This window comes from Argopecten irradians, chromosome 15 (genome assembly GCF_041381155.1).
Source record: "Argopecten irradians isolate NY chromosome 15, Ai_NY, whole genome shotgun sequence".
In the NCBI taxonomy this organism is placed as follows: Eukaryota; Metazoa; Mollusca; class Bivalvia; order Pectinida; family Pectinidae; genus Argopecten; species Argopecten irradians.
In genome coordinates this window covers 5,426,331-5,709,754 of record NC_091148.1, presented here as the reverse complement: position 1 = coordinate 5,709,754, position 283,424 = coordinate 5,426,331, and the positions used below count along the sequence as shown (strand labels likewise).

The 283,424-nt window shown below is 34.1% G+C and overlaps 11 protein-coding genes, 3 long non-coding RNA genes and 1 pseudogene across 20 annotated transcripts; 8 read left to right on the top strand and 7 right to left on the bottom strand.

The window, feature by feature from the left end:
• Positions 1–7,864: 7,864 nt before the first annotated feature.
• On the top strand, positions 7,865–10,805 carry LOC138309770 (uncharacterized). The gene is made up of 3 exons (XM_069250982.1): positions 7,865–7,988; positions 9,527–10,391; positions 10,728–10,805. The coding sequence occupies exon 2, from the start codon at positions 9,541–9,543 to the stop codon at positions 10,387–10,389; it is 849 nt and encodes a 282-aa protein (XP_069107083.1). The 5' UTR covers positions 7,865–7,988; positions 9,527–9,540; the 3' UTR covers positions 10,390–10,391; positions 10,728–10,805.
• A 3,447-nt stretch (positions 10,806–14,252) lies between these two features.
• LOC138309133 (nucleolar protein 58-like) lies at positions 14,253–28,502 on the bottom strand. The gene is made up of 4 exons (XM_069250284.1): positions 27,889–28,502; positions 27,371–27,445; positions 25,459–25,572; positions 14,253–14,417 (listed from the first exon to the last, which is right to left on the bottom strand). Exons 1-4 carry the CDS (start codon positions 27,920–27,922, stop codon positions 14,287–14,289), a joined length of 354 nt encoding a protein of 117 aa, XP_069106385.1. The 5' UTR covers positions 27,923–28,502; the 3' UTR covers positions 14,253–14,286.
• Positions 28,503–38,166: 9,664 nt separating this feature from the next.
• LOC138309127 (uncharacterized) lies at positions 38,167–42,687 on the top strand. Of its 2 annotated transcripts, XM_069250276.1 has the most exons (6): positions 38,167–38,535; positions 38,979–39,103; positions 39,380–39,678; positions 40,077–40,211; positions 40,766–40,961; positions 41,412–42,687. In XM_069250276.1, exons 1-6 carry the CDS (start codon positions 38,194–38,196, stop codon positions 41,938–41,940), a joined length of 1,626 nt encoding a protein of 541 aa, XP_069106377.1. In that variant the 5' UTR covers positions 38,167–38,193; the 3' UTR covers positions 41,941–42,687. The 2 variants fall into 2 exon arrangements, with proteins under 2 accessions (XP_069106377.1, XP_069106379.1); XM_069250278.1 differs by lacking the exon at positions 40,077–40,211.
• LOC138309129 (peroxynitrite isomerase THAP4-like) lies at positions 42,553–46,856 on the bottom strand. 2 transcript variants are annotated; one of them, XM_069250280.1, is made up of 3 exons: positions 46,431–46,856; positions 43,620–44,000; positions 42,553–42,692 (listed from the first exon to the last, which is right to left on the bottom strand). In XM_069250280.1, the coding sequence occupies exons 1-3, from the start codon at positions 46,731–46,733 to the stop codon at positions 42,648–42,650; spliced, it is 729 nt and encodes a 242-aa protein (XP_069106381.1). In that variant the 5' UTR covers positions 46,734–46,856; the 3' UTR covers positions 42,553–42,647. The 2 variants fall into 2 exon arrangements, with proteins under 2 accessions (XP_069106381.1, XP_069106380.1); XM_069250279.1 differs by lacking the exon at positions 42,553–42,692 and having other exon boundaries at positions 42,723–44,000; positions 46,431–46,853.
• Positions 46,857–49,830: 2,974 nt separating this feature from the next.
• On the bottom strand, positions 49,831–52,892 carry LOC138309132 (uncharacterized). The gene is made up of 3 exons (XM_069250283.1): positions 52,767–52,892; positions 51,649–51,763; positions 49,831–50,288 (listed from the first exon to the last, which is right to left on the bottom strand). The coding sequence occupies exons 1-3, from the start codon at positions 52,828–52,830 to the stop codon at positions 50,111–50,113; spliced, it is 357 nt and encodes a 118-aa protein (XP_069106384.1). The 5' UTR covers positions 52,831–52,892; the 3' UTR covers positions 49,831–50,110.
• A 1,828-nt stretch (positions 52,893–54,720) lies between these two features.
• LOC138309130 (uncharacterized) lies at positions 54,721–61,928 on the top strand. The gene is made up of 4 exons (XM_069250281.1): positions 54,721–59,107; positions 59,980–60,086; positions 60,549–60,639; positions 61,105–61,928. Exons 1-4 carry the CDS (start codon positions 58,615–58,617, stop codon positions 61,323–61,325), a joined length of 912 nt encoding a protein of 303 aa, XP_069106382.1. The 5' UTR covers positions 54,721–58,614; the 3' UTR covers positions 61,326–61,928.
• A 1,961-nt stretch (positions 61,929–63,889) lies between these two features.
• LOC138309131 (U-scoloptoxin(11)-Ssd2a-like) lies at positions 63,890–76,449 on the bottom strand. The gene is made up of 5 exons (XM_069250282.1): positions 76,208–76,449; positions 70,327–70,477; positions 69,026–69,197; positions 65,846–66,057; positions 63,890–64,139 (listed from the first exon to the last, which is right to left on the bottom strand). Exons 2-5 carry the CDS (start codon positions 70,459–70,461, stop codon positions 63,930–63,932), a joined length of 729 nt encoding a protein of 242 aa, XP_069106383.1. The 5' UTR covers positions 70,462–70,477; positions 76,208–76,449; the 3' UTR covers positions 63,890–63,929.
• Positions 76,450–101,804: 25,355 nt separating this feature from the next.
• On the top strand, positions 101,805–116,402 carry LOC138309062 (protein odd-skipped-related 1-like). Of its 3 annotated transcripts, none has more exons than XM_069250191.1 (7): positions 101,805–101,907; positions 111,521–111,832; positions 112,386–112,536; positions 112,877–112,975; positions 113,286–113,441; positions 113,823–113,922; positions 114,295–116,402. In XM_069250191.1, exons 1-7 carry the CDS (start codon positions 101,847–101,849, stop codon positions 114,343–114,345), a joined length of 930 nt encoding a protein of 309 aa, XP_069106292.1. In that variant the 5' UTR covers positions 101,805–101,846; the 3' UTR covers positions 114,346–116,402. The 3 variants fall into 3 exon arrangements, with proteins under 3 accessions (XP_069106292.1, XP_069106291.1, XP_069106293.1); XM_069250190.1 differs by having other exon boundaries at positions 114,292–116,402; XM_069250192.1 differs by lacking the exon at positions 101,805–101,907 and adding an exon at positions 106,213–106,414 and having other exon boundaries at positions 114,292–116,402.
• A 55,091-nt stretch (positions 116,403–171,493) lies between these two features.
• Positions 171,494–200,135, top strand: LOC138309058 (alpha-(1,3)-fucosyltransferase C-like). Of its 2 annotated transcripts, XM_069250183.1 has the most exons (5): positions 171,494–171,802; positions 181,691–181,806; positions 193,612–193,640; positions 198,265–199,426; positions 199,995–200,135. In XM_069250183.1, the coding sequence occupies exons 2-5, from the start codon at positions 181,789–181,791 to the stop codon at positions 200,049–200,051; spliced, it is 1,266 nt and encodes a 421-aa protein (XP_069106284.1). In that variant the 5' UTR covers positions 171,494–171,802; positions 181,691–181,788; the 3' UTR covers positions 200,052–200,135. The 2 variants fall into 2 exon arrangements, with proteins under 2 accessions (XP_069106284.1, XP_069106285.1); XM_069250184.1 differs by lacking the exon at positions 193,612–193,640 and having other exon boundaries at positions 171,548–171,802.
• A 12,538-nt stretch (positions 200,136–212,673) lies between these two features.
• Positions 212,674–224,538, bottom strand: LOC138309092 (uncharacterized). Its single transcript, XR_011206198.1, has 3 exons — positions 221,961–224,538; positions 218,538–218,687; positions 212,674–218,267 (listed from the first exon to the last, which is right to left on the bottom strand). It is a non-coding gene; the product is annotated as an uncharacterized lncRNA (long non-coding RNA).
• A 4,633-nt stretch (positions 224,539–229,171) lies between these two features.
• LOC138309090 (uncharacterized) lies at positions 229,172–259,776 on the top strand. Its single transcript, XR_011206197.1, has 3 exons — positions 229,172–229,259; positions 230,431–230,527; positions 258,226–259,776. It is a non-coding gene; the product is annotated as an uncharacterized lncRNA (long non-coding RNA).
• Positions 233,602–236,447, top strand: LOC138309156 (uncharacterized). Its single transcript, XM_069250311.1, has one exon. The coding sequence runs from the start codon at positions 233,981–233,983 to the stop codon at positions 235,088–235,090; it is 1,110 nt and encodes a 369-aa protein (XP_069106412.1). The 5' UTR covers positions 233,602–233,980; the 3' UTR covers positions 235,091–236,447.
• On the bottom strand, positions 248,948–254,339 carry LOC138309553 (uncharacterized; annotated as a pseudogene).
• A 1,053-nt stretch (positions 259,777–260,829) lies between the features above and the next one.
• Positions 260,830–283,118, bottom strand: LOC138308829 (inositol-3-phosphate synthase 1-A-like). 2 transcript variants are annotated; one of them, XM_069249850.1, is made up of 8 exons: positions 282,998–283,118; positions 270,246–270,378; positions 267,844–268,005; positions 266,504–266,636; positions 265,317–265,720; positions 263,943–264,185; positions 262,919–263,331; positions 260,830–262,406 (listed from the first exon to the last, which is right to left on the bottom strand). In XM_069249850.1, exons 2-8 carry the CDS (start codon positions 270,357–270,359, stop codon positions 262,226–262,228), a joined length of 1,650 nt encoding a protein of 549 aa, XP_069105951.1. In that variant the 5' UTR covers positions 270,360–270,378; positions 282,998–283,118; the 3' UTR covers positions 260,830–262,225. The 2 variants fall into 2 exon arrangements, with proteins under 2 accessions (XP_069105951.1, XP_069105950.1); XM_069249849.1 differs by lacking the exon at positions 282,998–283,118 and adding an exon at positions 277,157–279,091.
• On the top strand, positions 267,874–271,856 carry LOC138308830 (uncharacterized). Its single transcript, XR_011206153.1, has 3 exons — positions 267,874–268,013; positions 270,215–270,287; positions 270,720–271,856. It is a non-coding gene; the product is annotated as an uncharacterized lncRNA (long non-coding RNA).
• Positions 283,119–283,424: the final 306 nt, after the last annotated feature.

The window sequence follows — 283,424 nt, the reverse complement described above, 5'->3', positions numbered from 1 at the left end:
TAAAATAATTAATTAAACCCGAAAAAATTCCGTGGCACTATATCCTATATTAAATAAAGTACTGATTGCGCATGCACCAAAGACAAAATAAATAATTTTATATTACTTTTTTTTTGTGTTCATTAGACATATACATACACGATTAAACACCAATTATTGTTCAAATGATGAGTATCATTTATGCTCTGTCGGCGGTGGAACATCTTTAAAAGCGTCTTTTAAACCGCCATATGTATGTCAGGTGAAAAATAACTCGACGTGTATACTTCTGATACCTCAATGTTTTAATTACTCTATTGTTAACCATGACGCTTATACACATCATTGTTTAGATGCACCAAAAAGAAGTTATACAAATGTATATAGGCATGTAAAATGTCACTAGTTTAAACAGGGAATATTATATTAAATGTCCATTCATCAAACTCACAAAAGGTTAACGGAATATGTGTATTATTATAAAAGGTCAAATTCGATGGTATTTAAAAACATTTACTGCCCAAAAGACAGACAAACATAGAACGAAAGATGTAAAATAAAATGTTAGGATCTGACATCATTGTCACCCCTCCCTACCACCAGCCCCGCCAAAAAGTGCGAAAACATGCTTGCCGCAAAAGATTAATATAAGGTTATCATTATGATTTTTCTTAATATTGTTTTAAACTAGTGCGTAAATATTGTTAATATTTTTTTCTCAATTAAATCGTACGCATTAGCTCATTTTGTCTATAGGACTAAGACTTATCCAAGAAACTTTCTTCGGGGAAAAAACCGCCGACCACATCATTAAGCCCACGATTTCAGACCGCATGCAGCCCAGTGTAGGCAGAATATGTGGTAAACCGAGGATCGTTGAATAGGTGCATTGGTGTCAGTTAGAACATCCTCGATACTCCAGGGGTTCTGATCACTTACGATCTCTTCACCCCTGGACTATCTCATAGAAAAACTGGAGGTAACAGCACAGAACAGCTGATTTAGTCCTTTGATGTGCATCAAAAGAGCCGTATAACGATACACTGTGGTTAACTATGAGGCTTTTAAGTTGGGAGACGCTCTATCTGTAATCTTCAAGGAATATTTTGCTGACCTGTGATTTGTTTAGATTTTTTCCCTCTGAGCTACCTTCAGTTTTACTATGAGATAGTCCAGGGGTGTAGAGATCGTAAGTGATCGGAACCCCTGGAGTATCGTGGATGCAGTTAGAACACCTCAATATCTACCATATTTGTGTGATATGATTTACGATCGCAATATTCATGCCAGGGTAAAATAAAACTCGACGTGCATGCTTTTATTATCTTATATAAGCCAGGGGCAAATACCCTAAATAGTCCATGCACCATACACACCGGGACTAATCGTAGAAACCGGGCCACGCTATTTACGCTCGTGGAGTCGTCTGGGGGAGCGTACGTGATGAATATTTGCTCGGTATTCAAATCACGGCCAATAATCCAAAACGACAAGTTGCCGACGGAACAATAGAATGTTTCACCAATACGTAGAAGCAAAATTGAGGTTTTATTGTTTTGTACTTTGTATTTCGCGCACAGAATAGAGGGGTGTGTAACATTATGGTTGTGATTTTTGTTATATATTGAAACAGATGTAAATCTAAACGAGAATGAGAGATAAAACTGGTTCAGATGATAACAGTATTACAGATTTCAATGATTAGGTAGCTTTTTTGTTGAATTTGACTGTTTTAACTATATTTTCTAAATTACGCATTCGAAAACGCTCACCGGTATGTATATGTACACTAAACAACATACAAGGCGTTGGATACATCATAGTTCCTCAATCATTTCTTCATTTTCAGTTGAATAGTACGTGCTGTCCCTATTGCATGATTGAAAAACTATGATTTAGATTGTGATCTTTTCTCTTCCTAACTTAATTTCTCCTTCGTAACGTCTCTCTTGACACCGCCTGACACGAGGTAGCGCTTAGCATAAATGGGAGTGAGACGACTGATTCGCCCGTTGTCAGTATTATGTGACCAAGTCCGATAAACACGTATATTATAATTTTTCCCTTATATTAGGTAAAAACCTTTATAATATATAGGCGGGTTTAGCGGACTAGATGCCATCAGGTGGGGTGTGTTGCTTGTTTGTTCTTCGGTGGCATACTAACAGTATATATCACTATAAAAAGGATAAGAATTTCACGATACAAGAAGATACAACAGGAATATACCACAGTCTCCCAAAACACGCACCATGCACTTCACAACGCATCACACCGCACACATGGGAGGCTGTGTGTATGCGCGCGATATTTTAAAATCTACATAACGTAAAGATCGATTTTCTTGGATTGATACTGAAGAAACTAAATATTTTTATTTTAGACATGTTCATACATGTATGTTTATAATCCAATAAGGTATTAAACAATTTTTAAATCACTTGAGCACTATATATAATTATCATATGTTTTGAATTGAAATACCTTGTATAAAGAATAATTCAATTTACGTAATGTAATCCACCCTATTCTGATTATTTATCCAACTGTAAACTCTTCAACGCTTAAACTGTAAACAGCGAAATCAAAATTCCGGGGAAAATTCTAGTTTATACTTTGTGAACCAATCATATTCTAAGCATACATTATTTAATATAACAAGACGTACAAGATGAACCGGTTTCGTTCCAACGGAACATCATATTCAATTTGACGGAACGTCAGGTTCGTACTAAAAACAGAAACGTTTCTCTAACTGGGATATACTGCTTGTATGAAATTCTTGGGACTATCAAAATTAAGCGATCTTGATCCGTTTCCATAAGGAAAGGTTAACTAGGTTCGAACAATTAAACTGATAAAATATCGTGTGTATATATATACATATATGTGTTGTCATGGAAATGGCTTTTGACTGAAGAAATGATATTTTAAGAACTAATATCTACTGCCATGCATATTGTTTCAAGCGTTCCATATGCGTATAGCTATACCAGTCTGTATAGCGTTTCCGCATGCGTAATATAGTTATAGCAGTAACATTCAACAAGAAAAGGTCACCAAATCATTGAAATATGTGATAATTTTATGAAATGAATCCAGTTTTATTTCTGTCTCTCTTAAAGATATATCTGTTTGAATAGACGACAAAAATAACACTTTTCAACCATAATATGACATACATGTCTATATTGTGCGCGAAATACAGGACAAAGTTTAATACAATAAAACATCAATTTTGCTTCTACGCATTGGTGAAATACTCTATTGTTCCGTGAGCAACTTGTATTTTTGGATTATTTGCCGTGAGTTAAATACCAAGCAAATATTTATCACGTACACACCCCTAGACGAAATTTTTCTATGTAAAAGAAGCGTTTCCACGAGCGTAAATAGCGTAGCCCGGTTTGTACGATTAGCCCCGGTACACATTAAAAAGTCACAGAATATGTGTATCATTAATGAAGGTCAAAGGCATTGCCATCAAAAACATTTTATTGCTCAAAAGACACCAATATAGAACACGAATATCTCGGCATTTTCTGTAACAAGAATTTTGTAGCGATTTTGTCTGCTGCAGGAAAACTGCAATTGAACGCATTGATATGATTATCAATTACTTAAATTTATTTGCCGATTTTGCGATTATGTATAGAAGCAGGAAAACTGCAATTGAACGAATTGATATGATTTAGCAATTGCTTAAAATTTATATTTGCCGATTTCGCCTAAAGCAGGAAAACTGAAATCGAACGAATTGATATGATTTAGCAATTACATCTAATTAACTTGCCGATTTCGCCTAAAGCAGAAGAATTTCAATTAAACGAATTGATATGATTTAGCAATGACATTTAATTTATTTACCGATTTCGCCTAAAGCAGAAAAACTGAAATTGAACGCATTGATATGATTTAGCAATTCTGATTTATTTGTCGATTTCACTTAAAGCAAATACACTGAAATTGAACGAATTTGATATTTGCTGGGTTTTTTATAATGTATTTACCACCACTACTCCAATGTACCGCAAAATCGTAAATGTATGTCCGCCGTATAAATATCGTAATGGCTGTGATGTCAAGATTTTATAATAAATTATCTTTTAAAATTTGATTTTAAACCAAGATTAACACAAAAAATAATACATCATAACTTGTTTTGCTTTGGTGCATGCACAATCAGTACTTCTTTCCATATAGGACATAGTCCGCAGTTTTTTTTTCTGAACAATTAATAACTATTTCTTATATATTTTTCTTGAAGTAAAATTAGAACCTTTTTGATGGTAGTAATGGTATAAAGTAAGTTACTTTTGTAAATGAAAAAAAAATTGTTTGCTCCTGGTTTTGATAAAGAAAAATGCCATTTGTCAGCGGTGGAGCAACTTCAATATTAAACAGTAAAATATGGATGATAACTATATGACCACTAGTCCTGTGGTATGTCTGGATGATATTGGAATGGTATCATGCAATATTTTAAAAACACCGGTTTCAATCACAGGGATCTGAGAATTAGTTACAGATTATATAATCATGGACCCACCAGAGTGCCCTTAGACCATGTTTTAGACGTTTTAGAAGTCTAGATTAAAAAACGATAAAAATCATACTCTACATGGTACTATATACGAGAAGGGTGGAAAGCCTTAGACTCCAAATTTTTAACCCGCCCTCCTTTAGCGGCTATAAAAACAGATTTCTGGTATATCGTCATGAAACGGTTACTACCGTTGGAAAGAACGATGATTTCCCTTTCAAAATCATCCTATACATCTAAACAAAGTGCCGTCATTAAGACGATGTAAGCCCCATTATGACAGACACCTTGAACAACAGCTAATTAAAAATAAGTCTATCTTTTCGGGACGTTGTAATCTATATACGGATTTCGCCGTTACTATTTAAACATATACAACTGTGGACTTTTTATAGCCGGCTAATGAGATTGCTACGGCGGCGTATTAGGGCCACTACAAACTTTTATTTATCTTGTACGTACAAGTTATTATCTTGTACGTACAAGATAGTATCTTGTACGTACAAGATAGTATCTTGTACGTACAAGTTAGTATCTTGTACGTACAAGTTAGTATCTTGTACGTACAAGATAGTATCTTGTACGTACAAGTTAGTATCTTGTACGTACAAGATAATATCTTGTACGTACAACTTAGTATCTTGTACGTACAACTTAGTATCTTGTACGTACAAGTTAGTATCTTGTACGTACAAGTTATTATCTTGTACGTACAAGTTAGTATCTTGTACGTACAAGATAGTATCTTGTACGTACAAGTTAGTATCTTGTACGTACAACTTAGTATCTTGTACGTACAACTTAGTATCTTGTACGTACAAGTTATTATCTTGTACGTACAAGTTAGTATCTTGTACGTACAAGATAGTATCTTGTACGTACAACTTAGTATCTTGAACGTACAACTTAGTATCTTGTACGTACAAGATAGTATAATGTTGAAACTCTCGGTATTAAAGGCTTTGGCTGGTTTACTCTCACAATGGCATCGCATGCTATACGTATATTACGTAAACTTTGTTTAAGCCAAAGGGAGAAAAGAATATATGTTGTGGAGTTGTAATGCTGTGATAAGTTTCCGAACACTTATATGTAAATGTTTATAACAGAGTATTTACTATGATCATCATTTGGACAATAATTGATGTGTGTATATATGTCTAATAAACACAAAAACACATATGAAATATTTTGTTTTGCTTTTGTTGTCTTTGCAATCAGTAACTCATTCGAATTAGGGCATAATGCCTAGGATTTTTTTCGGAGGCAGTTAATTATTTTCAATACTACTATTCTGATGTAAAATAAATGCTCAAACATATCCAATAATGGCATCATTGTGAAGTATTTAACTTTTATTACTGAAGAAAATTACGAATTTGTTTAATAGATAAAACTTATCATTCATCGGAGATGTATCATATCCATTTTATCACTAAATGTATCTTATCTATAAAACAAGCGACTATACAGTTTTCTCGAAAGGAACTATACAGTGTCAGTTTCAAAATAATGCAAGTGACTATACAGTTTCAACTCATAATCCGGCAATTTCAAATTACGATTGTGAAAAAGATATTGTTCTCATTAATATATATTCATATTTTTAATATAATAATCCTGTGATCGTGCTTGAAGCAATGTAAAGTAGACCGACTATCTTTAATTACGAAAAATATCAGGCGGGTGACTCAATTCTGCGGTGATGAACAGCAGTTCAACTCAACTTGTATGTTCAAGATACTAAGTTGTACGTACAAGATACTATCTTGTACGTACAAGATACTATAAGTTGTACGTACAAGATAGTAACTTGTACGTACAAGATACTAAGTTGTACGTACAAGATACTAAGTTGTACGTACAAGATACTATCTTGTACGTACAAGATACTAAGTTGTACGTACAAGATACTAACTTGTACGTACAAGATACTAACTTGTACGTACAAGATACTAACTTGTACGTACAAGATACTAAACTTGTACGTACAAGATACTATCTTGTACGTACAAGATACTAAGTTGTACGTACAAGATACTATCTTGTACGTACAAGATACTATCTTGTACGTACAAGATACTAAGTTGTACGTACAAGATACTAAGTTGTACGTACAAGATACTATCTTGTACGTACAAGATACTAACTTGTACGTACAAGATAATAACTTGTACGTACAAGATAAATAAAATTTTGTAGTGGCCCTAATACGCCGCCGTAGATTGCAGCCGAAACCTCGCTCATGCATATTTTATCGGCCACATCGCTAAAATTTATTTTGATACCCGATGAAATTAAATCAATGCTTAAATATAAAAACTCAAAAATTGAACATGGCAATGTAAAATTCTAAAAATACTGCAATGGAATTAAAGTTAAGAAAATGCGAATTAAAGATGGCAAAATATCTTTAAAAACTAGAATGAAAAAAAACAGTTCAATGTCTTTTTACAGGAAAATTGCGAAATTGTTATGCGTCATTTTGTTTCCTGATTTGAAGTGAACATTCAAGAAAACGACAAAATAAACTGCAATCCAGTGCTTAGTAATGATATGATAATATGATACATATACAGACAGTGGCCATAATACAATACGCAAGTGACTTTTTACTTAATAGTCTACACGTTAACATGTTTTTAACGTAAATCTCCAGAAATCAATTGCTAACCTAAGCGCATCAAAGTTGACAAAGCAAAAGCTAGTAACATAGCGCTTAATTTTAATAAATGTAAATGTTCCGTTGCAAATATGTCCGAGTTGTGAGCGATTATAGCCAAATGCAAATGTCACTGGATACCAGACGGATTATATGATATATCTATTTGTAATTAATGGGGTCGATGATGCGCATTTCAGATAGAAATTTTAGATTTGATAAAAAAATATATAATATTTTCAAAACAACATGACTTGACATTTATGGTTGATAAGATCCAGGTGTCGCGACATGTCGCTCTGTAAAGGTAACCATACCGGAAATAACGCCCATCTCGTTAGTAATGCATCATTGCAGGACGACAAGTATTGTCAACTTGACAAATAATAATAGGGATATTTTTATCAAAATTTTCATAATATACATGTATAGCAAAAAATAAAAACTAACTGTTTTGGCAGATGCAACGTACACTTAACAAAGACATTATAGATAAAAACTTTTTGAAATGTTGAATTGTATTTGGTTTAATTTTGAAAATTTGTGGTAGGGAAGGGATAAGAATTACTTTAATTACTGTAGTTTAATTTGGTACCGAACCGGGTTACGTTTGAGGTTAAAAGAATTTGGATGAGCTGGTATGAACAGGGCCTTATATGCATTTAATTCATCATTGGTTTTTAGATGATTGAGTCAAGAAAAAAAAATCATTCTTTCCTTCTTGACACAATAAAAGGCGAATTTTCTCCGATAATCAGCAGTTGTCCAGGATTCCAGGGATATACAGCGGGTAAAACGGTAAAGGTAAGTACGATATAAGTAATTTATATCTTTGTTGTTTTATGCTTATTGATATATCTTTATTATGTAGAGTTACTACTTAAAATATACGCATGCACGTCATTCATAGTTACATTTCCAAATTTTCAAATGCGTTTTACTATAGATGCTGCACCGCCGACAGAGGATAAAGATACCCATCATTTAGTAAAATGATGTTAAGAAGTGTATATATGTGTCTAACTCACACAAAAATGCATAAAAACAATTTATTTTGCTTTTGGTTCATGCGCAATCAGTACTAGGGCATAGTGCGTTGGATGCTTTTCTAGAGGTAATTAATTATTTTTTGATCTTTTCATCTTGAAGTGAAATAAGATGATCAAACTTTTCAGCGATGGTAATGGTGTATAAAGTAAGACACTTTTATAACCTAAGAAAAATACGAATTTGCCTGCTCCTGTTTTTTCATAGAGAAAAAATACCATTCGTCAGCTGTGGAGCATTTTATAAAGTAGAATACACAATGTACTTTATTCATAGTTACATTTGATTGATTTTCACCACAGACTAGCTGCTAATATCATCAGCGTCATTTATGAAATCCTGTAAAATATCGCTATTATATCTACTATACACTCTACGTTTGGCCATAATAAGACGAAATACAATTCAAAAGGGGCTTATTGAAATGCATATTAACGTTCGTGTACTAATGTTTCTCAATTTAAAAAAAAAACAGCTACATGGTACATGTAAAAGGTGTTAATTGTGCAATACTTTTATGGTTTTGTTACACTGGTGCACAACTTCATGCTTACTTTATATTGCCATCCACGCAGTGACATTACTATATACTGACAACGCATTTATACTTGTATGAATTCGTTATCACTATTTATAGTTATGATTCACTTTTGCGTTTGAACGAATTTTAACATTTACATATACATCACTCAGTCAAAAGTCATTTCTTCATAAACCTATAATAATGTAATATGTTTTAGCTAAATCTGCCATTTGCTTTATATACATATTGTGCAATATTAATGAAATTTAGCAACATCCCACAAAACACATCACCTTGAAAAAATAACCAACTGTACGGTAATTTAAGTTTTGGTAACCCGGTGTAGAGGAACATTAAAACAATAAACCTGTAATTTACTGTTCTTTTTAGATGAAGGCAATTAGCCTGTATACGTTATATTTGTCTATTTTAAAGTCTATCCTGAAGTAGATTAAAGGAAATTCATTGCTTACCATTTATGCGTTAGAGAGTATCACATATGTATAAGTGTGTTTGAATGAAATGATTTCTAATTATTTTATCTCTAATCTGTCCGGGGACCGCTGTAGAATGTTTATTGACCGACATTGACGGGGGAAAATAAAATGATTTTATCCTTGGGGAAAATTCCCGACATATTTCCACATGTTCTCCACCTGGGTCGCGAATTTGAATCCCCATGTACTATCCAATGGTCGTATTTTTTTTCTCCTGGTACTTCGATTTTCCTTCCACTTCTTAATCTTGTCCATGTTTTATTTTCTATTTTCAGATTCAGACGTAACAATGCTGTCATCGTATATAGTATGTCTAGCCTATATGGCTGTTGCTAGTGCCACCTACGTCCTCCCGCATGGAGGACACCTTGGCCACAAGTCTGGTGGTGTACACTGCCCAGGGGGAATCTGTAAACACAAATGTGTTGGCTCATATTGCGGTACTCATAACAAATGCCTTGGAGGCAAATGTGGGTACCCGATCGGAATCCATAGCATTGGAAACTCAATGTCAAGTTTCTATAGAACCCAAGGACCAGGGAGCCATGGATCAGGAAGCCATATATATCCCAGCTATTCCCAGGTGAATACAGGCATTCTCACCTCTGGGGGACGTTCAGCAGGCAGCATAGGAACTCACGGGGCGTATACAAGTCACACGGTCAAACCATATAGCATTAATCAGTACGGACCATACAACATGAATCCATTTGGATCATACGATACGACGTCATATGAAGACTACGATGGATCATACAACACAAATCAGTATGGGTCCTATGACGTGAAGCCGATTGTATCCTACAGCACAAATCCCTATGGATCCTACACCACGATTCCACATGGATCCTACAGCACGATTCCACATGGATCCTACAGTACGAACCCATATGGATCCTACAGCACGATTACACAGGGATCCTACAGCACGAATCCATTTGGATCCTACAGCACGATTCCACAGGGATCCTACAGCACGAATCCATTTGGATCCTACAGCACGACCCAGTACGGACTCTACGACAAGAAGCCTGTCCATGTCGCACTAGGTGGAGGTCAAACCAACATCGGGATTTCATCCGCTCTTAATGCGCGGACGACCGGATATTCGGTACCGAAGGCACACGCCTCATACTAAAGGTAATTAATAGTCTGCATTATATTTTATATATTTATATTATTTTTAATTTTGATTATGAGTTACTGCTTTAGTTGACTCCGTTAGTACCGACGAGGTGAAACGAAGGGAAATAACTCTTTTTGATACCATTGAGAAATATTAGAACTCAGTCTGCCATGCAGGAGAAACTCACTTCTGTAATAATTCTTGTGTTAAGTCATCTTTTTGATTAAGTTGATGAGAATGATACATTTTTATTTTCTCGTTCGTTCATTTACGTTCAAAGTTTAGATTCAGACCAGTATTTTGTGTTATATTTCAATATATCTTAACTAATTTTTTTTTCTCATTTCTAGCAAGTGTCTGCAGCAGTGGTTGTCGGAGGATTGTCTCGCCCGACTATGATAAAAAACTTAATAAATGATTAGCATATATTGAGTGTTGTTATTTCTATTCTACGTTTGTCTGTTTTATAACTAATTCACCCCTTGAATTTCATAATGGACTGGTCTAGTCTTTGATTTAAAAGAGACGAAATGTGTGGAGGGGTGAATGAGTTAAACAGCTATCGATCACCAGCACGACTTTGGGGAGACGAGATCACGTAATTAATTAGGATGCAATATCCAACCCTGGACTATCTAATAGTAAAACTAGAGGCAACAGAACAGGCAATACAGTCTGTTGATGTACATCAAAAGAGACGCATAACGGTATGGTTGACTGTGGCTTTGAAGTTGGGCGTCGCTCTCTCTGTAACCTTCACACTTTTAAAGAAATCTTTGCAGGCATGTGATTGGTTGAGATTTTTTCACCTGAACTACCTTCAGTTTCACTATTAAAAAGTCCAGGAGTGGGTCTAACGTCAGTTATAGTAACCCCTGGAGTATCGAGGATGGAGTCTTGGTCGCCAAATGGTCAGACGTTTCGATATAAAGATGTCTAGACTATTCGTCGATATAATTCTTGGAAGAACGAGGGTATGATTTCACTTGAAACAATATAGACATATACTAATATTCGAATACGTGTGAAGCTGTCGTACGTTGATGTGATATCATCTTTGATACTCCAGGGGTTCCGATCACTTCCGATCTCTACACCTCTGGACTATCTCATAGTTAAACTGAAGGCAGCTCAGGTGAACAAATCTGAACAAATCACAGGCCGGCAAGAGCTATCCATTCAACCACAGTGTCCGTTATACGGCTCTTTTGATTTGCATCAAAGGACTCAAACACCTGTTTTTTATCTGTTGTCTTCAGTTTTACAATGAAATTGTCCAGGGGTGTAGAGATTATAAGTGATCGGAACCACTGGAGCATCGAGGGTGATGTGATATGAGAACACCCGTTTTTAAACTAACGGACTATTTTCATAACAACTGGCTACCACTGGGGCAACTACCCTTCGAAAAGCGTCAGTTCATCGATGGTGTGTGTTACCCATTTTGGGCAACGGACTTACTGCATTTTCCCCAAAGAGATAATATCACATAACCGGTTATTTTTGCGAGTATGATGTTCATGATTTGCACTAAAAACGGGAAAATTATATTTTAGCGGATTTACAGTTTCGTGAATCTGGTTATATATATTTTATGATCCAGCCATTTCCCAATATTCAACGCGTTCATAGCAATCCCCACGAAAATAACAATTTAATTGCAGTAATAATATAATAGACCGAATGATTCAACACTTTATTTTTTAAATATTGGTCTTTACATAAAGCATTTGGCGAAGCCTCGTTTTCCTGGTTAAATATCGTCGCTTTTCCGGTGTGACACTGAAACAAATACAATATTATCGAATTATAGAATTAAAATTAAATTCTCAACATGATACATCGGATACATTAATGTGCATGTAACTTACCAGATGTAATGTTTCTAAATGTTTATATCTTTTTACTTAAGTACAAGTCGTTGCTAGTCACAAGTCCATGTTTTACATCCTTTCTCCAATATTTTCATTAAAGGGTTTATGACACAAAAAGGGATAAGTTGTTTATAGATTGAGCCCCTTTTAAGTTCACCAAAATACCCCACCCCATGAGGATGGTAAATACACACACTGAGATACCAGGCTATACATATGGCCATCTGCAGCTGACCGATATGCAAAAAATATTGCGAAAACAAGGCTGTCAGCCAGCACGCGTCACTGGTTCACCGACTGGCTTACCGCTGCTGATGAGACAGACACAAATAGAGCTAAACACCTAAACTTACAGTTATCTTATCCTGTGTTTCACATGAAATAATTACAGGCTGTTATTATAAATCCAGTGTGGTGCAATGTCAAGCTTGAGCTGACAGAAATCATCATTTGTATGAATGAGGTTTTATATGGAGACATTAAATTACTTCAGGGTCAATTTAATTCATGTTTGAAAAGGTGACCTATTATCTATGACCTGAAAATGGTATTTATTGTACATTTATATTGTAATTACTCAGCCCTGTTTGATAGTAAACATTATACATGGATTGTGCGTGTTGCAAATGTCTGTTTGCTTGTAACAACTTAAGGACAATTTATCATCACCATTGCCTGCTACTTATTTACTCATACGAATGCTACAGTACACATTATTAAACAGATAATTGCATAATATCAGTCATAGTATCTGGCTGTATAGTCATATAAATACATTATATCGAGAAGAGGATTGATGTAATGTATATAAATATTGCAACAAAAATAACATTTCGTTAATAATAAATCTATCAATAGGTAGAATTAATAACAATATAAACATTTTACAGAGATGTTTTATTAACTATTGGATCACAGAAACCACATGAACACCTGTTGAAAATAAGAAATATAACCAAATATGTATCGACAACATAAAATGGAAAAATTGACTTTTGGTAATTGAACCATGTAATTTGCTTTGTCTCACAGTAGTAACCAATGTCATTATCCATTCATCTGTTGTTAAGAATATAATCCTCATTTACTGAATTCTTCATTTGTTTATTGACATAGTAATAAAGTGTATTACACATTGTTGGCATTGATGTTGATTAAAAAAAGAGATTTTATTTAGATACATGTATATTTGTAACATGTAGGTATGTAAAATTAGTGTAGTAATTATATAAGTCTTAAGTCACTGATATCAATCATACAAATGCATTTAGGTTAATGCATTTATAGTGTAACAATATGAGACATTAATTGTTTTCAATGGATGATTCTAATGGAAAAAAAATAATTATGTAAGATATATGTCACAGATTATATTCACTTATTAAAAAGAAATTACCTGATGAATACCCATGAAGGCATCCACATCTATATTTAATGCCAATAAATAAAAATAAAAATAATTACAAACCATGCTGTATTTGTCAACCGATCCTTTTGATTACCTTCTTGGTTTTCTTGATCAGCGTCTGAAACATCTGCCGATGTTATCCCCCTTCTCGGTAGAAAGAGAACTATCAGTGTTCATCAAAAGGTCAAACTGGTATGGAATAATGTCCGGAACAAAACCCAAAGCAGGGATATCACTGTCATTGTTTTGCACTGCAGATATTTAAAAAATACTAGAAGACTCTGTAGTTTTTCTTTATAAATAAACAGTATCACAAAAACGGATGACGCGTTGGTACCACGTGACCGACTAGCTCATTAAAGTTTTCTCAGCCGCAGCAATTTACCCTTACTGCCCTTAAAGTAGATAAACAACTTTGCGGAGTGCTGTGAAACGTGTGTCAGCCAACATTGATGGGGTCAAACTATCAGAAAATTTATAAAATGGTTTTTGTGTCACAAACCCTTTAAGATTCTTATGGACATGTGAGATGTTGTTTTCGAATGTTATAATCATAATAAAAGAATCGGGATATATAAGATAAATACCTAAATCGTTCCTCGCTACACCTCTAACTGGCCATTATTTCTACTCCTCCTTTTCCCGTTTTTCCTTCTCTTCATTTCTTTCTTGCTTTTCCCTTTTTGCCTTTTCTCTTTTTTCCTTCTTTTCTAATCTTTCCTGCTTTTTCATTTTTCGTAGTGCATCTCTCTTTTGGACTATAACATCAATAGGATTTGTCAGATCGATCTGCTTGAAATTCTGTCTATATTTGTATTCATTATATATTGAGCATAATGATACTACAGTATACTGTAGTATGTTTAAATACGATGTAAACAAATTATATTAAAACCCATTTCATCTATTCTAAATAACTATAAGAATGTTCTGGGCCCGGTTGTTCAAAGTACAATTATGCCATAGTTGAGTGGTTTTTTTCTGTTTTATTTTCGCCCTTTTGATTTCTTAAACCCACCAACCAGTAAGGCAAAGAAAAATCAAAGTACTGAAAGTACTCATAGTCAGGCATGTCTAGCGATATAGGTCATATATACACGTAGCATTAATAGGTAATGTACTACGGTAATACTTTTAATTTCCTCATGCTTTTATCAATGTAGTCATACAAGTCAACAAAATTATTGAATAGTGTTCTTTTCACATTTGATTATCTTATACTAAAACAATATGCCGAGTGTTAATAAAATATCTTTGATATCATTCAATATCAAATACGGGGTACTGTTAATTTAATATCCTTTACAAATCAGAATTCCAATAGGCACAGTAATAGCTGATGGAGAATTAGAGATTTTCATTGCTGTTTTTATCAGGTCATGTGGTTGTCAAAATTTGTGACAATAACTGTTAACTTCTTGTATCAATCACACAATGTTTCATTATATATTGTAGCATTTACTGCAGTTGTGATAGAGGTAACTTTATGGAATGTACATGCAAGTAATTAATGAACAATTAACACTATTATTTACACTAATAGTTTTATTACAAAATTTGAAAAAAATACTGTATTGTCGTGGAACATTTAAGCAGATTATCATCATGAAACACATTTGTATAATGTAATACAAAATGAATTTTAAGATTTCACTGTTATTGCCGAATCATCTTGCGATGAAATAAAATCATTAAAGCTTAGAAAAAAGTCCAACATACATTTTGTTATCATGTCAGTGAGGCTATTTTACATGTTCATTGGAATGTTATTGCCAACACATTGCTAGTTATGTTAAATTGAGGTAACAATTGCAAATAAAAAAAGATCTGTAAATTCCTACAGCTCAAGAGAGTGCGGTGATGCAAAAACTGGGTATGTTCCAGCTTTTTGAGAACAATGAAAATTTTTAAAAATGTAGATTTTTTCTGCCATTCAACAGAAGTTATTATCCAGTGATTAATATATGTTTTACTTGTAATTTTACAAATTGAAAATAACACAAAAATCTTATTTTGCATAAGGAAACCATATCTGTTTAACTGTAAAATTCTATTAAATGTTAAACATAACAATGCATCTCTGATATACTAGTTACTACACATGCAGTATCCATTTTAAATCATCTATCGATTTCAACACTGATATTATCTATTATAAATCATGTACTGACTTCAATACTTGTAGTATCCAACATCTAATGATTTCTACGCATTATTTGTCAAACATAAATCATCTACTGATTGATTTCAACACTTTCTTCTATTAACTTCTATACTAACATAAATCATCTACTGATTTCTACACTAGAAGAATCCATCATAAATCATCTACTGATTTCTACACTAGAAGTATCCATCATAAATCATCTACTGATTTCTACACTAGAAGTATCCATCATAAATCATCTATTGATTTCTACACTAGAAGTATCCATCATAAATCATCTGCTGATTTCTACACTAGAAGTATCCATCATAAATCATCTGCTGATTTCTACACTAGAAGTATCCATCATAAATCATCTACTGATTTCTACACTAGAAGTATCCATCATAAATCATCTACTGATTTCTACACTAGAAGTATCCATCATAAATCATCTACTGATTTCTACACTAGAAGTATCCATCATAAATCATCTATTGATTTCTACACTAGAAGTATCCATCATAAATCATCTGCTGATTTCTACACTAGAAGTATCCATCATAAATCATCTGCTGATTTCTACACTAGAAGTATCCATCATAAATAATCTACTGATTTCTACACTAGAAGTATCCATCATAAAACATCTACTGATTTCTACACTAGAAGTATCCATCATAAACCATCTACTGATTTCTACACTAGAAGTATCCATCATAAATCATCTACTGATTTCTACACTAGAAGTATCCATCATAAATCATCTGCTGATTTCTACAATAGAAGTATCCATCATAAATCATCTGCTGATTTCTACACTAGAAGTATCCATCATAAATCATCTGCTGATTTCTACACTAGAAGTATCCATCATAAATCATCTGTTGATTTCTACACTAGAAGTATCCATCATAAACCATCTGCTGATTTCTACACTAGAAGTATCCATCATAAATCATCTGCTGATTTCTACACTAAAAGTATCCATCATAAATCATCTGCTGATTTCTACACTAGAAGTATCCATCATAAATCATCTACTGATTTCTACACTAGAAGTATCCATCATAAATCATCTATTGATTTCTACACTAGAAGTATCCATCATAAATCATCTACTGATTTCTACACTAGAAGTATCCATCATAAATCATCTGCCGATTTCTACACTAGAAGTATCCATCATAAATCATCTATTGATTTCTACACTAGAAGTATCCATCATAAATCATCTACTGATTTCTACACTAGAAGTATCCATCATAAATCATCTTCTGATTTCTACACTAGAAGAATCCATCATAAATCATCTACTGATTTCTACACATTAAGAATCCATCATAAATCATCTACTGATTTCTACACATAAATTGTCCACAATAAATCATCTACTGATTTCTTCACATTAAGAATCCATCATAAATCATCTACTGATTTCTACACTAGAAGTATCCATCATAAATCATCTTCTGATTTCTACACATAAATTGACCATAATAAATCATCTACTTATTCTACACTAGAAGTATCCATAATAAATCATCTACTGATTCATCCTAGATGTCAATTCTTATTGTTTTTCACAATATTTAGGAAAGTAGGTCACACTGATCTAATTTTACAAAATTCATGTTCGGTATGTTTTGGTCATCCCAGATATCAATTCTTAATGTTCTATAACAATATATAGAAAATTAGGTCACACTGACCTAATTTTACAAAATTCATGTTCGGTGTGTTTTGGTCATCCCAGATATCAATTCTTATTGTTCTATCATAATATGTAGTAAAGTAGGTCACACTGACCTAATTTTACCAAATTCATGTTCGGTGTGTTTTGTTCATCCCAGATATCAATTCTTATTGTTCTATTACAATATGTAGAAAGTAGGTCACACTGACCTAATTTTGAAAATTCAAAAATGCAAGATCAGTAAGTTTCGCACTCATCTCAGATATCAATTTCTTTGGTCCTATGATAATATTTAAATATCAAGTATTATTTAAATTTAATGTACTAACAATGACCATATTTTGTTTGTTGTTTCTCCTGAATGTCGTTTTTAGGTCACCTGAGACGAAGTCTCAGTTGACCTATTCTTGTCGTCCGTTGTCCGTCGTCGTGCGTCAAAATATTACAAGGAGTCAACTTATTTTAGGTGTATAGGTTCCATAATAATTGGATCAATATATAAATTGCCACAAGATGAATTTGCCCTTGCTTTCTCACCTTTCAGTGTGCTAGTTTCATATGGCGGCGGGGAGTTTATGTCTTAGACATTTTCTATTTTTTTTTGCACTTTGTTCTTTATTTATGCATCAGAACTCAGGTGACCGGTAAGGCCCTTGGACCTCTTGTTATTGTTATGCGACAATTTCAGAAAAATAGGTCGCACTCATGAGTCATGATTATAGACGTCTTTCTGTGTTATAACTATTTTATCTATCGTTTTTTTTTCTTTTTTTTTTTTTATTTATATATATATATATATATATATCATATATACTCATAAGCTGCAGAAAAAAAGTAAATAAATTATCTGTCGTTATATTTTTTTTAATACTTTCCGGAAACTACGGATCTTCTTTAAAGACTACACCGATAGTCCCTGTCTTTTGGACGCTTAAATGCTATAATTCTATTATATTTCAAAGCTGCAAACTAACCTAGATCGGAACAATGGTCCGTTTTCCTTTTAGTAATGCAATAAGATTTCCGGTTAAATTGTGAACACGAGGTTGAAATTCTACTATGTTTTTACTGCTTCAGAAGACCATTTAAAAAGACAAAGATCGACTCAACACGGTAATCATACTAAATTCTATCATCATAATTATCTTTTAAAGAACATCGGTTGTTGTCTGACTAATGATAATATGTTACATGATAGCTATTTATATTATCAACAAATTTTAAGTCTCCTATAATTATAAATCCATGCAACAAATAACACAATCTTGCTAGTTGATATTGGTAGAGAATAGGTTATCAAAAAATTTAACTAATACATATCTACTTGTGACATGGCAGCCGATGCCCTGTCACGATATTTACATGTAATTTATAATAGTACAACACTAATAGTAGTCATACTTTTGATCAAGATACCAGGGGTATGAATTTTTTTATACATTATAATATCGTAAATGGCGAGCATTGCTTTATCTTGTTTTTTTTTTCTTCTATTTTTCGGCTTGGATAATACATAAGATATGCAGACATTGAAGTATTTTTACAGTCTTTCGGAACTACTGTCAAGGTTTTCACATTGTTTTATTTCTTGATTTATTAATGTCAAATTTGATTTTGTGTTTATGGGTCTTGGTGATTCTATGTTCGTTGTTGTTTTCATGTTATAAAGTGTTTACTTTGTGTAATAGATTGGCAATTTCAATATATATATACATTTACTTGTTTTTTTACCTATTCTTGGTGTCAGACTACTGTTGCTTTTGCATTTTCAATACTTTTTTCAATTGCTATACAGACAACTTGTGTAATATTTACTATAATGTATTAGATTATGGCAAAAAGTATTAGGATAGCATCTGCAAACTGTAGAGGATTAGGTCAAAAGGAAAAAAGAATGGATGTCTTTAATTTCTTAAAAAGCCACTTTAGGGAATTTAGTATTTTCTGTCTCCAAGATACCCATTTTATAGAAGACCAAGAAAGGGAAATTATTGAGCAATGGGGTTATAAATGTTATTTCAGTTCCTATAGAAACAACTCGAGGGGGGTATGCATTCTTTTTAACAACAATTTTGAATTCAATATTTATGATAAGTGGAATGACACTCAAGGTAACATACTGGCACTCGATATTTCTATAGGAAAAAAGTAGATTTACATTGATTAATATATATGGTCCGAATAGAGATGATCCAGACTTCTATAAAAAAATTCATGAACAGATCAATATTTTTGACAATTCAAACTGTATTATATGTGGTGACTTCAATCTAGTTTTAGATCCTGACATCGATTCAAATAATTATCTACATGTAAATAACCCTAATGCACGAACTCAAGTTCTTAAATTAATAGAGGAATGTAATTTGATAGATCCTTTTAGACATTTTAATCCAGACTACAAAAGATATACATGGAGGAAGAAAAACCCAATAAAACAGGCTAGATTAGACTTTTTCCTCACTTCAGATAACCTCCTAAATTTAATTGATAAAATAAACATTTATGCAGGATACAGATCAGACCATTCTATTATATCATTAGATCTTAAACTAAATAATTTTGTTAGAGGCAAAGGCCTATGGAAATTCAACAATGATCTCTTACATGATCAGGAATATGTGCAAAAAGTTAAAGATACAATATACAAAACTAAAATACAATATGCTTCTGATATGTATAATAACGATATTAAAAATATACCAGATTCTGACCTTGAATTATGTATTGATGATCAACTGTTTTTTGAAACTTTACTTTTAGAGATCAGGGGAGTAACTATTTTCACATTCATCATTTAAGAAAAAAGAAAGAGATAAAAGAGAAAAAAAGTTAATAACTGAAATAGAATTACTTGAAAAAAAATGATTCTTGGGTATCTAATCCAGAAACGTATGAAGAATAAAAAAATGAATTAGAGAATATTAGAAAGATTAAAATGAAAGGACATGTAATACGATCTAAAGTAACTTGGCTTGAAGAAGGCGAAAAACCATCTAAATATTTTTGTAATTTGGAAAATTATAATTATATCAATAAAACTATCTGTAAAATAGAGAAAGATAATGGTGATATTTTAACGGATCAGAAACAGATTCTTGATGAAATTCAAATGTTTTATAAAGTATTGTATTCAGATCATTCGGGGTCCATTGAAGATGTTGATCTGGATCATCTCTTATCAGGATTTGATTTCATGAATTTAAGTAATGACCAGAAAGTAAAATTAGAGGGACCATTGACGGAGACTTAAGTACTATTTGCCCTTAAGAACATGAAAAACTGTAAATCGCCTGGCTATGATGGTTTTACAAGCGAATTTTATAAATTTTTCTGGATAAATTTAAAATGTTTCATTATTAGATCACTAAATTTTGGCTACACCAAGGGTGAACTTTCAATTACACAAAGACAGGGTATTATCACCTGCATACCAAAAGGGAGATAAAGCTAGACATTTCTTAAAAAATTGGAGACCTATTACTTTGCTGAATGTAGTGTATAAATTAGCATCAGCTTGCATAGCAAACAGGCTAAAGTCAGTTTTAGATTATTTAATTTCGGAAACTCAGACAGGTTTTTTAAGCGGACGTTATATTGAGAGGAAATACTAGACTCATTTACGACATTATGAATTATTCAGAATTAAATGATATACCTGGACTTTTAATTTTTATTGATTTTGAAAAAGCTTTTGATTCGGTCTCATGGGATTTTTTACATAAAGTAATAGATTTTTTTAATTTCGGAGAAAGCACCAAAAGATGGATTAAAACATTATATAATAATACATTTTCAGCAGTTACACAAAATTGTTTTCTATCAGAATTTTTTAATATACAAAGAGGTTGCAGACAAGGTGATCCTGTCTCCCCTTACCTTTTTTTACTTGTTGCTGAAGTGCTAGCTATTCTTATAAAAAATAACAGAAATATCAAGGGCATACAAGTTTATCAAAAAGACCATAAACTCTCACAGTTTGCAGATGACACATCAATTATTTTAGATGGATCGCAAAACTCATTCAATGAAACTCTAAATGTGTTAGAATTTTTTGGTAAGATCTCTGGCTTGAAAGTCAATAATGACAAAACTAAAGTTATTTGGATTGGGAAGAAAAAATTCAGTGCTGACGTATACCATCATAGATGGAAACTTAAATGGGGTGAAACAAAATTTAATTTGCTTGGTATTGATTTTTCAGTTAATTTAGATGAAATGACTAGTATAAATTACACAAAAGTGCAAACTAATATAAAAAATATCCTTGGGCATTGGTCAAGGAGACTCCTTACTCCTATTGGAAGAATTGTAGTTTTGAAATCAATTATTATACCTAAATTCAATCATTTGTTTATAACCATTCCCACTCCTGGAAACTCTTTCATTCAACATTTGAATACTTTATTCTTTAATTTCATTTGGCAATCACCAGTTGATAAAATCAAAAGAAAAACATTAATATCAAATTATGAAAATGGTGGTCTTAAAATGGTTGATATTTCTGAATTCATATCTAGTTTGAAATCTACATGGATGTGAAGGCTTCTTAAAAGTAATAGAAAATGCTGGATTAATATTTTTGAAGCACAACACTTCCCAATATCATATGTATCTGATTTAGGAACTGATTTTATAAAAAACCATAAAACAAATAATACATTTTGGATGCATGTTTTCCAGGCATGGGTTAGGGTATCTGAAGCAGTACAGGTGAGAACTTCTTCAGAATTTTTAAGACTTCCTTTATGGTACAACCCTATTTTTTGCATTGATAATAAATCCTTTTTTAACAAAAAATGGTTTGATAAGGGTGTTCGATATGTTTGTGATTTATTAGACCAAGAGAATAATTTTCTTTCTTTTTAATGATTTCAAACAAAGATTCGGTATAGAATCAGAAAATTTTTTGCTTTATCGAAGTATATGCAGTTGTATCAAGAAAATATGTAAGAATCTAAATTTAAACCTTAGTATGTTAAATAAACTAGACAGACCATTCATACCTAGCCATATCCATATTCTATTTAAAAGTATTAAGGGATGTAAAAGACATGTATCTTTGTTTAATTGAAAAAAATAAAGGTTTGATAACATCAGAGCAGAAATGGAAGCAACAAGCTGTCTTTAGAAACATACACTGGAAAAAACAAATATAAAATACCTTTTCTAATTACCAAAGATACATCAATATAAATGGTTCCAGTATAGATTACAGCACCGTATACTCCCTTTGAATAATTACTTAAAAATTATAAATATTTCTGAAAATAATATATGTAATATCTGTAATACAGAAGTTGAAACCATAGAACATGTTTTTTGGTATTGTCAAAAATCTTTTGAAATATGGCAAGGTATGAAAAGAAAAATATATGAAAAAAACTAATAATGTGGTGGAATTTTAAATTAGAAACAATACTGTTTGGTGAGACTGAATTTTTTTCAATACCTCTCAATTTTATTATTCTTTATATGAAGTTTTATATTTTTTCTGTATCAAGAAAAAAACAAAACATAAATATGCAAGGTTTGAGTGAGTTTTTGTTAACAAAATATGATGTTGAAAAAAAGCTGTCAATTAAAAATGGAAGTATTGAGAAATTTGATCAAATATGGACCAATTGGAAATATATTTTTGAATAGTTCTTGAAATATGCCAATCTATGTTTGTATGATGTTTTTATGTTGTAGTACTTAAATATGTATGATTTGAATCTTTTTGTTTTGTTTGTGTATTGTCTGTAATTCTTTATATATATATGTGTGTGTGTGTGTGTGTCTTTTTGTGCTAGAGCTTGTTTGTATATACAAATGTTTTATTCACTCCACTACAAACATTAAACCAAAACAATTAAATTCCAAATCTTAATGTGAACAGAATACTCAATACACAAGTAATTTTCTTAAAAAGTTTTTCCTTTTTTCCCTCTTACAGGTTTCTATATTTATTGATTTATATTAAAATTGATGCAGATGCAGTCGCACGAGAGCCTCTCATCGTCGCGGAGAGACATTATTGTTTCAGCGGAGTGTTGACCCAGGGCCCCACAATCACTGCCAGCTATCAACCAAATGTTACCGATGTGTATTATACCATTTGTTTTGCCAATGCCACATATGCATATACACACTCATTACTTATTCTGGGGGGGGGAATAAATTATTTGTTTACTGGTTAAATAAAATAAAAAAAAGAAATAAAAAAACCCTATTTTATCTGATTGATCATTAATCAAAAAGATTCATATAATAATTCAATCTAATACCCATAAATTTTTGTTATTTTACAGGTTTTAGAGTTTTTAAAAATTTCGTTATACATTTACTACACTTATGCTAAAAAATGTGCTAGGCCTCATGTTGTCTACAAAGTCTGAAAAAGACATTTGTCACCAACCAAAATTTTATCAGCAACTTAAAGCTCCAGGAATGTTAAACTGGATAGGAACCAGTGTAAACAGGTACACCGGAATAAGTAAAACAATACACACAAGCATGTGCGTTTGTCACTTGGCCTCCAATGTAACAGTACACGAGGCGCATTAATCTGAAGCCGTTGTCTAAGCTATTCACAGGCTCCATTGGCGGAACAGCGAAAACAATTACCAGTATATGGTTTTATTTCAGGGAGGGAAATTGATCAGCCATTTCTTATCTGAAAAAGCACGGATATTTGGCATATCTTTGATAAAGACAAATCAAAGAAAAAATAACTTCTGCCTAAAACTTTCATTTTGATTTTCATACATTTTTCTTCCGCATTGAATGATGCTGACTATACAGCTTCGAAATCACTGAAAAGCCAGGGACTATCTTCAGCAGCGCATTGATTTCACTGAAGGTAGTAAAAGGCAGTGAAAGTATTTTTCTCAAATGGTCGCTATGCCTAAGGCATGCCTGACTAAAAATCACACAAGAAAATAAACAAAATGTTTTGCTAAGGAATTAAAGTTTTTTGGGGTTCAAATTGATACTGATTTTATATATTTTTAACAAAAATTTCAATTTAACTGTTCAAATTTAGAGAAGAGTTTTCTTTTTATATATTATATATGTTTGGAAATTGTAGGAAACAATACTTACCCTCTTTCACACCTCTTTTATTTATTGCCAAGTTCGGGCGTTAGAATTGTACCTGCTGCCCCTATTGCATAATCGTAAAAGGCGACTAAATTTAGGATCTTAATATATTTTCTCTTCTTCCTAACTGACTTTATGTTCCCTAATGCCTCCCTTGGCACCGCCTCACTTTTGGCCTTGAGCTGAGCGTTCGCCCCTGTGAGGAAGGCTCTGGGTTCTGTCCCCTGGCCGAGACACACCAAAGTCTATAATAGCGGTAGTTTGTGCTCCGGCTTAGCGCTCAGCGAACAGGGAGTGGGACGATTGGTTCGCCCGTTGTCAGTACAATGTGACGGGGTGGAGTGTGTTGCTTGGTGTCTTCGGCGGCATGCTTCAGTGATATAGCACTATAAAAAGGGCAAGTTCCACTATACAAGAAGACACAACACGAACATACCGCAGTCTCCCAAAACATACACCTCGCACTTCACACACGCTAACCACTGCATACATGGGAGGCCGTCCTTACATGACCCTGGCTGTTAATAGGACGTTAAAATAATCAAACAAAAAAACAAACAAAGCCAAGTTCGAAAAAAATGTTCGTGTTTGTTTTTTCACTCAAGAGACCAAAAACCTTCCAGCATGCTGACGCAAAACAGAAAAAAAACCCATAACTATGGCCTAAGCGAAATCACAGTATTTGTGAAATTTCCACTTATCATCTACTTCAAAATTAGTAATTATATTCTTCTTTAATTGTGATTAGTCTTATAACATTTTAACGACTGAATGGTTATTAAAAACATAAATATATGTAAATAATAAATCTTTATGATGATAACGAAAGGTATTTTTAGCATTTTAAGACCAATTTGGCTTTAGTCGACCTTACCGCGTTCTTCTTTGGCTGCGACTTTCTCTTCCTTTCTATCTATATTGTCATGGCGTTTTGCCTCCTTTAATTCATTATTATCCAGTTGTTCTTCTTCGTTACGTATTTCACCATCTATACGATAGATGCAACATTTGCATTTTACAATCCACACAAGATAAATATATGTATGACAAATTTAGTTTTTTATTTGTACAAATAGCGCGACTATAAACCCTCCGTCCTTTATGATGCTCCAACGCCAACAGAGCATATTAAACAGAACTCATTTGAACACTTTATAAATGATGTTTGATTGTGTATATACGTGACTAATTAAAACAAACCTACATATTAATATTTTATTTTGCTTTCAATGCATGTGGAACTTCATTACGTATAGGGCATTGTGCATAGGTTTTTAATATCTTTATCGTGAAGTAAAATAATAAGTCCAAACTTTTAAAATGGTGGTAATGATGTAAAGAAATTAACGTTTATAACTGAAGATAAATACATGAACTAATTCGTCTGCTTCTATTCATGGCGTAAGTCAAAAATAGCATTCGTCATCGGTGTAGCATCTTTAAATATAGTTGTGAAGGATATCAAATGATATCGACAACATCAATTGTCAAATTAATGACTGTCATCTTCATGGATAAAATCCAGAAGTAAAGCATAGTCAAACTATCTATAAAGATCACACAGGGGACAAAGGGGAAAGTGGTCTTTACAGACTCCTTCCAAACTTGTCATTTTGAACCTTAAGAAAGTAGTTTTAGTTCGCAGGTGGTATTAATACAGAGATGTGGTATTTATGCAGAGGTGGTATTCATACACAGATGTGGTATTTATGTAGAGGTGGTATTATTACAGAGATGTGGTATTTATGTAGAGGTGGTATTCATACAGAGATGTGGTATTTATGCAGAGGTGGTATTCATACAGAGATATGGTATTTATGTAGAGGTTGTATTCATACAGAGATGTGAAATTTATACAGAGGTGGTATTCATACAGAGATGTGGTATTTATGTAGAGGTGGTATTCATATAAAGATGTGGTATTTATGTAGAGATGGTATTCATACAGATATGTGGTATTTATACAGAGGTGGTCTTTATACGGAGGTGGTCTTTATTCAGAGGGAGTCTTTATACATAGGTGGTCTTTATACAGATGTGGTCTTAGTACGCAGGTGGTTTTTATACAGATGTGTTCTTTATACAGAGGTGTGATCGTCATACAGAGATGTGGTCTTTATACAGAGGTGGTCTTTATACAGAGGTAGTCTTTATACAGAGGTGATCTTTAACAGATGAGGTCTCCATACAGAGATGGTCTTAATACAGAGGTTGTCTTTATACAGAAATGGTCTCTATACAGATGTGGTCTTTATATGAAGATGGTCTTTATACAGAGGTAGTCTCTTTACATAGGTGGTCTTTATACAGAGTTGGCAGCTAAGACAGGATTTACTACTTATATGCATCAATCAGGTCCCAAAACCTTACAAACTCGAGAGCATTTCGATATGGGGCGGTTTACAAGGAAGTCAGGAAGGATTTAGGAAGAAGAGAAACCATAACAAGTGTTCACCTATCATTCCATCCTCGATACTCCAGGGGTTCCGATCGCTTACGATCTCTTCAACCCTGGACTATCTCCTAGTAAAATTGGAGGCAGCTTAGCGGAAAACATATGAAACAAGCACAGCCCTGCAAAGATTTCATATGAAGACTACAAAAAGAGCTACGGCCAACATCAAAGCCACACAGTCAACCACATTTTACCGTAATAGGTTTTTGTGATGTACATCGAACGGATAGAGCTGTTCTGTTACCTCCAATTTTACTTTAAGATAGTCAAGAGATGTAGAGATCGTAAGTGATCGGAACTCCTGGGGTATCGAGGATGCTATCATTCTTACCGTGACGTTTTCCCATGAATGTCCCATCCATTAGGTTGATCTTCTTTAACATATTCTTGCGTTCAGGCCCTTCAGCTATAATGTGAAAAAAATAATAATAAACTTAATAATTGGTGCATACGTTGAGTTACAGAAGTCGAAAATCTTAATTATGAAATTTACGAACGCATGTTCATTATAAACATATTTAACATTTTTCAAGGTTAAACATATTTTGGTAATAAATTGACAAATAAAAATAAAATAAAAAATCCCATCAACAACAACAACAACAAAAATAATAATAATCATATTTTGATCGTTCATTTAACAAGACGGAATAGATTATTCAAAAGTAAAAACAGATAACTGATTCAATAATCAATATCTTTCACAATTCTTGCGCAATCAGATTGAAATGTATTTCAATTCAGAATATTTTCCGCCAAATTTAACCTTTGCGAAATTGCTTTGAAGCTAAAATTGCGAAATTTAGTAGCCACGAAAAAAAAGTTTATTTACAGTATGTTTTTACGTACCTTGAAGAAAGTCGTGGGTTTTACTGCTGTACATACTGTAACGTCTGCCTACACCATCATTGAACAACTGTTCGTCTTCAGCTCTATACGTGGCTTAAATAGTAATTTCCATTTCTAAATACTTAGTGTCATTAGATTTCATTGTCATTTTAGCAACAGTATCGGGCACACGTTAGTTCTAACTTACAAATGCCCTCTGCATTTTCAATTTACAGCACATATGATATATAATGTATTATAAATATTAGATCATAATTGTTTTTACTAAAGGGGAACAGATAAGAGAGAAGAGAGAGAGAGATTGATAGATAAAGAGAGAGAAAGAAGAGTGGATATAACATCAATAGATCACATGTTATTTACAATTTTATATATACACTTTTAATTAAAATGTACACACGGGCGACACCTATAACAATACGAAACTTTCAAGTTTTCAGAAAGATTTATTAACTCGAAAGATTTAACTTGGATAATGCAGCATGCAAAGCCTATATGCGCTCTACCCAAATGATTACAGGGGTTCATTTCTAGTTATAATAGTCACCTGTAAAAACGTGATATCAATGTATATTTGCATTGAATTGGATCTTTTTAGTACCATTAAGCAAGTTATTAAATCACAAGTCATAAATGGTACTGTGAAAAATACACAAATATATTGTTTATATGTATTGTAGAAAAAAATACATAGAATGGTCAATAACAGGACTATATTTTTACATTGAATAATAAAGTATTAGTTCGTCAATACTCAATATTCACCTAAATAATACTAAAGGTTTTAATCTTGATAAGTTTGATGAAATTTTAACACTTAATGTACTCCCTCGCAATATGACGTATTTTTTCGGAATAAAACGCATTCCTTCGCAATAAAACGTATTCCTTCTTAATATAATGTATTCTCTTGTAATGAAACGTATTTTTTCGTAATAAAACATATTCCCTCGCAACATAACGACTCTCACGGAAGATAACGTATTCTCTCAAAATACACTTGAAACCAAATTACAAAATTCTTATTCAATTATATTTAATTATGTTGATTTAGGTCGAATATTCCTTATCTTAATATATCTGCGAATGCAAAAATTCGCGAACAAAAATTCATGCGGCCAACCGCGCGTTCATACAATTATACAATAATTCGCGAAGCATTATAATTCGCGTTCTAGCTCAAGTGTTTGAAATATTCAGCCTTTTAATCTCTGGTATGAAACTTTTCACATTGTATGATAATCATCAAACGAAATTCAGATTTCAAATTCAAAGACACAAGAAAGCAACCAATTATTTTATTAACAAATAAGAAAATAATATATATGTAAAATTTAGTACAATAATAACGGAGAAGACAATTGTGGAAAATTAATCCTACATCATCAATCATTCGCAAAAATAGCTTATAAAGTATTTGCATTTTGTAACATGTCCATATTTAGACATGTTTAACACGCTTAATATTATTATCTATAGATATATTGAAAACGTCATGGAAACTTTAAAAATAAATGTGTTTAATGGATTTCGCTTTATTAATCTAAAAAAAGTTTGCTGATACTAAATATCCCGAAATAAAGATAGAACCTTCAACATTATAGTATGGAGGCTATTTATCCGTGGAGAAAAAGCCTTTACTAGATCACTATTCAGGAAAGTAAATCGCATAAGACAATAAGTTTATATTCTACTTTTCATTTTATAATATTATATTAAATGTTTCGCCTACCTTTTGCCTGTATCTGCGCCAGGCAGACAAACATTAGAGAAACTCCTATGATAACCGAACTTCCCATGTCGACATCGATTCTCCCCACAAAGTGTCGACAAAGCCAATCGACAACGTTTATGTTTACAGGAGAACATTCTTGACACGTTTTCTCGTTTTTGCCTAATTAAGACCCGAAAATAAGCACTGTCGATAACATATTAGTTGTTTCTGTCATTAAAAGCCTGATGAAAGACTAAAAGAAACAAAAAGGTAATTTAGAAATGAATAAAGAGCTAAATCAGCATATTGCTTAAGGATATTGATGTTTTAAGAGATAATTTAGTTAAGTTTGCTTTCATGTTTTTACCATATATTACAAAATTTGCATAACCATTATAACTGTATATATCTTATAAATAAAATACGAAAAGGGCAAATTTCGTAGTCGTATTGATTTTGTATCAAAAGATATACAAACCTTTCACGCGTGTTTTAAAATTTATCTATAAGCCATAAAAATCGGACTTATCTAAATCTTATTTCAAAATCAAAGATATGCAGAATATGAAAATGGAACTATGATCTCAGACCTTACATCATTAAAACCCAGATGTTTCACCGAAGGTATATTGCGTTCAACTTTTGTTTTGGATATCTTATTCCCCTTTTTTTCTTCTATTGTTAATGCCATATCACGTGACCGTGTTTGTTTTATGTGTGTTTGAATGAAGAGGCATAAAATTCAACAATTTGTATTTTCATTTACCTGTCACTTCTACTATATAAACTAACCAAGGCAAAGTGAAGTATATGTTGGTATAACTGACACCCAAAACGTGACCATTATGACGTCAATGACACCACGTCAACCGATCACCGTTTAAATGGCTGTTCCATCTTGTGGGTTAAATCGTCGTTGATAAACGGTTTTCCTGGTCCAGCTTAAACAATGTTAATGTATAGACCCCAAAATGAGTTTATATTGTAAATATAAGCATTAAACTATCTTCCTGTGGCATCTATGGTCTATATAGATGCCAGAGCTTTGCAGGCAATCATATCAGAATGCGCTAGCATTCCTTTTACAGCATTCCTTTTACCAGAAACTTGCCGTTCATATTACATGTACCTCTTTGGCCCTTTGGGTTTCCGTAACGTAATATGCGTACTTGTGCATTTGCCCCATTTCAGGACCCATCTAGAGCAAAACCGCGATCCTAGAGAACTAAATATTAGTTGTTTTTTTTTAAAGAGGAATGTTCATGTCCATCAATACATAACATGTCAATATCGATTCGGTGATTGCATTGGTGACGTCACAAATCACCTTTGAACATGCCAAAATAAGTCAAAAATGGAGGTCTGAAATCCGGATTTTAGAATATGTCCGGAAATCTGTCATTGTGAGCTTCATTGTCAAGATATCCGGATGGTCTAAAAGAGGATATATCAAAGTAAAAGCAAGTAGAAAGAACTGGATAAAAAATGGGAAAATAGCACCGATTTTTAAAAAGTCCAACAAGCAGGTTTCAGCCTCCCATGACCCGTGCGCGTGCGCGGCGACCTTTAGGTCCGGTTCCGGTGAACGTTTTGCTTGTTTTCCGTGAGTACTGTTTGTTGCTATCGTGAAAATAGCATCAAACCCAAATCTAGATGCAAACTGCTTTTATAAATGGCATTTGTTATAACCTACAATCATAATTGCCTACAGCCCGTCAAAACGATATCATATTATTTAAGCATATAGTTCTTTTATATATATATATATGAACAATAATGATACACCAAAACAAAATATGTTTTATACCGACAACATCCTTACCTATTCCATCTTTACTTTAATTTAAATACAATATCCTTCTATTAAAATGTTTTAAGAAAATGATATTTATGTTATACATAATTTAATATATAATACTTTTTATATTTGTGATATTAAAGGGATGATATTTTGATCCAGAATGTGTTATAAATACTGAAAGCCAAATCGCGAGATTTAAAACCATTGAAATTAAATTACAACATGTTGGCTATTTGGTATTAATAAATCCATTAGAAGATAAGCCTTGGGAATCGAATAACGGATTGGCTATCTTTATTTTCTTTAATGCAAGATTCCCTAGAGGTAGCCCGCACTAATGGAGAAAACACTTCAGAGATAAGATCATATAAATAAAACCACTTTGTTGAAAATAATTTTACACTTGCCGTAAGGAGGAGGATATTCTGTAGCTAAAAATAACTGTAACTCTCCATCAGGCAGGTCAACCACGACGTTTGTACATGTTTTCCGCTTGAGTGATTAAACTGAATGTTATTTTAATATGCCGTAATGGTGTATGGTATGTAACTAGTATTCGAAAAAAGACAAATTGGTTAGATTTCATTTTCATCAGAATAATAACATCTGTCGGCGATGTAGCTCCTTTGTCGTACGTAACTAAATAAAATCAAGCAAATGGAAAATTTTTGTACAGAAAATGTCACTATTTTCTATAGTTCTATAATCACGACTTTGTGATAAACATAGTGGATCTTGAGTGGCTATGATTGTTTGCTTGTTTGTTTGTTTGATTAAGTAACGTCCTATTAACAGTCAGGGTCAAGCAAGGACGGCCTTCCATGTATGCGGTGTGAAGCGTGTGTGAAGTGCGAGGTGCATGTTTTGGGAGACTGCGTTATATTCGTGTTGTGTCTTCTTGTATAGTGGAACTGTTGTCCTTGTTATAGTGTTATATCTCTGAAGCATGTCACCGAAGACACCAAGCAAAACACCCCACCTGGTCACATTATACTGACAACGGATGAACCAGTCGTTCCGTTCCTGGTATGTTGAACGCTAAGCAGGAGAAGAAACTACCACTTTTTTCGACTTTGGTAAGAAATATGAAATTTGTTTAACGCTATTTAGTATGCCACGAGCAGTCATGCGTGTCAAATTACTTTACGAGTTTAATAAATATCATATTTCGTTGCGAAAACGTAAGGTTATATTTATCACATAACAAAATCATCAACAAAATTTATATTGTGGGCCATCAAGATATACAAGAGGTCACTCAAAAGTTTTACAAGAAACAATATAAACTTAAGTGGTTCAAGTTGTGCAAAATGTGGACCAAGAAATCACGGGACATCGCTACAAACTACTAAGTAGTATTGATTCATCTACAGACAAAAACTTTCAGTTTCGTTTCTATATAAGATAGACGACATCAGGCTGTGTGGTTTGCGTCTATCGAGATCATCATGCTACGTCATATATTGATTATGACGTCAAAATTACTTGTGACGTCACATGATTTTACTTAAAGAACATAAAAAAGCCCAATATGTTCTAAATTCAAAAGAACATAAATAATTTATCAACATAACACAAACAATTGTAAGGGAGGTAACCGCCTCTGTAGTAATTGTTAGTGTTATCATTATTTCATCGGTTATGAGCTCTGAATTTAACTTGTTCTGTATTTGCATGTTAAAGAGTTATCTGCACTTGCGGGTAGGTAGTGATTATGACGTCATTTGTTTGCGAACGTAACGTCATAATTTTCGGAGAAATCGACGTGACTTGCGCTCACAAAAATGACGTCACAATGGATACCTACTTGCACGGGAGCTAACTCTGTAATATGCAAAGACGGAATAGAAAATAATAAAAACAACATATAAATGGAAGAGAATTGTAGTAAAACTGGCCACAAAACATATCAAATATGAACAAAAAATAGTTAAAAGTGAATAAAAGCATTACCTTGTTAATCTGAAAATTAAACTAATTTTCTCCTTTGGTTTCATTCAAAATGATATCCTAATATGATTTATAGTTACCCTGGAGGCCGTGTTGTTCACGCGAAAAAGCCGTTTCGACATACCATCGCTCCAAATCTCGATCGAGAATTCGAATACCGCGGGAATGATTTTTCTGAGAACTCCGGCTTTTCTCAAGCTCTAAAAGCTTACATGTCATTGGAAGTTCCCCTCTCTGTAAAAAAGGCGTTGAAAAAATAAAATCACGCCAAACAGACATTTTCGATATTTCAGGGGTTACTATCATTGACTTATCTTTACTATCTTTATCCACACCTGCGCTATGTCATAGAATAACTGAAGGCAGTTCAGGAGAAGAAAACTGACCAATTACAAACAAGCAGATACTTTAAGTGTACCATTATTCAATTCTGTTGATACATACATAAAACGACCAAACTCTCTGCTCTTTCAGCTGTCGCACATCGAGCCTTCAGTTATGCTATGATATATTCGAGGGTAAATGTAAACATGAGTTGTTAAAGTTTTTACTTTGTGATAGTGAATCTTCCCCCTTTTTTTATTAAATTAGATTAATAAGAAATCTTCGATCTAGTTTTATATTTTTGTCGTTGGAAGATACAAATGGCACCTGAGCGACTATCAATTAAGTTGAAGGAGTCAAAGAGGAAGGTCCTTAAACAGAAAGTCAGGTTGGAGGGAAATGAGGGGACTGTAACTTAACATTATAACGTCATACCATCAGCAAATATTACTTGAGCATTGGTTGTCATATCTTGACATGTATTGGTGTGGAACATAACTTGAGTGTTCTAGCATATCGAATAGTGCGCGTTAGTGCATGACCAGTTTCAATTTACATTTGAACCTGTTTTAAAGAGAGAGAGAAAAAAAAGAGAAAGAAATAGTTTGAAAATAAAACGTCCACACAAAGAAAAATAACATTTGATAGAACAGCCTATGATTTGGCGGGAAATATTCATAGTGCGTGCCATCGTCTTCCGGTGTATTGTCATGGACAACCGCCTAAACGGTAACAGTAGATAAATCAATCGTATAGATAGAGCGGGTACACAAAGATAAATTCAAAACACTTCAATCCATTTAAGACATCTTAATTAAAAAATATTTTCACACTGATCAATTTTAACAAAGTTATTATATCTTAATAAGTTATTTGATTTCTTGATTTTCTTTAAAAATTAATAGCATACACGCGAAATTTGACCATCTTTACCTGACTAGTTTTCAGTAACACTTGACAATTTTGATATTTCGATTTTTGTTGTGATTTTAAAGGCATTTCAGAGAATCGTTTTTACATCATTACCACAAAATATTATCTAAAATAGTAGTTCTGAAGAGAAAGCAATGCTATACCTCAGAAAGCCTGATATTGGTTCTACATATAGAGATTTTTTCTAAATGAACATATTTAAATATAGGACAAAATTATGGTTTTTGATTTCTTCAAGTATTTAACAATGGGGAATATTGTGCACAAAATGTGTCCCCTACATTCCGAAACAAAGGACTATGTATGGTTTGGGCCCTTTTTGGTCCCCAAATTTTCCAAATTTTTAGAAATGTTACTTAGTATTTAAATTGTTGGATGTGACATATTTAGTACATCCCAAATTCAATTGTAATGATAGTTTTCTAATTTTGTTTCAGTTGCCATGGTAACCACTCGAGATTCGCACCAGTTGCACTATAGTGATATGGCACCGCCAAATGGAATGCGTTTGGATTTTTCCATGATGGCGGCACCCATATGAAAGATACGCTTCGAATATAAAAGCTAAGTATTTTCGGTGTTAATAATGTAATGGATATAAAAAAATAATACCGAAATAGTTTCAACACACATTGAAATAAACGATCCATATAATTTTATCGGATATAAATACGCTCTGTCTTATTTTCAACAAAGAAAACTTTCCGGTGACAAATGAAGAATCTCGGGTCCGCTATCTTGGATACAAGTGGTACCGGTTCGGTTCGGCTAGAACAGCGCGTTCCATTACAGATATAGCGGGTTCGTACCAGTTGTATCTGCAAATGGAACGCACGGTATGAAATTCTAGGAATTTTGATTATTGGTTTACCAAGTTTATGCTATAGAGACCATAGAGTGCATCCTTGAACAAACTTTATATTTTTCTTAAAGATGCATTAGAAAAAATAGAAATCAGTCATTATAGTTGAAACAGGGAGGTAATAAATATCTAAAAAATAACAAATCAATAACTAAAAAACAGATGAATTTGGTGGCAAAAAGGGCCAAAACCATACATAGTCATTTAAGAATTTACAAAAATTGAGTGGCGAAGAGGCGATCAGTCAGTTAAGGTTAAAATTCGCTGTTGCGAAGCGAAAAAACAAAATCAACTATCATACGTATGATTTCAAATTGCTAAAAACCGAATTTCCACATTCAAAATAGTGTTTATTTTACTTGCAATGTGTCATGTTTTGTTGAAGTTCCTTCAGTTGTTTAGGCGACTGAGTTGCAGTTGCAGTTGATTGTTGTGTCTAGAGACGGGTAGATAGTCAGACGAACAGACGGACAACCCGAATCAGTATATCTCCCATCTCGTTGTTGGGACGGTGTTTTCTATAATAAACTGATTACTGGTATAGCTACAAATCGGAAATTATTTGATACAAAACCCTAATGACAGACACTGGAAGACAACAACAGTATTCAGTGTAGCCTTGACGTAATCACATTGACGGATTGTTCTTATTCTAATAAATTGATGAACTTTTATACTAATATTAGATATGCTCCAAATTGCCACTCTCATTGGCTGATACACTGCTACGTGGAGGACGATGTTTAGTATATCGACTCGATGTTTCTAATTTTAGAAAGCATATTGACTCGACGTTTTCATTTTTAGAAACACCGAGTCAATATCATACAATTATAGCATTTTGATTAGGTCAATGATTGTTTTTAGAAAAATTATCGACCGAGGACGTCGTCCGAGGTTGATATTTTTTTCTATGGTCAATAAAAACATGCATCGACCGAATTCAAAATGCTACAATTGTTTTATTATTTGAATTGGTTTTTCGTTACAAGCAATAAATAAAAAGACAAACAACAATCTAGTGTATACATCTGCATTTGTATTTCAGGATATATTACCAGAAATTGAATGAGTAAATACCAAAATGATCATACCAATGATACGAGAATTAAGATACAGTTTTCCTATTAATCCTGATTCCCAGATACATGTACAGTAGAAGAAAGCGATTGCATCATCATACTGTAGTTTTCATAGTTCTCAATGTCCGATAAACAGCAATATAGCTTATATTACTGTCTAAATTAATTACATCTTTGTATTTGTAGCTCCGACGTTGTTAAAAATGTTTCGTTTCTCATCAAGACTACCGGCAGAGAGGCAAACCCGTACAGCGTCTGTCTATCATTCGCTGTGTTTTACGAAAATGTGTTACCAACAAAATCGGCATCATGGAAACGCTTAATTTATCTTTCGAGTCTTTGATGCACTAGTATAAACCCCGTTGATTTCAACCAAAGGCTACTCAACTTTATTTCTCGATAAATTGAGTATGTCACGCGCAATTTGGAGCCGCGCGGATGAATTTATGATGGTCCAAATCAGAAACTTTTGGTGTTTTCAGTAACCGAACGTATGTTCGATGAACATGTACATGTATCAAAATAGTTTTGAACACATATACATGTACGTGTGTAAATACAAATGTAGAAAAGTTACATTGTTTATGTTACTACCGTACCTCTTTGAGCAATGCTTCCGTGCGTATGATAAATAAACAATGTTGTACAATGTACAGTTTTGCACATTCCGATGACGTCGCAATGTTTACATGTTGTGTGTCTGTGAGTCTGTGTTGTTCTCTACAACATGTAACAGTTAGCCTAGATCTACATTATATTCGTATTTTTAACATCTTTGGTTGTACGCGAATGGATAAGATATGTCAGAACACGTCAGTATTTGAGTTGGATAAGTGTAACCAAAACGACCTAGCACGACAATGCATTTTTGTTCACCTCGGCGGACAGACAAGTCCTGTACGTTATCTAGAATCTACTGTGAATCGGCGAGAGTAGGACTTACATACACAATGTACGTTTGGGTGTTTCGAAATATCAATGAAACGGAATCCTTCAATTGTAGCTTTACAATACTTGTAATAGATACCTCTAATATTTATTGAAGTGTTTAAAACAACAATATAAATATAGCTAACATTTTGAGAGCGGTACAGTAAACGTTTACAGTAGTGGGCCTACCTGTGTTTGTACATGTTCCTCGAAACGACGTCCGATACATTTGAAAATCTCTAAAATCCGTAAAGAATGACATGGAACTATGTAAACATCCGTGTATTCAAGGAATTTCAAACGTGAACTGATTAAGTAGAACTCAAGTGATCACGAAATTGAAGAAACTCTCTGTTTGTCACACCTCCTTGACACAGGCGGTTTGAATCGGACGCCGCGTCACAACTACGTTAAATATCCTGCCACGTTATGAATTGTATAAGCATATGAAATCATACGAAGCAAAATATTAAAACCAAACTGCTTTGCACCATGGTGTTTTTAACAACAGATAAATAAAATGATTTATAGTTCCATACCGGGAAAACCTCAGATATATGCTTCATCAGACGGAACTCATTTTATTGGTATGTTCATTGATAAATTGGCGGGAATTTCCGCCACTTCAAGTGGCTGTTCGAAATGCCTGTCGGAACCAAACGATGCCATCCACACGACAGTGTAGTTCGTTTCGGGTTAAATATGGCGCATGCGCAGAAACCACCTGGGGGGACAAACGTCATCTGGGCGTCCTTTGTTTATAGCAACCAAGATGGCGTCGCGGGAATTACAAAATTCTTTTGTTGACAGCATCGCGCTCCCGTCAGGTTTTCCACCTTATAACTCGGTAGCATATGCTTCGATTTTTCAAAGTAAGGTTCCAAACATAAATTTTCAAGTCATTTATGACTTCATGGTCAATAGAAAGCGGCCAGTTGGGGAGTCAGGCGACGGATGTCATCAGCTGACTTCTGTCAAATCGTACCGATCGATGGATAGAGCTGTCGCACATTACCAGGCAGGGGATGTCCAGCAGATTAAATTTGTGGAGGTATGGATGTTTTTAATAGAAACTTATGTAATTTATATTTAATCGTTAGATATATTCGATAATTAAAATTCAAGCGGGCCTAGATTCAGTCGTACGGTGGCCAAGGCTACAGTAGGCCTACACGGTGACCTAATTTTCGGCGATGTTATTGCATTTGTCAATGATGTCAATCTAATTCAAAAGCAAAATTTCAAACCCCATCATTGGTAACAAAGAATATGTATAAAAATTATAAACACAAACTGCTTCAAATGTCTTTAAAAAGCATGTCAAAAGAAAAAAAAATACTATGAAAAGGCGCCACAGACAGTGAAGTAGACTAGTCAAGTAATTAACCAAGAGTTATCTTTCTTTCTTCATGATTTGCACTGACAGGATTGGGGAAAAGTTGCATCTATGAAATAAATAATAGTGTTTTTTCATCTATTGTTTTTTTTTTATAGGTTGATACTGATCTAATTTATGGGACAGCAATGGTACTTGCGTCAATGAAAAAAACGAAATATTCTGTCAACATCGCCTTCAAGAATGAAATACCCATTCATGCTTTTTGCCAGTGTCCTATCGGGTAAGACCACAGTCATTATACATTTTGTAAAGCAGACAAATGAAAACAAATTTTAGGTTGAAAAGTATCCTTTTTTATTTTTTTTTTAAATTATAAATACCGCATAAATGCATTCAGTCTGTCCATAAAATCATTTATTATTTATCTATTTTTCAATTAATTAATTCATAAAATTCTGTCCTCAAGTCTGTTTATTTATTTAGATTAATTAGTTTATTATTAATTTAGATTAATCAATATATTTATGTATCCATTTGTTTTTTATTAATTTTACAGTTTGGCCCAATGCTGCAGCCATGTTGGGGCATTATTATTCGCCATCAATGGGTACCATTTAGAAAAAGATAAAGAAAATTCTCAAATCCCATGTACATCAAGAAAATGTGAATGGAATGTACCAAGAAAACTCCATATGGATCCGCAACCTGTAAACAATATGCATTTTGGAAAGAGAACTGATTGTGACAAGCAAAGTGTCTTGAATTTTGATCCACGACACTCCTCCGACAGAATTTATGATCAAGACCACTACACCAATATGATGATGGAATTAAAGGCAGTTTTTCCAAAATCAGGTTTGTAAATTACCTTCAGATATTTCAGTTTTCTGATATATACATGTATTACCATCAATGAATCAAAAAGATAAAATACTATGATATCTAAACTTTCAGACATGTATTACCATCATAAATTAAAAAAAAAAAATGCAAAAATCTTGGGATTTTATAAATAAATTTTTTATAACCCAGTGATTGTTAAAATTTCTTTCAAAACCACAATCACTATTTTACCTTCAAATTCTAGTTCTCCAGAGGGAGAATATATATAAACATTCAATAGTATAAATATCCCTTCCACAAATTTTCGGCCTCTTGGCCATCTTCAGGTACATAGAAACACAACAAAAGCTAGGTGAAATCCATCTTGAACATTTCATACTATTTTACCAGCAATGTTTTTATATTGGCAGGTATGTCACACTTAGCCATCATTCCTGATGTCACACCACCTGTCCAGAGAGAAGACGTTGTATTGACAGCCATAGAATCTGATCCAATGGAAGAAAGGGCACATGAACTGGTGTACAAGCCAAATAGCAGCACTGGTACATAAATTGTAATTTAAAAAAAAAAAAACAAAAAAAACACACACACACAAAAAAAACAGCATTTCTTTCAGATAAATGTGATTTATTACAATGTTCTGAATTTAGATGATAGTAATGACACAACATTGATTTTACAAAATCTGTACATGTATTATTTATTACACAAAACAACTACCGTATTTGACCAAATAAGCACCCAGGGCGCTTAAAAAAATAGATAAAAATAAAAAGGTGCTAATAAGTCGCAAATCTATACCGTTTTATGTAATTTTGGTCCTTATTTATGCATGGGCAATTGAAATTGAGGCCTCAAAAAGGGGGAGGGGCGCTTATAGGAACATGGGCGCTTATTGGGTCGAATACAGTACATGTAATCACATTAACGATTCATCCATAAAATAACATGCATAATGGAAATATTCACACTTTATATTTAATACAGACAAATTTACATTTAATTTATTACAATTACTGTTTGCATTTAATCAACACAAATGGAATTTATTTTTACAGCTGCAGTAACATTATAAATGTTTTGTCATATATTTCAGTTCATCTCCTAGCACCAATCGATCCCTCTTTAAGCCAATATATAGAAGAAAAAACAAGAGGTCAACGGGAAAGTGTATTGTGGCAAGATTTGCATAAAGGTAGAATTACCAGCTCCGTGTTTGGGGACATACTTCGGGCAGGTGGTAAACCTTTATCCCTGATAGATCGCATTATGCATGGATCTGGTTTAGAAAGGTAACGTCACCGTACCACATTTGAATTAAAATTATAGATGACAAATTAAAAATTCATATAATGTACATACATGACAACACTTCAGTTCTCATCAGCTTTACTTGATCTGTATGCATGTAATACACATGTACACCTACCAAAATATTTACATGTACATATATATATAGATTGTACCATTTGATTTTGTTTGTTTAATGTCCTACTAACAGCTGGGGTCATTTAAGGATGTGTTAGGTTTGTTGGTGGAGGAAAGTCAGAGTATACAAATACACGGAGAAAAACCATCGATCAGTGGTCACACATGGGATTCCAACTCGCAACCCTGAGGTCAGGGGCTTGTGGTAAAATTTATGTTCTGTACATGTATATAAAAAGTATATGCATCTATACTAGTATACATTGTAGCCAATTACTAATTTTAAACTGAAACAGGTGTTTTCTCAATTTTAGGTACAGCACTTTACCCAAACCGATTCAGTGGGGAATCGACCATGAAAGGGAAGCTGTGGGTGACTATATAAAGCTCCAGAACCGGGTTACATCTCTGAGTGTTAGTGAGACAGGTCTTACTCTTCTCCCTTCTCATCCCTTTATTGGCGCGTCCGGGGATGGTAAGATTATTGATACCTCCATGCCCCAAGAAAACAATATTGGAGTTTTAGAGATAAAGTGTCCATATTCTGTAAACGGCCAGCTTGTAAATGAAATGCAAGTGCATGAAATAGTAGAAATGGGATCAAACGACTTTTGTTTACAAAAGACAGAAGAGGGAACCAGACTGAGAAGGAGTCACTGTTACTACGCACAAGTGCAAGGCGAAATGGCGGTTATGGGTATCACATGGTGTGATTTTGTGGTTTGGACCAGTGCAGTACACGGAAACTGTTTTATAGAAAGAGTGTATTTTGATCGTGACTTTGTCTCAAACATGATGCCTCGTTTAGTGGAATTCTATGTGAAACATATTTTACACGATTGAATTCCTATTTCCAACAAACTTTAATTCATATGACTTTATATCAGATATACCAATATGTCATTGTGTTGGATTGCTGTTGTAGGAGAAATAATTATAAAATTAAAAGGTTCTATCTTATTTGCTGAGATCTTAGCTTCATCAGTATGTATGAATTAAGTACATGTATCAGCAAGTATATCTATGTTTGTAAAAAAATATGTACATTGCAATAGTTCATCTGATTAACTGGTATTAATTAAGAACATGTACATGTATACATTATTTTTATTTGCCATCATTGAACCCTCATTGTGTTGACAAAAACATACCATTTCTAATGGAAGATTTCATTCTCCATGGAGTTACTTCCCTTTACTAGCTCCAGATGTTGCAAATGCCATATATATAGGCAGTCTGCTTTGTTTATACCTGTTCTCATAAGATATGTTTACAAAAAAAAAATAAAAGTAAGGAGGGAAGAGAATATAAATAACTATGTGTGATACAGTAAAAAGGTTCAAGCAAGTTTATTGGGAATAAAATTGATTTAAATTTTTTAAGTTTCAACTTTGAAAATGTTTTCTGAGCAATATATCTTTCAATATTTTTAAGCAACAACAATTTAATATCTTGACTGTCTAAATCTTTCATATTTGTTTTTGGTTCTTTTTCATATAATATCCAATTATCAATTATTGTTTTACACAAAAGAAACAGTTTGTGATCTATTAAACATTAACCTTGTACACAGACAAGGGGTATTCTATATTCATGTCTTCTTGTCGTCATTACATTATATATATACCTTGTAAATTCATATATTTACAAGTTAAGTATATATATATATACTGTGCATGAGAAGTACTTAAATTTTAAAAAATCACATATTCAACATCAGGTACAAGTTGAATTGATACTATTGTTATTTCACTCTAGGAAAAATGGGTAATTGCTTATACAATAGGCACATCGAGGTTGGTCAACCAGCAAGCAACCTTAAAACATTTTGAAGCAATAGGTGCCAAAGTTAAGGGCAACACACCATCAAATAAATGAAACTTTTTCACTCGACCAATGCTTCTTTCAACATGAATTCTCACTTTTGCAATTGATTGTGTCGCAAAAACCTCTTCAACAGTGAACTGTGAATTACCTCGTTTAAAGGGTGGTATATTTAATGAACACTTTCTCTCTCTGAGTAAATCTGAAATAGTAAAACCTTTATCAGCCATAACATTATCTCCTGGCTCTAATAAATCCAAAAAACCACTCTCCATAACAATACGGCGGTCAGATACTTTTCCACCCCAAGCATCTGATACATATGAAATAACACCTGAAGGTGTAATACCAATTAAAAATTTCAAAGTCGCATGATGTTTGTAATTTGAATACAACAAATTCTGGTTCACAAGACTTGATGACCTCTGTACAAAAATTTCTGTACAGTCTACTATAATTCTTAAATTTGGGAAGGATTTGAACGCTTCAGGCATGTTCTGGTTTACTAACTCTCGGGAAGGATACACATTAATTAATTTCAACTCTTCATATAAAAGACAGATCCATGACACAAATAAATTTGAAAAAGTACTACAAGAAATATCAAAGCGATCAGCAATGTCCTGCACAAACAGACCCAACTTCAGTCTCATCAATACTGCCAGCAGTTGATTAGGCAATGAAATGGAAAGTTTCATAGGTCTTTTCCTGTCTCCTGGAGTGTTCTGTCCATCCCAGAAAGTCATATCCTGTGCTTTAATTTTGAGGAAGTTGAATAACCATAAAAAAACTCCAAAAGTGGGTAAACCAGTATAAAAACGAGTTGCCTTATCATTCTCTTTGATTTTTTCCACAGAAAAAGTCAGTTTTCTTTCTTTCTCTCTGAGAATGATGTTCTCCTCCCTCAAACTGATGTTCTCCTCCAAGACAGGATCACACTCGTATTGAATACCTGTATTTACATAATTTTTGACGTCTTCTGTCTTATCAGTGACAATGGCATAGTCATGATGGGCCATGGACAGTCTGAGCATTCCGTCTTCTCTTTCCTTTTGCCTCCGAGCTGCTTCCTCAAATGTCTAAAATGTTCAACAAGATATACAGCATATTAAACATACATTTTAAGAATATGAATAATAATTACATAAACTGTACATGTACTGCATGCATGTTGAAAATAGTGTGAAGTTTTAGTTTGGATTATTTTCCTTGGATTATACCCCTTTGGTTTGTGTATGTACTGGTAAGGTGAGTCTATATGAGATTGTGTTGTGGGGGTCAGTCTATGGTCAGTGATAATTATATGAAGTAGTCGCTAATTAACAATAGGAGAGATAAGAGTTCATGTAGTGTTCTCAGTATTAATTAGTTGACACTATTAGCGTTATCAGTAAGTCTGACTGTTATAAGTGATCTTAGAGTTTGTTGATTAATGTGTGTATAAGAAGTAAATATATAATTGTCCTTAGTGTATTAGTACATGATACAGAGTCTGAGGGACTGTAGTGTATAAATATAAATGAGATCATTGTGAGTTAGAGTGTCCAGTTCCCAGGGTGTCGGGTTCTGATCTGGGCTTAGTTGGTCAAGTTCCCACGGTCTCAACTTTTGGGTTAAAAATAGGTATGAGGTCATTTGGGGAGGGGGTAGTTTGTTGTGTTGGTCACTTCCAGGAAAGGTTCTATATTAAGCATATGATGTCATTCTAAACTTAGAATTCTGTGGTACCTATGTATATCTATGTTGTAGCTAAAAGTAGTAAGTGATGTCATTAGTCTAAAATAGTCAGTATAAAAAGGGCTGTTGGGCCTTATTTGAGGCTTTTCTCTTGTTAGTGCTGTAGAAGTTGTGTCGGGAGTTGTGAATCGGGAGACTTAAAGTTGTTGTTAGGGAGATTAAAAGTTTTGTGTAGTTCTTGGATTTTGGATATTATTCGAAACTGTGTTGTGTATAGTTTTGTGTATAGTTATAGTTTAGTTACTGATTTTGTATGACATTTTATGATTACTGGATATAACCCCATACTTTGATTTTACTTAACTTCAGCTTTCCGGGATTTACTTTGAGGAAATTTACTAAATATAGTTATTATTCGGAATATATTGGAAATATTAGTTGAATTCAAACTCCTGGATTACTTCCTGGCATTTCCGATTTCGATTGGAATAAATTATTTGTGGCAAGTATTGGGAAATAAATCTTTGATTACACTTAATAAAACTTAATTGAATTTTATATTTCCCTTGGCCACTGCATCACTTCTCATAGGAAAAACTCTAACTCTTGTATCAATGAATTTACTTGTATTTATTGATAACTAGCGATAGGTATACGCCGACACAATTTACAAATACTCAAACTCAATCTCTCATCCACATCGTACTATAAACCTACATTAATCCCCACTGTGCAAATCATAACCATTATGAAATACAAACCGATACAACTTGCTTAAATGTATATCTTCTAAAAAAAAAATATATATATATAGATATATACATATAATATACAATTGTTAATTCTCAATAACACGTGTGTCGCCTCTGGTCTACCCTCGCTGAATGACACACGTTGTACTTAACACCGTGAACTGCACGTGCAAACACCCTTGCGCCACCTATGAGAAAACTCGCAACATAAGGGAAAATAATTTCCGTCTAATTCGCTCCGCTCAAACCACGGAAATTTTATTTCTGTGTATGTTGTTTTGTTAAGAATTAGCCGCCTGACAACGGAATACCTGACGACAGGATAAGTTTATCTTACAAAGTTGAGAGTAACAAAAACCTTACAATAGAATACACATATGGCAAGACGTTTGAGTTTTAACCAATTATATATGTATTTTAATTATGTTTATTTTCATGCGTTTTTATTGCACAAGTTTAGGGCAATCTGTTATAGTGGTCTGGCACAGACCCTGGTAATTATAGGGATCCTGATGAATCCTTAAATTTGAAATAATATACATGTATCTTAAGATACATGATATTTGTATTTGTACAAGATATTTGTATTTTAAATAGAGATCTGTATAATTCAAATTTGAATATCTGAAATGATGTTGTAAAAATCATATGCACATCCATTTTAGAGACTTTAGTCAGGTGCCAGAAACTCTCTATTAAATGTCCATGAATTTATTCATTTGAAGTACATTAACTGTATGAACAGCTAGTACATTTACAGTATAATATTGGGTACTGGAAGCTTTGAATTCAAATAATTGAAAAAAAAAAAACAACAAAAAAACACTATCATAGAATATCTTACAATATTTGTTGTAATTGGGAAACAAAATAGATAAATAAGCTAGCTCTACAAAATAATCATAGCATTTAACAATACGATTAATTTTTAGAAAACCGTGTGTATTTGTTTACACTTAATTAGGCCTAAAAGGAAACGTACATTGTAGGTACATTTTTTGTACAATGCCATTTTGAATGTACTTGACTTTCATCTAATTCGGTCTTAATTTTAAAAGCCATATACCTACAGTTACCTACTTTACTTAAATTTCGTCGGAATGCCCGATTTGATCTACCTGGGCTGACTGGTTTCTTCTTATAATGGAAGACTGTCGGCGTGTAGTCCACCTCGGATCTATCGTAAGCGTGCCAGCCGCTGACAAAATGGTCAGAGCACACAAACGAATTTGACGTAGGCTGCCAGTCCCTTCGATTGATAGCTTTGATCCAAGATCTTCTCTTATGTTTGTCCACGGGAAATCTAAAAAATTTCACTCCGCGTTCCTTCGCCTGTCCATTTGAACGATTAGTACAGCTCCAAACACTGCAACCCTTCACCATCTCGATCTCGTAGCGAATGTAAACAAACAATGACGGTTTGTCCCCCCAAGCCGCTTGTACGCATGCGCCAGCATCTATCCCGCAGTTAAGCCGAAACGAACTATTAAGGGTAAATTTTGAGCTATGAAAATAATAGTTAAGACTGTAAATATAAGGATTAAAGTCTCTTTCTGGTGGTTCTATCGAAGGATAAAGTTGAGTAGGGTATCGATATTTGTTTCATGGACCGCTTCGCGGTCCATTCCAAATATCGATACCCTACTCAACTTTATCCTTCGATAGAACCACCAGAAAGAAACTTTAATCCTTAAATAGACAGATCGGTCAATCAACTTTTATCAGTCGATCATTGTTTTATAGGGGGTCACGTGGGGTACCGAAGTCCAATGAGATAGGCGGAAAAACAAAAAAACAAAATAATAATCCATATTGTGACGTCACAACCGAGTCGATATTGCGATTATGACGTCACAATACCTCGACGTCGAGTTCTTCGGGAAGATTCTCTCCATGCATTATTTCTCCATACTTAACACGAAGCAAACATTTAAAACAATTATTATATCTAATTTTTAAAAAAAGTTAAGGACCTTTGTTTCGGGCAATATGGTGTTATATTGCCCTTGTACAATTTCAAATAATAAATCATTCATTTTACTTGGGTTATATAACACCATATTGACCTCAACAAAGGTCCATAATTGATATATATTAGTTTTGTGAGGAAAAGGGAATTTTCTTATAGATGCTGTCTTTGTATGTTACAAAGTTACCTCCCTTGCGGGTAGGTATCCATTGTGATATCATTTTTTTCTGGGCGAGAACGTCATTTTATCTAAAAAGTATGACGTAACGCTCGTAAATAGATGACGTCACAATCAACAATCTACCCGTTAGGGCAAATGACTGTGTAATATGCAAAACAATATGTACCAAAGTAGTAGCATTTGAAAATATTTTCTATTCAACACGAAAACGTTTTAACTTCCTTTGTAAACTTTTAAGCTCTATATGCCGTATTCATATCGGTGAATCACCTTTTAATATAATTCATCACCAAAAATTTCTAGTCAAATTAGAGCTCAAATTGAATTTGGCAGTACTGTCAAAATCATGACACTTAGGTCTACAGAGCTATGACATGAGTACAATTGTCCTACAGTTTCATTGTACATTTTGCCCAGTGTTAGAAGGAACGGTGAAATGATTATCTACATTTTTTCATTTAAACATTTAGGAAGCACAAAACAAGAACTATTACAGTGACTAAGTTCTCTCTTGTGACTAGAATGGTTTTTATAAATAATAATATATAATTTTCCTTGCCTTTAAATGATTTTCAACATTTAGATGATCACAGCTGGATGGTTTTTGATACATTATTGACGAAATGTAACATATCAAAATATTCATCACGCTACGCCACTTTTAACCATAAATGACCAAAGAACATTTTAATAATTTAAGCAATATGCAATGCACAACGAAATCAAATTTCATATAGTTATTGAGTTTTTCAGCGTTAACGGTAGTATGAACGTTATAAAAATAATTAAAAAATATAAACTTTATTTATTTTACATCGATTACGAAACAAGTTATACAACTTATGTAAATCACTCTCGATGACCCGGATGTAAGCGCTCGATGGATCTTAGTGTGGGAGGAAACCGGAGTGCCCTGAGAAAAAACACGTGATCGGGCAGGTGACCCCTAACCTTTTCACGTCCGTGCCGGGGATCGAACTCCGGCCGGCTAGGTGAAAGGCGAGTGGCTTAACCACTACACCACCCGATCATCTAGGTTATAAAAATAATTCATGTACCACACGATACCCGCTAACGTTTGTGCGGTACTAGAATTTCCAATGGTGAAAATACATTTTAAAAAGCTTGGTATATATACAATGGTGAAAATCCATTTTAAAAAGCTTGGTATATCTACAATGGTGAAAATCCATTTTAAAAAGCTTGGTATATCTACAATGAATACTATAAACATCGATATGTTCGTGTGAAATGTTGCTTTCGTTAAGAAAAATCCAACTGTGTGCTACCTTCGCGTTGTTCATCTTAAGTCTATTTAAGTTCGATTTATGAGAGAATCGCAAGATAGCTTTCAACTATTCAATAACTTGATGTTATAGGGTGTAGGTTTGGAATTTTTATTTTTGAAAACAGTAATTCGGTACATTTTGTTTGGTATGTCATGTGAGATTTAATGGAAAAAGGGCAAAAAGAAACCAACAAGAAAACGCCTCAAAAACCGGAACTTTCCACACCATGAAAAAATCATGTTTACAGCATACACAACACAATATGGAGAAGTCACGTGACCAATAGTACCGTAAACGTCAATTTCAAACCGGCTTCAGGTTGGAAAATGTGCTGTATCCAAAGTTTTATTGAAAACCAATTGTTTTCAGGATTAGCGCACAGTACCACCAATATCATCTTACAATTCTCATGATATTTTTAAAGATAGTTGTTTTTGGTCAACTTCGTTATTCTGGATGAAAGATAACATATTCCCTAGTGCATCCTCGATACTCCACGGGTTCCGATCACTTACGATCTACACCCCTGGACTATGTCATAGTGAAATTGAAGGCAACTTAGCGGAAAACATTTGAACAGTCACAATCATTTGAAGACTACATATCAAAGTGCACTGTTATACGGCTCTTTTGATATACATCAAAGGAATCAATTACATGTTTTGTTCTGTTGCCTCCAGTTTTACTATGAGATAGTCCAGGGGTGTAGAGATCGTAAGTGATCGGAACCCCTGGAGTATCGAGGATGATCATAGAGAGGATTGACAGTTTTGACTGTGTACGGTACTCTGCAAGTGTACTCACGGTATCACGGTATCGAGATTGGCAGAAGAAAAAACAACACTACTTGAAAAGACGTCATTGTTTTGGAATAAACATAATGCTATTGCGGATACGGAGAACCAAACTGCAAAAGAATCGGTACAGTAAAACCTTAATTACAGTACATTTTCTTACCAAACGCGGCCCCAAAATGTGCCGTATACGGTACCTTTTTATTATGTAACCTCCCCACCGTGCAACAACAAGAAAAGAAATGCATGAGATTAACCAGTTTATTGTTTGTTATCACCGTGTCCTAGTCTGTAGTTATAGCAGCTACGCCGTATATCAGATCGTCATATAAGTCACAAAAAAAGCAGTCATATATAAGTTTATATCGTCATACTAACTATTATATGAACGTAGTTCATTTGTCTTCACAAAAGTCATATTATTTTTCAAAAATATTTTGTAAAAGTTCACTTTCAATAAGGATGAGAGGTCATGTGTCTCAATAGGCAGTTTATCCATAGAGAACATACGTGACGTCACGTTATGTCTATGCGTCATTCTCTTTGAATTCGGCGTTATCGGGGTCGCAGCCATGGGGAAAGCATTTCTCAATGTCTTTACCATTTCGTTTAATAGTAAAGCAGCTGCAGCCATTGATTCCATTCATCCTATATTTATCTTCATATTCCTCTTTGACTTTGGCCCATTTTTCTTCTTGTTGAGCTCTGATGTGATGAAAAAAACCACACGGATACACATATCGAACATTAAATATAGTTTTAATAATAGGGTTATTTTGAACATCATGACCAAACAGCATTAGATTCCGCCTTTGGATATTTAATACATGTATAATGATGATTTCGTGGGGGTTATTTTTGATGGTTTTCTTGAAATATTTTTTCAACGAAATATGATCGATTTGAAAGGACATAATGAACATATACATGTAATACGAAACTATCATGGTTGAAACCAAAAAAGGGAACATATTTCAAACATACGAGTATCTAATGAAAAAGTAAATCGTTTTCTACAAATATTTGCAATCTCAAGAATATCTAGTAAAAAGTCATGAAAGTAAAGTTTTTAAAAATGCATGGAATATATAGTAAAATAATCTAGGCCAGTCTCTATCTTATTTGGCTTACCTAAGCTTAGAAAAATTAATTGTAACTCGAACACTGTATGGTAACGGGATCCGGCCCCGGTTATTTGGTATCTACGTCCGGAAAAATCGTACCCAAAAAAATGAGAGGGGTACGTGCTAAATCGTTCTAAAAACTCGATATTATTTCATTTGTTCATTGAAACCTATCAAAAATTAGAACAGCGAAAGCTTAAAATTTTAATATGTCAAACAATTGTGTGTGAAAATTAGAATAAAGCCTCCTTTTTTGTATTCAAACATGTAACCTGGATCGTATTTCCGTACAAAACTGAAAAAAATGCGTGAAAATATGAACATATCTCAAGATATCGGATGCATTTCTTAAAGATAAGATGTTGAATAAAGAATAAGAATAGAACAAAAACTATCTACCACTTCAAATTTATCGTAAATACATCCTTTGTGCCATAATCGATGATGTTTAGTGAGCATGTTATGACTAGAGTGTACGTATTTGGTACGCACAAAATTCCGGATTGGTATAACAGGTAAATCCAGGTTACATGTTTGAATACAAAAAAAGGAGGCTTTATTCTCATTTTCACACACAAGTGTTTGACATATCAAAAGTTAAAGCTTTCACTGTTCTAATTTTTGATAGGTTTCAATAAACAATAATATCGAGTTTTAAAGCGATTTAGCACGTACCCCTTTCATTTTTGGGTACGATTTTTCCGGAAGTAGATACCAAAACAACCGGGTCCGGATCCCGTTACCATACAGTGACGAAGTTAAAGGTGATTTTCATATAGCTGGAGTTTTTGTTTGCATGTACCTGGGTATGGCCAAGAAGACGATTTTTTTAAAAGCAGACATGTTGTATTGTTTAAATTTGATATTTTTGATTATTTCAAAATATAACAAAATGGTATTTGTTTGTCAAACAAAACATTTTCAATTTTGATTTATCTTACCTTATCCTCTCTTCAGTCTTCTGTAATTCTAAATACTCTTGCCATTCTTCGAACATTGCGCCTTGAAAAGAAATTTCTCTCTTATCTGTAGCTTTCCCATTCACATCTCGGTTGACTGAAACATACCACAAATTACTGCAATTAATTAAGCATATTGTTGTATTGTTTACGTGGAGGGGGGGATGGGGCGTAGAGGGGGGAAGGGAGGGGATGGTGGTTGGTTATGATAATCACACACGCACACATTTATGTAATGTTTGGTTTATGTATGGAACTAAGTTGCATAATTGCAAAACACGTGAATTTATCGCAAAATTAATAAATTAGCGCAATGTTTCCAGCGATAATCGCGAAAGTAAACACTCGCAAAAATATCCACGCTTGCAGTATTCAATTCAATAATGATTTTCAATTTTTGAATGTAAATTATTAGATTTGATAAAATAATAAAAAAAATATTTCATTATAAATAAATGCTGACAAAACGCACTGAATGTTTTCTTACAATAAAGGACAGTTCGTTTATTTATTTTCTTAGAGATGCTCAGAGCAAAAAATAATATTTATAATTCAGATACATTTGATGTTGAATCGTTCCTAATTAACAGCAAATATTTATAAAAAATAGTTTGTTGCTTTTGTTGTCTGCTCCTGTTTTGTGTATATATAAAAATGAATATTCGCCGGCGGTGTAGCATCTTTAAAAACCTTTTGTCAAAAGAATGTTTAGATTATTTCTTTGTGCAATTACTTGACGCATTTTTGTTTTTGTGCAAATTGCAAATCTGAAATATCATCACATTGATAGATTTTAAAGTAAACATTATAAGACGTTATCATTTTATCACCGCTTTCACTTTTATCATTTTTTATCTAATGAACCAACCATAAAACTGAAACAAACAAACAGGTTTGAAGTTATTTATACATTTTGTCAATAAAACATTCACAATTTTATCGCCGCTTTCACTATTCACGCTGATTTCTGCTTAATAAACTTGCCGTACAACTGAGAAAAAAAACCGGATTTGAAGGTATGTATACATTTTGTCAATAAAAACCTGCATCCTTTACCCAAAGAAGACGTCTTGGGCATGGGGATTCGCCATTGTATTTACCGTTCCGGGCGAGAACCATCGACACCGCCAATCCCAGGAGTAAAAGAACCGTCTGCCAAGTCATGTTCCTGTATATCCTGATTCCCTACCAATCCGCTGGATTTTCACTGCATTGTTGGTTTGCCCAGCGCAAGGCTAACTAGGAACACCAATTTATACTGCTCGCCAGACAACAGAAATAAACGAAAGAGCTAATGAATGAGCAACACGTGGCATGCGTATTCAAGTAAAACACGTGATGTATTTTTTCAAATTGTTATTCTAATTTTAGTACGAACTAAAAAAGGACTTTGATGCAAGGCGATGAATTTTAAGTAAGCGTGTCCTTTTGTTTCATTATCAGTAAGTGGTTATTGCTCCGAGTCATTTTCTGGAAAGACAACCTAACGTAAACAGCCACGTCATACCTGCTCGAGGGATCACATTTCTTTGCCCTATTCTAATATACTTTTCAATAGCCTTTATTTACATAATGGATTCCGTCGTTCATCGTTTGTCTATCTTACAGTTGTGACAATAAAGTTTACGTCAACATTTTATCTAGTTATTAACAGTTAATAAATCAAACCATAACCCCAAATCAATTCCGTCTTTTGCTTATTCTAGAGTTGCAGGTAGATATCGATTGTGACGTAATCACTTTGTGAGTATACTTTACGTCGTTTTCTCAGAAAAAAATATGACGTAACAATCAAAACTTACTCGTAAGGACAGATAACTTTGTAATATACAATTGCACAATGATTTACAGAAAATAAAATACTTAAAAATAAAAACCAAATCTTTAACACATCTACCGAAAAGTTACATATGTCATAAATTATTTTGTTAAATGTATGCTCGCATAAAGTCACATATATTGTGGATTTCACTATGACGTTTTGTAACTTCTTGAACTGTTTGTCTAATGAATTCCATGAATAACCTTTAAATGCTTCTTGGCGCTATCCGATTGGCATTCACACTCCCATAGTTGTCAACTGAATACAGTTCAATGTTTATATTACATTTAAAGATGCAATCTCGAGTTATATTGCATGTATAAAGAATTCATTATCGTCAAAGACGGAACGACCATCTTCCATAATCGCTAGCATGACAATGATTACGTCATAATGATAATGACGTATTAATAAGCGGATGGCAGTTCAAAGACTTTTTTACAATCATTACGCCGTTGTTTCTGCTGTTTCAGTTGTTGAAATTCGACGTTACAAACTGCAATATATTTAAAGGCTGATTATAAATAATTTTTAGCCAATGAAATTGTTCCTTTTTTAGAGTAATCACTAATAAACAAATAAATTGTTCCCCGTGATAAAATTGCTTATTATAGCTTGATAAAGCGGAACTTCACTACAATCATTTCGCCATATTGAATATAAACACATTTGTGTCACTTGTATTGCTATGGTTAATGCTATTGACAATGAATTATGTGAAATAATTAAATATCTTTAAGAATTACCTTGTACAAAATAATGTAACAGGTTTTCGTAGAAATGATATTTTCACGATGCGTTGACAGGGCTCGAATTTCAATCTGTTTTACTAGCTTTTTTGAAAGTAGATATACCAGAGTAGCAAGTGAAAAATATGCATCGAGTTATTTTAGAAAGTGTTTTTTATCAAAGACAACTGAGGGAAATGACATAATGATTGTGAAAAAATGTTTTAATGGAAAATATTGGGACACAGTTGTTACTATACTGTATTCACCTTACACCATCATGCACAAATAAATGATTATATATATAACAGAACTGTAATTTGAATATAGATATTTAATCATAAGTAAAATGATACTTTAGCAAGTACAAAATTAGGGCAAGTGACAAAAATGTAAAATCCGGGCCCTGTGTCAGAAGTGAATGAGATCAGAAAACTTGTTCCTATACTATATAATTTTTTATAGATAAGATATTAATATTTGTTTTGTTTAATGAATCTTGATTTCTTAAAAAATGGAACTGGTTTTTTTTTAATTTCTGATTCATTGTGTAAATCTTCGATTTTTATCATGTAGTAATTTTAACGAATAGACAAACTGAACAGACTATTGTAATTACAACAGTAGTTTGCGTAGATTACGGACAACAACATTTGCAGGTTATTCCCAACCTTCCTGGTATTTGGAAAATAAACGGTTTGGAAAAATTGGTTTATGATTAAATCAATAAAATATATCATTTATTGGGATGAGTACATTTTCAGAATTTGTTTTTGTGGTACAGCATTAACTACCATGCACATATTGACATATTTTTGTAGAGTCCCAACAATTAATAGCTTGTGGAAAATACTGCATTTAATACAACTTCGTAAACAATTTAAATAGAAAAAATAAATGTTAATCTTAATAATGCGGTGTCGTCTTGTTTCGCTCCGTTATCCTAGTATTACCGTGCAGTAGTTGACTATCACTACTATATGTGTCAATGAACCCTCATTATTAACACCATTCTAGATACTTCAGGGGTTAATATCACTGACGTTGTATCTACCACTGGACTATCTCATAGTAAAACTGGGGGCAGCCCAGGAAAAATATCTGAACCAATCACAGGCCCACAAAGATTTCCTTTGAAAAGAGCGATGTCAAACTTCAAAGCCAAACAGTCAAGCACAGTGTCACCATTTTACTATGAGATAGTACAGGGGTGGATATAACGTCAGTGATAGTAACCCCTGTAGTATCGAGGATGTGTTAACACAGATTTAAAATGTTTGGTGTTATAACTTCATCTCGCGCCATTAATATCAATGTTTTGGTATTATTAGTGTTATTCACATTTTCATTTTTGTTTTGTTTCGGAAATATAAAAGGCATTAATTATAAACAGCCAATTAAAACATATTCGTCATATACATAACCGTCCAATACAGAAATAAATAATAAACAAATAAATAGATAAAGAGTAAATAGATAAATAAATGAATAAGTAAATAAATAAACGATTATATAAATAAAAACATATTCGCCATATAAATACCCATCCAATACATATACAGCAATAAAAATAATACTTAGTCTAACAAATTAATAAATAAAATAAATAAATAAATACAATAAAAAAAACCTTTTGATGACATACAAAAAGGCACTCCTACCCTTTACATTGTTAGTGCAAAACAGAAACTCCATGTCAGCTACATCCAATCATTACACAGGCCGTGACCTTTGCTTTCTGTGTACTAGCTCGATTAACGATTATCACATGACCTCTTTCTTGCTGCGTTTATTGCGTATCATGATAACAAGAGAAATTCCTCGTAAATCTGTAGGTCGAGTGTTTGGGCTGGAGAGTAAATATAAGCCCAAATTCAAATTGATAACAACACAGACATTACATGTGGCAGGCATTACATATTTGATCAGTCATAAAACATTCGAGCACTTTACATGAAAAAAAAAAGTTTATGATAATTTAAAATGGTAGATATCACGACCTTTTTTTAAAGTTAATATGTGAATATGCATTGTAAAACGACTTTGATAATTTTGTCTAGCTCTGTGTTTAACGTTGATATCATACTACTCATATGCTGAACACATTTTATTGCTATATCAGCATCAGGATTGGACACAAGTTAATTAAAAACTTATATACGTTCTCTCCTTTAATATTTACATCTCATATAACATAAAAATTATAAGATGGCTTTATATTTTAAATATTATACCATAATACTATTTCTTAAAGAGAAACAGATAAGAGAGAATAAAGAGATGAATACAACATCAATGGTTTACATGTAATAAACTTTTGAGACATATGTATAATTAAAAACTTTGCGCCATCCAACACAGTCGACACTTCAAAAGCTATCAACAATCATTTTTACTAAATATTCGTCAAATATCGTTTTATGTTTCCAGCGTTGTCTCGATTACCGCGCATTAGTTGACTATTATTGTGCGTGCCACTAGCCAAAAAACAGCGAAACGAACCTTCATCTTTAACCTAGATTTTCTATGACATCGAATCATGCCTTTGTTTATTTCGGTGACTTTTTCTAAGGCCCCTGCTCTTGAGGTATAATAGTTTGCAATAAACTTTTGTTTCGGAAACGTTATGACTTAATAGTCAAATGTTATTGCATTGCGTATTAAAGATATATGTGCTGTAACTTGTAACTTGGCAAATTTTTGACATGCTCTTCTTTTCTACAGCAATTTATTGAAAAGTGCTAAGTTTGATGCTTTATTTATGTTAAGATAAAAACAACTCTGCATAAGTCACTTTAAAATTACTAATAACACTGATAATGTGAAATATATTTGTAGACTCAACTTGGCATTTGTTATCTGACAACATGTACTCATTTTATTGCACTATATGTGTAAATGTTTTGATTTTGGAAGGACTGCCAAAATTCAATTTGAGTTCTTATTTACTTTATAATTACATTTTCACTGCAGTCCCTCCTTGTTTCTTTACCAAGCGCAGTTTGCATTCATATAGTCTATGAACGTCAAGTGCATATCATGACGTCATTATCATTGTGTCGTCATAATTGTCGTGCCAGCGATCACGGAAAACGGTTGTTCAAATGGCTGTTCCATCCATGACGATAATGAATAATTAATTCATTAAAGATGCAAAATCCTTTGGGATTTCATTATAAATTTGTAACCAACTGTAAATACAAGCGCTTAATGTTGAATTTGCCTCTGTTCAGTTGGCATTCATATTGCTATGATTGCCAACTGAAAGACGTTCATTCCGTAAGTCAAGTTAAAATCTTTGCATGGTAGGTATTGTATTTCTTGACATACATGTAATATTTGGTGGTAAATAACATATGAAGAGCTCATCTTGATTACTTAGTATGAAATATATAACATTAAGGCATGTCGAGCTGATCGGCTGTATTGTAAGCATCCGTATAAACCCTCCTCGATACTCCAAGGGTTACTATCACTGACGTTACTTTCATCCCGGGACTATCTCATACAGTTATGGCACCCGAAGAAACAGGTTGATGTACATCAAACAAATTGTATAACGGTACTTCGTGATTGAATGTGTTGCTTTGAAATCGTTTTCTCTGTAACTTTCAAAGGAAGTCTCTGAGATTGGTCAGCTATTTTTTTTCTCCTGAGCTGACCCAGTTTTACTATAAGAGAGTTCAGGGCGGATATAACGTCAGTAACAGTACCCCCGGAACATTTAGGATGCTATCCACAAAAACCTATTTACAATTATATTAATTTATATTCTTCATCATCTTCATCCCTACCGTACGTCCTGGACAAATATGAACTTGTGTTTTTCTACTACGAAACATACCGAACTATACAAAAGATACTTAGAAATAATATCATTTTGTATATTTAATTAAATTATATTTAACGAAAATCACATACAAATAAAAACTTTTAAAAACCGTACATGGCGCTAGTGGAAGTAGGATCTTTAAGACTGTCATATTCCATCTTAAGATAGTTAATAGAAGACTTCTTTTGTGGGTTTATTGAAATTGAGTTTGATGGAAATATAAATATAGTTGGTTATTATCAGAAATGAGTGGTGCACCGCATCAAATTTAGTTTGAGGCGAAAATTGAAAAAAAAAAATAAAAAAAATTCCAACATGTGTTAATGATAAAATGGGCGATTCTCTCCCTCATACTCACGGGTGTTATTTCCAATTTTGACAGGGAACAGCTCTCGGACATACTGTTTATGACGGCGACCAGTTTACTCAGTAACTGTAGACAAAATAAATACATATGATATACAGATATACTGATATCTACGCTCTCGCCACATTTAGTGTTGAACCAGCCTGTGGTCAACACTTCACAAAGAGTATCCGTCGAGTCCTGTTTTGTTCTCACCAATATGTTTCTATACAAGCTTCTACTGACCATGGTTAGCATTGTATATGCTTATCCACAGAACCCTAGTGGTACCTATAGTACCTTGTCGTCACATGAAGGACCTAGCCTGGCGGACGGCGTGGCACTGTTTTTAAACAATTGTTTCAAGGATATCGATGGAAAGATCGTTGTAATAGACGGGCGATGTGACGCTTTGGAATCTGACTTACACTCGGCGAGAAGAAATCTAACTCTCCCGCCAGAACTGCTTGACTTAAAAACCAATGTGGCTGTAGAATTAGAAAGGTTTTCTCAGACTTTGGGAGGCTTTCAAAATAAGCTCCGTCAACTGAGATCTGCTAAGGAGGAATTATTGAGGCGTGCTTTACGTACAACTACAACTCCAGTACCGACTACATCCACGACAACAGCTGAGGAGGAGGATTCGGGATCCGCAATGCAGGGGGATGGGGCGGAGTTGGTTAAAGACTACGCCGATTACACCGACGATACAGGTAAGAACAATAAATGCCTCTCTTATGCCTGGGAGAATGTGGTTTATATAAATGTAATACAATTTATTGTAATTAAATTATCGGGAGTACAAAAGCAATAGGTTATTTGTATATATGTAGTTGAGAGGTATATGTTAAATGATAGATTGTATACAAGGATTAGATATAATGAGATGTTAAAAATTATGTGAAAAAAAGTATATTAAAGTATGTATGGTTGTGTGTTTATGAATCTCCTCCTGTGTGAGGACACTTAATGTTGTGTAAAGTTATATTATGATATGTAATATTATATGATGTTATGTATTATTATAATTTAAAAAAAAAAGAAAATTTGATTTGAACCATAAAAAGGATAATAAAATACAGTAATTACAAAGGTCAATTGTTGCGAAATATTTACACATACAATCGCGGAAATATTCATGATTGCTATACTTTTGTTATTTTCGCGGAAATCGTTTTTTCAGTATTGTACGGCTATTGGTACTCGGAAAATTGAAACCTAAATGAAATATGCACAGACATATTAAATATATAGGGAAGCCGCTCGGCGCCAGACGAAGAAACGTATTTGTTGTATTTCATCACAACAACACCAAACTAACAAATACATAAAATAATTTGATTTACCTTTGGTATAAAAATCAGATGCAAAATAAAATGACCATTCAAACGTGCGAAGCATACCATGAAATATATCAGAAATAATCATGCGTATGCAAAACACATTCAATGGACGCGGTTCTTTAATAACAAATAGACTGTGGTAATACCAGTAACGACATTGTCTTTGCCATTTTGAAGTTTCATTTTATGTTAATATAAATCAAACCGAGGAATTTGATAAAGTTTCCTTTTATGTTTTACAGAGAGCGTGGCAGTGAGTTGTCCTCCCGGCTGGATATCTATCACAGGTTTCTCCAAATGCTATTATGTATCAAAGAGAAACGAGAAGGCCAACTGGAAATCAGCAAAGGTAAACTAAATACAAATATTGACTTTATTGGAGTCATACAGTGAATTGATAGCCTATGAAATGTAAAAGTTCACGCTATATCACCATATGTAGCCTTGTACTGCATTGTACATACATGTATAGTGATATTCGGATTAACACAAATCTGCGTATTTTCGCTTTAAAATCATTTAAAAACATTGTGCAGATACGTTATATAAAAATAGATTTCTAGCCTATTTTTTCATGTACATTTTTAAAATTTAAGTATCACGTCAAAAATCAGAAATTAACCAAACATGATATGGTCTTTATGATGGCATCCACAACACATTTAACTGTTTCTGCCAAGACTACCAATATTTTCGTAAAATCAACAACCAATTTCTTTGCAATCGGTAAAGCTGTATGTCATTTGATGACATAGGATCAAGTTAAATATTATATCACAAATATAACTAAACTTTTAAATCTTGGTTACAGAAATTCTGTTCGAAGAAGGGTGGTAAACTGGTCGAAATAAAGACAGATGCGGAGGCAGAGGTTTTAAAAGACGCAGTCATCCCGCCTCTAAGTAAGTTCATGTTGTTGTTTTTATAAACTTATTCTACTACTAAACTTAATTTTCAAGGAGAATCATATAATCACACATTTTTATATTTCTTGTTTGATATGTTATTTGCACACTATTTTAATTACTTTAATATTCATCATACTACCAAAAACATTTAAGTAAATTAACTGAAGATAAATCTAAAAAAAATATCGAGCTATCAATTTCTGTTTAGATGTTATGTTGTTGCGTTAAATATTGATACTTGGTCTTCAATCTGTAGGTGTTTAAGAGGTTACTAAATGCATCGTATTAAAAGAAATTTATACTTCCTCAATTTACATAAGAAAAGCAAATACATTGACAAACAAAATGCACAAATGAAGTCTTTTTAAAACGTCTATTTTGTATCAAATATATCACTATTGCCATTGAAACAAGCTATTAAATTAATATCTATTTTTCTGTTATGTTTCATTTATGAAGGTGTGTATCACTATGCCTATGTCGGACGAATGAGAAAACCAGAGTCAAACACGTGGGTTTTTCTAACCAATGAGGAGCCGGTGGATCTTTCAATTCGGACCTGGCACAAACCGGAAATAACAACAAGAAACGACTGCGGCTGCGTCAGTCGTGATTCCGATTTCGATATGACTGATTGTGTGTGTTCTGGCGTGAAGATGTATTTCATCTGTGAGAAATAAGCATTTTTTTCTTCAAATGATGTTCTTTACCGACATTGCCTTTGCGTTATGAAGTCAGGCATGTGAAAGATTCTTTGAAATACTTGCATCTACAAACGATGATATCGGTTGAAGCAGTGTTGACTTGCTACAACTACCTATATACATGGAATTCAGCCATATACATGGAGCTAAATTTATTGCAAATTTGAAAAATGTTTACAATGTGGCACAATGACGCAATGAAGAAGCATGTATTAATGCAGGAAAGCTTCGTTCGGACAAATTAATGAAAATAATCTGCTTGCAATAAATAGTAGCAGGAAAGCTTTGTTTGGATGATTCCATGTGCTACTTGGAAGCAGTGAAGTGATGAAGTAAAGACATGCAACAATATGTAAAACTAGATTTAATAACACAATGCACTTAAAAGTTTATGTTTGTGCTCTTTTTGGTCTCCATATCAGTCAAAATTTCAAATATAATATTTAATAATCAAATTGCAGAATTCCCAAATATCGAAAAGGAATTGATGTAAGCTTTAAATTTGTTTTCCGATCCCCAAATATTCTATTTTTTGTATGATCATTTAGGGATACATGAATAAATACTGTTGATACAATTGATATTGTAATTTTGGATCATTGAGCTGAAGTTGCTATGGTAACCATTCTAAACTTACATATATTTTGTCAATATAAGCCAATTTTGAAAGTTTGTATTCAAAACGTCGTAGAGCGTATCATTAAACAAATCAGTAATCATAAAGATCTATCTAATGTGCCCACATAAATATTAGGAAAATATTAAATAGATATATATATATATATAGTAGTATATATCAATAAACATCCATTGATGAGCACCGGTAGCTGCAAAAGCGCTAGGGAAAGCAGATTTGTTTTGATATTCATTCATTTATTCATAGTATTATGTATATATCTATAAAGTAAATACTCTAACGTGTAACGTGTTCACTCTAATGTTTCTTACAAAAATAAAACAAGAAACGAAAACGGCAATTTACGCACATGTCCGTTTGTAACCATGGCAACTAGAACTAAAACTAAAAATATCCGATTATTATCAAATCTAGGATATGGTTAATATTTCAAATACAACTTATTTTTAAAACTCGGTTAAAAGTTGATGATTTTTGGGCCATAAATGGCATACATACAACGGTGTACTGGTAGTCCTTTATACCGATATCTCCTTGTGAATGTGGGTAATTCTGTGTCGAGGTTTATACTACTGCGGATGTCGTAATTAAAGTTTCTTTTTAACTAGTTATAAAATTACTTTTAAAATTATAAAATTTCATTAGAAATAGTTTCATTAGAACTGACAACTTTACTTCTTATTTAGTTAGAGTAACAATCGGTTTAAAATAATGATGAGAAGAATTAAGTATATTTACTTTTTTGAAGACGTAATTTCTGAACTATGGACTTTAATTTGAATTTTCGACTATCCCTGGTCACATTATGAGTCCTAGATGTCTGGTGGGCATTCTCATCCATCCAGGGAGGTAACTCAGTTTACATCAGAATGTTGTTTGAAGAATAACCGCGGTTAAGACACCGGGGGAGCTTATATGCCATATATACGAAAACTTCTAAACAAAACAAGTCTGCATTTCTTTATCGGATTTTATTGATGAAAATTGCATAAGGAATCAGGAATATCGTGATAAAGATGAAAAGTGCAGTTATTCAATATATACTAGTAGAGTGTATCAGCTGATTTAAAAATAATGTGACTCCCGTACTGTTATAGCCTAGCATGCACAGAAAAGATGAACATTCATAAACTCAATATTACTCTGCACGCGTTGGAAATACTACACGCAAATATGAACCTAAAGGTGCATCAATCGAACCAATTTAATATTACCAATGATAACAGTTTTGGTAAATGAGCACAGATTTGTCAAAACTGGATCAATGGTGGTGAAATAAAAAATCTTAATCTTCAGCAAAACTCGTCATGTAACGACATATTTATAAATATATAAGAACTAATTTTCTTATATGTGTGAAAGATATTGAGGATTTATGATACTCTGTGCAAAACGTCAGCTAACTAAGCATGAAGGATAATGCGGTATGTAAAAACGGTCATGGATAGTGCTTACATTGATTGTCATTGAGCGAAAAATGTATAAGATATAAAGTTTTCAATTTAGTAATGAAATAAATAGTAATCTGAATGATGACTTCTTTATGAAAGACGTTTCATCACGTCGTCAACGAGACAAATTAGCTAAAGTATATTTTTGCGTATTTTCTTCTCCAGTAGTATCCGGAACAATTTGTAGATTGCTATCAGGTTTTCAATTCTACAATCGTTATGATATTGTACATTAATTACTCACCGGTAAGTGAGAGAACGATCGAAGGCGGCGAGTTTTAAATCTATGACAAATGGGAGAAAAATTGTTTTCGTTTTAGTCAATTTAGATTTCTTAATACAAGGAAGACAACTCTCGGAAGAATCACTGGCATTGTCAAATAATAGACATTGTTAAATAATAGACATTGTCAATGACAGACATTGTCAAATAAAAGACATTGCCAAGTGAGGTGACCTTTGAACCTTTAATGATTGTTGGTTTTAGTAAGTCTAAACAGGACCGCTATTTTTTGTCGGCTGACAGTACATTGGGACATAGTGTCCTATATGGTCCAGAAGAGTCTTCATTTCCGGTTCTCGGTCGCTGGGACAACTGTTTCCGGCTGGGCATGCGCATTGAAATTCGTATCCAAGCGCTGCGTCATGCACTTTGTCTACGTAAATTTTGGAACACAGGGAATCATTCTTCTTACAAGTTTTCTGAAATGAAAGAAATGGCAACTCGGTCAATAACCATTCTGATCACCATTTTGTATCAGAATTCACGCAATCAGTACAAATTCGCTAAACTTTTGTATGTAAACCATTGATTGGCTTAGACCACAGAGGTCGTCGGATAAATTACAGGTACTGATGACGGAGTGAAACTAAGGGAAGTAACTGTAATAGATCAGAATGTCAGTATTGATTGAGTAAAACTAATTAGGGAAGTAACTGTAATATATCAGAATGTCAGTATTGATTGAGTAAAACTAATTAGGGAAGTAACTGTAAAATATCAGAATGTCAGTATTGATTGGGTAAAACTAATTAGGGAAGTAACTGTAATATATCAGAATGTCAGTATTGATTGAGTAAATCTAATCAGGGAAGTAACTGTAATATATCAGAATGTCAGTATTGATTGAGTAAAACTAAGGGAAGTAACTGTAATATATCAGAATGTCAGTATTGATTGAGTAAAACTAATTAGGGAAGTAACTGTAATATATCAGAATGTCAGTATTGATTGAGTAAAACTAATTAGGGAAGTAACTGTAATATATCAGAATGTCAGTATTGATTGAGTAAAACTAATTAGGGAAGTAACTGTAATATATCAGAATGTCAGTATTGATTGAGTAAAACTAATTAGGGAAGTAACTGTAATATATCAGAATGTCAGTATTGATTGAGTAAAACTAATCAGGGAAGTAACTGTAATATATCAGAATGTCAGTATTGATTGAGTAAAACTAATCAGGGAAGTAACTGTAATATATCAGAATGTCAGTATTGATTGAGTAAAACTAATTAGGGAAGTAACTGTAATATATCAGAATGTCAGTATTGATTGAGTAAAACTAATTAGGGAAGTAACTGTAATATATATCAGAATGTCAGTATTGATTGAGTAAAACTAATTAGGGAAGTAACTGTAATATATCAGAATGTCAGTATTGATTGAGTAAAACTAATTAGGGAAGTAACTGTAATATATCAGAATGTCAGTATTGATTGAGTAAAACTAATCAGGGAAGTAACTGTAATATATCAGAATGTCAGTATTGATTGAGTAAAACTAAGGGAAGTAACTGTAATATATCAGAATGTCAGTATTGATTGAGTAAAACTAATTAGGGAAGTAGCTGTAATATATCAGAATGTCAGTATTGATTGAGTAAAACTAAGGGAAGTAACTGTAATAGATCAGAATGGGATCACCATAACCATATTACTATACTATAGACATGCTCTGTGCGCAGTAACATTTTGGTATATCAGAATTACTTCCCTTTGTTGCGCTACGTCGTTAATGGTGAAGTGAAACAAAGCACAGTAACACAATTCGAAACATAGAAACAATGCTGATTACGTACTAAATATTCATTCTATAACTCATGGATATCTTGACAATAATTTTGATTTGCTGAAATTACTAATCAGTTTTACTTTATCTAAGGCAGATTGTATTATTTCATTTGGCAAACTCAATGTGCATATTTAGGTAATATTTGATACGAAACAATATCAAATCAAATGGATTAGCTATATTTAAAGTAATTGAAGTCTTTCTTGCCACTAAATATTTTGATCTTTGTCAGTTCACTAGAAGAAAGATCATTTGATTGACAATACAGGAAAATTAATCCATCCAATTTCCTACCCCGGAAGTAGTACTATTTTACAGTACCGGAAGTACGTACCTTCTTACAGTTGTACTCGTACATCCAAACTTTGTTACGTTTCCACCAGTTGGAGAGTTGGAAGACATTATTGGGACATTTACATCTAGCCATTGACATGTACACACGCCAATTCGAGGTCTCAGTTTCCATGACGACGGCTAGGTCGTCCTTTTGGCACGTGCGTTCTGGCATGACGGGAATGCAAAATCGGTACTGAACCAGCTGGTCGTCTGAAATTAATATCATAATAAGGTAAATTGTCATTATTTTTTTATTTGGAAAAGGACAAGTAAAAGAAAAAGTATCTTACTCTTACCAACTCTCTCATACTCACTCACTCTTCTTCTCACAAACAGTCACCCTCACTCTATGACCTTCACCCACTCACTTTCACTCTCTCACACCCTCACTCACACCAACACTCCCCCACTCATTCACACCCTTACTCTTCCTCACATCCTGACACTCTCTCACTCACTCACACTCTCTCTCTCTCACCCTAAATTACTTAGCCTCCTCCACTTTCTCACTCCCTCCTACACCCATTCTCACCGATTTTCACTCCCAAACCCATTCAATCTCACCCAGTCTACTTAAGGTTTTTCCAAAGGAACAGCTACTAATGAAGAGTGTACCCTAAAATACCCACAAAAGTAGGATCTTCCAATGTAGAACACATCTACCAGAGTCGAAGTATCCAGAGCAAAGTTTACAAAAGTAGATGTAAGTGTAGAATTCAACACTATAACAATCTACATCTGTATGAAGGTAAACCTACGGGAAGGCCAATCAGGGTTAAGGGGAGCTTTGATAACACGTTGTACATTGCGCATTTAATACAGTTTCCCAGTTAACTTTCATTATATGATACAAACCAAAAATCTTACTAAAGATTCATATTTACAATCGTTCAATATTCATTTCTTTTTCAATGTCAACGTTTACTATTTTGATTGAATTCGATTTTTTTACGTTTGCATAAATATGAATGTTTTATTTATTTTCGCTTCCTCCTGTTATCAGTAGATTGAAGGTAACTCTAGATCTGTACTTTATAGTATATTTACTTATTTCTTTCATACCTTTGGGTGTAATACTGGCTGGTCTAGAGCAATACACTCATGTCGCCTGAGGCTGTATTGCATGGCTACCCACGTTATTATTCATGTATGAAAAATTGACTTCCAGTCGTGGATTTCTTTGAATTTATTTCAAAATGGCGGGATATTATAGTTGTATAATTGCAAAAAAGTCGAGGTATGAAAGAAAAATACTCTTTCATAAATGAATATGAATGATAGGGATATTATACCTTCGGGATCACAAAATGTTGCAAAACCCTCGGGTTTGTGACCTCGGGTAGAATATCCCTATCCTTCATATCCACATATGGAAGAGTCTTATGTTATAGTGAGGAGACGAATTACAATTAATCCACTTATCGATAAGTACTAATCCATGTTAATTATCGCCGTCGATAGCGGCAGTTGACTAAATGGCTGCAGTACAGGTACGTGTAAAAATATCTCTACTGATGTACATTTTCGTTCAAATGTTATAAAGTTACAACATTGGATTATTAGTTTTATTACATGTATCTACTGAAGCCAATAACTAATATTATATATAAACTTTATTAATTTTAAATCGATTGAGAAACAAGTTATATAACTTATATAAATCACTCTCGATGGCCCGGATGTGCGGGAGAGTTTTTCTATCTTACTTGGGACCAAGCAAATTAAATGCTGTGTATCTACAAAAAAAACCTCTAGAATCTAGAAAACGAACAACATTGTTCCGTAAGACGCGACATATCTAAATTAATTTCTGAGCTATGAGGAACGCTTTAAAAGCCTAATTGATATATCATAGTCGGAGTACAGACGTGATAGATATAACAAACTAATTATATAAATACTAGCATAGTATACATAATACCGTTATGCTATAAATGAGGAATTCCATACAGTACAAGTATATTGATAAGATTTTTTTCACATATTTTTAATACTAAATTGTCTCCTCTTAATTTGAAACTTGAATATGTCTCACAGACAAAAAAAACATCAAGTCAAATTTAGTGACGCTTCAGTTCTCAATAGTCTAGAGACTAGTAGCCAGTCTACAGCACCATAATTTGTCACAAAGAACGAAGCTCGTTAGGAGTATACAGGCTAACGATAATGGTTTTCAGAGTTTATCTTTCATTGAGGGGCTTTTGGGTTTCCCAGTGCAGGCATTAGACAGTCACTGTACCATTTAACACCCACTCCCTGTAGAACTCATTAGGCAATGCGAGCTGTCACAAGGGAAATAGTGATATGGTTATCACAATACAAAATGTAACAACCGTTTCCATGATTACAACATTGAGTTTATCTACTACTATGGACGTCCACGTGACCAGGTATTAGTTATTGAGAATAGCTTAGATGGAAAATCACATGATATATCAAATATTATGTAAATATTAAAGATGTTCCACCGCCGACGAATCAAATTTTTCTTCAGTTACAAAAGTTACTTAACATCACTTCCACCATTGAAAACATCGAACTTCTATTTTAAAGATGCTCCACCGCCTACAAATGGTATTTTTTCATTATCAAAAACAAGAGCAGACGATTTAGCATTTTACTTCCGTTACAAAAGTTACTTACTTTACACCATTACCAACATGGAAAAGTTTAAGCTTCTAATTTTTCTTCAAGTTAAAAATATGAAAAATAATTAATTGCATCCCGAAAAAATTCCTTGGCACTATATGCTATATGGAATGAAGTACTGATTGCGCATGTACCAAAGGCAAAACAAATTATTTTGTATTATTTATTGTGTTAATTAGACATATATATATATACAATTAAACACCTATTATTGTTCAAATAATGAATATCATTTATGCTCTGTCAGCGGTGGAACATCTTTAATTCAAGATGAAAAAAAATAACTGGGCCTTATTGCGTCCCTTAAAAATTCCATGGTGCCACGCCCTATATGTACTTATTGCGCATGCACAAAAAGCAAAATTATTTTTTTACATGTTTCTTTGTGTTTATTAGACACACATATACAAATTAAACATCGGTTATTGTTCAAAGTATGGGTATCGTTTATGTTCTGTCGGCGGTGGAGCATCTTTAAATGTATGTAATGTTTTACAGGGATGAAAAATCGTCATCGATTGATACTTACGCCGTTCGTAGTGCGCCCACGTCATTGATTGGTTGTCGTTGTCATTCCATTCCTCCGAACATCCAGGACATTGACAGTGAACGCCATCACTGAACGTTTGGTTGCCAGGATACCTGAGGATTGTACTACACACGTGACGGTTTGAGCGGCATTTGTCTACTCTCGATTTCACCTGAAGCAAAAGATGGCCATATTGGTTAGAGCGTAATGACATAGCGTTAAAAATAACAATTTATTTACTGTTACAATCCTCGATATTCCAGGGGTTACTATCACTGTTACAATCCTCGATATTCCAGGGGTTACTATTACTGTTGTCCTCAATTCTCTAAGTGTTACTTTGTCCGCTAAACCTGCCTATATTATTAGGCTTATCGAATTTTTTGTTTTGTTTTGCCTTATATCTGTTACGCAATTTAAAAAAAAAAAACAACAACAAAAAACAAGCCTAATAATATAGGCAGGTTTAGCGGACTAAAGGTTACTATCACTGACGTTATATCCACCCCATCATCGATACTCCAGGGGTTACTATTACTATCGTTTTATCCTCCCATGGTCTACTTCATAGTCCAGAGGTGGATATTTCGTCAGCAATAGTAACCCCTGGTGTATTTAAGATGGGTGTGGACATACCGTCAGAGATAGTAACCCCTGGAGTATCGAAGATGTATTGAAACCAACACACTTTTTTCCGTGTATTTCGCGGCCGCTTGGAATTCGCCAAAACAAATTATCGCGTAAAAGATTCAATCACAAGTACAAGTGTTTTACAGATAAATCGTGAAATGAAATGCCCTTAACAGTGACGTTGGAAGGTTTAAGTAACTGGAATTTCGTTTCAAGAAAGACAACTCTCATTACCTCAATATAATATTCCCATGGTCGATGCCTTGTACATCGTGTGTATATTGTAGACTATTTTACAGACGTAGCTATATTGCAGCTATGAGCACAATTTCAACACATAGGGTGAGTGGGAGGAGTTAAAATATTGTAATATTGTTTTCATTATACAAGATATATTTTAGCGGTAGAATGTTGCATGCATTTACATATAGCTAGTCTTTGTAGTTTAAATGTTGGTCTTTGGCAATTGCATAGATGGCTTTTAAATCAAGTCAGTTTCTTTATTGCACCAACACCTACATTTTGACCTTGTGATACATTTAAGTGCAACTATTAATTTTGAAAATGATAGGTCATAGGGCACGTTTCAGCGTAAAGTAAAATATTGAACAATTCAATAAAGTATTTGTTGATTTTTCTTTTGTAAAGAATAAAATGAAATTGCTACATACAGGGGTTGTACCGAATCCGTCCATTGGTTCGTCTATACTCGAGAAATCGAACATATCCGTGTCCTCGGCAGAGCTCAGAACAGTTACCATAGCAACCGCGACCCACAGGGAAAGTAACTCTGGTTTGCGCTTCATTGTTGTACTACAATCCCTGTGGACAGAGTAATCGATTATTGGTCAAAATTCCATTCTTTGTTCTCATTGGTTCAAATTTAAAGGACAACTTTCTATAAACTATAACATTCTTGGTTTAAACAATATTTTTATTCAATTCAATAACGATACAGTACAGTATACATGTCAAAAAGGTTGGATACAGAAACAAGTACAATGTACTCATGTTAATCCGTCTCCATATATATATATATCTTATAACCAATAGGACAGTACTGATGTCAGAGTTTTCAGTGCTAATTATACAGTGATTCGGTAGGGAAAGGGAAGGGTGCAGGAATTGATAAGAGAAAAATGGAGTTTATTTTTCAACCATACAAAACCAGAGATTTGTTGATAAATCGGCCATAGTTTGATCATTAGTAAAACTAACACTGCTTTTTGATAAGGCTCAAAATTCCATCAGTCGCTCAAACCGTTTCAAGTAGATATGAATTATAAATACATATGTATCTATCAGAACTACTCTACTGTCAATCTTAAAACCAATCTGATCTTTTTCGTATATTGGTTATAAACTCATGACCCGTTCATAACATTCTTGCTCCAAGATCATACATGTAAAACAACCTCTGCCAATCGACAATAAGGTAAGTTTTTGTAACGTCGACTGTGATTGGCTTTTATCAGTCCTTTATAGGTCATCCTTGATATTTCAGGGGTCACTGTCACAGTTGTTATATAACGACAGTGAAAGTAAACCCTTGATAATGGAGGATGTTAATAGGCAAGCATCGTTTAAACGTCATTTATATGTAATATATAGCTGCTGAGTCTGTCCATTATAGACAAGTGTCCTTTACAGCAGGCTGACTACATTTATATGTAGTATATAGCTGCTGAGTCTGTCCATTATAGACAAGTGTCCTTTACAGCAGGCTGACTACATTTATATGTAGTATATAGCTGCTGAGTCTGTCCATTATAGACAAGTGTCCTTTACAGCAGGCTGACTACATTTATATGTAGTATATAGCTGCTGAGTCTGTCCATTACAGACAAGTGTCCTTTACAGCAGGCTGACTACATTTATATGTAGTATATAGCTGCTGAGTCTGTCCATTATAGACAAGTGTCATTTACAGCAGGCTGACTACATTTATATGTAGTATATAGCTGCTGAGTCTGTCCATTATAGACAAGTGTCCTTTACAGCAGGCTGACTACATTTATATGTAGTATATAGCTGCTGAGTCTGTCCATTATAGACAAGTGTCCTTTACAGCAGGCTGACTACATTTATATGTATAGTATATAGCTGCTGAGTCTGTCCATTATAGACAAGTGTCCTTTACAGCAGGCTGACTACATTTATATGTATAGTATATAGCTGCTGAGTCTGTCCATTATAGACAAGTGTCCTTTACAGCAGGATGACTACATTTATATGTATAGTATATAGCTGCTGAGTCTGTCCATTATAGACAAGTGTCCTTTACAGCAGGCTGACTACATTTATATGTAGTATATAGCTGCTGAGTCTGTCCATTATAGACAAGTGTCCTTTACAGCAGGCTGACTACATTTATATGTAGTAGTATATAGCTGCTGAGTCTGTCCATTACAGACAAGTGTCCTTTACAGCAGGCTGACTACATTTATATGTAGTATATAGCTGCTGAGTCTGTCCATTATAGACAAGTGTCCTTTACAGCAGGCTGACTACATTTATATGTAGTATATAGCTGCTGAGTCTGTCCATTATAGACAAGTGTCCTTTACAGCAGGCTGACTACATTTATATGTATAGTATATAGCTGCTGAGTCTGTCCATTACAGACAAGTGTCCTTTACAGCAGGCTGACTACATTTATATGTAGTATATAGCTGCTGAGTCTGTCCATTATAGACAAGTGTCATTTACAGCAGGCTGACTACATTTATATGTAGTATATAGCTGCTGAGTCTGTCCATTATAGACAAGTGTCCTTTACAGCAGGCTGACTACATTTATATATATAGTATATAGCTGCTGAGTCTGTCCATTATAGACAAGTGTCCTTTACAGCAGGCTGACTACATTTATATGTAGTATATAGCTGCTGAGTCTGTCCATTATAGACAAGTGTCCTTTACAGCAGGCTGACTACATTTATATGTAGTATATAGCTGCTGAGTCTGTCCATTATAGACAAGTGTCATTTACAGCAGGCTGACTACATTTATATGTAGTATATACCTGCTGAGTCTGTCCATTATAGACAAGTGTCCTTTACAGCAGGCTGACTACATTTATATGTAGTATATACCTGCTGAGTCTGTCCATTATAGACAAGTGTCATTTACAGCAGGCTGACTACATTTATATTAGTAGTATATAGCTGCTGAGTCTGTCCATTATATAGACAAGTGTCCTTTACAGCAGGCTGACTACATTTATATGTAGTATATACCTGCTGAGTCTGTCCATTATAGACAAGTGTCCTTTACAGCAGGCTGACTACATTTATATGTAGTATATAGCTGCTGAGTCTGTCCATTATAGACAAGTGTCCTTTACAGCAGGCTGACTACATTTATATGTAGTATATACCTGCTGAGTCTGTCCATTATAGACAAGTGTCATTTACAGCAGGCTGACTACATTTATATGTAGTATATAGCTGCTGAGTCTGTCTATTATAGACAAGTGTCCTTTACAGCAGCTGACTACATTTATATATAGTATATAGCTGAGTCTGTCCATTACAGACAAGTGTCCTTTACAGCAGGCTGACTACATTTATATATAGTATATAGCTGCTGAGTCTGTCCATTATAGACAAGTGTCCTTTACAGCAGGCTGACTACATTTATATGTAGTATATAGCTGCTGAGTCTGTCCATTATAGACAAGTGTCCTTTACAGCAGGTGACTACATTTATATTATGTATATATAGCTGCTGAGTCTGTCCATTACAGACAAGTGTCCTTTTACAGCAGGCTGACTACATTTATATGTAGTATATAGCTGCTGAGTCTGTCCATTATAGACAAGTGTCCTTTACAGCAGGCTGACTACATTTATATGTAGTATATAGCTGCTGAGTCTGTCCATTATAGACAAGTGTCCTTTACAGCAGGCTGACTACATTTATATATAGTATATAGCTGCTGAGTCTGTCCATTATAGACAAGTGTCCTTTACAGCAGGCTGACTACATTTATATGTAGTATATAGCTGCTGAGTCTGTCCATTATAGACAAGTGTCCTTTACAGCAGGCTGACTACATTTATATGTAGTATATAGCTGCTGAGTCTGTCCATTATAGACAAGTGTCCTTTACAGCAGGCTGACTACATTTATATGTAGTATATAGCTGCTGAGTCTGTCCATTATAGACAAGTGTCCTTTACAGCAGGCTGACTACATTTATATTATATAGCTGCTGAGTCTGTCCAGTTATAGACAAGTGTCCTTTAGCAGCTGACTGAGTAATATAGCTGCTGAGTCTGTCCATTATAGACAAGTGTCCTTTACAGCAGGCTGACTACATTTATATATATATAGCTGCTAGTCTGTCCATTATCCTTTACAGCAGGCTGACTACATTTATATGAGTATAGCTGCTGAGTCTGTCCATTATAGACAAGTGTCCTTTACAGCAGGCTGACTACATTTATATGTAGATATAGCTGCAGAGTCTGTCCATTATAGACAATGTCTGAGCAGGCTGTCCATTATAGTAGTAAATAGTGCTCCCATTTACAGCAGGCTGACTACATTTATATGTATAGTATATAGCTGCTGAGTCTGTCCATTATAGACAAGTGTCCTTTACAGCAGGCTGACTACATTTATATGTATATATAGCTGTGAGTCTGTCCATTATAGACAAGTGTCCTTTACAGCAGGCTGACTACATTTTATATGTAGTATATAGCTGCTGAGTCTGTCCATTATAGACAAGTGTCCTTTACAGCAGGCTGACTACATTTATTTGTAGTATATATAGCTGCTGAGTCTGTCCATTATAGACAAGTGTCCTTTACAGCAGGCTGACTACATTTATATGTAGTATATAGCTGCTGAGTCTGTCCATTATAGACAAGTGTCCTTTACAGCAGGCTGACTACATTTATATGACTATCATTTATATTATAGACAAGTGTCACTTTACAGCAGGCTGACACATTTATATGTAGTATAGCTGCTGAGTCTGTCCATTATAGACAAGTGTCCTTTACAGCAGGCTGACTACATTTATATGTAGTATATAGCTGCTGAGTCTGTCCATTATAGACAAGTGTCCTTTACAGCAGGCTGACTACATTTATATGTAGTCAAATAGCTGCTGAGATCTGTCCATTATAGACAAGTGTCCTTTACAGCAGAGCTGACTACATTTATAAAGTAGGTATATAGCTTGCAGAGTTCTTCCATTATAGACTGTGTCCTTTGACAGCAGGCTGGACTACATTTATAATGTAGTATATAGCCTGCTGAGACCTGTCCATTATAGACAAGTGTCCCATTTACAGCAGGCTGACTACATTTATATGTTTAGTATATAGCTGCTGAGGTCTGTCCATTATAGACAAATGTCCTTTACAGCAGGCTGACTACATTTATATGTAGTAGTCATATAGCTGCTGAGTCTGTCCATTATAGACAAGAGTGTCCTTTACAGCAGCTGACTACATTTAATATGTAAGTATTTAATAGCTGCTGAGTACTCTGTCCATTATAGACAAGTGTCCTTTACAGCAGGCTGACTACATTTATATGTAGTATATTAGCTGCTGAGTCTGTCCATTATAGACAAGTGTCCTTTACAGCAGGCTGACTACATTTATATGTAGTATATAGCTGCTGAGTCTGTCCATTATAGACAAGTGTCCTTTACAGCAGGCTGACTACATTTATATGTAGTATATAGCTGCTGAGTCTGTCCATTATAGACAAGTGTCCTTTACAGCAGGCTGACTACATTTATATGTAGTATATAGCTGCTGAGTCTGTCCATTATAGACAAGTGTCCTTTACAGCAGGCTGACTACATTTATATGTAGTATATATAGCTGCTGAGTCTGTCCATTATAGACAAGTGTCCTTTACAGCAGGCTGACTACATTTATATGTAGTATATAGCTGCTGAGTCTGTCCATTATAGACAAGTGTCCTTTACAGCAGGCTGACTACATTTATACTGTAGTATATAGCTGCTGAGTCTGTCCATTATAGACAAGTGTCCTTTACAGCAGGCTGACTACATTTATATGTATATTATATAGCTGCTGAGTCTGTCCATTATAGACAAGTGTCCTTTACAGCAGGCTGACTACATTTTTCTAAACGTCCACATGAACATATATTTCATTATTTAATATTATGTACATGTAGTTTGGAGAGTATGGCTGCGAATGATGACATAACCAATACCCTTGTTCGAGATAACAAATATCAAACATAAATAATGTCTATATTCTGTCACATATATATATATATATATCTGCAGTCAGATACCCCCTCTACCCACACACACACATACACAAAATGTTAAACATATGTACCGAGGATGTAGATAGAGTATTGTTGATGACGAAAGTGTCACCCTATCCCCAATCCGACGTCCATTTATAGAAAGTCGTAGATTGGATCCATACCCTATTTTCATCGTTGGCTTATTGTTTTCATTTCGTGGTACTCGGCGTTACTATTCCTATTATATAAAAATTCATTTTCATCTTAAGAACACTTATAAACTTAAATCTTCATTCCTCACCTAAAAATGATCTAAACACTTATCATATCGTCACAAAGTCCACTCCAAATCGATCATCGTCTTCCTCGCCATTCCCTGACTATATCCCCGTAACATCCGCCATCCTTACCACCATTGTGTCCTGTGGAAGTTTAGGTACAGATGCTGAGCTTTACAGCCGATCGATATTTTCCCATCTCCTCGGAAATTTCCGGCAGCAGAAAAAAATCGATTTTCATTTATGTCGGCACATGGGCAAACTTCGGCTAACATTAATCCGAATTATCCTGAAATAATTTTGATATATGATATTTTGTGCTGTGTATTGAATTATAATAATACATCATAATGTCGAATGACCATAAATATATACACTATACATAGATATATACACTATACATAGATATATACACTATACATAGATATATACACTATACCTAGATATATACACTATACATAGATATATACACTATACATAGCATATATACAACACTATACATAGATATATACACTATACCTAGATATATACTATACTATATATATAGATATATATACATATATACACTATACATAGATATATACACTATATATAGATATACTACACTCATACATAGATGTATACACTATAGCCTAAGATATAATAACACTATATATAGATATATAACACTATACATATAGATATATACACTATACATAGAATATATACACTATACATAGATATATACACTATACATAGTGATATATACACACTATACATAGATATATACACTCTACATAGATATATACACTATAACATAGAAATATACACTATACATAAGATATATCACTATACATAGATATATACACTACACCATCACTTTAGATATATACACTTTCATCCGAGATATATACACACTAAACCTAGATATATACACTATACATAGATATATACCACTATAAATAGATATATAAGGCACTATATAATACACTATACACTATATAAATATATACACACTATACATAGATATATACACACTATAACATAGATCATATACACTATACAAGAGATATTATACACCTATATATAGATATATTTATACACTATACATAGATATATACACGTATACTTTAATATATACACTATATATATAGATATATCACATAGAACATAAATACTATTACACTAGATATATACACTATACATAGGATCTATACACTTAATATAAGATATATATACACTATACATAGATATATACACTATACATATGATATATACACTAACTAGACATAGATATATACACACTATAAATAGATAAATACACGTTATACATAGATATTATACACTAAATAAAGATATATACACTATGACATAGATAAAAACACTATAAATAGATATATACACTACATATATAATATCACACTATAGATGATATACACTTATATATAGATATATTACAGCTATACATAGATATATATAACACTATACGTAGATATATACACTATACATAGATATATACAACTATATAAAGATAATATATACACTAAACATAGATATATATACTATACGTAGATATATACACTATACAAAGAAATATACACTAATATTATAATATATATACACTATACATATTTATACTGATATATATACACTATACATAGATATATACACTATAAATAGATATATATATACACTATAACATAGAAAAATATATCATAACATAGATATATAGCGACTATACAAAGATATACACTATACATAGATATATATACACTATACATAATATATAACACTATAACATAGAGAAATACACTATACATAGATTTATATACACTATACATAGATATAATACACTATCATAGATATATAACGCTTATACATTGATATAATACACTATACATAAGATAAAAGTACAATACATAGATATATACACTAATACATAGAAATAAATATACACTATACATAGATATATACACTATACTAGATATATACACCTATATTCACTAGATATAGTACACTATACATAGATATATACACTATACATAGATTAATACACTATACATAGATATATACACTTTACAAAGATATATACATATATATAGATGGTATACATTTATACATAGATATATAGTACACTATACATAGATATATAAACACTATACATAGATATATACACTATACATAGATATATACACTATACATAGATATATACACTATACATAGATATTTACACTCATATATAGACTATATATATACACTATACATAGATATCTACACTATACATAGATATTTACACATATACATAGCATATATACACTATATATAGATATATATACTATATATAGATATATATTACACTATACATAGATATATATACACTATATATAAGATATAATCACATATAAAAAAGATATAATTACACTATAACATAGATATATACACTATACTATAGATATATATACACCTATACATAGATATATACACTATACATAGATATATACACTATACATAGATATATACACTATACATAGATATATACACTATACATAGATATATACACTATACATAGAAATATACACTATACATATAGATACTACACACTATACATAGATATATTAAACACTATACATAGATATATACACTATACATAGATATATACACTATACTACGATAATATACACTATACATAAAAAAACATAAAGGATATATACACTATACATAGATATATACACTATACATAGGATATATACACTATATATAGATTATATACAACACTAAACATAGATATATATACATATATATAGATATATAAATAATACATAGATATATACACCTATACATTGTATACAGCTATACACATAATATATACACTAAACATAGATGTATACACTAAATATAGATATATACACTATACATAGATATATACACTATACATAGATATATACACTATATATAGATATTATACACTATACATAGATATATATACACTATACAATAGATATATACACCATATATAGTATATATAGCACTATATATATACACTATACAATAGAAATATACACCATACATAGATATATACACTATACATAGATATATATACACTATACATAGATATATACACTGTTACATTTTACATAGATATCATACACTATACATAGATATATATAAACACTATACATAGATATATTGGCTATATAGCCAACTTAACACATAATGATATAAATTTGACACTATACATAGATATATACCACTATAACATAGATTATATACACAATATACATAGATACATAATTAAGCGCTTGAAGATTCATTGTCTACACTGGCCAAACATTGGTATATATACACAAACCCCCATGTACATAGGTATATATACACTATACATAGATATATTACACTATACATAGCCCCCATATACACTAGACCTAGATATACACACTATACATAGATATATACACACTAATACATATAACTAACAATAACTTTGATAAATACACTATACATTAGATATTATACACTATACATAGATTATATACACTATAACATAGATATATATACACTATATTACATATATAGTATACACTTTACCAAGGATTATACACTATACATAGATGTTATACACTATACATATATATATACACTCATACCTAGAATTTATACTTACTTAGCTTTATACAAAGAAATAGATATATACACTATACATAGATAAATACACTATACAATAGATTTATATATACAAAGACACTATACATAGATATATACAGCTATTTATAGAGTAAATATACACTATAAGCTATACACTATATAGATATATACACTTATACATAGATATATATACACTATATACTATACATAGATATATACACTATACCTAGATATATACACTATACATAGATATATACACTATACATAGATATATACACTATACATAGATATATACACTATACATAGATATATACACTATACATAGATATATACACTATACATAGATATATACACTATACCTAGATATATACACTATAAATAGATATATACACTATACATAGATATATACACTATACATAGATATATACACTATATATAGATAATATACACTATAATAGATATATACACTATACATAGATAACATACGTATACACTAGATATATACACTATACATAGATATATTACACTATACATAGATATATACACTATACCTAGATATATACACTATACATAGATATATACACTATACATAGATATATACACTATACATAGATATATACACTATACATAGATATATATACACTATATATAGATATATACACTATACATAGATTTATATCTATACATAGATATATACAACTATATATACAATATATTACCACTATACATAGATTTATAGTACACTATATATAGATATATACACACTATACCTAGATATACTACAAATATACATAGTTATATACATAATATATTACACTATACATTAGATATATACACTATACATAGATATATACACTATACATAGATATATACACTATACATAGATATATACACTATACATAGATATATACACTATACATAGATATATACACTATACATAGATATATATACACTATACATAGATATATACACTATACATAGATATATACACTATACATAGATATTATACACTATACATAGATTATACACTAATACATAGTTTTAAACACTATACATAGATATATACACTATATATTAACATAGATATATACACTATACCATAGATTATACTCTAGATACTTTATTATATACCACTATACATAGATATATACACTTTACATAGATTAATACACTAGAGATATTACATATAAATATGATATTATTCACTATACATAGATATATACAACTATACCTAGATATATATATCACTATACAAAGATATATACACTATACATAGATATATACACATACATAGATACATATACATATACATAGGATATATTACACTCCATACATAGATATATACACTATAATAAAGATATATATACACTATACATAGATATATACACTATATATAGATTATATTACAATATATACATATAGTATACACTATACATAGATATATACTTACATTATAGATTATACACTAGATATATACACTAATACATAGATATATATACACTATACATAGATATAGTACACTATACATAGATATATACACCATACCTAGATTATATACACTATAATTTAGATTTATATTACATAGATATATACACTATACATAGATAGATTTATCGTAGTTATATACACATATACATAGATATATACACTAAACACATATATGTATACACTATACGTAGATATATACCACTATTACATATGTATTCACTTTATACACACTTATACATAGTTATATACCTACACTACTAACATAGATATATATATACTTAGATATAGTAAACTATTACATAGATATATCCACCTTTACCTAAAATTTTTACACTTTATACATAGATATATACCATTAGACATTGTATACACTATACATAGATATAATACACTATACATAGATATATACACTATACATAGATAATATACACTATACATAAGATATATACACTATACATACGATAAAATACACTTTACCATAGTTATGATATTACACTATACCATAGATATATACACTATATATGATATAGACATAGATATATACACAATATACATAGATATATACACTATACATAGATATATACCCCATATCTAGATATATACACTATACAATAGATATATACACTATACATAGATATATATACCTATACATAGATATATACACTATACTATAGATAAATTATACACTATACAAGTAGGATATAATACACTTTACATAGATAAATACACTTTAACATAGATATATACACTATACATAGATATTATACACTATATATATAATATATACACTATACATAGATATATACACTATATATAGATAAATATATACACTATACTAGATATATACTCTACTTAGATATATACACTATTACCATATATATATACACATACATAGATATATACACTATACATATATACACTATACGTATTATAGATATATTACACTATACATAGATATATACACAATACCTAGATATATACAACTATATATAGATATATATACACTAGATACTTAGTATGATACATACACTATACATATAAATATATACACTTACACTTTATTACATAAATATATACACCGTATTACATAGATATATTAACACTATATATATATTATATACACTATACATAGATATATACACTATATATAGATATATATACACTATACATAGATATATACACTATACATAGATATATACACTATACATAGATATATACACTATACATAGATATATACACTATACATAGATATATACACTATACATAGATATATTACACTATACATAGATATAAACATATATATATATAGATATATACACTATACATAGATTTTATAACACATAGTACATACACAGATATAGATTATATACACTATACAATAGATATATACACTATACATAGATATATACACTATACATAGATATATACACTATACATAGATATATACACTATACATAGATATATACACTATACATAGATATATACACTATACATAGATATATACACTATACATAGATATATAGTACACTATACATACATATATTACAACATATACATAGATATATACCACAATACATAGATATATACACAATACCTATATATATTACACTATACATAACTAATATACACTATACATAAATATATTAATACACTATACATAGATAATATACAATATACATAGATAAATACTATACATAGATAAATTACATATGAACAATATTACATATATACATAGATACCTATACCCACTATAGATAGATATATACACTATCCATAGATATATACACTATACATAGATATATACACTTTACATAGATATATACACTATACATAGATATATACACTATACAAAGATTTATACACTATACATAGATATATACACTATACATTAGATATATTACACTATACGATAGATATTACTCACTATATTTCTAGATGTATAACACTATACATAGATGTATACTCTATACTCTAGATATATATACACTATAGATAGATATATACACTTGATACTTAGATATATACACTATACTATAGATAACATATACACTATACATAGACCTATATACACTTATACATAGATATATACACTATATCCCTAGATATATACACAATACATAGGATATATACACTATACATAGATATATACACTATACATAGATATATACACTAGTACATACGATATAAACACTATATACATAGATATATACACTATACATAGATATATACACTATACATAGATATATACACTATACATAGATATATACACTATACATAGATATATACACTATACCTAGATATATACACACTATACAATAGACATATATAAATATACAATACACTATATATAGATATATTATACACTATATATATGATATATACATAATACATAGATATATACACTATACATAGATATATACACTATACATAGATATATCATTTATAATACTATATATACACAATACATATATTACATATCTATAACACTAGATATATATACACTATATATTAGATATATACACTATACAATAGATATATACACTATACATAAGATATATACACTATATATATATATAATACACTATACATAGATATATACACTATACATAGATATATACCACTATACATAGATAATATACACTATACATAGATATATACACTATACATAGGATATATAACACTATATCATAGATATATACACCATACCTATAATATAATACACTAATATAAAAGATATACACTAACATAATATATACCACTATACATATATAAATACACTATACATTAAAAAGTATACACTATACATTAGATAATATATACAAATATTTACACAATACATAATTTATACACAATAGATAGATATATTACACCTATATCATAGATGTATAACACTATACATAGATGTAATACACTATACATAGATATATACACCATACATAGATATATACACTATACATATGATGTAAACACTATACATAGATATATACACTATACATAAGATATAATACACACTATACACATAGATATATACACTATTATACACCTATACCTAGATACTATACACTAATACATAAGATATATATACTAAAAATAGGATATTATAACACAATTACATTGAAGGATATATAACTATCATAGATATATACACCATACACCTATAGATATATACACATTTACATATATAATATACACTATACATAGATAAATATACACACTATACAATAGATATATACACATAAACCTAGATAAATAAAGGCACAATATCATAGATATATAATCTATATACACTATACACTATATATATATACACTATACATAGATATATATACACTATACATAGATATATAACTAACCTATACACTATACATAGATATATAGACTTAATACATGGATAGTATCTTACCATAACAAGGTTTTTATTTTGGTGCTAGACTTAGGAAAGCCGAGATACGAGGCATTGCCGAGTCATCTCGGCTTTCCGTGTCGAGCACCAAAATAAACCTTGTATTGTAATGATACTAACCGTGTATTCTGTTTATCCAGCAACCTATTAATGGCATTCATAAACGAAAGCAAATTGACAGTTTCTTACTTTGGTTTCGCTCGAAGCGAGACGATTCGTTGATGCGGAGGTAAATGATTCATTCACTAAACCTGACTGAGAGTGCACTCCTTTCTTACTAGCCGTGGGAAATAAATAAGCCGCATTCACAAACAGTCAACCGTAATTCTATTCAGTGTTATATATCACTGAAATAAAATGATAATACTCAAATAACAATAAATAACCCATAAAGAATTACTTAACAATACATACCTTTATGTCATGAGCCAAGAAAAAGACGGCACCGCCATACGAGATTTTTCGATATCGTAAAAATGACGTCATTTCGGTGAATGTGACGTCACGTTTTAGCGGGTACTGAATGACGTTTCATTCATCGAAGGTTCAAGTCTGAGTCAAATTAGAAAAAGTGCCGTCAGATATGGAACAAATTCACGTGATCGTATTGACGGATAAAGCATATCGTATTGACGGATAAAGCACACGTTTATCCGGCAGTAGTTTTAATCGGACATGTATGTGGGGGACGTTTTGCAGGAATAAATACACTATACAAATATAAATACACGATACCTAGATATATACACTAAACATAGATGTATACACTTAGCCTAGGATATATACACAATACCATAGATATATACACTATACCTAGATAATAAACATATAACATAGATATATACACACGCTATACATAGATGTATACACTTTTACATAGATATATACACTATAACATAGATACACTATACATAGATATATACACTATACATATACCTAGATATAAACACTTTACATAGCTATTATACATACCAATACATATACACTATTACATACATATATTACATAGATATACACATAATCCACATAGATATATACACTATAAATAGATATTACATACACACCATACCTATAGATATATACACTATACATAGATGTTATACACTATACCATAGTTATATTGCACTATACATAGATATATACACGCAACCCTATTGATACTAATATATTGCTATTCGGAGATATTATATTGCACTTTAGGAACATAGCTGTATATTGTCTAATACATAGATAAATACACGCGCCGTACATAGATTATTTATACACTATACCTAGATATATACACTAGTATATACATATCGTATACACTATACATAGATATATACACTATACATAGATATATACACTATACCTAGATATATACACTATACCTAGATATATACACTATACATAGATATATACACTATACATAGATATATTACACTATACATAGATATATACACTATACATAGATATATACACTATATACATAGATATATACACTATACATAGATATATACACTATACATAGATATATACACCATATACATAGATATATACACTATACATAGATATATACACTATATATAGATATATACACTATACATAGATATATACACTATACATAGATATATACACTATACATAGATATATACACTATACATAGATATATACACTATACATAGATATATACACTATACATAGATATATACACTATACATAGATATATACACTATACATAGATATATACACTTTACATAGATATATACACTATACATAGATATATACACTATATACATAGATATATACACTATACATAGATATATACACTATACATAGATATATACACTATACATAGATATATAATACACTATACATAGATATATACACTATACATAGATATACACTATACATAGATATATACACTATACATAGATATATACACTATACATAGATATATACACTATACATAGATATATACACTATACATAGATATATACACTATACATAGATATATACACTATAACATAGATATATACACTATACATAGATATATACACTATACATAGATATATACACTATACATAGATATATATACACTATACATAGATATATACACTATACATAGATATATATACATATATACACTATACATAGATATATTACACTATACATAGATATATACACTATACATAGATATATACACTATATAATAGATATATATACACTATACATAGATATATACACTATACCTAGATATATACACTATACATAGATATATACACTATACATAGATATATACACTATACATAGATATATACACTATACATAGATATATACACTATATATAGATATATACACTATACATAGATATATACACTATATATAGATATATACACTATACATAGATGTATACACTATACATAGATATATACACTATACATAGATAATACACTATACATAGATATATACACTATACCTAGATATATACACTATATATAGATATATACACTATATATAGATATATACACTATACATAGATATATACACTATACATAGATATATACACTATACATAGATATATACACTATGCATAGATATATACACTTTACTTAAGCAATAAACTGTTACCAGATTGGACATACAGTTGATATGAAGCCCATCCGGAAGGAAGATAAATAGAATGGCGCCCGTTTAATGCAATTTAAAGTGTTTTTTGTGGAAGCATGAAAAATGGCCAATTTTTACCTAGTTTTTCGAAAATCAGACATTCAAAACCGGTCATGCATTTTGTTTTATTAATATGTTAGGTTTTTTTCTTTCCAAAATCGTACTCAAACCATCTAAACATTACTGAACTGTTGTAACATATCAAAGTTATTCTCCTGTATTTAACCATTTAAGAGTATATCTGAAAACCCCTAAGCACATACAGAGGTACATCTGCCGATCATAGACATGGAGGAGTTGCCAATCTCTCTAATATATGACACACTGAAGTCGTGTGTTCCATTTGCGGATTTGTAGCAGTTGTACTAAATTGATACAGCACCGCCAAATGAAACGTGTTTGGATTTTTGTCGTTATGGTGACACCCATATGAAAGATACGCTTCGAATATAAAAGCCATGTATATCCTATATTCACAAGTTGATATAATAGTTGTACCCAAATAGTTCCGGCATAAATTAAACAAATAATTAATGTGATTTCATCGGAGATAAATACTGTCTATCTTGTTTTTACAAAGAAAACATTTCGATAAAAAAAATGAAAAATCTCTTGGATCCAAGTGGTACGCTTCTGGGAACGAGCCCCTTGTAAAGCTCTGCTGGGATATAACTGGTACGAACCCGCAAATGGAACGTAAGGTAAGCACTCTATCGTGGTAGAAAATTGTCAAAGCCATTAAATCTATCGTTCGTCAGTCCCGACCCCCTCACCTCCAGCTCCCCTACCTGTTCCAGCCGTCCCAGTATCCTGATACCCAAGTGTAACCTGAATAATGCTTCATTAATAAAAACAAATCTATCGTCAACCTCGGCAGAACGGAATCACTTGACACGAGATACGGTAATTAATTTTGTTGTTTACGATCGTTTGTTTTGTTTACGCATTGCCGCCTGGTTGTGATAAAATAAATAAGATATCGCGTGACAGGTGGCGACAGTAGTGGCTGAGGAAGTACATGTATGATGAACGAGGATTTAACACATCGGGATGAAAAAATACATTCGTCCCCTTCCACCTTCTAATTTTGGATCCGCGCATACCTTTTGAATAGAAACTTTTTTCTAATCAAGGGAGGTGATCGCAGCATCTCGGAGAAATTTCTTCGGATATATCCGAAAATTTCTCCTTGATGTTGTAAGTGAGATATTCATCCCCCTATCCCCTACTCCAACCTCGGTCTAACCTCAACCCCCCCCTATTTTTTCTAAGCGCCCCTCCTCCTATTTTTTATTTTCTTTGTGTCCACTCCGGTGTCTAGCAGCAGGTGTCTGTCCCCTTTCTCACGGTCCCCGGGACCAGTCCTTCCGTAACCATGACAACTTCTACGGGAGCAGTAGTTAATTGATATCAGGAACATTTGAACTATGAACCTATGTAGTGGTGTCTGAGTTCCAGGTGTAGAGTTACTCCCCTTTACTTGAGGACATGTCATGGCATGGAATTTTAAGCATGTGAGCTTGGAGACAGAACGTACCTGTAAATTCAAACATAGGTCAAATGTCATTTTTGGCGGAGGAGCCTGGACATTCCAGACACATTCCTGTACAACGTTGGTATGATACAAGGGTGTGTAGTGTTGGCGTGGAGATTTAAATGCTTACCAAAAATGTGTTATGGAAAGTGTGCAATTAAAAGCTCATTACTTCTATATCGAAGGAACCTATGCCTACAAAGTTGTATGAGAATATAAACAATATTACAAATATCAAATCACATTTGCCGTGTAATTTTCACATGTCTTTGTTGTCGAACTTAATTTTATACATATTTTTTTATAATTTCTAATTCGTCTGAAACAATTCATGATCTGAATAGAGCTGGGCCAAATTGTAGCAACATTCATGCTTAAACACTGAATTCCCTCACAGGGATCTGCAGAATTAGTTACAGTTTATGTACTTATGGACCAACCAGAGTGCCCATAGACCATTTTAGACGTTTTAGGAGTCTAGAAAATCAGTAAAAATCATTTTATTGTACTATGCACGTTTACGCCTAAAATAGACTAAAGGTACTCTGGTGGGTCCATTATCATATACTGTAACTAATTCTCATATCCATGTGAATTCCATAACTTAAAAAAAAGTATCCATAGAAAAGAAAAATTGTATTACTGAAGTTAAGAAATTCCTGAAAGATAAAGATAAAATCGGGCCGTGAATTTCTTTGGAGACATATCTGTTATATTTCTAAATCTACATTAACTGTAATTTTGTAACATCAAGCTACAAGCTACTAATGATAATTAATTTACAGTGTCATCTTTTACCGTTACCATGTGTGTCTTGTCAGCCTCCGCTGGTCACGGGCGGTAATTTGATACCCGAGAGAGTTATCTCCCCTGACGGAGGACAAACACGGACTGTTACCTGAGACGTTGGCGAGTTATCTCCCCTCTCGGGTGACACTACGGTGAGCAACATCCATTTTATCGTATTTTTAGGCCTGGTGTCTCTACCTGTGGGTGCGTCTAACATTCCAATTGGATGATAAGGACCAAAAAGGTAGAAATGATAAAACAAAAATGTCGATGTTAATGCACCTGTGTGTCAGAAATTATTTAAATGAACTGAACAGCTGTGGTAAGTAAACGCTAAATTGTCAAAACCATTCGGTTGATAAATTCCTACCTGTTAGTGCATTGTCTCAAGTAAAATAGGGTCAGAGGAGTAATGTAAACGGTTTTATTCCTAAGATAAAACTAGATCCCTACCAACGTACGAATTGCCACTCTTCGTCTGCCGCATTGTCGCGCTTCGCATGTCGAGGTCCCTAAATAAAAAATATGTTATTCCAATGTTTCGGCTAAATAGCTTTTGACGAGGAAAAATTATGCAACTTACTTTTTTACATCACCGAAAAAAATAATAATAATGATGTTATCAAAATGTTGCCCGTATATCTACAGCAATAAGAATTTGAAATGAAAATTAAGTTTTACGTAAATGTGAAACAAAGGCTATTCTGCGTTCAAGAAGTAAAAAAGAAAAATCAGAAAACAAGACAAAAACAATACCGATATGTTTTATAACATATATTAGAGTAACGCCCCCTCAGAAGTTGGCCTTAACTACACTTTTGCTGTGGAAGCAGTGAACGAGCTGGCGTCGCGTGCTAGTTAGGGCCAGGTACAGAAGAGCAGACGATAATCAATTAACGATATGATTAATTAGGTAGTTATATAGCTTGTCAACAGCTTATTCACAACGCCGATAGCCGTCCCTCCACTGACGCCATCTTGGGTGTCGGCGACAGCCTCAGGTACCACATGCGCATGCGCGGTAAATTGATGTGGTCCATATGTTATCAAAACGCAAAAAGTTAGTTTAAACAGTGTTTTATTCATATGTCGATATATGTACATATACAAATAGAATATTTGAGACTGGAAAATAAGTCCAAATCTTATATAAATTCCTTTCTCAGATACATCGAAGGAAACTAAACTAGACACTGAAATCACAATTTACAAGATATTTCAACAGAGAAAAATGAATATGTACATGTACATACAGACAAAGTTCAAATTACATGTGTGGTATTATAGAATTTGATAAATATAGAAGGGAATCAAACTATTTATAACTGTAATATCATTATTGATCTGGAGGAAGATTTATCTACATTGAAATATACTGGTAAGTCATGTATAAATTTCTTTTGTTATTCTACATGAATTTAGTGCAGTTTTCGCGCTCTTGACTCTTATATAATGCATTATTTTTACACACAAAATGTACTACTCTTTCCAAACTATTTTTGATAGTTGAGTTAGTTTCCTAAAATTTTAAGTTAAATTTATTGACTTCTAGTAGATGTATTTTCTACGTCATGTTTTCAGTTAGCCATTATGAACTGTTTTAGTTTCATCCTGTCAACAAACAGACACTTGTTACTGTTGACTTTGGTATTCATTAATCCCTTCTGCACTCGAGTTTGCGGTGTAATCCGGGGCCATCTTGTCGACATGGTTTATTTATTCATGTCAACCCCTCTCGCTCGGACACCGCTATATTTCGGACCATTCGTATTGGTCATTCGGTCAATATTGGCCAAGGGTCACAACGTCAGGGGCCGCCAAACTTAAGTAGCTAATATCATCAAATATGTTCAACACACACTTGGAACAAAAGTAGACAAATTCAATGACGTAATTTTCAAATATTACACATAAAACAATCACACGTAGAGGAAGCTAATTTAATCATACGTCAAGTATATAAGCATACGGATCAGGGGTGGGGGGCAACTCGCGTGACGCAACGTAAAATATTTTACTTTAGCTTATGACACTTGTAAGTAGCTAATATCGCATGACACTTAGCCGCGTCATCAAAATGTGCACACAAATATATGACGTAACGGAAAAGGTGATGTGTTCGCGATCGGGAGCAGAGAAATTCTGAACGCTCTAACTTCTGGTTCAAAAATTTATTCGTGCTCTTGTAAATATGACTACTACTGTAAATGGATTTAAATTTAATTAGTTTCTTTTACAGTTTTGTAAATTAGATAATTAATATATATGAAACATGAAAATCAGTAAATGCGAAATGTACAAATCTGCGTATGTCACTATAGTCACTAAGCACATCAAATGTATGAAATAAATGTCAACTTTATTTTATGTATATTTTTATCAATTTACTTAAGCGTTCATCATAAATTATCGACATTATTCATACATCAGCTATTTTTCGTATGACTCATTTTTCGTAATTTCGCGGCACAATGTCGCAATTTGACCCACGGAAAAACTAGAAATTAGCAAACAGTATACAGTTCTAATCTGTTAAAATTTAATGTCCTTATTTGAATTGCATATCACCAGAATTTCTCTAGCTAAACTAAATCAGTATTTCAAGTTTCTAAACACAGCATTGCCATCAATATCGTGTTGCCAAATCGATCAGTATATATACAATCATGACATCTTTGTGTTATCATCCCCCATAGAAGCTAAACTCATTCAAAACCATAGTCTCAAATTACCTGATCAATGTATGCAATGTCGTCATTTATTTCCACTGCAAACAAACGACATCACAAATAGTTTGATTGCAATGTACATAAGTAATACATGTGATAGCATACATCAATCGATTTCCGAATACGGTCATGCAATTCTTGATTTTCTTTATACATGGTCTACATAAAGACGCAAGGATCAAAGGGACATCCCTGAATGACTCCAATCACTTAAATACGTATTTTCAAAGTTGGGAAACAGGAACTACTCTAAATATCATCGCTTGTCTGGAATTTTATCAAAGCTATTTTATATATTCAGGAACAGCGATACTTATGTCCGTGTTTAACTTGCATTTAGACACACATGACAATGGTGTCATGAAAAAGCGACCCAAGTGTTTAGTTAATATTCAAATTACATTTCTTCGACTGCCTTCCCAAACACATATTTCGAAAAAAAATACGTTTTATTCTGGATTGATAAGCAACGAGAGACGTTTTATGTTTATGAGAATAAAAATCACAAATCTAATCCTTTCACACCCTTGCACCCCTACAGGTCCCCCGTGACATAATCGTCATACATGTACTTTGACGGCGTCCCGTATATATAAGAAGAAGAAGAAACTAAATCATTGCTATCTAACATCTAACTCTATCTAACTTTTCGATATCTCTTTTGTGTATTTTTGTGTTATCTAGAAATCGACTTAAAGACTTAAATCACGTTATTTTAGATATTATGGCAAGTTGGTACTAAGGCGACGATTGCTTATGGATTAAGTCGATTTATTATTACAATTTTAAGACATTGTATTTTCTCCCTCTCCTTACTCCCCCCCTCTCTCTCTCTCTCTCTCTCTCTCTCTCTCTCTCTCTCTCTCTCTCTCTCTCTCTCTCTCTCTCTCTCCAAAGTGTTCTTATTTACTATTTAATCATATTTATATATTTCATTACTTTGCATATCATGTTTTGTATTTGTTCAGTATTTTGGAAAGGGTGGCAATATAAGTTGCATAAAACTTGTACCCAATCCTTTTGTATATATTTGCAATAAAATATGTTAAATCAAATCTAACATTGACAGTATCTTTATTATTTTTTTTATATAAAGAAAGCGATTAAGATGAATTGTAGACAAGTGGCGTTCGTGAGAATGACTTCATTAAAAATGTACCCCAACACATCCAGGATATCATAATGTCGCTATGATTATGCATGATAATTGTGTTAGTTATCTTAACGTGATATCTCCAGCAGATTACCGTAGAAGTACTGTATAATTTTTAAACAACATTAATATAAAATCCGCGTGCTGTTTAATCATTTCAACAAGTTACTGCATCTAACACGTGTCATAAAAATAATCTTTTTTTTACTTGTTTTTATTACATGTACAATAAAGTGAACCCTAAGATGAAGTTTGGTTCTCACACATACACAATAGTTAATGGTTTCTCCGACATTTGTCATAAAAAGATAATTAGATAAATTAGAGAAAAAGAAAAGAAAAAATCCCAATTTTCTGGGTATCGAATTTGAAAAAAAAATAAATAAATAAATAAAAAAAACCAGCAAAAATATCCAAGTACCAAAGAAACAAAATTGAATTGGTTTTGATATTTACTGACACGAGGCAGATTTTAACTGAATATGGTATCAGACTTTTGGTACAACTTTTCTAAGAGGTATGAGAGGAACATTTTCGATGAGAGCAGGTGAGGATTCTGGGGTACTAATTGTATCTGTTGGTACTGTAATCTGAGCCTGTGTACACTGCATTTGTATCAAAAAGACTAGTTTCTTTTTCGAGAAAATATCATCCTCGATACTTCAGGGTTACTATCACTGACGTTATATCGTCAAGTTTTGAGCATGGGAAGATATGTGTAGCGTGTATAAATACTGTATATAGAATCGTTACCTCTCATGACTCGAAAATTACATTTCACAACGCTTCTACATTTTTAATATATGTAAATCCCATCTGAGACAGTGTTTACGTTGACCTACTATCTAAAACACTATGTTGGAGAACGTTTTTGTTACTGAACAAGAATATTCATGTTTCGTATCTATGTTTAAGTACCGCTTAATACCTTTTGTCTATATATGGTACGAACTGTACATAGATAAGTAATACTTTCAGTCTATATAGGTAGATACAGTGTCGACACCGCCCCTTCTGTGGCGACAGTAAACATATATAATACATTCAGTGTTTACCAATAAGCTTTATTTACTGTGTGCCGATATTCCCGGTACCCAGTTCCAACGTGACTTCTTCTAATTCAGCCAATTCCGGAAATGGTATCCCCAGAATTCGGGAATTATTTAGTTTATCAAACTAATTTTCGGTCGGAATGCTCACGATCCTATTCTTCGTCATCAATACTATTTTCTGTACTATTCAGTAAACAAATACAAAGTTTATATATAGAAATTAATTGCCCGTGTGTAAGTTATCGGTGAGGTAAAATGCCTCGTATACATGTATGTATTGTATTAATATGCAATACTTGTGCCAACTTCCAAATTCATAGAGCTGCATTTTCATGAATTCTCCACCCAAACACTAAATTCAAGTTGTCCGTCAGTAGACACAACTATTGACTGACTACACCTCCAATACTATACTGGGGCGATTTCAGTGAAACCAATTACTAGTAATTATATAAAGGTCCACTACCTTTGCGAAACAAAACATAAAAGTTTCTTAAAAGCAATGGTAATATACGAAAATGTATATTAATTGCCAAAGAAGGTGTTGTATCATCCACCAAATGCATGATTCCCTGCGTAAACTATGTTAACAGTGTAGACTCATGTCGTAGGTGTGCCGTCTGGTAATTAGGACGACGGTGGGAAACATCAAACGACCGGCGTTATGAAAAATAACATTTAATCTATCTAAAATAAACTGTTAAAAGGTGATGGTAAGTGTAGTATTAACGGTAAGTTAATAACTTTTGTGAATCTATGAAATTATCAATTTCATTTTACATTCCCATTTTGAAAATTAAAAGCTGTTTCGGAAAGGTATAGTGGACCTTTAAGTTTTGTGGCAATAATTATAATTACAGTGTAGATGTGCGTAATCTACATACCGATACTGATATTAATGCAACTTTGTTACAAAATGATTGGAGATATTGGAGAGATTTTAATGTTACTTCGTGGTAATAAAATAAATAATCCCTACAAGTATCGAACTGCGGAAGTTGGGTAGTGGTGCGGGTGTGTGGGAATTTATGATAAAAAATCTAAATGATGAATTTATCTAGACAAAACTTAATAAACCTCATTCAGGTCCCAATTCTACAAATATCAGTTGTAAGCTGGTACTGACTTCGTCTTTATATTAAGACTAAATCCGGAAATCAAACTTCTGATTTTCCGATTCCAAAGTTATTTATGTCTATCGGACTTATGGCGTACTGATCGTTTGTACGCAGATTTTCTAATTTAAACACTCACTCTGTCATAATAAAGCTAATAATCGCGGAATCCAATTTTTTTTCTGCAAATTAAAGTCATATGTAAAATACGAGGTGATGACGGTGAGATGTATTCCGGATACGGAATCACACGCCTTCATTTATGAATACCGCTCCTAAAGATGGAAACTGCCGATTTTATCTCAAACTGTGTGACTCGATTAACCACCGGTTGTAAAGCTCGAGTGTTATATGATCATAACAACTAAAGATTATATCAGCCAGAATTTGTTACGCGTATAATCGAAAAAGACGGTTCCGAAAAAAGACAAATAACTTCATTGAAACCGATGCTTATCAAACTCCAATTTCTTAAAGCAAAAGTGCAGACTTAAGTCAAAACTATTTCTCCTTACGTAACTATATTTGTAAATAATTTCTGACGTAAGTCCAGTTTTGACTGACGTAAGTCCAGTTTTGACACGTAGTCACGTAAGTCCACGTAAGTCCAGTTCTGACTGACTGACTGACGTAAGTCCAGTTCTGACTGACGTAAGTCCAGTTCTGACTGACGTAAGTCCAGTTCTGACTGACGTAAGTCCAGTTTGACTGACGTGTCCACTGACGTAAGTCCAGTTTTGACTGACTGACTAGTCCAGTTTGACTGACGTAAGTCCAGTTCTGACTGACGTAAGTCCGTTGACTGTTCGTTTGACTGACGTAAGTCCAGTTCTGACTGACGTAAGTCCAGTTTTGACTGACGTAAGTCCAGTTCTGACTGACGTAAGTCCAGTTTTGACTGACGTAAGTCCAGTTCTGACTGACGTAAGTCCAGTGTTCCAGTGACTGACGTAAGTCCAGTTCTGACTGACGTAAGTCCAGTTTCTGACTGACGTAAGTCCAGTTCTGACTGACGTAAGTCCAGTTCTGACTGACGTAAGTCCAGTTCTGACTGTTCCATGTTCTGACTGACGTAAGTCCAGTTCTGACTGACGTAAGTCCAGTGACTGACGTAAGTCCAGTTCTGACTGACGTAAGTCCAGTAAGTCCAGTTTTGACTAAGTCCGTAAGTTTTGACGTACGTTTGACTGACGTAAGTCCAGTTCTGACTGACGTAAGTCCAGTTCTGACTGACGTAAGTCCAGTTCTGACTGACGTAAGTCCAGTTTTGACTGACGTAAGTCCAGTTCTGACTGACGTAAGTCCAGTTTTGACTGACGTAAGTCCAGTTCTGACTGACGTAAGTCCAGTTTTGACTGACGTAAGTCCAGTTCTGACTGACGATATTTCGAGAAATAGAGGACTAGTTAAACATGGCGCACGAGAAATTAAAATCAGAAATGGAAATCTGTATTAAATTATAATTAAATATTATTCATTGTGCAAACCGTAAATATAACGAAGTCATGTATTCGCGTCTACTTTGCAATTGACTAGGACGCGAAACATAGTTTACGAGAAAACAGTGAGTTTTACAGTACATTATTTCATTTATAATCCAGCATCGTGATGCACTGGGATTAACGTAAATCATCTTTAAAGGCCCACTACATTACCGAACCGAACTCAATTTTTGAAATGAGAATGTAGAACAAAATGTGATTTTGTAGAGTCACAAAAGTTATTAAGCGTTAATACTATATTTATCATCAGCATCTGAAAAATTTAATTAATTTTCATAACGTGGGTCGTCTCATGTTTCCCGCCGTCGCCCTAAATACCGCGTGGAAATCATTCTCCACTGTTATCATACATTACACAGGAAATCTTGCATATGTTTGGTGTTGTAACCTCATCGATATGTATTTTCTGATGTTATCAATGTTTTAAAGAAGCTCCGGAAAGGTAGTGGGCCATTAAAGATGCTATGTGCACCGCTGACGAATTGTTCTAGTAAATTTTCTCTAGCAAAAACAGGACGAATCAGTGTTTTTCTTCAGTAACAGTTACTCACTTTACACTTTTACCATCATTAAAAAGTTTGAGCTTCTTATTTAACTTTAAGATAAAAATATTAAAAATAAATAATTGCGTCCCGCAAAAAGGAATGAAGTACTGAATGCGCATGCACCAGGAGCAAATTATTTTTTCATATGTACTTTTTTTTGTTAATTAGACACATATATACACGATTAAATATTAGATATTGTTCAATTAATCGGCGATTGAGCATCTTTAAAGGGATTCAGTTGAAATTCCTAAAAAATGAAGTGACCTAACAAAGTATATTCAGCTGTATTTAGCTGTGGTTTATTTTCTATTGTGTTCAGATTTAGATTATTGCGTTTGCACGTTCATCAGCATTTAAAAAAAACCTTCGATTTAAGACAAAGAATTCAGACATGATTTATATTCTTGTGTACAGGTAGCACACGTGTTGCCAGAGCACAGGTGTTCGTGTACGTGCCTCGATTCAATTTGTTTCTCTAATATAGAAGTTTTTGTTTTAAACATCGATGGACACATTTATCAACTCATTCAATCTTTAATTTTGTTTTACTTTATAATTACGATTGTAAGATAATTACATTTATATTAAAGATGTGACGTTTTACATTATTATGATATTTGAATAGTTTTTGTAGTTTCTATCATTAATTTTACATCATGTAACTATATTTGTTTCATGTGTGTCTTGACAAAATGACTGACAAAGTGACGCCGGTTCTCCTTGAGATTTTGACAATCGATATTTTGTCTCCATGGTAAAAATTAATTCTAAAGATAGACCATTAATTTACTCAACATCCTGACTATTATAATATATGATTCCTTTATTTTTTCTTATAGTATACTAATGCACAAAAACTGCAATAGGCCAGAAAAATGCCTGTTTATGGTTACCTCTTCTGATACATTTACTGTGTCTGAGTGAATAAAAACATGAAAATTTGAAAAAAAAACTTTTTTGTCTTATTGGGGACTGAACATTTTATCGTTTAGATCTATATCACTTAATCGTTATTGTTTAATGAGTCTTAATTGGACAATCTATTTTGTGTATATAGGATCACATGAGATTTTAATAAAATGTCGGCTGTAGTGGTAAGTTTTTCATTACACATATAAAACCTATCTCAAATGATTGTTAAAATGTACATATCAACAAGGTGCAAACTATTCATGTTATATCCATGCACTCTCCTCCCCCTCCCTCTCCCCTCCCTTTCTCAACCCTCCCCCCTCTCTCTCTATCTATCCATCTCTTTCCTCTCTCTTCTCCGGTCCTCTTTATTATGGTATGATATTTAAAATATGAATTCATCTTTTAACGTGTTGTAAATTTTAATGGGTTTGTAAGTTTGAATTAACTTGTCCCCGACCTGTTGCTAATATGACAATAAAATATATTGAAACTAATCACTAGTACTTCTCCATAAGAGAATGGTCATTACACGTAACTCACCCAACATCCCGCTTGACCGTTATATAGCTATATAAACATGTACACATGTAACTTCTATGATCTGACATGTGAAATAACGGGTGTGTTTGACCATTATATAGGGGTATATAATGATAATACCAGGTCTTTATTAACTACCCGGTCGATATACCCTACTCTATTTGTGTACATCATCATTATTTAACTGTGATAGCGACACTTTAACGGCCAATCCATTTCCGGTATTGTAATTGTCCGCACATCTATATCCTTTGGACAGCCGTAACGTATTTATGAGTAATTATTCATTTGCCCCATTTCATGCACCCTTCTGGAGCCCAAAGTGACCGTTTAAAACTAAATACTAGTCTTTTGAAAAGGAGATGTTCATCCCTATATAGCATGTCAATATCGATTCGGTCATTGCATCAGGGACGTCACATATCACCTTTGAACATGCCAAAATAAGTCGAAAATAGAGGTCTGAAATCCGGATTTTAGTGTGTGACCGGAAACCTGTCGTTGTGAGCTTAATTATCAAGATACAGACATGCAGATGGTCTTAAACGATAGAAGAGATATCAAAGTAAGAGAAAATAGAGAGAAAGGGAAAAGGAAGGGGAAAATAGCACCGATTTCAAAAAAAAAAGTCCCACGCGCAGGTTACTGCCTCCCATGACCCGTGCGTGGTGACCTTTAGGGACTTCCGGTGACTGTTTTTGCTTGTTTGTAGTGTGTACTGTTTGTTATCATCGTGAAAATGGCATCAAACCGAAATTTAGATGCAAACTGCTTTCATAGATGGCATTTGTTATAACCTACTATCAAAATTGAGTCAAGTTCGAATCCTGCCGGCCGTCGAAAGGATATAGTTACTGACCCATTAACAAAGCATTGTTAGCTTTCTACGCTATATATTCCGCTGTCAATAAAATTTGTTAGCTTGACGTAGTTTGATGATCGTTTGTCAAATGACACTACTTTTAAAGATTTCTTAAATTGGAATCATGAAATGCTACTTTGATTTTGCATTATTAAACGCAGTTTATACATCGTTTTGTCCCCAGAATATGTCACAGGTAAATTCGTTCACAAATAATACATACATTTCTAAATGCTTGTACAGTGTCTTTAATTATTTCTTTATAGATAACGTTTGAACAAACAAGCGCAAAGGAAAAGTAAAATATTAATATGGCTATTCTTTTTAAACTACAATTTTCATTGAAAGAGGAAGCTTTAATAGTTGATGAAACTTTTGGGTCAGCGTTGGCTGAGTGGTAAGTAGCTGCAATATTGTAGCACAAAAGACTTTTAGACAGAAAATGGTGTCGTCTTTAGAGCTCCAATTGGTGCCTATTACTGCTAATGGAGCAAATTAATGATCAGGCAACCCATTATAAAAAGTTTGTTGGCATTTTATCGTACTTGTTTGACATCGCCAACCTACTAGGTAATAAAACTGAACCACATAAAATATCAAATTCCCATCGAGGCATTATTATTTTACATAATACATATGGAGGTCTTTCTGAAGGGTATTTATACGGCAAGTCCACAAATTATGAATTTGACGTCTTGTGAGCGGTACGGTAGATAATAAGAATGGTAGTTATGTTTGTTTTTGACAAAAATAATATGTAAATGCATGTATACGCATAAAATAATTGGAAACCTACAAAAAAGTATAGAAAACTGTACCCGAGTGATTTTCGGAGGCAGTGATCCACTACGACACATAGGGACAAATTCGTACCCGGCCGAAAGGTATAGTTGGCCGGGTACGTATATTCGTTCTAAGTGGTAAGATGTCCCTATATGTCATCACTGTGTCGAGAGTTCGAATCCCGAATTCTATATGGGGCAGTTGCCAGGTATAGTACTGACCGCTGTTCGATAGTTTTTCTTCGGGTACTTCGGATTTCCAGAGGAGGAAGGTTAAAATGACACAAGCCTCATTCAGTTTTGTTCAAAATATTTAATCAAATTATAACTAAAATGCAATAAGTCATACGTATTTTTTTTCTCCAAATTCTATATAAATAAAGCAATGTTTGACCACCGCCTGTACTGGTCAACTTGACCCCTGTCTGAACAATAGTGTCATTCTTACAAGTATATAGATCTATTTACCCACTGTATAATCAAGTGGTCATAAAATAAAGCTTTTCAACAGCGATGTTGACCTTATGACTTCGGCCATTGTCCGGAGAATCAGGAGCCATTGTCCGGACTCAAAAGTGACCACAGTGACCACAAGTGAAACTACCCACTGCCGGACATCGGGTGGGTGGGTAGGCGGTACACCAATTCGGAGGTACACTTTTACTGTACATATTGATGATATGGAATGGACAGTTACCTGTAAAGATGAGTCAGACGACCTTTGACCTACAGGTAAACTCTACTGTGGTTTAAAAGTACCCAATAGGCTCGCGCGCGCGTGTGGTGATCAACGATGAATAAATATGCCAACCTGTTTCTGCTAATTACACCCAATTTAAATTTGCTTATATACATAAAATTGCCGTGACTTCAGACACAGGGAATGTATCCCTGTTTCTGGGGCTATATATATAAAGGGTCAACAATTCAGACCTGATTATCATAAAGTTACAAGCTCGCACGGACCCTATTTTACCGCCATGCCAAAATCTTTCCTTATCCGAGCTCATAGAGATATGAAGCGAGAACATCGTTCAATAGGTAAGATCTTGTTGACTTTAATGCAGTTATACATACATATACCACAAATTATATGGCGCCGTTATAATACAATAAACCAATATATGAATAATTCATATGTTATTTTACAAGATTATTTATTAAAGCAAAGGTGTGATATTTATAAAATTAATTTAGTGTGATATTTATGAAATTTATTTAGTGTGATATTTATGAAATTTATTTACTGCAATATTACTTGAAACATTTAGTATAAAGTATTTTTTATGCGATTTAATTCAAATTTCATTTTTTTAATTGTATTGAGTTTTTCAGATTACTTGCACAAATATTAGAATATGATTCCAATATAATTGGCATACATGTACATACAGAACACTGCTCTTATGTAGTGGAGAATGGTCAGCATCATTACAGTAATTGCATTACATCTACTCAACAGATTTAATTCCTTTACATTTATAGAACATAGAAGTTTGATAACCCTAAAGAGAGCGGGTTTTCCAATAATATCTTTAAAAAAATCTTTTCTAATATTTTGGTAAATCGGACAAATACGAATGAAATGGAATCCATCATGAATTTCACGACGAGTGTCAAAAACTTACAAACTTGTTCACATCTATCTATATTGGAATAGCGTCCGGATTCAATACCCAAGGTATGTGCTGATAACCTTATTTTTGTTAATTGAAATTTACCGACATTGAATAGAATCCAATCTGATATTAGTCTCAGTTTGCTGAATACAGTATATTGATAGAATTTCTTTTATTTCGATATTTGGTATGAATTTATTGAAATCTTGTGTTAATGCATAAAATACGATAAATAGCAACTCGATCAGAAAAATGTAATACCGATAACAATCGAAATTTGATTTTCTTTTTTTAAATTTTAGCTACATTTATCCGTTGGAGTTAATATAAACGATGTATTTTCTTTCTATCTGATCATTCTGATGACTTGTTAATTATCATTCCAAAACGTCAAATTACATTACATATTACTTTTCAATGTCCTTATTACTATTCAATTCATATTTATTCTACTCTAAAATACTATTAAAGTGGTGACGTACAATATTTATCATCCAGACAAAAAGGAATTGATTTTAAACATATTTTCATAAATCAAGAAAATAAATGATTTATACATGTTAAGTGTCAAAGGAAAAATTTGATAAAAACTTTCTATATCCCAATGTATACAGTATACAAGGTCACAGACTTTTGGAGTGTCTGAGAAAATTGGATTATTCTTATCGAGTGGGAAAATTATGCGATTTTGCGACATCTGATAACAGGTTAAAAGAGAAAAAATATTCCTCTGTGTATTACATTGAGGCGCCGAAAACAAGGAGATTAGAGCATAATTCAATTTAATGACAACATCTGGAAGACGTATATATTACATGTATATTTACGATATACAATGATTATCAGCGAAAGAGGTTGATATCAAAAATTATGTACGCCTGTAAACAACCGGATCTAGAGCAATATTGTTTTGATTAAGATAAGATATATGAAGAGGAGGGGTTTGACATGGCAGATTTAGCTGTTCTAATATCAAACTTGCAACAATTATTCTTATTTTCACACAAAAATTACAGAGTTTTACATCTTACGTTACTGTCCTATCTAAATTGTCGCACTATTTGTATATATAACATACGTATAAAACAGATGTTTCTGCCGGATCCTCCCATAAAACTGTAGACACGGGGCATCGAGAAATTTTCTCATAAACTGAAGACATAGGTTCTCGATGAAAAAAATTCTCAATAAATTGGAGACACAGGGTCTCGAGAAATTCTCTCATAAACTGTAGACACAATGGCCCGATACGTTCTCTCAATACCTGAAAACACAGTGTCTCGATAAATTCTGTCATAAACTGAAGACACAGGGTCTTTAGAACTTGAGATCTAAGTTCTCGTGAAATTAGCTCCTCCCTAATTACACATAAACAAAAAAAAAACATCTAAACAGGATACTGCCTTTACTGGGTTTGCAATATCGCTTTATTGCAACTTAAAACGCGAAAAAATAGTTAAGACATGCGATGCATTATAACACATACATCTAGCTTGTGAAGTGTAAAAATATGTATAGCATGTCAAGTACACGAATGAACTCCATTAAGTTAAAATTCCGATATGATGGTATATACAGAAGTATTTTTTTCGGCAGCAATTATGCTTTTTAATATTCAAAGGCATACTTTTCTAATGTATTGATTTTTTTTCTATTTTTGAATGTCTAAATAAGACTAAATATCTGTGTTTATCTGTAAATAGTTGTTACCCATCTGGGAGAAATATCAAAATGAGAGTCTAAAGATTCGAGAGTGTCGATTTACAGTCTCCCCGGCATTCTTTAATCCCTCCCTACCCCCTCCTCTCCACGTTTCCCCTCCCCCACCCTTTCCTCTTTCCCCGACCCTGTACATATCTTCACGCCTTATCGTGTATAATTGTCCTTTTAATTGAAACATAAATATACTGATCACAGACTGTCCGAGGTCTATCATCTTCATTGGATGACCACAGAAGCTGATGCTGACCACCACTCCGGACAAAGTCGGTGGTCACCATAGATCACTTCAGCTAGACATACGAAATGGCGATTTATTTCCACTTCAAACTCGAAGTGTCCGCGCGTGAAAACAAGAGTTGGAGACGTAGGGATGTCCGTGTGAATACATTAGAGTGGACAGGAGCCAGATGGTCAGTTTGAGGATAAAACCCGGTCCCCAGGGGTCAGTTATGGTCAATTCTTTGATCGCCTTCCGGACATTTGAAATCCCTTTTCCGCGATCTATAGATTTGTGTCAACTGCGTATTGACATTTTGTAATCTTTTTCATTGCAGAAAATACTGCATACACGAAAACATATTTAATTTTATATTGATATGATCTTGTAAGCTGTTTAATCAGTTACATTGTAGTATGGCTAAATGATATTAATTTTTTCTGAAATTTCAAAACGCTTTATTTAATTATATTTCATAAGCATTTACCATGCTATAATTATCAGTACGCGATAATTAAATATATTGGAAAACTCACAAATAAGATAGGGCAGGTCGAATGATCAGTCATAATGAACCATTTTTTACAATCTAGTTTATTTCTATTTTTATGGTTCGGTCTAACAGTAGAGAATTATAGTTATTGAATCTGATAAGCAAGATAGCATCATACTGCATGACCATTTGTTTGCATTTTTGAATTGATATGTGTTTATGGATTCTTGTATCATCGAATCAGATCTCACTTCAACAATTAATTAGGTGGAATTCCAATTACATATGAAAAGACACGGTCACAATCCCATGTAAACATTACATAAAGGGAACAAACTTCAGTGTATTATAGGAAATCAATATCAGGCGGGGAATTAACGCAAAATTAAAAGAAAATTATCAGACCTCGAATAATAAATTTAGAAATCTGTGAATAAGAGATGAAATCATGCACTTTATCAGATAAATTCTATATATCTATGTATAATGGTCGAATTGAAACAAATGGTTACTGAAATAAAATTGATAACACTCATGTAATAAACCTTTTACTAAATAATTGCATCTTGTAAATTGACACTGAGTCGTAAGAATGCACCTAAACCTACAACTCGCCCTCTAAATATAAATGCACGTACATTTGATAGTAACGCAGAATGTGCTTTAAACATTACATATTTTAATTGATTAATAATCGTCGAAACAGTTAAACAATGCCTATTAAATTTTGACGAACCACCTTAATCGCCGACCTATCCAATCGCCTTGCGCGGTGGTTTCGGCTTCAATTACATATCAATTTCGGCTCTGCAGCTTTTATATTTATATACCAGACTAAACAAAGTTTAGTTAGCTTTCTTTTAGATAAAAACACCATAAAATAAAGTTATAAACTCAATCAGAGAGCAAGAACAAGTTTTAATGAATCAGAATTCGAAGAATGATATTATTTCGTCATACGTGTTTTAGAATTGGCGACTCTCTTCGGTAAATAGAAGTTGTATGACTTTCAATTTTTTGTAGTATGTGTTTTTATTAAGCTGACATAATTTTGTTTCGACTGACTGTTATACTCCTATAATTTAGTACCGGGCGGTCGGTAACACCATATCCGATTTCAGCATGAAATTTATCGCAGATTGTTTTTAGTTGACAATTATCAGAGACCATGTACATCAAACCAAACGAGGTTTGTGTCGAGCGTTCTAATTGGCCCGCATATCATTAAAGGCCAGAGACTGGATTAGCATATACCCGAGTAATATTAAAATAGGATTTTAGTCTTTTACGGAATATCCTAGGTGAACAGACGGACTTTAAAATACATAAACTGGATGTTTAAGACTTGACCTGGGTCATTTATTTGAAGGATCATATTGACCACTGGTCAGTAGTGTTTAAACAGACAATTTTAGTGGTGTTTTCCGGTTTAAGTGGACAACTTTTCATCATCTTCAAATATAGACTTCTGTACTATTTGTGTTTAACGCTTTAAAGGTAAGCTTATTTGCTTTTCACTAAAACTTGTTTTAATCGGCATTTAATTTAAAATAAATAAATAAAAGAATAACATTTTGGTTATAATTGAATTAATTACGCTGTGTCTCATATCGCACTCTTCATTCTACATAAGCGAAAAGCTCAATTACAATGTACTTTGAATATTCTGAAACCAGATGCACATGATATCACTTGACTAATTGCTAATTGCTGTAATTATATGCTTATCTTAACACAAATATCAATATTGAAATATAAGTTTGTTAATGATCAATTTTAATCTCCATGAGCTATACAGCACTTACAGTGCTAGGGTTCTCTTGTTATGCGACGCTAAATAAATATTCTTGTATCTTTTACTAAAGTTTCGTTACAAAAGTCATCTTTTTAATTAAGTTTGTATACAAACTATATAAGTACGCTCACATGAAATAAACATTTTTTTTATTTACTATGCTAATTACATTAAGATGTAATTAACAGAATTTAGCAAAGGAATTAATATTTATAAGCCATTAGCTTGTTTTCCAATTCTAGCTTCAAATGTATGTGTATGTATATCATAGTTTTCTTTCAACATAGATATTGTTTAAACTGTCAAACAAAATTTCACAATAGGAAAGTAAAACATAAGAAGCCATTTGAAACTGCTCTTTACATATATCTCGATTTTGATTTATTATATTGGCGACAACGTTATGATATAGATTCAGGAAACCGGATCTTGCGTTGTCAAAACTATTTGTTCTGTTTACGGCCTATCAACGGAAATAGAAACCATATTGATATTAAAAATAAAATAATGTTGATATAATGTAGTCACAATTTATAAATCGTCCAAAAATAAACTCGTGAATAGGTTAGTAGGTGACCTATAAAATTCAGGACAAATGTTCTATTTAAAACAACAAACACATTATCTAACCTCTATCGTTTTAAGATATATACACTCATAACAAGCATGAAATACAATTCTGTGAATATATTGTTGATATACGTATACATAATATCACACAGACTAATAAAACTAGTAATCAATAACCTTCTTTTTAAAGTTTGATATGATTTTTGAATGATATACCTTTGATATAAGTAATGGTCATTATATATTTTATAGATGAATTGATGAACAGTGATCATTATAATATCTTAAATGTTTAATACTTGCAGTTAATTAACGATACTGTATACAAAATGATATCGTACAAATTTGACATAAAGTTTTGATAAATGTTGCATAAGGTTATACTTTAATCGTCTGAAATATTCTATTTTCTTCCGAATAACAAGAGTAAGTCAAGAATTATCACGTTTGAGAAAACAAGAATAAATAGATAACAAAAAACACATATACTTATCAAATAAATCTTCAAACAAACAAAAAATATAAACATTTAAAGTATTTGTGATTATTGCGATTATAATAGATATTACCAATGTAATTGAAAGCACGTGTAGTTTTAAATGAAAGCGTACTTACTGTTATATTTGTCTGCACATTAATGCGGATTAACTTTTTAGTAATAATCAACTTTTTAGTAATAATCAAACTTTATTAAAACTTAAAACGTTTAGAAAGTATTTCTGATTTCGCTTTTCTATGAACAATCTCTGTAAAATACTCGCTTACAATCTGTATATATCACTTGTACAGGTTTAACTCAACTTCGTTTAGTAAAGTTATCAATATCCGATGCGATAATATGACCAATGAATAGGTCCAAACAGTTCATGCATTCATGAACGCAATTTCAGGATTGACGGGAGCGTTCATCAGAGAATCTTATGTGAAGTGTAACTTCGGTTGCCAGTATCGAAACCGATTACTGAGGATCAAAAAATATATATGGATGTAATGATAAATACACCTTTTCTTTCTATTTAAAAACCTGTAAATACACCATATATGCCATTTTGTGTTCCCTGTAATACCAGTCATACATGTATTATAATAAGATTATGTTGAAAGATGGATTCAAATTCTTTAGAAAAAAAGTGTTAAATCACATCATACATAAAACTTACAATAATCAATTATCTAATCAAATTTGCCGACATGCATCGCTATGGTATTTATTAAACGTTTTCAATGCGTATATGATCACGATTCACCTGCTGGAGTCTTAATAATGAATATCTAAATGTTACTCCTACCACTGGCACTTGACCTAATATTTGTAATTTTGAAATACCATTTCGACTGTGGCCGGTGAGATACCATTCCGATGACCTCAGCAGCAGCAACAGCTGGTCATGTGATAATCTATATAGTATCCTCATCGTGGAGTACTCTCATGTAATCTCGCGTTATGGTAGAACCCTGTCAAACTCTGGCCGAGGTTTGGTCCGCGGGACAAGATAAAACGGGACTTCTCTGGCCACCGGCACTCAACATAGGACTAGTCTGGACAATGTCAGTAGTAGCATCACTGACAACACAATTACCATGGCAACAACAAAAGAAATATTAATGGCAACAGCTAGCTACTACTAAAATCGTAACATGTACTATAGTATGTTTTTTTCTAATATGATAGAAATAATACATTGCATTGAAGAAGGGTTTAGGGGTGACCGGTTTAGGTAATATCCTTGGCAAACACCTTGCCTCGTCTAAATAATTACTAAGGCGTTAAATATCAGATATATACAACTAATTCGGTAATAGTTGAACATGCACTTGCAAGCAACATCGAGTAAAATGAAAATGATCTATGAGGGATATTATGAAAATAAAAAGCATGACGAAATGTGCAATTGTTTAGACATTCTTTAACGGGAAGTTTATTTTGTTTACCTATTTTTCAACAAATCGAGAGTAGCTGTTTGACACTTACAACGACCGACGAAAGGGCGGCCTATTTGACTATATGTGGTTTACTGACGTGTCGTGTGAAGATAGAACCAACCACGTCATTCCAAACCGGAAAAAGTTGTTAATATGTATGTCATAAAAATGTTATATAAATAAATCCATAGTTTTTGTTTCTAACAGGTTTGTTTCGTTTTAAACTGTCACCTAACGCACCAGCCGAAGCCTGCAATATCTAGTAAAAATGTGATGATGTTGAAGCACAATATTCTTTACCTACAAATTACTTTACCTATAATTTGCTGCAATAGTGTAAATTATTACACAGAAGTTATTTATCGTCTGGCGTCTTATAGTGATAATATAAATCTAAAGTTTGAATTGCTCTTTCATTTAACTTTTTCTAATAATACAGTTGTTAATAGGATGATACAAAAATTAAATTTAAAAACAATAAAATTAAAATTATAGATATGAATTGATTTATTATTGTAAAATCACTTGCACTTTGTTTTTCATAAGTCTAGTTTATGGTACTGTTATATAATATGTTGTTGATTACTTCTGCTAAGTTATTTGCTCTTGAGTGGATGTACTAATTACTTAGTTTAATTTAAAGATATTTCATATAATATTGGGTACAATTTTTAACTTTCTTATGTGCAACATTTCTAATGTAGTTAATCTTTACGCTATATTCTGTATTTGCATATTACAGAGTTATCTGCCCTTGCGGGTAGCTATAGGTATTTATTGTGGCGCCATGTGTTCGCGAGCGTATCGTCATACTTTTCAGAGAAAAAAACATGAATTGTGCTCACAAAATAATGACGTAACAATCAGTACCAACGCACAAGGGAGCTAACTCTGTAATATGCAAAAACGTAATATTTGTGGGCGTAATGTCATATATTTTATAGATATTTTATTTACACACAGGCAAAATGTAACATTTAGTACCAACCCCCTATAAGAAGGCAAATCTGAAATTCAAATACGGAATATTTTTCCCTAAAACGTGTGACGTCATCATGACGTCATCATTCGTACCTGGCGCCATAATCCCCGACGGTCCGCATCCATGAAATATAGCGCCAAAGCTTCTGTTCATGGAGAGCTTTGTCAGGGTTTTGACCTCAGGAACAGTTTGTAGTGAAATACGGTTGCTCTCAACTCCAAGTCTCCCATTTGTTGACTTACAAATATTGTGTCCCGTGAGTGTTTTTAGATCCTTTTATTGTGGGGAAAATGGCTTGTAATACCACTGACGTACCACTCAGGCGCGTTCGAGTAGGCTTATAATTTGAGATTGCGACGAGACAAACGGAAGCCCAACTAAAGTGTTTCTATTGATGATCAATTTAAAATTATCTGTAAAGCCAAGTACTTCGTCAATTTTAAATGGTAATCAATTATTGGGATTGCCATTCACAAAAACTCAAGTGCTCTTGAGTCTAGCAAGGCACCCGAAGGTAAACATTAAGTCTACTAGGGTGGCTGGACCAGAAGAACTCTGTTCCGTCAGCTAGACTTGTATAAGTCCCCGAATGACTATTTATCGAACGGGTTTTGCTAACAGATTCATATATTAATATATATGTAGATATACGTTATTTGTACATTCTTTAATTTTTTAACCCACTCACCCCGAAAATTTCAGAATGGACTGGTCTAGTCATTGATTTAGAAGAGTCTAAATCTAGAAGAGTCTAAATCTGTCCTCAGGGGTGAATGTGTTGTGTTGTTTGCGCTCTTGCCCAAATCCTACTCCATTTCATGGTGAATGTGAACGCAGTTTTCTTTTTGGTCTAAGGTTATTGCACCAGAACAACTTGACGGAACACGATTTAGTGAATTCTTACACATATTTACATAATTGTGATCTGCAATTTACAATATTTACTTGATATTGCAGCTAAATTTTCAACATGACGGATTTTGTTTAAGATCGCTTATTAATTCATTTTCCTCGTAGAATTCATCTCACAATTTGTACTATACCTCTGAAACAAGAATTACGGGTCTCTGGCCGGGTTGACTAGGTGGAAATTCAGAGTTGGGGTCATTCAGTACTTTAGACTATCATATCCATTTCTGTGTGTACACACTAATGTATTAGCAGACACGCCCGGCTTGGCGGTCCGTGTTGTTTACATAAGGACGCTCAGGACAAAAATGATGTCATATCCACTTATTTAAATGACAACTTAATATTTCATTGACAAAGTTATACGTATCTCGTTCGAAGTGAAAAACTTGTTTTACAATATCGATTATTTTGTTTTTTCCAGAACAAGTTGTTTATCCCTCATCAGTGGAAGACAGTAAACAATTTTCTCCAGAATCCATGGCGGCCATTCCACATCCGATGTACTCCGCCAGTCCGATTTCCGCTCTGACCAATTGGAGTGAGATGTACCAGATTGGTCAATCCAGACCACACTCCATGGGGGCGTTAGGAGGATTACCTCTCCAGGCATGCGTGACGCTCAACGCCTATACATTCAACCAATGGGGAGCAGCCATGTACCCAGCGTTTGTACCAAGGGGAGGTAACTCGATACACGATAAACGAAACTGGAAAGACGAGAACAATAATCGAGGTGAGGAACATATTGTTGAAATTAGTATAACATTAAATTCATTGATAAAACAATTATTGTAAACCAAGTTATTTTTCGCAAGCGAATGCAAATCGTGAAAAGATATCGACACATTTTTTTCAAACACAAGTAATGAAGCCAAGAATGCGTAATTCAATCATCATAAGACAGAAAAACAGCAAAGTTGATTTTCAGTATATAGTTAAACTTGTCTATAAAGACCGCCTGAGGGAATAAGAAAAAAATGGTCTTTATAGCAAAGTGGTCTTTATACACAGTACAAATTTTTGAAAATGATCATTTGGGACCTTAAGAAAGTAGTCTGAATAATATAAGCAGGCGGTCTGTATACAGAGGTCTGTAAGGCGAAGACTGCATAAATTTGACGATTTTTTTTTTCATTTTTCCTATGAGTTTGGACGTTTCTTGTGGTTAAAAAAATTTTCAATGAAAGCAAAATGTCCCTCTGTACTCATAATTTAAGAACAACGTCACACATTATCATCACAAGACATGTGAGCACTTAATTAACGCTCTTCCGTTGTTTCTACAGTCAAGACAGACTATGTGCCAGTTCGTAAGCCTCGATTTGACTTCGCCAATCTTGCAAAAGCAGCAACAGAGGACGCCACCGACAAAAAGGACGGAACTGACATCGAGGCTCAAATAATCAGTCACGTGATGATGAATATTGGATCACTGAGGTACGAATGTGTAACCGACTTTAAATATTTACATTGCTGAGTAAAGCAGGGAGTGACTAAGGGGTTGGGCTGTTCCTATTAATTTTGAAATGTTTATAAATAAAAAAAAATACCGTTGCATAGGCGGACTTTAAAAACATGAACTTTGACATGATCGCTTGGAGTGAGGTAAAACCGCCGAACAGAATATAAGCTGACCTTTCTCTAAGACCTTTTTGAGGTCAACCAAGGTCAACCGATGCCATCCACTAGCCGAATGCATTTTTGCTGACTAATTCAGAGAAAATGCAAACCAATAAGAATTTGACCAAAATGACAATGGATGCTTTTCGTATAACAGGTACAACCCGATGACCAGTAGTTTCAGTCCAGTGACGTCATCACCCCGTGCGAACCCCGTGACCCCAAATAAACGACCCCGAGGAAGAGGACCAGCGAGGTTTGTTTCCTTTTATTTTTGCTTTCGATTTACCATCCTAACATTTGATTTTCGAGTAAACAATATTTCTTTTCTTTGTTTATCTCAGCATAAAATCGCAAATACATTAATTTGCGATCGATTTTTGTTTTATTGTATATTTAATACAATTATTTGCGAAACATTTTAATTCGTGCTTGAGTGCGCTCGCAAAATTACGCGAAAATTAGTATTTCGCGAAATTTAAGTGGTTTTAAGGAAATTAGAAATGACTATTAACCAGATGTTTTTAACCATTAGAAATTAATATTATTTCTGTTTTGTTTTTCAGAACTAAAAAAGAATTTATCTGCAAATATTGCGGGAGGAACTTCACTAAGTCTTATAACCTTCTGATTCACGAGCGAACACACACAGACGAACGGCCATATTCATGCGAGATTTGCGGCAAAGCTTTCCGACGTCAGGATCATCTAAGGGATCACAGGTAATAATGTCGAATGTTCATATAAAGACATGAATTGAAAATAAATAGAAAGAGTTATACATCTAGAAATATTGGTGACTAAATGCATTGACCAAAAGGAATACTGATTGACATCAATATAAGATGATATTCCTTGTAGTATATTGCATGAATAATGAACAATTTGAATCATGTTTAGTTAAAAACAACTACAGATCATAATTAAATCTCATTTAGAATGAAAAATAATACATAACTTGTTATCCATCGGTATCTTTTAACGGTTGATTTTCGACACATTATTTTCTGGAAGTTTTATCAGTGGGTCCTCATAAACCACTGAATCAGTTGTGATTCATATTACTGTATTTATTAGTAATATCTATCTATTTTGTCTTGCAGATATATCCATTCAAAGGAGAAACCCTTCAAATGTACAGAGTGTGGGAAAGGATTCTGTCAGTCGAGGACATTAGCCGTCCACAAAACACTTCACATGCAGGTAAACCTGGGGAATAAAATAATGGTTAAGTAGATCTAAAGATGGCATTGTAATTTTTATTTCAAGATATTTATACATCTTAATCATAATTTTATAGAAGTGTAATACTTCAGAATACAGTCGACTATTATTTGTTTTAAATGTGTAAATTATAATTATGATATTCGAAGTTGCAATCATTTGGACCCTAACATGTTGCCAATGTATGACAAATGTATACTTCGTATTTAAAATTTTGTTTACATAAGTATTTTTTTTTATCATAAATAAACGCGCCTACGATAATAACTGACGAAACGATATTAGTCATGAGTCAATTAAATGATGAATTTTATATGAGGTTATAATCATGTTTTTATCTCCTTTCAGCAGCAAAACGGACAGACACCGACAAAACCCATGAAGCTCAGTAAGACCACGTGATATGAAAAACTGTTTGGGGAATCATCTCCACGAAGTATTGTTCTACAAATGACAGACATTGAGAAAATGGTCCCAAAATCTCTCCACTGTCTCATCGTGTATGATGAAATCGTCTTGGAAATGGGCCAATGTGCCACGAACAAAATGGCTGCTGAAAGCAAACTCTCGCGAGAAGTGGCGAGCACACGACTGCAAAACTCGGGAAAATGCTGTGTTCTAAAAGTGTTTTGTCTCGTCTATTATATGTGATATTGACGATGCAATTAGTAAAACACCAAATCTCACAAGACAGACGAAGCACACACTGTGCACATATTATAATGACGTCATCATTTCGGACATACACGTCCACCATTTTGCATACCTCGAATATTTATGATATTCTTATATTTGATATTCGCTCTCATCATTAAGGTTGTGACACTATAGATCATTATGTATTTATATAACCTTTGAGTGTGAGAAGTGTGGAAGGATACTTGCGAAATTGTTGTTTGGTTGAAGAGTTTACGTTAATGTCAAATAACTTAGTCTTGTATGTGACAAGCATTTTCATTGTCTTTATTTTATTAGCTCATTGGGTAAAAATGACGTTGCCATTTCTAAAATCGCTTCTGATTGGCTGTTATAACGGCGTAATGATTTCATAGAAATAAAGAGTCCCTCTATAAATTTGAAAGATTATTTTTAGTAGTCGGAATATCGGGATTTCTTTGAATATTTTTTGTCTTGGTACACTCGAATTGTTGGGTTATATCTCCACAATAACATAATATTCACTTTAATTCCTGAATCAAACAAGATTAATTGAAACGGACGTTCCTGTTTTCATTTTGCCAAAGTAATTACGCTATTAGCAGTATTGTTGTCACACATTATTCTTTATTTGAAATTCGATATTACGATATAATGCTTCTACTAGCCCTTCTGAACTCTAATTTTACTGTGTGTTAGTGAATATAAGTGCAATATACACGTATGAACTGTGACGTCCAAAGTGAGTATAAAATAACAATCGAGTTGTAAGTCTAGTCACATTTTTATTCTTTATTCTTTTTATTTTTTATTCATGGGAATTTTTTATTTTGTATCATAATAAATCTGACATCTGATTGGCTGAATTTCCATATCTATATGATAAATATCCGAGATGGCTAAAATATTCCGTCGTAATCGCGACGTAATGATAGGCAACTGCGTTCCGCATTTTGTTGAGAATTCTTAATTTTTCAAAAACCATGAAAATAAGTGGAAGAGAAATCATGAATAAAAATAACCCTGCAATTTAATGTAATTTCAACATTAAATTGTCTTCAGCCTGGTATAAATTTCAATTTATGTTTGATTACTGAACCCAAAGAAGCTAACTGTTGACGTAGGTTTTCTCGGCCTGTCAAGATTCACTCGCCTTATGAGTGTACTTTTTGTCGGTGAATCATGCTAATATTTACATACTTTTTTTGTTTATTTGTTGGGTCTCAGTTCGTCTGATTTACCGTGCTTTCAGCAAATGTGCTAACTTGTATTTATTTATTTTCTGTTATATTTGCTATCGCCTTTTTATATATTCTTTTTCTTGCTTTTAGTTCCTGTAATGTTCTTTTGCATTTTTGTCTTATAAATTTATTTTATGTATAATGCCTTATATGTGCATGTGAGTGTGTTTTGGTGCACCCGACCAGGAAAAAAATACAAATTGCTTTATGGATACACGGCGACTATCTTTGTGTCTTTGAATGTTAATAAAAAACATATAGATACAAACAATTGCTGATACAAAGCCTTTGGCTACTTTGCAATTTTGCATAGTTCTATTGTTTTTGAAAACAATACACCAAGCAGCAATGTTAATATATAACAGTTTTTTCTTGATTTTGTTTTCCGAGTCCAGGAACACAAATTAAGGAGATATTATTGATTTTTTGGTGATGTTCAGAATGTTTGAGATTAAATCATATGTAAAGTATATGTTAAACATTACTGTGACGGTTTCTCCTGACAGCGAGAACGGCTATGACATGTTATGTTGTAAGAATAAAATATTATGATGCATATAACTGTTGTATACTATTTTATACTATACTAAAGACGCAAGGTTTACGACAAATTGAATATCAAGTCGTAATAGTCTTCTGTCGGTGCAACTAGAGCTATAGTTTCATCTCCATCTGTTCATTGTTTCATTAACTTTGATGCTCCACTGCCGACAGAACATAATAGATACTTTACATTTGAACAATAATTGGTGTTTAATCGTGTATATATATATATATATATATATGTATATATATATATATATATATATATATATATATATATATATGTCTAATTAACAAAACAAAAAGAACAAAAAATCAGTTATTTTTCTTTTGATGCATCAATACTTCAATACTTTATTCCATATAGAACATAGTGCCACGGAATTTTTTGGGATGCAATTAATTGGTTTTTTTTAAATATTTTTGCCTTGAAGTTAAAATTGGAAGCTTTAACTTTTCAATGGTGGAAATGGTGTAAAGTAACTTACTTTTGTACATGAAGAAAAATACTTATTCGACTGCTCATGTCTTTATAGCAAAAAAAGCCATTTGTCAGTTTTTGTCTTTAACAGTCAGGGTCATTTAAAGACGGCCTCTGGTGTATGTGATGTGAAGATCTGCATATTCTGGGAGGCTGCGGCATGTTACTGTTGCGTCTAATAGTGGAAACTCTTATCTCACTGACGCATACCACCAGAGACACAGGGCTTTACATCCCACCTGGTTACATTATACTGATTACAGGCAAACCAGTCGTTCTGGTTTTGCTGAAATTAAAACGGGAGCAGAAGCTATCTGTCCGTCTGTCCGCAAGTAACTTTTAATAAGAAAGGGCCCTGAAAGTGTCAACATATGAATGCTGGTAGACATGTCTTGGATGAAGAAGTTTCTTTACCAGGGCCATCGACTCAAGGTCAAGATCACTGTTTCTTCAGTAAGCATTTGAATTGCAAGCTGTGAGAACCGACAGGAAATGCATTGCTGTCAATTTAAGTTAGGCCGACTTTAACCCGAACTCAAATTAAGAAAAAAAAAACCACTTACATTATACAAACCATTTAATAGATTGCATGGGAAACTTGGTTTGGTTTATCGTCCTATCTACAATCAGGGTTATTTCATGACGGCTTCTCTTATGTCTGTGTTTAGGGAGACTGTGGTATAATTGTAGTGTGTCTCCTTTTAATATTAGAACTGCAATCCATTTGATAGTGCTATCTCACTGAAGCGTGCTGCCGAAGACATCGAGCAACACACCCACCTCGGGTCATATTGTACTATGAAAAGGATATCGGAGCCAGGTTTAGGACCTCAATAGCAGCAAGTGTCTTCTGTTTCATTGCCGACATCCACATGTACAACAGATCAATCATTGTTACAGTTCATTCTCAAATGTGTTTTTGGCAAATCAGAACTACAGCGACCAAGAAGAGCGATGAAATGAATGATGACATCCTTTCGATTTAATAAGGTATATCTTAAATGAATCTAATAATAATGGTGGTTTGTTTAGCTTGTCCAGTTGGTGATGTTAACTGTGTAAATGCATATCATCTATCGTACTGGGCAAGTTCTTAGAATAATCCTACTGTCAGTATCTTATCTATTACTCGTGGATATTTTGATTCGTAGTTTGGGCCACTCAAAGTATTTTGCTGGGAGAAATATTTGTGTCATTCCAATAACCTATTAAACATTTCTTTGTGTTTTTAAAATTGTAGGTATTGGTGGTTTTACAGCAACTACGTACGAAAAGAACACGTTACAACACAAGGAACATTGCATGCCATAATATTTGATATATGTGCCCCTTTCCATCATGATAAAAAAGAATGAGAAAAATTGCAAATTTCATCAATCAAAATGTAATGGTACATATATTATATCAAGAAGAATGTGTCTTCCTATGAAATGTTTTGTATTTTTCTGGAGGATACATGTGTGGAATTAAAGGAATTACATTTTTTTTATAAAAATACAAAGTAGTTAATTAAACAAAAATCAACAGATATGTTAGTAGTAAAAGTGTTGTACGTCGCTACGGTGTCACGGAAACACATCCATGTGCCCATTTATATGGGCAGGTTTCTTACAGTAATAACACGGGGAAAATCCAGGTACAAGTAGGCTTAAATTTACGATCGGAATTTAAATTTTGAGTAATCTTTGATCGGTAAGCAAAACGGGAGCCTACCACCTGAACGAGTATAAAAGGAACTAAAGGACTGCCGTAAACAGGTCTATTGCCACAAGTCGATCGTTAATGTCGTATAAATTAAACTGCTGTGTAATTGATGTGGGCGAATAATGAGGTATAAAATGACACGGACATGTTCAAAGGACATATTTGTTTTGGCGAGGAGATTAACATATGTTTGAGGAACTTCTAGCACAAATTTAACAAAGACATGTTACAGTTGTAAACAGCCTAAAGACGTTTTGATCTCAGCTTGCCAATAAACAAGATGAAATTCTAAAGTAAATAATACTACCTTCCCGCCTTCAACTGGGTGCTTTGATGACTTTAATGAAATGCAAATTAATGTACAAGTCTTTGTACCGGCTACGTTTCTAACAGCTTTATACAACTTTGTAAGTTGTTTTTTCTTCCATTTCTCTCTTTAAACGCAACATAAATTTTGTACTTGATATTTACATGGTCGGAAGTGAAAGAAAATGTTAATTACCGTCGATCGCCAATGGGAATGGTCACGTGACCCGGGTTAAAGGGACGTATTCTCATGTTACTAAGGTGTCGTTACACACTGTCATTGATCTGAACAAGATAATTATTGTGTATTAGTTTATTATCTTTGTAATCGATTTACAATATGTTTTTGGAATTTAATGTTTAAAATGATAATAATTTTGTAAACTCCAATATGTATGGGTTATACATAAATTATCTAATTACAACACAAAATAATATACACATGTTATTCATTTTATTTTGTTTATCTTTAACTTTTGTGATTTTTATAATTCTCATCATTACACCTTCAGCAGACGATAATACGGGATGAATTCTTGAGAATGACGCTTATAACAGAAAAATATTAACGTAAATATGCCACTTACGATATTCATTTCATATATATAAAGTTGGTAAATTATGCTGGTTAGATTAACGTCATATTAACAGCCAGGGACATTTAATGACGACTTTCTATGTATGCGGTGTGTTAGGTGCGTTGCGTGTCTGCATGTTGTGGGAGAATGCGGTATGATGTGACTTTTTGTTAAATGTTGACATAATAATTCGTTGAAATTAAACTTTGTTGCCTGTCTTTAATCAGCCTTGTTATTGCTTCAGAAATCGATAAACGTGATCTGACGGACATGTTTATAGATTTTAGACCATTAAATGTATTATTGATACCACTTTCATGTTCTGAGATGAAATCTTCGGCTAACCAATGGAGTTACCTCTGTGGATAGCTTAATTGATGCGAGTGAAGAATAAGGATGCTTTAGGCATTAGTAATACTAGATTTTATATCTGTTGTACAAAAATGCAAAAAATAGTATTATGTTTTATGATTTTTTACATATAAAACATGGACGAAAATCCAACTTAGTAATGTAAGCTTAATTATTTTAGCTTACGATTAAGATCTGGCATTACCGTATCACCTAGTACTATATTAAGTCATATGTGCCGTAACTATGCAAAATGTTATGTACTTGTAAAATTAAAACCTATGCATCGAAAGTATTGTGATTCTCAAAATGATGGTATATTATGGTGGTGAATATCATTAAAAGCTCTTCTTGATTTGATATTACTTTAATGTCATACAGCTTATTTGAGTAAATCACGAACTTTGATCACCGTTCAAAAAGTCGTTATGCTCGAAAACGTGAATTAAATCCACAGTGACAATAGATTAGTATATAGTAAGAGTATAAATTGTTGACTTATTCCCGTGTGATTATCGCGAGAGTTGCTGCCATTCCCCAGCTCCACCAAGAATCCGTTTCCATCAAGTGGTCAAATCGTAGATAAGACTGCCCTATAAAACAGAAGAGACGTCGTTAAATTGAATCGCCCTGACGATGCATCTTCACATTAAGATACCAACCTCTTTATCATATCCCGTTGTCGGCCTAGATCAAGCCCAACAGATGGATCTCGTCACCAGCCTCATGTTGACAGTGTTTCACGTGATCGTCACACACGAGCATGGGTGATGCAGACTATCAAATGTTGTAAATGTCACGTAAATATAAAATAACGATTAAGGAGTAACTGTTTTGAACATTTTTTTGGTTAATTTGAAATGAAATTAAGTCGTAAATTAATAAAAGCAAAACCACAATGCGTGATAACGTGGATTCTAATACAGTTAACTGAATATTGTCGTCGAAATGAATTAAAACGTAAATATGGGAAATTACAGATACGATTTTAAGAATACTTTTTTCGGTTCCCCATTTTTCTTCGTCATCTTCGTGATAGTGTAATTTAGATTATTTCCGCAGCAACAAATTTTGTTCAAGTCAGCAGGCATTAATTTTCGCAGATTTAAAACCTGAAATGAAATATTTTCTATTTTTTTTCTAAATATTTTCTAAAGAAAGTAAAAATATGTCGCGAAAATGAATCGCACTCGAAGTAGTACAGTTGGTTTATAACATATGGTGTATTCTTTTTGATACAATACGATTCGAAATTTTTTTGGTTTGTTTAGTTTTACGTCCTATTAACAGCCAGGTCATGTAAGGACGTGCCAGGTTTGTTGGTGGAGGAAAGCCGGAGTACCCGGAGAAAAACCACCGGTCAGCGTTCAGTACCCACTCGACCACCGCGGCCCCAAGAAGGATTCGAAATAGAGAAGTCCCGCATCGATACAAATATACACTATATATATGCAAACATTGCATTATATACTCATTTTTTTAGAGAAACCAAATTGATAACTAAATAAGATTCATATTACAGAGTGTTTTTTATATATATAAACAACATCAAGTAAATAACTTTTTACTGTCGCTTATTTCCACAATCATGTCAAATGTGGTACTAATCGACGAATAATTTTACTTTATTTCACGTCGTTCTCGTATCTTGGAATCGAAACGTATTATTAAGTTTTAATTTGAAAATTTTAAATTATGGCGTATTCAGAGTTGTCATTCCTGGCAGTCAAGCAAGATCGATAACTCTGGTTAAGATTTATTTTAAACAGTATTTTATTCATATAATAATACATATAATACAGTAAATAAACACATTTCGGGATCGGAAAACAAGCTTAAAGCTTATATAAATTACTTTTCCTGAAATTTAAAGAAATTAATATAAATCGAAATTGATAATTATATTAGATTCATATTAAATTCTATTTTGAAGATTTGGGATTATGACGTATTTAAAGTTGTCATTCCTGACCATAAGTCAATAACGATAACTCTGGTTAAGATATAAGTATTTATCTACGAACTACTGGGTGACCCCTGTGTCTCCCCAACTGATAATTACTGCCGTTTAAATTGCGTATACATCAAACGTACTTGTACGACACCGAACCAATCTACGGTCATGAGGTTAAATGCGATTGTTTTTGTCAGAGAGTTTATCACCTAGAGTGACCTCGCCTACTTTATAGGGCCTCGTTATCGAGACCTGTCTGCTCTGGACCGGTAGGGAGGTCTGGGGAGTGTTTGGAGGGAGTGGGAACACGTAAGGCTATCTCCTTCCAGGCACAGGTCAGGCCGCATCATAAAAGAAACGGCAGGAACGATATTTATTTACTAAATGATAAGCAACCATTTATTTGTTTGGTACAGTAAAACGCTTTAAATGGAATCTATCAAACGGTTATGAATAAGACAACAGTAACAATATGAACTATGAACTAACTTCCCTTCATGTTCGCAACACTAGTTTACAAAATTTGATTTCAACGAAACATTTCATCTGCATATGCGATGAAAAAAACTAATAAAAATTGATTTGGCTAATTAAGCAAACAAAAAGGGAGAAATTGTGAGAAAACAACAGAAAAGAAAAAACTGAAAAAAAAGAAATATACACAATCTAGTCATTGACTTTATCTGATACACAAGATATGCTGTTCGAAGCAACATACAGGGCCAGCAAACACGAATCAACTAACACATACAACTTATCCTTGAATAACCCTTGTTGGTTCGTTGGTTGGTTTGAAGCCACCGGTTTGTCCTATTATCCTGTTAACAGCAATGGTCCTTTTCAGATCGCTCCTATAATTTGAGAGATTACATTAAGCAAACTGTACCAAACGAGTTGACTGGTAACTAGTCTCTACAATATCGAAAAGTAATTATTGAAATTTGGCTTGATTAGTTTTGTCTCTACTACATGTCTGATTCTAGAGTTTCAAACTACGGAGAGATAATCTAGTAAACAAATCTGCTGCTAAAGTCCTACCAACCACTTAGGGTCTGGTTGCCAGTCTACTGAACGAGTAAACCATTCAAGAAACAAAACATTATTAATACTGTCAAGTACATAATGGCTTTCTTTTAAAACCAGTGTACCCAGTGTGCATACATCGATAGTAGGGGAGACAAACAGTAGGTCTGTGTGCGAGTAAGAAGAGGATCCTCAGAGATAGCAGAAGCCATCAAACTATCTTCTCCTCTAAAACATTAAACCGATGGACGGACCGTTTGTTTACGATAACGTTCCTGCTGCCTTTTATCCCTGTCAGGCTCCGATGCAAGCCAAATGTTGGACGTGTCATCGGGAATGGTCCAGAGACTGATCATTTGTGTGGTCACTGTCCGGAGACTGACCATTTGTGTGTTAAGTATGTTTATAGTGGTATTGTCTCTGTGCTTTTGTTGTCCGTCAATAAGGTAGTTTCCCAGATTCCACGTGAAAATCACTGATTCTCTGATAACGGACGTGTCCAGAACATCTGGTTAGGGTTATGATACTAGCATCCCTTTTCAATTTACGATGAAAACGTCTTTGTTGTCCATCTTGTTATATTTATTAAGAGTTTAATACTTGTGTCCGAATCCAATTAAACGGTATTTAATTGCAAATAACCATTTATATGCCAAAAATCCAAAAAAAAAAAACAAAGAAATACTTTCGACCTGTTAGATTTCATTCCGCGATGAAGACTTCTGCACTTCTCCTTGGCTTGTATCGCAAAAATAAATTGCAGCAAAAATGTTGAACATTTTCGCGGCATTTTATCATCGCTATTTCTTACTGTTTGCGAAATACTGTAAACCAATTTTCTTTCGCGTGCGATTTACTTTTGCGAATCCAAATAATATGGAAAAGATTATCTCCGTGAATTTCTTTCTACAACATATTTAGTGATAGAAATTTCATTTTTTTATCCGCGAATTTTAATGTTCGCGAACTTGTTTTAAAATACAAATCGCTAAATTAAATTACACGCGAATAAAATTTGATTGACAGTAATTGGTATCGTCTTTTTTACACTGTTGTAACCACACTATGAAACACAGCAAAAACGTATTTTAATGCAACCGTCGTTTATTTACATTCCTATTTTTATATATAAGATGCTTTGACAAAGTGCATATGGCCTCAACGTAAATCTAGGACAAATCATATCGCATTACAATACCAAAAGATAAAACACAATTTGACGTTAACTTGTCTTTAATTGCTTAATACCGAGATTTGTTATTTACATGTATGACCTATACGTCTTAAGGATGTGTGGTGCGTAACACTGGTATTTTTGCCATGCTGACAACCTGGGTGGTTTCAGCCATTAAATAGTTGAAAAGAAATATGACATATCGAAACTGCTGTTTGTTTTTGATGATGTGTTAAATACCTTTCTGTGTTCTCGCCTACCGAACGGGGTTTCCTTTTCAGGTGCGTTCGACAATAACTATACCGTCCTTAGAAGGGACATGTCGGCACGATCAAGGATAACGTGAAAAGAGGAAGCATGAAGAAAGATGGAAGGGTCGAACAAGATGTAGGACGAAGATTGATATGTCAATTTAAACTAGTGTAGCAATATTGGACTCGATCTTCGATGACTAGGCCTCGAAATCTCGAAACAAACTTAATTGAAAACTAACTTTGGTCATATTTTTCATATAAGTTACATAAGGAGAAAAACCTAAATTTTGATTTACCAATAAGTCTGCATTTTTATTTCGATAAATCGGAGCCAGGTACTCACTCGGTGGAGCATCCGGCAAGTGTTCGGAGATTCTGGGTTTGAAGAATGTGTAAAATAAAAAAAAAATCCAGTGTAAGAATGTTAAGTTGTTTAGAAAAAGTTGACTTTCTTCATCTCGATATAATGCATACACTTAAACAAAAAACTAATTTTTGTAGATGACTATTTGGCTGGAGGATGAGGACGATATAGTGTTTTGGGGGGACTATGGTAACTATTGTAGTCGACATTCTGAAACTATTAAATTTTCAGCCCCAGCGTCATACAATAATAATATAAATCTAATCAAATATACAATGTGTCAATACACTGCGGTATATCAACAACATGTATTTATTTACCAGGCAGCCCCCAGACGACATTAAAATATGGCGACGTTGTTGACTTTCAAATCAAACGCCCGAATCCCAGGTCAGTCGTTGCTAATTAGATTTTAAGTTTACCTTCCCGAGTAGCGAATCGAGGTCAAAGGTTGTTGTAAATCTCGCAGAATGGCGACAAAAACAGCTCGGCTGACTTCAGAGGTAGCAGTCGATGGAAGCTAATTTCACGCCGATTTCTCCCCTTCCTGCCTACAGAGTACTGCACTGATAGCATATTTAACGTAGGGCTCTTATCTTACAATAGTCCGTGCATTGATTCCGTTTGCATTCGATTTAATCCTTTGTTAATAAGATATTAAGCAATTATCAAATCAATTTCATTAATATCCAGTTTGCTACTTCAGATGACATTTACATCAAATTTGGGTTTTTCATATTATATATTTCACTTCGAAGGCACATTCAGTGTCTTATCCCTACATTTGGAAAGTCAAGCACCATAAATATAGATGTAGCATATCCAACATAACATTATTTACCAACTCCCTTAATGTCAAGAAAGTGTAATATCAGTTCTGAAGTAGTGAAAACATAAATTATATTTTTACTCCTTCTAAAGGGATATCACTCTGGCAAAACACATCATAGTCTAAATGATGTTGGTTTCTGCATAAATGGAGCGAGACGACTGGTTTGGCCGTTTCCAGTCAAATATGACTGGCTGGAGAGTCATTCCGATATTTTAGCTGTAGCTTCAGCCGGATTGCACTATGAATAGTTTCACTATATTGGAAGGGCACATTCCGTGCACATTCACAATGCGCAAACTATTGGATACAAAATAGACCGTTTAAATTGCCTTACATACGGGAATAATGCAAAGTACCATATAGACAGTTATTTGTTTAGGTAGACAATTTTGCGATTTGCATCAAAGATCAAAAAGTAAGAAAACAAAATTTAGGGAATGAAATTTTCGCAATTTGGCTTCAAAAAATAACCGTCACCAACTAGGTGACAATCAAGATTAAAACAGTGAGGCACTGTAATTTAGAAATGTCCTCTCTACTAATCTGAACAGTATAAAGAATCTCACGATTAGATATAATCACAGTTATGTGTTGTAAATTTCGGGATGATGTCCCCTACCAGTTCGTGACGCTCACCAGATCACATGAATATCGTGATATCACTTATCAGTTTCATTTCACTCGCGACTTTCATAAAGATCGACTGATGGCCGGCCGTGCCCTTTGTGCGTGGCTACCATCTTTCACAAGTTCTTGGCGCGGAAGGTGCCTGATAATCAGCTTCATTTCACGCGCGACTTTCACAAATCGGCTGACGGCCGTGACATTGTTGCTACTACCTTCATCCTGGTATTTGTTAAAGTTAAAACAGGTTCATTTCACGCCGATTTGCTCTCATGTGACTCTGAAAGACACGATCACCCTACAACAGGTACGACATAAGCTTCATGTGATATTTGTTGGTGCTTATTTTAATCTCCCATTGCCGTCCGTACTGTAGTGTTGTTAAATTTTGCGGGTGTCAAAATTTCGCGATTTTGCTGTTTGGAAGTTATTCGTTGGATTGTATTTTCGCGAATTATCTTTGTAGTCTTATAAAGAGTCATTCTTTCGACAAGCTATAATATGTAAAACCATGTTTTTAATAAATTTCGCGAGATATTAAATTTTGCAAAATTTAATGGATTCACGAATTCAGGGAAATTAAAACCCCTCGAATATTAGCACCTATACCGTATAATAACATTGATATCAGCTGTTCTGCTGTATGGAATTTTTCGTAATCTGTGTCAGCGCAACATCTGTATAAAGACCACCTGTTTATTAAGACCACTTTACTAGGGTCCCAAATGAAAAAAAAAATCAACTCAATTCAACATGTGTATAAAGACCACCTGGCTATACAAACACTTTCTTTTGTATCTTGGGAGGTCTTTATAGGCAGGTTTAACTGTTATTTCTTTCGGTTTGAGCGTTTACCTTCGTTAGGAATACTGAAATATATTTTGCATACTTAATATCAATGCGATTTAAATTTCCGATTTACAATAACGAAAATTTATATTGCAAAATACTCGCATAACCGCATGCAAAATGATTGCATTAGTCTATGCTCATGTGCCCTGCAGGTAGGGCGTTAGAATTGTACCTGCTGCTCCTATTGCACGATCGTAAAAGGCGACTAAATTTAGGATCTTATCTTTTCTATTCTTCCTAACTGACTTTATCCTTCCTAATGCCTCCCTTGGCACCGCCTCATTTTTGGCCTTGAGTTGAGTGTTCGCCCCTGTGAGGAAGGCTCTGGGTTCTGTCCCCTGGCCGAGACACACCAAAGTCTGTAAAAGTGGTAGTTTCTGCTCCTGTTTAGCGCTCAGCAAAAAGGGAGTGGGACGACTGGTTCACCCGTTGTCAGTATAATGTGACCGGGTGGGGTGTGTTGCTTGGTGTCTTCAGCGGCATGCTTCAGTGATATAGCACTATAAAAAGGGCAACAGTTCCACTATACAAGAAGACACAACATGAATATACCGCAGTCTCCCGAAACATGCACCTCGCACAACATACACGCAACACACTGCATACATGGGAGGCCGTCCTTACATGACCATAGCTGTAAATAGGACGTTAATTAATCAAACAAACAAACAAACTGTCATCATGATGATAAATTCACTGCTTGTTTCGATTCAGTAACATAATATGTTGGAAAATTATTTGGCTAATTAGGCATAACATTCTATCAACAGCCAAGATCATGTACATGTACGGATGGCCTCCGCTGTATGCAATGTGTTGTGTGACAATGGTTTAAGAGGCTACGATTTATTTTTTGTGTGTCTCCTTGTGATAGCGAAACTGTTGCCATTCGAAAAAGTGTAAAAAGAAACATTTGTAAGAATGGGTATGATCCTAAATTTAGTCGCCTTTCAAATTCTTCGTTGAAAAATTTCATCGTATTTAGGTCTTTGAAGAATCATCATGCATTTATTTGAAAAATATCATATTTTTGTCTGTTTTTATATCTTTTTCTTAACATGCATAACCCACTTGACAATCGTACACTGGTTTGTAGCTTGAAACATTGGTTTGGGTTCATAACACAACTATTATTTAAATGTTAATTGGTTCCATCATTCACAACAAACAAAATTACATGTTTAAAATTTAACCTTACATTAATCACCTGTATATGAATAGGTAGGTGTCCTTTCAGCCACCTACGCTTCTATTTCGGATAACAAGTCCGACCTCCAGTTTGCGGTTTTATAATACGAGCGTATAAATACTAATCAATGATACGGTGTAACCTTTTGGCAACTGCCGTACCGTTGACTCATCAACTACCTACGCACAACAATCGAATTCCTTCCGCACTTGTCTTAAGATTTACGACTTCTCAATTTAAGGGCTACAGGTGAGTATTTGATTGAGCCAAACCTCATCGTATCCCGTTTATTTCGGGTCCGAGTTGATCTTTGCACATCAAACGTGTGTATTTACATATGTGTTGCTTTGATGCAGGATTCTAACAACAGGTGTTTACAGCCTAAACATGTTGATACATAAATTTATCAACACACACGAATTACGTGGACATCCTTCTTTTAGAGCGCAGAGTTACCTTTATACATGTATCTGACACTTTATGTGAAATATCGGAAAATGAATGACAGTAAACTTTTTGGTTTGGCCATAGTTGTGTTATTTTTTTTTTTTTTTTTGCGTTCTTTTGATTTTTCTCAAACTTACCTGCCAACAAGGCAGAAAATACACAAAAAATAAATACAAAACCTTCCTAGAGAACTACAGCTTTTGTACATACGGTTTAATTATATTTTTTTAGTAATGTTTATCAATTTCAGAGATCTTTGATGATGAGACACTCTACAGCTTACTCTTCAAGTCACTATTTTACTGGTGAAACAGTTGAACTATCAAGTAGTGGGTAGTTGGAGCGTTTAGCTGGTGACTTGGTGAGTAAACTGCATAATATTTAATGAAAAGATTGTGTACCGAACAGTTGGAAGTAGATATTTTAACGTTTGACGGTTAAAATTATTATCTAATCATGAAATAATCTACGCATTATTATCTTGTTACAATAAAACTCTGATATGAGATTGGAACTTGACATAGATTCGAGCATGGTTAGTATAGTGGGGTTGTTGTACAAGTCAATATCGGTCATCATTTTGAAACGTCATTCTCATTTACCTACCTTGGGTCTTATGTTGTTTATTTTTTATACCGATGCATTTTCTTTAAATACTTATTATAATGAAGGTGTAGAAAGATTCATCCTTATACTCAGAATGTCCTTTCATTTCAGACATTTCACAGCTTTACTGTTCCATGAGCTTCGGCGTAGATGCAGAGGAGACTTAAAATAAAACTTGCCAGGCATTTCGGTTTGTCTTCAAGTCATTAAGGTGGTAGTTGCTGCTCCTGCTCAGTATTCAACACTAAGGGAGTGGACGACTGGTTCATCCTTTGTCAGTATAATATTTACATGTTCACTGCATTCTCACTATGTTACCTTATCAAGCGTAGTTGGCATTCATATATTCTATAAACTTCAAGCTCTTATTATGACGCCATTATCATGGTGACATCACAATTGCCGTGTCAGCGATCACGGAAAACGGCTGTTCAAATGGCTGTTCCATCACTGACGATAACGAATGATTAATTCATTATAGATGCATAACCGCTTGGGATTTGTATTATAAAATTGTATCCAAATGTAAATTTAAGCATTGAACGTCTTTCAGTTGGCATTTATATCCAATGTAATTGCCAACTGGACAGAGACATATTCGACATGAAGCGCTAGCGCGCTTTATGAAAAGACGTTTGATGCTTAAACGTTACCGGGTGGGGTATGCTGGTCGGTGTCTCTGGTGATATACTTCAGTGAGATAGAACTATAAATAGGTTAAGAGTTCCACTATTACAAAGTCACACACTACGAATATTACGCAGCCTTCTAAATCATATACACCTTCACACACTCAACACATTGCTTATATGGGATACAGTTACTGAAGTACCAAACATTATGTAAAATGATAATAGGGCATTAGGCATAACAAGCCAAACCAAACCAGTATAAAATTGTATGGTCTGTTACTTGTTGTATTTTTGGCATAGAAAAAGTATTTAAATTGTTCTATATATTTTTCTCCGCCTCTCTAAGTTTTAAACTTTCGATATTTACCGATTTTTGTAAAGTTCGTATTCGCAAAGTTATTAAACAATTAAATTAAAATATTGATTTTTAACGTGTACACTGTACAGGTATTGCCGATATTGACCACGTGACACGGCTCGGGAAGTTCTGACCTATACGGGTATCGCCGATGTCGGTCACGTGATGCAACTCGGTTTTCCGAACTTACCCGAAAGTTTGAAACATGGCGTTGACTGTGGCGGTTCTTTCAAAACGTGGGATATTTCATGCGACATTTACCGCTATGTCAATAGTAAGTTGGTGCTTTTATGGATCTGAACCATCATATATTACCATCCATATTAAAACATTGTATGTTTTACGACAGTTTGTGATGGTGGAAATTACAAGAAATACAACATGATATCAGTCCCCATTGCAAAGAGTCCCATAATGGACGATATAAAGTTATATGGTCTATTGAAATGCGATTGATTCAAAACCATAGGTTTTAATTTCATCGATTTTGTAAGCTACAATCGTTTGAACTATTTCAAAACCACGTCAGCTTCCTTATGAAGTCATAGTTTGAACAAACCTTAAAAATTCAATGAAGTCGTCATTCTTTATTTAGGAATTATTTTGATTAGAAGGGATATGTAGTAATTATTTCACCAGGAGTGTTGTTATGGGGATACAGGGGAGTGGTCAGTTCCATCTTCCAGGGTGGTAAGATGTTATCATAGCCATTTGCGGTTTTTCTAACTAATGGACCTCGCGTGACACCGGACAGTGTCCGGAGTAATGTCGATGTTATGGTCCGGTAATGTGTTGAACAAGACATTAAAATCTATGTAGTGTATTATGCCTTACGTCAAACTGACCACATAGTTAACTGGACACGCGATAGTAAATATTTATAGGGTAATACAATATGTAAAGCTATATAGCTAGATGAATTCTTTAAGGATGATGTTCACTTCTAGTGCCATTTCCTCCTTTAATATTTTTAACTATAATATACAACGAAGGGACGAGGAAAAAGGGAAATACATCATTTTTCCTTCTGTTTTCGTTTATGATGGCCTTTTCCTTCTTTATTTTTTTCTTATCTTTTATTCTTACTTTTATATATACGTAAAAGAATGCGTAGCGATGTGAACTTAGAATAAGTTATTTTAGAGCTATAAAAATAATTTCTGGAAGAATAAGCTATTTTTTGGGTATCAATAAGTTTATTACAATTCTAAAGCAAAGTTCATGGACAATTAGTTACATTTCTTAGCTGATTGTAAAACATTTTTCATGTTTTAGTTTAGAATAGAAGAGATAAAAAATGTTTGAAATTCACATCAGTTTTATCTGATATATCAAGAACGCATTCACACTGTTAAATGTTCATACCTAGCACTTTTCGATAAATAAAGGGTGACGTCAGCTTTATATATATCTATATTGAAGATTATATATGAGGCTTTCTTATGTGGCGATTCTTAAGACAAAAACTTCCTCAAAAAGAAATTTTGAAAATAAAGTTGATTAATTTGAAACGTTTAAGTTTACTCTACTGTAAATAACTTACCAGACATCGCCTTTTCATAAAAAAACATAGATTGCTGAGCTGTTTGACGGTTTTGTTACAAAGCACAGAGCAAAATGGTGGATGGTGTTGCCTATATAAGAAGAAGTGGACAAGGACAGTTTTAAGTCATTTGTCTTTCCGAACTGTCAATATTCCCTAATATATATTTTTTACAGTCATTATATATATATTAAATTAATATCTAATTTATTGATGAATTCTAAACAAAGTCGGCATACAAATAAAAATGGTATTTTCATTCAATTTTTATTTTCGAATAGTTTTATAGAATATAGTTTTCCGTTGTGTGATGTTTACTAATGCATTAAATTTGTTAAGAAAAACGAATGAAACACTTTTACAGTGCACATACCTTATGCTATTTTGGTGAAAAATAATCAGCTAGGACGGCGGTCAATATTCAGTCTTCGTATTTGATTTTGTTAAAATCTGTCAATAAATAAAGTCAAGTAAATTTAGCGAAAATAATTTAATAACATAGAATATAAAGGGAAAAGTAACAGTGTAGAAAGACCCTAGCCCGAAACTGTATATTTATATTTTCTTTTAATGGCAATAATTTCATTCTATATTATTTCATTTTTGCACAATGCATTTACATACAAGTGATAGTTTAGAACAGGATCGAGATACACAATAGTCATACAGCAAGTTAATGGCGATACATTTCTATCCTACCCAACCTGACCTTACGCTGTGACGTATTTTAGTGTATTGGTCATTGTGATGATAGTCAAGGAAAGGTACCCCACGTGGTGACCACACGACCCTTACACCTACACCCAATTATAGTGGTCATTTTACGACCAGGTCAGTCTATAACCGGACAATACTGGGCAGTAAATAACATCCCGATTAGATTCTGATATCCTTCACAATTCGGACATTAAAACCTAACCGACTGTAGTACACTTTGACGGGCCTAATTATAGAGAGGTATATTAGCCGAAATGGCCGGAGTAACTGAACCTGGTCATCTTCACAAACGACAGCCATAAAGATATCACTCCGCGCCCACGACTTGCGGAAGGATCTTCAAAGCTGAAACCTGACCCACTTACAGCCCAAATAGCGATGTCGGACGTTAAACTAAACGATTAATTGCCGGACAGATAAGCCGGTCGGGCTCTTTTACATTTAATTAATACATTATCCGTAATGTGTAAAGCTTTTGATCCCGAAATTGTTATAATTTGTCAAGTTGATTTCAGAGTGTAAGACAATATGTTAAATTTGATAAGCCGTGTAAAATATGTATTGGTCTTAATTGCAACAAAGGAAACGATATTGATTTATGATTTTAAATCAAAATCATAATAACAAAGTATTGCGCATAACCGGAACACGGCCATGTACTGTATCAATCAACAACAAAGACTTATGTCGCCGCCAGCGATAGCTAGATGTAGATAAAGAAATTATATTTTACACATAAACGTTTATAAATCAAAAACATGTAGAAAAATTTATTTAACATACCGTGATACGTATGTTGTGGTTACCGCCACACATTAAAAGTGTTGATAGAGAAATTACACATTTTGATCGAAGTATTAAACCCGGAGATTTTCTTCATTTGTTTAAAAATTTACATTCTCTTTGTAACATATGGCTATGACGTTGCGTACAATTGGATATGTTTTAATCATTCTAAACGATTTTACAAAGATTTCACAAAACACTGATTATGTCAAAATATTAAGTGATCAAAATCTTATACCAGCAGCAAGGGATGATGGTAAGTATTAGCTGTATCATTCTTGTATTGGGGAGTACCGTAGAGCTTCATATATGTTGGAGAGAAATTACTCTTGTCACAAACACTGACACTCACCGTTAATCCACATACAGTATTAAACGACAATCTGTTTTTAATTAGATTGTCGTATTATTTTGTATGTGTATTAGAGGCATTAAGAAGTTCTTATGTTTGATATATTTGTCATCCTCGGTAACTCAGACAATAAAAACAGTAACGATCGTTAGCATATAGGAAGTAAATAATATATTATCGACACTGGGTTACCGATGATGCATATTTTCAGCTTATCGGTTTGTAAGACTTCGAATCTTATCTTGAAATGGTAACAGGTCCACATACTTAGATTGACCTTCATTCTCTAATACCATTTAACAATCACTAAATTTTGTTGATATTTTTTTTATCTCTACATGTCTTATTCTAGGTTTCAAACTAGAAGGATATAATCTACTTTTCTGCAGAAAAATTAGCGTCTGTTGGCCAGTCTACCCCATATCAAGCTTATCCTTTTAGCTACTGCTTCCGAAATAAAACATGGTTATCAGTTTTCAATAAATTTTGTAGCTGATGGCCTTTGATCAGGGTGTAATATAAATATCAGTTTATAGTGGACATCTGACTGTACAACTCTCATCATCTTACCTCTTATATCCCTTGTTTATGTAGTAGAATTCATTGCTCCTTAAAGCGATGAGATTGACTTTGTGATTTATAATACAAAATCAGGGAATGGCCTGTTCAATAAAACTACCGCCTCGTTAGTAAACCCTGTGCTCTCCCAAGGAACGAAATGTCTGTTCTGTTTTAAAATAAAGAATACATTTAACATCATTTTAGATGATTATGTTTAAGAACTTATTGTATGATTCTTTTATTATTTCATTTTATTAAAACATTGATTTGAAACTACATTTGTATATATTGCTTTGTACATTTATTTTCTGTTATGCATTTTATAACCTCTATCAGATATTGATCGTCGATCAATGTTTTTCTCTGCTTTTAATTACAATGCATATGATAAATAATACATGTTTAAATTTTATATTTGTTTCATTAATTAGTCGCAACAATAAATGATTGTGTTTTAATTGATTATTTGCATTCCGTTGTTTATGATCAGTTTTCGTATCAAGTTAGATTACATTAAACATATACAATGTCAAATGAAAGTAAAGACGTATCAGACATTGTAATTTTCTATGCACACTACAGTGTATATGACATATCATTATGAAAAACTACATGTCCCGGAATTTTAGTGTAAAATTATCAAAACATTAATATGAAAGGATGCACGATCGTTGATTAATCATAAAAAATTACAATTTGCTATTTGTATTGAAAATTTTTATGAAAAAATAAACAATTTCAACAGAAATACGTTGAATTAGATAGTTTATTTAGAAGTTAATCACATTTCTGGTGTGTTCAGTATTTAGTAAAATATGTTAATCTGATAACATGTTAAACGGAAAGGCTATAATAAAATGTCAGAGAACCCATTCCTTTAATTGTAGACGCTAAATCAAAATATTCAAGTGTGCAATTTTTATAGCTCAGTACTTGCAAAAGTTCAAATAAAACGTAAATATACGCTACTGGTTAAAGCAAAATTTCCTTTGATCCGGATAAATATTGACGGTACCGACTTGAAAACTCTTGACTCCGCCTGTGTAAACAAATGATTCCCGATGGAGGTCTTAAGTCTGGACAACTTTTAAAGCTTTCGAATTTACTTCCGATAATTTACTATGTTCAACGCCTAATTTTATGGGGATGGAATCCTTGTCATAACCGCAAATTAAAAAAGTTAGGCTACATGAATTTTATATTCTTTTATTCTCAAAATTCAGTTATACGTTGTTTGTAAGTGAAATAAAATTTCAAAATGTGAGTGAATCTTTTTTTCTGTCAACATTTTTACTCTTTAGTGAATAAAAATATATATTTAGCAACATCTATTGAAGTTCAATATATTATATTTGATAAAATAACATATTACATATTGATATATATAATAAATTCATCGAAATTCTTTATTAACTCTTTCAAAGAAAACATTATTTTTTATAAATTTATATATTACAACTACAATAATTTGTGTCCTCTTTGTAAAAACCGTTGGAAAAATAAATAATTTCTCAAAGAAGGGAAGATTCATAGTTTAAAGATACTCTACCGCCGACAGAGCATAAATGAACAATGATTGGTGTTTAATCGTGTATATATGCCTAGTTAACACAAAAAATAATATAATATAAAATAATATATTTCGCCTTTGGTGTATGCGCAACCAGTACTTCATTCCATATAGGATATAATGCCACGGATTTTTTTCGGGATGCAATAAATTATTTTTCATGATTTTAACTTGAAGTAAAATTACAAGCTCAAACTTTTCAATGGTGGTAATGGTGTATCTTTAAATAATTTATTAAATTTCAATGTTTTTTCAACAAACAATAACTTAATAGAACTTCAAAGTAAAGCAGAGCGCGGAGAAGCTGACAATACTTGCCTGATTTCACTAAATGGCTAATCCAAGAGGAGACAACCCACTCTGTGCGCGTCAGTTATTGGTCATGGTTTAATGTAAATTACATGTCAGGAAAAAAATCAAGTGGCTCATTGGAAAAGTTCAATCGAATCTGAAGGGCCAATGATCTGTAAAGTTTAAAGTAAGATAGAGACACATTATCAGGAATGTCTGGGAGTTAAGTACAACAGCAAAGATATCTGTGTTTACAATTTAAAGTAGTAAACACACACCTGAAGTTTTTACCTGTATTGGTCCAAACTTTATGACCGGTAAGCCGAGAATGGCCGAACGGGGCGTGGTGTGTACATATAGACCGTGTAAAGGGGAGGGAAATAGATAATAATCCTACAAACACGTATTAAAATATAGATACAGCTATAATCAGAGGGCCAACATGACTCTTAACCAACGATGTGAGATGTGAGGACACGAATCACCGCTCATTATTGTTGTATAAACATTATTTCATTGAAAGTATTTTTTTTATTCGGAAAAAAAAATTAAAATAATAAAAATAAATATGATTTGCTGTTGAATCCCATGATTAATTTGATTGTAACAAAACTGAAAATAAATACAGAGAAACCTACTAAATTTAAAAATCGGTTATATCAAAATTCTACTTCGTTTGATATGGTTTGTAACTCCAAGCTTACATATATCCAATATTTCTCCTAGGTTATGATAGTGAAGTCTGACATTGTCTGATATTGAAGTCTTGAAGACTTTAATATGACCGAGTTGTACTGTAAATTGCTATCAATATCAATATATTTTATGTAAAAACGTGTCTATGCTTAACTTAAAAACAAAAATACCAGGTCTTCGTAGAAAGCAACTATCAAAGTTAACCCCACCACCAGTCGTCTGATTTATCAATCATTTTGATCCAAATCCTGACATTTTCGATCAGTTTTATTATGCTTATTGCCTTATAAAAGTGATAGTTTTTGCTTCTGCTTGACGCTCAGAATAAAGAGAGTGATACGACTGATTTGCCAGTTGCAAATATAATGTGACCGCGTGGGGTGTGTTTCAGTGGGATTGCACTTTGAACAGGACGAGAGCTTCAACTATCACAAAGAGACACAATACGGGCATACCGCAGATAATATGGTTGAGAATTGAAGATGGCAGGTATTTTCATTTTCTGTGACAATAAAACGTTTTCTTTAGGACAAACACTTACATACATGTATGTAACATATGCATATAATTTTTAACATATGTTATAAATAACGAAAGAAAATATATAAAAAAAACAACCCAACAACAACACACACAACAACAAAAAAAAAAAAAAATCTGCATGTAAACAATTGAAATTGTCTCTCCTGTTTCATACTGTTATTGTCTGTGTGTCTGGAGAGGAATAAATTAATTTGATATGTAATGCTGATCCTTCCATGGGGCGAATAGAACTGCCAGTTCTCATCTGTTAAAAGCGACAAATGTTATATGACCTAACAATGCAGCTAGTTCAAAAGTTCATAACTGCAAACTATTACCATGCTTATATCGTGACGTTGATTCTAAATCAACGTTATTTTCATATAAAAAATTATGAAACGAATCGACGATTTTATTTTTGGGGCTTTAGAACGATTATTATAAAATTTCCTATGAAATTAACATGAATTCATAATAACGTTATCACATATCCAGAACAATCTACATTTCAAAAAAATCTTAACGCCAAAAATAAGTGCCAAAATTTTTAATGGAGGCCGCCATTTTATCACGACGTCCTCAAGTCCTGATATCTTGTTGAAGTAATCGAGAAACTAAAACCCCGTGCGGAGCCCCACGGACAACCTGTGCATTAGGTAGTATCAAATACAATCATAAAACAATGGAGAAGTCAATTTATTAATGACATAACGCCGAAAAGATTTGCATACAAATTGGTAATCGTTAGTGGTATCACATCTAATGCAGAGATCGACATGCCGACCGGAGACCGACATCTCGGATTACGGACTATATTTATCGCGCGTGTGATTTAACGTGACATGCGCAGTATCAAATAACTGGATACCAGGTAAATCATGCGTGGTCCACGGTAAGAAAGGTACAAAGATTTATGGCTTTTCGGAATTAATAAAGTATTGCAGTTGTCAATTTTTTTTTTATTTTAGTTATAGTAAGAACGTCACGAGTTTCTAACGGCGTCACAAATACAAGTATCAGTTCTTTCATTCTGGTTTTCTGGTTATTGCTTACTTTTAATTTCGAAGCGTTGGTGTCACCGCTCCAACTGTCAAATACGTTACTACTTGTAATTCATCATTTCACACTCTTATTATCAGCTAGCTAGTGTTGCGATAGGTTTTGCACAGCTAGTTAATGTTGCCTGGTCATGTGATTGTATTACTCACAAACGCTACCCCACCAGTAGTGATTGTAAAAGATCGTATTTGTCTAGGACCTTTGTTTTTAACTCTACAGTTAATTTCCTCAAACGTTTGAAAAAGATAAATGAAATGAAAATAATACAGAAAACTTCTAACATCTAAAGCATTTGTTAGACCATTAGACATCTAAGTCGGTCAGTCTTGAAATAAGTCGGTCAGCCTTTAAACTGACGTTTATAACGTCAGCAGTGATAGTAACCCCTGAAGTATCGTGGATGCAAGTCGGTATGCGATCGGTAAGTGTGCAAACATGTATACATATTGATATAATTTAGGTATATTTAAATGATGACTGTATATCGAAGACTACTCCATGAAAAATGCCAGTGTCAACATCGTCTAGTGTCTGCGGAACATCCATGTAGCCAATTCATCAGTATCTGAATGGTTTCTCAAACACTGCCGCTTACGCACTGGAAAAGAATGTCGTTTACATCATTACAAATACTATCATCCATCTAGATGGCTGACAATCGGCGTCTCGTCGGCTGCTTTCGGAACACCTCATCATCTGTTTTAGTGCTGTCGAGGATAACCGAATGAACATAGTTCAAACATTTCTGCTTGTTCAAACAATTGACCGGCACCTACTTCAGGTATTAAAATACCTGACCAGATTTAGTATAGGCTAGTATGTTTAAGTTATTATATAGAAAGTCAATTGAGAAGACACATACTATGTTTGCTTATACAGATTATCTTTTTCTCTATAAGATATTCACTGAGTAGCAGAGGAAGCAGCTTGTATCAGTAAACTATTGCGTGCATTTGAAGTAATTTTTGTCAACTACAAAACAAAGCTAGTCAAATAACTCTTCTTTAATTCATCAAAACACAATATATTTTAGAAATGAGTATTTCCGTATTTCATTTCTGGTGTTGAACCACGAAATCCACTTTAATAAATTAATCATACGTTTTCAGCATTTGCGCTAAATTTGACAGCTCCTACAAACTAGTTAGTCGCCATCAATGAAATTGGAAGGAGTTATTTGATTGGTCAATTTTAAAGGTCACCAGAACGTAACCCCTAATGAGATTTGTCATGTCTTTAACCAAACGGAGTGGTGATAAAGATATGTATTTTAATAAGTTTCGTTTTTTTATGAATTAATGACACTCATTTGTTTATGTAATTAAATATCTTCAGTATTCGAGTTAGATGAGTTAATGTCCAGACGGAAATGACGTCACTAGAGACAACCGGTGATTTGACCAATTTTATCATATATTGTGGTTTTAAATTGTCACTTTGTCGATTTCTATCGTTTATATAAACAAAGTACGAGATAAGGTTCATTGGTCAAAACCATGTTATAGATTTCCACAAACTCACCAACTGCATGATATTGTAAAAGGTTTTAGTTTCATTAGTTTAACGTCCTATTAACAGCTAGGGTCATGCAAGAACGTGCCAGGTTTGTTGGTTGAGGAAAACCGAGGTACCCGGAGAAAAACGACCGACCAGCGGTTAGTACCTGGCAACCGCCCCACATGGGATTCGAACTCACATCCCAGAGGTTGAGAGTCTGTGGTAATATGTCGGGACATCTTAACCATCCTGCCACCGCATTCCCCTTATCGTAAAAGGCGACTAAATTGGAAATTAGATATAGTTAGTTTCTACATATTAAAATCACCTTTAAATAGCGTTTAAGGAAGAAAATATAAGTTCCAAAAATATCGTAAAAGGCGACTAAATTGGAACATATGTTTTCTTCCGTAAACGCTATATAAAAGTGATTTTGATGTGTAGAGAACTAATTATTTTCATTTACTAATTATAATTCTGTAGGGAGAGGGCTTCATATACGTTGGGAAAATGTGCACTATCCCATTGTATGTAAAATGTCATAATAATATAAGTTTAAATCAAAATGTTAAGAGCGCATATTTTACTTTAGATAAACATAATTATATAATTTGCTATAAGTAATATATGATATTGTACAACGATAGTCCCGCTACACCTCCTAAACTACTGGACGGATTTCAACCAAACTTGTGCATAATCTATTACGTATAAGATATCCTCTTGTACGACAATTCTAGTTAGTACATATTTTTTTGTCATTGGAATTTAGCGAAATAGTCTGTCTCTACTGTTAGGTACACGTATTACATCTCAGTTATGCACAATTTGGAAAGAGCATGCAAAAGAGTGAAAGTATCATCATAAAAAGGGCAAACGGTTTACTATTGCGAGAACACGAATTAAGTCCAGCCTCGTTAAATATACAGACACGTGGAAGTCTGTCCTTACTAGTAAATGACCCTGGAATCCTGGATGCTAATAGGACATTAGGAAGAAGAGAAAAGACACGATCCTATATTTTATTATAACGCTCTACCTTCTTAATAAAATCCAGAAATGTAGCATCAGAATCTGCAGAACTGTCAGCTTAGATTTCAATACAAATGTTTTGCTATTTATCTTTAGATGATGTCTTGCAAAATGTGATTCATATACTTCAGATAACAAACTGCTGATTATGTCACAAAGTTTCGAAAATGACGTCATTTTATGAACGGAGAGATGATGACAATAATCATTGATAATTTTCAATTGTTACCTCACTCTCGATATAAATGTAAGAAAGTAATTTCGACTGTTTTCACGTGAAATTGCTTGAGAATCGTTACAAATATACAAATTCTCAGAAACTATTGACTGGTAAATAATTTGACTGTTGACCGGCGAAGAGCTTTTACATGTGCTTAATTGTTGACGTCATATTTAATTGCTGACGTCATAAACAACAGGGTGCCGGGGTCAAGAAGCTTTGACTAGTTTAAGATTGTAGTTCAGGTAACAAAACAGTTGTTTCATGCCTTATCAGGCAACAGCCGAAACTCTTCCTCCTCCAGTAGTTATATAATACAGTCAAACCTGCTATGAAAGGACACCTCTACAGTGGACCCTCGATAATCCGGACACCTTAGTTCCTAGCCTAAACCGTCCGGATTACGAGTTTTCCGGACTGCCGAATTTCGTTTCTTAGTCAATTAAATTGTCACGTACGAGTTACTCCCCTTGACCTTGTAATCGATGATAGGATTTTATGTAACATACGTATAATTAAAACTTTGTTTGTTATGTTTTATAGGTATTCTTATATCATTACGTTAAGAATAATAAATAAACGTATTTCTTTTTCAAAATACGAAACCTAAAGCCATCGTTAATTGTATACTATGTATGCATATAGCTACGTATCCCACTCTTGATCTGTCGTACGGCAAATTGCCTAACTAAGGATCAATAACATCTACGTTCTTGGCATAAAAAAAACTATGATAACAAATAGTTGTGAACATTTTATGAACTCATATAATTGTTATTTTGTATAATGTGTGTTTTTAATAACCATTTCCACAAATTTCCTGTATATTAAGGACACTTGTCTATAAAGGACAGACTCGTCAACCCCATTTGGTGAAATTTACTATAAAATTGACCTCTGTATGAAGGACACCTGTATATAAAGGACATATTTACCAATCTTATTGGTGCAATTTACTATAACCAAATGATAACGCGGTAGCGCCAATTATGGACCGAACTCGGGATATTCTCCTCGATTGAGGGTTTATGAACGATTTGACTTGCCCAATATCACGGATATTATTATACAGATCACTTACGATCGCTACACACTTGGACTATCTCATAATAAAACTGGAGGCAACAGTACATGACGATTTCTTTCATCTCTGTTAAACGCATTATAATCAATATTAATGTAATATGAGATGTATTTCGTGTTATTTTCCAGATGTATACATTGGTTGATGTCTCGTGTGATTTTCCATCTGTAATATTATCCATAGATAATATGTCCTTATAAGTAAACAAACTCAGTGTTTCTTAACATGGAAACAGTTGGAACATTTTGTATAGAAATAAACGAATCAATATTTCTCTTGTGGAAACTCGCATTTCCAAATGTGTTCTACAGGGGGTGTCCTAAAGCCATCGTTTTTTGGTAGGGTCTGGTGGTCAGCCGACCTGTACTGTATGCGACTCTTCATTTGTAGCATTGCGGTGTTTTGTATACTTTGCTAGTATTTAGTTAGTTTGTCTTTAAGTTTGTTAAGTTTATCATGTTAGCTCTATCACGTCTGTACTCCGACTATGGCATAGCAATTAGGTTGTATTTTATTGTAATTTAGATTTGTCGCGTGTTATGGTATAATGTGTACGTTTTCTAGAGTTTTCTGTAGATACAAAAATGTGCAACAGTATAGAAAATAGAAAAACTCTCCCTAAAACGTACAATACCGTACCAAAAGAACGAACGAACGAATGAACGAGTGAATGAATGAACGAATAAATGAATGAATAACGAGATTCTTTAAAATAGCTATGTACTACAGAAAATAATAAAACTGATAATTTAATGTTGTTATTTTGTCACATTTGAACGCTAGTTTAAATCAGGTATTTTACACGTACCTGCACCCATTTAGTCGTGATCAACTGCCGCTGTCGACAGCGATAACTAACATGGAGCAGTACTTACCGATAAGCGGATTAACTGTTAGTAATTCGTCTCATCAATATAGATACTTATATATACAGGTACAGGATGAGTTTTATTTTTTTTTTAATTTTTTTTTATTTGAACATATTTATTTGCAATTTCACAGTACAAAAAGGATTGGGCACAAGTTAAAAACTTCTATTAAGTCTGTTCCACTTATTTTTTAACGTATACAAGCTGTTATGTACGACACTAAACACATGTAGTTATTAGATAAGGGAGATAACTCCTATATCTATATTATCAATACAGCCTATAATTTAGGTTATATAACTTTCTAGACTATTATCATGTATAAACATACTTGTTTGTAAACATGTTGATTATTAATAGGGATATAGAGTGATCTATTTCCAGAACGTTCTGTGTGTTTATTTGTTTACTGTGTTTACTGTGTTTACTGTTTTTAGTTAGATATTTCTAGAAGTAGAAGGTTCTCCAATATTCTTGAATTAGGGTTTAGCTATATATACTCCAGCTGTCCAAGGCTAATCAGAACTGTAATGAGACCTGTAATTAGACATATCAAGAATTGTACAGCGCCATATTAGATTCTATTGGGAGAGCTAAATTGACTTCATTTTCCTCGTGGAGTTGTGAACATTGTTAATTAGGAACCTGGAAGGATTAAGGATCATACGAGGACATTCGCATACAAATAAGTAACATTTTAAATTCTCGTATTACTCTTGTACCACCACCAATTACTTAGATATTGTAAACAATCTCTGTATAATATTGTATATATAAGTAAATTGTGTTTTGAATTTAGCTGCTGGTTTCTCATTTCTGTAATTCTTTCTTGTAACAAAGTAAATAGATAACCTACGTTATATGCAGATAAACTTTATTAGAGAGAGAGAGAGAGAGAGAGAGAGAGAGAGAGAGAGAGAGAGAGAGAGAGAGAGAGAGATTATAATGAAAATGATTATAATGCAAGAGTAATGGGTCTTTTCCAGCTCAGGTGAAAATCACATCTGTAACACTAATCCTCATATCATGTGCCATACAAACTGATCTCTCTCCTTGTCACTCGCTGATCCTTCTTGAATAACGACATGATTAAAATGTTTAAGCAAAAGTAGTAATATAGTATTCTAATTAAATCTATTTGAATCTTTAATAAACTGTTGAGTGGATTGGCAAATAGTTTTGTTTTCTTGATTTGACAATATAGAATTTCCAAATAGAAGTAGATTTAGGTCTAGCGGGATAAAGTTATTAAGCTCACGAAATAATTTTACACTTTGTTCTGTATGATGTATACATACGAAAAAGAAATGATGTGCATCCTCGATACTATAACCACATTGAAATGTTTATAATTTATTAAATTAGCATGATATAAATCGTTATTTAGAGTGCTGGATCTATTTCTTATTCTGGCATGCAATACATTGTATTTTCTATCACCTATAAGATAGTCAGAGGGTACATGTATTTGTGTATATCTTTAACACTGAGAAGGGAATTTGGAAAAGCCAAAAAATGATACACTATGTCTACTTTCAAGGTCCAATTGATTCCATAGTTGAATTGTAGAAGGGAAAAAGGAAGTGTTGTCAGCTGTAGACGATAGTTTGGTAAAGAGTAATTATCAGCATTACGAAGGTTATATTGAGAATTTTCTGAGACTAGAGGCGGAAGAAGAGCTGTTAGGTAATCAGGTGTTAAGTTATTTTTTATCTTGTAAAGTAATTGTAATTTTCTTCTGGATCTTCTATTTGAGAGCGGTTCAAGTCCAGTTTCAGAGTATAAAGATTCTCTGCTAGTGTAAGATGGTAATCCAGTAATTATACGAGCAGCTTTTATAATTGGAGTTTTTCAAGTCTGTCTGCATCACCGAGAGTACACCCATCCCAAACCTCATAACAATATTCAAGTAGAGAAATGATATATGAGTTATAAATTTGATGTAAAGTTTGTCGATTTAAAACTAATTTTAGCTTTCGCAGAATACTAATCTGCCTTGAAACTTTCTTTTACACATATCTTCAATATGGCATGTCCATTAACATTGTCGGTCTGATATTACTCCCAGGTGTTTATGATTATCAACAAAATTTACACTAACGTTATCAAATTTAAGATCTATAGCATAATCTAATTCGGAATTATAAATAAGTGATGCCTCAGTTTTTGAAGGATTGAACCATTTTTGCGCCGATCGTTGAATGTGTACCAAATCATTTTTAATTACAATTTCAATATTTAAAGGGGATGGATTAGAATATATCAACGATGTATCATCTGCAAGTAATTTTGAGAGACTTCGAAGATTATCGGATATATCATTTATATACAAGATAAATAATATAGGACCTCTCATATAGGACAGTAGTTACCTACCATCTACTTATAAAAGAACGAAACAAAAATAAATAAAACATCTATATTTTATCCAAAGGTCAAAAAATCTAATTAATTTATGAATGCCCAGAAATTACAAAACTGCATTCTATCAAAATAGTTTACGTTACTTTATGTAAAACTCACCTGGAAACAATTGAACATCTGTTTTGGGAATGTGATAAAGTTCATAATTTAATGAGAGAATTTAAACATGCGCTTACAGCCATAAATATTGAAGTTAATTGGGTAAAACAGGAATTTATTTTGGGAACATTTAGCTTCTGTGATGCTGACTTAATTATAGACAATCTTATTTTATTTATTATTAAACAATACATATTTAAAATGAAATGTTTTGAAAATGAAATCAGTTTAACAAGCTTAAAAAACCATATACGCCTTGAACTGAAATCACATAAATTTTTAATAAAAAAAAACATAAAGTATATAGAAATAGCATTGATTTGCAAAGTAAATTGGAAAAATGGCTTCATTTATATTTTTTTTATGTTACTTATATACAATGTATATATTGCATCTGATCTAGTAACTAATTATTTATCAATGCTGTATTATTTAGTAGCAGTAATTCAGTCTCAGGCTTGCTCCCCCCTGTCCCCCGTCCCCATGTAATAATATTTTTGTTTCGCGTCTTTATGTATGTATATGCATATGGGTGAGTGAGGGTATGTGTGTTTGTGTACATGTATAAATGTATGTGTACATGTCATGCGCGGGTATATGTATGTATGAATATGAGCGTGTGTACGTATGTTTATGGGTAGATATTATGTATGTAACTATACTGTTTATATATGTATGTAAGTTTGATAGTGTGTACGTGAGGGTGTGTGCGTGTAGACTAGGTATAAAAACAAAGTTCAATGCGGTTATACATTTCGCAATTCCTTTATTTAAAAACAAATTTCTACATAATTCCACCTCTACTTAAACTGTAATAGAAAGTAAAATACTCAAATTTAGACCTATTGAATTAATTATTATCAATAATCTGTATGATATATACATGTACACTTATAGGTATGCATGCATGTAAAGATATGCAAGTTTATGTTTTGTATTGTCTTGTATTGTTTATTATGATAAAAATTGAATAAAAAAAATAGTTAACTTTTAAATTGAAAAAGGAATTAATATTGAACTATTGTAAATAAGAATCTTTAGTTAGATCGTTGGTTTCTATTATATAATGAAAGGTAGTGTACTGCTTCATCAAACACAGGTGCACAATGTACTAATGTGTAATCAACGCTCCCCTAAACCCTGATTGGCCTTCCCGTAGGTTTGCCACGTTACAAACGCAGATTGTTATAGTGTACTAATCTTACATCTTCATTTACATCTACACTTACATCTACGTTTGTAATTTTTTTTTCTGGATTCTTCGACTCTGATAGATGTGTTCTACATTGGAAGATCCTACTTTTGTGGGTATTTTCTGATAGGATACACTCTTCAGTAGAAGTTATTCCTTTTGAAAGGATATAAGCAGGATGCAAGTGATTGAGGTGGTGGAGGAGGGAGTAAGTCAGAGAGGGTAAGAGTGAGTCAGAGAGGATAAGAGTGAGTCAGGGAGGGTGCAATTGAGTCAGAAATGGTGAGAGTGAGTCAGTGAGGGTGGGGGTGAGTTAGTGAGGCTAAGAGTTAGTCAGTGAGGCTGAGAGTGAGTCAGTGGGGGTGAGAGGTTGTCAGTGAGGATGAAAGTGAGGCTGAGAGTGAGTCGGTGGGGGTGTGAGTGAGTCAGAAAGGGTAAGAGTGAGTCAATTAGGCTAGAATTGAGTCAGTAAAGCTGGAATTGAGTCGTTGAGGCTGGGAGTGAGTCATAGGGATAAAAACGACCTCTAAAATATCAAATATTTCAATGTATGTCTCAACACACAATAACTAACAGCAAACTATGAATAAACTATTTTGAATCCCTATTATGAATTACCAACTATACTACAGCAGCCAATATATACAGATAAGCTAAGTTACAACCAGTAACACTAGTCAATGTTCTATGTACAAAACACGTTATAAGCACAATATGACAGAGTACCTCTCTGTACTACAATGAACTAGATGAAGGGAGACAACTCCTATAACAATAGAGCGCAACACACTCAACAATATAATGACTGCCTGTCGTTAAACGTGTACACCGACACACTGTTAGCTCGTAGCCCGCTGACTGCGAGCGTGTCGCCAACACTAACACAGCTAGCTGTTACCAGCCCTACTCACGACTACCTATGTCGTGACCCTACTCACAACTACCTATGTCGTGACCCTACTCACGACTACCTAGCTAGTGGTCGTGAGCTGATGTCGCGAGTAACTCGCGGCCTGTAGTCGATATGTGTGTACCACCCTACGTATAGCTAAGAGCGGCAAAGCTCTAACCTCAACAGCTATACAATACGACTACTGGTCCTGTTGCTCGGTATGACACTGATCAAGGCAAGACTTATTCTGCCACTTCTATCTTTCAGTGCCACTACCTACTACCTTGTCGATGTTAACAGCTCGACGTTCAGGACCAAATGGTGAACTATTGATTGATGGGGCTTAACGTCCTTGTTCCGGTTATAACCGAGCCTAGGACACATGGTGAACTATTAGAATGTGAAGAGTTTTACGTACCGTGACGCTATAAATAACGTTTCGGGGCACGAGTGTGAACTATTAGCCTAGCCTGCTCGCTCCATTTTATACTGCGAGAGAAAGCAGCGCCCCTAGCGGCAATCATCATAATTATCTCGGAACTCCTCGGGTTTGAGAGGTGTTCGCTACCTTAAAGTCACCGAAACGCTTACACCGTATACTGCCCTGACAATGAAGCGTCTGCCTAACGTTAACAATAACAACACACGTACAGCGAAGCACATGTGTTACACATGACATAGAGGGTAAAGCCTATTTTCGCCACAATACCCATCATGAGCAATAATTGGTGTTTACTCATGTATATACATATGTCTATATTCGGTGCATGCGCAATCAGTACTGCGTTCCATATAGGACATAGTGCGATGGATTTTTTTTACGTCTTTAAAGGGACAATTCACTCAGGCTGATTCTAACATAACAAAGAAGCAAAATATGGCATAAATGTATTGTTCTACATTTCTTATGAAACATATAACATAAAATATTGACAAATTCCACGTCATTGTTTAGTATTTTAATCTATACCGTTGTAATTATAAATCGTTGATCAATACAAATCAGCAGGTAAATTATGTTCGCTGTATCTATACCCGAGCCAACGTCACGCACGTTTAACAAATGAACTACATTACCACTGAGGAGGTGATAAAATGATTTTTTTTAGACGAGCCAATTCACATAATAAGGTAAACACACTATTGTCAGAGCGATTTGAGCAGTTCTAGACAAAAGTAGCATTACTCTACGAGCAAGGGACAGGGTTCGGCATACAAGAAGTTCGACCACAATGTGTAATGGCGGACAGCGAGCGAGTTTGAACACTCCACACGCATTTCACCACCATGGGCTTTTCTGGCATATTACAGTAAAACCAACTGATCTAATTTCCATTAGAACTGGTTTTTTCCGATATATGTACAAATTTTAATGTTCTTTTAGCCTGAATTGTCCCTTTAATACTTTATAAATGTGTTATATAAGTTTGAAAAAGATGGGAGTTATCTCTCTTGGAATATCATAATTGGACATGCTATGGTTCAAACGTACGTTTGATTTTTATAGAAAACATCTAAGGTCATGATCAAAACAAGGTTTTAAAAACGAATTGTAAACGGACATAGTGCGGATTATACATGTAGCAAGGTAAAGGTAAACTACAAGGTTAAAAAATCAAAAACGAAAATATATCTATTTTTATTCTTTGATTATTTACGTCCATACGCTCATCGCTCAATTTTTATCAATCTCTCTATGATGTGAGACAAATATAACCACCTAGTTGCATCTTTTGATAGTGATTTCCTTGTTCATTTTATAAAATTATTTCAACGAAGCATACCCTCAAAGACTAAGAACAGCAAGCTTGATTAAAATAACATTAAAAAGGCTTTGGTTTAAATGAACAAGAAAGATCCGCTATTTCACAGAGACATAGCACAACCATACTACAGCCTTCCAAAACATGCATACACTTTCTTCTCACAGTTTGCATACAAGTGAAGTCGTCCTGAAAATAACCTTGACTGTTCACAGGTTTACGACGCGCGCAAAAAAAAAAAAAAAAAAAAAATACTAAAAATACTGAAAGGTTGTTTACCTAGCCCTGTATCCCATTTCCAGAAAATGGGGTAATTAATTTTAAAATGCTCTGAACACCACAAAAATCAGCCGATCTGAATATTTTTTAGCTTACATTGAAGACAATTCCTTACTGGTCACTATGGTATATGATATGATGGGATTGTGGGCGAATTTATATATATTTCATATCGAAAGTTGAATTACGAAGATTCGTGTAAAAATCGTTAGTCGGAAAAGTACACGCTACATCCCCAGGTCACGATTCCCTAATGAGGACAGACCGAATAAAATCGCCATCTATTCAACGAATGCATCCCTGAACTGCAGATCCTCAATATAAACTCACTTACTTATAAAAATTGCACATAAGTATCCTTAAGCGATCCCCTAGCTCCATTTATTGTCATGCAGAACAGATTGTTACATGAACGAATAACAGAAATGAGAAACCAGCAACTAAATTCAAAACGCAATTTAATTATATATACAATATTATACAGAGATGGTTCACAATATCTTAAGTACATAATTGGTGGTGGTACAAGAGTAATACGATGATTTAAAGTGTTACTTATCTGTATGCGAATGTCCTGGTATAATCCTTGATCCTTCCAGGTTTCAAATTAACAATAATCACAAATCCACGAGGAAAATGAATGTCCACAGATGATTTGTAAAGTTCCAGGCAATATGAATAAATCCACACAAAGTGTTGTAATAATCCACAGATAAAGTCACAATAGCTCTCCCAATAGAATCTTATATGGCACAGTACAATTCTTGATATGACTCATTACAGGTCTCATTACAGTTCTGATTAGCTTTGGACAGTTGGAGTATATATAGCTAAACCCTAGTTCAAGAATATTGGAGAACCTTCTACTTCTAGAAATATCTAACTAAAAACAGTAAACAAATAAACACACAGAACTTTCTGGAAATAGATCATTCAAGATCTCTACTTATAATCAACATGTTTACAAACATATTTGTTTATACATGATAACATTCTAGAAAGTTCTATAACCTAGATTAATGATATGACCTTTATAGGATGTATTGATAATAAAGCTATAGGAGTTATCTCCCTTATCTCATAACTACATGTATTTAGTGTCATACATAACACACCCCTCCTTAAAGAAAAGAAAGTTTTCTTGAAAAGGAAACTTTCTTGACATATCAAGTAATATTTAAATCCTTGATAAAGCATCAGCCAGAATATTGTCTTTTCCTTTGATATGTTTGATGTCAAGATTGTACTCTTGCAAAGTCAAACTCCACCTGAGAATTCTTTGGTTTTTGTTTTTCATTTTCCCAATGAATGTCAAAGGGTTGTGGTCGGTGAAGACCAACACATGCACAACTGTAGTGCAGAGATATACATCAAATTGGTTCAAGGCCAAAATCAACGCTAAACATTCTTTCTCAATGGTGGAATAATTTCTCTGGTGTTTGTCAAACTTTTTCGAGAAATAACAAATTGGATGGTCAAATGGTCAATTTGTTCAGAACCTTCTTGCATCAAAACAGCACCAACACCTACATCGCTGGCGTCAACAAACAGTTTAAACTGTTTATTAAAATCTGGAGCAGTCAGAACTGGTGAGTTTGATAATATGGCTTTCAATTTCTCAAAGGCAGACTTACATTCGTCTGACCAGACAAATTTGGCATTTTTCTTTAACAAAGCAGTAAGTGGAGCTGCTATAACAGAGAAATCTCATCAGCCCTCTCTTGCTTCCATGAGTTGGAAAATCTATAATTGATTCTACTTTGGCCTGAACAGGTTTAACCTGCCCCTGTCCTACAACATGGCCTAAAAATTCAACAGTTGCATGACAAAATTCACATTTCAATAAGTTTACAGTCAATTTCATGGTAGTGAGTCTTTCGAAGAATTCACGAATCCCGCGTAGATGGTCTTCCCACGTGTCGTGGTAGTTGATGACGTCATCAATGTATCCATTACAGCCTTCCAGGTCTGATATCACGCTGTTAAGAAGACGTTGAAATGTTGCCGGGGCATTTTTCATTCCAAACGGCATAACTTTGTACTGGTACAAACCTTGTGAGGTCACAAATGCCGACACTTCTTTAGCTCTTTCTGTTAATGGCAACTGCCAATATCCTTTCAACAGGTCAAACTTGCTTACGTAATTGGCTTTGCCAACTTTCTCAATACATGAGGCAATCCTTGGAATTGGATAAGAGTCTGTTTTACTGACAGAGTTTATTTTTCTGAAGTCAGTACAGAACCGGTATGTCTTATCTGGCTTTGGTACCAGAACACATGGAGAGCTCCATTCACTTTTGCTTGGTTCAATAATATCATTGTCCAACATGTATTGAATTTCTTTCTTTAAATGTTCTTCTTTCAAAGGATTGACACGGTAAGGATGTTGCTTGACAGGTGGCGCATCGCCTACATCCACGTCATGATAGATAACATCTGTTTTGCCTGGTGTATCCGGAAACAAATGTTTATACTCAAGTATCAAATCTTTCAGTTCATTGCGTTCCTTTTCCGAAAGATGACATAGTTTCTTGTCCAAGTTAGCGAGCACATCTGAGTTCCGTAACTTAACACCACAGTCTAAACCTACATCTTGTACACCACCATCTAAGTCTAATTTACAAATATCAACTGTACTTTCACTTTGTGATGGTACAGAGGCCAAAGTAGCAATAGGTTGAAAGGTCTTGCTCTCTTCTCTATCTACATATTTCTTAAGCATATTAACATGACATAATTGAGTTTTCTTGCGCCTCCCTGGAGTTTGTACAATGTAGTTAACATCATCGACCTTTTTCGCAACAACATAAGGTCCAAAATATCTAGCTTGCAAAGGCTGACTCGGTATTGGTAATAAAACCAAAATTTTGTCACCTGGATCAAAACTTCTTGCACGGGCATCTTTATCATACCATGTTTTCATTTTGGTTTGAGTAAGGGCCAAATTTTCTTTTGCCAATTCACATGCCCTTGTCAACCTTTGCTTAAAGTTACACACATAATCTAAGAGATTCACTTTAGAATCTTCGTCCAAAATTTTGTCTTTCAAAATTTTCAAAGGACCACGTACAGATCTCATTATATTCTTCAATGTCTGATGAAAACGTTCTAAAGCACCCTGAGACTCTGGATGATAAGCACTAGACTTATACTGCTTGATCTGAAGCTGGTACATGACTTGTTGAAAAATACCAGACAGGAAATTTGAACCTTGGTCCGATTGGACAGCTTTTGGAAGACCAACCAATGTAAAGAATCTAACCAAAGCCTTTACTATGTTAGGGGCCTTAATATTCCTGAGTGGAATGGCTTCAGGAAAACGTGTGGAAGCACACATAATAGTTAAAAGATACTCATTCCCAGACTTAGTTTTGGGTAGAGGACCTACACAGTCTATAATGACTCTACTAAATGGTTCCTCAAATGCTGGAATGGGATGCAAAGGTGCAATAGGGATTTTCTGATTAGGTTTCCCTACCACCTGACAAGTATGACAAGAGCTACAAAAATCAGCCACATCCCGTTTCAACTTGGGCCAAAAGAAGTGATCTAAGATCCTGTTATAAGTCTTGGTCACACCTAAATGCCCTGCCATAGGTACATCATGAGACAAACTCAGAATATCTTGCCTATACCTCGGTGGGACAACTATATATATATTTGATTGACAACCTTCCAGTCTTCCTCGGGAGACACATCAGGGGGGCGCCATTTGCGCATCAACACACCTGACCGACGGAAGTAACAAACCGGGACTTTCTCCGCCTCTTCCTCACTCAACGGCCGATTACACAGTAAAGAGATTTCAGGATCTTTTTCCTGTACTTCTATAAGCTCCTCTCTAGACAAAGATGATTTACTCATCATGTCAGCCAAAGAAGTATCCTTGTTAGGAACAATTCTATCACTATCAAAGTCTACAGGATTGCTCAAAAGATCACACTTGCCCCCGACATTCTCTATATCATGAGCCAAGAAAGTGTCACATAACCCTGGACTATAATGATCCTCAACTACTGCAACATCAGAAACCTTCTTACTCATTGAACGAGTTACAGCACAAGAAGGGAAAATACCAGGAAATTCCTGTTGAATAGTCTCAGCATCACCTGTTTTATCTGGAATACTGGACACTAAGGGATCTACCCTAACTTTCTCTCCAGCCAAGTCATTGCCTAAAATGAGCGACACGCCCTCTATGGGAAGTTCCGGTCTAACACCAATGGTGACAGGCCCAGTTACCAAGTCTGACTTTAAATAAACACAAAGGAGAGGCACATGAACAAAACCTAACTCTACACCTTGAAGCAAAACACTACTACCAGATGAGGTCTCCTCAGACAAAGGCACTACACCATCTAATATTAAAGAATGAGAAGCCCCAGTATCTCTCAAAATCTTCACAGGTTTCAAGTTGGTGATATCACTAGTAAGTGAAACAAAACCTTCAGAAATGAAGGGAGAGTACTTCTCCAAGACACTATCAGACTCTGAGCTCTTAATCTCAACAGACACTTTGAATCTTCCACAGTTTCTGACTAGGCTTTGACATAGCTAACACAGAAGGAACTGACTGTTTACGCCTTTGCTCCTTACGCTGGAGAGAATAACATTCAGACATAATATGTCCTACTTTCTTGCAGTAATTACAAACAGGACCAGAAGGAGACCCCACACCTGCCCTATGATCTGTTTTAGAATCAGACTTAATCTTGTCACCTAATTTTGATTTGTCATTAGAAGGGCCACTAAAGGTTGGGTTCCTAGGCTGACCAAATTTACTAGTACCTGTGGTAGAACTGTTTTTAACAAATGAGCCTTTGTGGGTGAGAGCGTAATCATCAGCCTTTGTAGCTGCTTCACTAAGTGTTTCAACTTTTCTCTCATTTAAGTGAGTTTTTATGTTTATGTGGACACAACGTTTAAACTCCTCTATCAACAATAATTGCCTTAATTTACCGAAATCCTCATCAATTTCTTTAGAATCACACCACCTACTAAATAATTGTTCCTTTTCTCTGGCAAATTCTACATGAGTTTGTTCATCTCTCTTTCTCGAGTTTCGAAATTTCTGGCGGTAAGCCTCAGGAACTAACTCATAAGCTTTCAAAATAGCTTTCTTGACTACTTGGTAATTTGAAATCTCATCTACAAAGAAGAATAAATGTCTCTAGCTTTACCAGTCAAGACACTTTGAAGAAGCATTGTAAGCTTCAGGCCATTTCATACTATCAGCTATTTTCTCAAAATGATGAAAATACTTGTCAACTTCTTTCTCTTGAAAAGGAGGAACTAACCTAATGTTTCTACTGACATCAAAACCTCTGTTTCCTTGTAAACCCCTAAAAGTTGGATTACTTGAACTGTCCTGAGAAGCTAGTTCTAATTCTTTCATTCTAAGTTCTGTTTCAGCTTGAATTTTTTGCTTCTCTAGCTCTAACATCTGATCTCTCTTTTTCTTTTAATTCTCTTTCAATTTCTTTTTCTCTTAACTCCTTTTCTATTTCTCTTTCTCTCATTTCTTTCTCTATTTGTTTCATTTTCATTTCATGTTCAAGTTCCATTTGTCTAATTTGGATTTCTGAAGTGACTGTTTCCTCTATGTTATCTAATGCACTAGAGTCAAATTTGCCATTTACAACAAAATATCTTCTAATTACATTCCGAATTTCAGCTTTCCTCAAATTAGTTTTGATAGTTAGGCCTAAATGTTTACCCAATAACAGTAAATCCTTCTTACTAACTTGCAAAAGAACTTCCAGGGATGGCGCTTTAACAAACTGTTCTACCTGCATAGTAGTCATATTTATCTTGCTGTTGGTTTCAAATGTAAACTCAAGTTTGTACACAAATTTTGAAAATTTCTTAATCAATTTTTCAAAGTTAGATTTCACAAATTAAATATCGATCTCGGACACGAGCCCCCAATTCCTGTTACATGAGCGAATAACAGAAATGAGAAACCAGCAGCTAAATTCAAAACACAATTTAATTATATATACAATATTATACAGAGATGGTTCAAAATATCTAAAGTAATTGGTGGTGGTACAAGAGTAATACGATGATTTAAAGTGTTACTTATCTGTATGCGAATGTCCTGGTATAATCCTTGATCCTTCCAGGTTTCAAAGTAACAATAATCACAAATCCACGAGGAAAATGAATGTCCACAGATGATTTGTAAAGTTCCAGGAATATGAATAAATCCACACAAAGTGTTGTAATAATCCACAGATAAAGTCACAATAGCTCTCCCAATAGAATCTTATATGACACAGTACAATTCTTGATATGACTCATTACAGGTCTCATTACAGTTCTGATTAGCTTTGGACAGTTGGAGTATATATAGCTAAACCCTAGTTCAAGAATATTGGAGAACCTTCTACTTCTAGAAATATCTAACTAAAACAGTAAACACACAGAGCTTTCTGGAAATAGATCATTCTAGATCTCTACTTATAATCAACATGTTTACAAACATATTTGTTGATACATGATAACATTTTAGAAAGTTCTATAACCTAGATTAATGATATGACCTTTATAGGATGTTATCTCCCTTATCTCATAACTACATGTATTTAGTGTCATACATAACAAGATGATCACCGATCTCGGCCATTTTTGTCTGTCGTCTCCGATTTGATACAAGCTCTCTGATTGACTACTAGGAGCGAGTGGACCAATCAGATAGCTTATAACAAATCGGAGACGACAGACACAATACTGGGCTAAGTAAACAACCTTTCACTATTTTTAGTTTTTTTTTTTTTTGCGCGCGTCGTAAACCTGTGGAATGTTAATAGGATGTTAATCTACTAACCAACATACATGTAACATCCTCGATATGCTAGGGGTTGTTATCACTGACGTTATATTCTCCCCTGGACTATTTCAAATTATTATACCTTCTGCGTTCTGATTGGTCGAGAGATATTTGGTATTTTACACTATCACACGACAGTAAGCAACAGACACGTTCATGGCTACCCCCTAGCAACGGGTGATAGTGTATTTTTGACAGTGCAAAATATTAACCGCCCGAAAAAAGATGCGCACTCGTTTCCTTTTTTCGACGCCATTTTTGTTTTTTGAAGCGACGCTTCGAAATCTTCTTTAAACCTACGTGTTCATAGCTTTCTCAGATAACTCTATTTTATTCACATTTCCCAAAGGAATGTATACACTAGCCGTTAGTCCCGTTAATCGATTACCGTCAAGCCACTATATGTCCGTTTTTATGAACTTGGCGGTGATTAGGTGAACGGAAAATAAGATTATTACAAGCGCTTTCGTGACATCGAATCGAAGTTGTCAAATTGTAAACAGAGCAGACGACACTAGCATACTGTAACCAACTGTCAGAAGAGTTTTAGGGGAGATGTCAAGGTTTGTTGATATACAGGAAACCGATATAAGGAAAACCGTGAAGAATAAAGACTCCAAAAGCACAGAAAGAACCGCCTCGGGTGACAGTGATATTCTCGAGGTGACACTAGGCACTATCACCCTCTAATACAGGTAGTATTTAGGACTATATATAATAAAACTGGAGGCAGTTCAGGAAAAAAACGTTACCAATCAGATTTGATGTACATCAAGAATCAAATTACATGTGCCGTTTGTGTCCAGTTTTACTAAACGTATGACGTGCTCCAGGGATGGATATAATGTCAGTGATAGTAACCCTCGGAGTATCAAGGATGCTAACATACACGCGTGTACAACCTTTAAATAAGCTTAAAAATGCCTGTTTTCTTTGAACTAAAGTTGACCGATTTCAAACATATAAATTCTGTCAACAACTCTGTGAAATGATATAATCAAAATATCGCAGGATAAGTTATCGGCTTATCAACTATAACTGTAATGGACATCAGTCAATTATACAAAATTTTACGTTGAAAATCTAGGGATTGGATTCCGATTTAATGTAACCATGCTTGTAACCAAAAGCCTTGGCTAGCGAAGATGGTATGGAGTAATTCTTCTAAGAACTTATTTTATGGGGCGCTTTAGCGTATTGAGTGTTTATATTATATATAGATATAACATCTATATATTGTTTACATTTATCCAAAATTCTATGAAAGACAACACTTTACATGTGATATGCGTCAAAAAGTAAACAAAGTCGTCTGTTTTTTTTGTTTTTTTTTTAACCTATACGTTGCATAGCACATTTTCATACGCAAGTTCAAAGTTCCATGTAACCAGGTATTGGAAAACAAGCTTTGCGTATAGTGAACAAGCCTAGCAAGTTTAAATATATATGAATGTAGTATGGTCCATTGCGTTAAAAGCAACCACAAATATCTTTTTGGAACTCAGCAATGAAAAACAAACAAATCAAAAACCCACAAAAACAAATCAAACTATGAACCTGTTCCTCCTCGAGCATCTATAGAGGCTATTACGACAGTGATAGTAACCACTATAGTATCGTTGATGTTGTGCTGTAAGATAACAAATCCTAACATCCGGGAACTAAGGTTTTCAGGTCAATTTCAGTCAAAACCCAATGCAATTGGTATTATGTTATTATAATGTACATATATTCAAGCTAGGCCACAATTCAGTTATTACCCTTTTATAGTATTTCAATATACTAATAAGCTACATATGTATAAAAGACGTGATCACAACAGAACCTACGTTGATGCTGACGGCAAATAAAAAGCAATTTTATCATTTAATTAATTGTGAGCAGAGTTTTTCTTTTCTCTGTTGCACGAAACAAAAAGTTACCCAACATATTCAAAATTTTAACATCTTTACTAGAGAATAATTATATGAACTTATGCACGCTTGGTCTATGATAAAAGTATCTGTTAATGTATTTTTCTCTTAATTCAGAATATGCCGGACAGAGAAGAACAAAATGTACTTCATCTTCGACGTAATTTTTATCACATAATGAACAAGTCCTTTGATTTCTAGGAATATTATTATAACGTCCGAATTTGATATTAAGACTATGACATTGCATACGGAATTGGCTTAAAAACTTCTTGAATTTATGATTTACAGACTTAATTAAATAGAACTGTGTACAAAAATTATCAACAATATGTTTATACAAATAAGATTTAGGAGATACATCAAACGCACTATATAATTCTTGAACAAAAACATCATTAATACGTTGGTGGTATATTTGCAAAAAGTGATTTTCATTTAAAACACATTGATTTGTCCAAACATATCCAAATCCCAAACTACAAAGTTCGTGCTTAATATGATAGACCCAATTCGTTTAACAATTAGGTTTTCTGCTATTCAATTTGACTAGTGCATCATAACAAGATTTCAGAATGCAATTGTTTGTTTTCAATAGTTTTAACCAATATTTCATAACAGCTGTCTTACGTTGAACATACAATGAATATCTACCCGTTTCGAAAAACACCATAGACGTATTGACTGTTTTTCTAACATTAAGTATGTCTTTTAGGAAAAGGAGGTGATTTTTTTCAACTTGGGTCGAAACATCTTGCCCCCACAGTTCACAACCATAATTTAATATGCATGTAACATATGTATCAAATAAGGATATTTTTGTTTATTACCGGTAAACACAATATGGTCACAATATGCGTCATGGTCCAATAATTATAACTTGTCAAACATACAGGTAAGCCAGTATCCAGCTATATAGATACCTCACGGTGGTTCATTCCCACTCAGCCAACATGTTGTTTTTGCTGTATAAACGTTACCTGAGTTTACCTGTATAAAAGTTGGCTATAGTCTGTATCAACTATGTCACCGTCCTTACATACATAGCTTATAGGTGTGCAGGTAAAAAGGGAGAAAATGTATAGTTGTACAGTAACCACTATTAAATGTACTGGAAAAGATAGGATTTAGGTGGTTCAATTAAAAAAAAAATCATAAATTATAATCGTAATAAATACAGGCTGATTAAGAAATATCTCTAATATGTATACAAAGCATAAATGGTTATTTCCATAGATTAATTGCAATATATCAGATAAAAAGCATATATATACCTAAGTCATTATTAGTCTATATTTAATTTATTTTTAATATTCAAAGTAAAAACCTATGCATGTATTTATTAATAGCTACATGTCTTGAATATCAATTATATAATTAAATAAACAAACAGGTAATTTTCTGTTTTCGTTATGAAAATGAATATTTGTTTTGATTATGCGAATACAACATGATCATAGAGATTAGTAAACAACTTTCAATTGTTTATCTGAACAATATTAATTGTACTTCAAAGGAAAGCTAAAATGTAAACAATCAATTAATATTTCCTCAAAATGAGAGAAATTATTTTAAAAGTACACATTTCGGTTTTGCTGGTTTTTAGTTATACTGTAAGACTTATTCAGTTCAGTTTGTTCTATACAGTATATCTAATTGTTAAATGCTGTGATGGCAAACGCACAGATTAGAGTGGACTTTATAGAAAATGGTAGAGGAGGACATTATTTAGTGAAGGATGGATACAAATTTTCCATAAAGACAAAGCGAAATGATAGATGTTATTGGAGATGTGTTGATCGCCAGTGCCCAGCAACCATTACAACGCTCAACAACATCCCTGTAACATTCGGTGACGCACATAACCATCCAGGAGATGCTGTAGGTTTGGCTGCCTTTGCATTCCTCAACGACGTGAAAAAAAGATGTCGGGAAGATGCAGAACCCATTCCGTCCTTGTTTGATGAAGAACTTGGAAAATTGTGTGATCGTGAATTCGACGCCGATGTGGCCTCCATGATAGAAAGAATCCCAACATTCAACGGCTGCAAATCAGCACTCTACAGGAGTCGTGCCAAACTTATCCCAAAACTACCAACAAGACAGGGGGAGATTGATCTGCAAGGAGCATGGACAGAGACAACATCAGGAGAACGTTTCCTTCCACAGATTATGTGACAGAGACATGGGTAGAGGGCGACAAGACTCTGTGGAATCATTACGATCATGACGGACCACGAACAACAAACAACGTAGAGGGATGGCACAGCAAACTGAACCGAATTTGTAAGCGTCCTCATCCCAACATCTATGCCATGGTCAAGCTATTGCAGGGAGTCCAAGCTACAAATGACGCCAAGATCATTCAGCTTGAAGCCGGTGGGAAACCTGTTGCGAAGAAAAGGAAATATCGGGAACTTGAATCCAGACTTCAAATTCTCAAGACCAGGCTGCAGACCAACAATATCAACATCATGGCCTATGCAGATGCTGCATCTCATTTGGTACACCTGGAGTAGAGCCAATACATATACCATGATGGGTATTATTCAGTATTTGTGACTTGTGATGTGAATATTCTTTAGTTCCTGGAATATATGTGTACTCTGTGTAACTGAAATATTTATAGTTCTACTATATGCATTGTGAATTGATGGACAACCTCCTTTAGTTCCTGGATTATATGTATACTCCGTGTGACTTAAACATTGATTAAAGTTCTACTATATTTATCTCATCAGTATCTCATTAGTGATAGTAAATGTTAAAACTGTATTAAGTGTCGGAATCATCCGGTCGTTAAAAAGGACACTATGTATTATCGAAATCATGCTTAAGTTATATTAGAAATATATTAAAAATGTTAAATTTCGTTTGCTAAGTTTATGTCTACATAAAACAAAAAAGCATGAGTATGTATTGCTAATTATTAAATTATAATAAGATATTTACTTTTATTTTAGTTGTTGTTTTTCCAAATTTATTTATATGCAATATAATATATGTGTATCACAGTGAATTTCAGAAATTTAAGATTTATATGAGGTTTTTTTTTCAAAATGTAATTAATAAAGCATATTTACTGTGATAAAATATATTATAATGTATAACCATGCCTATATACATGTACATGTATGATACAACTATACAGGTAAATACAGATAAACACAGGTAACCACTTTTTCTAAAATAGACTATAACTTACCTGTAATTAGCCCCTATTGTTCTCTATTGTTCCTCCCCCCAATGTTAAAATAGGATATGTTGGCTGAGTGGGAAGACACCCTCACGGTGACCATCGATAGATATAGCCAGAGGGCAGAATCGTTGCCTTTTGTGTTTGCACGGCTTTATGAGAATGGGGCAGTATTATCTTTGTACATGTGATTTTTAGTAATTGTTACAATCAAGGATTTATAAGTGAGAAGGATTCGTGACTGTCTCTTTACATTACTAAACACCACTCGAGACGCCTATGAACCGGGAATAAAAACCGTTTTTCTCAACAAATACTTGTCTTATCGAGTCAAACGAAACACCATTGTAAAGTTTATTAAATTTCACGACGTATATTACTTGCTTTAAAGACGGAATATTTAGAGGATATGTCTTAAATTTTCGTTAAAAAAGATCGACAGCTCATGAAATGACGGCCCCGCTTCAGAAAGTAAGACGGTAACCATCGCACCCGCAAGCTACATCAAAGGCTGCGCCGGCGGATATCAAAGGAAAATCAGTCGTCGCCCAACGTCACGGTCAGTGCACAAACACAAAAGCGCCTGCCTTGGACTTCCCCAAAACCCAGTGTGACTTATCCTTCTCATATACGTCCTTGTTACAATGGAAGTTTGTTAAGACAAACAAATATACTTTACCGTTTAAAAATCATATAGGTTTATGAATTTGAAACACATAAATACCATTCTTATTAGATACATGTACATACATGTTGAAGAGCCTGGGTACACCGTACACCGTATTCTGGGGGGGGTAGATTGGGATGAGGTAAAACTAGCTGGGAAAACACAGTAAGTGATGCTGAATACACCTCAATTATTGTCATGACTGGCAGTCGTGTAGTGGAGATGACGGGAGCTGTACAATGCGTTAATCAAGCATGTCTGTCACAACCAAGCATTTCCCAATAATACATGTATTTTGATTATTTTTTTTTATTTTAATATATAAAGCTTCATTATCAAATTAATTAAAGTGCAACAACCTGTTAAAATACATATCCCTATTGACGAGCATCGTTGTTAAATTGTACGTATTTGTATGATGAGTACAATGTATACTATAAATGGACCTCCTGGGGTTGGTACGTATTGTTAGCTGTGATACACCTGACTGAACATATAAAGGGGGCCAATGAAGGCCCGAGGCTCCAGTCTGACCAATGTTAGGTAATTTAAATTATCATACCCGGAAACATGGAACAGTATGAAGTCCAAGTGACCATGGCAACTGCAGTCCTAGACGGTCTACCGTTCGAGCAGGCATATTTCCAGTGTACAATATATACTCTACATATAGGAAATTTCAGAAAAGATGGTGATGACGTCACACAAAGGTACATCCGGGCGCTCAAAGGTACAACTCCGTATATCTGTACACATAAACATGTGGGAACACAGCCGCTTGAGATGTTTGTTTACATTTTATTGTAATAAATAGTACGGCAATCCGAGAACCATTGCGTTATTTTAATTTTTAAAAGTGTAAATAATAATATTTAACAATATTATATAAATATAAACATCTGGCATTCATATATTTTACTCTGTTTATACTCCATTTTCGACCGCCACGAGAAAAAAACAAGGTCGCCATTAGACCTACGTATAAACATTGACAGAATATTAAAAATATCAGCTTGAAATTATAAATTTAATTCCAAGTTTCCCGAAATATCATACTGACATTTTAATAAGCGATTACTGTTGTCTAAGTCTTACTTGGTAAACACCTTACGATGTGTGATTATGACCAAACTAAAATTTACCCCAAGCGCACGGCAGCCATTACGTACAGTACTGCCGAGATCCCGAATTTCGTCATTTTTCAGAGTCACAAAATTACGTATTTTGGATAACTTTTTCGTCAGAAATTTTGGAATTTAGTTAATGACATACAAATGAGTCAGTTTATAGTTACTTTTTATAATATTTTAAAACAAAACTTCCGAGTAATTTAGGATTCTCGAAGCCGTGCGCAATGTGTCCTGGTCGGCATTTACAGTACTACGATCTAGCTATATTGTAGTCTATCTAACATGTATTCAAATTATTTAAAAGTAACATCACTTCAATGTGGGACTTCACATAGCAGCCCATGGAATAAAAGTGACCAAACACATTTAAAAAAAAAACTCTCTACAGCATGAAATTGAACGATTTCACCATTTTATTTTTTCGAGATATCGGCAGCCATACTGTACATGTACGTGCACGTACATGTACATATAGATCTGCATTTACGTGTAACACAGTGGCTTATACCATTCCTTTAAAACAAGATATACATGGAAAATAACGAAATATATATATTTTACAAGTACTTATTGAGATATGTGTTGGTAATTACGTATTAATATTATTAATTTCCCAACTATGGGCTGTGGCCCGAGGTGATCTACCAGCGAAGCCATGCACGAGCGGCCGTGGTCTGGCCAGGTGGTTCACATTCGTTATATTTATATTAAATAGTATCAATGGGGACAACCTACGTCATCGGAAGGGATATCGGGCACACAAAAACAATGAAAAAACGCCCGCTTCAAGATGAAAAGCGGCTGAAATTATCACATAAAAGCAATGCATCTTCTAAATATATCGTGCGTCAAAGACAGTGTGTTGTTAGAGACTCTGTGAAACTATTAGAAATCGTCAAACTAGCTCAAATAATGCAAACACCTCGACACAATATTTTTCGACAGCAGGGATATCGGTCACATTTTTTCACAAACACGTTATAAGTTGTAAATAAACAAATTTTGCTGTCACAAAACTGTCCCGTTTACTAAAGTGTAATATATGAATGTTGAAAGAAAATATTTCAATCGTTATATCTGCTAGTGGACAAACATAGACGGTGCTTTATTAGAAATTATAAAAGGGATATTGGTCACACTTAGAACTTTAGGGGTAACGGTCACATCCAAATTAACTAAAACTGAATATAACAGCATTGTACATGTAGTCGTTATTTAAGCAGCATGCGACTCCAGTGGATATGCCGCAAAAAATACCTTTATTGAATTTATCTGATCTTGAAAGACGACTTTTAACCCACTATTAGCAAATGGTTGGCGAGCTATTGAAATCGCCTTTCGTCCATTGCTCGTCATCCGTCCGTTTTTTGTTTTGACAGCGTGGCTATCGGTCACAATTTATTCACTGAAAATATGTCAAGTGTAAATTTCGTAACTTTATTGATATTTACTGATATAAATTACCTTATATTTCAAGTAGTAACTATAGTTCATTTTTATCCGATTCGTTTTGTTGTTTTTGAAAAGAATGTCGTTCACGTGGTAACGGTCAGATCCAAAGTTTTTAAAATGGTTTGTCGCTTCGTCAAGATTGCTGAAATATTGCAGCTTGGTTTTCCTTATCTAATCATTCAAGAGGAAATACCACCGAGATACATGAAACATCATTAACTATTATCGTAACTGTTTTTTGCTGAATACTTTGGTTATTCGTACACTGTATATTGTTTTGTTTTTGTCTATACATGTATTTGTACATACCCATTTGTTCCTGCATTGCCTTTGCGTGGAATGCTTGCTGAAGCAAAGTGGAACTGGGGCAACCCTTACCAAGACAAATTACATCTCCATGTAGTACCATTGTACTAATCTGAAGTACGTTTCTGTGTTAAAGTAAAATTTAAAAACTTCGCAGTGACAGTATATAAGAAACTACATAAAACTTAAAGATGTAAAGGCATCCGATGTAAACAAAAGGAAAACCACTCTGATCTATAAGCAACAGAGATACGTGAATACATGATAGACAGGATCACTGAGGGTTTTTAGCTGATAGCGTTTGTACAGTTCTTCATGACAGTTCACTGATAGTTTCTCCAAAGATTTTCAACTCAATAATTTGCTTTATACAAATAAACACACTATAACGGTTGAAAAGGTAAATCGAATATATCTTAACAACAATATCACAAATGATCATACGCAAACAAATTATAAAAGCAAATCAGTCGATAACAAGAGGCCCAGGAAATATCGTGACGTCTGCCATTGTATTTGCAAATTTGTCAATTTGATATGTGGGTCCAATATCTTTAGCGCTTCATGTTGAATTAGCCGATGTCCAGTTGGCATTCATGCTCCCCTAATTGTCAACTGGACGCATTTTCATTTGATAACAATTGTATGATAACATTTAAAGATATTTGCATATCTAAGGAAAAAAGCAATATCGTCAAGGACGAAACAACTATAGTTAATGTGATCGATGGCACACAAATTATGACGTTACACGAAAATAGGCGGATAGCAGATCATGCACCCCTGAATGTCAAATGCACTTGGTAAGTATAAATAGTGGGGTTGCAGTGAAAAAATAAATATATCTACATGTATATGAATGCTATTAAGCACCGTGGAAGTCAAAAATTTCCAAGATAGCCAAATATTCAATATTTTGTAATATTATCTGTCCCAAAAATGAGCATTAATAAATACAACCCTATGACATAAATGAATATCAAAATATCTATATCAAACAAGATATTTGATAATTGTATGTCTACATGGCAACGAACTTTAAGTTGTCGACTACCGTGCTTTAATTGGTGCATTATGCACAACAATGGTAAAGAGAGAGATAGTACTTATAAAATTCCAGAAGGTCCATAAGTACATAAATATTGGTAATAACTCTTATATGAAAACCAAAGATGACTACCAGTTGGCCATTGTGTCAATGGATCGGTCCCAAAATGAAATATGCATAACTATGCTCACATGTGGAATTTGAACCATAGCAGCAAGTTCAACTATTAGAATCAAGAAAGATGACTTTCTAAACATGGAATTTAAAATAGATCCTTAATACTCTCTGGCAAATACATGTATTTGTATCGAAACAAATGATGTTTTCTTGTTTCCCATCTCGATTTCTGATTGATCCCGAAATATTTTATACATAACTGGATCTACATATGAAACCCCTCCAGTACTTTCAGAGAAATAACAGAAACAAAAGACGGATGGATGACAATGGGGGAAAGGTTTTTTATAGCTCGCCAACCATTTGCTGATAATCGGTTAAAAAGTCATCTTTCAAGATCAGATAAATTCAATAAAAGTGTATTGGCGCTTTTCCACTGGAGTTGCATGAATGCGTAAATAACGACTACATGTACAATGCTGTAATATTCAGTTTTCGTAATTTGGGATGTGACCGTTACCCCTAAAGTTCTAAGTGTGACCGATATCACTTTCATAATTTCTAATTAAGCACCGTCTATGTTTCTCCACTAGAAGATATAATGAATGAAATATTTTCTTTCAATAGTCATATATTACATATTAGTAAATGGGACGGTTTTGTGGCAGCAAAATTTATTTTTTTACAACTTGTTACGTTTTATTGAATAAAATGTGACCGATATCCCTGCTGTCGAAAAATATTGTGTCGAGGTGTTTGCATTATCTGAGCTAGTTTCACGATATCTTATAGTTTCACAGAGTCTCTAACAATACACTGTCTTTGACGCGCGATAGGTTTAGAAGATGCATTGCATTTATGTCATAATTTCAGCCGATTTTCATCTTGAAGCGGGCGTTTTTTCATTGTTTTTGTGTGCCCGATATCCCTTCCGATGACGTAGGTTGTCCCCATTGAGTATTGTGAACAGCTTTTTCATGTATAACAGAAACAAAATACATTGAAATCAGTTATCCATTCATAACTTTTTTCACTACATGGATTTATACGTGTGAACAAAAAACGGGTACTTGTGACGGCCCGGCACCGCTTCGCAAGCTGGCTTCAACACTAAATCTACAGATATATTTAGCAATAAACAATTGTAAATATAAAAATATAAATGTCTGTCAACCTCTGAAACAATCAGAAAACATTCTAAAATCAGAATTTGCAAGTATGAAAGTGTATACTTTTGTCAACGTATCGATTGTGTAGCAGGGATGTACGTATCTGTTATTGTTTTTATTAGTCGCCATACTGTGTTTGTACCTTTGAGGACCCGGATGTAAACTTTCTGTGACGTCACGCCATCTTTTCTGAAATCTCCTATATGAATCACGCATTTTGTTACCACGTAACTCACGTGGTTTGTAAAAGAAGGTTAGAATAGGCAAGGATTTATAAGTGAGACCATATACGTCCTTGGAATAGGATATTGTCAAATTATCAGTTTCTAAAATTAAAACAATTGTGCCAAATTCATAATCTAATCAACAACTATGTATTTACAGTTTAAATGGACATAAGTTGACTTTATTTTGACTCTGTCTGTTTAATTTATCATCAGGCATATGCATGTGACCTACATTTTAGCGATCGGTCCTTTGATCAGAAGCAAGCAGCCACATGCCCAATACTAAATTATTACTTTCTTAATTATAAACCAGTGCTTATATAACAGGTTCCTCAATCGGTTGACACAATAGAATGCAATTTCTAATGCCGTCTTTTAACGTCTATGGACGACTTTTCATATTTCTAATGCTTTACAACGCACCAGGTTTTATGAAGCAAATGCACACGTATATACATTTGACAGGGCTTAAAACTATTTTGCCGTTTTGAAAACTATATTCGATGCATACAATTAAAGTTCAAACATTTTATGAAGGACTTAATCTGTATCTGTTTATTATATATGTCCTTGCTATTATTATGCCCATCAATATATCCTTTTTAATAAAAAAAAATGCTGATCAAAATATCTCTTAATTTGAAAACTGAAAATCTTACTTCACGTAAGGTTCATCACTTTATGTGTTGTTACAAGAATTTCATCTACGTCCTTGGTTCGAACTATCCAAAGTAAGATTTATAAGATAAAAAGTCAATGTTTAAACTATATATCACTAGCAAGAAAAAAAAGTTTTTACTGGGAAAATGCGGAGTTGAACGATCCATTGATGAGACATAATTATAACCAGTACGTGGTTTACCGTAACAACCTGTACGCAGTTAATTTGCTTTTATAACTTCTACTTAACGTCCTAATTTATAAATTAAATTGTATGATAATATGTATTGATACATTTTACTTTATATGTATCCATTCAAATAAACATTACCGTGCGAATGGTTTCTTGTAATTAAGGTCAGTTTTATCAAGGACGTATAAATCAAGGACGTATCACTTATAAATCCTTGGTTTTATGTTGCAATAAATATTACATGTATGTTTCTGATCGCAATAAATATTTCTATCTGTCAAAGTCCATATAGACTGCAGAATAAATAGATATTTTCTCATATCTCTGTTACGCATCATCTAGTTTGTCTGTTGTCTGAATATAGTGGACATAATAGACATTTCCACCAACTGAGCGGATGTGAGAATGAGCTGTGAATTTGAACTCTGACGGGGGTCGTCTCAAAAGTTAATCGTGTGATATAAAGTTTGATAGATGTCTGTATGTGTGCTATCCCAACCTCGTTTCAATTGTTAAAACTGATACGTTTCACATGTATTGACAAATCATCAATGTAAATTTATACGTTATAGTGTAATAATATAATAGGGCCACGTCAGTTTATTTGTCCGTTTACTTACACAATTTATGAATCAATCTACGGTAGTCAGAAGATGTAATACAAATTAAATTTAAGAAAAAAACATACACACACATTTACACGGATACGTAACTAACGTGACAAACCAAAAATCAATCTTACTTCTACTTTTATTTTACTTCTATGTCAATAAATTGAAGAGAAGTTGTCGCCGTACAGCAGGAGCAACACATATCTCAACAATGGGGGATATCTCAGTTAGGCATAAATTCCGTGAATTTACTTACTTTTACGATAAACAAATTGATATGTGGCGCAGTGATATCTTATCCAATAATTCAATTTGGCCAATGACTGCCGCTTTTAAAATTCCCCGCGAAACCATTTTGTATACCTGACGTCATAATTGATATACAGTTCTCTCGGGCTATGGAAAAATAACCTCAAAGATCTAAGCAATAGAAATGAGCGTAACAAATGAAATTAAATCATTCAAGGGTATTCCATGGTTGCTAAAGGAAAGATTAATAAAATCTGTTGCCTATAAGTGATCAGCTAATGCCTTGACTGGATTTTCTTTTTTTATTAATATGATAATATTAATTTTATCTATTTTTCTATCTCGCCCTGGGATAAAAAAAATTATGACGTCGCGACACAACTATCCCAACGTAGCGGTAACAGTTGCATTACGTCTCGACACAAATTCAATGACGTCACAATGACGACGACGATTTATTCAGGTCACGTTATGACATCATTGCTTGCATTGCTGACTCGTTCCTATTAGAGACAACGACGTAGCGCACAAGGCGCACAAGGTAAAAGAAAAAGTATCTTTCACCCTCTTTTGTGTAGGCCTACGACAGGAAACCTCAACTCTGCAAAGCACTCAGTGTACAGCCTCGTGTTTGACAACTTACGATTATCTTGGGATATCTCAGTTAGGCATAAATTCCGTGAATTTACTTACATTTACGATAAACAAATTGATATGTGGCGCAGTGATATCTTATCCAATAATTCAATTTGGCCAATGACTGCCGCTTTTAAAATTCCCCGCGAAACCATTTTGTATACCTGACGTCATAATTGATATACAGTTCTCTCGGGCTATGGAAAAATAACCTCAAAGATCTAAGCAATAGAAATGAGCGTAACAAATGAAATTAAATCATTCAAGGGTATTCCATGGTTGCTAAAGGAAAGATTAATAAAATCTGTTGCCTATAAGTGATCAGCTAATGCCTTGACTGGATTTTCTTTTTTTATTAATATGATAATATTAATTTTATCTATTTTTCTATCTCGCCCTGGGATAAAAAAAATTATGACGTCGCGACACAACTATCCCAACGTAGCGGTAACAGTTGCATTACGTCTCGACACAAATTCAATGACGTCACAATGACGACGACGATTTATTCAGGTCACGTTATGACATCATTGCTTGCATTGCTGACTCGTTCCTATTAGAGACAACGACGTAGCGCACAAGGCGCACAAGGTAAAAGAAAAAGTATCTTTCACCCTCTTTTGTGTAGGCCTACGACAGGAAACCTCAACTCTGCAAAGCACTCAGTGTACAGCCTCGTGTTTGACAACTTACGATTATCTTACCCCCCCCCCCCCCCCCGGATTACATTTTCCTGTGTCACCCCAAAGAGTGTGATCATACTGGTATTATCAACTGTACTCATAGTTTATATGTATATTGTGGTGTGACAAGTCCAAATTGTGCATTGTCCATGATAAAATAAATCGGTTATCTGTTTTATATTCATTTTGTTAAAATGCATTATATAAAAAATAATATATTTCGTCCCCAACAGATGTGCTTTGAACTAGGGACTCTCGTGTCACTGAACGGCTGGCTAACCGACTGAGCTAAGCGCGCTTTTAAAAGCTGACAACAACATTACATAATATAGTTTCAAAAGCATAAGAATAACAAATAACATTTTGAGATGATCCCCGTCAGAGTTCACATTCACAGCTCATTCTCACATCCGCTCAGTTCGTGGAAATGTCTATTACCTGGACACGATGTCCACCTGTATTGGACACCGTGTTCACACGTAGTGCACTCCGTGTCAACCTGTAGTCTAAATCTTGTGCACTCCGTGTCTACCTGTAGCTAAACCTCGTGCACTCCGTGTCCACCCGTAGTTCACACCGTGTGCACAATGTGTAACCTTTAGTCTACTACCAACTGTATGTATGTAAAATTGTATTTTGAGAAAAACAGACGGTAAAGTAGGGTTGTTGAGAGTACAATATTTCCAAAACCGTTCGGTCAAATTTCAGATAAAAGCCTCGATAAACAGTTTATCAACCAATCTTTTATGAGCAAATTTTAAAGAAAAATGAACGAGGGGAAATTTTTAAGCCTAACTGTATCGAACCGAATAGTAATTCGCGATGCGCTCGACAGCAGATGTAAACCCTCGTCCAGTGGAAACCAATACTGTCTTTGTACTGCCCTCCACTGCCTACCGTCCAGTGTAATGGACTTTTCTTTTTTGTACTGACCGACATATAGATTAGATGTGATTCAATGGACGCCACCCGTATTCATATAATGGTATTTAAAAGCCAGCGGTATTGAAGCGTGAAGGCACATGGTTATACGGCCTTCGGTAAAACCATACACGTCGAACTATCAACAGGAATACATGTCCGTGCTGTGCTGCCTGTACAGTGATAACTGATATAAGTAAACTTTATGGACGAACTGACAGACAGTTACAGGTAAGACGGGAAATTTTTAATGATTTTAAACTATAGAAATGCAGTGCTATGTAAGAGCTGGACAACACATTGTTGTACAATGTATCCTTCGGCCATAATCACACCCTGTTTACTTTGGATTGTGCTCGCCTGACCGATATATATGTCATTGTGATTTTTTGTATAACGTTGGTTATTTATATATTACTACTGTCTTACTATACCGCCCATACAACTTTACCGATTAGTACATCGACTCTCTCCTGGTTTACATGTACGTATTGCTAGGACCGGAAGACAAAGCTTGTGGTAATCAACTAGAGTTTAAATGCCTGTTAAATAGCTACCGTCCTATATTTTGACACTTCGTTGCTAAGTTCATTCATGTCTACATATAAAATTATAAACGTGTAATTTAAAATTGTCGGTATTATAGCGCAGCTTATAAATAACTGTTTAATGTTATAACAGTAATTTATTGAGACCATAAGGTTTGATGAATTAAGCCATAGAAATCAATAATGCCAAAATTCATACTCGGCTCTCAGTTGCATTTGTAAAATTAAAAGCACTTCCGGTGGGTGGTCTTCCGGAACACCAGTTCGCAACTCTGTGTATATAAACAAATGGGTGGGGTGTTTTCATAGGAATTACCGTGTGTAGTTAGGGAGTGATAGGCTATCTCAGAATTGTTCCCAGGGTAAGATCACGGGTAAATCTCAGGTAAATCAACTTACCTGGTAGGTAATCAGCAAATGAGTTACTGTCACTGTAGGCATTGTAATTCTCAAGCTGTTGCTAAAGTTTGGTGATAAATGATATATACTCAAAGCTCTTCAAAAAAAATCCTCAATATAAAATGACTATGCATATAACAATCGCCTTTAACATTGGCGTCGTTACTCTTTATCTGATTTAATGGGGCTATTTGATTTTCCATTCGAACTAAATAAAAGTACATGTATAATAATGTCATCTGGTCTGTATATTCTTACTGTATAACTGGTAAATTTCGTGGGTACTTTATTTTAGCTGTAAATCACTGAACCTCGCGAATTCGAAACACCGGCGAAATATTATGAATTTTTTTGAAACACACAAGAGCAGTAGTTGTAAGAATTATTAGAATTTTCGAACCGCGAAATTTTAACTACGCAAATATGCGCTTTATAAAACATGTTTACCCTGCGAATTTAAAGCGTGAAACAGTACTGCACAATAATATTTGATATTTTGAAAATTGTCATATTTTTTTATCTTCAATAAAATGATAATAATTACAAAGAATCAGGTTCATTTGTATCTATTTCTGACACATAAAAGAAACGAACTAAAAAAAGAACTTGATTTCCACACTACACAAAGGTCAAGCAACTCATGTTAATCAACAAAAAGGTCAGCACAAGTGATTTTATGGAAATGACTATAATACAATGTATGACTGAAGGCAAGGCCTTAAAGGGCGCGGCCAGATTAGGAAGAGCGAAGCTCTACTTGTTTATTTTATTTTCTATTTCATGTAGAAGACACAATTAGAAATAAAAGCCGCACTTTAAACGATAGACGTATATGATGTAATCATTGTCTAGCATAAACCCAAAGAAATGAACTCGAATATTCGGATTCTTGGATTAAAAAATAATGAAAAAAATTGGCGCCGGTGGTGAGAATCGAAAGATCAGAAGATCTGCACGTTCACTTTAAGAAATATTCCTGCTTATTTATATATACAGTGATTTTTGTATAAGAAGCAGATAACACTGTTATTTTAAACACCTATCTTTAATAGCAAATATTTGATGATGTATGATTTAGTATTTCCTAATAGGAAACAAAAACTTTTGTAAATGCAATGTGCATGTAGCTGTTGTTTCAACATGAAGAAAAGTGAACAAATGATAATAACACATTGATCACAAATCACAAAGTTTTTTGTTCTGGGATACGATAATCTTTGTTTGTTTGTTATTTTATTGATTTTTTTTCCGAAATGCTCGAACGTCGGTGAAGACACCCATGAGAGGGATGAGTTAGATTCCGCCGAGACGAAGCACAGGCTCGTGTTACGTTGATACGGAGAAAACGACAGCTTTCATTTAACAACGTTACCATGGAATATCAAAGTTATATGCAGTGAGAAATTGTACAATACTACATTTTAGATTATATCGTTCGATCGAGCCTACTGCGTATGCATCATAAAATTCTACTAAGTTGCATGAAAAATCACGATAACTGCATGGTAGGCCTACAGTCGATGTCGGGAACAGGTCCGATTCGATACATTCAACTCAAGTATAAAAAAATGAATGCTATTTCAGAAAATTTTTGGACTAAAGATAATCCTCGTGAATGTTTAAAGGTGATAAAAACAGAAAGGACATGGAAAATGAGATAATACGCTAGAAACATTTGTAATGCCTATCTAAACATATGCCAGTTTGATATTTGCTTATATTTTGTCTCTAAATAGTAAAATTAATGAAAGCAATCTTCACATCTTTTCGACGACAGATTTTTTCTATGACTTACCTCCCTTGAGTTCCGATGAGTTGTGACGTCATCTGAGACAATCAACTACCGGAAGCAGGTGTGCCGATCGCGGAACTGTCAACATGCATGTGTATTTTAGCCACATGTCTTAGTACTTACGAAAATACACACGGAGAAAAATATGTTATATTTCGACTTATTGGGTAGCGTGATTTATCCCCTACATAATGCCACATTATTGACGTCATAACCTATGAAATGACGTCACTACATGTAAATAATGATGTCATTAATGTCGCGGGTACATATGTCATGTGGCGTATGGTGTGCCAGGGGTTAAACCACGAATGAATAAGTAGTTCTTTCCTATTCAGTCCACCCTGGAGTAATAGACTGTGCATGTATGTAATTTATAGTTTACACATGAAATTAACTAACCGAAGAGTTTTGATATACATAGAATCTACTGGTAATTTTATGTGCGAAATAAGATCGTAGCGAAAATGGACAATTATTGGGGCCCACTTCTTTAGACCTACGTTTTAATAGAAAAATCATCTGTTACAAACATACGGAGACATGAAAAATACATGCAGATTAAAAGAAAAAAAAATCAATAATTTATAAGTTGTGTCTTTTTGCCCCCCATTTTCGTCGACTGAAATGTTCTCAAAATGCGCATTAAAAATAAAAGAGGTCCTTCTGCACATTTTTCATACTTCATTTTAGGGATTTTCATATTTATTTTGGGTTACACAACAATGTGCCGGTGGTGTGAAACCGGTATGTTCAGATCTAGTCCGCTAAACCTGCCTATATTATTAGGCTTTTTTAATTTTTTTTTTTTTTTTTTGCCTAATATATAGGAAAAAAACACCCTAATAATATAGGCAGGTTTAGCGGACTAGTTCAGATCGAGCAGGGTTGCATAATGATATGACGACATTCACAGTTATCATTATTTAATTGCAGGAATTTAAATTCGAAAAATTACCATGTTAAGAACGCTCTAAAGTCATCAAAATACATCGTAAAACTCATCTCAGCAATCGTAAATACATTTAGAAATATTTTTCCTTCTCGGGGGAGACCTTAGGACCCCCAAAAAACAAAATCTCTCGCCTTAAGCCCTCACAAAATCATAAAAATACATCGTGAAACACATATTTCAGTCATTCTAAATTGTAATATCTTTATCGGGGTCTCCTCCGAACCCCCAAAACACCACAATGCTCGCAAATTTGGCCAATTTTAGTACTCATTAAAGGGACAATGCACTCAGGCTAATTCTTTTACATAAACAAGAAGCAAAATATGGCATAAATGTATTGTTCTACATTTCTTATGAAACATATAACGTAAAACATTGATAAATTCCACGACATTGTTAAGTATTTTAATTAATATCGTTGAAATATCAAATCGTTGATCAATACGATTAAGCAGGTACAATATGGACGATGTACCCATACCCGAGTCAAAGTAACGCACGTTAAACAAATAAACTACATAACCACTGAGAAGGTGATAAAATAATTTTTAGGCAAGACAATTCACCTAATAAGGTAAACACACTACTGTCAGAGCGATTTGAGCAGTTCTAGACAAAAGTTGCATTACTCTACGAGCAAGGGACAGGGTTCGGCATACAAGAAGTTCGACCACAATGTGTAATGGCGGACAGCGAGCGAGTTTGAACACCTACACACATGTCACAACCACGGACTTTTCGTGCATATCACAGTAAAACCGACTGATTTAATTTTCATTAGAACTGGTTTTTTTTCGATATATGTACAAACTTTAATGTTCTCTTAGACTGAATTGTCCCTTTAATTTCCTGTTATATTCTACATAGTACACTTGCGTATATATATGTAGAATGCGAATTTTACCGATTTTTTTTTATTTAGACCCCTAGATCGTCTCATAATGGTCAATAGGCTATCTAGTGTGCTGTGGTCTGTGCGTATACTTTTAAAATTTACTAAGGTCGACAGGTTTCTTATTTCCAAAACTCCACACGGTTAGAAAATATAATGAAGCGGTCTTGTAAATGATTTGTGTTTTATAAGAAATATATGTTGTTTCATGGTCCTGTGTTAGTTGAACTATTACATGTGTCATCCATATTAGGTCATTGTATCTAGTATCTGTGTTTTGTGTCCCGTCTTTTTTATCGGCCGTGCGTGTATTGTTACTACTGTACGTGTTATTCTATTTCGTACACATCAGTAAAACTCATTATAGAACTTTAAGAAAATAAATAAGTCTAGCCCTTTCTGTGCGGTGTTCTGAAGGATTAAGCTTCAAATAGGAAATATAGAGGTGTGCAGTACGTACATAAGGCGGGATAGGGGCACGTTTATCGCGGTATGATAGGGTTTTGGATAGGGTATGAAGGGTGGCGTTTTTTTTTATAAATATGCATTATATGTACATGTATGTGCATGTAGCATGTAGTCTCATTGTAATTTGGGTCCATTTTCTTGTAAAGTTATATTTCTTCTTGTTGGTTTAACTTTAAAGTCTATGTTTTGAGTTTTAAGTTACAGACAAAAGTCAAGCGCAACCCCCTTGAACCTGAGTCAGTGACACACACGTACACGGTGTCAAATGGCTTTTAAAGATGCTCCACCGCCGACAGAGCATAAATGATATTCATCATTTGAACAATAATTGGTGTTTAATCGTGTATATATATGTCTAATTAACACAAACAATAATATAGAATAATTTATTTCGCCTTTGGTGCATGCGCAATCAGTACTTAATTCCATATAGGATATAGTAACACGGATTTTTTTCGGGATGCAATTAAAGGGACAATTCACTCAGGCTGATTCTTTAACATAACAAAGAAGCAAAATATGGCATAAATGTATTGTTCTACATTTCTTATGAAACATATAACATAAAATATTGACAAATTCCACGTCATTGTTTAGTATTTTAATCTATACCGTTGTAATTATAAATCGTTGATCAATACAAATCAGCAGGTAAATTATGTTCGCTGTATCTATACCCGAGCCAACGTCACGCACGTTTAACAAATGAACTACATTACCACTGAGGAGGTGATAAAATGATTTTTTTAGACGAGCCAATTCACATAATAAGGTAAACACACTATTGTCAGAGCGATTTGAGCAGTTCTAGACAAAAGTAGCATTACTCTACGAGCAAGGGACAGGGTTCGGCATACAAGAAGTTCGACCACAATGTGTAATGGCGGACAGCGAGCGAGTTTGAACACTCCACACGCATTTCACCACCATGGGCTTTTCTTGCATATTACAGTAAAACCAACTGATCTAATTTCCATTAGAACTGGTTTTTTCCGATATATGTACAAATTTTAATGTTCTTTTAGCCTGAATTGTCCCTTTAATTATATTTCATGTTTTTAACTTGAAGTAAAATTAGAAGCTCACAAACTGTTCAATGGTGGTAATGGTGTATAGTAAGTAACTTTTGTAACTGAAGAAAAATACTAAATCGTCTGCTCCTGTTTTTGATAGTTAAAATTTACCATTTGTCAGCGGTGGAGCATCTTTAACATACTGAACATAACAATTTTATAGCCCAGAATATGACGATAAGAATGAGTAAGCTATCGTTTTTATTATATCATTGTATGTTATAGATTATATATTATATACGGATTCATTTCCACTATTCAATGTAGCAACTACACGTAGCGCGACTGTTTTAAATATCTATAATCGCAAATACCGCTACACTGCCCCATTGAGTTTCCCGGCTCTTGTCACAGCTGTTGGTCTCAGATGACGTCACGAATCTACGGCCACCTGGTGATATCAGGGGCGATAAGCGATGCGATTGTTCTAGACAAGGGTCGTTGTGGACTTCGTTTCAAGCACATTTTATGGAAATTACGTCAAATACAACCTGTATTTTTTGTTGGAAATCATAAAGTGCACCACAATAAACAAATATCAACACAAAAATAGCATATTTAAAATCTGTTTTTATCACCTTTAAGTCTTCAAAGATCGCTTCTTTTTTAATGAATAAAAAAAAAAAAAAAAAAAAACACGAAAAATTACGATAACTGCTCGCGACCCAGTACCGCGGTTTCATCGGTTTTCGATGGCGAAAAACCAAAATAAATCTAGATTTTTTACACACAATGTCAAACACTTTCACTTCAAATCATTAATTATATGTTTCAAAAGCATGTTAATGATGTTTCAGAAGCATGTTAATGATGGTTTTGTGCAATATTCCATGAATTTCATCTACTAAACGATAGCCTAGGCTTACTGCTTCTTTTTCTTTGTTTAAATGACAAAATGTTTCAAGATAAACTTACAAAATTATTTTAAAACTATTTTATGCTTTATATGAGTGCAAAATGCCACCATAATACCACAAATGAATGATTATTCCTTCAAAACGCCAGTTTGCAAGGTCGAATCACCCGTGCTCATGAAGGACTAAAAAGTGACGTCACTGGAATGTTCGGGATCGTTTCATCAAATTTAGAAATGGTAATCAAAATAAAGAAATTAAACATTTATTTACACACATCGTAATAATTTTATATCGCAACTGTTACAGGAAATTCTTATTATCTGGTATCGAGTTCTATGCCTGACTAATCTCGATATTAGTGCTGAAAATACATTGTTTAATGATATTGTTCCGCTTCTTTTGTTGAGTTTGAATTTGCAAAGTCGAAGGGCGTCAGAACGCTTGTTTTCACCGTAGTAATAAAGACCTTCCAAAAGGTTTTTTGCATCGGGGGAACAGGGACATAAAAAGTTGATTTTCTCAAAAGTAAGAAAAATAAAATACATTAATTTAGCTGGAACACTAAAAAAAATTATTCTGGTTTCAGAACAGTTGGAATTATAAAGATACCTCTTACAGTATTTTTATTATTATTATTATATATGATGTAAATTTAATTATCTAAAAAATAATAAAACATGTTTAATTACCCCTGTTATGCATTTGCATTAGTTAAATATATATTTACTGGCGAGAGCAGTACCGGAGCAACGCACAACCTCCTCATATGTATGAAAAAATGGCGGCCGCAAACTGAAGCTGTCAGTGTGTAGGATTGAATTTTGAAGATTGTGTTTTTTCTTATACTTTCGTGTATCTGTTACCTTAGAAGTGCTCGGGCACGAAAGGCTGCACCCTTATAATTGGCAAATGAACCAAAGGTTATCACAGGTAATAATCAACCAAAGGTAATCACCGGGATTTTTTTGGAACTGACTATTATTGGTTACTTTTCTCATTAGTCACCACTTTTCTTTGTTCTGTTGAGCACGCCGTATTGTGTTATCATAATACAAATCTAGAAATTTTAAGGTCGGTTCGCATTTATTCATCAATTGGAAACTTGGTAAAAATGTGTTAATATATCCAGTACAATTTCTTAGGAAATAGAAAAAAAATATTTTTTGAGCGCAATTCTCGCCATGTTCTCCGAAAAGTATGACGTTACGCTCACAAACATATGATGTTACGACCAATACCTACCCACAAGTGCATAAAACTCAGTAATATGCAAATACAGAATGCACGCATTAAGACTGGTTTTGTTTGTCCGTATATTCACTTGAAGGATGTTCAAACAATGACTTAAGTAAAAGGAATCATATAAATTACATCAGGAGAGAAACTTAACTTTTGACTTTACTCTGCAATTTTGTTTCGAAAAATCGGGACCAGTTTTCCACTACCGAAAAGAGCCACAACACGGATATGCCGCAGCCTTCCACCCAAGATATACAAGACTTTCTCACACGCAACATATTGTACACAGGAGGGATCGTCCTTTAATGACCTCTATAGCTGTTGATATGACGTTTTGTCAACCGACCAACTAACCGGAAAGTGGTTTGTTTATGAGTATTAATGTAGAAGTTTAATATATCAAACTCCAGTCATGATAAGGGGACATCTAGTGTCGTGTAGACCCATCGCGTAAGTGAGAGAGAAATGTGTATCTTACATACCTTTTTGTTTATGTTTTCGTCCAATTACAAGTAGTTTATGTACATATCGATATGTAAACAAATATTTATGAATGCAGTTGACGAAATATATGCATGAGGAATTAAATTTACATGTGAATATATTTTAAAATCAGAATCCGAAATTGAAATAAATTCAAATTGCTATGATGCAAATATGGCTTTAAGCTAACAATGATAATCTGTTTAACGTGATTATGTGCAAAACAGATTTGCTTTTGACAAACTCAATATCAAACCGTCAATTATATAAACACCATACTTAACCAACGACATCTTCTAATCATATTCATTTTTGTGTGAATAGAGTCCGGAACATTTTGTCTGTCGAACATTTAATGTTTCTTATTTTTATTATGCAGATAAATATTAACCAGAAATGATTATGCATTAAAACGCTCAAATTAAAATGACAGCACTGTCTACATTTAATTTGAACTAAAGACTTTATCGTGCTTGCTGGTCGGGGTTTGAAATTGTACCCGCTACGTATACCTTCATGTATGATCGGAAAAGGCGACTGAATTTGGGTTCTTATATGTTATAAACATATTTCATTACAAGAGGAAGGCTCTTGTGTCTGCCGCCAAGCCAAGACACGCCATATGCAATGGAAGACTATGTCGTGTTTACAATCCAATGTAGGGATAAAGTACTGTTAAATTTCGCGTTTTAGGGTTTTGGCATAATTCACGAGGATTATTTTCGCGAATGATCTAAGTAGCTTTTGACAGCGTCATTTAGACGACAGGCTATGATATGTAAAATCATGACTTTGAAAAATTTCCCGAGGTATTAAACTTCGCAAATTTCGGTGCATCCGCGAATTTTGCGAAATGAAAACCCCCGCGAATATAAGCAACAATACAGTATGTATGTTAGAGCAAAAGTAAATTGCTCGCAGAAATATATATATCGGGTTTCAGAACTACATGGAATTAAGTATACCTGCCACATTAATATATATTCTGGTAAACTCGGGATTTATTGATCGTCCAGTTAAGTCATTCGGTACACTCGTCATTTTATTGGTATTTCCTTAATCTCTACGGCGAGGTTATTAGATATTCGCTTGGTCAACAATCTAGACCATTTGAATTGCATGTTGGACAGGAAGCGTTGTCATAGCAATATGCGCGCGACATGACGTTTCCGTGAAATTGTGATGCTTCCGTTATGAACCTTGCTTAATGGCAGTTACTCATATCAATAATCATCTTTAAAATGATGACTAATACCTCGGCAACAATGATGTGTTGAATAGCATTTTATAGAAATCAATATATTTGATAAACCGGTGTTATGTGGGCAATGTTGTATTAATGTCGTGTAATGTTAATTGATTTCAACGACAGGTATTCAGAAAGATAAACCAAAACCCCTTTTGATGTTTCAGGAATTTATTTTATTGCTGAAAACCAGAACGACACTTTGCTGCGGATGTTAAGAGAAGATATTTCTATCAAAGAAACCTCTCTCTGTGTGCAAAGATGAATGTCCAGATTGTTTAAGGTAAGGGATGAATATTCACGTTGCTCCACTTTGTTACCAGACTACCATAAAAGTTGTCTACATTAGATGTATTCCCCAGGTTGGCTACACATTTTAAACCAAATGTGTTCCTCGGAATTGCGATACGTTTGAGTCCACCAGTCCCTTTTGTAATATAGTAATTAATATAGTTATGTAAATAACTTCCTTTTCGCGTTTACAGCATTTTCCGTCTTCATTTTCAAACATGCTCGCAAATTTATATATTTATAAATATAAATTTATAAAGCGATCAGAGTCTTTCAATGGCAATCATGCGTTCCGATTTACTATATATGTTACATACAATTAATTGTAAAACTTAAACTCGTGTTCGAGTACTATAACACAACCTTATTTCACGGCTGCTAAATTTCGCGATTTCAGTTTTAAATCAAATTCGCGGGGATCAAATGTCGCGGATTTAAAAACAGAACTAAATTGAAACATCTTTGCGAAGATAAACTGAATGGAATTATCTTTCATTATTATCACAGAAAAAAATATTTGCAGAGATAAACTTTTGCGAATTTACGTTAATAGCGAAAGTATATCGCACGCAAAAGAAAGTGAATTACAGTATGAGTTCAGAGACCCAGTTCTAAAATAACCCTACCTCTCGATAAGACTGTAACGATTACATAATGTAACATTGACTTCCCCAGTTGGCACAAATCTCAAATCACTTACTCAAATGACCCTAGTTTGCGATAGGACTTGTATCGATTTACACCGACTTACAAATATGTACCCAGTTGGTACAAATCTCAAATAACCTATTTAAATGGTCAGATCTCTTGAAAGGACGATGGTCTATACTGTGTAAGCAATGATGAAAGTACTGTCAATTGAAAGTAAACGTATACCTTTCAGGTTTGAACTATGTACAAAGTAACTATGGAATCCTTCCTAGTGGTAATGTTATCGAACAGATGTAACCCAATCTATCCCAACTTTGCTGGGTATGGTTCATTGACTCTATTTAAACAAAAATTGACAAACAATTACATCTTAACTGCAACGACAAGCCAAGGACAGTGTAACTGATACCCTATGGTACATTTTATGTATATATTTCTAATATCAAATGGTCGTTCCCTTCATTTATGTAATAAGCGTAATTAGCATATACAAATGTGAATACCGTGTCTGCGAACTAGATATGATAAGTGGTCGGTATTCCTTTTAAATCTGATATCATTAAAGGCACATTATACGTTCAACAAATATGAAAATAATTATACAAAAATAATAAACGTTTATCAATAAGCTTTGAAAATATCATTCGTGACTCCAGATTAAGTTGCAACCAAAAAAACCAAACAATGTAAGATTCCCTGTATAAATCTATATGTTATATGTAACAATGAAGTTCCATCTCCATATTTACGCGTGGCGTAGTGATAACCAACTACTGTGCTGTACTTAAAACGCCGTCATGGGAAACACAAGACTACCCGCGTTATGAAAATTAATATCAAAAATAAGTTGTTAATGAGGAATTATTTAGGAATTTAATTATGGTACGTGTGGTATTTACAGAATGACTTCTGCAACGACTCCACAAAACCAACAACGTCTCTTAAGTACGTAGTTGATATCACTGCGCCACGCAGCAAAATAGCAAGTTATACCTTCATTGTTAACATAGATCTTTAAAACACAATTCCATTTTAAATTAATCATTATATTTTAGTCAAGGTCTGCGCCTTTAACTGAATCTCGCTTTATTGTCTATTATTACTACATGTGTATGTGTCTTTGAATTTAGGTCATTGTTACCGTGATTATTCACGTGGAAATCCCACATTCCCCAAATTGTTTGCCATTATTGTTTGTTTACGTTTACGCATGCCAATTTCCGAATACAGTTAACTTTAAAATATAATGTACCACTATAAAAAGGGCAGATAACTCGCTCCTAATTACATTTTATTTATAAGTGAAGCATTTTTGTCCTGTAAACGGAATAAAGATATGATTATTTACCTTATATTGTACCAACTTTAAAGTTGTATTTCTGGTAATTTTCACTGTAACGATATATCATATTAACATTTGATATTTGAACATGGACATGTAACTTGATGATTTAGCGCCCCAAAAGCATATGTCGGCCTATAAGAGAGCCGAAATCTAGGGATAATATATTCCTGGTTTTGAATAAAACACCTCCAATCTCCGCAATATTCAGTACCTTCGGGTTTTGTCGGAATTCCGAATCGTATCACGTGACTGGCGTCAACACGTTCTGCACGTGGAGATCCAGGTAACTAGCGTAAGCGCACATATGTTTGTTTAAGTTTTCCTTCTGGCTAATATGAGCAAATGGTGCTGGTTTATGTCCACAGAGCGATAATTTGAAACATCTCATTCACACATTGCCGTAATTCAATATTGTGTGTATCAAAAATTGTAATGTTTTAGTATTAATTTCTTTGTAGATCCAGTCAGCTGAGGTCGACCACGTGTTTTGTTTTCGAAAAATTGTTGACATTTCTCTTGGTTTCACAACTCTCGTATTACTTCGAGATTGTCGCAACGATGTTCGGAAGAGTTCGGAATGATTCGGTATCTTTCGAGCCTATTTTTTTACGTGTACACGTTAAAAAGATTTTTTTACTTTTGTAATTAAAATACTTCCATTGCTGCAACTTTATAAAAAGTGGTAAAATTAGAAAGTTTAAACCTCGGACGGACGGAGAAAAATGTGTATAGCACCTATACAGTTTTTAGTATGACAAAAAGAGCGAAAGTGATAGACCATACAACTTTAACACACATCCTCACGATAATTTTGGTATAACAAACTATTACGTTTTTTAAAGAGAGTATACATTGAACATTTCATAACAACAGTTCTAGAGGTTACATACCTATATATCTATGTGTAGTTCTTACATCAGATCGACGGGTCACCTTGTAAATGGTATATAATACTTCAAGATATTTGATGGTTCCGGGTTCTCAGTCTACCGTTAAAGATGCTCCACCGCTGACACAGCATAAATGATATTCATCATTTGAATAATGATTGGTGTTTAATCGTGTATATATATGTCTAATTAACACAAAAAATAATATATAACAATTTATTTTGCCTTTGGTGCATGTGCAATCAGTACTTCATTCCATATAGGATATAGTGCCACCGAATTTTTTCGGGATGCAATTAATTATTTTTTTTTCATATTTCTAACTTGAAGTAAAATAAGAAGCTCAAACTTTGCAATAGTGGTAATGGTGTAAAGTAAGTAACTTTTGTAACTGAAGAAAAATCCTAAATCATCTGCTCCTTTTTTAAATAGTGAAAAGTATCATTTGTCAGCGATGGAGCATCTTTAATGTCAAACCCTGCAAATAAAGATTTAAGTGTCTATCAATTTTAACAAACAACTGCAAGATCATGTGGCGTCACCAATGTAAAAACCCGTGTGGGAGGCGAACTGTCAGGGGTTGGGTGACAGGGTCAAAAGGAAAGACGTATTTTCTTATTTAAGAGATAAACGAAACAGTACAATAAAATGTATATATTGTTCACAGGACACTAATTTTTCTCCGGACCAGGAACAAATTATTAAAAACGAATGGGGGTATCACACATATTTTAGTTCTTTTAAATCTAATGCACGTGGCGTGACAATCCTTTTGAATAATAACTTTGAATTTAAAGTATATAAAGAAAAAAATACATGGGTCCTTATCTCTTTATATGGACCAAACCAGGACACACCAAGCTTTTATAACTTAGTTATAGACACGGTCAATGGCTTTGGGAATGATAATATATTTATATGTGTAGATTTCAACTTAGTTGTAGAACCAAATTTAGACTACGATAATAATTAAAGACATATGAATAATCCTTCAGGAAGAAATAAAGTCTTGGAAATCATTCAAAATTATAGTTTAATTGACATTTTTAGGGAGCACCATCCAGATACTGGGCGCTATACCTGGCGAAAAGTAAATCCTATAAAACAAGCAAGACGGGACTTCTTTTAATATCCGAAACTCTTCTTTCTAGTGTTAATAGGTCCAGAATTGAACCGGGTTATAGTTATGACCATTCTATTCCAACATTATCTTTGACTTTGAATGAATTTAAAGAAGGAAGGGACTTTGGAAATTTAACAAGTCTTTATTATTTGAATCTGAATATCTGGAAATGATTAAAACTTGTATTGAGGAGGTCAAGCTGCAATACTGTTGACCTGTGTATAATTTTAATTCTATTGAAAATATTTCAAACAGTGATATACAGTTTTTAATAAATGATCAATTATTTCTGGAAACATTACTTATGGAAATAAGGGGTAGATCTATATCATATTCATCTTTTAGGAAAAAAACAAGCTAATCTACTTGAGGATAATCTTAAGACTTCCATAGAATTATCAGAGGCAGAAACTGATTCTGACCATGGACAATTAGATAGATTAAGAAAGAATTTGGAAGCTTTGTTTGTTTGTTTGATTAATTAACGTCCTATTAACAGCTATGGTCATGTAAGGACGGCCTCCCATGTATGCGGTGTGTTGCGTGTATGTTGTGCGAGGTGCGTGTTTCAGGAGACTGCGGTATATTCATGTTGTGTCTTCTTGTATAGTGGAACTTTTGCCCTTTTTATAGTGCTATATCACTGAAGCATGCCGCCGAAGACACCAAGCAACACACCCCACCCGGTCACATTATACTGACAACGGGCGAACCAGTCGTCCCACTCCCTTTTTGCTGAGCGCTAAGCAGGAGCAGAAACTACCACTTTAACAGACTTTGGTGTGTCTCGGCCAGGGGACAGAACCCAGAGCCTTCCTCACAGGGGCGAACGCTCAACTCAAGGCCAAAAGTGAGGCGATGCAAAGGGAGGCATTAGGAAGGATAAAGTCAGTTAGGAAGAATAGAAAAGATAAGATCCTAAATTTAGTCGCCTTTTACGATCATGCAATAGGGGCAGCAGGTACAATTCTAACGCCCTACCTGCATTTGGAAGCTGTACGTGTTAAAAAGTTAAAGGCAGTCTAATTAGATCAAGGGCAAAATGGATTGAGGAGAGGGAGAAACCAACATCATATTTCTTAAATTTAGAAAACAGAAATTTCACTTCTAAGGTCATACCTAAAATACAAAAAGATAATGGAGATATTATAACTAAACAAGAGGAAGTCCTGTCTGAAGTAAGATTATTTTATGAAAACCTTTATAAGTGTAGGGAGACTGATATCATTGACTTAGAAGTACATTAAGAAAACTGTAATATTCCAAAACTAAGTAATATTGAGTCAGATAGCTTAGAGGGTAAAATAAGTTTGAGGTAGCGGGAAAAGTTCTAAGAGGTATGAAAAAATAATAAGAGTCCAGGGTCAGATGGTTTCACTTCAGAATTTTTTTAAAGTTTTTTGGAAAAAATTAGGTAGTTTTGTTGTGCGCTCTTTAAATCATGGTTTTTTTAGTAGGTCAATGTTCAGTTATATAAATTACCCAAAGACATGGAATTATTGTGTGTATTCCCAAGGGAAATAAGCCACGCCACTTCTTAAAAAACTGGAGGCCAATTACACTCTTAAATATCACATATAAAATTGCTTCAGGGGTAATTTCACAAAGAATCAAAACAGCTTTAGGTAAAATTATCAATGAAGATCAGACTGGCTTTTTATCTGGTAGGTATATAGGTGAAAATATCCCCACAGTGTATGATGTAATGAATAAGTTAAAATTTTAATATTCCAGGTATGTTGGTGTTAGTAGATTTCGAAAAGGCTTTTGACTCCGTTTCATGGAGATTTATTGATAAAGTTTTTAAGAATTTTAACTTTGGACCAGAAATTAGAAAGTGGTTCAAATTATTTAACAATAATGTATACGCTTCAATTAATCAAGGGGGGATTTATCGGAACGTATCAGTATAGAAAGAGGTTGTCGTCAAGGAGATCCAATAGCTCCCTACATTTTTATTATTTGTGCAGAAGTGCTAGCTGCAAGAATTAGAAATAATAATCATATTAAGGTAGCTCCATACTTTTGGGAAAACCCATGTCATTTTTTTTCTAACAGGTCTTATTTTCTTGCATTTTTCATGTAGATTTCAAATCTGTAAAGATAAATGGGTGTTCTCGAACCACTTATTGAGATATTTGAGCTTGAAATATACCATCCATGGAAATTTGCTGACCGAAAATATAAAATTAAGTTTTCTGTAATATTAGGGTGAATGTAGTCTTGATCCTGTTGATTTTTTGTCCTAAATTTCTTACTATAGAACAATATACAAAACTTTTTTATTTTTACAAATAATAACTAATTTTTGTTATTTCCCAAGACCGTTTCTATACGTAATTATCATGTTTTGCCATATTTTCGCCCGTAAAAAATCAATGATTAGGCCAAAAAGAAAATGAAAACCCATGTCAATTTCACAATATTTGTATATGATATGCCCAAGGTAATATGTTTTTCAAATACCATATCAAAATACGGGGTCCTCGATCAAAATTTCACAATTTTGTAAGCTTGAAGTTTGTAACTCGCAACCCTACCCCAATTTCATCCAGTGCTAAGATGGGTTATATTTGACTATTTTTTGAAAATCATGCCTCAAAAAAACATTCCACACCAGTTCATGCGTTTTTGTGATATTATATCTGGTTTATGTCTGATTGTTTTTATGATTTTCTCCAAATTGTGTGTTTAAAGGAAATCCTTATGCGATTTTTTTAGAATTCCGGAATTTCGGTCCTGCTGGGTTCCCTCTTATGATTTAGGTAAGACTAGCGTATAGATTTCCCATAGGCGACAATGCTAGCATTAATAAGTGTATCTAAAATTCTGTTCATACAAATATGACTTACTTATACTTGTTGGAAAGATAATTCAGTCACGAATACAGTTAGGAAGTGAAAAAAGCGTGTTCACCAATAAAACTTCTTCCAAAATCCATGCTCGTCTAAAATAAAGCAGTCCCGCACAGAATACTAAGTGAAAACACAGGAAATTGTCAAATTTTCAAAATTACCCTAAATATCCCCCAAATGCAAAAATTAATGCTCAAATATTATTTTCAAAGAGTAGAAAACATGCATTTAATATTTATGGCATTAGTTGACAAAAATGGTTTATTTTAAGCCAATAGTCCACCCTCTAACATGAAGTTCATGCAGTCTCGAGCCATCAACATTAATTTTTGGCCAATCAGAGGCGAGATTCTATTTATAGGTGTCTTACCTATACAAAACCCTGTTGTAACTGATTGTAAAAATTATTACCCAAACCTATACAGTATGTTATACCAAGTACACATCAAAAGAAATTTTTCAAAAATATGAAATATTAAAGAAATGGGGCCACTTTTACTCCAAGTGTACCATGCCCCCTTTGGGCCGCGGTGGCCGAGTGGTTAAGATGTACCGACATATTACCACATGCCCTCCACCTCTGGGTCGCGAGTTCGAATCCCATGTGGGGCAGTTGCCAGGTACTGGCCGCTGGTCGGTGGTTTTTCTCCGGGTACTCCGGCTTTCCTCCACCAACAAACCTGGCTCGTCCTTAAATGACCCTGGCTGTTAATAGGACGTTAAACTAATCAAACCAAAAACCAGTAAAAAATTAAACTCCATAGCCCCAGGCATTAACCCCTCCCTGCCACAGTAAACAACTATGTATGTTGTCATGTACAATAGTTTTTCTTGTAAAATAATGTTGTTTTTTTCCCCAAAATGCCTCCATACTATCAAATTAACTAAATAGTGAATAAACTATGATTCTAAAATGAAATAACATGCATAAAAATCCGCTTGTGATGAGCTAATTGTCAAAACAGTAAAATCCTGCAATGTTTGCTCTATAGGTAAGACTAGCGTATAGATTTCCCATAGGCGACAATGCTAGCATTAATAAGTGTATCTAAAATTCTGTTCATACAAATATGACTTACTTATACTTGTTGGAAAGATAATTCAGTCACGAATACAGTTAGGAAGTGAAAAAAGCGTGTTCACCAATAAAACTTCTTCCAAAATCCATGCTCGTCTAAAATAAAGCAGTCCCGCACAGAATACTAAGTGAAAACACAGGAAATTGTCAAATTTTCAAAATTACCCTAAATATCCCCCAAATGCAAAAATTAATGCTCAAATATTATTTTCAAAGAGTAGAAAACATGCATTTAATATTTATGGCATTAGTTGACAAAAATGGTTTATTTTAAGCCAATAGTCCACCCTCTAACATGAAGTTCAGTCTCGAGCCATCAACATTAATTTTTGGCCAATCAGAGGCGAGATTCTATTTATAGGTGTCTTACCTTTATAGCGACGAACGGCACTTCCGGTGTTTAAAAATCCATTCCCATTTACGACAGGGACCGCAAAAACCGCAGAGATAGCATATAATTTTCACTTCACTGCTTTTATTTGATTTATTTAATGATTTTAAAAATTCAATATTATATGTAGACAATTTTCACCTATTGAAAAAAAATCCAAGTGTGATGTCGTGGCGTATCGGAAACCATTCTGGAATTCAAAACAACCTCCGCAACTTCCGGTATAGCGTCATATGAATTGGCGCGATTTTCAAAAGTATGGACCTACCTTAAAGGCATTGAAGTAGATGATGTACCAATTTTGAATGTGCAATATGCAGATGACACTGGTTTGATACTAGATGGGCCAGAGGGGTCTCTTAATGAGTCTATGTCGGAGTTGAATAACTATGCAAAAATTTCAGATTTAGATATTAATACTAGTAAAACACAAGTTATATGGCTAGGGAGCTATAAATACAGTGATGTAACATATAGGCCAGATTTGAATTTACAGTGGGGGAAAAACAGATTTACTTTTTTGGGGGTTAAATTTTCAGTTGATTTAGATCAGATACCAAAAATGAATTTTGACAAAAAAATTGTAAAACTCAAATCACTTCTTACTGCTTGGAAGAGGCGGAGCTTGACTCCAATTGGGAAAATCAATGTTGTTAAATCTTTATTGATCTCGCAACTTAATTATCTATCTATCTACATGACACAATACACATACATGCATGCAAACATACATACATACGTGTATGCATGTATAGGTTCATATGTGCATATGTAAATGTGTATGCTTGTGTACACATGTGTTGTTAGAGTATGTTTGTATGCATGTACCTATACATGAATGCACGTATATATGTATGTCTGCATGCATGTATGTGTATTGTGTCATGTTAGTACACATACAATGTACATGCATATTATGCAGGGTAACACCATGGCGTGCTATGTAATGTTGTATATATGATGTAACATAACGTACAACTTGATGTTTTAAGTATTGTGAATGAGTGCGTATGCAAGTGTTTGTGTGATGGTGTCAATTTATATATATTGTGTAAAATGTTTGAAAATAAAAAATAAAAAAAAAAGAAATTATAGACAGATTTTTTCAGTACCTTCTAATTAATATTAGTAACAAAATTTTAACTATACTAAAACCAATTGTACTTGTATATACAGTTCATTCTTTGAACCACCAGAAAGATACATTGATTCTTGTACATGTATTTACAGTCTACTTTTATAGCTTCATCCTTCGAACCACCAGAAAGATATTTTTATCCTTGTACATGTATTTACAGCTAATTTTATTGCTCAGTATTTATTACATTAAATGTTGATAATGACACGAATGATTGTGCGATATTTTGATTAGAGCTATTTCCATTGATTTCTGGAGGGTTGGCGTCGACGTTTGTAACGTCGCTTTTGATTGGCTGAGATAACGGTGTAATGATTTCATAGAAACTCAAAGTACTGTAAGAATTGAAGGAGGCGTCACCAAGGTAAAGTTAGACAGCTATTCATTATTTGTTATTCAGAATAACTATTAATTGTCTAACTTCACTTTATCCGGCCAAAAGTACAGTCAGACAGTTATCATACAGGGCAGTTAAAGTTGTATGGTCTATCACTTTCGCTCTTTTTGTCATAGTGAAACCTGTTTAAGTGTTATACATATTTTTCTCAGTGTCTCTGAGTTTTAAACTTTCTAATTTTACCACTTTTTATAAAGTTGCAGCACTGGAAGTATTTTTAATTATAAAAGTAAAAAGTCTTTTTAACGTGTAAACGTGAAAAATAGGCTCGAAAGAGGCCGAATCATTCCGAACTCTTCCGAACATCGTCGCGACAATCTCGAAGTAACACGAGAGTTGTGAAACCAAGAGAAATGTCAACTATATTTCGTAAACAAAACATGTGGTCGACCTCAGCAGACTGGATCTACAAAGAAAATAATGCTCGCACATTACAATATTTGATACACACATTATTGAATTACGGCAATGTGTGAATTTGATGTTTCAAATACTCGCTCTATCGACATATACCAGCACGATTTGCTCATATTAGCCAGAAGGAAAACGTAAACAAACACATGTGCGCTTACGCTAGTTACAATGTACCTGGATCACCACGTGCAGGACGTGTGGACGTCAGTCACGTGATACGATTCGGAATTCCGACAAAACCCGAAGTCACTGAATATGGCGGTGATTGAAGGCAGTTTATTCAAAACCAGGAATATATGATCCCTAGATTTCGGCTCTCTTATAGGCTGACATATGGTTTTGGGAGCTAAATCATCAAGATACATGTCCATGTTCAAATATCAAATATTAAAACGACATATCGTTTCAGTGAAAATTTCAAGAAATACAACTTTAAGAACCAGATCATCACATCTGTGATGATTTACGGTGTATGATGTGTATTAATGTCAACATGTGACGCAACCTGTCAATCATACAGAGGTCCTATGTACACACGTACATAACCCCAGATGTGGTGCCTAACTGTCCCGTGTATATATATCAATTACACCTGTAGACTAAATAGTATAAAACATTCTTATTTCGTGAACACAAATAAACTTTAACTATTATTCTAACAAAAATAGCGTAAAACACATTTCAACTCTACATTTGTAATTCAAAGAAATTAAGATGAATTTGACTATATTTAAATTCGCTGAATCCGTCAAAACAGGTTCCGTTTGAATAACGAATGATGTCTATTGTTTGCCGGTTAAAGCCGGTTATTCTGAATAACGAATATGTAATAACTATCTAACTCTACTTTGCTTATGTTGATATGAGACGGCAGTAAGTATTAGACTGATCCTTTTGATTTGATGCTCAATAAAATATGTTTGAAGTTTAAAAAAAAACAAAAACAAAAAACGTCTGGCAGGTATTGAACATTACATAATGGTATCGATAGATAAATCGGTCTATACCTGCTCGCCACGTCTGTATGTATACAAAATCACCTATAAAACAACCCCCTGGTTGTTTGTCATTGTTTTTCTTACAGTTAAATATTGATAGTGTAAACTTGTAGAAGAACAAGCTTGAAGAATATTTGCTTTTTTGTTGAAAGACATTATTTGATTGCGCAATTTGAGCCGATTACCAATTGCATTGAAATTTCAATTAGAACCCGTCTCTTGTGTACAGATTCCAACCGAACCGATTACGCACTAACTCCCTACAAAGAAATCATCCTAGATAATGAACCGAGGTCATTATTTTCTAATAATATTGAACCTTCGATAATCCGGACACCATTGATTCCAGCCTAAACCGTTACGGTAATCCGTTCCCGAGTATTTCCGTCGGGATTGTGAGTTTTCCAGATTATCAGGGTCCATTACATTTCCTCAAATACCTATGGCACTTGTCCTGTAACTGTCGTTACTACCATTCCCCTTATCAATCAATGTTCGTTATATTTTTTGTCCACAGGTATCGACCAGCCCGCACGGTGTGATGAGGTAAATATATGCATAGTGCGAGGTCGACATAACTAGCTCGCCTTGCGTTAGAGGGCAGGATTAAATGTGATGCATGACTTCCTCCTTTGTGTCTTTGTACGGTAGAACTTTGAAGAAAACAAAAGAAAAGATAAACCTTATGCGCTATAGTGGTTTTCTTTTGTCTCCTTATTTCTACTTTCCACATGCATAAACATCTAAAACCATCGCAAATACTGTTCACAGATAATTACTGTCGACCTTTATCTAATTCGAGGAATACATAAGAATTCCTGATTGCTGTATAGTATTATATATGAGGTCAAGTTTATAGTGACACTATTTTCTCCCCCTCTGTATTCCTAATTATTTCATCGATTTCTTTTTCCCTATCTTCTATCTGAACATAGATCAGTTATTGATATTGATATTAATAAAGTCATTTACAATTTGTATTTTGTATTGCACTGCGCAATGGAGAGGGCAATAATCAGTTGTGATTGATTGATTTGTGTAATGTATAGTTGTTAAATTACGAGGGCGTAAATTTTTTTTGTTGTTTCGAAAATATTGGCAGGGATATTTTCTCGAATAATCTTTTGTAGCAATTGAAAAAAGACAGATAAATGTATCTTCATGTAGAAGCTTTATGGCAAAACCGACGCAAAATCATAGACTTTTAATGATAGTTTCATAATATAGACATTTAGAATTTAGATTGTAATAAATGGCCTGATAGGGAGTGCTATTCAGTGTCTTTGGCATTACTGTAAAATGGCAATTGTTCCACTATTACAAATATTCACAACATACGCATACTGCTGTCTTCTAAACTTCATACTTTATTTAGTCTCTTTACAATGTGCAGTGTATAGAAAAACATATTTACAGCATTCAACATATGCAATATTGAAAAAACCCCAATAAAGACCACAGTCATTAAAAGTATTTTGTATAAAAGTCAAGTATGACCTATTCTATGTTTATTTACAAAGGCGTGAGAAGACAATTATATTATACATTACAGACATTCAATTTACTTTCTTTTGATATAACCATATAAAGAAAAAACACAGACACTTGCATCTCACACACGCAACACAGAGCGCATAAAGGTAGACCGTCCGTAAATGACAAGAGCTGTTAAAGTATAGGGTCCGATTGTTCAAAGCATGATTAGCAAAATAAAATGATTAGTGAAGTTTTCATTTCTCATTCACTGCGACAATTCTAATCATTTCTTCACCAACTCAGCAAGTAAGTGAAGAATGGAGTTCTTAAGATTCTTAAAAAAATTGTGAAATTTGTATCGCCAGAAATTATCTTAACTTGATTTGAAAATTGTCGTTAAATTGTGATTAGCCTAATCACCTTTTGAACAGTTGGGCCCAGACGTTAAGTCCATTCAACCGGCTAAGTAAAGGGTGACAGGGAAGGTATTGACTGAACCTAATCAGCCATGTTCTACGTCTCCTTGAAATTCTTTTAATGGCGACATGCATGCTCGCGACTACCCATACATGTTTATCATCACAGGTGATTGTGTTTCAGATGATCTACCACCGACAGAGCATAAATAGTATTCACCATTTGGACAATAATTGATGTTTTATCTTGTATATGTATACTGCACACTAAAATATATATATAATAATCTAATTTGATTTTGGCGGCAATCATGCAGTACTCATTTCATTTAAGACATAGTGTCATGGTGTTTTTTGAAAACAATTAATTATTTAAAAAAAACTTTTATATTCAAGTAAAAATGACGTTCAAACTCTTCAATGATATTCATAATCTAATAAAAGTAACTTTTTTCGACGGCGGGGAAGCATCTTTAAATGACATATTCTCTGCATGGACATCTTTAAATGACATATTCACTGCATGCACATTTTTAAATGACATATTCTCTGCATGTACATTTTTAAATGACATATTCACTGCATGTTCATCTTTAAATGACATATTCACTGCATGTACATCTTTAAATGACATATTCACTGCATGTAATCTTTAAATGACATATTCACTGCATGCACATCTTTAAAATGACATATTCACTGCATGCACATCTTTAAATGACACATTCACTGCATGCATCTTCCTTATTGTTACGCCGTTTGCGTGCACCATTGAGAAAACTCATCTGTAAGGTATTCTACATGCAGTTATTAATAATCTAGGTAATTCGCCAGATAGTTCAGAGTTGCTTAGAATCTTTATGTAGTTATTTGGGATGTGGCCATCCTGCGTTTGGTAAATTATAAAATGGTATGCAGTTTACTGGATTTGTGAAGATCGCTTTATTTGAGAAAAAATGTCATTCGCTGTATTTCTAAGTTCTTCAAAAGATGTCTTTGAAGTTTAAAATCACGGGTTCTACAATTCGTATGTTATTAAAAAAAGAAAAATGTTTGTATTCAATAAATAGAATTGTAATTTCTCTTATTTTCAAATACAATAGGGTTTAAACTGTGTTTTATTAAAAAACCACCTTAATATGTTAATGTTAAGATCATTCTCTCGTTTATTTTTATGATATTTTCATTTATTATCCTTTTTCAGTGCTGTAGAGCAGAATCAAATTAATCAAAGGTTTCAATATACATGTAGCATGGTTAAAAATATAGCTGACTGATGATCTGTTTGGTAGTTTTGGGAAATGTGCGTAAAATGTACGTTATGAGGGAAAACGTGCAGAAGGTTCGAAATATATTTCTTTCAACAAATAGCAATGTCTTTATGTTAACTTGTGCTTATCACAAAAGAGACAAAAGCTCCATTGGAAGTAACCTAGCATTCTATTCCGTCTTTGCATATTACAGAGTTAGCTCCCTTGCGGGTAGGTAGGCCTATCTATTATGGCGCCAATGTACGTCATTTTAGGTCACCTGAGACGAAGTCTCAAGTGACCTATTCTAATCGCCTTTTGTCCGTCGTCGTGCGTAGTGCGTCTTCGTCGTGCGCGTCGTCCGTCGTATGTCCGTGAACAATTTACATTTTCGACTTCTTCTCAAAAACCGTTGAAGCAAATTCAATTAAATTTTGCACAAAGATTCTAAGGCATAAGGCCAATCAAAATTGTGAATTATATGGTCCCCAACCCCCTGGGGGCTGTGGGAGGGGTCAAATTGGGTAAAATTGACTATAATTTCAAAAATCTTCTTCTCCACTCACAGATGTGATGGAATCAAATACTCTTCATAGATAGAAAGGTCTAAAGGTCCTTTACAAAAAATGTGAATTATATGACCCTGGGGTCTCAAGTTTCCCCTTCGGGAGGGGGTTAAGTTTACTATAGTTTATATAGGGAAAACACATTTTTGAGCATTATTTGGTCATCTGTAAAAGGAAATAAGTCAAATGTTATCAGAATTATCCTTATGAAATGGCCATTGAATCATATTAACAAAGTTTCCACGCCTGACTCCCAGGGGCCTTAGGGGTGGGGCCAAAAGGGGTCAAATAAGCTAAAACTTCAAAAATCTTCTTCTGAGATTCTGGAACTGGTAGAATCAAATACTCTTCATAGATGGAAAGGTCTTAAGGTCCTTTACAAAAATTGTGAATTATATGACCCTGTGGTCTCATGTTTCCCCCTGGGGAGGGGGTCAAGTATACTATAGTTTATATATGAAAAACACATTTATGAATGTTATTTGCCTATTTTTCATAGGAAATTAGTCAAACTGGGTTAGAATTATTAGCCTGAGATAGCATTTTATCGTCATATCCATATTGGTCCTGGCCGACTCCCAGGGGCCTTAGGGGCGGGGCCAAAAAGGGTGAAATAGGCTAAAACTTCAAAAATCTTCTGTATTCACAGATTTGATGGAACCAAATACTCTTCATAGATTGGAAGGTCTTAAGGCCCTTTACTAAAATTGTGAAGGTCATGGCCCTGGGATTTAAGATTTTCCCCTGGAGAGGGGGTCAAATTTACTATAGTCTATATAGGAAAAACACATTTATGAACATTATTTGCTTAGTTTAAATAGGAAATTAGTCAAACTGGGTTAGAATTATTAGCCTGCATTATCATTTTAACACCATATCCATATTGGTCCTGGCTGACCCCCAGGGACCAGAGGGGCGGGGCCAAAATGGGTCAAAATGGCTAAAATTTCAAAAATCTTCTTCTGAATTCACAGGTTTGATGGAACCAAATAATCTCCATTGATTAAAAAGTGAAATTTATAAAATCACTGACACTGACTGACTTCTAGTTTGGTTTTGTTGTTTAATGTTGTCAAAGCGAATTGGAATTCTAAGCATAACGTTTGGTAATATAATACACTAACTAGCAAAATGAAAAACAAAAAATAAAAATTCTAATACGAAAGTTCAACTTTAAAGTTTATTTTAATTCGTAAATAATTTTTATAGTTTTGAACCGACTTTGCAATGCTCTTTCTGTAGCAGCCCTCAGGTGACCGTCAAGGCCTCTTGGGCCTCTTGTTTCCGATAGATATGATGTTACGCTTGTAAACAGATGGCATCACAACCAATTACTTACCAAAAGAACAGATAACTCTGTAATATGCAAATATAGAATATATAAAGTGAAACCAAGATTCGGTTTTTATCCAGTGAGTTCGGTAGACACTTTGTACTACAAACTGTCTCTTGTCTATTTCAGGGTCAACGGGATAGTTGTCAGTATGTCGGCCGTCCGTGGTCGGCGATTCGCCGCGATATTCTTGCTTCTGTATATTCAAGTATGGATGCTGTGTCTAATACACAACTCGACCTTTACCGGAAATGAGACATCATATTTAGAAGCGGAAGTGACGAAATCGCAAAAGCACGTGATTCAGTTCTCTAACCGTGAGTGGGAGGATAAGCCGAACCGTCTGATTCTCATTTGGACGCCAATGTTTCTGAAATGGAACTGGGTTGACATTTTACAGCAAGAAATTAAGAAATGTGAACATGCGTGTACGATCACTTCCGATCGTTCTCAAATTCAGGAAGCGGATGCAGTGCTTTTTCATATTTTTGACTTGTGGTTCTGGTTAGGGATGCCGAAATATCGGCACCCAAGCCAGGTTTGGGTCGTATGGTGGGCGGAACCGGCCACCAGGGTGTGGCCTGACCTTAGACGCTTTCAATATACATTTAACTGGACTATGAATTATCGTAGAGATTCTACGGTCGATGCTGCGTTTGGGGTCGCAGTGCCATTATCCAAAGAGGAAAAGAAAGAAAAGGAAATTTGGTTTAATTCAGAATTTTTTACATCTAAAAAACATAAAGTAAACGGCGTTGCTATCACAAATAGTGATTGCTACGACGAAGTTCAGCGGTATCGATTGGTTGAGGAGTTGCGACAGTATGTTCCGGTCGACTTTTACGGACGTTGTGGAAACCTATCGTGTCCAAGGGATAATGAAGAATGTAACATAAAGCTCGAAAGTTATAAGTTCATGATTCAGTTTGAAAATAGTTACTGTGACGACTATGTTTCTGAAAAGTATTGGAATAGTATTCAGAGAGGACATATACCAATTGTAAATTGGAAAAAACAACAGTTATACTACCCCGTCATAAATCATACATTTATCAACATTTTCGACTTCCCCGATATTAAATCGGCGGCAGAATATATCAAAATGGTAACTTTAAGTGACGAACTTTATCGGAGCTACTTCAAATGGATAACGGAATATAAGGTAGTGAAATCTGGTATTTGGGCTCAGTTTTGTAATCTTTGTGACGCTTTAAACGATCCTAAGCGGCCCGCGCAAGTCATTGAGGATCTCCAAGCTTGGGTCGAGGACGACACATGCGCAAAGGGCACGGTAAGATACAATATTAAAGATTTTATAGTTACAGTTATCTGTCCTGGTGGTAAGTTATTGATTATGACGTCGTGTGTTGTGAGCATAACGTGATACGTTTCACAGAACACGACACGAAATTCAAAAATAATGACGTCACAATGGACACCTACCTAAGGAAGATGACTCTACAATATGCAACGACGCAATAGGGTTGTCTCCTCCTGTCTAACTATATACTGTCTGATAACCAGTATCGTGAAAAAAGCTAATATCAATATATTCACAAATATCTAAATATAAAAAAATGATGTGAAAACGTATATACAAAAGAGCAAAAACGTGTCTTGTTTACCATTAGTGATATCCTAAGATTAAGGTCGATTATAACATTACGGGAAAATGACGCCCGCCAGGGATTGAATTTGGGGTTAAAAGGTCCAACTACAAAGGCCACTGTTACTGAAAATAGATTGTTCTGTTCAATGTTGGTTTCTCTAGGCGATAAATTAAGAACGAATTGATTGATTTTCTGGAAACTTCATATAGTCCATGTTCATACTGAACATTTTATCAATTTATTTTTCAGCCATGGAAGTTCATGGAGAGGAGAATCAACAGACATATATTTGATATGGGCTTCTGAGACGGAGCAGGGTTTTAGACAGAAAAATACGGACACTAAGGGTATTACTGGGTCAAAACTAAAGAAAACATGAACTGTTATCTTAGGATTAACGTGAACATATTATGGAAGAGATTTATGATGATGGTAAGCTGAGGAGTTTGTTGCTTTGTATTTGTATATTAGAGATTTATCTGTCCTTGTGGGTAAGTATTGACTTCGACGTCATGTGTTTGAGAGCGTAACGTCATGCTTTCGGAGAAAACAATGTGAATGGCGCTCACAATATAATGACGTAACAATCGATACATACCCGCCAGGGAGCTAATAATGTGATATGCAAAGACGCATTATCTTTATAGCAAATATTCAGTTTAATCCTTATAATTCATTGTACTAAATGTCATCTCTTTAAAATTACAAATTTATTGGATGATGCTTTTGTCTATGAAATAATTACGGCGTTTTATCAGCCAATGAAAACTGACGTTATAAACGCCGTTTTATCCCTTTATGAGCTGATCATGTTATTTTCATGCCAATGGAAATTTTGGTTACAAACAAAATTAATTTAGTTGTACGAAAACAAAAAATGTCATTTATGACATAATAAAAATAATGGCACCATGTTGTAAGAAGGATAAGAATTCATTCAAACTTATCTAATAGTAATGATATACAATGTAGTGTGTCAATTTGTTTTGTCGAGTATCCGTATATTTATTTGTATGTGTGTTTTAAAACTATGTTATGTTATTGTGGCATGTTTCAGGGTAAAATCGCCTAATGGCGATAATAACAAAACTAGTTTGTAGATCGTTTAATTTATTTTGCCAAAACTATACTAGAACTGTAGATGTACCTTAACGCTTATTTGTTTTTTCATGACTTTTTCAGAAAAAAAGTATTATTCTGCAGATTATGCTATTTTTTAGCAGAATCTGCAGAGGTTTGCCAACATTGAGAATCTCTATTACACATGTATATATTTTGGCACACAGAATAAGGAAAGTTCTTTTATTGAAGTGTCATCGCATATGTTTATCATCATCATCATCATCATCATCATCATCATCATCTTCATCTTCATCATGTTCATCATCATCATCACCTTCATCATCATCATCATCATGTTCATCATCATCATCACCTTCATCATCATCATCATCATGTTCATCATCATCATCATCATCATGTTCATCATCATCATCATCATCATGTTCATCATCATCATCATCATCATCATCATCATCATGTTCATCATCATCATCATGTTCATCATCATCATCATCATCATCATCATCATCATCATCATCATCATCATCATGTTCATCATCATCATCATCATCATCATCATCATCATCATCATCATCATCATCATCATCATCATCATCATCATCATCATCATCATCATCATCATCATCATGTTCATCATCATCATCATCATCATCATCATCATCATCATCATCATCATCATCATCATCATCATCATCATCATCATCATCATCATCATCATCATCATCATCATCATCATCATCATCATCATCATCATCATCATCATCATCATCATCATCATCATCATCATCATCATCATGTTCATCATCATCATGTTCATCATCATCATGTTCATCATCATCATCATCATCATCATCATCATCATGTTCATCATCATCATCATCATCATCATCATCATCATCATCATCATCATCATCATCATCATCATCATCATCATCATCATCATCATCATCATCATCATCATCATCATCATCATCATCATCATCATGTTCATCATCATCATCATCATCATCATCATCATCATCATCATCATCATCATCATGTTCATCATCATCATCATCATGTTCATCATCATCATGTTCATCATCATCACGTAGTTACATCATATCGTGTAGAAATGTATGGGACTACAAGAAATGTTATCAGACAAACCAAGTTATTTCATGTGAGTAGATAAGAGAAATAGTATTGTAATACATGTATTACGTTAGGGTATTCAAACATGGTATTATCGATATGTGTGTCATATTGAAAATATATCGATAGGCATCTAAATTATTTTTGCACCTTTATATATTTTTTATTGTTTTTATTTTTTGATATTTGCCTTTTTATATATTTGTACGTTCGTTTACAAATTGAAATAGAAAAAAATGACTGTTTTATGATTTGTTTTCCTTATTTCCTAAACATTTTGTTTTCTGACGTTATTTTCTGTTATTCATAATAACGTGTTCCTGTGTTATACGTCATCAGTATACGTGTTCCATGCTTTAAATACAAAATGCAGTAAAATATTTGCCTATACTGTACATAATATGTGATCGTACGAGTTAATAATGAGGGAAAATTTCTAGTCTAGAAAACAAAGAACTCACTGTAAGCCAACTTACTTTAGCGTTTGATTCAATTTCGCATTTTTTTGCTAACAGTGAAAAAGCGCGAAAATAAATATCCGCCAAAATGTTTAAAATCCAGGTCAGGTAGAAGCTTAGACCTCTAAATCACGAAATTGAATCGTCGGGAAAAATCGTTAGCGTGAAATGCGCGAAATTAGGTCGCCACAAAAATAGGTGTGTTTACAGTATTCGGTCTAAGGTCATCCTCGAAATCCCAGGGATTCCGATCACTTACGATCTGTACACCCCTGGGTTATCTAATGAGTAAAACTGGAGGCAACAGAACAGGTAAATTAGTCCATTTGATGCACATTAAAAGAGCGGTATAACGTGGATTTGAAGTTGGACGTTACTCTCTCTGTAGTCTTCAAAGGATTTTTTGCTGGCCTGTGATTGGTTCGTATGTAGAGATCGTTAGTGATCGGAACGCCCGGAGTACCGAGGATGGTCTAAGGTGTACAAACTGAATACTTTTGCCATGGTTATCAGTTTTTGTGAGACAACATTATAGAATGGCACAAATTTCCACTATCACAAAGGGACAAATAAATAAAATTTGTTTTACATCGATCGCAAAACAAGTTATTCAGATCACTTTCGATGGTCCGAAATGTAAAGACCTGAGGGGTTTTAGAGTGGGAGGAAACCGGAGGGCCCGGAGATAATCCCACGTGATCGAGCAGTTCACCTTAAACCTTTTTCACGTCAGTGCTTGGAACAGAGAAAATACGACTATACCACAGCCTCCCAAAACTTACAGACATCAACACGCGCAATGCATCGCATATACAGGGATTTCTGTTCTAAAAATTCTTTAACTGTTAATCGGACGTAAAACAAACCATTGGACAATAACCTAGCAAATTATTTAAAGGCCCACTTTTTTTCTGATACAACAATTTAAAGTTTCATTAAAACAACAATAACATAGGGAATTTTATGTTGATGGTCTAACAAAATGTTATAACACCAAACAAATGCGAGATTCTCTTTCCTAAGCTATGTTTTTATGGAGGGCTGAAGTTGGTTGCGAGTTCCTAGTTCCATTTAATAAACGAAACTAGGAACCAGACCCGAGTTCCGTTTAACTTAAACAGAACTAGGAACCAGACCGAGTTCCGTTTAACTTAAACAGAACTAGGAACCAGACCCGAGTTCCGTTTAACCTAAACAGAACTAGGAACCAGACCGAGTTCCGTTTAAGCCTATAACGGAACTAGAAACCAGACCCGAGTTCCGTTTAACAAACATACTGGCCAACGAGTGGAGTTCCGTTTATTAGGATTCCTACCTCTAACTGCATTTTCAATTACATACTATATACAGGAATCGAACTTAAAGCTTCCATGAATGATACAGCACAGACTTTGGGTCTGGTTCCTAGTTCCGTTTAAGCAATACGGAACTAGGGTCTAGGTGTCAGATCCGTTTAAGAAAAGCTGTGTTATAGAGATTAATTCAATGTTGTATCGTTCCTGAAAGCTCAGAGCTAGATTCCTGTATAACATATGTTATTTAATATCTTATAAGAGGAAAAATACTAATAAACGGAACTCGACTCGTTGACTAGTATTTGTGTTAAACGGAACTCGGGTCTGGTTCCTAGTTCCGCTTAAGTTAAACGGAATTCGGGTCTGGTTCCTAATTCCGTTTTTAAACGGAACTAGGAACTCGCAACCAACTTCTGCCCTCCTGTTTTTATATAGGACGACAGTGAGAATCATAAGTCGGTACGTTATTTAATTTATTCTAATCAAACTGTTTAGAAAATGATGATAAGTATGACAGCTATAATTTTTATTAACGGTAAGCTAATAACATCTGTGGCTTTTCAAAACTATCCAGCTCGTTTTACATTCTCATTTTCATAAAAAAGCCGTTTCAGAAAGGTAGCGGGCCTGGAATCGATAGCTATGTATTAGCATGAACTGTAATTATAAACATCATGCACGCCATTTAAAACTTAAGTATACCCATCGACCTCTTTTACTCTCTCTATGTACCGTAACGCCTAATCTAAAATCGATTCTCAATATAATTTGATGTGTGCTTACAATTCAACATTGTCGTTCTGCAAACACTGACAACTATCAATATGCGGCGCCTATAGGGACATATTGACAATAAATCGGGTTTTATGCTAATTAACAAACACTAACGAATCAGATATTATATTCTATCTCTATGCTTATTTTTTAATCAATTTCGTCCGTTACTTAGGCCGGCCGGGGTCAAAATATAGAACGACAATTAATGTCTGTTTACATTTATTGATTTTCTGACGTTTAGCATTTGCTCATTTCAATGGTCGCTTAAGTTATCGTCAATCAGGTTCAAAATTTAGATCGCTAATATTAAAGGAGGTGTTAAACCCTGTCTAAATATCCTTAGAGCTTCTTCCCTATTTTTCAATCTACTTATCTTTTGTATGAGGAATTAAATCAAAGATGCCATCTTTAATCTGTCGGCCGGCTGCGATAAAGAGAATGTCACAGATATCGTGACTTTAATCTCATTTTGTTTCCTAAATCAACACTACATAGTATGTATAACTATTTACTTCTTGATTTCAAATCAATTCTTTTATTATCTAAGCCTCTTTGTCTATCGGTTACAAACAAGCATATACAATGTACATTTACACGATATATCGAACTCTTTAGTATACATTTGGCATAAAAACTAAAGCGGTGCGTATTTTCAAAACGGGTAATGCTAAAAATTAAAGGCATACGATGTACACAGAATAACCATTATACTATACTTTGAATTACACACAGTAGATCATTATATAGTACTTTGAATTAAATATTGCACATAGGGTTACAATATGGAGCCACATGTACGAAAACTACACCTGTAAAAATGTCTAAAAGAGGAAAAAGCGGACGAGCGGACAGATTGATACGCGAAATAATCGGAGAGAGAGCAGCACTTTGAAGACAAAACATTACGGTAATAATGTAATTACACAATTACACGTCTATGGGCTACTAATGTAAATCTTCTCGACAAGTTCAATTCCAAAGTTAATTTCGAGTAAATATTATTGACATACACAATGTACATTTATCGAAATATATGGGCGTGTAGAAATATAGATTGGCGAATAAAAGACAACTGAACATATGTGCCATATGTCATCCTCGATTCTCCAGGGGTTACTATTTATGTCGTTATATCCACCCCTATACAATCTCATAGTAAAAAATCGTATAACGATACACTGTGGTTGACTGTGTGGCTTTGAAGTTGGGTGTCGCTCTCTCTGTAGTCTTCAAATGAAGTCTTTGCTAGCCTGTGATTGAGTTAGATATCTTCTCCTGAGCTACCTGCAGTTTACTATGATCGAGATAATCCAGGGATGGATATGACGTCAGTGATAATAACCCCTGGAGTATCGAGGATGGCCATAAGTGTGCATCAGATTAAATTTTATATCACGAGAGTATATACATCTGCCCATGGTTTTGGCTATGAATATAACGACGTACTTGAATTAAACAATATGCATTATAATTAAAACAATTTATAAACGCTGTTGCCATGTTTCGAATACATCTTAAGGATTTCAACCGCTGTGATTTCAGTCTCGTTGAAGTCTCGTTTCGACCTACATCACTGAAGTTTTGAGATTTTCAAATGAAATCTATCAATATCTAGCAAGTTGCCAGTTGCAAATTTTGTCAGGGAGCTGTATAAATTATTTTTTGGTGTAAATCGTTACTAGGCTCGTATAACATACAATTAAAATATTAAGCATTATTGGGGGAAATATTACACAGATGTATATAGCACTATTATGAAAAAGATAAATCAAATGTATTTTTTGACACTAGACCAATTAGAGACATATTACACCAAATATATGATGTACAGCAAAAGGTTCGCTACAACATCATTACAGTTACCTCCCTTGTATCACAATATAGTGATGTAAATTATGCTGAACCAGTTTAAACCTTTTGGTTTGTGAAAACAGAATGCGTCGAGTACGATGGCTGACAGCAGCCGGCAAAAAACAGCTCATACAAAACGTTTTTCGTACTTTAATAGTCATTGATATTTAAGTACAACTTTTATTTTCTAAAAATATTTTTTGTCTTGAAAAATAATTATGTACAAAATAGTTATGTACAGAAAATATTTTCTAAAGATATTGTTTGTCATGACAAAATTTTATCAAATATTTATGTACAAGAAACAACAGGTCTGACGCTAAACTCTGTTCTTAAATTGAATCTTCCCATTCTCAGGTATTCAATTAAATTTTCAGATAAGGAATGCAAACGCGCCTAAGGTTGGACTATTTTTTACATTGTACAGACTCCATATGTCATCTTCATCGGCCGAATTCGTTATTATGATGGTAGTCCTGATAATCGGGATTAAAAGTTAACACTGGTATATAACTGAACATCGTAAACAAAATTCATTAACGGTTTTCCATTTCGTAGTTTTCAGTACTATCGTCACAGTAAAGTAAAACAAAAGGCGACGCGGTATTTTGTGAACACCACCCCAATTTGGTCATAGCCGTACTCCTTATCACGATGATTAATTGCATACCAGATACTTGTGGGGTTCTATAACACTGAGGATTGCAGGAAAATCTGGCGTGTAAATGGACATTTAAACCTTTGGTATATAAAGATATATAAAAGGGATAATAACTAGGCAAAAAATAGAGATTATGACCTGTTTATTACCACTTACATTTTGCGACTTTTATGAACTTTCTCAAATATAGATAAAATAACGTCCTCTAAGAACCCCGTATTAATTGATTGTGTGTGACCCAGTCTATGTTTTAAGCAAGCCAAATAGAACAATTATTGTTGAATTCCTTACCTGAAAGATTAATTGTACACCTGAGAATAGATAGATTCCATTTAAATACAGGGTTTACCATTAAACCTGTTGTTTTTTGTACATAATAATGTGATAAAAAATTTTCATGACAAACAAATTTTTTTTTTAGAAAATAAAAGTTGTACTTAAAAATCAATGAATACTTAAGTACGAAAAACGTTTTGTAGGAGTTGTTTTTTGCCGGCCGCTGTCGGCCATCGTAGTCGGGAGTGTTAGTTAATTCTTTCATCTCTAAACACACATTATAGTGGAGCGGCTAAGGTCGATTTTTTGGCAAAATCGTTCAAAATTTGAAGAAAGCATGAAACTTCGTATATCGTTTCTTTAGGACATAAGGTTTCAGGAAAAAATCACGGCCTCAGGCGGACGCCATATTGGTTTTCAAAATGGCCGTCAAAAACCACCTTCACTTAGGAACATTCTGGTAGGAACATTAAACTTCATGTGAAAGGACCGCCAATTTGTATTTCAAGATAGCCGCCAACTTTGCGAGCTATATCTATATATTTACACTTGCTAGGCTTGGTCACTATACTCTAATACTAGCCGATTTTGTTTACCATAACTGCATGGTAACATTGAACTTTGAACTTGCGTATGAAAATGTTCTGTGCAACGTAAAAGGACTACTTTAAAAAAAAACAAAAAAAACGCATGGCTTTGTTTACATTTTGACGCAACATTACGTGTATATTGTTGTTTTTCATAGAATTTTGGAAAAATCTAAACAATATATACATGTTTTATATTTATATATGATTCAAACAATTTTTAAATTAACAATTGTATAAAGAAACGGAAAAATATCCCGACCGGGCCGACGTGCTTTCATTTTTGTTAAAAATGATGGGTGTCAAATGTAAACATTACCTATGTGCCTATGTTCGTCCTACGATCGAGTCTTTGGGGTGGACGGGCGTGAGACCCTCTGATAGAGCTGAGGTCAGTTATAAACATATCCTCTTGTCTTTGTTCTTTGAGAATTTAATCATGTGTATTATAAAACATGCACCGCTAGTAATCCACGTGTTGACAGTTACGCGTCACCACAAATACATACAAGTGAAGTTGTTCCATAGATGGCGATGGATCTAAGCGTAGATTATATAATCACATGGCTCCGAAGGATGTAATATCGTCAAGTCAGACGACAATCTCAAACAAATTTAGCTACTTGAACACTGGTGTTTTGACAACTTCGGAAAACTCCAGTGTGTAAGCGTGCGTCAGCCTCGCCTCGCTGCACAATAACGGTCACCGAGTTCACACATGTGGCCGTGAACAAATACTTTATGTTATTACGCTATATATGAACTTTAAGCAAAATTGAATACCTATTTAAAGTTCTGACCTGATTAAATAAAATTATCTCTGAAATTTACTTTGTTTGTCATGTTTATTTTACACTAAAATATTGAACTTTTTTGTCGTCGCGGATGAATAATTCTACCTTACGTGAAGCGTCATCATTCGCTGTTCAATTGAGTAAGCTCCTCCCACTTTTGACCGACTTTTATTGAATAATTACGTCACTTTCAAATGACAATTTTATTGCATAAAATATTAATAAAAAGTCGTGTGAGTGTAAATATAGGGATTGGATTTCGTTTTTATGTTAACCATGCTTGTATGGAGCAATTCCTCTAAGAATATATTCAATATGGGGCGCTAACGCGCCCCATAGAATATATTCTTAGAGGAATTGCTCCATACAAGCATGGTTAACATAAAAACGAAATCCAATCCCTATATAATACATCAAATGGCTAAGCTTACTTTAAGCAAATTAACACATGCAAATATAGAGAGAGTATTTATACTTTTGTAGTGTTTGATACATAAATAATTTAATTCTTTTTTTAACTTCAAAATGACCGCCATTTTAAAATTCAAGATAGCCGTTTGAATTAAAGTTGTCTCCGTATTCCACTCTGTAAGAGAAGCAAAAACCTTGAGTCATTTGGGAATAAATCCATGAATTGCAACTCTACAGGCGCCATCAGATGATCAGCTTTCATGTGCTTCGAGTCCTCAACTGGAACATCTTCAAAGTCGCAAGTCAACAGTGATTGGCCAAATCACTCCCCATCTGTGGATAACTCAGAGCTCTTACCTTGTCACTTCTACTGCGAACAGTACATCTACAGCTGATTTCTTGTCACTGCCCATTACTTCCAATGTTGGAAATAGCTGCTGGAACATGCAGGAAACAGGAACACCAATTCCTACATTCTAGGATATTGATATCTTCTACCAACCCTTGATACTTCGGCTTCCTACTATATAGTAATCTATATACTTAATATCAATAAGTTAGTTTTCAGTCTATGTGGTTCCCAATCTTGTTTATGCTCTCTATCATCTCCAAAGTTTGCACTTATTTTAATGACTATATATATTTTCTCTTTGAAGATTAACAGTCCTCCTGTTCTCGATATGGCTGCTATTTATTTCACCCAGTCCTTGGTGACGTATGCGTGTTTTACTGACGGTGGCTATGTGGTTTTGGTGGATTTAGTTTGCATATATACTGCACTGCTAGCATAGCGCTTCATCTCTGTTCTTTCCACCTTCTGTCTTATGTTCGCTATTTTTATCTCCTAAGCCTGCAATGGCATTGGGAGTTCTAGCTCAGGGCACAGCTAATATTTGTAGAGAAAAAATGCCAAAGAGGTACGTATGACTATCTTCGCCAGGACTTGTTTTGGGTTAATTTCTAGGGCCACTACTGTCAAATTGATAAACGTACCAGAAGGGGTAATGTCAGCCCAGGTAGATATCCCAGCTTTGGCGTCAAAATCTTGCTATGAATTTACTCAAAGTCCTTCCTTAAGTGGAATGTCCTGATGTTGTTGGAGTCGTTCAGGATTGCATCAAACCACTGCAGAGTTATTTTCATAATTTGCATTATTTTCCCCTGAATCCACATAAGATTCCCGAGACGGGGTTGACGGCCAGACATGAACGTGGTTATGCAATATGAGTGAGATCATCTCATCAATGAAACCTCTGTTGGTAGACGAATCCCAAATGATATCCCTGCATATAGTATTTCTGTTTGCAGGTCTGATGTATCTCGGATGCCTGCCAAAGAGATTTAGTTAAGATATTTTCTGATAAAATAGTTAACCATAATAAACCATTTGATGTCTTGCATGCCTTCTTGCTGTATCCAAAATAAATTCGTTAGCCGTCATGAAGATTCCCATTCTTTCGGCAAATACGATCTTCAATTCCACATACAAAAAGGAGATGCTCCTCAATTATAACAATTGTTTTGTTTGCAATTTGTATCTTTCGGAAACACCTCCTCTCTCCTTTGCTCTCTACAGTTTATCCGATCTTTTGTTTTTCTTCAAAATCTCATTAATGTGTTCCACAGTTTCTTTTATAAGGTTTGAGCACATCTTGCATCTGTAGACAGTGTAAGGTATACCAATAGGGCATTGTGCTGATGTATATGCAGTTAAGATCTCCAAGTACACGATATAGCTCATGCATGAGTGGTCTTTCCAGAATGACAAATATTGCAATCGTGTAAAATTTGATTCTAGAACTAAAATTATCTTTTAGGAATGAAAATGGCTGTGAGGCATGTTTTCAAAGCTGCTGCAGACTGAAAGAGTTAGGTCCACTACCTGTCCGAAATCATGAAATAGTTAAACGTTTTCTTATGACCTTAGTGAAAGTTAATCACAGATGGTTTTTAAGGACGACGTCGGGGATCATAAGCGACCCGCTTTATGGAAATTAACGTTTGTATCTTATTTAACTATTCAGATTGGTTCAGAGAATAATGGTATGTCTAATATTTGTAGAAGTTTATATCATCTGGGACTCAAACTTTTACGTAATGTTTCCGAAATTATCAGCCGTTTTGGTTAATCTATGTACCTTTAATTTTATGCTGACGGGCATCTTGAAATCGAAATAAGAATCAAATTATCTTTCTCGAAGGCTACAAAATATAAATACTCACTGTATTTGCAGATTTTTTATTTACTGAAAGTCAGCTTAGTCAATTGTTGTATTATTATTGTATACAGATACAGGTAAATGTAATAAATTGGCGGCATCTTGAAATACAAAATGGCGGTCTTTCTATATTAAGTTTAACACTACCAGAATGATCCTAAGTAATAATAATAATACGTATGAATAATATGGGTGTAGACGTTTAAGAGTGAAAATATTTCATAACAAATTGGAGACAAATCTCTATTTTGAATATTGTTTATAAAATTGCCTCTGGTTCAATAGCTTGTAGACTTTTAAAAACCAATTTTAGATAAATTGATAAACTCGGATCAGACAGGTTTTCAATCAGGACGCTACCTAGCGGAAAATACTCGCCTTGTATACGATATTACAAGGAATATTGTTATTAATTGATTTTGAAAAAGCTTTTGACTCGGTTTCTTGGAAGTTTATTGATGAAGTGTTTAACTATTTTAACTTTGGTAATGATTTTAGGAAATGGGTCAAGATATTGCATGCTATCACCAATTCTGCTATACATCAGGGGGGAAATTTGTCACCTTTTTAATATAAGACGTGGTTGTCGTCAAGGTGACCCAATTACCCCATATATATTTATTCTTTGTGCAGAGATATTGGCTATACGTCTTAGAAATAATAGTAATATAAATGGTATAAATGTTAATAACTACCCCCTTCTGAATTCACAATATGCTGATGACACGTCATTAATATTAGATGGAACAGAGAAATCACTGAAGGGTACGGTTATTGAACTGAATATTTTTGCAAAGGTTTCTTGCTTAAAAGTTAATAAGGGTAAAACTCAAGTAGTTTGGATTGGTAGCAAGGAATATAGTAGTGATGTCTTTCTACCAGATCTGAATTTTAAGTGGGGAGTGAATAAGTTTACACTACTCGGAATTGATTTTCATGTAGATTTGCATAAAATTCCTAAACTGAATTTCTATAAAAAGTTAATAAAACTTAAAGCTATAATTAAAAGTTGGAGTAAAAGAAAGCTTGCTCAAATAGGGAAAGTCAGTATAATCAAATCATTATTGATATCACAGTCGAATCATCTATTTATTTCTTTACCAAATCCTGAGGAGAAATTTATTAAAGAACTAAACTCCATTTTTTATGGATTGGCAAAACTGACAAAGTGAAGAGAAATATAATTATCCAGAACTATATAGATGGTGGCCTTAAAATGTTCCATTTGATATCATTTATTGAATCTTTAAAAATGGATGGGTTAGAAGGATTTTCATGTCAGAAGGGAAATGGCTATGCATTTTAAAAACTTGGTCAAATCCTCATATTTTGGCAAACTGCAGTTGTGAATACATAAAACAAATTCAAGCTCACAATAGTAATGGTTTTTGGAATGATGTTTTTAATGCATGGTACAAACTCAGGTTGAAGAAGAACCGTACAAGAATCACAGTTGTTCTGTGCTGAAAGCACCTTTGTGGTATAATAAGAATAGAGTTGTTGATAAAAAACTGAGTTTTTTCGAAACTGGTTTAATAATGGTATTACGATAATAAATAATTTAATTAAGGATAAAACAACTTGCTCCTCTTACTCTTTGGAAGAATTTTGTGAGTTACATGGTAATGTTACAAACTATCTTTAGTTTTATGGAATATTGAAGAGTATTAAAAATTACCTCAAAATCATCATATTCCAAACAGTGTTTTACCATACCCAGTTATATACTTTTATAAAGTGCTTATTACATCTATACAGAAAAACACCAGTATATCTGTTCAGAGTAAGTAGGGAACTATATTTGACTTCAATAATGACACATGGAAAAAGATACAGTATATTCTCTTCCATTCAAGGTAACTCTCAATACTAAATTCCAATGGTTTCAATTTCGAATAAACCATCATATTTTATCAACTGACTCTTTCTATACCCTGTAACGAATGAATTACTGATTGTACATATACCAAAACTTAATTACTGATTGTACATATAGCAAAACTTAATTACTGATTGTACATATACCAAAACTTAATTACTGATTGTCCATATACCAAAACTTAATTACTGATTGTATTATACCAAAACACAATTACTGATTGTACATATACCAAAACTTAATTACTGATTGTACATATACCAAAACTTAATTACTGATTGTATTATACCAAAACTTAATTATTGATTGTACATATAACAAAACTTAATTACTGATTGTACATATACCAAAACTTAATTACTGATTGTACATATACCAAAACTTAATTACTGATTGTACATATACCAAAACTTAATTACTGATTGTACATATACCAAAACTTAATTACTGATTGTACATATACAAAAACTTAAATAATGACTGATTGTACATATACCAAAACTTAATTACTGATTGTACATATACCAAAACTTAATTACTGATTGTACATATACCGAAACTTAATTACTGATTATACATATACCAAAACTGCTGTCTGTCAAGGATTGTCCATGAGTAATTGTGTTGTGATGGGTATTGTTTATGGCTGTCGCCGTCAACAAGGCTAAAACTTAAAACAAACACGTGCTTATAAGTAATTCACAGATTCAATGGAACCAAATACTGTTTCATACATCAGGGTCTGTCGTAAGGCCCATAACAAAAAATGTGCATTACATGACCCTCCGGGCTCGGGTTTCAGTATTACCCTAGATTGGGGGTTAAATATTTTACATCGGGAAACATTATTTTAAATATTATTTGTTAACTTTTCATAAGAAGTGAGTTAAACTTGGTTAAAACCATTTACTTCACCATGCATAAGCATTTTAATTTTGTATCTCAGTGTGGTCGTAGCTGACTGGAATGACATTTATTAATTTCATGACCTTGGGGACCCTGGGGATGCAATCAAATTTACAATAGTTTAAATTTGGGAAAACACATGACCACTGCTAGCTCAATTTCCTTATGAAGCTAAGGAAATTAGTCATTATTGCTTAAAACTATAAGTATAAGATAGCATTTCAACATCATGACTAAGTTCGTTGTGGCTGACGCCTAGGGGCAACAGACTTGAATCAAATGACCAATAATTTTTTTTCTGCATTTAAATTTTGTTTGCAAACTTTTGTGAGAATCCGCTATCCGGATTCACATACTTTGCAAAAATTATTTCATACCCCGATGAAGTTAAAAAATAGTGACATTAATGCTTATGATAAATTTTTCACTGATTTTCAGATTACTTGATAACAAAAAAATTGTTTAAACGTACAATACCATGGATTACTTTTTCAAAATCAATACACAACGTCGACGTCTCTATTGTGACGCCATGATAACATCAGGTTTTCGCGCCCATCTCGGATTTTTCTTCATAGTATATGAAGAAAAACGAACTGCCAATCAGAAGGTTGGATTTTGTAAGAAAACAAATAAAAATTATTTATTCATAGATGTGGTTGAATGAAATACTAATACTCTTCATAGATTCAATGGTCAAAATGATGTTATCACTGGCCAACTAACAACTAGATTGGTACAGTGATGAGCCAATATATAATAGTGTTTAATTTACATCATTTCATTCTGTATACATCATTATTTCATTCTAATTCAGATGTTGGATCCTTATTTTATATTAGGCCAAAATATATGTATGTTTCAGGTACCCCTACCTACCCTAGTTTTTACTTCCGATCCTAGCTATTTCATCACACTTTTTCAAAACAAAAATGTTGTGTGTGAAGTTTTCAACTTAGATTTTCACGCATGCTTAAAGTTTATCCAGATATAGTTCAATTACGAACATGGTAATGAGAAATAAAATACTTCTAGCCAGCCTTAAGCCTGAAGGACAAATTACATGCATTTTTAAATTACTTTTTAATGTGGTAATAAAGCCACTCACCCCTCCTCAACCCCGCCAAAAGAATAAAAAATTTAAAAACTTCCGACCGACCTACCCTACTTTTTATGGATGTGTGTATACACCTTCCATTATGCAGTTACTCATGATCACCGGAACACTATACCTTGGTAATCCTATCGACTATCTCCGTAACTACGGGATATAACTTTTACACTGTGTATTGTAACGTATTGTGTATTGCACAGAGGTCAAGAACTGTCATGGATTGCCGGTTCTCACGTGCTTCATATTTTCTACACATACTTTATTGGATACTTTTTATTTAGTTTTACGTCATATCAACAGCCAGGGTCATCATGTTATATTAACCCCCAATGTTATTATATTAATTATTTGACTAAATTTGCTGACTTTTAACAGTAAGCCGGCCAGTGTCTAGTATAAGCGTTATGCGTAGCGCTAGATCTACATGAAGTATATTTGCTTACAAACTTCGAATCTGATTGTAAATGAAAAAAAACTTGATTGTTAGCAAAATTAATCCGATCCACTTCATCAGTACCCTAAATGTCTTTCAACTTGACGCATGCGCGGTGGCAGTATTACACAAAGCTAGCGGCTCGCTAGTGGAAGATTCTGAAGATTTTGCGACCATGCCTGAGTAAATACAGCAAAATTTTACAAAAATTAAATATCTACAGTTATGTTGTAACCATTATGGCCAACGTTTACATTACGGTATTTAGCTGTTCAATCAGATCGTTTATAATTCTGCCGCTGAAGTGCAAGACCATGACATAAACAAAATCCTAACTTCCGAAGTACATTTGTATGTATCCTTGCGATAACAAAACCACATCACATATGTAAGAAGTAGATTATCTTATTGATATGTTCCATTTACATCTTACGAATCATGATTCAATAATAAGATTGTATAATCAATATTCCAAATATTACTGGAGAAGTGCAACTATTTAACAGCCATTAAAAAAATGAATAGAAAGGTATACCTTTCATGTGGATAACTAATACAGTGATTATTATTATTATTATTATGGCATATATATTTTTATGAAACATATCACTTTTTGTTGATTTTAATATTTAACGTATTGGCCTATAATCTCAAGTTTAAAAAAATAAGGTAATAGTTCATTTCTTATTTACTAGCATTCAGCCCTTGATAAGTATGGTTATACTTGACCATAGAGTGTTATCAATGTACTAGTATACATAACAATTAACATTATCGATATATATTAAAATGTATCAAGTAAATGCAAGTAAATAACCTACAAATTAAAATGTAATGAGTAAACAACGACACATCATATTCGCCCAGTAATTAATAGCTACAACTAAATCAATCATTTATATCCGTTCTGTTAAAAATTGTTTTAATATAAGTTATCTTGTGCAAAATGTACTTGCGTGCATGATTTTAATTAATGACAGTCAGGTAATCTACAGTTTTAAAGCTGTATGCTATGTATACTTCGAATAATCTGGCAAATCATTGAGTCAGAGGTATTTTACTAAACAAACTTACACACAAATTATATGATTTAATCAATATATTGACAGCATGTAAATTCAGACGCCTCTTGACGTTTATTTTAAATTTTAGGAAGTATAAATACATTTATTCAGATAATACAGTATACTGTATGAACTCAAAGAAATATTTGGACATTGACTTTTTTGTGGAATGGTATGTATATTTCATAAATCACGGAAATGTTATAAGGGTACTTAATACCTAGTACTATTTGCCTATCTATTGTCTAAATATATTTATATATCTGTCCATCAACAAACTTTGATTATTTTCAATTCATTATTTCATAGTATAAAAGTATTCAATTGAAGCTTACATGGCTATTCTCTGAAAATATGTACATGGATGTAAACAGACCAGATTTAGATAGTCCATTCTAACTCTTGTGAGTTTGATTTCATAGTCAACTGTTATGGTCTTTTGGTTAAAATGTCTTAAACATTAGGTATTTTATAGATGACTAGTTTGTGACGACTTGTTGAGGTTATAATTCAAGAGCATTTGAAATACATTTTCCTTTAAACAAATTTCCTCTAAACCATATAACTTTGAGGTCTATACAGATATACACATATATCTACATGATCAACAAATAAGAGGCTTACAGCCTTGCCTTTGACAGTTTATAACATGCTGGGATGAATGACTGCAAAACGCGTTAAAATGAATAACCTTTAACTTAAATTAAGGTCAAATGGATCAAATAGCCTAATACATGTACTTTTAGCTGACTTCTTGTCATTAGTTCAGATGATATATCAGGCAATATGTCTTCAGGTAATTTCAGGTCAATTTCAGGTGAAATTTTTCAGGTCAAATTTACCTGAAAAGAGCAAAAAAGTAATTTCAGGTCAAAATATTGACCTGAAATTGACATGAAATTCATATGAAATTGACCTGAATTCACATGAAGATTTTTTCAGGTCAATTTCAGGTCAATGACCTGAAATTGACCTGAATATCACCTGAAATTGACCTGAAGAAATCTTCATGTGCAATCAAGTCAAAGTCTTCATATGTAAATCAGGTGGTATTCCTGTCAGTTTTCTCTGTAGATTGTTTACATGTATCGATTACATGTATCGGTACACTCTCCATGATCGAAAATGAATACACTAGTGCTGTCTGACACAAAGAAGGATGCCTGCAGAATAATCAGAAGAAAGATAACATTAGATTAGTGTCAAATTTATCAATAAACATCAAATGCACTCCAATACCATATACCAAAATCATTCTGTGATGGTACATATTCAAATTACACTTATACCGATCACTATTAAAATATTACATTATACTCTGTATGTACATGTACTATATTGTCAGGAGTCTGAACTAACATGTTTATCATTATATCATTCAAGCCAAAGGAACACAGTCAATGGAACACAGTCATCGCCATCACAATTTTGATGATACCAGGCTAGGTATTGTTTTAAATTACACACGGGAAATTTATTCTTCCGCAAATCAAATTGTAAATGTTTCTGAACTGCATTCACGTATCCAATATCCATTGATTCTTTCCATTCCTGCATCTCTGGTCAGCATTTCTTTGTACCTGTAAAACGGATGTGAAAATGCAGGGTAAAACTCAGCTTTATGTACAATTTAGCAGTTACTGCTAAATTGTTAACTGAAGTAGTTTATCAGTTTATTTTAAGTACTGAATGTGTCTGGTGGGTCCAGCAAGTAATTAGAACTCTGTGTAAGACACATATAAATAAATATTACATGTTATTCATAATTTTCACTATGATTGTACAATATGTTTATCACCTCCTTCACTAAATTTCTCATCAATAAATATATTTACATGAACATACATTACCTTCTGGCTTCTTAGTATTCGTATTGTCCTGTTGACTAACGTGGGGCAAATGTACAGTATAGTCGCCTCTGCAAAGTCTCCTGTAGTCAACGGTTTATAATTAGGATCTGAACTTCACAAACACCAGATCCAGATCGCTCCTAGTGTAAACTGTTGAATATGGACCAAAAAATATAATTAAAAGCAGTGGATTTTGCCTCTAGTTTTACTATGAGATATATAGTCCAGTGCTGGATATAACGCCACTGTGACAGTCATTGATAGTACCCCCTGCAGTTTCGAGGATGATATTATAAGCTAGCCCGTGATACTCTGGTCCCGACACCAGACTTAATAGTTTAGACATTACAAGGACGCACATGACGCTTATAAATCCTTGGAGATTATGACAGATACATAATGTCTAAGTCTGGTGTTAGGGCTAGGGTATCTCGGGCTAAGGCTAGGGATGCCATATCAGTTAATCCTTTCAGACTTCATTCATTTCAAAATACACTCACTGTAAAACAGGCCTATAACTGACCTTACATGAACATGTATTCTCAATGTAAGACAGACCTACAAACATTTAAGGTTACACTCACTGTATACACCTGTAATGTAAAACACAGTTGAGTTACAGTAAAACACAGTTATAATGAACCCCTGGGGACCAGCAGAATCATTTCGTTATTAGCAAAGTTCGTTATACAGATAATGCAGATATAGGCCTATCATGGGAAACTTTGTAACCATGTTCGTTATAAACGTGTTTTACTGATTACGTAACAGTGTAACAATGCACTCGTACTGTAAAACAGGCCTATACAGTACGTGTAGGTCCTAACATATTGTAAATGTACATGTACAAATTACTCACTGTAAAAATCATGTATTCTCATTGTAAAGCAGGCCAAATCTTGAATCATAATGCTTCAATATGTAGCATATATGTAGGCCTAAATGTATATGCTACAAGAAAAATTGAAACACGGACCGTTTTCCATTTTTGGTTTTCGATGACTGATTGGACCTACAGTACATGTACAGTAGCCTGGCTACTGTAGTTGTTCGTTTTTTAGGTCATCTGATCGAAGGTAAGGATGACCTATTGTCATCGTGTTTTGTCCGTCGTCGTGCGCCGTCCGCCGTCCGCTGTCCGCCGTCCGCCGTCCGCCGTCCACTGTCCGCCGTGCGTCGTGTGTAAAACTATTTATACAAAAGCCTACTCCTCCTAAACCCTTGAGTGAATTACATCCATATTTGGTATGAAACATCCTTGGGGAAGGACAATCATATTTTATATAAATGAGATAGGTCCGACCCCTAGGGGCAGAGGGGCGGGGCCCCAAAAGGGCAAATTTTCTTAATTTTAGCTTTAAAATCCTACTCCTCCTTCATCCTTGGATGGATTTCATCCATATTTGGTGTGAAACATCATTGGGGACAGACAATCATATTTTATATAAATGAGCCTGGTCCGACCCCTAGGGGCTGAGGTATGGGGCCCCAAAAGGGCAAATTTTCTTAATTTTAGCTTTAAAATCCTACTCCTCCTTCATCCTTGAATAGATTTCATCTATATTTGGTGTGAAACATCATTGGGGAAGGACAATCATATTTTATATAAATGAGCCTGGTCGGACCCATAGGGGCTGAGGGGTGGGGTCCCAAATGGGGAAATTTTCTTAATTTTAGCTTTAAAATCCTACTCCTCCTTCATCCTTAGATGGATTTCTTCCATATTTGGTGTGAAACATCATTGGGGACAGACAATCATATTTTATATAAATGAGTCTGGTCCGACCCCTAGGGGCTGAGGGGTGGGGCCCCAAAAGGGCAAATTTTCTTAATTTTAGCTTTAAAATCCTACTCCTCCTTCATCCTTAGATGGATTTCTTCCATATTTGGTGTGAAACATCATTGGGGACGGACAATCATATTTCATATAAATGAGTCTGGTCCGACCCCTAGGGGCTGAGGGATGGGGCCCCAAAAGGGCAAATTTTCTTAATTTTAGTTTTAAAATCCTACTCCTCCTTCATCCTTTGCATATTTGGTGTGAAACATCATTGGGGACGGACAATCATAATTTATATAAATGAGCCTGGTCCGACCCCTTGGGGTTGAGGGATGGGGTCCCAAAAGGACAAATTTTCTTAATATTAGCTTTAAAATCCTACTCCTCCTTCATCCTTGGATGGATTTCATCTATATTTGGTGTAAAACATCATTGGGGAAGGACAATCATATTTTATATAAATGAGCCTGGTCCAACCCCTAGGGGCTGAGGCCCCAAATGGGGAATGTTCTTAATTTTAGCTTTAAAATCCTACTCCTCCTTCGTCCTTGGATGAATTTCATCCATATTTGGTGTGAAACATCATTGGGGAAGGACAATAATATTTTATATAAATGAGTCTTGTCCGACCCCTAGGGGCTGAGGGGTGGGGTCCCAAAAGGGCAAATTTTCTTAATTTTAGCTGGCCCACTTCCTGTTTTCAGGTTTTGGTCTCCGATCTCAATCAAAATTGGTCTATAGGGGTTTTAATTGATGCCGAACAACATGCAAACATTTTCGTAAAGATTTTGGTATTCCAAGATGGTTGCTGGCCCACTTCCTGTTTTAAGGTTTCAGTCTCCGATCTCAATGAAAATTGGTATATAGGGGTTTTAATTGATGCTGAACAACATGCAGACATTTTCGTAAAGATTTTGGTATTCCAAAATGGCTGCTGGCCCACTTCCTGTTTTCAGGTTTCAGTCTCCGATCTCAATGAAAATTGATCTATAGGGGTTTTAATTGATTCAGAAGGGGGAACTTTAGGTGAGGACAATCATATTTTATAAAGAACCGAGCTAAGACCCATTGGGATAGTACGGCGGAGGTTCAAAATGGGAGCTTTGCTGAAATTTGGCTTTAAAATCTGACTCCTCCTTATATTAATCCTTGAATGGGTTACAACTATAAATGGATGAAGGGCTACCAAGTTTGTTCAACAAATGACATTTACCTATTTCAGAAACTTACATATTCAACTAAGGAGTTCCTTGTATTGTTTATATTAATCGTTAACCAATACTTTATACTGTGACTTTGTTGTTTTGTACCATGAGTCAGATGACCGTTAAGGCCCATGGGCCTCTTGTTATATTCATTGTTTTCAGACGAACTTTGAAAAAGTTCATACATGCCTGTAGACCTGGATAAAAAATGCAGATCCGTCAGGATTTAAACTTTGGCCTAAATAATGACTTTCACAACCGTTCGAACCAGTTGTTCTGTATTTTATAAACGAAAACGGCGACGGTGATCAGTTCGGCATTTCATTTCATTACACTGCAGTATGGCCATCGAGATTTTACATAGATTTTGGAATAACTGAAAAATGTATTAATCAACTATATAGATATATAGTGTCTGTTATTTCACTCACAACTTACCGTGCATGTTCCTTGAACGTCAAATGCATTGATCGTCTGCCGAGCACAATCGCCGTGCACTTCAGGTCACAGCATAATTGCCGAAACAACGAAATTCCGGAAAAGTAAAACGTCGATAAGAATATGTTTTAATTCAAATTCAAATACATTTTTTTCAAATCAATGCTACTAAAATATCAATATGAATAATTTGTATTTCTTGATATATTTTGAACATCCCTGTTATCTTATTTTATGAACAAGTAATATAGTTTGAAGTGGGTAATATTTCCGAATTAAATTATATTCTGTTTTGTAATGTCTGTGACGTAAACGAGTCGAGTTGTGACGTATAACAGTGTTATGTTGTGTAGTCTTACACAAGTCCCATTTTCTTTATTACATGTAATATTATGGTTTACTTCTAAGGCCACAGTATATATTATTATTGTACACATGTATATACATGTATTATGCATAAACTAGACACATATACTGACATACCGAACATGTAAAAAATAATGTATGTGTGTGATTAAAAAATTCTTGTAGATCTATAGAAATTCATAAATTCCAGTATCTATGCAATAGACCATGTTGAAAGATAAATGAATAATGAATATTTCTCCTGGTTATGACCTGACATGAACATTTATTTATTTAATACATGTATTTACCTCTCTTTTTGGTATTTTTTAGGCCACATAAAACGTGTCAAGTGACCTGTTCTAATCGTCGTGCGAAAATTCATATTTTCTCAAAAAAAAAAAAAAAAAAAACGTTTCTGAACCAAACTGTTTGAGAATATACTGTTATATAACTTATACATGGTCCCTGTCAACATGTTACGACGATGAGTATCTCCACAAATCCAAATGACTAAATTAACATAAACTATAGCTTGAAATGATAGGCCTATATAAGTTTGGAATTGATTCGTCACACAGCAGATTACCTTTTAGATATGTTTAGCCAGCATGTAGATCTAAAAACTTTGAACTTGCAAATAAAATGTGCTTACGGAAGTGAAAGTTAATAAATGGATACACGCAGAGCCAGCAATTTAAATACGAAACTAAATCTTCCTATATTACCACTGACCAATTAGCGATGAAAATGATTGCATGATTGTAAATAGCTCTCATTATCATCTTTTGAAATGGATATGTTATATCTTATCTTGCTTTCTAAATACTAGGCCTGGTTGAAATAATTGAGAAATATGAAAGTGTGTAGCCACTACCTTACTCAAAAATGGCGGCCAGCGACGGTAGAACAGCGTATTCGGTCGGCTTTTCAGCTAATATATCTTTTGTTTAATTAAATCTAAACGCCTATGAGATACACAGATAGACTTGAATGAGACGTCTTGGAATTACACAAGGTATGATTAAATATTTGATTGTAAAACATCATTGATGAGATCTCCATAATATCACCGACAGTTATTTATAAGCTAAATAGGCTTTCGCTGAATGTTAATTTTAAAGACCGTAAGGTTGTTTAAAGCACTGATCAACAAATATAACTCGTTGATTTTGTTCTTTAACAGTGTTTGGAGATAATGCAAAAGCATTTTTAATGAAGATTTATAAACTCCTTTTTTTGTATTCCCTGTTTTTTGTAAAAAACAACAACTGATAAACGTAAATATGCTTATTCTTAATAAATAAAATGGTCTTAGGGTGCATTGCTAAAATTTTGAATTATGTGACCCTGGGATCTCACGTTGCTCCCTAGGGAAAATGGAGGGGGGGTGGAGGGGGGGTTATTGTAGTTTATAAAGACGCATTCTTTGCATTATTTGGTTATTTCTAAAATTGTAAACTGCAGTCCCCCTAAGGTCCTTTTACAATAACTGTGCATTGTATGACACTGGGCCTTGGGTGACTGGGTTCTCTAGTATAACTTATTAAGGGAATACTCAATTTTGATATTAATTTGATCATTTGTGATAGGAATTCTGGAAATGACACAAATGTTGTCAGAATCATCATTATGACATGGCTGTTGAATTCTTGTTGACAATATTTCCCAAAGATCTGAGGGGTGGCATCAAAAGGGACCAAATTCGATTTACATTATCTAACATTCCAGATATGGTAAAATAGTCTTCACAAATAAAAGGGAAAAGCTAATTTTGGGTTTGTTGTTTAACTTTGGAAAAGCAAATTGTAATTTTCAGCATTAGGCACATGCAGGTACAGTAACAGTCAGGAGTCAAACTCTGGACCTCTGGATTAAAACTAGTATGACGCTCAACCGATCCAGCTAATGAGAATTTCTCTATAGGCAAGCCATTTTTTGCGACTTGTACTGACCAGGGTTTGATTCTATTCGAAATATTTTTTGAGCATCAAAAGGATTGAATAATATTGTATCTATTATTAAAGAAGGACTTTTAACTTAAGATTTAAATATATTTTAAACTTGCATATAGTAAATTTCTATATTAAACCTGTTGATAGTTAAATAATTGATTTGAATAAATATGCATACGTACACCTTTCATACTACTTTTACCTCTAGCAACCATTTATATACTATTTTCCTGATTTCATTCTACGTGAGTTAATTTACATAATATTTCATCATTCATATATATACATGTATCATGTATACATAATTATAAATTCATGCTGAATCATACACATGTAGTTATTATATGCAATGTAAAGAAATAGATAGAATTAAGCCCTTTTCATTGCTATTAAAGTTAGTAAATAGATTACTTAATCTTTATACATTTCTATAAGGGTATGAATTTATTCAGATTGTATAACATAAATATAATATATATATATCATTTGAGATGTAAAAAAGTTTACATGGGTCTATTTGATTCAATAAGTGATTTTGATACATTGTCTAAGATGAATTAATTGTCTTCATAAGAAAGTATTAAACTACATTTTGTTAAAATATTGGAAGATTTGTAGCCAATCTTATTAAAGATTAAAAATATGTAGTGATGGTAATAATGAAATAATAATGAGTGGATAGAAGAAAAATAAATGATTGATGTGTTCGTTATTGTAGCCACAATTGCATTGGGAATTTTCAATTTGCTTTGATGATCATTACATCTAGATTAAGAACAAGATTACTCCTAGTGATGTTTAGGCCTATAGTTTTATTTGCATTGACATTTATTTGCCACTCATTTGTCCATTCACTAAATATAATTGAATTGAGATCTTCATTTAATTGTTCAGAAGCAGAAACTGGATTGTTTTCAACAATTAAATATTGAGAAATATCATCCGCAATTAATTTCATGTTGGAGGATTTTTTTTTTTGTAACATCATTAATAAATAGAAGAACTCAAAAGACCATAGGACTGATCCTTGAGCTACACGAGCAGATGCTTGTTTAAAAGAACAACTACATCCTTCAAGTATAACTTTTTGCAACCAAGGTTACAAGAAGGTTAACATTTAAAATTTATTTTATTTCTAAAATGCTTTTCACAGTTTAAAAAACTAAAGAGAGAGGGAGAAAAATGAGTAAAAATTAATACTGCCAACAGTAAGAGTTACACTTTCTGTATCGGCACTATTGCTGAACGTCATGGCCTCCTTTCTTCCAACATGAATATCTACGATTTGGTTGCTGTATTTTCTGTTCTTAGAGTTATTGCAAATAAAGAAGAAAATGCCTATTTAAGAAATGAAATCATATAATGCAGTTTCTGCTCTCTATTAAGTAATCAAAGTACTGAAAGTACTGCAGCGGTAAAACTTATGTATGATAGGAGTTGATTAGAGTGTTAAAGATTGATAAGTCAATGGTTATATTATCATTATAACTACAAATTAGAAAACGTAAGGCTGAAAAAACTAATCCAAGTAATTGGGTTTTTTTCTCGTCGTAATAATGTATCACATTGATTTATGTTCACACATTTTGCACAGGTCCAGTTATTCTATAAACACATAATGCATTTCAGTGCAGAACCTTCAATCAAAGAGGAGGTATTTATGTTGCCTAAGTCCAGTTTATATATCTAAAAAGGTTTTATGCACTATGGTGACTTGTAATGTCAAATTAAATTGATTTTTGTTGTTGTTAAAACTAAACAGGCATATATGTTAAGTGTAGGATCAGAGATTCTTCATCTATCAAGAAAAAACTTACTGGTTATATGTATATAAAATCTCATAGGTGGGTAGCCTCACTCGCAATCTATAACTTTAAATTAGTCTGTACAGCTGGCCGTCTTAATGGGGACGCTGATGGGTTATCAAGGCCTCCATATCAGCTAGAGGAAGTTTTTCCAGATGTTGTGAGATCAGTTTCCTGTGCTTGTTTGACTACGAGAGAGGAATTGCCATTAGCTGAAACTGTGGTACTCTCAAACACATCATCCCTAGAACCAGAGAATGATACAGAGAATGACACTCTAGAATGGGTAATGTAAAACTCTCTGGTGTGGATTGGGAAAAACAACAGTCCTTAGATAAACATATCAGGAGGGTTATACATTTTGTCAGGGTGGGGATTCGACCTGATAAGGGTATTCTGAAACACGAACCTGAGGAAGTACGGCAGTATATACAGGAGCGGCGGCTGTTTGAACTGCATAATGGCGTGTTGTACAGAAACACCACCATTGATAATGACCCTGTTCAACAGCTAGTCATTCCTGAAGCATATAGAGATAAGTCCTCAGGGGAGTGCATGAAGATGTCGGTCATCAGGGACGTGATTTTGAAAGCAAAGTTATCAAGGTTTGCAAGATAGCTGGAGTGGATAAAACGAGAACTGCCCCTTACCATCCTATGGTCAATGACATGGTCGAACGGTTCAACCAATCTTTGCTGAAAATGTTAGGTACAATGGAGAAAGAACAAAAATCCAATTGGAAATCGTACGTGGCTCCTCTTGTTCACGCATATAATGCTACAAAACATGAGACCACTGGATATTCCCCTCATTACCTAATGTTTTGTTGTCACCCAAGACTTAGTGTAGATGCATTTGTAGGCATCGATACAGATTCTGAGACTGTAGGGAGTCGACAGAATTATGCCTAAAAGCTTAAGCGTTGGTTAGACTTTGCCTACAAAGCTGCCTGAGCTGAAAGCGATAGGAAGGGTAAGAGGTACACAGATAGGTATGATAGTAGAGTTAGAGAAGCTACTCAAGAAGTAGGTGACCGGGTTCTGATGAGGAACGTTGGCATATGTGGCAAACAGAAATTAGCTAATAAATGGGCTACATTATCCTTAGTATACCAAATACTGATATGCCCGTATACAAGATATGGAAAGAGTCGGGACAGGGACCTATTAAAACTGTGCATAGAAACCGGCTCCTCCCTTTCATGTGGCTGCCTAGAAAACAGGGCGCTGATGAACTAAGGGAGACAACTTCGAATCAGAATGCTAAGAGACCCAGGCGCACTGTCGCTGGCGCGCAACGACCATTGCAGCCAAATACTGTTAGTACAGGGAATTCTCCGAAACAGGGTACCAGGGGTGTGTGTCGAAATCCTAACGCTGCAGGCGGTGTTGGTCAGACAAGAGACTCAGTTCAAGCTACAAGGTCCAGACGAGCCTGTAAACCTCCTAAGTTGTATGAAGAATGGCTCATGGAAACCTTGGTGCCATCAAATTCTTGGTCTGGGGTCTACGTTTTCACACTTAGAGCAGTGGGAGGATATCATAGTGAGCAAAGACCACTCCTGATTGTGAAAATTGTATTTAATCTCTACAGCTACTAATGTGTATTACCTTATGGTTTACCATATTTTTTAAAGAAGAATTGTAGCATAATTGCAATTTACATTCAATTAAATCAAATATTAGATTATATTCACGTCAGGAATGCTTTGTTTCAATTGGCAGAGGAGATATTCTAATTAAGATATAGGTATTATATATTACTTTAGGACACTGGCCAAGGTGATAAATTTTGTAAGTATTGATTTTTAATATTGGTAATTTTTTCTGTTCAGTGAGCAGTGATCCTGTAATCCTTGCATGTAGGGATTGCCCCAATTACTTGGATACTGGATACTGCACTGCTCATTGATTTTCTTATGAATATTTTAACTGTTATGTTAAACCTTACGGTGATTTATATGCCAGGAGTCAATTTCCTTTGCAGGGAAGAATGTCGCGGTGTTTAAATTCACCATATATATTATATGTATTATATATAGTGTTTTTACTACATGCGCTGTTTATTGTCTGAATTTACATGTCCATGTGTCTAACTTAATTTACATGTCCCTGTGTCTGTCTAAATTTACATGTCCCTGTGTCATGTAATGGCCTGTACATGTAAATCTGTGTGTATGTAAGTTGTTGATGACGTATGAGAGGCGAGTAAATGGATTGGTTGAGTGTGTTACATTGACCCTGCATGACCCTGCCCTTGCACGTTCCCGCCCACCCTGTTGAAAGCGTGTCCACGTATTATAGAGATACCTATACAGGGACATACACATATATATCGTTAAGGGTTTACTTAAGGCTATGTTGATGTTAGATAAGTGTGCAATGTTTGAAAGCTTATTTCTCTAAAATTTCAGCATGTATCAACCCTAAATTACACATAAATAAAGAAATCATGTTATTCTTTTCAATGCCAGCCAGCATTGCTCAAAAGAGTTAAACAATATGTAGTTAGCAGTAATTTTATTTAGTAATATCTATATAAAAACAGACCTAATTTTGTAAAAAAAATTGTCACAACTAACAATACACAAACTTATGCTTTAATTCATCACATGATGTCAATTAAATGTTCAGGAAGGGCAAGCTACTCTTGAACGACCATGTCAACTTATTTTATGATGTTTACTTGTAATGGATGACATTGGTCTCAGAATGTTTATGAGAGCCGCCATATTGGTTTGTTTCAAGCGACATACATTTGTCTCTTTCTGCAAATCGAAGTACGCGATCGTGACAAGTAATGTAGAAAACAAATATGTAATGCCTTAATGAGTATCGTGCTAGCATTTTATAACATACATTACCGTTTATGTGTAGATATTGGGATTTTTCTTTGGTACATCACTGCACGTCAAAACCGAAAGAAGAGTGTGTATCAATCCGCCGATACGTATTCACCAAATATTGAAGATAATGTGTAATAAAATAGTTTTTGGTATGTTAAAACATTATATTTCTTAGATATTATCAAAAATGCATAGTGAATAGTCTCAAAACGTTGAGAAACACGTTTGATATAAATACGAAACTACTATATCTTTCAGGTATAGGACTTCCGGTTTGGTGTGAAATGCCCCATTGGAGTAAACACCGAAGAAAGTTTTTGTTTTTACAGAGATTCAACATCTAGTTTCGGTAAGAATTTTGTCTGATTGTATCTGTAGCATCTGTTATCATAATTAAGTATAAAAGATAGCGATCATTACTATGTTGTCATCAGAGATCTGTTAAATATTGGTTCAAGTTGATCTGTCAAAACCGTGACATCACGCGGTACTCGGGTAAGTATAAAATTCGCATTTTACGAAACATTTTTTAGATATTATGACATGGTTGTTTTTGTGTGGGAAAAAGAAAATTTCTGTTGTAACAGGTAAGTTAAAATAGTAAGTTAAAATTAACATGTTTCGAATTGGCATTGTATGGAACACTACATGGAGCAGCCATTAACGTAAATACGCTATTCTGTGGAATATGGGCAACAAGAAGAAAGCAAGTCGTGTTTTTGGAAAAGGTCTTGGTAGGCACCGAAATCGAAAACGCCAGAATCGAGGTAGACCAAAATATGGTGTTAAGAAATGCAATAAGTCTAGTTTGAAATTGACAATTCAAAAGCTACAAAAGGTGTGTGGAAATTCCCTTCAAAATGTACAAGAAAAAACATTGTATACTGTATTCCCCAGTAGCCAATACGACTTTAAGATTAAATTACGCAGTGTCGAACACATCACCTAAAGGGTACCGAATAGTGAATCTTGACTGTCTACAACACCATGTTTTAGAAATAACAACACATGTTTGCACATGCCCATGTGCAATGAAATTACCAATGAAGGAAAGCCACCCATAAGACTGGAAAATGTAGTTGATAAATATGGTTTGGCAAGTGAATTGATGGCGCAATGTCAGGGCTGCATGAACAAATTCAAAATGGAAACAAGCCCAAAGATCCCAGGGTCGAAACGGTATGACATTAATGTGCGCGCAGTTTGGGGTAGTATTGTCACGGGGAATGGGCTAGCCAACCTTAATGAGTTTATGGGAACCCTTAATGCCCCGGACTGTACTTTTCGACAACCAGCCCCTGCCCGGCACAGGTAGAATTATATATGTATCATGTATATAGATTTGTATGTGTATCCACATATACTCTTCATCCGTGATAAAATTACAATTTTAGATGTGTATGTATTTGAACATTAATTTCACACCCAAATAATAACAAAAAATCTTGTTCGGGAGTTTATATACTTTGTTAATTTGTCAAAGTATAAAGCCTCTTGATTTAAAAAAAAAATTGTATTAGATTTCAGTAGCAGACAAAGGAGAGGATCCATCTCGTCAGATTCATCACAACCACATTCAGCCAGCAATTGCGAAAAACCAGTCCCTGCCCCGCACAGGTAGTATTTATATCTATAAGATGTACATGACTACATGTATCTTGACACGTGTGTATGTGTGTGTATAATTAGATATTCTGTGGAATATGGGCAACAAGAAAAAAGCAAGTCGTGTTTTTGGAAAAGGTCTTGGTAGGCACCGAAATCGAAAACGCCAGAATCGAGGTAGACCAAAATATGGTGTTAAGAAATGCAATAAGTCTAGTTTGAAATTGACAATTCAAAAGCTACAAAAGGTGTGTGGAAATTCCCTTCAAAATGTATTAACTCGGGGACTATACCTCACCAGACAACACTATAGGAGAACAGTTCCCTCTGGAAATGGCCATAATAGAATATTATAACTTTTAAAATAACTATACATGATGTTTATAATGTATATATATATTACAGAGGACCGCACGTGGTCAGTTAGGTTAGGGTATTGTATAGGGTCAAGTGACTGTAAATTAATGCAATGTGTAAATAAATGTAACTCTGAAAGTACAATAGAACTTACTATATAAATTTTAAGTTATTTTTACTGTTCGTTTCCTATTATGTAATCGTGTTCGTTTTGTTTGTCTTGATAAAGGGGCAGATATCCTCGAAAATTTGACAATTTTGTTTTGTCCACACGGTTGGAATTACTTTCTTATCCCTTATATAATAAATAAATACCTATATATATGTTTATTACTTTACGGCATAAATCTATAAAATATAATAGCCGGTACATTTATGTGTCTCTATGTATCGTCAGGTATTGTTCTTTTTATTTAAGGTTATCCGTCTCAGTTTTTTTTTCTATATTTACAGTATTTACCTCTCTATTAAAACCACCCAGTGGTCTGAGTAAAAGTGGTCTTAATAGAGAGGTGGTCTTAATTCTGAGATGGACCAGGTTTCATCACTGACGACTAAGAACAGTTAAACTCTGTATCCTACGTAGCTGACCTGTACATAATACATGTACTGTATTTTTGCTTCAAAATTAAAATTTTATGAAAAAGATGTAATATACATTTATATATAAATGTATATCATATTTTAATGCATGCGCGTATCTAATCAAAACCAATAGTTTTCAAATATTTCTAAAACATTTTTTTGTGATTATGTAACATTATCATCAGAAGATTAGAAATTTTACAATATAATTGGGTGTCTACCGGCGGTCATGGTAATCTATACAGCCTGTGGATTATCGTGGTGCTAGTTAAATGTACAGTGTATTAAATACTATTACAGAATTATGGATGTCGAATGTTTGTGTATTACTATATGAACAGCGATCGTAACTGTTAGCCTGGGGTGTAAACTGTCGTGTCATATCTTATCTAACTAGTCAAGAGTAATTTTGAATAACACGGGGTATTCTGTGTCCCATCTTATCTGAATGGTCAAGAGTACCTTAATAACCCTGTAAATAACAACGATGTGTATGTATGATTCTACATGAATGGTACAACCGATATTCAGGTCTATATAAATTACGATTGTTACTATCACACCGTATTTTTAGTTGGAATTTATTCTAGCTAAATATGGTAAATAAATTGAAAGTTAAATTTTATTTTAAATATTACTTTGTTCAGAAAATAAACGTTTCTCAAATAATTCTCAAATTCCGTAAGGGTAGGAAATGTGTAATCCAAGAACCAGTTTGGCAGTAAGTTGTAAACAACAAAGAAAACAGGATTTGTAGGATGTAAAGACAAGATTAGATATATCACAAATAAAATGCAATCTAGCCGGCTGACACATGTTCCTGACTCGAAATTTTAAAGAATATTGTTACAGCTAACATTCCTGAATAAATTAATTGGTAACAGTTATGTCGAACCAAAAGACTTTGAATTGGACTTAATTGCTGTCAGCCCGAGTTGTTTGAATAACATATGTAATGGTGTATCGAGGCCAGTTATCTACCGTTACCGGTATTCTAGGTGGCAGCAGGGGGAAAGCCGGTCCCGCTCTCGGAACTCCTCTATATTAAGTCTCGGGTTTTATCCAGCTATATTAGATACGCCATTGTGAATTACTGAACCGTGAGCACTGTCAACAAAGCTGTTTTATAATGCCTTCAACCTGTTGTTCCGTACCTGGGTGTCACAATAGAGGAGATCATACTTTCCCCACCGAAAGTAAGCTGCGAAAAGCATGGATTTGTGCTATCAAGCGAGGCAATACCAGGTTTAGTTTGTGGGAGCCAAACCAACATAGCGTCGTCTGTAAAATGTGTAACAGGAGAGGAGATAATGTAGCGGTCAGACCGGGATTCGAACCCGGGACCCTCCGAATACTAGCCGAGTGCTCTACCGACTGAGCTACCTGGTCACCGATGATCGACCCAGTCCAATCCCGCTACACTCCTCCCTCCTTTCTTGAAGTCTTCGCCTTCGAAGACATACGAGACCCTTCCAAACACCACCACCGTGGGTTATTTAGTTGGGCGCCAATTTTGTAACAGGAGAGGAGATAATGTAGCGGCCAGACCGGGATTCGAACCCGGGACCCTCCGAATACTAGCCGAGTGCTCTACCGACTGAGCTACCTGGTCACCGATGATCGACCCAGTCCAATCCCGCTACAAATGCATTTCAAGGACGATGATTACAGTCAAGAAACATCTTTTGGTAAGTTAGTTTATAGATAGACTAATTATAATATTTCATTGAAAAAAACGTGTTTGACCATTGTGTATGCATATATGTTATGATGGTGTTTCGGACTCGTAGTGATTACCGTCCGAGGCGACGGTCTAATGTTATCTGACTGGAAAGAGATATGACTGTAAACAGTTAAATGCACTCGGCAGGTCCTGCTCGGTACCTGCTCGGTACTGCAACCAGTGATCGCACAATCTCTACAGTACAGTCAGACATATTCACGATGTAGAAAATACGACATGTACAACTAATGTTGTAATATAATACTGATATTGTTATATTGAGCGATCTAGTAACTACTGCTATCGGCTAAACATAGTCGCTTCGTTATCACACCCGGCCCCCTCCCTCCACACACACACACACCCTCACACACAAACATACATAAGGATTCAGTGTTATCTGGAATATATCGTTGCTATTACGTCTTTGACACGTGCACATGTAGATAGATATAAAATATTTAATTTACGCCTTGCAAGTGCTATGGTTTAATGAAACGAGATTCCCATGATACTCTGTGTATGTGTAAAAAGGATAAAAAGCAAAATAAACAAACAAAAAATGAGCAAATGTGTATTAATTTTTTTTTACATCAAAGCAATATGTAATTATCATATTAAATTTTAAGTGGTATTAAAATGTGATTCATGCAGCTGCAAAATTTAATTTTTATTTTTCACTTTTAATATTTTTAGGATCATCACCATTACATCAACGTCTAAAGAAAGGTGTTGTTCCAAGTGTATTCTCATGGACTGATGAACCATCGCCACAGGACCATGCTAGAGGACAACGTGTAATGAATAGAGGTATCAAAAGGAAACTACTCGTAGAACTTGATGCTGTAGCTAATACTGAGTCTGATGACAATTTACATACTGTACCAGACATTGGACTTAATGTTGAGATTTGTGATGATGAAACCGGTGAAGTATTACAGGAAAATGAAACCAAGTCTGACATAAGTGTTCCAACCACCTTTACTTCATCCACTCAGACACCAGCTCATCCAATGTTTAACATTTATAACTTCATTGATGATGATGCTGGAATACATTTTTATACTGGACTAGAAAATTATTTTCGATTTCTGTTTGTTTTAAGAACACTTGGACCAGCAGCATATTCGTTGGAATATAAAGGACATCAAGTTTGTAATATGTCAGTTGAAAATCAATTTTTTATGACATTGATGAAATTAAGACGTCACACTACTAATTTTGAACTGTCAAGACTCTTCGGGATATCTGACAACACAGTATCTAATATTGTATTAACTTGGATAAATTTTATGTATTTACAATGGAAAGAGTTAGATTTGTGGCCAGTAAGAGAACTTGTACATCACTTTACACCATCTGACTTTGGATTGAAGTTTCCCACCACCAGATTAATTGTTGATGGAACTGAGTGTCCTATTAAGAAGCCAAAAGCACCCAAGGCTCAACAAGCTACTTTTTCAACATATAAAAACAGAAACACTATGGAGACTCTCGTTGGTGCCACACCTGGTGGGTCTATTTCATATGTTTCCCCAGCTTATGCTGGTTCAACTAGTGACCGTCAGATATGTGAGAGAAGCAATCTATTAACAAAATGTGACCCTGGGGATTCTATTATGGCTGACAAAGGCTTTAATGTACAAGATATATTTGCACCGATGGATATATCTATAAACATACCAAGTTTCTTTAAAAAGAAGAATAGACTTTCTGGAGAAATTGTCATGAAGGATAGGAAAATTGCAAGCAAGCGTGTTCATATTGAACGAATAATTGGTTTAGCAAAAACTTATAAAATATTAACTGAGCCTATGACAAGTACAGAGACAAAGTTGGCAACTGAAATTATATGTATTTGCTTCATGCATTGTAATTTTCGCCCTTGCATTGTTCCATCTCATGCTTAAGGGACAATTCAGTTTTACACTATAGTGATCGGATGTCTTGCATGCAGAACCCTGGCCCTTGCCAGTCTTGTAGTAAATTTTTTTTGTCTAGAACTACTCATATCGCTCTTACAGTAGTGTGTTTACCTAATTAGATGCATGTTCTTGTCTAAAAATTATTTTATCAATTCCTCTGGTTATGTACTGCATTTGTTTAACTTGCACATGACTTTGGCTTGGGTGTTGGTACAGCATACATGATGTACCTGCTTAATCGTATTGATCAACGATTTGGAATTTCAACGATATCAATCAAATTACATAATGTCATGACTCATGAAATTTGTCAATATTTCTTGTTAATATATGTTTCATAACGAATGTAGAACAATACATTTGTAACAGAATTAGCTTCACTGAATTGTCCCTTTAAATGTATTTACATTTATAACTAAATATTTATATTAATAGTGTATATAAATTAAGTCAGTGATTCAGATTGGGGATAAATTTACTTAATTTAGTCCATTTTGCTAGTACGTATATACTCTTTCCAAATGTCCTTAAGATTTTGAAAATCCATAATCATTCCAATAGAGCTAGCTATAGATATCAATATTGTCATAACAAAATTTTGTAAAAATCCCAAAAGGTCCTAATGATTTTGAAGCTAATCTGGAACACAGTAAGTTTATAAGTAATTTAAAGGTTTGGTTTGTTTGGAACAGCCAGGCTTATAAGGACCTGTCAGGTTTAGATTGTGGAGGAAAGGCCAGAGTACCCAGCGAAAAACCGTTGACAAGCTATAGCTAGCGGTCACTACAGGTCTATCTGTTCATGTCCCACATGGGATTCAAAATAGCGGCCTAGAAGTATTAGTGCACATGTGGAAATCTAGAGATTGTTGCCATGGTAATGTTCACTTTCAGCCTATCAGGACATGAATCACTCAGCTAAAGTATCCCAGAGTCAAACTCACTTTGTCTTTACATTTTATATACCGGTAAATCAAATACTGCAACAAATTTACATGCGAAATATTTTTTGTTTACATTAATTAAGTGACAGTGTATATCACTTACATGTATAAAAGTAAAATTTTTATTTGTATGCTTTAGACAAAACAAACAACAAGTTGGCTAATAAATGAACTTGGTCAATATTTTGGAGAGGTTAAATTTCAACATGATTATAAAGATTCATTCGTAGTGTCTTGTATCATATAAGTGTACTTTATGCAATGTACTGATAAACTTAATCGTTCAGAGAAGAGTGAACTGACAACTCAAATCTTTAATTATCATGTTATACAGTAGCGGGTACTTGGTACGCACATGTCAGAATACATAACTGATAACAATAAAAGTACATAAATTCATTACTCTTTCCATTATTTTTCATAAAGTTTATATGTGATATATTTACAAATGGCACTGACTCAATAATTAGTCACCCATGTACCTTCTGAAATTATCATTATCAAGTGCTGCATAATGTCAATGATACTGGAACACATACTAGATCTGTAACTGTTATTATGAAAATATTGGTGGTAATGTTTATGATTAAATATCACACTATACAAACAGGATACCACAGCCTCCATAACAAATGATGTGTTCCACTGATCATGAATCAGCTGTTGAATAGATCTAAGACAATGTCAGGATGTTTGACAGAACATTTTGGTAAAAAAAAACATGGTATATTTACAGAAAACTGTAAATAGAAGGAATAATTATTTACTTTGTTTATATTATGCCATAGGAGGAAAATGATAATTGAAATAATGATAAATTGATAATTGAGACAGTGAATTTCACATCAATCAGCTTAAATTATGCCATGATTTTGCAATTTTAATTTTACTTGTGCTCAATCATTATTCTCTCATAACCTTAACAAAATAAAAAAAAATCATTCAAGGAAGAATGGAAATTTGACATTACTAAGCCTTTAACACTCATACATCTGTTCATACATCCAACTCAGAATCTGACAAGTACTCTTATGTGATTATTTTCTGTGAACTTCTACATCTCCTTTGTACGTTTTATAGTACTGTTTGCTCAGAAGTGCTGGACAGAAGTATTCATCAAAGAAGTTGGTGAGACTGTCTCTAGAAACATACGGACACTTAACCTCAACTAAATGTGACCCTTCAACTACACCATCGGGTGAAGCTGCCAAATAAGGATGGGATTCAGAAATGAATAGTCCACATTTTGAAACATCACACTTTTTTTCTGACATGTATCTTTCTATAGCAAATGGTTCATACTTCTTCCCATGAATAATGGATGGGGCCTTCAACTTTTCAGCTGGTTTCAGATATGCACTTGCAAGCCGCTTTTTATCGGTGAGGCTTGTCAACTTGCATATTCTTCCAAATGAAGAGGAGCAAAGCCTTTTGCTTCTCTCTGCTCCCCAAAGTTTACTGTTTGATTGTTCTCTCGTGTTTGACTCAATTTTAGAAACATAATGTTCATCAACATCTTTTACACCTACTGAAGTCAGAAAATTATCCTCATGCGTCAAAGCAAAGTAGTCATGATCATGAGCTACAGCCAATGTATTTGCTGGAACAAAAGTTTGAAAAATTGGTAAATTAGAAATTCCTGGAGAAGACAGACAAATGTTTCTGAAATTGTCCTTATAGTTGTCACACTTTCTCAGATGCAATGGTCTAGGATCAAATTTTATGTTACAGACTTCATTAGCACCATCCATTTTCAACTCTCTTGCTTTAAGTGGAGATCCCTTATACCTCTTTACATGATGGAAAGTTTGTAGCTTTTCTGTACATGTTAGTTCCACGATCACATGTTTTTACAAGAAAATTCTGATACAGCATACAGTACAGTACACACATGCTTACAGTGGGCATTTGGTCCCATGCCCGCAGCACATTCACACTGTGACTCTTGAACATGCCCATCAGAATCAAATGAAACATCAATTTTGTAAGCTACTGATTTTGACATTTCAGCATGACAGGAACTTCTTACAAAGAACATATCATTATAACTAACACTTCGCATGTATATGAGGTATTTCTCTTTGTACATATTCATCGATACCTTCTCAATAGATTTGTCATATTGTTCAAGGTAAGTGTTTATATTAGCAGTTGTTACATTAGGGAATTTTCTGTCACTGTTCAGGTCACAATACCCTGCTTCATCTGGAAGCTGCATTTTGAAATCTTCCATTCTGACGTCATTATTGCTGCCAAAGTTGAAATTTCTTGTATATGATTCCAGTCTGAAATTGCAATTGAAGCTAATACTACTACTATAGCTATCAATAAATTAACTCAAGCCATTAAACAAGTTCTTGTAGTTCAAATATTGAGTGGTTTTTAGCTATGAAGCTCAACAAATTTACAGTAGACGGTAGTAGTCTATATCTATAACAAGGGGTGTTATCATATGTTCACAAATGATTACATTATACAGGCAAATTTACATACAATAGCAGTCCACTATCTTATATTGATCTTGTATTTTATAAACATTTTTTTTTAAAGAAATTTTAAATAATCATGTCTGGATAAAATAGATAGGCTGCATAGCTGCGATGATATCGACTTGACGATCCCCCATAAGAATTTACAATGCGTTCAAGCACAGTCGGACTTACACAAGTCTACCGAATACAGACGTATTTTAAACAAGAACAAATAACGCCATGAATCTAAAACAGCCATAATAATTCTTTATTTGTTTATTATTTACAGCAAGTATGATTAATTGATAATACTAGCGACCTTTGTCAAAAACCAAAACAGGATGAGCGCATCAGACCATCTTTGTTTACGTTATACATAGGCCCTACATACAGTACATTAGCTAACCTTTCAATCAGGTCTTTTTTACGCCCAGACACTTTCGCATTGCGTTTCTTCAGTTCACACTTAAGTTGATCAATTGTCCATATTCCATACTTGTCTGAAGACATCGTTACCGGCAAAGTTTCATTCAGGATAACGACTTTTAGCGATAAAAGAGACGCAGAAAATCGTTGACGAAATCGTCTAAAATCGTAATGTTACCGGAAACCAACTTGGACCGGGTCGCCCGAAGCGCCACCTGTCGATTTCAAGTAAGGTAACTGGCCTCGATTCGCCATTAGCGATAGGCGCATATAGGATTATTTCACTGCAAGACCGCGTCACTGAGACACGTGAGCAAGGGACCTGACACATGGGCAGAACGGTTGACCAATTAATACATCATCTTTAATTGGTCATCATAATTAAGAAAGAATTTAAACAAGACATCTGAGTGGCTAAATGGTCAACCTCATGTTTGGGGTATACAAGATTTCCGATGTTCGGTGTTGGGTCACTCTTGAAACATCGCCGAACAATAAAGAACACGAAAAACTTAAAGAGGATTTCTTGTATACTTCAGTTGAGTCAAACTTTGAATGTTTTTTACTACATTTTTTTATGAACTTTTACCGTTCAATATTTTCTATTTTTTAAATAAAGGAATGTTTTATAACCAATTGCTGGTAAACAATTTTATGTATATAAAGCATATTTTGCTAATAGAATAATTTCCCTGATCAATAATTTAAAAATTGTTTTTCACATATATCGTAACTATATTTCCTTATTTAGGAGATAATGTATTCCTAGTTATTTCTCTGAATAAGTTGATAATAGGAGTTATTTTTATGTCTCCAACTTCAGTATTGCTTTTATCTAAATGATTATTTTTTGTGTATAATAACTTTAATTGTTTTTTATGAAACATATTTGATATATGTACTGTCAGTGTAAAATACGAAGATAATAATCTATCACTGAATCATAGAATAATTATTATATTTTGGCAATCAATTTTACATTATAATCGGTAATGTTTAGATGACTATTTTACGGAATTCTTTCAAAAAGTCTTAATTTAGTTTTTATCCGGAAATCTTATTCCTTTTTTGGTTCCAATTTTATAATTGATTTGCTGATTTCCGGTTAAGTTTTAAAGACCTTGCAGAAGAGAACAAAACAATATTTTCTACATCAGTTCAACTTAAATTACAGTCCAAAACATTTAAAAGGGAGTATACGTTCACTGATAATTTAATTGTATATGTATGCACCTATTGTATAGTTTATACCCCGAGTAATTGTCGGAGAAAGGCAATCCATTTTGACGGAGCGTTATCAATTTAAATTTAGTACGCTGTTGGATGGGATATATAACACGCAAGAACTGTCATGCATTCACTCAAACCCGATTCTTTAAATGTTTTGTTTATTAATATCTAAGCGTTACGGATCGTGTATGTTTGTTTTGATTTCATATCTAAGCGTTAAGCACTATGTATGTCAAACTATCATTAATTAACACTCTTTATACTGTAAATGAATTATGATTACAGTGTCACTCTTGAAACATCGCCGAGCAATAAAGAACACGAAAAACTTAAAAAGGAATTTTTGTATACTTCAACAATCCAGGTACAACCCCACAATAACACCTTGACAAATTGGTGTATGTTTCATCGGGTTTTGTCGTTCTGTAAATATAATAGAGAGAGCTGTTTCTTTAGATGTTTCCTCTTTATTGGTCTTGGTCAAGAGTGTGACAATTCAAATGCGCATACAATAAAATTGAAAGATTAAAGTTACACTTATAAGTTTACAACACATCCAAGAAATAACAGGCAGTACAGTTTACAATAAAAGGTTTACTACACACTGAACACTTGATAATTTAGTTAGATAATTTGGGGGAAAATTAGCAAATAATCAATTAAATGGTAGAACTCACTTGACAATGAGAGGGGTAATGAGAGAGTAATTAATGATAATAGAAACGACAATAATGATGAAGATAATCAGAATAATAAAGAAATTTAGTACCTTAAAGTGTAATCTATAAACTTTGACCTAAATTGATAAGTTATAAAATATACTTATACTGGAATTCAGCTTTAAGTACACTAATAAAGGGAAATTCCTATTTATAAATATATCTTCAATTTATGTAGCTTAATGTATATTATTTCATCATTTACAAACTCAAATGAGAATATTAATATAATTAACTCCATAAATTGTTATTGTTGAATACTAGAAAAACCAAACTATACAATAACTGGCTATTAACTAACTAAAAAGAATCTGCAGACAACAATGTGTTAAAAATCTAAATTTGGTAACTGAAGACTTAATTTACACAAGAGAAAATGATCAAACTGATCATGAACCAATGAATAGTTACACACTATGCTTAATATATAGAATATCTTGTAATTCTATGAGAGAATAGTTCTTCGAACAAGAATACAATAAAATATTAAGCGAATAATCCATTCGCACCTATAAATTCTCCAAAATGAGTAATTCTAGATATTTTATATACTTAGCTTAATTTCTGCTTATATATCCATTGATCAATTATGATACAATTATAATACATCTATTTCAAACAAAGAACTTTTGGTAATTATGATAAACTTTTAACATGAATCCTATCAGAAACATTGATTTTCAATATAACAAGGGAGGTAACTGTTACTACATATTTGTTTGTTTTTAAACAGAATAAATTGTTACATATATAGAGTTAACCTTATTCAATTTAGGATAAATATGTTTGTTTACTGAAACAAGATCAAAATGCGAAATATATTCCTGAGCGTATGAATTCAATTATTTAGCAAAATCAAGCTTATACATAGACAACATTTATAAACAAACATTTCAAAATTATAAGACGGCGATGCCTTTCAGTGACATAATAGATCAAACCAAATTGATAAATAATAATAATATCACGTTTACAGAACAATTACCTAAGCTATAAATGATATATCCAACCTTCAGCATGTTGATGAGTTTAGAAAACATTTTACAAAGAAGATTCTTTCTCGAGTTGTTAATTTTGTAAAACGCAGGAAATGCGCTAACCAACAAAGGGGAGTAACTATCATCACTCGAATAAGTTAGATTGCACACCAGTAATTACAAAGTGGCCAAGTTTGCAATATTTAAACTGGTTATAACAACATGCTTTCAGTATAGAATTTTACAAATATAACATACAAGTAAAATAAATAATACAAATTAATCAAAAACAATTAATTCAAGACCATAATGATTTTCAAATTAAAATCATTAGATTTGGAATTAAATAAATAAAAATTCCATACATTGACTTTAACATAATTATCATATACAAGTTATAAACTATACAAGATACAAAATATCAAAGTCTGTGCTTACCTGTAAATATAATAAAGAGAGCTGTTTCTTTAGATGTTTCCTCTTTATTGGTCTTGGTCAAGAGTGACTAGACCAGTTAACCGAAATCAGCATCTCGACAGGTGCACATGCGCAGTGATCGTTTGATCATAACCTGCGGACTCGAGTGGTCAGAGCCACGTGGTTTTATAATGCGCTTACGGCAAAAGCAATTAATGACCTTCGCGTAAACATTGAAAAAGACCTTATAGCAGTGTCTGATTTACCGACAAAGATCTGGTTAGGTAACAATATCCGGCGCTGTCAACACTTAAGCTCTTAAATTAGGGTTTTGAGTAATTCATATTACAGCTCTGAAACTTGTCCTTTGTTCATATTTTTCTGACACATTAATCCGAAAGTTTCTATTATGTTTCTACCTAAGGCAAGCTATAGGTAATGAATTTACACTAGTATATACATATATACGTTCTTATTACAATTATTGAAATTTCAAAATTGAAATAAAACAAGTTTAAATTAAAATAATATTTAGACAAATGAAATCAATTAGAGTTAAAAATAAAACAAAATAACATAGTATTTTTCACTATGAAATATCCCTCCTGCTTAGAAAAAATTTTCGTCCCGAAAATTAGTAAACAATAAGTGAATAAAATTAAAAAAGGCTTGTCATGTGTTCACAGTATTATAAAGGGATCATAGTTCAGAATTCTTTACAATGCAAAGCGTTGAGGAAAAAAAGATAATTACAAGTCATCATACACAAAATGTTCACAAAAATAATGTACACATTTGAGGACAAAAATTTACAGTATTTACAATGAGCTCATAATCTAATCACACTTTAATCTACAATTCTTGTGTGATTTACATGCATGTATGGTACACAGGCAGTTCTGTTCATAGACATTTCATGTCCCATTTGTTACAGAGTACAGTCGCTTAAGCAAATGAGAAATAACCATGATGTACAAGCAAAATATATGCTGTATAAGGCTGCGCCAAAATTCTTTTTATTTTTCTAGCTCGAAATGGTGAGACTCGATAAGATTTGCAGGGGTAGATGCGATGTTTAGTATGGTTGTTAATGACATAAAATTCTAACCAATCAAAATGAATTATTGGGAAGATTTCACCATGAATAGAAATGTTACTAATATCCATAGGAGGGCAAAATGTCCAGTTATCTGGGCACAAAGGTAGAGAAGTTACTCTAACAAGTTCACATTCGTGACCACTGGTCAGTTCAACAAACAGAGAGGTTTTGTTAGTCTTAATAAGCTTTTTCCAAATTACATACACAGCAGCAAGGATGAAGATAGTTGTTAGAAGGGAAAGAGTGACATATGGCCATGGTGTCAGCAGTGAATTGTATACATGTTCTGACATGAGAGTAGGTGTTGTTGGGTCAGGTAAGGCTTGATAGTGAAAACTTGGAATTACATGTGGAACAGTGAAGGCAGAAGACTTTTGAGCAAGAAGAACTACAGTAGAAAGCTTTCTAACTTTAGCATACAGATAGAAAACCAATACAATTGCTATGCTAGAGGTAACTGTTCCTATTAAAGCAATAATACCACTAGTATCTGGCCAATTAACTGTCTCACAAGGAATCTGACCTTCTATCATTGATTCAGCTAAAGAGGAAAAGACAGTTTCACCTTTTTGGGCTTTTTGGGCAATCTTCTTCAAGCTCAGATCATACTGGTTATCATTTGCAAGATACTTGGAGAAAGAATGATTGTAAATTTTGAATGAAGGAAGCTTAATGTGAACAAACTCAGAAGAAGACGTATCACCTAATATTGATGAATGTTCAGATGGTGGAAAAAAATTCTTGTAATAGAGCCAAGTTGATGGGATGGACAACTGAGATATCACTAGTTCCGTTTCTACATGATCCTAACCGAGGTGGCATAAACAGATTGTTTGAAGTAAGGGAACATCTACATGGTATTTGAATAACACAAAAAGTACATCCTTTAATGATTCTTTGTCCTGAAGGACAATCCAAAGCTAACATAGTGATATGATACAAAAGTAATGTAGAGGGGGCCAGTTCCTTAATACTGGGCGAAAGAGCATTTGCGATAAATCTAAAATCACAATTTTGTTTCACTGAATCATTGTGATTGTAGAACACAGATGATAAACATGATGGTTTGGCAACTGAGGACAAAGCAACTTGCAATACAATATTTTATCACCTGAACATGACTTCAACTGGTCATGTGAAAGAGTTGAGAAGTGCTGATTGTCATGTGTATGTAAGAAGTAGTCTGGAGTGCCAAGTAGCTGTGTAGCATGAGTAGATGTAGCGTTAAGTGGAACAGGAACAGAATACACTTTATACAAAGAAAGTGGTTCAACAAAGGTAGAAATTGGTATTTGCAAAAGAATGTACGAATTTCCGTGGTGTCTAGCAAAAAGAAAACGTGCGAATGAGTAATAATACAATGGATTCCTATGTATTATGTTGAATCCGGGAAACTTCCTATCTATGATACTTTGTATTTGTTTCAGGGAGTCACCAATAACATGAGGTGCAAGAAGAAATGGAGATAACTTTCCTTTCACTAAGTCATGAATGGGTAATTTAGCATGTTCCAGGTGTTTGTCTAGAATTGTTGTAGCGTTAATTTGCATTAACATCATTTTTTCCAAAAGTACAAATTCGTGTTCTATTCCGTCTAAAGATCTGGCAAATTGGTTAGATAAAGTTATTGTTTGATCATGGTTTGTTTTGATTGCATTCATAACATTGTCAAATCGATCATTTACCGTAGAAATGAAGGATGTAAGTTGGTGTGCTTCGTCTGCCATAGCTTTTGCTAGCTTAACATTATTCCTATTCAAAATCTGCATATGACGCTTGAGATTTGAAACATCACTTGAAGTAGCTGTACCAAAAAGAGACTTGGATATCTCTCCAATAAAATCAAAAAGACCTCGTTTGTTTCGACTTGAACTGAATGGTGAATTGTTTGGAAGGTAGGAATGTGGAATTAACCGATGCAATTCTCTCACAGTCTCGTTAACGTTTGCCATACATTGAGTACGAAGATTGTTCAATGTTTGAATCACTGAGTTAGCAGAATCACATGTTCTGTTCTTGCAAGGGACGATGCCTGGTAGTGACAAGCTTGTTGGTAGTGGTATTTTAAAGGTGTGGGACCAATATTCCTGTCCAAGATGCAACTTTTGCGCTGGCTCAAATAGAATGCCATAATTCAATCTTTGCACGGATGATGCACGTTCCACATTTGAGGAAGACCAAAGACACCTAAAGAAGACATAGAGGGGAAAATAAAGATTAATCGTATAATATGCCGATAAAGAGTCGTCGACTACTCTTAAGCACTAAACTGACAGAGATCTGCCAAGATCTTAACACATTTTTCGATAGACAGAGAGAAAGTAAAGTAAGATGGTACCACTATAGTTGTCTAAGGGATAATCCTCTATATAGGATCATATTCATTGTGAGAAACAAGTCAATTTTGACTGTTTGCCTCTTTTTCTCGCTTTTCCTGACTGCGTACGCTTTATATGGAACATTCTCACTATTTCTGCAGGTATATTTTCAACTGGTTCCCAGGTTCGATCTCTGTATCCGATCCATTTTACCTTATATTCCTTTTTACCGTTTCTTGTTCTGCATTTCAGCAACTTTTTAACAGGATAAGTCATGGTTTGACTATCATTATTTCCTGGCTGACTTGCATCATCAGCACTTTTGTCATGTTGACTATTTGTCATATGTGTCCCAAGGTCAGGGGTATCATCATTATGTGCAACTGGTGCTGCGGGTGGCACTCTAGGAGCCACAAGTGGTGCTATGGGTTGATTCACCACTGGTACATTAGGTGTATCAAACTTAGGTTTCTGATTTGAGCTGGTATATGGCTTCAGCCTGTTTGCATTTATAAGAGACTTCAACTCTTTATGTGTATCGCACCTGCGAAGTTTGTACGTGTGATTTGGTCCTATATCCACAATATAAAATGGACCATCAAGAGGATTGTGGAGTTTGGGTGATAAACCCTGTGGTACTTTTGTTGTATGGAGCATTACTAGGTCATTCATTCTGAACGTGGGAACAGAAGCTTTCTTGTCATGATGCTCTTTTTGCTTAGCTTGTGCTTGCTTTATATTCCTTTCAGCTACAGTCTTCACATACTTCAGATGATTCAGTAACTGTAAGACATGAGTCTTAGCATCTTTGTTTAAGCCATCTTTAGGAATGAGAGATGTGTCAAAGGGCAGGTTCATCTCTTTACCGTAGAGCATATGATATGGAGACAGGTCTGAGGATTGCGTAGAGGGGCTCATACGAAAGGACATGAGAATCCCAGGCAGAAAATTGGGCCAGTTTTGCTGGTTCTTGTCAACATAAGCTCTTAGACACTGTGCTAGAGTGCTATTCATTCTTTCGCACGTAGAATTGGTTTGCGGGTGGTATGAGCTTGTAAAGTGTCGAGTGACTTGGAAAATTTCGCAAACTGCAGTGACTAACTTACTGAGAAAGTTTTGACCTCGATCACTGACAATAACTTGGGGTGCTCCATATCTGCTAAATATCTCTCTAAAGAGAACATCTGCAATCTCCTTTGATTCCTGAGTTTTTAATGGGAATGCTTCAGGCCATTTGCTAAATGAATCTACAATAAGTAGAATATACTTGTATCCTTCTTTTGATGTAGTTATTGGACCTAGAATATCCATATGAAGCATTTGAAAGGTATCAGTAACGGGCATTGGGGTCAATGGGGCATGACGAATATGTATGGGCTTCTTGATTCGTTGACAAGTGTCACATGACCTGATGTAGTCTGCTACATTCTGGTACATCTTTGGCCAGAAATATTTCAACTGAATAGCTCGATAAGTTCTATCAAGACCAAGGTGTGCTCCACCAGCTTGACAATCATGATATGACAAGAGCACATCTTCCCGTAGACATCTGGGAACTGCCAATTGTTTGAAGTAATTCTGTGCTCGCTTAGCACGGGTTTGGTACATGTGATATAGAACGCCATCTAAAACAACATACTGGTTTGAAAGATAAAGAATTTTGTTTGCAGAAGCCTTGTCATCTGGTAGATCTCCTTTTGTTAGATATGAATAGATACCTTTGAAATCAGCACATTCTGACTGAAGTTTTGATACATTATCTGCTGGAATAGGGTCACTCACCTCCATGACTGTGTCATTAATTTTAGCACTAGCATGTGAACCTTTGTACACAAATTTAACTTGTAGAGGTTTGTGTTGTTTCGGTTGAGTATTGCTTACCTCAGCACTTGGTAATACATCTTCTACATCGGGGGCTGTATTATTATCATACTCACGACGTGAAAGAGCATCAGCTACTACGTTCTTTGGTCCTGCTTTGTAAATGATCTCATAATCGTATCCTTGTAATAATACTGACCATCTGGCGAGTCTCCCTGTTGACTCTGGTTTTATCGTTTTTAGCCAAACTAGAGCACTATGATCTGTGAAGATCTTAGACTTCTTACCTGTGAGATAGACATGATAAGCTCGAATACCTTCAACGATTGCTAGTCCTTCTTGTTCTGAGACACTATACTTACGTTCGTGCTGGTTTAACGATCTACCTCCATATGCAATGACTTGTTCTCTTTTGTGTTCGTCAATTTGACCTAATACATATCCTATAGCTTCAGTGGAAGCATCTGTGGTAAGAATGAAAGTTTTTGTGTGATCTGGATAAGCTAAGACAGGTGTTGATGTTAAGGCATCTTTTAGGGTATCAAACGCTTGTTGACATTTAGATGTCCACTCAAATTTTACGTTATTGTTGAGTAGTTTGTTCAGAGGAGCTGTGATTTTGCTATGGTCTTTGACAAACTTTCTGTAATAGTTACAGAGTCCAAGAAAAGAGCGCACTTGCTTTTGAGTAGTAGGAGTTGGAAAGGAACGGACAGCGTCTGTTTTTGAGGTGTCTACTTTCACACCGTCTTTAGAAATGACGTGTCCAAGATAGTGGACCTCTGGACGAGCAAAAGAGCACTTACTGGGCATGAGTGTAAGACCAGCTAGTTTTAGTTTGTCGAACACTTCCTGCAAGTGTCGGATGTGGTCGTCAAATGTGCGTGAATACACAAGAATGTCGTCCACATAGACAAGACATGTTTTCAAATTCAAGTCTCTAAGAACTTTGGTCATGAGGGCTTGAAAGCTAGCGGGGGCATTCACTAAACCAAATGGCATGCGTTTCCATTGATAAACGCCTGATGGAGTGACAAAAGCTGATTTATGAGCTGTGTCAGGGTCCATGGGAATCTGCCAGAATCCAGAAGCTAAGTCGAGAGTAGAAAAGAATTGAGCATGCGATTCACCTATTGAATCAAATACATCATCAAGACGTGGAAGAGGAAAGGAGATTTGCTTAGTAACAGCATTGAGGTTTCTATACTCTACTGCAAAGCGCAGTTGACCATTTCGCTTTTTGACCATAACTACTGGTGATTGCCATAGACTAGTTGACTCCTGAATAATGTCATTATCCAGCATCTCCTGAATTTGCCTGTTCATTTCTGCTTTTACTTCAGGGCTTTGTCTATAGAATCGTTGGCGAATAGGGGATTCATCAAATGTCTCTATTCGATGTGGTGATTCAAGAGTGTTTCCTAACTCTGACAGGTCAGTGGCAAAAACTGATCTATTTTAAGAAGAAAAGAAGAGAGATGATCTTGTTGTTGCTGAGAGAGATTGGAGGTCTGAAGGTCAAAAGATAGGTCGTTCTCTGGAACTGCATTGTCTTCAGTAATGGAAGTATCTACCGGGGTGTCTAGCGACATGATAGAATTTTCTTCAAAAAGAGAGACTGATGCAACAGTTTGATTCTTTTTGATTTTTATATCCCTGTTGGTTGGGTTCATAATTTGCATACAAGACAACTTCCCTTTCTTGATGTAAGCTATACTTTTTGCTCCTGCTAATTTTAATTTAGGGAGAGATGGGGAAGGTTCCAGGATCACAAGAGAGCCTAAGGGTAAATGTGATACTTTGACAGGTAACTGATAAACACTATTTGCTGGAATTACTACTGATGATTTTGCTCTTGCTAGGGCTATGTCTACGTCTATTGAAAAGGTTGTTTCTGTTGTGCTGTCTTTTATGTGTAGTAATTTTGCTGATGTGTCAAAAATAGCACCATTGTTCTCCAAAAAATCCATACCTAATATCATTCCTTGGTGAAATTCTTAAAAAACATGAAATTTCTGAGTAATTGCAACATTACCGAAAGATATAGAGAGACATAGGACACCAAGACTGCGATGAATTTCACCGCCAGCTACTCGAACACTAAGGTCAGATTTTTGTAAGTTTGATATGTCAACAGAAAGTTTCGTTAACATAGGCAAGGCTACACAAGAAATAGTTGCACCTGTGTCAACCAGTGCTTTCACTGGAAAGCCATTGACCTCAACACTTACAGAATTCCTATCGACCGCTGTCACCAATGACACACATTCACTAGGAGTTAGTGGTTTAACTGGTTGAGTAGGAGGTTTTGGAGACAGTTTAGTATCTTTGATTAGTTTGTTAGCTGAGTTATGGTGCCTATCCTTGTTGGGGATAGGCGCGTATCCCTAGCACCTATTGTTAAAGTTGCCTCTACCCCTTTTATTTAGAGGACATTGCCTAGCATAGTGGCTGTATTCATTACAAATGCTACATATTACATGAAATGCAGGACATTCTTGTCTAATGGAACAGAACTTACCACAACCGCAAGGTCTGTTCTGCCTCGAATGATGTTTGTGTTGGTATCTCTGATGATCCCGATTCTGATGCTGATGGTGCTGCTGATGGTGCTGCTGATGCTGCTGCTGCTGAGGTCGTCTGTGTTGTTGGTGATGATGAGGCTGGTGTTGATGTGATGGTTGGTACGACTGTTCAGTTTCTGCTGCTTGGCTGTTGCTCTGGACTGCATTTACTTGTACTGTTTCCAACTTTTCAATCTTTGACATCAGTGTTGAAAACATCTGCACCATTTCAGTTGAAGTTTGAGAGTCACACTCAAGTTCAGCGTTTGCTAACTCTATAGCATGTCGAAGGTCACAAAATGTCTTCGGTTCTTTAGGTAGCACACACCTTCGAAGTGATGGTAGTAGTCCCTGTACTATAATCATTATTTTTGCCTCTTCAGGCATGCACTGACCTAAAGCCTGTTTTTCTGCACGCTCAAGGTAATCTTTTACTTTTTCATCTTGTGTCTGCTTCAGAGACATGAATTTGATATTAATTTGTTTGTGATCAAAACGTTGATCAAATGTTGTTTAAAAGTCAGCAAGGTTGCTTACTGTTGTTTCTAGCAGGCTGTTGAACCATACCTGAGCTGACCCTTGAAAAGTGCATCCGAATGCTGCAATTGCATCCTCCTCACTAACTTTGAGGAATCGTCTCCATGACTGCATTGTCCTCCACCATATTTTTGGATCTGTACCGTCAAACTTTGGTAGAGTTACACCAACACCTGACATGATAATAGGCTGTGTAGCCTGTATGACTGTTTGTGTAGGTGGAGGTGGGGGTGGCGGTAGGTCTCTGCTGCTCTGGCTATTGATTGACTGAAACATTGTTGACATTCTCGGACTGTTGAGATAAGTGGATGTGGTTTCTGTTGTGGCTGTGGCTCCACTTTGTGTTGTTGAGGTTGATGTTGTCGGTACTGTAGTATCGATGCTGATGAAGGGCGACGTTGTTAACGACATATTGCTGTTGTTCCTTGTGTTGTATGAGTGGGATACTGGTGTTGTGTAATTAAGAGGCCTGTTATTTCTGGACTCTCTAAGGAATAAGGAATCTTGAGGAAACTCCACCAAGTTTTCATCGGGTTTTGTCGTTCTGTAAATATAATAGAGAGAGCTGTTTCTTTAGATGTTTCCTCTTTATTGGTCTTGGTCAAGAGTGTGACAATTCAAATGCACATACAATAAAATTGAAAGATTAAAGTTACACTTATAAGTTTACAACACATCCAAGAAATAACAGGCAGTACAGTTTACAATAAAAGGTTTACTACACACTGAACACTTGATAATTTAGTTAAATAATTTGGGGGAAAATTAGCAAATAATCAATTAAATGGTAGAACTCACTTGACAATGAGAGGGGTAATGAGAGAGTAATTAATGATAATAGAAACGACAATAATGATGAAGATAATCAGAATAATAAAGAAATTTAGTATCTTAAAGTGTAATCTATAAACTTTGACCTACATTGATAAGTTATAAAATATATCTATACTGGAATTCAGCTTTAAGTACACTAATAAAGGAAAATTCCTATTTATAAATATATCTTCAATTTATGTAGCTTAATGTATATTATTTCATCATTTACAAACTCAAATGAGAATATTAATATAATTAACTCCATAAATTGCTATTGTTGAATACTAGAAAAACCAAACTATACAATAACTGGCTATTAACTAACTAAAAAAGATCTGCAGACAACAATGTGTTAAAAATCTAAATTTGGTAACTGAAGACTTAATTTACACAAGAGAAAATGATCAAACTGATCATGAACCAATGAATAGTTACACACTATGCTTAATATATAGAATATCTTGTAATTCTATGAGAGAATAGTTCTTCGAACAAGAATACAATAAAATATTAAGCGAATAATCCATTCGCACCTATAAATTCTCCAAAATGAGTAATTCTAGATATTTTATATACTTAGCTTAATTTCTGCTTATATATCCATTGATCAATTATGATACAATTATAATACATCTATTTCAAACAAAGAACTTTTGGTAATTATGATAAACATTTAACATGAATCCTATCAGAAACATTGATTTTAAATATAACAAGGGAGGTAACTGTTACTACATATTTGTAGGAAATGCGCTAACCAACAAAGGGGAGTAACTCTCATCACTCGCATAAGTTAAATTGCACACCAGTAATTACAAAGTGGCCAAGTTTGCAATATTTAAACTGGTTATAACAACATGCTTTCAGTATAGAATTTTACAAATATAACATACAAGTAAAATAAATAATACAAATTAATCAAAAACAATTAATTCAAGACCATAATGATTTTCAAATTAAAATCATTAGATTTGGAATTAAATAAATAAAAATTCCATACATTGACTTTAACATAATTATCATATACAATTTATACACTATACAAGATACAAAATATCAAAGTCTGTGCTTACCTGTAAATATAATAAAGAGAGCTGTTTCTTTAGATGTTTCCTCTTTATTGGTCTTGGTCAAGAGTGACTAGACCAGTTAACCGAAATCAGCATCTCGACAGGTGCACATGCGCAGTGATCGTTAGATCATAACATGCGGACTCGAGTGGTCAGAGCCACGTGGTTTCATAATGCGCTTACGGCAAAAGCAATTAATGACCTTCGCGTAAACATTGAAAAAGACCTTATAGCAGTGTCTGATTTACCGACAAAGATCTGGTTAGGTAACAATATCCGGCGCTGTCAACACTTAAGCTCTTAAATTAGGGTTTTGAGTAATTCATATAACAGCTCTGAAACTTGTCCTTTGTTCATATTTTTCTGACACATTAATCCGAAAGTTTCTATTATGTTTCTACCTAAGGCAAGCTATAGGTAATGAATTTACACTAGTATATACATATATACGTTCTTATTACAATTATTGAAATTTCAAAATTGAAATAAAACAAGTTTAAATTAAAATAATATTTAGACAAATGAAATCAATTAGAGTTAAAAATAAAACAAAATAACATAGTATTTTTCACTATGAAATATGATCCAAATCATAATATCGGACTATGTAGATGTCTGAACTTCAACAGCAACGATACTGGTTTAGAGGAACACCACAGCCACCTATCTATTTTTGATATCATTCTAGGTGGTTTAAAGAAGGAAATCAGGTCTTCTGTGATTCAAAAACAGACACAGAATTTAGGTGATGTAATCAAGGTTGCTGAATTGGCGGAGGTGGCCTTAGTAGAAAAGTTTAATCAGGAAACTTCCGTACAGAATAGTACTGCTAGTCCAAGTAGTTTGTTATTAGTGCTAGACAAAATCGAGTCCTTGGCCTCGGATGTGAAGTCGATGCGGACGGAGGTAAATGTGATTAAATCAAATGGTCAAACACACACACAGTCATTCACAACACATGGCAGACACATAGACAAAATCACTCGCAACAGCACACTAGACATAGGCCACATACAAATAAAAGTCAACCAACCATTACACAGTCACATGTTTGCAGTAGATGTGGTTCAACTAATCACTCAAAGGCAAATGAATGCCCAGCTTTTGTCAAGAAAGCCAAACTAGGTCATGTGATCGGATAGGACATCATGTCAAAATGTGTAGGCAGAAGAATAAATTTCCCCAATAGGATTTTTCGTCGAGTAAGGTTAATAGGATTTCCTTGCCCGTGCCAGAACATTAAGTCCTTGATTTTCAACAGAGCTAAGAGATAAATCTAAAGTTCTTGCTTATACCTTAGTCGATACAGGGGCGTCTGTAACATGTAAAGCAAAATCCCTATTTCATAGAATAGACCCTAAGGGAGTATGTGAATCCTCAGATATAGAAATAATAAGCATAAGGTAGAAGGGTGTGTTACTTTATCGTTTTCTCTAGGTGGGAAGGAGGTACAACAGAAATTATATGGATGGACTTTTTAGGGAAATATAAGGGTACTGTTAATGTGGGGGACAATAAAATGTCGACATTTGTAGGGTCCGAATGTAAGACCCATTCGATGTTTAGTATAGGAGTAGCTAGGGTATGTACTAGTGTTACTGTCCAACCACAGCAGCAGGTCTTGATCCCTGTAAAGTTATCCAGAATCCCAGATGGCTCGGTAGCATTACTTGAGCCAGATCCAAACCTATATGAGTCTCATAAGTTAGTTGGTGGGAAATCCTTAGTCTCGAGTCAAGACGGTAAATCTGTTTGTATGCTCCAAACGTTTCAATTATGGTGTCATTTTCAAGGTAAAAGGCACTGTCTATCCATCGGCAAACCATTGGGAACATTTCTTCGAATTACAGTTAGAATCTATTCCAAATGTGTCAGAGAGACACCGTGCATAAAATGTCCTTGGTACGATGATCTTGCGAAAAAACCCTGTAGAATTAAATAGACCGACAGCTGTGGATACAGGGGCAATTATTGGTAAAATTAAGAACTTGCTTCCACATCATTCTTCTGCTAGATACCAATCTCTAGTCCCTCAGGAAACGTCGTTCATTTTTAGGTCACCTGAGACGAAGTCTCAAGTAACCTATTCTAATCGCCTTTTGTCCGTCGTTGTGCGTCGTGCGTCGTGCGTCGTATGTCCGTAAACAAATTCAATGAAATTTTGCACAAACCTTCTGAGGCATAAGGCCAATCAAAATTGTGAATTATACGGTCCAAGCCCCCCTGGGGACTGAAAGGGGTAAAATTGACTATAATTTCAAAAATCATCTTCTCTACTCACATATGTGATGGAATCAAATACTCTTCACAAATAGAAAGGTCTAAAGGTCCTTTACAAAACTGTGAATGATATGACCCTGGGGTCTCAGGTTTCCCCTTGGGGAGGGGGTTAAGTTTACTATAGTTTATATAGGGAAAACACATTTTTGAGCATTATTTGGTCATTTGTAAAATGAAATGGCCATTGAATCCTATTAATAACTTTTCCATGACTGACTCTCAGGGGCCTTAGGGGTGGGGCCAAAAGGGGTCAAATAAGCTAAAACTTCAAAAATCTTCTTCTGAAATTCTGGAACTGGTATAATCAAATACTCTTCATAGATGGAAAGGTCTTGAGTTCCTTTACAAAAATTGTGAATTATATGACCCTGGGGTCTCATGTGTCCCCTTGGGGAGGGGGTTAAGTTTACTATAGTTTATATAGGAAAAACACATGTATGAATGTTATCTGCTTTTTCATAGGAAATTAGTCAAACTGGGTTAGAAATATTAGCCTGAGATAGTATTTTATCGTCATATCCATATTGGTCATGGCCGACCCCCAGGGGCCTTAGGGGCGGGGCCAAAAAGGGTCAAATAGGATAAAACTTCAAAAATCTTCTGTATTCACAGATTTGATGGAACCAAATACTCTTCATAGATTGGAAGGTCTTAAAACCCTTTACAAAAATTGTGAATTTCATCTCCCTGGGATCTCAGATTTTCCCCTGGGTAGGGGGTCAAATTTACTATAGTCTATATTGGAAAAACACATTTATGAACATTGTTTGCTTAGTTTTAATAGGAAATGAGTCACGCTGGGTTAGAATTATTAGCCTGAAATAGCAGTTTAACACCATATCTATATTGGTCCTGGCTGGCCCCCAGGGACCAGAGAGGCGGGGCCAAAATGGGTCACAATGGCTAAAATTTCGAAAATCTTCTTCTGAATTCACAGGTTTGATGGAACCAAATAATCTCCATTGATTAAAAAGTGAAATTATAGAATCACTGACACTGACTGACTTCTAGTTTTGTTTTGTTGTTAAACGTTAGCAAAGCAAATTGGAATTTTAAGCATAAGGTTTGGTAACATAATACACTAACTATCAAAATAAAAAACAAAACATGAAAATTATAATACGAAAGTTCAACTTAAAGTTTATTTTCATTCGTAAATAATTTTTATAGATTTGAACCAACTTTGCAATGCAGCACTCAGGTGACCGTCAAGGCCTCTTGGGCCTCTTGTTACCATTTATTGGATCAATTGCTAAAACCCTATTTGGTTCGAATAAACAACAACAAATGATAGAGGCAACCTCACACCAAATTGATACATTTACGGCTGCAATTAGAAATTTTGATTTAAGAATAACTAATGGGTTTCAAGGTATTACTGAAAATCACAACGCTATCGAAAAGTTACGTCAAGATTTTAACACCTCTTTGGTATCTAGTCAGGTTGCACAAGCGAAATTACCTGCTGCGATGACAAAACGAACACGGTTAACTTTACGAATTTTGACAAGATTTGAAGAATTACTAATGGGCATATTGTCGACAATTCGGGGAAAGTTATCTCCCTTATTAATCATTCATAACACACTAAGTGATGTTCTGTTACACATAACTCTTTATACTGTAAATGATTACATTGTCACTCTTGGAAACATCGCCGAGCAATAAAAAACAAGAAAAACTTTTATCGGTTTAGTCTGAGATATCCCGATACGTTTGTTTTCGCGAAAATTCGAATATTACAATGTATCGGAATAGCTCTGAGTAAACCGACTAAATTACACTGCAGTGGAAGTCACTCTAATCGCTCTCAACTAGGACGTTGCTTTCGATGTCACAAGTCAGAAAACGCCGGTAATTTTGGATTAAAATATTGCATTCGACTATGTATACATCGTTTATATGCTTTTGCGTGGTATGTGTGTGATTATGGATTATTGGAGGACTGATTCGTGACTATGGCTCTAGGAAAAATGTATACTATTATGAAAAAAAAATTAACTTTAAACGAGGAATCCTAAAACGTCCTCCCGGCTGGCTATGTCCGTGTTGATACGTAACCTTGCTTTCAAACAGTTAGGCGTATTTATATTAAGAACTGTACTAAATAACACCTGGCTTTTACATATTTTTAATAGTCAACCCTGGAAAACGTAAACAGAACTTGATTATCGTTTTGATATGTAAGGCCTTTTGGAAGGAATATGGACGTATTTAGACTTATTCACTGAATAATCTATATAAACTTATTTTGTTAGAGCAAAGAATGTGGATTATTCTGTGTTTTGAATTTCTTCACAATAGTTTCATTCATATTTGACATAATCTTATTATAAAATCAACGCGTGAAAAGGTGTGTCCGTCTGCACTTAAATATTTATGCCAGTTAAGGATTGTGTGTATTTAAAAGACAGTTTATTATTCCATGGCATTTCAGTTACCCACATCTTGTGAATCAGTTACCCACTGACGTGATCATAACATGCATTCATTTACCTTCCACATGGTCATATTTGCATGGCTATTTTCTTCTTTTATATAGATTAACAGTGAGCCAGATCCACGCTTCAAAATTTAGTTATTTTATCTTATAAACACATGTTATTGACAGCACGGTAAGCATTGTCCTACAAACATGCAAACTGAGGCATGCGAAATCTGACCTAAATGACCGTCACTAGCTTTGTAGAGAGAATGTTGTTATATTATGTCTATGAACACTATAATGACTGGGATGACCAATTCCCCTATGTCCTTGCTGCATATAGGTCAACTCCACACTTTAGCACTGGGTGTAGTCCAAACCTCCTAATGATGGGAAGGAAGATAAATCTTCCTATAGATATAATGGTTGGAATACCAACTACTGAAGCGGAAGTCTACTGTCCCAGCATGTATGTGGACTGGTATCAGAAAGCTGTGAGAAAGGCTTTTGTAGTTGCTAGTCAAAATTTATGTATTGCTGCTGCCAGACAGAAAAATTATTTTGATCGGGAGTTAAGAGCTAAACAGTATGAGGAAGGGGGCTTGATTTGGAGTTGGTACCCTCCCGAGCTCAATAGCAAACTAGGTATGGGATGGACTGGGCCCTACAAAGTTACGAGGAAATTGTCAGAAGTCACTTATAAAGCTCAAAAAACCCTAGACACCACCCAGTTACTATAACATATAGACTTCGCAAAACCATATACTGGCAGGGAAGTCCCCGATACCTGGACAAAGTCTGGTATAGAACCGGCTACAGAGCCTGACAGCTACGTAGATAATGAAGGGGGAAGTTATTGTGATGACGAATTTCCGGTTAGTTCACATAATTTAGATACTCTAGTTAGAACAAGGACAGGACGGGTAGTCAAACCGAAAACAAATATTTTCACCAGAGTAGGTTTTTTTCAAATAGTAATCTGTATATTTATAATTATATATTTACAGGCTGAAAGTACATGATATTAGAATGGATATTCTTCAGTTAACTCTGGATATTTTTGAACAAAGCAGCCTGGATGATGACATGAGGGTCTGGTGGAAGGAGGGAGGAATGCGCTGTCCTGTAGAGGAGTGTGACGACCACATCTTCAAACCTATAAAAAGATGATGATACATTGGGTTGATCGATACACTGACATACAATGTACTCAGTGTTCGTTTAGACAATACTGTAAACAACTTACCCGCCGTTGCCTGAAACGACACAAGATATCATGGATGGACGCAAATAAAATTTGTCAGTGACACTGAGGGCAGATGCGAACTTAATAAATGGTTTGTTCCTACTGGAGGGGTCGCAATCCCCCTCAGGCCACTACCGGAGAGAGTAGCAGCTCTAGGAGTAAGGAGAGGGAAACTAGGGGTTTGTATGCAGCGGTTGGCCAGATGGAGATTATTACCAGTTCCGTCCATCAGTACCTGGACGAGAAAGTGCGCTTCCGGAGGGACGTGGTAACAGGGGAGCAGTGCGCTACTACCAGGACTCGAGGATGGGGAGCCACAAGTCAGGAAAGGAGGATACATACAGCCGACGAAGACTACCTGGACCTCATCGTGTATTCGGGGTCGCGTTCGCGAGAATGAAGATATTGCGCGTGTGATAAGGGACATATACATGTATCGGTTCGCGTGTGTTGAAAGAGTTGAATATTATGGAATTTCGCGGGACCTAAAAGATTTGGAGAGATTGAACTGTATAATATTATGTTACATTATTATTTTGTTTAGAGTGTAGTATAGCGTATGTGGATGTTAAGCATTTATTTTTTTGCTGTTTTTGCTCAGGAAGTGTTTAATAGATTTGTTATCTTGTATAGACCTTGTTATATATTTTTGATACAGATAAACATATTGAATCTATTTTTCTAGTATTATTGAATTTATATAAATATTGTTAGGATTCATATAATAATAGCCAGATGTTATGAGAAGACTATACATTGGTTTTATTTTATTTTTATTTTTATTTTAATTTTTTTTTATATTTTTATACAATGATATTTTATAATGTTATTTGTTTAAACTTGATCTTCGTTTTTTCAATGAAGGGAGGAGTGTAGCGCATGTTTACTTGTATTTAATTGTGATTGGAAGTGGCTCGGATGGCGTATTATAGCTGTAAGTGTGCACGAATGTGTTTATTTGTCAGTGTGTCCCTGTGCAATGTTCCGTGTCATCTGTCCTTGACTGTCACCTGTGATACACGTGTTCTGTCTGTATTTTCTCGTGCAATGTTGTCTTGTTAGGTATTCGTCTTTGTGATTGGTCTGAAGTCTGATGTTGGGTGTAAAAGTGTGAGTGTAAAGGTGAGAACGAGGCAGAACGTTGGATTACGTTCCTGGGATGCCATTATTATACAGGTAAATTCTATGGGGAATGGTTATAGTTAGGTTTGTAAGGTAGGTGTTGTATCCTTCTCTGCTGGCTATATAATGTTGTCTTGTTCTTAAACGTTGTAAATGTTAATGTTACATGTAATAAATTACATTAATTGAGTTTCTAAGTCTTGTTCTGCTTCAGCAAAACAGTACACCCATTAAACCTGGGTTGACCTTGGGCAGGAGCGATACGGGGAGTTCGAGATAGCGTTGACCCCCCTACACAGGCAAAAGTGCCACGCATGTAAATCATGCGTGGCAATTTTCATGTGATTTTCACATGAATCTCATGCGTAAATCATATGATTTTTTGACACGCATGATTTTCGCATGAAAATTTCATGTCATTCTCATATGATTGTCATGCGATTTACATGTCATTTATTTCACACATGAGAATCGCATGATTTCTATTTACATGTGAAAAACATGCGTATGATACATATGAATATCACATGAAATATTTTACATGTCAGAATCATAATTGAATTTTCATCCGATTTTTGTTAAATTTTAAACTTTTCCTAAATTTTGATATTTTCACTCTTTTGCAATATCTCATGTCATTTTTCGGTATATTCTATAAAATCTGTTTTCTCGCTAACTGATTGGATTGAGTGTTAGAGACTATATTGTATGGGCGGTATGTGCTCTTGATTCGTGCGAGGCAACTAAAAAAATCCAGATATATATATTAAGTACATACCCGCGTCATGTTCGGAAAATATCTTCCAAAAAAGTCCAAAATGATTACATCAAAACTCCACACGAAAATAGGAACAAAATTTAAACACTTTTGAGAATAGATTTTTAAAGAAACGAGAACTTGTTGTCATGAAAGTGATACCAAATATTGCTTTTGTGTAAATATGAAACCGGCTCTATAAAACAAATATAGGCCTAAGTTTTATTTGTTAGTGTATAGGTGCGTCATATTTGAAAAATATTAAAAAAAAAAAAAAAAAAAAAAAAGCGGTTACATTAAAACTCCACACGAAAAATTAGGATCAAAACATATCTTTGAGAACAGATTTTAATGAACCAAGACATGAAATTGATACCAAATATTGCTTTTGTGTAAAAGTAAGTGATACCAAATATTGCTTTTGTGTAAATATGAAACCGGCTCTATAAAACAAATATAGGCCTAAGTTATTTGTTAGTGTATAGGTGCGTCATATTTGAAAAATATCTAAAAAAAAAAAAAAAAAAAAAAAAAAAAAAAGCGGTTACATTAAAACCCCACACGAAAATTAGGATCAAAACATATCTTTGAGAACAGATTTTAATGAACCAAGACATGAAATTGATACCAAATATTGCTTTTGTGTAAAAGTAAGTCCGGCCGTATGATTTTTTTTTTTTTTTACTTTCCAAATATAACGTTTCTCGCATGATTCTCATATATGGCTACACATGATTTACGCATGTGGAATTCTACGCATGAGAATCATGCGAAAAACGCATGATTCTCATATGAATTTTACGCATGAGATACAGGTGTGCTCTTTACAGCTCAAATACGCATGCAATTTTCGCATGAGAATCATGCGTTTTTCACATGTATTTCATGCGTGGCACTTTTGCCTGTGTATCCCTCTTGTTACATAAGTAAACGATAAAAATATATTGAAATTGGAATTTAATTTCAATGAAAGTGAAAATAATGTATCTAAAATCTCATTAAAAATCTTAGCATTACAAAACAATGAAAAGACAAATAAATGTGCAAGTTCAAGAGATTTTCAAAAATTGTGTTTAAATAAAATATAAACTTGTTTTCTTAATAAAGAGTATGGTATTATTGTTATCTGTATAAATAAATAAATAATTTTATAATTAAAATGAGTTTCCAACATATCTAACCCATAGAATGATTGTACAGTTTGCAAAAAAAAAAAAAAATGGCTACTTTTTGAAATAAAAAATATAACAATCTCATACTAAGATATTTAACATGGTATTGCTTCAACACATACTTAATACATACTCCCGATTATAATGGATATGAAATGATCACATATTTTACGTTCAAATGCATTATACTATTATTTTTTCCATGCTACTAGACTACCCATTACTATGATTTGCTTTGATTAAAAGTATCATTTTATTAGACACGTCCATATTGAATTTGCTGCTTAAACTTCGTTTATTTCGCAAATATTTCATTCATAACCTTTATGTATGCGATTGTCAATGTATATATGATATAAAATCAGTTATCTTTATTTCTGCGTCAGATGATGCCTAACTTTTACTAAATTTGAAAATATGTGGATTATAGTTGTTAGATTTCAAATAAACAGAAGGTCAACATATGTACCCCTTTCAATGTCACTTACTATTTTTGGTTATCTGAACTGATTTCCTTGCATTTGAAGGTAATATATATCATTTATTTAAGTTTGCTTTATATTTTTTTTCCTTTTGTCTACTATTTATTTTATAGACCAATGTGTCATAATGAGACACAGTACACTTTTACTCAGCACGGGTAAAATACACAGAAACTGATTGTTTTAATTACTAAAACTTATATAACTAAACTGTAATAAATCACGCCATCAATGTCCATTCACACCATTGGCTGTATTGCTCACACTGATACCATTTGATGATTTACGCGTTTTGAGATTAAAAGAAGACTTTGTAGAACCCTGACATGGGGCATTCGATAGTAGATTTGGTATGTTGATCTTGTGTTCCAGTGCCATGTAGTTCTGTGGCGGAAGTCCCACACATGCCCTGTCAGAGAAAATAAAGATGCATTAGTTTTTGCTTTGTATATCACAATATCACAAAACGGTTTTAAATTAAAATATTCAGTCAATTAAAAATGGGGTTACAGAAAGTTACACCATAACTGATTGGCTAAATCTAAGATTATTTCTATTATCCAGGAGCCTGGTAATCGGAAAGACTAAAATCTCTATATCTCTTTATTAAAAGCCAAAATTAAATCTGGTTAGAGTCGAACTCTGGATATTAGCTGAATTTAAGTCTGTATCATACCAATAGAGAAGGCCACTGTATAATTAGTATATTCCATGGTGATATTATTTAGAGTAGTATTGATATTGCAAATATTTTACATCGCGACATAATTGGCGAGTTTAAAAAATATGTTATATGTTTTCCTTTTCACAAAGATACATAATATTTTCACATTTTAAGTCAAAATATAGAAATTATTTACCCACAAATATAGCCAGCGATACGGTTGGAAATTTCAGAAAGTTGACGTTCACATCGCTTACCTGAATATATTTTCTATACACGCTCTCTGTTTGAAGAGTGCGTTCACCACAGGTGTACCTGGAGGAACAAGAGGCGCTTTACACAAATAACTCAGAACAGATAACACACTATGAAAGCCTTGATATGATGTCTGACTCTCCGACTTGAATGAGATTCTCTTGCACATGTCCGCTAGGATGACAAGATCGAGGATGATAGGGCTTGCTAATAAGGAGTCCTCACACGTGTTGTGGATAGAGATTGTGTTCAGTCCGCCCATCATTAGTTCGGACGTATATTCGTCCATGGCACGTTTACTGTCACCGACATATGGCACGTATTTGATGACGACACAGTGGTCAGGTTTCCTCCCAGTAGGGTAGAGGATGGGATTCGACTCCACCATGTCATCTACTACATTGGTTTTTGTTATCTGCAAAACATGTCAAAATCTTCATATAAAGTATAACTCGTATTATGTGTTGACAGGAAAAGTGAAATAACCCAAGCATACTTATATACGGATATTAATAAGCGGACTGTTACCACGTGAAGAGGCGAATACAACGTTCAGTCGGTTTTTTCGTATGACTTTCATCACCGCGTACCTTTATTTATAGCACATTTGAAACAAAATGGCGTTATATTCAAGAACTATACATTTTAGAAATATAACATACTATGTCAGAATCATATAAAGACACTTGCGCGGAGTCATTTAGTTTCTGTAGGCGAAAATTCTAGATTTTTCAACGAGGAATTCAAATTATACATTTACTGAAGACTCGTAAATAGGTCCGTCAAGGAACCGAAAAACAGCGTCAAATTTGCCACAGAGTCAAGTAAAAAAGATAATAAGGATGCTATAGTGAAAGAGGACAATAGAAACCTGATATGCCGTAAACTACTCTTATTTTCGGGATACAAATTTAAGCGTGGGGAATCGGACGCAAATTCAAATGTTTCGGGAATAATTGTACAATACATATATATGAATGTTCGCAAATATCCTCATAACAATGTAATACATTATAATAAGCTTACCTCTTTAGACCTGAATTGTTGTGGCGCTGATAGGTTCATGCCGTCATTGTTCCCTAGGTGATTGTAACTAACTATGGACACGGGCTTGATGCCAGCACTGACTAGAAAATCAACTAACACAGACTTGAGTTTGGTTTGACCCGACTTAAAGTCGTCTCCAGCGATCAGGACTCCTCGGGATTGGGCCAGTTCTATCAGACCAGGGACAAACGTATTCTGTGGCGATCCGTTAATGTAGCTGCACTGTTTGGAATAAAAAAAAACCCATCATGACGTGATACTGAAATTTATACTGTGATATTGATGTTATTATAGCATGTTTCGCTTTTGATACTTTGCGCTAAATATGATTGTTTGGCTTGGATAGTTGAACGTCCTATTAACAGTCATCTTCATTGAATGACGTATCAGGTTTATGTGGTGGAGGAAAACCGGAGTACACGGAGAAAAAACACCGACCCAGCGTGCAGTACCCAGAGTTAGATGTCTTGTGGTAATATGTCGGGGGAATCTAGCCACTTGGCTACCGCGGTCCCTTAAATACTAGTGTTCCAATGGTTTTATCTGTTTGTCGAACAACATTATAATGAATACAATTTTACTGTGCAGACATGTTCGGCTTCCACCAAACTTAAATGTCACCAGACATATATATGTTTAAAGTAAATTAATGTAATTGAACCCTGTTATGGATTGTTGATCAGGTTTGACGTCCTATTTACGACAAAGGTCATTTATGGACGCCCTCCCCGTATGCACTGTGTCGCATGTGTGAATTGCTGTATGTTTGGGGAAGTTGCGATATTTTTGTTTAAGTCTCATTGTGATAGTGGAACTTATGTGCTTATTACAGTGATATATCTTTGATAACATAACGAAATAAAGGATCCATTCCCCTTGGCAAGCTTCTTTGCAGTAAAAGAAATGTTACTTTTCCGTCCGAAAGACTTATATGAAGAGTGCAAAGGTCTCCCAATCGACACCGGGGTACATAACAAAGTGTTATTCGACACAAGGGCCCAGTTTTTCAATCTGATAATGATTGAAAACAGATCCTTATAACTATTTTCTACACATTGCTACATCATTTGACAACGCCATTTCGACCTAATACACATATACAATTAGCTTCGTTGTGCTCTTTGGGCGATATGACTACGTAGACGAAAATAATTCTGACAGTTTCAAGCCATTTCTTCCTTTGATATTCGCTGTCAAGAATTTGCAGGCAGCAGTTTGTTGGCCAATTCCTAAGGTCACCTGGACATGGCCCCTAATGGGATTTTCTCAGATCCTCTTATAAACGATAAAATAAGTGTGAACGACCGAGCTCTGAGATTTGATGTTAATTATGTGTAAAGAAATAAAACTTACACCTTCGAGTACAGATGCAATACCAAAAAGCGTAGACGGTGATATTTCAGCAGCATTTTTCTTGACCGATCGAAGCAGCACTTCTACTGTATCGTTTAGCCCTACCTCTACGGCAGAGAATCGCTCGGTATTGGCCGTCCATAAAACAATGACGTCATCTAACTCTTTCTTTGATTTAAAATCCTTGATATCGGCTCGGATCTTCTCGATCATTTCCTCTTTAGTTCCAGTCATCACATTATCTGCCCTGTCTTTTTGATTTGCTGCTATGAAATCCGGTATGTAAATGGAAGGTCGAGGTTTTAAGTTCTCCATATGGGTTCGTAGCTTTTGTTGCAGACTCCAGTCGAGAACTTGGGCACGTTCCATTGCGTCTGCGAGATTCATTGATGATATATCCCATCCTGTAAAATCGTGTATGAAATGAACACTAAATGTACACTAAATGAACAGGTAATACGTTATCACAGCTAGAAAAGCGTTTCTTCTTAGTTTAAACAATTTGGAATATCACAGCATTAACTTGGATCAGTAAAAGTTGCTTCAATTCAAATTAAATTTTGAAATATTTTCTTGTGATAAAGTCAGTCCTATTCCTTAGTATGAAAAATGTCAAGATAATGACCAGAATATGAGAGCTGAACGAATTATTTGACCGTTGTTAGTATGTGATCTGGTGGGGTGTGCTTTTCGGTGTCTTTATTCGGCAGTGATTATTGGATAGAGTAACACTGAAGCAACATGCACATACTACAGCATCCCACACACAACGTATACACCATACAGGATAGGCGTTCCTAAGATGACCCGCCTGTATAGTGAATGTTAAACCAAGTTAAGTGTAAAGACTTTTGCAAAAGAAGGGACGAGGAGTATAGCGAAATTTTAATAACCCGATCATCAGAAATCAGGTAGCTCAATTTGTAAAATATCCGTCTAGTGTTTAGCGCTCAAAGTTAATATTAAGCTACAATTTGGGCACTGCATTTTCTACTATCCTGCTAAAACTAACCACCAATATTCCTTTAATGTCCCTCTAAAGAAGTAAAGAATACTTGATGCTGTTTTACAGCACATATTGTTCAAGAGACAGAATAGACATCAGTATTCAATTTAAGTATCATGTTTAGTTATATGATTTGGTTTGGGTTGGGTTGAAAGTCTCAAGCATTTATTAGTTTCCTTACCATCGAAGACGATCTCATTGGGTTTGACCATGGGTAGAATATCACAGAATGGGATGTATACATCTTCTTCGTCTGGACCGGATCCTACGTTCAGTGTCGATGCTTGTGTGAGCGAGCCGAAGTAGTTGGCTTTCTACATTAAAAAAAGTTTTAATGTCAATGAAATTTTAATATTGTATACTCGTTAAATTTCGCGGGTGTAAATATTTGCGCTTTACCGTTTGAAACGTATTGGTTTATTGTAGCGAATTTATCTGTATCGTTTGATAGTGCAATTTATTTGACAGCGTGTGCTATATAAATCAATTACTTGAATCCACGACGTATGAAATTTCAAGAATTTGGTGGAATCGGCGAATTTAGTAAAATTAAAACCAACGTGAATATTGAGAAATAAACAGTTCGCCTTAGTTTTATGTTCATATTTCAGCGTACATTTATTTTGCTGTCAAGTAAACCCAGTTTCACTACATATTTGTACGAAATTTTCTTCTTTGAGTGCCATGTTTAATGAGAGTTTTATTTCAAATTTTCACTAATCTCCCTTTGTTATGTATGACACTAAATACATGTAGTTGTTAGATAAGGGAGACAACTCCTATAGCTCATAAATATATCTTAAAGAACTTTCTAGAATAATATCATGTATATTATAAGTAGGGATCTAGATTGATCTATTTCCAGAAAGAACTGTGTGTTTATTTGTTTACTGTTTTTAGTTAGATATTTCTAGAAGTAGAAGGTTCTCCAATATTCTTGAATTAGGGTTTAGCTATATATACTCCAGCTGTCCAAGGCTAATCAGAACTGTAATGAGACCTGTAATGAGACATATCAAGAATTTGTACAGTGCCATATTATATTCTATTGGGAGAGCTATTGTGACTTTATCTGTGGATTATCACAACACTTTGTGTAGATTTATTCATATTGCCTGGAACTTTACAAATCATCTGTGGACATTCATTTTCCTCGTGGATTTGTGATTATTGTTAATTTGAAACCTGGAAGGATCAAGGATTATACCAGGACATTCGCATACAGATAAGTAACACCTTAAATCATCGTATTACTCTTGTACCACCACCAATTACTTTAGATATTGTAAACCATCTCTGTATAATATTGTATGTATAATTAAATTGTGTTTTTAATTTAGCTGCTGGTTTCTCATTTCTGTTATTCTGGGTCATAACACCTTTGTTTGTTGATATAGCCATAGTAACGTACATTTCTAAATATTTGTAAGTGGTGTTTTCCTGTGGGTGCCACGTTTAATGAGTTATATTTTAAATTTAACAAATATCCCTTTATTTGCTGATATAGCCATAGTAATTTACCTTTACGCCTTCCTTTGTGTGCCACGTTAATTGGTGTTTATTAGCGAGAACAGCCGCAGTGACAGTTGATCCATTGTTCCCACCCCAGCCAACCAGCATGACACCGAGGCGAGGAGTCCGCCGGTCAGTCCTAAAGGTCATCTTCACATCCACAGGGGTTACCTTTGATGGTAATAATACATATAGTTATTCAAACACAATCTGATTAAAATACAGATCCTTATCCTTACAACCACTCATAGATGATCTGACATAAGGGGTCATTTTCGGATGACCTTTATATCAGTGTACTTTAGATCAAATGCTTTTCTACACCTTGCTACACTATACATCAATTGTAAACGCTATTTCGTCCCAGCAATTATATACAAGGTGTGAATAGAGACGTAAGGAAGCAGAAGGTCGGTTAAGGTGATTGGTCGCAGAAGCCATGATGTTTATAGTAAATGGTTTCACATTGTTTTTATCACTATGTTGGTCATAATCAAATATTTGAAGGCTAGGACGATACATTTTAAAATTTTAAAATATCCATAGATTGTGCATGTCCAAGGAAATCAAACAAATAAAGCATAATTGCTCTTAACTAAATAAGGCGATATATCATAATTCAATAACATCTTTAAAAACATAACATAAGAATATCTACATTTGTGAACAACAGTGTAAACATTGTTATGGTCAATTTAACATGTTCAATACAAATACAAATGTAAAAAAACTGACTAGACCTTAGGCGTAATCAAACAAATATAAATATAAATAGAGTCTACATTTATATCTGAGTGATATCGATGATTTATAACGGGGCTGTAAATATCCTTAAACCCGTTCGTCTGTTGGTGCAAGTTACGAATTACAGAATGATATACTGGAAAGTTAATAAATATTCCAAAACAGTCTCTTTATTAGACCAAGTTTACAATCTGTGATTTAGTTCTTGCTTGCCTATGTTGAACCTGATCTTTTAGACCCAATCATTATACATCTTTTACTTGGATCTTTAAAACTAATGCATGACTTGTGGTTTGGCCGTAAAACTCAAACAAACAAAGGACTAGATATGGTAAGGGTCATCTATTGCCCCCAAATCCGCTATTTTTCAAAGTCTGTTATTTTAAGATGCTATTCTTGCATTTCAAATATTAACTACATACCGGACATATTTGATAGTGCTATAAGGTAATATAGCAGTTCTAGTTGCCATGGCAACCATTTTATTATGCATAAATTATGCAAAATGTGAAAATTTCATCAAAATTGGCTTTTTTTATGCAGTTTTTCATCTAGTTAACATAGAGCGCATTCTAGAACAAACTTTATATTTCTCAAAATGATGTATTTTTCGAGTCTGCTAATTCTCTTAAAATATAAAGTTTGTTCTAGAATGCGCTCTATTGCTTTAAAAGAAAAACTATCAAAATATGTGCCAAAATTGACAAAATTATCAAATTTGCATAATTTATGCAAAGTTACCATGGTTATATAGCAAAAACATACTTTCTGTCAACAAAAAACATCATTAAGTTTTTATCAGGGGTGTATTCAATATTTCAAACGCGGCAACTTAATTTCTAAATACTTAATTTAAAATTTGGTAGATTTAGGGGCCAAAAAGAGCCATTATCATATCTAGTCCTTTACTAAGAGAAAGTGACGGTTTTCTGGTCCCAAAATGTGTTCTTATAGATGCTCCACCGCCGACAGAGCATAAACGATGCTCATCATGTGAACAATAATTGGTGTTTAATCGTGTTTATATATATATATATATATATATATATATATATATGTGTGTGTGTGTGTGTGTGTGTGTGTAATTAACACAAAAAAATAATAAAAAATAATTTATTTTGCTTTTTGTGCATGCGCAATCAATACTTATTTTCACATAGGATATAGTGCCAAGGATTTCTTTCGGGATGCAATTAATTAATTTTCATATTTTAATCTTCAAGTAAAATTAGAAGCTCAAACTTTCTAAAGGTGGTAAAAGTGTTAAGTAAGTAACTATTGTAACTGAAAAAATACCAATACGTCTGCTCCTATTTTTGATAATGAAAAATCACCGTTTGTCAGCGATGGAGCATCTTTAATATTTTTTTATTCATGTAAACAAAACAAATATTTCCACGTAGTCTTCTCTTGTTAACAGCATTGCAGGTAACAAGAAGGTCACAATTAAGAAGGTTTACAAATTTGACTTTAAACGATTAACTAATTATAATAATAGTATATGGAAAGCGTATTTAACACTCTTGTTTGACAAACACCCCATATTAGATGGTATCTTTAATAATATTTACAAAGAGATAGCGGCGTTTTTCTGTCTTCCACTCGCAATAAAATGTGTTCTTAATCCATTTAATAGTAAACAAAAGCAAACAATGCAAGGTACTCACCTTAATTGAGGAGTCCCCATTCTTTTCGACAGTACTTGTCTGGTAAGTATAATTTGACTCTATGAAGTCTTTTGTGTATCGTACATTAGGGCTTTCTATTGTGAGTGACGTCATTTTCTTTGTTGTGTCGTTACTGAAATATAAAATATTAATTTCATTATTATTAAGAGTTCAGTTTTCAACATCCCATCACAATATTGATATATTAATGATAACAAATGATGATTTTTATCAATAAAAATCCATAGTTGTTTTTTTAATAATTAGAAAAATCTAAAAACAAAAACAATCGTTGTACAAAACATGCACATACGACGGTTTGCTAGGGTTTCGTAGGAAAAAGCATAAATCAGCAAAATAATCTAATAGAGCAGCGTCCAAGAGTACCACACGACCAATTCGTTCTTCGTTGATTAGTTGTTCGGTTACAGAAGACAACATTTTACATTTTCACAATTTCATTTGGATTTAAAGCTGCTGTTCAAGAACCGCCAACAACGATTTTTGAAAATCGACTATATTTCCCACTAAAGCTATGAGCGGGTTTACAGTATTCCTGCAACAGTACCTTTGTGTGAAGACCTTACAAGGCATGTCTGATTTCGATTTCGTGACTAGCGCGATAAACAATTACACACATGTATACTTAACTAATGAAAAAACATTACGTTGTCGTGCAGCAGTGGTGTGTCCTAGTTTTTGTTTGTGTAGCGAGGTGTTAACATACATGTACATCCGAGATCTATAAAGAACCTTTCCATACAATTGTTTGACTATGAAATGGACCTTACAAATTGGTTGAAAATGGGAAAGTTGAAAACTACCATTGGTCTTCCAGATCTGGCGAAAGTCAATATGTGTGCATGATGTTGTGATAATGCTGCCAATGACAATTGTATTGGAAAGGATTCAATAACGGAAATCTGGTTAATATTAATTACCGCTATGATGAGGAACTGTAACTTATTTTGTTTGAGTTTTACGGCTCATCGACAACTAAGGTCATTTAGGGCTAAACTACAAGGCAGGCATTAGTATTAGGATATAAACAAGGACTGTATCTAAAAGATCAGGATAAGAAAAAGGAAAGTAAAAACTAAAACAAAATTGTAAATTTTGATTTAATAAAAGGAGTTGCATAGGATAAAATAGTTTTGGCTAAAACACATGACAAAACTCATGTACAATATTGACGAAACGATGAGTGTTGCGTTGATATGAATAGAAGATAAGATGAGAAAACGTTCAAATTTTGTTAACAATAGGCCCGAGAGGCCTTGACGGTTACCTGAGTGCTGCATTGCAAAGTTGGTTCAAATCTATAAAAATTATTTACGAATTAAAATAAACTTTCGTATTAGAATTATTATTTTTTGTTTTTCATTTTGATAGTTAGTGTATTATGTTACCAAACCTTATGCTTAAAATTCCAATTTGCTTTGCTAACATTAAACAACAAAACCAAACTAGAAGTCAGTCAGTGTCAGTGATTTTATAGATCTATCTTTTTAATCTATGAAGATTATTTGGTTTCATCAAACCTGTGAATTCAGAAGAAGACTTTTGAAATTTTAGCCATTTTGACCCATTTTGGCCCCGCCTCTCTGGTCCCTGTGGGTCAGCCAGGTCCAATATGGATATGGTGTTAAAATGCTATTTCAGGCTAACAATTCTAACCCAGTTTGACTCATTTCCTATTAAAACTAAGCAAATAATGTTCATGAATGTGTATATAGACTATAGTAAATTTGACCCCCTCCCCAGGGGAAAATCTGAGATCCCAGGGAGATGAAATTCACCATCTTTGTAAAAGGCTTTTAAACCTTCCAATCTATGAAGAGTATTTGGTTCAATCAAATCTGTGAATTCAGAAGAAGATTTTTGAAGTTTTAGCCTATTTGACCCTTTTTGGCCCCGCCCCTAAGGCCCGTGGGGGTCGGCCAGGACCAATATGGATATGACGATAAAATGCTATCTCAGGCTAATAATTCTAACCCAGTGTAACTAATTTCCTATGAAAAATAAGCAGATGAATTCATAAATGTGTTTTTCTATATAAACTATACCCTGGGAGTCAGTCATGGAAAATTTGTTAATATGATTCAATGGCCATTTCATAGGGATAATTCTGACAACATTTGACTCAAATCCTTTTACAAATGACCAAATAATGCTCAAAAATGTGTTTTCCCTATATAAACTATAGTAAACTAACCCCCTCCCCAAGGGGAAACCTGAGACCCCAGGGTCATATAATTCAATTTTTGTAAAGGACCTTTAGACCTTTCTATTTGTGAAGAGTATATGATTCCATCACATGAGACAATTTTTGAAATTATAGTCAATTTTACCCTTTTGGCCCCTCCCACAGCCCCAAGGGAGGTGGGGACCATATAATTCACAATTTTGATTGGCCTTATGCCTTAGAAGGATTGTGCAAAATTTCATTGAATTTGCTTCAGCGGTTTTTGAGAAGAAGTCGAAAATGTAAATTGTTAACGGACATACGACGGACGACGCACGACGGACGACGCACGACGTACGATGACGGACAAAAGGCGATTAGAATAGGTCACTTGAGACTTCGTCTCAGGCGACCTAAAAATGCCGATCTCTTTGAGATAGTTGAAAATACGATTATGTCTCAAGACATGGAACAAAGTGTACATGTCGGTGACATCATAATACTTATCTCGTATGTGTTTAAAAGCAATACAATGCAATAAAACATGCTCCATTGTGAGAGGAGAATCACATGCATGGCATGTAGGAGGATCCTCCCCTCTCAATATATAGGAATGTGTAAAACATGTGTGTCCAATTCGGAGCTAAGAGAGAACAACTTCCTCTCTGAGGTCTCTTCGACTGAACAGATTAGGTTTAAGTGTAGGTTGTATTTTAAACAGTTTATTGTTTGTTTCGGTAGACCACCTTTGTTGCTAATGGTGTTTAATGGCTGACTGAATGTAAGGTTTGATGTCGGTGTAAGGTAGTTTCAAATTTGTTTGTGCTAGGCGAAGAGCAGTCTTAGCTGCTTTATCAGCCTTGAATGAAGAGTTTTACGTACCGTGACGCTAAATATAACGTTTCGGGGCACGAGTTATCAGCCTTTTCATTTCCCTTTATTTATACCCACAAGACTGGGAATCCAGAGATAAGTAATTTGAGTTTTAGAAGATAATCGAAATGTTTGGATCAAAAGATTTTGGATGAATGTGTTTCTAGGGTTTCTTGATTTCAAAGCCTGAAGAACCGAAAGAGAGCCTTTTCAATGCGGTGTTCTCAAGGGACTCGAGCAGTTCTGGTATCTCGAAAGGCCTATTGTAACTTTTAGTATTGGAGGATTTAAAATTAAGACATCTCTTTTCCTTTTCTTTTTTTAAATTTTTGAAATTTTTTTGAATGATTTTTGACAGATGAATTTTTAGCAAAATTTTTGGCAAAGGCGTCAGCTATTTCGGATTTTGAAGAAAATGTTTTATTTTTGTTAAAGAGGTGGGGGGATGGTGTTGTTTTTCTTTTCCCACTGATTTTACCAATCATTTCCCGAACTTTCTTTGAAGATGTATTGGAATTAATTTTTGAGACGTACTCTTTCCACGTACTTTTCTTGTCGAATTTGACAGACCTTCGAGCTTTTGGTCTCCAAATTTTGAAATTGTTATAGTTTGAGAAGGTTGGCGAAGCCAAGTACCGCCTCTGAACTGCATTTCTACCAGATCTATTTATTAAGGAATCATTTGAGAGAAGAAACTTTGTAGGTTTTGGCACGGATTTTGGTATGTTTTTTGTAGCGATAGAAGTGAGCGCTTCTGTGAAAATTTTAATGAGGTCATCAAGGTTCAAAAATTTATCTTTGAAGAGCTCCTCTGCGCACAAGTTTTGGTGACCCTATGTTTTTTTAGTATAATTGGAAAGTGACCGCTCCAACAAAGATCATCGTTGACCCTCCAATCATAATCCAGAACAATTGATGGATGGCACAACGATATATTAATGTGGGTCAGCGAGCCAGAGGCAGGTTGTAAATATGTTGGGGCATTGGTGTTGTAAAGGGACGTTTTTTATGCACAGCCACCGCCACACCACTTGATGCGCGGTCACCTGTTGTTGGAATTTTTGTGTTTAGTGTAAATTGTCTGAGATTGATGGTGTCTTTCAGCATTATTTCTTGAAGGCAGAATATGGATGGGTTCTTTGTTTGTGTAAGATATTTTAATTCTTATATGTTCGCTTTAAATCCGCGAATGTCCCATTGTATGATAGTGTTTGTCACTATGATGCTCCCTGAGGATAGTTTGTCGGACTGACAGGACTACTTGCAGTAGGTTGTTTGATGGCGATAAATGTGCTGTCACCAAACTTGCTGTCGTCCGAAAGAACATCGTAGATGTTCCAGCCAAGGATAGGGTCATCTGATCCCTTACTGGGTTTGTTGTTTAGTGATGGGAGCCTCACTAGTTTTACCTTGGTGGTTGTGGTCCGACAAATGTCGGTTGACAATGTCACATTCGTCTTTTTCGACATACCATCTTCCGTCCCGTCTACAATTGCTCTCATGATGGCCGTACCTCTGGCAGTTACGGCACCTCAATGGATTTGGTATGTAGACAGTGACAGTATAACGCTGGTAACCAAACGTTACGCTCGCTCTGTGGTAACGTTGGTGTAGCGAACGTCAATATGAAGGTGTGTGTTGGGACCAAGTTCGGACTCTTTCTGGTCATGATTCTTTTCACGTACGTGACCGGAATGCTCTCCTCTCGGAAGTATGGCAGTATGTTGGCCTCATTGTCATTACGCAAGGCCGGGCACCTGATTACCCCCTTGCTGCAAATCAATGAAGAGTGTGGTTTTACACATACACTGAGGCCGGCCAAACTGTTGGTTCCAAGGAGGTTCTCCGCTTGTTGCTTGCGGAAAACCTCTATTAGGAGATCACCCGATTCCAAAGGCTTGACAGATTTGACATCGCCATCAATGCCTTTGATGCCCTTTCGTAATAAAATAGGCGATAAACCTGCAGTGGTCTTGCCACTCTGTGTAGAGGACATGACCAGAAACTGTGGGAATGCGTTTGTTGTACAGGTTTTTGTTTGTTGATTTGTGGTTGGTTCCTTTTGGGGAGATTTTGATTGTAGTTCATTTTGTTTTTGTTTTTGGAAGCCATCTTTCAGAGGGGACACTCATGATGACATGGATACCCAGTGTCAAAGTGCCAGGGATACACAGATAGTATACTCGGAAAAATATTTCTAACGAACATATTTCAAATCAAGCTTGCGACAGCACGCTCAAGAGATTAATAATAAATATTAGTCCGGTGTAAGTACACCCGCAAGATCGATCAGAATCAAGACAATCCAAATTAAATTCATGATTGACCCTAAGCCATCTCCTTCTTGGAAAATCTAGGAACCAATGGCTCGGCATGACAGCCGATTGATAATACAGGGCCCATATTACCTCTCGTCTAACCGAAGTCTGAAGCCAAAATAGTGTGTAGCAGTAAAAAATGGAAGAAAAAAGTGCAAAACCTATTCAACCAACAGGACCTTCTTCCCCCGGAAACGAGATGCAACCCACTGCAAACAGGTTGGCTCAAATTGGAGCTACTGTGAAAACCTTCAGCTACACTGATATCACGCGGACGCACAACACACCCCCAAAAGTGGTGTGCATCCGCAAGACTAGTGCACCCAGTCTCCTAACGTGGACCCAGCTTTCTTGGAGATTGTAACCTAAATCGCATGGGTGCAGTGGATCTGATACCATACTCAGACAATAGTTTGGTACGTTTGTTCGACATACCACATGGTGAGCAAATGTATAATTTTTGGTAGAAAAGCATCGTTTCATGTTTGATAAGTCGAGTAGCTATATTACAACCTCGTAGTCACTAAATAATGAGCGAAACCCCGATAAATTCTAGGATTTTATAGCTAGTATAGGGATCCGGGAGCAGTTTTAATTGTTTTACAGCCTCGTATGATCGGGTTTATAGCCATGATAATAACCTTCCCCATTAACTCCAGTATAAACATTTAGTACTCATAAGTAAAATCTCACCGCCCGAGAAGTGATAATGTACGGAGGTAGTTTACAAAAGGTCGGTTCGATTGTAGCCGAGAAATTGCCAACATTAGATTCAAATGCATTTTCTGATAAAATAATGTTGATAAAGTTAAAAACTTCACGTCTACAGCTAGAATAACATCCACTTCTAACACCCATGTATGTAATAAAGCCGTGTTTGATCGGAATATTTTGACAAGACATAATCGATGGTCGGTCGTTCTTGATTTGGTTTCCCACACCTTTATAGAGGGACCATGCAGTAGCGGAGAAGACATTCAGAAGGTGATATGTTTTCCGATACAGCAGTAGCTAAATCATTGTGTATCCAGACATTATACACATTGAAGGCAGAGAGGAAATTATCTAAAAATACTGATAACCACATCAGTTACAAGATGAGGGGCTTTATGAGATGATGAGATTAAGTTTAATTATCATTTTTGGGTACGCCTCAGTGACTACAAAAGTATCAGTGAAGGTTGATTATGGCTAGTAATCATATATTTATTCTTTAACATGTACAACAAAATGACGCAATGATAAGTCAATTAGACGTTAATCTTTTATAGGTTTATAAATGAAGTATACATAATCTGTACAGTTTGTTTATTTTTGACACACACAGAGGACACGTTAATAACATTCCCTGTACAGAAGCCCGGCTTCCTTTCGTCACACGTGGTTGTCACGTTAGGAGTCGTGATAAATCAAAATGTTTCAACGAAATAACAAAAACAAATGTGTAACTTCATCTCAATTTCAGATTAAATCTATGCAATATGATATGAAATTATAAAATATTGATTATGAGTATGAAATGAAGACAACCTTACCTTCCGTAGGGTCCAAGGGTCCGCTAAACACTAATGACTGCGTCCTAAATTTAGACCTGCGTGGTATGTTTAATTATGACTTTCGGGCACAACTTAACAGCCTGGTGAATTTTGTATTCATTTGATAGTTCAACCGATAAAATTACTCAACACATCTAATTTATATGATGAGCTTTAAATAACTTAGTGTTGATTTACAATTTTGGATAGATAATATGTAGATGATGTTGTTTGCTGTCTGATGAGAAACCTGTTTGTTTTCCCGTGTATGTTAACAATGCGTCAGCGCTAAGCTGTAGTGTAGAACAGCTGATTGGTCATAGCCGGATCAGGCCATAACATACCTGACACGTGGAACTCCTAGTTACATCAGAAAGCTCGGGTTTGTTTTGCTCGTGTTAATATTATCGATTGAAACAAATATTTGATCTAGCTTGTAAATCAGAAGGGGACTTTCCAACGCGATTCATGTTACATATATCGGATCGCCCGCCCGACATGAGAGCTTAGACTTATTTATACACACTCTGTCAATGCAGTAGTATAGTATTCAGTCATAAACAAGTATTCTCATGTTTACGGATCGATAAATTCAGTAAAGTATATGACTATGTCTATAAAATAGAAATATAATAAAAACTGGAATTTGAACCTTTATATACTTAATTTTGCAATTTGTGTATGTACCCAGGAGTGTCACATGTCATAATGTCGTATTTCCTGATTATATTTTTGTTTTAAATTGTCCTGTTCATATCAGTTCATATATTATTAATATGGAGGCAAAATGTGAAAAAATATATTTTGTTCATAGCTATTCACATGTTCATATATTATCAATATGGAGGCAAAATGTGAAAATGTATATTTTGTTCATATCAGCTATTTACATATTCATAATATATTCATAATATATATCAGTAATATGGAGGCAAAATATGAAAATGTATATTTTGTTCCTATTTAATATCACTTCTTTACCCATCTTTACTACTTCCACTAATCGGCGTATCCGACAGACATACGTTTTAAGGATCCAGTGTTATTCGGAATACAATTATTACTTCTTTGTTCTATAATTATATAAAAAGTAAATATAATTAACTCTGTTTGTTTGTTTGATTCATTTACGTCCTATTAACAGCTATGGTCATGTAAGGACGGCCTCCCGTGTATGTGGTGTGTTGCGTGTATGTTGTGCAAGGTGCGTGTTTTGGGAGACTGCGGTATGTTCATGTTGTGTCTTCTTGTAAAGTGGAACTGTTGCCCTCTTTATAGAGCCATATCACTGACGCAGGCCGCCGAAGACACCAAGCAACACACCCCACCCGGTCACATTATATTGACAACGGGCGAACCAGTCGAAGCAGGAGCAGAAACTACCACTTTTATAGACTTTGGTGTGTCTCGGCCAGGGGACAGAACCCAGAGCCTTCCTCACAGGGGCGAACGCTCAACTCAAGGCCAAAAGTGAGGCGGTGCCAAGGGAGGCATTAGGAAAGATAAAGTCAGTAAGGAAGAAGAGAAAAGATAAGATAATAAATTTAGTCGCCTCTTACGATAATGCAATAGGGGCAGCAGGTACAATTCTTACGCCCTACCTGCAGGGCACCGTAGCTTTCACGGCAATGCTATTATACATAGTATCGTATATTGCCATATATAATATTATATCACTTTATATCCTATCGCTCTAAATTAATTCAACCTATAGCTATGCCTTTAAGTGTTTACTCAAGTTTGTGTTCTTTCATTGCATAAAAAATAACATAAATAGTGAATTAATAAATATAATTTTATACTCAATAAATGTATCTGATTAACATATTGATGAAAAGTCTATTTCATTTCTGGGTTGATAGTTTATGAAAAATTATAGATATTATGTTTAAAACATGTAAAATATTAAAATGTAAATCAAAAGCAGCGTGCATTAATTGAATTTCTGTCCTATCTTTATGCGTTATCGACCGATTAAATTGACATTTAATTAATAAACAAAACTGATCTAATCAATGTATAGATGTATTTAACATGTCGATTAATACTTATTCCAGAAATAGCAACAAAATCTACAAATACTTTTAAAGTTGGTAAACAAAAATAGTTTTTAACCGCCATACGTCATTTGTACCTATTTCAGGCCGACTCACTATTTACGGAACATACACATTACATCGACGCTACGTGTCTCCGCAAATTTCAGATTTTTACCTGCTATCCATATTGCACGCTGTAAATGACGACCTAATTTCGAATTTATCATTTGCCTTCTTCCTAACCGAGGTAGACACTGGGTTCTGTCTCCTGACCGAGACGCATCAAATTCTATTTAAGTGGTAGTGGTAGCGAATGCTTAGCGCTCAGCACAATTTGTAGAAGTCATCATTATAAATGCTTTTGGAAACGCTTTGTACATTTTTTGTTGAAGAAATCATTAAAATAATCACTAAGTTCTTACCGTAATTGTATTACATTTGTATAATGGAGTGTAAATTTCATCTGGAATAAATTATTTAGATACATAAAGAATAGTTTGTTTGATGAAATTAACAGCCAGGGTCATGTTATGACGGCCTCTCATGTATGCGGTGTGTGTTGTGTGTATGAAGTGTGTGGTGCGTGTTTGGAAGAACACTTGCCCTTTTCATAGTGCTAAATCACTGAAGCATACCATCGAAGAATAATAGTAAAAGTAAAATGGCACTTTTAACAAGAGATAGCGTATATTGAGGGACTCGCTTGTATCTAGTATTCCAAACTCAAATGCGCCATATTGATGGTGTTTTTTATGAGAATGTTTCAATCACATTACATGTACTTTGCAATTGTTTTGCTTCCAAAAGTTAAAAGTTGATCCCAGAAACACCAACCCTGCAGCGAGAAGACACAACATGAATATACCGCAGTCTCCCAAAACACGCACCTTGCACAACATACACGCAACACACCGCATACATGGGAGGCCGTCCTTATATGACCATAGCTGTTAATAGGACGTTAATTAATCAAACAAACAAAGGTAGGGCGTTAGAATTGTGCCTGTTGCTAATATTGCATGATCGTAAAAGGCGACTTAATTTAGGATCTTATCTTTTCTCTTCTTTCTAACTGACTTCATGTTTCGCTAAGCCTCCCTTGGCACCGCCTCACACCATAGTCTATAATAGTGGTAGTTTCTCCTACTACGCGCTCAGCAAACAGGGTGTGAGACGACTGGTTCATCCGTTGTCAGTATAAATATACCTGATGGGTTGTGTTGCTTGGTGTCTTCGGCGGCATGCTTCAGTGATATAGCACGAATATACCGCAGTCTCCCTATACACTACCTCGCACTTCACAAACGCTACACACTGCATACATGGGAGGCCGTACTTACATCACCATGCCTGTTAATAGGACGTTGAAATAATCAAACAAACAAACAAAATCCCAGAAGCACATTAAGACGCTATTTCTTATTGAAATGTGTATCTTAAAGTCTAGTTTGTTGTTGTGTTGATGATATACTGATGATTATATGACTAGTGTTTTTGCTGTATTTTGATTAGCCGATACCTTTGCACGCGAGGTTACTGGATTCAGTCCAGATACCTCTCGCGAGTCAAGTAACCTGTGTCAAAAATAGATAGAGGGAAACACCCTTTAGATGTGACGTCATAATCACTTTGACGTCGAGTCGTACACAAATATAGCGTACCGCGAGTTTCCTAATCCAATGACGTCGGAATAATCTATTGTGACGTCATTATTGTAGTCTGCAACTTATATGGCGGAAGGCAGTAAGTTTACTGCGATCAACGGTGATCAACTGCCAACTTCAATTTATGGAAAACTTTCAAAAATGATAGACGAGCAGTTGATCCATCGATAAATTATTCTGCTTCTATCAGTCTAAAACATTAGCAAGAAGCATTTGGATATTTACAATATACTACATGTAATGTATGATCTACTTTTGTAAAAAGAACATTTGGAAATATCATCCTTTTTATTGTAGTAAAGTCTTTTTGAAGAGCCAGGTTAATATCCCGTAAATGTCATATGATAAAACAGTAATCGACCTATTTTCAGGTGGATACGGTGAGTTATCAATCCTCGAAAATTATATAACCCTAGGCCTTCGGCCTCGGAATATATCACTTACTCGAGTTGATATAATATATAATATTGTATAATATTCAGTGTCGATCACCTGAGCTCAGATACACATTGATACTTTATTAATAAAAAACTTTATTTTTTTTTAATATTTAAAACTAAACATTAAACAAAAATAGTTACCATTGCAACAGGAAGTTAAACCTAATACCACAAAAACTTGAAAATAAGACGCGGTTTGTTATCTTTATTGTTATTATCTTTAATAGTAAGAGATTACAGGCTTATTTTCAAGTACCGGCTAATTTTCGAATTGTCTAACTTTCGAGAGTATTTTTGTGGTAGTTAAATATTGTATGGCTTATTCGCGAAGTTTTTATTGATTTCTTTATTTGAGTTTAACCCTCTCACTTTTCCTTTTTTTAATTGAGTTATTACAGTAAAATGTCATTATTTTTGATAACAACGGCAAAGATAATGCAAACAACTAAACATTCTAAACTTCATTTTAAATTACTTTCAATTATTTTTATACATAATTACGTATAGATTTGAGGTCCTTTAAAATGGAATATCCCATCCCCGTTAGTCAGTCTACAGGTGGGGTAACCAAGCATAGCGCTCCGTAAATATGTAGGTGTGTGCGTTCAGTTGTGAATGTGTGAATACCCTGACCAAATCAAATAATAGGCAGTGATCTGTTCTATTGTTTAGAGGATTAAGAGCCAAACTATAACGACATCTTATATTAACGTGTGTTGTTAATGAAATTGCAATACGTCATATTTAAAACGAAAGTACAATGTCTACTGTGTGGTACATATAGGTACATGTACTTAAACCAGTGTAAATGCATATATATAATTTATATCATGTACCTCTTGCAGGAACATATCTAGAACTGTATGTTTGTTTGTTTGTTTGATTAATTAACGTCCTATTAACATCTAGAACTGCAGTAAACACTCATACACCTTTAGTATACGTTATCAACCGAATGCATTCACTTACATGTATATACAATTATTACTTACAAGTATTATGAATTTCATTTTGTAAATTTCTCTAATAGGTTATAGAAAAATATATATACATTGTCAAGAAACCGATGACATCATTTATGCAATTTGACTGCATGTGTACCATTTTCGTCAGTTACTTTAAACATTATTTTCGAATCAGGTTTATTTTACCGCATACATATCGTACCGTTTTTTTATGTTTTCAGTATAATGTGACCGTGTGGGATTTGTTGTGTGTTGTCATCGACGGCATGCTTCAATGAGCACCATAAAAAAGGAAAGAGTTCAACTATACAAGAGACATAACAGGTATATACCGCAGTCTCCGAAAACACGCACCGCACATTACATAAACGTTACACACCGCACACATGGGAGGCCGTCCTTACATGACTGACTGTTAATCAAACAAACAAATTAACGTCCTATAAACAACCAGGGTCATGTAAGGACAGCCTCCAATGTATGCTGTGTATAGAGTGTATGAAGGGTGATGGGTGTCTTTGGCGGCATGCTTTAGTGACAAAGGATTATTTATTGTTATACATTTACACTTGCAGAGATATAAATCAAATATATGCATTTACCTTCCACAAATTTTCGGCCTCTTAGCCATCTTTAGTGACAAATCACTATCAACTAGGTAGACAATAAGACACAACATGAATATACCACAATCTCCCAAAACAACACACCATCATACCACCTACGGACGTACCTTTTTAGCGTGTGTGTTTCTCACTGTTAGTGGGTATCAACCGGTATGTTGTATCTCGGCCAAGCCTTCGTCCTTTCTATGTAACACTCTAACTTTACAGGTCTCAAATATGTTCCTTATTAGGTACATGACACCATATATCTTTCATCCCTTTAATTAAAGTTTATATATAGTTAATTAATTTATAAATAGTCTGGTTTTTAAGAGAAATTAATTTATAATCAAACAAACAAATAAATGTTTTCGGAACAAACACCATCTGGCGCTTCGAGGTAATATCCGAGGTGTATCATATTTTCTGAACAGATACTCGAATGACTTCATATCCATGTACAGTGTATCTATCACTTAAAACCCATGGTCCACAAATACATATTGTCTTGAATACTGAAAAATTCTAAGCATTGTATTTTTTTTACATGCATAG

Bases quoted from the DNA above. Each gene is read 5' to 3' on its own strand.
- LOC138309132 (XM_069250283.1), bottom strand. From the start codon at position 52,830: ATGACTTGGCAGACGGTTCTTTTACTCCTGGGATTGGCGGTGTCGATG. The intron at 51,764-52,766 runs GTAAATACAATG...GGTATGTTTCAG, and splicing joins GATGGTTCTCGCCCGGAACG to TCAACCGAGATGTGAATGGG. The intron at 50,289-51,648 runs GTAAGATAAATC...TCATCACATCAG, and splicing joins AAGACTGAAGAGAGGATAAG to AGCTCAACAAGAAGAAAAAT.
- LOC138309129 (XM_069250279.1), bottom strand. From the start codon at position 46,733: ATGGTGAAGGGTTGCAGTGTTTGGAGCTGTACTAATCGTTCAAATGGA. The intron at 44,001-46,430 runs GTAGGTAACTGT...TGAACATTTTAG, and splicing joins TCCGACGAAATTTAAGTAAA to ACATTTGAGGAAGCAGCTCG.
- LOC138309130 (XM_069250281.1), top strand. From the start codon at position 58,615: ATGTTTCTATACAAGCTTCTACTGACCATGGTTAGCATTGTATATGCT. The intron at 60,087-60,548 runs GTAAACTAAATA...TCTTGGTTACAG, and splicing joins CCAACTGGAAATCAGCAAAG to AAATTCTGTTCGAAGAAGGG. The intron at 60,640-61,104 runs GTAAGTTCATGT...TCATTTATGAAG, and splicing joins CGCAGTCATCCCGCCTCTAA to GTGTGTATCACTATGCCTAT.
- LOC138309133 (XM_069250284.1), bottom strand. From the start codon at position 27,922: ATGTACAGCAGTAAAACCCACGACTTTCTTCAAG. The intron at 25,573-27,370 runs GTAAGAATGATA...TCTATCGTATAG, and splicing joins ATTCATGGGAAAACGTCACG to ATGGTGAAATACGTAACGAA. The intron at 14,418-25,458 runs GTAAGGTCGACT...TTGATGTTATAG, and splicing joins CGCAGCCAAAGAAGAACGCG to TCCAAAAGAGAGATGCACTA.
- LOC138309058 (XM_069250183.1), top strand. The intron at 193,641-198,264 runs GTAAATATATGC...TGTCTATTTCAG, and splicing joins AGCCCGCACGGTGTGATGAG to GGTCAACGGGATAGTTGTCA. The intron at 199,427-199,994 runs GTAAGATACAAT...TTTATTTTTCAG, and splicing joins ACACATGCGCAAAGGGCACG to CCATGGAAGTTCATGGAGAG.
- LOC138309127 (XM_069250276.1), top strand. From the start codon at position 38,194: ATGCGCAGAAACCACCTGGGGGGACAAACGTCATCTGGGCGTCCTTTG. The intron at 39,104-39,379 runs GTAAGACCACAG...TTAATTTTACAG, and splicing joins TTTTGCCAGTGTCCTATCGG to TTTGGCCCAATGCTGCAGCC. The intron at 40,212-40,765 runs GTACATAAATTG...CATATATTTCAG, and splicing joins CAAGCCAAATAGCAGCACTG to TTCATCTCCTAGCACCAATC.
- LOC138309770 (XM_069250982.1), top strand. From the start codon at position 9,541: ATGCTGTCATCGTATATAGTATGTCTAGCCTATATGGCTGTTGCTAGT.
- LOC138308829 (XM_069249850.1), bottom strand. From the start codon at position 270,359: ATGACGTCACTCACAATAGAAAGCCCTAATGTACGATACACAAAAGAC. The intron at 263,332-263,942 runs GTAAGCTTATTA...CATGTTTTGCAG, and splicing joins AACAATTCAGGTCTAAAGAG to ATAACAAAAACCAATGTAGT. The intron at 262,407-262,918 runs GTAAGCGATGTG...TTTCTCTGACAG, and splicing joins TGTATAGAAAATATATTCAG to GGCATGTGTGGGACTTCCGC.
- LOC138309156 (XM_069250311.1), top strand. From the start codon at position 233,981: ATGAATAGAGGTATCAAAAGGAAACTACTCGTAGAACTTGATGCTGTA.
- LOC138309062 (XM_069250190.1), top strand. From the start codon at position 101,847: ATGCCAAAATCTTTCCTTATCCGAGCTCATAGAGATATGAAGCGAGAA. The intron at 111,833-112,385 runs GTGAGGAACATA...TTGTTTCTACAG, and splicing joins AGACGAGAACAATAATCGAG to TCAAGACAGACTATGTGCCA. The intron at 112,976-113,285 runs GTTTGTTTCCTT...TTTGTTTTTCAG, and splicing joins CGAGGAAGAGGACCAGCGAG to AACTAAAAAAGAATTTATCT.
- LOC138309131 (XM_069250282.1), bottom strand. From the start codon at position 70,461: ATGAAGCGCAAACCAGAGTTACTTTCCCTGTGGGTCGCGGTTGCTATG. The intron at 69,198-70,326 runs GTATGTAGCAAT...CTTTTGCTTCAG, and splicing joins ACGGATTCGGTACAACCCCT to GTGAAATCGAGAGTAGACAA. The intron at 64,140-65,845 runs GTACGTACTTCC...CTTTCATTTCAG, and splicing joins ACGAGTACAACTGTAAGAAG to AAAACTTGTAAGAAGAATGA.